At 41.2% G+C, this 219,587-nt stretch overlaps 2 protein-coding genes and 1 long non-coding RNA gene across 5 annotated transcripts; 1 reads left to right on the forward strand and 2 right to left on the reverse strand.

The window, feature by feature from the left end:
- Positions 1 to 20,133: 20,133 nt before the first annotated feature.
- On the reverse strand, positions 20,134 to 55,589 carry cacng3b (calcium channel, voltage-dependent, gamma subunit 3b). Its single transcript, XM_085270720.1, has 4 exons — positions 55,333 to 55,589; positions 27,744 to 27,827; positions 23,167 to 23,307; positions 20,134 to 20,695 (listed from the first exon to the last, which is right to left on the reverse strand). Exons 1-4 carry the CDS (start codon positions 55,547 to 55,549, stop codon positions 20,184 to 20,186), a joined length of 954 nt encoding a protein of 317 aa, XP_085126846.1. The 5' UTR covers positions 55,550 to 55,589; the 3' UTR covers positions 20,134 to 20,183.
- Positions 55,590 to 56,959: 1,370 nt separating this feature from the next.
- On the forward strand, positions 56,960 to 71,826 carry LOC146575826 (uncharacterized). 2 transcript variants are annotated; one of them, XR_014892179.1, is made up of 3 exons: positions 56,960 to 57,095; positions 58,775 to 58,932; positions 59,033 to 71,826. It is a non-coding gene; the product is annotated as an uncharacterized LOC146575826 (long non-coding RNA). The 2 variants fall into 2 exon arrangements; XR_014892178.1 differs by lacking the exon at positions 56,960 to 57,095 and having other exon boundaries at positions 57,101 to 58,932.
- Positions 71,827 to 72,121: 295 nt separating this feature from the next.
- On the reverse strand, positions 72,122 to 181,217 carry prkcbb (protein kinase C, beta b). Of its 2 annotated transcripts, none has more exons than XM_085270722.1 (17): positions 180,688 to 181,217; positions 179,342 to 179,373; positions 150,088 to 150,170; positions 140,769 to 140,880; positions 140,276 to 140,404; positions 130,845 to 131,001; positions 130,176 to 130,310; positions 127,945 to 128,041; positions 122,001 to 122,144; positions 113,712 to 113,885; positions 111,764 to 111,855; positions 110,734 to 110,796; positions 109,619 to 109,757; positions 106,075 to 106,155; positions 105,443 to 105,550; positions 98,441 to 98,581; positions 72,122 to 75,432 (listed from the first exon to the last, which is right to left on the reverse strand). In XM_085270722.1, the coding sequence occupies exons 1-17, from the start codon at positions 180,864 to 180,866 to the stop codon at positions 75,277 to 75,279; spliced, it is 2,022 nt and encodes a 673-aa protein (XP_085126848.1). In that variant the 5' UTR covers positions 180,867 to 181,217; the 3' UTR covers positions 72,122 to 75,276. The 2 variants fall into 2 exon arrangements, with proteins under 2 accessions (XP_085126848.1, XP_085126847.1); XM_085270721.1 differs by lacking the exon at positions 72,122 to 75,432 and adding an exon at positions 88,913 to 93,686.
- Between the last annotated feature and the right edge of the window lie 38,370 nt (positions 181,218 to 219,587).

Here is a 219,587-nt window from a genome sequence, read left to right on the forward strand (position 1 = left end):
CACTCTTTGCCGAATGTAGTTATTCTAACCAGTGCATATGTAATTTCACCAATGCCATGTTTTGTTGTTAAATAATTAAACATTTCTTTAATTATAATATTATCTGTAAAATCTTTGCCGTGAGATATCCTGGCACAATTCTTAGTGAGGACAGCGAGAATTTAAGCCTGCTACATCATGTCTAATCATAACTATGTTTTGTAGCTGATGAAGATTGGTTATACCATAACGTTGTAATTTAATAAAATAATAGTAGGCTAAGTGAGACAGTGTCTTGAGGTTAGAATTTAAGATTTGTCTTTTTAAAAAAAAAAAACTTTAAAAAAAAAAACCGCTCCTATGAGCACTTGTCATTCATTTGGGTCTGTCGTGTCTTTCTCAACTAGTTTTGCCATCCAAAATATTTGATTTGATAACTTAAAATCTCGAGTTATTTTCTTAATTTCTAGTTATTTTTTCTGAAATTTGAAATAAAATTGTGGCAGGAACAAGCGTCCATACATTAAAGGGTGAGTCCGTGTTCTTGTTGTTTCTTAGCGTTGAAGGGCTGTTTTTGCCTTGTCACTTGAAGGCAGCATTTGCTTCCTTACAGTAGTTCACCTGTTTTTGGCCTAAGGGAGTGTCAAAGGCAGACTCGAATTCCTTTGAAAATTGCACGATCACTTGTCCAATTCTTTTTTTCCTTCCTTCTTTTTAGTTCTTTTTCCTTTCTTCCGTCTTCTTCTTCTTTTCTGTAAACTAGGTCCCCTTTCAACATAACCAATATCTCCATTAAAGAAAAACAAAGAAATAAACAAACAGCAAAAAACAACAACAAGGAAGTAACACAGAGGATGGAATAAAATCACATTATTTATATCAAGTAAGACTACACATCAGGCACCATTGGGTTAGTGTACAGTAATAATCCACTAGAGGGACTCAAAGCACCATTTATGATGCTTTCCTGTTGGCTGAATTTTAGTATGGTGCAGTATGAAGTCAGTCTAAAAGGTTCAGATTTTGACTCATTTGGAGCAACAGTCAAAGTAAAACATGCTTCTTTTTTTGCCCCGTTTTATTTGTATAAGTCTCCTATTTCAGTTAGTCTAATTTCTGTAATTAGTGACTTTTGGGTTTCCGGCTGTTCTTAGTAGATGGTTAGTAGATGTAAATTTTAAGGTGTTTTTGGCCTGACAGCTCCATATTCAATATCCCTTCTTCAGTGCATCCACTATCCTCTTTGCACTCTTTAACTCCAAACCGCTCACCCTGCGATGTCCCTCTGTCTCCCATAGTGGAGCTCCTTCTTCTCCATCAACACTGTTACAGAAAGCATCACATCTGTAGTGCTCTTTTTCAGCCTGAAGCCACATTTCTGTTCACTGATCGTGACCCATCATCTAAATCTAGTTTCAAAAACTCTTTCCCATGAAGCTCATTAGCTTTAGCCCTCTGTACAACTCTGCACGTCACCCTTCTTTTTGAATATGAGTACCAGTATACCTTCATTCCTCAGACATCCTCTAAATGCCCAGGATTGTCTTAGAAATTCCATTCTGGTGAAAAAGTCCATTGCCCTGTCCTTCCCCTCCTTTCCCTGTGTTTGCATGGTCCTCGGTTCGCCAGGATTCCCTGTATTAGCTCTGTGATATACCGGTGAGCAGGGTGTTTCCTGCCTCTGGGCCTGTGACAGCTTTTCCTGAATTGGAAAAGCTGTTAAGAAAATGTGTGGATGTACAGGCTCACTGGCTGGTGACTGCAGTTTCATGTTTAGGGTTCAGCTAATCTTTAAAGAAAAATCGAAACTAGTTCTGCAGCACTAACAGCAATGATGTAAATAGGAAGGAGGTGAGGAACCAAGAACTGAGGAAACAAGTATGGCTTAGGAAGCAGGGCCTGTGACATCATCGCCACAGGTTGGTGGCAGGGGACAGCCGTGCACCGACACACAGTGCTGGACTGCAAGCTGATTGGTTGGACTCAGATAAATGAAGGCAGAGAAAGGAGAGATGAGAGAGGAGTGCTTCTGCACTCGGTCCTCTTTCTTCCTTCAGCCTCTCGCTCTGTTCCTTTCTCTCCAGCCTGCTCTGCTCAGAGGAGGGATTTGCCCTATCTTCCCTGGCTTAGCATACCATTGTGAAAGCAGTGGGAGGATGGAGAGATGCAGAAAGAAAAAAGAGGGGGAGAGGATGAAAGGGAAACAGCTGCTGCCTTTAAACTGATGTTCTTCTTATCGTGATATAATACAGGATATGTTCAGTGACTCAGCCATCAAAGAGCTGCTTGGAAACAATTATATCCTCTGCTTTATGTGCGTGTGTGATTATGCATATTTAAATTGTAGGCATATGTTTTATTTAAATATGAATTTGTTTATAGTGTCTGTGTACGGAAATCTATTTCAACTAGAAGAAAAGGAAGCATTAGATGCAATCATCTGCGCCACGACACAAAATTATAGTTAGATACAGTGAATCATCAAAGTATCACAATCAGTACTTTTATTGTTGCTGGAACGCCAGCAGGTTCTAATTTTTCTGTCTGACATACATTATATAGGTTCTTGTCACATGTATAATTATGCGTCTGGTCTATAGTAACCATATGGCCGGTCTGTTTATAGGCTGAGATGAAAAGCTGATTGGTGGATAAGTGAGCACTAATGAGACTGAGTGTGCCACCAGCCCTTGTTGACAGTTTAAACACCACTTCTGCGAATTTGAAAAGTACCGTCATCTCATTGTATTATTTCAGATTATTCCTTTCTGGCCTGGTTGTTTAAGTTAAAGCCTTAGAGCAGTGGTGTCAAACACAAGGTCAGAATCGGCCCTGCAAAGACCCACCAGACAGCTTTGGAAAATGTGAATGAGCGCATATAGATTTTAACCTTTCATAAGCTTTACAGCTTTTCCTATCAATAATGATTTCCCCCCATACTACACTAAAGTAATGAAGTTTCACTGGTCCATCCAACGTAAGATCAATGTGAGCTCTGTGTGGCCCCTGATGTAAAATGAGTTTGACATCCCTGCCTTAGAAGATCCCACTGGTTTGAGCCAGGAAAGCTGTTTGTTGTTGCTTCCAGCTTTTCCTTTATGGAAAACTGTGGTAGATTTCCAAAAGAGATATCTGGCTGAAACCCCTTAAACAATAAATACAGGAGATACCTCAGGTAGGGGTATCAAATGCCTTGTTGATACTAATCAAAGCCAAGCGAAGGCGAGATTTTCTTTGGTTCAAATGTATTAAAATGAATAACACTGGTTTTTGTGATGCCCAACTTGCCTCTTTTGTCTACAGTCCAAATAAATGTAATTACATGTAAACTGTCCATGTCATTTTGCTGCAAAAGTACAATGTTAAATGTTACATTTAATAAAATGTGGTCAAATGAAATTCGTATATTTATAGTACACATTCAGTTTATACCAAGCGTATTTTCCTCATTGGTTAATTATTTGAATAAATAAACCTTTTATCTTATATATTGCAGTTGGATTGTATTCAAACTAATGCTCCATGTTTATTGGTGTAGAGGGTTTGATGAGTTTAATAAAATAAAAGGGTCTGAGGATGAAGAATCCTTTTTTGATAGTATAAGTTGTCTTGAAACTGGAAATGCCTTTACCTCAACCCAACAACGACTGTTGCATGGAGTTGGCCACTCACCTGGGCTAATAAACGCAACGCACAAGTCTAAACTAAGCTCGGGTTTCATGACAAAAACACTGCATTGTTAAAATTAATGGATGTGATGAAAAACTGCAAATTACTTGTTTACATAGGAAGGTATGAGTCTTTCTAAGCTATCTGTAATTTTTTATTTCGGGGGATAAGCCCAATGAGGAGTCTCTAAATTGTTCAGCTTTAGCTGGTGAACAGTCCAGAACCTAAAGATTTCTAATTCTCTTTACTAAATTAGGAAAAAAGCAGCAATTATTTGCATTGGTGAATTTCTGATTGTTTCCATGGAGTGAATCCCTTGTTACTCATCTGTTTTCTGTATCCTCACTATAAAAGAGGCCCATGCTTTGTGCCTTATTGCAAATGGAGAGAAAGCATACTCTTTGGACCAAAGTGCAAAAAAAGCACCAGTTTCTTCTTTTTTTGCCATCCTCTTTCGTTCCTTGGTATCATTGATTCTCCTAATCGTCCCTCCACCGATATCTTCAACCGTTGATGCGTTCCTCCCCTCCTCCCCTCCTCCTCTCGCCCTCTTGTCTTTCTGCTTGAGCAGAACTCACAGCTCTGAGCCTTTTTTCACGCTTCAGATGGCCATAGTGTTACTACACTCAAGCAGCACACACACACACACACACACACACACACACACACACACACACACACACACACACACACACACGTGAACATATGAGGCTGCACTCTTTGTCAGTGACAATGACTCTGAGTGCTCCTCACTCACAGCTTGACCTTCTCTGAAAGCTGAATCGTCTCTCTCTCGAACTCAACATTTACCCACTCAGTCTGCAGCTGAGCGCGAGTTAAAGCTGGATGCCAGTCTACGAACACTGGACTGACATTACATGACTGAGAAAAGCATTTCAGTGGATTGGTAGCCATTATAGCCACATGGCTCTTGGGATGCTAGTGTCAGGACTCTGATGCTTTACACCAAACTGAACTATCTCAGCATTTACTGGAGGAGTTACAACAACCTTTGTTGCAGGCATGCATCTTTGTGATGATCCCCTGACATATTTCCTCGAGCCACCAGGCTGAAACTTGTAATTTCATTTGGGAAATACTGTAAAACAACCTTTCAAGATAATCTTTTGACTTAATCACTGTCAAAATGTCAATTTAATCAATATTTTTGATTTCAAATCAAGTGTTTGCAAAGCTAATCTTTAAATACAAAGATAATGTCATAGGTAAATCCTCTACAAAGCTGCTTGCCGACTCTTATTATGGGCATATAATTGATATTTTTGAGTTCCAGAGTAACATTTGGAACATGGAACACATTACTATACCTACACCTGTCCAACTGCTTGTTAGCACAAATATCTAATCAGCCAATTACATGGCAGGAACTCAGTGTATCCAGGCATGTCAGCCAGGGCGACCTGCTGACGTTCAAAGCAACCATCAGAATGTGGAAGAAAGGTGATTTAAGTGACTTTGAATGTGACATGGTTGTGTCTTTGTTTCTTCTTCACAGTTTGGGCCCTTAGTACCAACTGAGCATGTCCATCCCTTTATAACCAGTGTACCCAATTTATGATGTTGGTTGTCAATAGGATAACATACCATGTCACAAAACTCAAATCATCTCAAATTGGTTTCTTGAACATGACAATGAGTTCACTGTACTCAAGTGGCCCGGTGTTGCTCCCGGTGTGCTGTATAAAACACAGGATAGAAAATATGAGCTCAAATAACAAGTTTAACAGTGTGGGTTAGGTTAGTTAAATACTCGTCCATGAGTGAATTAACACTCACTCTGTCACTGGATACATGTATCGAGACAGACAAACAGGCAACCAAACAGACAGAGAGATAAATAATTAGGACATCAAAGCTGGCAGCTATTCTCCCTCAGAGCCTCATTCAGTCACAAACAGCTGTTATAGGGGTGCCCAAGTGGGACACAAACATTCACTCACAAACACTCGTACTTGTGTGTGATGTTCGGCACTTGCCTGGAACATTACAAAACAAAAACTTGGTACAGAAACCTTCAGTGTTCAGACAAAAATATATATTTGTCACAAATTTCTGTTTTATTTTTAGGAGGAAAGACACTACTGACTGCCACTGCGCTATGAAATAATCTGATGTGGGGCTCCTGCTGGCAAATGCTCAGTGTCTTTATGGGCTATTAGCATAACGGGGGCATTTTCTGTTATTGGGCTACTGGAGCTGAAGAAAGCAATTACGATAGTAGCATTGTGCTCAGTGGGAGGGTGGGGTTTTAAAACGGAACAATGTGGCAGTGGGGTAAAATAGCTGAGAGGATCACGAAGGAGGAAAAAAACACTGTGCCAAGATGAAAACAGGAAAAAAGAAAATGCAATAATGAAACATAGGTGACGGTCATAAAATCTCTTTGAAACAGAGGAGATGAGCAGCGTGACAGGCTGACAAAAAGGCTCATATGGAGGCAGTTTGGAGGAACAAAAGCAGAGTGGCATTCAATCGTAGTGTGGCACGGAGACTCTCGTAATCCCGTCATCCATTTGAATCGATAAAACCAAGACGTGCAGCGCCATCTCTTGACGTCAGAGTCATGAATATTTATGTGGTGAATCCAAACTCTGTGCTAAAGCCTTCCTCCACGTATTATATACATACTTACTGCCCTCCTTTCAAGTTATATTTAGATGCTATATAATATGACATCTATCAGAAACTAGGGTAAATACACAGCATGCGCTGTAAGTAAAGCACTATATCGTTTCACAGTTGTCAGTCACATTGAAGACACAAGGAAGAAACAAGCATAAGCCACATAAACTTAAAAGGGAGCTTTTATGTTAATTTCCAGCTCCATAATTGAATTCTTTTACAGTAGAATCCATTTTCCAGAATTCATATATGATCTTTATGTAATCTTTGTTTTAGCTCTTCTTTGTTTAAGCTAGCTATCTTCTGATTGACTGCTCTTCACAAACAGAAGGTCTAAACAGAAGATGGGTGGGACTTCTGTGTTCTCAGCAAATGTGCCTGAGACAACTATTTTAGGTATATTCAGGGTTAAAGAGGGATGGAAATATCTGGAACTGTGCTCTTGTGTGTGCTCAGTTAATGAGTTATTAATCTGATAGGGAGGGTAATGAATTTCATTACTAAATGAGGTTATTTTTTTGTGTGGTACAAAAAGGAAGCACTTGCTTAGTAAAAATAAGACGATAATGAGATCCCACTTTCAGCATTCCCCTCTTTCCTTCTCTTCCGTGTAATACGTTCATGGTGCAGAGGTAAAGTTGTGGTTGTGGTAGTTCGCAATCTAGCTAGTGCCACAGAGGAGGAGAGGGTATAAACAGAGTAGCATTTTCACTTTTACTTGCACAAACACTGAACTTATTAATCTGAGAGTTTGACCAGAAAATATGACAGACAAATTACCAAAAACCTGGCCCCCTTCAACGTGCAGTGCTATAAAAGCGAGCTCTACTTAATTTTATAAGAAATACACTTTGTATAACTTGACTTCAAAATAACTCGCAAATACCAGCCGATCAATGTAAATAAGAACTTCTTAATGTTAATTCTTAATGTCTTGCTTGTGCTGAGGCTCCTGGCCTCCAGTGACCCCACAAGGTACATGGTTAGGAAAAGTATGGACTATAGAGAGGACATTTAGCCATTTGAATCAACTGTGTTGGATCAAGGACGCATCTAAAACCTGCAGGACACCCGGCCCTTGAGGCCTGGAGTTTCCTACCCCTGATGTAGCTCATTGAATAGTGTTAAATAAATAATAATAATAATCATTTTTGGGTAATGAAAAAGCATACTTTTAACATGCACAATAAACAAATGTCTTAACCTTTTTGTGTTGACTGTCACGTCTGTTTTTTATAGCCTATAGCACAGTTAAACAACATAAGATAACCCAAAGTGCTTTAAACACGGGCACATTCATGTCCCGAGTACTCATAAAACCCAGTTTCAAAATACATGAAAAGCCCAAAGATGAGTTTTTACCATAGAGTAGAAATCAGTATTTTTTAAAATGTGTTGAGGGTTTGGCAAATTACCCTACATAGGTTTTTATAGGTCATTTATAAGCACATTTAAAAACGACACAGGTTGACCAAAGTGCTGTACAAAGTAAAAAATAAAACAAACACTGTCACGGTTCTGGATCATTTTGACCCAGTTCTTTCAGTTTTTTATATTTTGGTATATTTCTACAGTATTGATTATTATTCTAGATTAAGTTCAGTGTCTGTCTGCCTCCTTGTAAATTGTTTCTTGTTTCCTGTTTTACTTTGGAGGTTCGTGTCTGGTGTCAGTGTGTTCCGGTTACGTTTCCCGTATCGTCAGCTGTGATTTCTCCCAGTGATTTCTCCTCTGCTGTTCATCTGCAACCTGCAAATAAAGCTGTTTACTTTGAGTTCAACTTCGCCTCACTGAATCCTGCATTTTGGGTCCTTCCTCCTTGCCTGCCGGTACACAGCCATGACAAAGAGAACAAAACAAACACTCAGTCACAATTAAAAGCTAGGGAGTAAAGATGTGTTTTCAGACGAGATTTAAAAATGTCGAGTGTTGGAGAGATCCTAGTTTGAAGAGGCAGACTGTATTAAAGTTTAGTTTAAGATCTGGTCTCCTCTGTGTTTTCGTCTGCCTCTAGGAACAATCAGAAGCAACTTATCAGCTGACTGAAGAGTTCTACTTGGAGTACTTTTTGTTAAAAGATCAGAGAGGTACGAAGGAGCTAATCCATTCAGAGACTTAAAAACAAGCAATAAAATCTTAAAATCAATTCTAGAGCGTACTGGAAGCCAGTGTAAACGAGCCAAGAATGGGGAAATAGGGTGATGGTCACCTGTCAAGAGTTGGGCTGCAGCATTCTGAACAAGGAGCGGAGCCTGGCTGATACCAAAATAAAGACTATTACAGTAATCAAGCCTGGATGAAATAAATGGATGAATCACTTCCTCGAAGTCAACGGATGATTAAATGTTCTTAATTCTCAAATGAAAAAGTGCCATCATTTTTGGCAAAGGGAGTTCTGGACTTTTCCAGATTCCAGATCACCCTTAAGAGAAAAACGAGGGTCAGAAGGTCTATATAGTACAATCTCTGTTTAGCATTAAGGTACAAGAAATTTAATGCTAACCATGATTTAATAATGTCATAGAGGCGGTCTAGCAAAACTTTTAAAGAGCCTATAGAATTATTTTTAAGAGGAAAGTAGATTTGAGAATCATCGACATAACAGTGAAATGAGATTCCATATTTTCTGAAAACAGAACCTAATGGGAGCATGTAAAGGGAAAAAAAGTACTGGGCCAAGGATAGATCCTTGAGGGACATGCAAGCGGGGTGGATGTGGATGAAGAGCCACCAAACCTGGCAGAAACACTTCTGTCAGTTAAATAAGATCTAAACCATTCAAGTGCAGTGCATATTTACTAGGTGTTGGATTTATACTAAAATTTGCAGTATCACACAGGACTAACGGACAAACTTTTCTCTTGAAACTTTAGCCATTTAAAAAATAAGTGAAATTAGAAAACTACAATCAGTTAACTAAAGACACTGACTGCATTTCCAGTGCTCAGTGTGAGGAGATGATCTCCTCACACTGAGCACTCCTCAACTTGGAGGTAGAAAATGATTTGCCAAGATGTTCAGGTTCCAGGATCTCAGCCAGTTTCCTCACTGGACTGTCAGCAAGGACCTTCAGGTCTTGCTTGGCTATTATCCTCCCATAGATATACACACACATGTATTCATGCAGTCCTAGAGGAATTTCTCTCTTTTTCACCTTCAGTCACCCCAAACTCTAAAAATCCTCCAGTCACCTAATTAACTTTCTCTCTCCCATTTCCCCTCTCAACTCTCATCTTCCTCCCACCCTTCCTCTTTCTCACCATCATTCAGGCATCTGTGGGGGTGGCTGTAGAGATAAGCAGAGACTTTATCTGTCAGAAAGCCAATTCAGAATGGTTGACACAGCACATCTGATACACATCTCATGTGTCCTGTGTGTGTATGTGTGCGCGTTCAGAGGGGAGTGTGTTACAGAACTGATCAAACTGGCTTACATTAACAATTAAGGCAGTTTGAAATATAAAAAGAGACAACAATTAAAAAATACCAGCCCAGTAAACGTTTTCTTATTGAGCCTTTGTAGACATGTGACCACTAACCACATGGCATTAACTAGTCAGTCATTTTGGACATGTGACAAACACGGGGACAGCGTAGAATAAGTGAATAAGGCCCCCAGTCAAATACCTGTTGTTAGGGAAAAATCTGTATTCCCCAACTGATAGGCAAAAACCTTCTTATGATTACTAGCATACTGCTGCGGTCCTAGTTTGAATGGAACTGACAGACTTGTCTACAACAGCGTCCAGTTACTCTCTGAGCTTTAGTGAAACAGTGTAAAGTGTGAGACTGTTTTCCTTCAAAACCTTTGTAGGTGAATCTCCTCCAGTTTCAGTTTGTGTAACACTTTATCAAGTTGTACTACGGCTAGTATGTAGAGGATATTTGCAGACTAACATGAAAAATGACTGGCAACCATGGCAGTGTGCTAGCAATCAAAGCAATTACAGCTCTTTCTTCATCCAGTGAGAGCCAGCAACCTACACAAACTACTGCCAGCCACCTGGGCAGTACTTGTTTCTCAAGCAACCAGTGACTGTAGCACATGAGAAAATTGAATTGCCAGTTTACATCCATTCAGTAAATTACTGCCATCTTGTGACTGCAATTAGCTTCTGTCAGTAGAAGCTAGCTTAACTTGGAGCCACTGGAATACATAGCTTCTGTCATTTTAGTGGGTGTGACCCATGGACACAGGTTGGATCTTGCCAAGCTGAGTGGCTCGGTTCAAGCATTGTGGATAAGCCTGTTGCCTTGGACATGAGACTAGTTTGATATCACGTGCTTTGGGCAACACGTGTTAGCCAAGACGAGTCAGAGCTTATTATTCATAAAAACTTGACTAATTTGACTAAAAAGAGATTCAGGTGATGGACTGAGGACATAACTCCTATGATTCTGTGTTTGATAAAATGGGCGGTTTGCAGACTCTACCAGTATCTCCACATTAGCGTGTATCAGAAACTAGCTAACCAAATGGTGTAGCTGGGTTGTTCTGAGCTCATAGAAAAGCTATTTGTTTGGGTGGGGGTGTAGAAGGTTTATGACACAGGATAGCCAGCCTATAAACATCTGACTTTTAAAATCACTGTGGATTAAACAGAGTATATCCTTAAACATCTGCAAGTTTCTAAAAGTAATAACGTTTCACAATTCCTTATCCAGGGTGTAGTGGAGAGACGTAAAGACGTCTATGCTGACTGCACGATGCAGGACGCTGTCAGCATATATAACACAATAAAAGACAAGCAGCATGAAACAGTGTTTTTGAAGCTGATCCAATTTGTTTTGTTGGTGTTTTAAACATTATCGGCTTCCTTTCTGTAAAAACCACATTAGTGTCCGTGTGGGGGAGAAAGAACAGGATGTAGCAGCAAATCACAGTCACATGGTACACAGTCGAAAACAAAATGAACTCACCACAGGCACTTTGAAAAGGTGACTCTTTATTTTCTAATATTATGATGTATATAATATCCTTCATATAGGTAATCATATTTATACCACGTAAGTAAAAGTGTGCTTTTAATCACAGCATGTGTCCGTGTCAGACTGCTGTTAGTTGGAGGTTTACATTATAAAGTATACAGTGAAAATGGCTGGCATCTGTGTGTATGTGTGTGTGTTTGTTGGCATGTGTGTGTGTGTGTGTGTGTGTGTGTGTGTGTGTGTGTGTGTGTGTGTGTGAGAATGATGCAGTCAGTGTTCCTGTGTATAGAAAGACAAATGTGAGTGCCAGCATGTTTCTGCATGCATGTGTGTGTGTATATTTGTTTGTAGAGGACTAATTATCTCATGATAGGGCTCAGAGGTATGGAGCAAGATAAAAAGCTGCCCGCTGACACTGATTTACACAATCTTTAACACTTAAACCTATTACCATCATGCTTTTAGTGTTACTTTTTATGCTACTTGAAGTTTCAGCTGTACATTTGACTTTATACTTTCATGACTGCTGCAAGAAAACACCCAAAATCTCCAGTGTTAACCCTAAAGACACACAGAGTAACAGCTGATTGTTACTAGTCCTCCTTATAGTTATCAACTGCTTCATCTTGAAGCAAAATGCTACAATGCCTCTAAGATACACTCCCTGAAAACAACTTTATGCTGGCCACCGCTGTACTCACAATAGACATATGAACAGACAATATTTCTGGATTGTTTGCTCTGTCTTTGTGGCAAATTTTGTTGCTCTGTTCAGAAATTAATAAACTAACTGACAAATCCATAAGAAATAAAATAAAATATCAGACTCTAATCCTGAGTTTGTGCTCTGGCATTTTTTTCTAACAGTCCTTGGGTCAGTTTGAAATGGATAAAGTCAGGTTACATTTATTTACCACCAAAAACTGTCGGTGTATCTCAGTTCAGACACTTCCATCTGCTTACCAGCGTAATGTGAGGATGCTAGTGTTGCTAGTGGTTTAATCCCTGGTTTGATTCCGGGAGGAGACACATGTCCCTTATGGGGTTTGATTAGGAAAGGGAGCTGGCATAAAAATAAAAATCTACCCACTGTGGGCGACCCCTGTGAATAAAAGAGCAGCTGAAAGTAACTTCTTCTTTTTAGAGTTGTATCAAAAATACTGGATCGCTAGCTGCTGCTTTTTTAGTCTCTGTCTTTCTGTAATAATAAATTCTTCAGATTCTTCTACAGAATTCAAGAAGTTAACAAAACACTAAAACATGCCACAACAAGTGCAATATCTGTTAATTAATACTGGTGTGTGTGCTAAGTACACAGGACATAGCTTTCTCACATTAGCTTAAAAGAATTATGGGTCTTTGTGTGAAGCAGGCTAACCAGCATCACGACCGCTACTGGACACGTTTCCACAAAAATGTTTTGCTTAATTTAAACTGTAGGTGTACAGAAATATGTAATTTGAGGCACAGCGCAACAGTTTACGGCTATGCTAGCCACTTTCTGCGGGGTTTTTGTTGACATCTTGGAGATGCTAACTATGTCTGCTTGAGTATTTCTTTACATTCTTGTAAGACTTTCATGTGACACTGAAGTGGTCTGATCTCTGGGTAATGACAGGGACAGAGAGGGACAGAGAGGTGATGGCTGTAACAACCTGACGCATTAAGTCCAGGGTGCAGCAAAGGAGGCAGATTTTAGATGTACAAATGGCTTTTTAAAAGGTTACGGTTATACTAGTCTGTGGACAAGGAGAAGACATGTGCATTGAAATACTATTTTTACTTCACCTCTATTTTACGTCCTGTATATGGTTTGCTGGGTATTTTACTTGTGTAACAAATAACTTACTTAATCTTGAAAGATGAAGCAAATATCATAGCAACTGTTGATTTAATGTTTTTTACAGTCTGAAATAAAGTAGTGCTAACTAGCTTTGCCAATCACAGAGTTATGCAGCAAACGTGGCAAAAAGCCCACAGCCAGTGCACTGTCACACTGGTTTCATACACTGAGTAGCCTGACTCTACCCATTACAACATGGCTCAGTAAAAACTCAAGGGCAATTTAGACTCTATGGTGCGTGGCTTTCTCATAGAGAAACCTGTGTAGTAATCCAATACAAGTATGTCACATTAAGTGTTGTAGATATTTCCCTGCGAGTCTTCTGTAAATCTCAGTAAAAACAGTCACGATCTTTTCGTTTAAGGGCACAGTCTGATTTCACTTGTTCAGGAAGAGAAAAAACATGTTTTGTTGCTACTTTCAAAAGAAATTTAAGCAAGAAGGAGCCTGAATATTCCTGATGCAGAGCGAAACTCTCCAAGCTTGGTAAAACACGATACCGTTTTGGGCCTTTCATCCTTGGTCAGTCAACCGTGCCAGCCACAAATATATTCTGTAAACTACGTAAACAGCACTGTCTGAATGCAGGACTTGAGGCAAAACCGTTAAAAGCACATTTTAATCGCTCTGTATTCCCTGTCAAAATAATTCATGTGAAATATAGGACAGGTACAAAATCTCTCTTCCTAAAAGGCTAAAGGTTGGCACAACCCCCCCCCCCCAAAAAAAAATAAAACAGGGAAACAGGCCCAATAGCCACCAAGACTGGAATAATTCTTGTAATAATGGTTGCTATTCTTTATCTATCAATAGATTATGTTTAGAAAACTTAAAACAACAACTACCATGTCCGCAATCCATAAACTGCCACCGCCGTCAACAATGCTTGAAGTTAAAGTGAAATCATTTGGGGGAGGGAATCTGGTGAGTGAAACTTCCTAAAGGACACATTTTAAAAAGCCTAACAATTTTACAAGTAAGTCTTTCAGAGCAAGCACAGTTTGTTTTCCCAAATTTATGGGACATTTGGAGGAACAGCAGGCAAAATCAGCTTGTGCTGATTCAGGACCAGGTGTCACTAGGGACTCAATAGATCATAGTCTATCCCCAAGCCCCCTCTGCTGATCCTAAACCAGCTGCACAGACAGAGACGGCAATGTAAGAAAAACAAGATCCAAATTAAAAAGTATAATAAAAAATGTTTCCGCCAGAGCCGACTGAATCCAGAACAGTCCTATTAGCTTGTATGGCTGCGTCTGCTGAGGAATGATCGGGGCAGTTAGCTCTAAAACTGATCCCGGTCCAACCATTAAAGGTCGCGAGGATGCAGAGGAGGTTATACTGGACGCCCCATGGCTGATCTTGGAGCTGTCTGAAGGCAGGACAGGCAGGCACTGGGTGCATGGGTGAGGAGAGGCTAACTGCACACACGCACACAAACACGCACAATGTAAATATTAACACACACAAACATGCAGGCACATAACTCCACCTGTAAGCCCTCCTCACACAGTGACCTTAAATGCGTTAGTGTGTCTTGGTGTGTGTGTTGCGAGTGCAAAGTGTAGAGTGCTTATAGCAAGTGTTTGTCTCTGAACTATTCCTTCAAAACAGTTTTTTTCTGGTCGTCCGTGGTTGATTAGCTGGCTCAGTGTACTGAAGTCCCATCAAGGAGCGACACAACAGCGACGCAGTGGTAACAGTTTGTCATTTTCTTCCAAAGAAACACCAAACATGACACAGTGATAGTTGTTTTTGTTTTTTTAAACCCAGAACAGAACATTTCTCTCTGCGCCACATCGGGCAAAGCTGAAGCTGTGAGCATGTATGTGTGTGTGTGTGTGATCATTAACGAGACTACATCGTTGTGTGCTGTGTTCTTGTGCTCCTATACTCATGAGGACCAATAATCCCAAAGCTTCGAATTCTATTTCAAGTTAAAGTTTAAGTGTGCAAAAGTTTGATTACGCTGTTCGGTCACAACTGATATCAGCTGATTACCTTTGATGATGATGGCATTATTTTGATGAGCTTACATGATGCGGATGTTTATTTCTGTCCAGTTTTGTTTTTGATTCTGCAGCACATCCTAAAGATTGTCAATTATCTTGGATCATCATGCTTGTGCTGTGAGAAAAGAAAGGAATCATTGTTGGTCATTCATTTTAATCACGTCATCAACTGACCCCCATTTCTTGGAGGGGCACATAAGGTTGCTGAACCTAGATCAGACCAACTGAAGAAACCCCAGATGTAAAGTAAAGGCTGGATCTATCTTACCCTGATGCATAAATCACTCTGTAACACGGTAAATCTGGACTCATCAGACCACATGACCTTTTTCCATTCCTCCAGAGTCTGATCTATATGCTTCTGAGCAAACTGAAACCTTTTATTCACTAACTAGCCTCACTAATACATGCTTTTCACAGCTGTTTAGTTCTCTTGTGCGTGTTTAAATACCCTTACTTTTGCTATTAACATAGCCGTGAGTTCTACGATTGGATAACAATCATTCTGGGGGGTTTTCCGACCATATTTTTCCTGGAAGTCGATGCATCATTGTTTCAGGTTTTAAATAATGCATCGGACAGTTCTTAACCCTGTTTTTATTCTTTAATTAACAGTCATTACGTCTTCCAAACTCGTGAAACTGGAGGGTTTACTGATGCTTGTAGCCTGCTATCTGAGGCAGTCTTCTCCTGTGCAAGTGCAAACAACAAAAACTAGCATTGAAGCTTTGGGTAAAAGTCCTCAAAAGTAGAGGAATTTGTATGTATAGCTACTTGGAATGCATGTGTCCGTGTGGTGTGTGTGCGTGTGTGTGCGCTGCAGTGCTGAGTGTCCTGCTGGCAAATTGTAAAGTGACCTCTGGCACCGGTGAGGTGAGGTTTATGTCCATGAGCGATCGTCCGAGTGCTCCACTCCTAATGTCCCTCCTGTCAGAAACTTCAGATGTGATTAAAACAACACAACCTCACAATCACATCAAAGTAGAAAATGAAACTAGAATAATAGAATATTAGAAAGACTACAACCCCTGCTTCCCAACTCCGCCCCCCTGCGATCAACCCTCCCCAGCCCCCGCCCCAATGAATAGATTACTATAATATGTGACAGAGTTTATCATCCTCTGCACAGTGGCACCTTTAGAATAGAATAGAATAATTTTTTTTTACTAATAATATATCAGAGTATCAAAGCTTTATGAAGAAGAGATAGACAGTGGCCTAGTCTCAAAAAGCACCCTGTGCTCTACTGAAGTAAACATCATTACAGCGCGGGCTAATGGGCCCGCGTGCCCTTGTAAGGCGTCTTTTGTGTAGCAGTCGAGTATCCCTACAGAGTATAGAGATTAGGGTGCCATTTGAGACTAAAGCAAATGTAAGCACTGGAAGCAAATGGATATGGCATGCATGGTTTGAATGGTCAACGCTGACATGGCTCATGGATGGCAGTTCTGAACTTCGACCCTAAGCAGACCCCTCGAGGTCTGAGCCGATGAGAGCTACGAAGCTACCGCTACTGTTGAGTCAGTAAATCCTACGCGGATTAGAGTACTTACAACTGCAAACCTAAAGCTAACCTGGAGGTCGTGATACATAGAAAACATCTGGAGTAATATTTGGCACCAGGCATATTTTGCTAATTTATGTTTGAATCTTAAGCAACTGAAATAACTCTTAAATATGCTACCTTTGCTTAAGGCAATAGTCTTCATCTCTAATTACGTCACAAAATTACTCATCTAACCTAAAGTTAAGTCAAAAAAAAGTAGCAGAGTAGAAAAGCGTAGTCTGATTTTCCTCTACTTCAGCTACTCTTTTACACAAAGCGTGCTGTATTAGCGGTTAGCTTGTTCAACAACGATTGTTTCTGTGCAAATGTACTTTGCTTTTTCTCCCCCTCCCTCCCACGTTACACCCTTAAAATGAAATTGCTGCAGTGCTGAGCATAAAAAGCCCTTGTGTGCTCCTGTCCTTTAAAAATTAAAAGCCCTTGCTTGGAGAAAAGTAGGGTTTTTTTCCCCCTTTCACAGCCCATGACAAAAGCTGATGCCCCTAGTTGCAGTTGCAAAATTAATATTTACATGTAGAGGACAGTAGCAATGCACGTTTGTCCCTTTAAGCTCCCTTTATGGCGTCGGAGACAGGAGATAAAACAGCAGCATCATAAATTAAACAGTGTGTGCGAGGTTTAAAACATATTTTATTATCAGAGTAATGACTGTCAGAGTAGTAGCTTGACAGTGTCGGGTTGGTGTTGTTTCATGTCGACTTTATACAAAACAGTGCAATGGCTGTTTATGGGAAGGTAAAAGAACAATAACTGAAAAAATAAAAAAAGCATTTTTTTTTTCCTCTTTTGAGTTTCACACTTACTTGTTACTCACAGTCCCAGAAACAGGTTGAGAAAAATGGTGTGACTAGATACTCATGCTCAGGTTTCACAACCCTCCCTGTCTCCTCTCTGTAGATTTTATGGCTGTGTTGCCTTTTTTCTCACAGTGTCAAATTCTGTCGCCTCGTGTCGTGAGATAGAAGATTACTGAGTAAAGTGAATAATTCAGCTTGTTTTCTTAATGTTTTAGAATATGCCTCCTTTTACTAAAAGGCTGGAATACTTCAGAATTACACTAGTTGCCACTGCTTACAAATGCACAGATGCAGCATTAGATTGTTGGGAAACCCAGTGGACTGACTGTGTAAATATTAGGCATATAGTAGTAGATCAGGGGCTTTATCACAGTAGTTTTTTGTGCTGCTTTTCCTGCAGAAAAGTAAGGCCATTACACACCGAGCATGTGGCAAAAAACCCAAAATGAAATTCTAGATCTTTCAGATGCGAATTTGTCGTGTTAGGTATATTCCGCATTTTTGCAAAAGCCGCATTTTTGCAAAAAACGTCCTCAAAAAAGACGCATCAAGCCACAATGAACTGGTCCTGATGTTTCTAAACAACAAAAGGAAAGAAGCAGAGATTCTGGGTTCATTCAATTCTCACGAGAAGGCAGCAGCAGGGAGAATTTCATGGTTTGATCCAGGAGTTGAATCTTTATCACGACTGCTGTCCTACATATTTCAGGATGTCAGCAGGGCAGTCTGAGCTCTTCCCACATCTGAGGAGGCAGGGAAATTATTTCAGAGTTGACTGACCTGGAGCACCATCTAGCTGTATGTCTGAAAAGAAACAGTACTGTTGCGTTTCAGTATGTTCAGTAAGTGCGTTTTGAGCTACAAGCGCACTTGTAGCCACACGCAGTGGTCTGATTGGTCAGATCTGTTAATTCGAATGCAAAAAAATCTGAAAAAACTGTGCTTGATTCCATAAATGAAATCCAAATTCGTCTTGCAAAATTATGCGGTAGCTGTGAACGCCTGCATTGAGAATAGGCGAGTATTTTTAACAAACAAAATATTGGTGCAAATTTTACATGTCCGGTGTGTAAAGGCCATTAGTCTGAAAGGCGTCCAAACACTGCTGCTCAGTCAGATGCACACAGTGTTCTCCGGTGCCTCGATGCGTGGATCGCAGCAGTATTTGACACTGGTCCTCTTAAGGCTGGAGAGGTGGCAGTGGAGTAAGTAACTAGTTTGTCAGCCAGTGTGTGAGCAGTGGAGATGAAGAGCAATGAGGAGGCTGTGAGTGACTTAAATAAATAATACAATTGGACTATCCTCCAATTCCATCTCCCGCTGCTTAATTTGTGTGCTACATACGAACAGTTTCCTCCTATTGGAGACGTCTACTTTAGCTTGTGTTTACTCCTGCGACTGTAAATCTGACAGGTTTTAATATTAAATCAGAAATGTGTTCACCAAGAGGTAGTGGGCAAACAAACGGTGCTGCCTTAAAGCCTATTCACAGCTCAGTGGTCTCCCCTCCACAGTACCCTGAACCAACAACCTCCAGAAAACCTAACTAGTCTCCAAAAACGCCACCAATGGAAGACAGGAGCTAAATCTAATGGAGAGGATGGGAAGGGTGAGAGGAGGTGTGGAGGTGTGGCTACACAGAAAAAGGTGAGAGGTGACACATGGACGCAGACAGACAGCTTGGCAGACAGACCACCTCTTTTTAGGTTTTAGGTGAAAAAATAAATAAATCAAGAGGTGGCAGAAAAAACAGAAGGAAGCACCAATGGATCTTACGTTACCATCTATAAGAGATTCTTTAGGTTGTTGAGTCAGACCTTTTCTACCCAGCCTGCAACAGCTAATCCACGGTTTCTTCTTTACTCATTGAAACCGCCAGGTAGGTTTAACCACTGACCTGGAATCAGAGCGATGAGGGGAAAATGTGACCAGGGAAGAGCTCAATTCATTTTCAGTTCAGTCGTGAAGCGAGCTTTCCGATCGATCAGTATGAAAGTTTATATACAAAATGTATAGAAAATGATAACTGCTTCCACAAATGCACTGGTTTAAATGGGCAAACCGATCTTCAGTTTATAATTTGAATCTAGCTGAACTGAAAAGGAATCAGAGCCCACGACAAGGTGCTGACGTCTTCACGTTTACTGTAATCAGAGGGTCAGCTGGGAGCTCTAAGGCCGGTCCCCTTCCCTGACCCGACTCTGCTGCTATCCAAAAGGTCAGGAGGACAGAGGTTCACACAAAGTCTGTCACCCCTTCTCCTCAAATTCACATTGTAGTTTTTTTTGTGGCGCTTTTGTTTTTTTTTTTGTTGTTTTTTTTTAAAGAGAAGTTGCCCCAAACAGAAAAAACACTTAATATATTTTACATTTCCACTAATTCCCATTTCTCCTGTGAGGAAAAAGCCTGAAAATCAATTTATGAACATAAAACTCATGAACATAAACCGAATGTGCCTTGATATATAAGGAGTTACAAGTATTACTACAGTGATATGTGCTGGGGCTGGGAACAACTTCTCTATTAAAACCAACCCTGCTGCACACACTCTCACAGGGCTCAGGATTCACAGTTCGAAGGCTAAAAGTTCACAGTTCACAGTCAAAGTTTAGCAACCCCCCCCCCCCTTCCCACCCCATAACCCTGTGTGTCCCCTGCTTTTGCTTGCACTCCCCCCCCCCCACATTTCTCATCCTCCTCCTCTTTGATACTCTGATTGGGGTGATATCTGTAGCCAGCACCTCTCAGACAGGTGTGGTTCTGCGGTTGGGGTCCTTGCTGTAGTCTTTAGTGAGCGTGCTGCTCTGGAGGAAATCCCTCTCCGAGTTAAGCAGCCCGCCTAAGCCGCCAACAGGTTTGCTGCCGGCATTGCCGGCCTCTCGTGGGTTCAGCGTGTACATGGGCATCTCGGAGGCGGCGGGCCCTGTGTAGCCACCTTTCCCCAGTGGCGAGGCATCGCGGCTGGGAGCCTCTGAAGAGCGAACGCTGGAGCGGCGCCGGAAACGGTAGCGATAGGAGGGGATGCGGCTAAAGGCGGACTTCTTGATGAGCTCAGTGCGGGACTTGGCCCGGAGCTTGCGGTGCTTCTCAATGAACATGTGCACAGCCAGCACACCCACCATTTCCGCCATAATGAAGGAGAGGGCCCCGAAGTAAAAAGACCAGCCATAGGAGTAGGACTTCTTGCTGTCACTCTGGCCTGGGTCGCCAGAGTTGGCTGAGATATAGACAATAATTCCAATGATGTTACTGAGGCCTGGACAGACATAAAGAAAGAGAAACTGTGAGAGCCACAAACTAACAAAAATAACACAACTACAGTATACTAAGAGACGGTCATGGTACCTGTGTATTGGACCCAAGGTTTAGAGCATTCATGATTATTTCTGGGTTTGTGACCTGATTTATGTTAACTTATTTAGTCATTTGAATATATTATTAGATTTTGTCTTTGTTTCTAGTTCTTGCTTTCTTGGTTGATGAGGTTGGTTCCCTTTCCTGTCCAGCCTGTCCTCGTCTCAGCGTTTCCTTTGTGAAGTCTGTCCTTTCTCCGTGTTTGTTCACTTTTCTCTCGTTGTGTAAACTCTGCATTTCTGTTCCTATTCGTTTTATTTTGACAGACTCTTGTCCTGTGTGTGTTAAATTCAGTTTTCCTTCCACTTGTCTAATTGGTTAGATTCAGTTCAGCTGTGTGTTTTTCCCCAATCTGCCCTCGTCTCCTCTTAAACCCTCAGTTTGCTTGCTTCTTTATTGTGTCCTCCCTTGTGTTGTGTGTCCTGTGTTTCTTCTATAGTTCCTAGTTTGTAAGTCCCTGGCTTTTGCCTTTCCTGAGTTTTGTGTTTTGGTATTTTGATCCTATGAGTTCTAGAAATATTGGGTTCAAAACCTACCTGCCGCCTGATATATCATCTAATGTATTTTTTTTCTTTCAGGCACACAACATAATCAGATTTCACTATTTTGATATGTATAGTTATTTATTTACTTGTTTACCCTCTGCTCAGATAAGCTTTTTTGTGTTGGTGGCGTTCCAACACATGTGGTCAAAAGGGAAGTTGCCCTCGGGTGGACAAACTGTGCCACATCAGCCAGTGTAAATAACCGATACCGCTAGAATAACAAATAGCTGATCGGCCGATAGTTTCAGCCCATCGATAAATTGGTCAGGCTCTAGTGAGCAGTGTGCAGTAATTGAATACTTTAATTTCAAAACCTCAGTAACTGAGGCTCTTCTAAAACACGGTTTGTTGGCTTAAAAAACCCCAACTCTAAAATGTCCCTTCCCTTTATCCTTTACAGCACCGCCAATCAGAGGAAACGAATCAGATCATGTAGACACTCAAACAGGTCCAGTTCCATTTATCTGTTAGTGCATGAACGTTGTAAACAACATGAGCAATTTAGTATCCTAACTTACAACACCACACCCTTTTTTTTAATAGTGATTTTTGTCTGTTAACCTTCATTTATTAAAGCAAGGTGTGTGGTGAAGCTACTGTGGGATATCTCTTATTTGTAATGTTTTTGTTGGCTATTGTGTTGTCATTTTGTGCCACTGCATGAGCCTGTACTGTGTTATTGCTGACCAGTTTGTTCAGCGATTTCATTTGTAATGTTTCCAGCTGCATCTTTAGTCCTGTCTGGTGGACATGGTGCATTTTTCTGCAAAAGACAGTCGCATTTGTTAAAAACTAATGAAAATACAATTTTTCTGTGACTAATAACCTTTTCAGTGCAATTAAAGTGAACTTACTAAACCTTAACATGTGAGTCAGATAAAAAAATGCTTAGTTAAAACTAATAATGTTGTAAAGATTTAGCGGTTTTGTTTTTTTTCCGCGCATCTCAGGTCTTTAATTACAATTCTGGCTACCGGCGAGACAATCGAGATAAGACGATTATCTGCGTTCTGTTTTGCAACAATGCCCCCGTTTTATATTGCGCTACATAATAAATTCAACCAATGTTGTTTACAGCAGTGCCTTTACTTTAATTTGCTTTAAATTGATTTTTTTAAACTCCTATTCAACGTTTAAGGAAATCCATTGTTAAAAAAGACATGGGTTCAATAAATGCATCAGTAAAGGTTAATGAGTGTTTTTAATAATTCCGATTACAAAACCGACCAATAATAATCACCTTGCGAGACCCCAGGAGACCCCGGGAACATCACCAGGATCATTACAGTACGGATACGTAAGTACAAGGGTGTGTGCAAAGATGCTTTGCTGCGTCCCAATGAAAGACTCTATAGGTGTGTGTGTTTGCACTCTCACACCCTCACAGTGCATCACAGTGGCATCATGGCATTCTTGTTGATTGATTAATCAGCTACTGTGTCCCATATCCACACTTTGGTGCCTCTCATGGGCTCTTCTGTGTGCTTTAGATGCTCAATGGGCTCCTCAACAAATATCTGAATGCTGTGCCTCCTCCGTTTAGAGTCGGCCCACAGTGACACAGCTGCACACACTCAGACACATGTGGCTCACACAGACAGCCGCCTTGTTGTTATCTCAAGCTCCTTTCACCAGGTCAGAGAATGTAAGGCATTTGGCTGGTACTGTATTTAAATGAAAAAAAATGTGGTATGAGGTGCTGAATTTGTGAATTAGTAAGTGTGGTTTCATGTACGCTGTTCTGATGACTGACGATCACTGTAGCTAAATTCCTAAGAGGAAAGAGGACACACATGGACACGCAGAGACACTCGCAGTGATGACTAACCTGCTGAGACGAAGAAGATTCCTGCGCTGAGGATGACGTTGTGTCGGCTTCGGTAAAACTCACTGGCAGCCACGCAGAGCCCACCCAGAAACAGCAGACCCACACTCATGATGGGGAAAAGACTGGAGGCACGCACAGCACCTGCACATACACACAAAGAGTGGAAACGCGTTCATAACAGGTGCAAACCTTTTATTTTGCCGTGTAAAGACGTCGCCTTTCAGATCCATCAGAAACTGATGAAGGATCATTTGTGCTGGAAGAACAGTAGCTCCACCATTACGTCATCAAAATCACTGGTGCGCATCACTTCTGTGCTGGATGGAGGATGGAGATGCAAGGGGAAGAAAAAAAGAAAGAAAAAAAGGTTCCACTTTACACACGCGAGGCAGCGGGCTGCTAAATGCTCGACTGAACCTGAATTCTGAACATGTTAAAGCATTCAGAGGATTTGCTAGAGAGAGCAAGGGAGAGAGACCGAGGTCGGACGGAGAAGGGGAAAAAAATGGACAAGACCCAAGACAGATGGAGAGTCACGCTGACATATGCGAGGCAAAATAATGAATGTGAAAGTGAGGCTTCAGTGGGAGTGAAATATTTGTCATATGTGTGCAGGATGCGATAACATATTGAGGAATATTTGCAAACAGCTTGTTGCGCAGAACTGAGATTCGGGCTATTTTGAGACACCGAATATATGAGGAGAGCCCATGCATCAGAGTTTTATCATATACGGTTGTGTCTTCACAAAAAGACTAAAAGTAAACGAAGCAGATCATTGTCGCTTTTTTCTCCATCTGTTTTCTTTATGTTTGTTGTTTCTTGCGTGGCAAAACATTCCCGCCGTGACCGAGAGCTGCAGATATTGCTCGTACAGACTCCGCCCCTATGGCCCACAACCCTGGGCTGCATGAAATGCTGGTCACTAGGTCTCTGCTCCTTATTGGCTTATCAGCTCTAAGGACTGTGATCTAATTGGCTCCCTCTGGGGATGTTGCTCTGTGTTCAGTGGAGCAATGAAAAAGAGGCACAGGCTGAATCCCTTCCCCTTCTTTTCTGTTGTTGTTTTCCACCTTTACTCCTACAATAAACAGAGAGCTCACTTCTCTGTGTTTTCTACTAAATACTCTCTCTTTCTCTTTTTATCCTCTTTTTTTCTTATAATCCTTTTTATCCTTATGAAGGCTTTTTTAGGTTCAGTTTCTTAACTACTTGCCATTAGTTTGTGTTTCTTCATTATGTAGTGTTATGGAACGCCATTAAGGTCATAATTTGTTTTGTTGTTCCTGCTATTAGACATTGTAATATTGCCAGCTGCTGTTTATAAACACTGTTCTGGGTACATAATTATACCAGCTGGCATAGAAATGCCAGTCACAATAATATATATATATATTTTTTTAAGAAACTACCCATTTCCCATTATCCTTTGGATGAGAAGAGTGATAAAGAGTACTGAGTGAAAGTCTTCTTCTTTATATTTCCTTATGTTTTGCTTGTGACTTGTGACAGTGACCTATGAAACATTCAAACATAAAAAAGCCAAATTACATTTTTTTATAGGCATACAATACTATTTTTGCACCAACAAGGTGATCCCCAAAGTGTTATTAGCTGACACATTTCAGCATGGTGTGGAGATCGGCCTGAAATCTGAGGTAAATGGACAAGTGGATGACAAATGAAGAAGTGGGAGGCCCCCCAAAAATATCTACACCAGATATAATCACCCTATTAGAGCACGTCGCTCTCGCTCGGCAGGCCTACTTGTTGTTCCTAGAGTATTTAAAAGTAGAATGGGAGGCAGAGCCTTCAGTTTTCAGGCCCCTCTTCTGTGGAACCAGCTTCCAGTTTGGATTCAGGAGACAGACACTATCTCTACTTTCAAGATTAGGCTTAAAACTTTCCTTTTTGCTAAAGCATATAGTTAGGGCTGGACCAGGTGACCCTGAATCCTCCCTTAGTTATGCTGCAATAGACGAAGGCTGCTGGGGGATTCCCATGATGCATTGAGTTTTTCCTTTCCAGTCACCTTTCTGACTCACTATGTGTTAACAGACCTCTCTGCATTGAATCATATCTGTTATTAATCTCTGTCTCTCTTCCACAGCATGTCTTTCATCCTGTCTTCCTTCTCTCACCCCAACCGGTCGCAGCAGATGGCCCCGCCCCTCCCTGAGCCTGGTTCTGCCGGAGGTTTCTTCCTGTTAAAAGGGAGTTTTTCCTTCCCACTTGTAACAGGGCAGCCCTTAGCGGCTGGAAACACAGTGAGACAGACCAAGGCAAGTGTAGTGGAACAAAGTATTTATTTGCTATATGGCTCTCCTTAAAACAATTAACTTGTCGAGCTTCTTCACAGCACAAAAATCCACCTCTAATGACAACTGGCAGCCTTAAATATGTTCAGCTGTCACAGACTCAACCATTATTCCACTCTCAGGTAAATTCTTAAATCCCAACCTTCCACCACAGTATACAATATATCAATAAGAATAAATAAATACATAAATACATTTTCACATTTACATATTAATAAATACTTCACACTTTAATGTTACACCAAACCCAATATTATAAAAACCCAGAAACCCAAGCACAAAAAGATTCACCACACTCTTTACCCATGGTCTCTCCCGGAACCTTTAAATGGTGTCTGGACCCCCGGGGAAAGATTTGCCCAAACACCTTGAAGAGGACACAGGCAAGAAAGGTGAGTAATCATTAACTTACAAACACTTATTTGCACCACTTTTATCCCTAGATTTCACACACACATTTGCATTAGTTTTCCTTATTGGTAAACCTTAATCACAATCTCAATCACCATTCTTCTCTCCTGACAGACAACCACCACATTCCTTGATGAGGAGCAGCTGTGCAGGATCTGAAACAAGGCCACCAACTGATTTTAAAATTCCCAATAAATAGTCAATAAATATTTAAACTTCTTGTGTGCAAATCCATGCTTAAAGTGCAATGCTACATAAAGTGCTTGATAAGGTGCTTTTAATAAAGTGAAAGGTGTGCTCTAAAGTGCTATACAGACAATACAATATAAATAAATGCAGTAAGGGAGTCCTCTTCCTTACACCACTGTTGCCAAAGTGCTTGCTCATAGGGGGTCATATGATTGTTGGGTTTTTCTCTGTATCTATGAAGCACCTTGAGGCGACTTTTGTTGTGATTTGGCGCTATATAAATAAAATTGAATGGAATTGAATAAACAGTATCTGAAAGTCATATTCTTAAGAAATGGAAAATATCCACACTTGACACAGGACCTGAGACAGAGATGTGGCCTTTCAGTGGATCCTGTTATTGTTTGTCAAAGCGAAAGAATTGTCAACTTTTGAACCACCATGCAATACCATCTGTAAATTGCTAGACTGGCAACAGATTCAATTTCCAGCACGATCACAATCACAGTGCCAAGACAGTACAAGCATACCAGGATAGATAAAAACACAAAACATATCAATCATGGAATGGCCTCCCCAGAGCCCAGGCCTCAACAATACTGAAACAGTGTGGGATTACCTTGATGCTAGCATGGTGGCTCAGCTGTTAGCTAACTTTTGCCTCACAGCAAGAGAGCACTGGTTTCAAACCTGTAAAGGGACATGCTCCATGGAGTTTGATTGTTTTCTCCATGCTCACACTCAGGTTTCTCCTGCAGTCAAAAAAGCATGCAAGGTGAATGCTGCTCTTGGCCTTGTCTTGCCAAGCAGATTTGTAATCTCAAGAGACCTATTTAATGGTTAAGGCAGGATTAGAGGTTTATTGCCTAACAATAATGTGATAGCTGGAATATTTCAGTGCAAGTTTGTGCGGCGAGGCAAAGTAGCAGGCCACCATCAAAGGAAAAACTTCAGGGGTTCAATCACATGCCTTTTAACTGTAATCAAAACAGTATGCATAAGTACTGTGCACATAAGGTGAGCTGTTAAACGCCTAAACAGTGCTCCATACAAGAAATGACAAAATAAGTAACTGGTGTTATTTTAACTGTATTTGTAACACCTCCAGTGTTCAGCTGCTTACTGACTACTGCTTTCTCTTCCCCAGAGAAAAAAGGTTAGTGGGAATATCCCACTCCTAGAAGAAAGATTAACTGTCAGTGTTTTGTGATTTTCAATTGGTTACATTTAATTAAAAAAAAAAAATCCATTGTTCTGTACTCTTTCCTCTACATTAGTCTTAAGTCGCTACTACAAAATAGTGGATGGAACTAACTTTGTGATCCTTAACCATACTACCCCTGTAGTTTGTCCTGCAGATGGGGCTAGAGAGGGGGCACAGTAATGTTCATGATTGCCTCACACCCACATCATGCCTGTGTGCTGTTTCTAACGCAGACTTTACAAAATAATTCTCTTTTCAAGCCGATATGAAACATTGTTGTCACACACCTAACAATGGAATTGGCTTTACATCGCTTGGGAACATACGATGGGTTGAGATAACAAAAAAACAAGTTTAGTGATTAGTCAGACAGTTCTACTCTAAATATGGTAACACTGGCCAGTAAAAGCCTAGTTGTGAATGCACAGTGCAGTGTGTGCTCATATCAGACTCACGTAGGAGGTATTCAGCTGCGTCTGCTTCATAGTCAGCATCTTCTGGGAAGTGATCAATTTTCTTACACACACCTCTGAAGGTTCCTGGAGAAGAAACACACATCAGTTTAGATAGTATAGTAGTAGTTTATTTTGAACAACACAGACATGAAAAGTTGTTTTGTTTGATAAATACTAATTTTCGGATGTATCTCATTGTATACACGGACAACTCTGTGGTACTGTCCGATCAGTTCCGCAGCATTTTTCTGAATGTAAGCAGAGAGTATAGCCCTGCACACTATACAATTCATCCTGCCACGTGTATCATTCGCCACAGATGCCCCGATATTGTTCAGATCATGCGGTTTCTCCCTTTTTCTTCTTCTCCACACTTTTCTAATCTTACTAGTACAAGTTAAAGACATTTTCTGTGAAAGTCCAAGTGTAACTAGTGGCTTTCACCTTATTGTACACCCTCTGTATTTTTGATTCATTAAGGCGTTATAGAGTTTTGATTGATTGTACACACCTCCTCAAGTGTTCTTGACTTGGTCAGATGTTGTTTTTTAACCATGGAAATAATTCTGTCAACATGGTTTTTAGTCGTATTTTTTTTTAGTCTTTTGGTGTTGCTGAGCTGCTCAGTGCTCCTTTTTAAGGATGTACCAGATTGTTTATTTGACCACTTCTAAATGTTTGCCGTTTCTCTGTAAAAAGGGTGGTAGGATCTTTTCTTTTAAGATCAGATCTTTTATAAGCCTCATTTGTCATGGCATAATGAGAGAACAGGCCTCACCTGGACACGATTCTAGTCAGCCAGTTGTTCAATTACTTTTGAGCCTCTTAAAAATGTGGGACTGTGTTTAAAAATGGCTCAGTTAATGTGATGCTCATGTTAAAAACTCCTTGAACTACATCTAAATCAGGTTACCTCTTGACTATTTGACTTAAAAACTACTGTGGTGGTGCAAAGAGGCGAAACTAAATTGTATGTACGCACACACATGTTGTCAGAGGTATAGTTAGAAGAGAAAAGAGTGATGTCACTGTTTAGTAGTGTTCCAGCAAATGTATTTCACAAACTACTTAGCAGCTTACCCTGAAGATGCTGCTTAGCTCTACACCACCATCTGCTCAGCTCATACACATCCTACTACTGAGAGTCTTACAGGCTTACAAGGAGTCAGACCTAAATTATCCCAAGCATCTTTTGCTGTATATTCTCACACACATTAATAGGACCCTTTATTCTATCCACACACACACTATTTGATGCACATTCCCATCAGTCACAGGTGTACCTGTGCTGACCAGGTATCAACAGCATAGCAGGAGCATACAGTGAGGGTCAGAACAAGGTTAGGACAAGGTTTCAACAATTGCTTTCTATCATTTTTAGCCACTTCTTCTTGAAAGCGTAAATGTCATTGCCAATGGTCACATTATTTGACTGACTTGACATCCAATATAAATTTTGGGAGATGGAGCATGTGCACTTCCTGTAAGCAGATGTGAAAGTATATCGACAGGCAGAGAGAGAGATGATAGATGATGCAGGGCAGAGCTGTAGCCTTCAGGCTGTGTATGGGAAACACTAATGAAAAGCCTTATCACACCCAGCACACACAAACGCACACCGTTTCAATGTAAAAGACAAAAATGCACAACGGCTAAAGTAAAGACATCAAATGAACACACACGCGCACCGAGCTCATTAAAATGATACATGAACACTATCAATCATGCATGCAAATAAAAGCTCCGTGTATTTAGATTGCTTATATGAGTGCATGCTGGTTCGTCCATGTGTGACTGAGAGTGTGTGTGCGTTTCATGCAGAGAGTGACTCATCCTCCTCAACACACCGACTCACAGAGACACACAAACACACCCACCAGTAAACTCTGTGTGTGCGCTCTCGTGTAGGACCGTGTTTCTATGTGCATGCACGTGCACGCCCGCGTGAAACTACACTGCATGCAGCCTCCTTCCCACCCATCATTCAGTCCCATTCACACATGGTCAACACCACGGGGGCTATGAAAGAGAGCGGCACTGAGGAGGGATGAAGGGGAGCAGCAGAGAAAGAGAGATGAAGAAGGATGAAGAGAGAGGAAGTGCGGGCTGAAAGAGGTTTGGTGGTAAAACGGCACGGGAGAATTAGAGAGAAATAGGAGGATAGAGGCTGGCAATGAACAAAATAAACGACTCGAGCTAATTGCTTCTTTGCACATGAAGAGGCTTTTTCCAGCACCCACACTCAGAAAGTCATTCATAAATTGATTCATCCAACTCATGCAGTAGGGGATGGAAACTAACATCTGACTGTGAAACTGATTGACTTTTATGGTCTTTTATATCTCCATTTATTAAGATAATCATCTGCAAAAAACATGTGAATCAAACTTTGTTATGCATCATTCTTAAGGCAATATACCACCACAAATGTATGCATAATATCACCTCAGCACACCCTCTTAATCCAAAGTGCAACACGTCCACAAATACATACTTCAACAGAAACTATTTGGTGGTTTGAATTTTCTCCTATACACCGAGCCCTTTCTCTGCTCCCCTCACCAGCCTCCATCCTGTTTGACAGTGTTGAGTATGAGCAAAATAAGCTTTTGTATTTCCAGATCACACAACCCATTGCTGGGAAAATACTACAGCTGGCAATTTGAAGATTATAATTTAGGCTCCACTCACAGAATTCCGGAGACTCTTTAGTGAATCTCCAGCAACCATTGCTCGCTGGACAAAAATGTGTATTCCATGACTAGTTGGAGAGTTTCTGGCAGTTGCTAGTTATAATTGGTTGAAAAAAGGTACCATGCTACACCAAATTGCTTTGGTTGATAGCAGGTTACCCTGCTTGCCTAAAGCATATTTTTCCAGGTGTCACCACTTCCCAGCTTCTAGTTAATGAATCTTTGAAGGCAACATCAGCAAACAAAGCAGTAACAAGAAGGTTAATGATGGAGCACTTTCTTTGCAACCAGGAATTTGGAGCACCCACTCTCCAACCTGTTGGAGAACACACATTTTTCCTTAGCAACTAGAGGTTGCCAGGGGTCACCAGCTGGCCTCTAGGCCTGTGTTACTGAAGCCTTGTTTATCAAAAACGATTTTTATAGCCACCTACGCATTAAACAGCTAAGATAGAATGCTTATATTTTTAATCAACGAGTCGCAGTACACCGAGTTGCAGTATACAGTATAGTCGTTGATAACCAAAACAAGCATCGCTTACATTTTATAATTCAAATCATGTATTAATTAATCAAGCAAGAAGATATTCAGAATTATGTGCATAACCAACAGGCTTACTGCCACCCAGGTAATCACTGAGATATTCAAATGCTCGAATTGAAACCGAAGGGAGAATTCCAAAACTCCACACATGGCGACTGTCCCAACCATAAAGAGTCAATCAGCTGACCTGAACCATGTTTTTTTGGAACCAGGAAGCAATGAACTGTTTTTCTGTAATAAAGAATTCACAGAGCTGTCAATGATTTATTGTGACATTTTCAAGGTGCCCTCAATCCACCAAGAAAGTACACACTGTATTCTGTTTAACTTTTTGATTTGTAAGATTATTAAATTGCATTTTTCTGCCTAACCAATGAAGCCGTGTCCATTATTAATGTAGTAATGATTAGAGATGGACCGATCCGATATTACGTATCGGTATCGGTCCGATATTGACCTAAATTACTGGATCGGATATCAGAGAAAAATAAAAAATGTAATCCGATCCATTAAATATCACGAAAGCACCTCACAAAACTTGCAACACACCGTAACTCACCTCAGAACGTTAGCACGTTGGAGCAGTATGCATCACGTGATAGAGCCGCTGTGGCATGCCGGACCTGTCGGTGGTCTGGATAGCATTTGGAGCTTCGCTAGCAACCCGGCATTTCATCTCCGACAAAGTTATCCCCGAGAGAAGTAAAGCAAGTGTGTAAGTCCATCTCTGAATGTTTGTAAAGCTTTCCTGCGTTAAGCTTAACAAACGATATATGGAGCGACTGCCTCTTCTTGCTGCTACTTCAATCATGAAACTGCTTAATGATCAGCTGATCGGCTTTTCTGTCGCGAGTCCGTCTCTCTTGTTTGTTTTTGGCCCACTTTGCACCAGAAAGAGGAAACCAGCAGATAAACAACAGCAGCACGTTTAAGCTTGATAAGCTGTTGTTAGAATTTATTTAATATTACTTTCTACTCGAGGATCTTTTTCTATGTAGCTGACGCTGGTAACTGTGCAGGGGCGGATCTAGCAAAGTTTAGCCAGGGGGGCCGATAGGGCATTAACTGGGAAAAGGGGGCACAAAGACATACTTTTCTTTCTTATTCTCATTTAAAATGTCTAGCTTTTAATAAATAATTATCTGACACCCAAAGTTTTAATTTGATGCAAAATGAATAGAAGTCCATTACTGTATATAGTGACTATTAAGTCTAATATATATATACCCTAGTAAGCTATAGTACTTTTTCCTTTGGGAAGGTACCATCTGTGCAGTGTGCAATTTTGTTGAAGAAAGATGTTGAATCTATTTAATATTTTAATATATTGAAAAAGAATTTATTTCTGTGCATTTGTTTTTCACACTGCATCAAATTAAGGTTGATTACGTCGATTAAGCATCATGAGGTGGAGCGTGAGGGGTGGTTCCCTATTTTTTATTTATTTTTGTTGTTGCTGGGAGTTGGAACCCTATTAGTTAGGTTGCTTAATATTTACGCTAAGTACTCTTTAAAATACCAGAATAGGGAGGATGGTGTAGGTTTAAGTTTATTAGATTGATCAGTATTGCTGAACTATGAAATATTTTTTTTTTGCATACAGGTATAACAAAATAGCTTTAGTGTAGTTGTTGTTTTAAACTTGAGAACCTATACAAAATTCAGCAAGATATTTAAAAAAACAGTTTTGTTGATTAAAACACACTATATCGGATTCATATCGGTATCGGCAGATATCCAAATTTATGATATCGGTATCGGACATAAAAAAGTGGTATCGTGCCATCTCTAGTAATGATGCAGGCGAGTATATATGAGTTTTCTTGGTTTACTGTATCCATAAAGTGATGGATGCAGTATATTACTCAGTGGTCTGGTGGGAGTAGCCACTGATCATGTCAGCAGCATTTTTTTCAGCTTGGACCGGTGACTCTTCGTGTCCTAGTGAGCACTGGGATTAAAGCTTTCTCCCCATTCACTTAGATAATGGCCAAACTATCTGCCTGTGTATTGCAAAGATAGCTGCCAAATGGTGAGACTTGCTTCAGGAAGGACTTTGATAATATCACCAAATGCCACTTAAAAAACAAATTTCCTAACAATACAGTTACTCATGTAGAAGTACATGGCCATCTATCTTTAGTACTTTAGATCAGTGGTGCAATTGGGAAAGACTGTGTCCTCCAGTGGTGTGACTCAGCAATTTGTTCTATGCCATATGTTTTTATGGCAGTAATAAGATATTTTCCTTTTTGGGATTTAGGCACACTGGATGAGTTTGTTGATAGTGAGAAATAAAAATGATTAATGCGGATGGTTTACACGGATGTTACAGGTGGAGTGGAAGGTAACCGGAAAATCGGCTGCTGATGCTGTAAAGCGTCATCAGTCAGAGCTGCTTTGTGTCAGGCGGCTGGGAAATTCATTATAGCTCCAGCCTTTTTAAGTGAACAGATTTGCATCAAACCATTATGATGATTAGGGCACTGAGCGGCACAATAAAATTGGGGATGTACCAATATATTGGCTGATATCGGCTTTATTCACTGCTACCAGATGACACAGGCTGATAACATGTTGTCTGCAATCAATTTTGTGCTGGGTAGATTTTCAAATATACCCCTATGAAGAGCTGGAAGACATTTAGGTTAATTCTCTTATAATAAAGATTTCTTTCTTTCTCTGAAGCAAAGCGGAAATAAATAACAACAAAAACAAAAATAGCCCGGCTCACGGACATGTGGGAGGAGGGAACATAGATAGATGACCGCTTTTATCTCTCTCTGGGACAAAGAATCGAAATCACAACTGAGAAAACACAGTTAAAAAGCAGATGTGCGCACATACACACACACACACACATTTTGTTTTTGTACATGATGTCACACTATCCATTTTAAAAAACAAAGACATCTGCTAAAAATAACTTCAAGACTCGTGTGCTGGACCTTCAGGTTAGTTGAAGTTGCCATCACATCACTAAATATCTAATATATCTTCAAAACGTGACACCATGCACAAAATGTCAACATGCTGCGATTAATAAAGAATGTTTGCTAAGCTGTGATCGATATGAAACTTCACCACAGAGGACAGGACGAGGTGTAGTGCTATTTGTATAAGTGGACCATTTATAATGTTATGGTACTGCTGTGGTGGCTACCTTAAACTGTGACCTGTCATCAATAGTCAGTGTTGGGGAGTAACGGAATACATGTACCGCCGTTACGTATTTAGAATACAAAATATGAGTAACTGTATTCCGTTACAGTTACCGTTTAAAAAGGTGGTATTCAGAATACAGTTACTTTGTTGAAATAAATGGAATACACTGCGGTACTTTCCTGTTTCATTTTGTCGCGGGTCAGGACTGTTTGGGTTTTGTTTGACAGCTACGTTCTTTTGTTCCAGGCGGCAGCGTTACGGTTGCCATGGTTACAGGGCGACGCTCTCTCTCTCTGTGACTGTGTGTTTCCTGGGTGAGAGAGCGCCTTTTCGTTGTTGTTGTTGTTGTGCTAAGCTAACAGGCAGAATGCTACAAGCATAGCTCTAAACAATGTAGCATCATGTTCAGTGTAGTCCGTGCTGCTGGGAGAATGGACTGCCATACACGTTATGTGTCTGTGAGCGCTAGGAGGGAGAAAAAGGGGAGTGGAAAGGTACGAGCAGTCATCGAGCAAAAACGGGAGCTGGAAGCATGTAAATATAATAATAACCACTGCAGCCAAGAAGAGTGCCTGACGAGCCCAGTTGTAAGTAAGCTATTAAGACTCGACTGTACACTGTGTTCGTGTTTTCCTCCGAAAACAACAAGTTCCGTTGGAGCAGCCTTTCAACGCCTCTCTCTGTCTGTCGCAAGAAAAGTTGACCCACACAACAAAGTAGAACTATTTTTCGGCTACCAGCCGACAGGGACCCCGCCGTATTATGCTGGGCTTACACTGTGCGATTCTTTTCAGTCGCGCGATTCAGCTCCTGCTCAAACTGTACGATTGACTCGCAGGGGTTAGAAGTTCATAGGTCACGATGCAGGGTCTCACACTATACGGCCCGATGCTCTGATGCGACCTGAGTGCTCACACTGTGCGTCCATAAAAATGAAGGTTATAACAGAAATTCTGTCGCTCGCTCTCCCTCTCCGTCTTTCACTCACACAGACACACCACCACCATCAACTTTGCTAAATTGCTAATGAAAAACATTGGTCAGGCAGCTGTGATTGAGCAGCAGTGTCGATCCAACTATTTTCACGGTTGTTGTGGTCGTGATAATTTTGTGAGGCCACATCGAAAAGGCTCGGATGGTTCTACAGGTTGTGCCTCCATCGCTTGTGTCCAGATCACACGCTGCACTGCCGTGCTACACCGTCTTTTTCGCTGACATTTGTGTTTGCGCGTGCGCAGTGTGGCAAACTGCGGTGACACCCTCACGACCAAGCGATTGATGATCGGGAGCTGGTCGTGAGGTGTCAATCGCTTCTCGTTACCCCACGTATACTACACGATGCACGACGCACGATGAAGGCCAAAATCGGGCCGATCGCCAAAACGATCGCACGACTCAAAAATCGGCTCAAAATGGGCCAAAAATCGCACAGTGTGAGCCCAGCATTAGTCAGAGGTCCCTTTACTACAGTTCGGAGTCGCGGACCTTCAGTAATAGTAATAAATCACACAGCAATAGTACATTCACGTTGTTGTAAAAAGCATGATAATATTGTAGCGGGTCAGGGCTGTTCAGGGTTCTGCTTGTACAGTTATGTTTTGTGTATGTTGCCATGGTGACGGGTGACGCCCTCTCGCTGCGACGGTGTGTCCTTCCGGGGTCAGAGGGCGCCCTATGTGTGTTGTGGTTGCCGCGCTGAGCAGTTAGCTAGTGGCTATGGAACGCCAGGACTGCCATAATGAATTAATTAAATACACCATTAAATAATTAATTAAATGTGGCAATAATTAATTAAAATTGGAATTAATTAATTAAATAAATAGTTATGACACATGTAATTAATTAATTATTGACACATTTAATTAATTATTTAATGATATATTTATTTATTTCATTTTGGCAGTCCTGACGCCTGGCTCTCATCATGAAATAATTTTATCTGTCAGCCTCACCCATCAAACTCAGGAGGCGGGGTTAACGCTGCCCATGCAGCTTCTCTAACATTTGATTGGTTGCCGTGCAAAGTAAGTCAAAACAGGTCGATCCTAGATAATCGATTGCTTGTGTAGACTTGGGGCAGCCAGGTATCCCAGAATGCAGATCAAATCACAGGCAGCAATGGTGGTGGTGTAGTTTTAAAATACCCCGTTTTTCTGTCACCAGCTACACTTTTAACAGTGTTTTAGCCGCGAATGTCGCGCCGTACGTCTGGTCAGGTTGTCAACATAGAACATGTTTGCAAAAGTGCTCAGATGTTTTCAGAGATTTCACTAGCTCTGCTAACAATTAGCATGCAGAGTGCACCGAGGGGGTTACGTTAACCGGTTTGTTTACATATTCCACTCTCCGTGTTCCACATGTTGCATTCGCAGATTCTCATTTTCACCGAACGATCGTCTCTTTCCGCCTGGTCTTGTGTCTCTGTGCTTCTGTAACATAAAGAACGAGCTGACATTTTTCTCACGAAACCAGCGATCAGCTCAACAGACCCTCAGTTTACCTGCATGCATCCTCCTCCTCATCTGTCAGCTGTTTAACACCTGCTGCTAATTCAAGAAACACGCCTACGTTACCTGGTGATAGTCACAGTTTAACTGGGCAGCCGGTGCTCAATATAAAGCAATGTCAGCGCATTTTTCTGCACAAGATAAGTAAATATAGTGTTTTCCCCGAGCGCAGAGCTGCTGGAGCTTGTTTCCTTACAGAGCACTTTATAGGCGAACAGCTTCATCGGCGGCTGATGTCCAATCACCGGCACACAGCTTTGAAACCTCAGCTGAGTTTTAGCTCTCAGTGGTTAAACGCTGGACTTCATTCACTCAGGTTTTGTCTGTCGGGTCACGTTTACTTCGCTGTTTTATTTACAACTGAGCAAATCGGTTTGGCTGAGGTTAAAGTTACGTTTCATAACTGCATAGTTTCACAGACGTTTAATGGTTCACTGGCACATGTGTTAGACTGAACTATCATCTAAATATCATCTGTTTTTTAATAGTTATTCAACTGTATTCTAAGCACCAGCTGTCTGTTAGAATGTGATTTTTTTCTCTCTCTCTGTTGGCAGAGGTATAAAAATGCGCAGGGAAATCTGACGTGCATGGCGAACTTCACCGACGATATTTAGGGAGGAATAAACACACATCAAACATAAATGAACCATTTGCCTGTCTCCATAATTGAGAGCATTTTCTCTTCTTACGTCAACTCTCTCTCTCTCTCTCTCCTTTTTTTTTTTTTTTTTTTTTTTTTTTGCTTTTTCGGTCATGTTATGTTTACCTGTCAAAGGCTTGTTACAAACTATGAAACACATTGTGCAGACTTCTGGATGTTAGAAGAAAACTAATACTGCTCATGAATGAGACTAAAGGCAGGAAGGTGTCCTTTAAAACATGTTAATAGGACCTCCCTATCTATATCATAGTTTATGATATAGCACGTGTATTTCAGTAATAGCCTGCTGAGGCCACTATACGTGCTGGCCTCATATCAAATGTGAAGGCAGACTGAGTCTATGTTTGACGTTTTTTATATCTAATCTTCCTTTTCAAACATTTAAACAGCAGCGAGTCTGCAGCTGAGGGAATACAAATTCAAACTGTCGGAACAGGTTTGCTCGTTTCTTGGATTCATTTGGTGATTTATTAAATGTATAACTGTTATTCTAATCTGCTGCTGAGTCTCTTACACTTTTCTTTATGCTGTATATTTTCACGTCTCTCGAATAGTTGGCAGTTAGATAGTCAGCTGGGAAACTTTGTGTTAACTCATGGAGCTGAGGATATCGTGGATATGCTGACCTCGCTCCGTGGTGTACAGGGCCGTTTACCCTCATGATTAATATTCACAATAAAATTTTAGCCGAACATCATGAAGTCTGTATGTGTTTCATAGTGTCGAACAACCTTTGTACAGTTAAAGCCAGCAGTTACTACATGACGGAAACACCAACTTTATCTCTTTTATGCGTTTATACACAGGTCACGCTGATTACTGAACAAAAACCCAAAGATCAGATGTTAAACAGATTTATTTGCTCTCTCTCCTCCTTAAACATGTTTTAAATGTTAGTTATAATTCAGAATTGGCGACTGAAACACGTAGGACACATAAGAACTTCAGGAAATAAAACACCGATAAATATAACCTCAGTAAAAGAAGTCAGCGGGGGTTACTACAGCTGTGTACCGGGGCCTGCGCTTTGTCGGTGGGATTGCTTGCGAGGCGAGCGGGTCTATCCCACGCTTTGCCGTGAGACTGGGCAGACATCTCCGAAATCATCGAAACACTTTTGCAAAGAGGCTGTATCTTGACAAACCGACCAGACACATGAAGATTAAACCACTACATTCTCGGCTAAAAAAATATTAAAACGGTATTTGGTGACACACAAACAGGGTTTTTCAAAGCTCAGTTCTGTTAGCTTCCACATGCCGGTTGTTGTGTGCTAGAAACAATGGCCACCAGGCCAAAGCAATGGTTTTGACTCGATCAGCGTTAACCCCGCCCCCTGAGTTTGATGGGTGAGGCTGACAGATAAAATTATTTCATGATGAGAGCCAGGCGCCAGGACTGCCAAAATGAAATAAATAAATATATCATTAAATAATTAATTAAATGTGTCAATAATTAATTAAAATGTGAAATACATAAATAATTAATTAAATGTGTCAATAATTAATTAATTAAATGTGTCAATAATTAATTAAAATGTGAAATACATAAATAATTAATTAAATGTGTCAATAATTAATTAATTAAATGTGTCAATAATTAATTAAAATGTGAAATACATAAATAATTAATTAAATGTGTCAATAATTAATTAATTACATGTGTCATAACTATTTATTTAATTAATTAATTCCAATTTTAATTAATTATTGCCACATTTAATTAATTATTTAATGGTGTATTTAATTAATTCATTATGGCAGTCCTGGCGTTCCATAGTGGCAGTGTGTTCTTCTGCAAATGTAATAAACGGCTGTGCTCCCTGGCTAGCTCACGGGAAGCAAGACCAAACGATACCTCCGTCTCCTCCTTGTCTGAACTCGCCACAATATATTAAGTAATCCAAAGTATTCAGAATACGTTACTGTCATTGAGTAACGTAACGGAATAGGTTACAGAATACATTTTGGGGCATGTATTCTGTATTCTGTAATGGAATACATTTTAAAAGTAACCTTCCCAACACTGTCAATAGTACAAAGCCAGGTGGAGTGGAGAACACATATGCCATAAGGCGATTCCAGAGGCCTGGGTTTAAATCCTCTTTACACTGTCCAATATAAATAAAGGTTAAAAAACCTAACAAAACTAGATTAAAAAAAATTATAGATAAGATCGTTCATATATTTTAAAAATCACAGGTTACTGCATAAATTCATATTACAAATATGACCTTATGCACAATTTGGATGAAGTACTGTGCAATACTGTGGAAGGAGGAGCAATTCTTCTGAATTGTAGACTCTATGGAACAAGCTGATCGATCAGTCAGCCGAAGCAGCTAAAATAAATAAATAAACAAACTACAGATCATATTTCTCAAAGCATGCTGTTAAAATTCAGTATTGAAGTGTGAGATCTATTTTTAGAGGTATCATCCAGCAGCTATTACACAAACTGCTTCTTAAGGGATATCGCTTGGTGGTTTCCGCTTGGGTCAAAATGTGCTAACGGTCTGCTGTCTGGTTGCACTGCTGTTTTTAAAGATTTATGCCTTCAGGAGAAACAAATGGACTGTGAGCTTCTGACTGAAAATATGCAAGCAAGCGGGATTAACACACACTCGGAATGTTGTGAATTTCTCTGTGAGATTTGTAGCATCTATCAAAAATATATAACACTGTCATCCTTGTAGTAAGACGTATGCTTCATCTTCACCAAAGATCTGTCTCGTTGAGATTTAAAAAAAAATGTCTTTCAGTGATTTTATTCGACTGAATGAATTCACAGCTGAGGATACAGATTTATTGCTTTTGGAGCTGATCCAGGACTTCTCAGGTTGTAATTTCCAAACATGCTCAAAATAAGGGATGAACACTTTATTCCAAAACTTTAGAATAACAGGAAGAATTAAGTACTGCGTGTACTGCGCATGAGTAGTGCTGGTATGTCTCTAAATGTGTACTTCACTACCTGCTTTTTTAATGATGCAGTAATAATGAAGGGGGAGGACATTGAGCCAGTCTCCAACAGGAAAGTAAATAATCAAAACACATGGTGATTCCAGAGTGATTCCAAAATTTTGGCACATGAGGACTCGGACGCTCAAATACTGAAGCTGTCATGTCTAATATTTCACGCTTTCCACGTCACCCTGTCAAGCACTAAGCAAACAAGTATGTGTTGTACACATTTTATAGCAGTGGAGAGTACTAAAACAAGGATCCAAACTGGGGAGCAGGTAGCTGTCAGACAATCTCGATGTGGATCTCTGTCAGTCAAACGCGCTGTCTGGCCCTGTTACTGTAACTAAAACGTGTGTGTGTGTGCGTGTGTGTGTGTGTGTGCGCGCACATGGGGCTATATGAGTCACATATTTTTAGCCTACAGTGATGTTTCAGTGATGTACCTCCAAATGCTGTATCAGTAAGTGAGTCAGTTGTCACAAACACTTATGTCAAGTGTCAAAACCAGCCTATGATCCCACACACACACACACACACACACACACACACACACACACACACACACACACACACACACACACACACACACACACACACACACACACACACACTCACACTCACACTCGGTGCGTTTAGGCATGCAGAAATAGTGAAGACCACCTTTGAACTTTGACATTCAAAGCAAGACTATGAATGGGGAGGAAAGTTGATTAAAGTAACTGAATGTGGCAGACAGCACCAACAATCCAAATTCAGAGATTTTACTGCACAGTCATCACTACGGTTACGGTCCAAAAAGAGACCATATCCAGTGAGGAGCAGCTAAGAACAGAAAACTGAGGCTACAGTCCACATGCTCATCAAAATTAGGGGTACATGAGCCATTTATAATTTCACTGTCTGCCTGTGTAGACACCAGGGCACTGGAAAAATGTTGCTCAGTCCGAAGAGTCGATTTATGCTGAAATATTTAGACGGTGGGGATTAACATCATGCATGTGCAGCAGCAAATCCACAGCAACCGTGTGACGCCATCATGTTATGGACCAAAATCCCTGAGGAATGTTTCCAGCACCTTGTTCATTTGAGTCAGTTCTCAAGACAAAAGGGTATCCCTGGTATTGGAAGGTGTGCCTAATGACATGGGGAGCTAGTATGCAAAAACGAAAACGAAGGAGTTGGTGGTGGACTTCCGGAGACGCAGACCCACCACACTGACACCGGTGAACATCCAGGGAGTGGACATTGAGATAGTGGACTCTTATAGGTACCTGGGTGTTCACCTGAATAATAAACTGGACTGGAGCCACAACACTGATGCTCTTTACAGGAAGGGTCAGAGCAGACTCTACCTGCTGAGGCGGCTGAGGTCATTTGGAGTGCAGGGAGCACTTTTAAAGACCTTCTATGACTCTGTGGTGGCATCTGTCATTTTTTACAGTGTGGTATGTTGGAGCAGCAGTTTATCGGCAGCTGAGAGGAAGAGGTTGGAAAAACTCATCAGGAAGGCCAGCTCTGTTCTGGGATGCACCCTGGACCCAGTACAGGTGCTGGGAGACCGAAGGACTCTGGCCAAAATAACATCTCTGATGGACAGAGTCTCCCACCCCATGCATGTAGATGGTGCTGAACTGCAGAGCTCCTTCAGTGACAGACTGCTGCATCCTCGATGCATGAAGGAGCGTTTCCGCAGGTCCTTCCTCCCTGCAGCTGTCAGACTGTACAATCTGAACTGCTCCCAACAAACATAGATGTTTACATCTGCGCTGTAACTGCAATAAGTTAGTTAATTAACCAATTTGCACTACAACCTGGTTTGCCTCTTACCTGTAATTATTTTTATTTAATTCAATAACTGTACAGTTCTCTCTGTTTATAGTAACCATTGTCCTTAATGTAAATATGTAAGAAAAATTGTGTATGTTTCTGTTCCGTGTCCTGTGTCCTGTTTGTTTGTATATTTGTCTTTTTGGCTGCTGTTACAACCAAATTTCCCCTTGTGGGACAATTAAAGGATTATTCTATTATATTCTATGTGTCTTTCCTTGTCTGCACATTATTTGAATGACTACAAATGGTAATTTAGACTCACTACTGCTGTAGTCCTAAAGTTTAACCTGCACGGTTAATACTGTTGAAGTGGTCTGTTTGAGTATCGCCAAGCAGAAGCAAAAAAAGTTAATAAGCTAATAAGCTATTCACTGTGGCCAAAAAACAAAACATTCAAATCTGCACCATGACACATTTGTAAAACATTTAAAAAAATCATAAAACAAACAGTGGAAATGAACAAAGGTGTGTGGCGTTTAAAGAAAAATCCAATGTGAGGCTCTCAGGTGGCTGCTTAAATTAAAGCCCCTCAGTTCAGGCTTAACAAATTGGCTTAGAAGAAAGAAAATCTTTCCGTCTCAGTTACAGAAGATTAATAAGATCATTAAAATAGAGCCACACATTTGTCTCACTATGTAAGGAGAGTGCGCTATTATTTTTTATTTTTTTTAATGTGACATACATCTCATTTCTTTAAGTGTTTTCCTATTCATGAGATTTTACTCAAGCCGGCACACATCCAAATCTTTCCACGAAGGCGTTTGGATGACAGCCTTTTAATAAATATCTCTTTTCAGGACGAAACCACAGCTGAGGCCACCTTTCTGGGACTCCAGCAGGCAACCATTTCCCTCATTCCTAAAGAGCACTTTCATTTATCCTTTCCCTGCATACCACAAGTGAAATTATATCCTTTGCCAGCTGGATATTACTTTTCTTTATTAGATGGGGCTCCTAAAATAATGGGACTACTTAGTATGCTTGAAAAGTTCGTACGTGCACTGACGATGGTACACTGGATCAATTATTGCTCATGCAAGTGTTATATTGTATCTCCAGCAGTTATATTAATGTGGGGAAGCAGAAAAGAGTGCCAGGTCTTCTCGGTGTTATTTGCTACTACGTACAAGGTGTTATGTTCCTACAATAGTTGCCTTCCAAAAGCTTAATTTCATTATAGTAAAGAAGGAGAGTTGGGTTGTTTTGAGGTCTGAGGACAGTGGGATAAAATTCAGTAGACTGGCCCCAGTCCAGTTGGCTATTTTATCAATTTCACACACAGATAATCATTTTTTTTTTATCATAAGCAGCTACAGACATCAATCTGAACACGGGGACACTGGCACGCGAGCTAATCTGTGAAGTCGTGCACGTGTGTGCTTGGGCAGTCAAGTGTAAGTGCATGGAGGAGACTGCATGTTTTCAAATTTGCTGTTGGTTATTGTTTTTTCAGTCTAATAAACAGCACGGTAATGATCACAGACACACACAAACAAAAAAGAAGAGAACATGGAGACACACACATGCGTAGTGGGAGCATCTATCAGGAGGCATTTCCCTCACAAAGGTCACAGTTGCTCGAGGGCAGCTGCAGGCACAGCCACAGCAAAGCATTATGGGACACAAACAGGAATGAGAGTTCAGAGTATGCATGATTGTCTGCCTGTGTGTGCGTCTTTGTGTGTTTTATCTGAGTCATGTGGTTGAGTTTCTCCTACAGGGCCCAGCATGCAACTGTTGTCACTTATGCATAAAACATATGAACATAAGCGCAAACCTGCACACCCCCCCTTGTATACCACGCATTCTTTAATACACACTGTAAAAATAATTGATACCTTAAAAAAAACTCTGGAGAATATCAGCATGTTACAGATAGAGCTGTTAAGATGGACACACACACACACACACACACACACACACACACACACACACACACACACACACACCTGAGAATTATTTATAATAGTTACTGAGTTAAATTGTCAAATTATCTCATTTGCAAATCAAAGCATCGGACATTTTAATGCTTTAATTAAAATACAGCTATTCAATGCCGTATCAGTCTAGTTCTTGTGAAATAAAATATACTGAACATTGAACATAATCCACTCCTAAATAAATAAAAATTTTGTGCCTCAAAACAAGGTTAAAAAAGGGGACGCATACAAACAACAAGTCTGCGTAACCCCATGACTGTGACAAATGAGCCACAAGGTGGATGTTTGTCCTTGATCCAACTCTCACCCACGCACAAACCCTGTATTCACAGAAGAGTCCAACACTGAAGTTGGCCACCCACTAAAAGACTAAAACTCAGTGTACGAGATCCCCACAATAAAGCACAGATAACTTAAATAACACAATCCATACAAGTGTTGAGTAGAAAAGCACATTTGTACACAATTTTTTAACAGGCAGAAAAAAGCCGAAGCTGGTGAAAAACTGTCCTAAAATTCCCTGAAAAGCCTTTGGTTGATCAAAAATGCTGCAGCAACAGTGTTGACATCTTATCTTAAAGACCCAATAGCACCGTACCACAAGGCGCCTTGAGGTGACTGTAGTTGTGATTTGCACTATACAAATAAAACTAATTGAATTTAATGTGAATGATAAATTGTGTCAGCAACAAGCTAGGCCTGCCTTAAAATACAATCTAAAATATGTCATTTTTGACTCTAATGGGGACCATTAACATCCTGTTGCATTCACTAAGATGTGATTGACATAATCAGGAAAGTGCTTACAGAGGCCTAAAAGTGTCATTTTCCTAACCTGCATACATTGCAATTCACAGAAAGGTCACTTAAGGCACACCTGCACTGCCCTTACCCTTTCAAACTGCAGATACATTACTGTTTCATACACAGTCTATTGTAAGAACTGTTAAGAAAAGCAAGGCAAGGAAAATATTTTGTAGTCAGGGTCAGGGGATATGTCTGCATTTCAGTTCAAACTAAAGCAGAACTTGTGAAATGGGTGATTAAAAACAAGAAGTGAGCTTTACTTGGAAGCATCCGGTGAATCTAAACCACAGGCAAGGTTATTATTATTTTTTAAACACAATACAATGTAAAAAAAAAAACCCAAACGGGAAGCCAGGATGCTACAAGGCACAGATTAACAAACAGGCAAGTGAGACATGGTGAGCTGAGGTAGTATGAATACTGCAGGGCCTCATTAATGAGGCGAATGCAGGTGAGTGGAAAGGAAGGGCATTTGTGGTGACTCTTCAGACAGCAAATGGCAGGTGGAGAAAGTCATAATGTCTGGAATAATACTGGACTTCAGGCTTATTTCAAAAGCAGAAGAAAATTAGAAAAGAATTTGTAAAGGATGTACGCTGGCATTAAAAGTAGCTATTGCATCCATGACGAGCAAATTACATACACTTACAGTCTAGCACATTTTATTTCCTAGAGGTGTCATCCTTGTGTTAATGTATATAGTGAGGTTACACCATATATTACTACCAAAAGAACAATTGCGTAGCTCAACTTTTGGAAAGGTGTCTAGTTTTAAAAACTGCTGACACTGCACCACGTGTGAGACAAGTTGCTGATTTAGATTAGATGTTCACTATTTGAACAAACTTCAGAGCCTTTGAAATTCAGCCTCAAGATAACGAATTCTAGATTTTGCCATTTTGACGCTATGACTTAAAACTTTAAGCAATATCAATGGCTTGATTAATGGCTACAGTTATATATCGTTAGCAACGATTGCTGTGGGAATGGGGCATCAGTCAAGACCCCTGTCACCCACGCTTTGAAACTTGAAAACGACCACTCACTAGGGAAAAATATATATTCCTGGTGTGTCTGACTGGTTGAAAAGTGGTTCTGGAGGTTGGTGGCAGTCTCTAGGTGAAACTGGTAACAAAGAGGTATAGGCAACCGGGAAAGTGTGAAGGAAACCAGACTGTTTGCCCTCAAACAAAAAGCAGTGCCTGGTTGCAGCAGAAATGCAAGACAGGACACAGCCAGGAACCTTCAGCAACCACCAACCAACCAGGAAAGGAATATATTGTTTTCCCCTAGCAACCAGTGGTTGCCAGGAGGTTGATGATTGGTCTCTAGGCCTGTGTGATTGAAGCACAAGTGATTAATTAAAACAAAAACAGGGTGCCATTCATTTTTCCAGTATCTAAATGCGAACAAGACAAAAAAAAGCTTAAGACCCAATACAGTAACATGACTTTGATTATGGTGCAAATGTGGCTAACTGGAACTCCTCAAATCCAACCAAAAATGGTCAAATAACTGAAATAATTTAGCTTTTTTAGATTGCCAGTGTAGTTAAAACTATTTGGGATACAAAAAATGTAATTCATATGATCCTTTTTGGATAGTATCTACAGCCACGTTACTGTTCATTATGCTTACTGTCGGAGTTTAGTGAGCTAGCATGCTACTTTTGGACAAAATCTGTGACCTGATTTTGGCACTAGATGGAAAGTCAGGGGACCATCAAAGCGATTACGGTCCATCCCAAGAGTAGCATGGCAATCCAACCGACAAAATGAGTAAATTTTCTGCCAAACATGTCAGCTCCACGGCTCAGCATGAAGGAAAGTCACAGTAGTTTGAACAGAATACGTGAATGACTACTGGCTAACCTCATACCTAGATTTGTATTTCACAATAGGAAAGCTCTTATCCCTTTGATTCTCTACGATCATAAAACATTTTAAAATGCAAACATAGGTCTTTTTTTTGTTAGACATCTGACAGATAACCATTTTTGTAGTTTCTATGGGGAGGACAGCCTTTGTCCCAAGCAAGCTGACCCCAATGAGTTGGCATGTGATCCAAAATCTGCATGTAAGTGGTCTGTGTAAACCTGGCCACACGTGTCCACGAACACACGCACTCACAATTTAAATGGTTTTGTCAACTAGATAACAGAGGAGGAGGGAGTGAGCAACGGACAGGAAAGAAAGTTGAAAAGCAGAGCAAATTGGACTGCTTGTTTCCTCGGAGCGCCTCTGACAGCTCAGTCTGGGTGACTGTGCCGCTTTCTTTCTCTCTCTCTTCCTCCTTCTCTCTGTGCCTCTGCCTCTCTCGCTCTCTCTGATTACCTTTTTGCAGGCGAAGGAAAGAGAAGCTGGGAGGGAAAGAGGAGGAGGAGGAGGAGGCTAGTTTCCACGGTGATGGCTGATGAAAGAGAACGAGGCAGGTTCTGCTCGGTTGCACACCTCTTCTCTATCTCTCTCTTCTTCCCCCCTTCTCTCAGTCTGTCCCTACTCAAACAGCAAAGCCCCCCCCCCCCCCGGAAAACATCTCTCTGTTCATGTTTCAAATCTTCTCACCGCTCCTCCTTCACTCTACCTAGTTTTCTCTCACATTCACAAAACATTAATTCATCCCATTCCAGTTTTCCCTCTTATCTGTTATCGCTTTCATACATGGCTGTTTCAGGATTCCCTCCACGCAGCTAGCAAACATTACACTCACATGTTATTGTTATGTCTCATTTTAAATCCAGGACCATTAATGTGCTGCCACAACAGCTTCTGCTCTTCTGTGAAGACTTTCCTCGAGATTTTGGAGCCTGGCTTGAGTCCTTTCAGAGGTTGTTGTTCAGCTGCCCTGAAACAAACTGCTGCCATGAGGCTGGAGACACCGTGTGGTCTAAAACTGCTCCCCGGGTGCCCAATGGCTGCCAACTGCTTCACAGAGTGAATGGGTTAAATGCAGAGAGGAATTTCCCCACGGGGGAATCAATAAAGGATCAATAAATTATACATTATTATTATTATTATTATTATTAAAACAGTGTCATGCAATTACACACATCAGTTCTGATATGAAAATAAGAAGGCTTGGTTAAGTATAAACATTAAAAAGAAGATTTTTCTATACGTATGACATGTAATGAAAGAAAAATATATGCATGCTAGACTTAGAGTCATGGTTAAAGACCAAAAAAGACCCATCCCCTGTCAATTCTAAGGATTTACATATCGTGACTCAATGAAAAACACTCAGCTTCCAAGTCGACACACCTATAGTATTTTACAATTTACAAATCCCATGTCGCCTTGTTCTCAAATTATTGCATTCGCAAGATTTTCAGAAAACTTGAACTTTGACCTTAAGGTTTAGGTCACTGAGATTCAAAATAGTCGATACACCAAATGTATCAATTTGAAGCTCCTACTCCTAAAAATGCAGCAAAATACAAAAGCAGTGGGTGTAAAAACTAAGACTCTATAATTCAATAGCTTTTAGCAGAAGTAAGTTATTCAGCGTAAGGATTTTCTGTATGACTTCATCATTCTCTCACATCTCTGTGGAAGACTTTTGCCCCGCTCTGTTTTATCGCGTTGCTTCAGTTCAATGAGATTTGCAGGCATTCGTTTATGCACAGTTCTCTTAAAGTCTCACGATTGCATTTCAAATAGGTTGAGGTCCGGACTTTGACTGGCCTCCTGCAACACCTTGATTCTTCTCTTTTTCAGCCATTCTGTTGCAGATTTGTTGCCGTGCTTTGGCTCACTGTCTTGTTGCATGACCCAGTTTTGCCCAAGCTTTAGCTGTCAGACAGGTCGCCTCACATTTGACTCTAAAATACTTTGGTATACAGAAGAGTTCATGGTCCAATCGATGACTTCGAAGTGTCCTGTGGCTGCAAAAAAAGCTTGAATCACCATGTCTTCACCACCATGCTTACATTTAGTGGTAGGCGTTCGTGCTGATATGCTGTGTTTGGTTGAAATTTAACATACTAACTGAGGTCTGTAGATTCTCAGATTTTGCTTTTCTTAAGCATTGCAAGGTCTGACCTTGGGAATTTGGCAAAAATCTGTTTTGTTTTTTTTCCCCTTCTAACTGCATCTCTATTACACCTCCTTCCCTGTAGCTACTGGCACAATTGCTATCTTCCTTCAGTCCATCTCTCCCGACATTCTCTGATTTATCATTTTTACTTTCCAGATGCAGTAAAACTTTTCATCTTCTACTAAATCTCCTCCCTTCATCCTTTAGCCTACCTACCCTTATTATCCCCCTCCCTTGATACCTTCTTTAGAAACACAGCAAAATGTCCTGCGGGTCTGTCTGAAACCCTCCTTCCTTTTAAGCCCTGGAGCCTTTATTTTACATTCTCTTCCAAGCTTTTCAGCTGTGTACAAACTCTCCTTTTGTGCTATTAATTCCATCACAGCTGTGATTAAATATCTGTTTCCCGATGATGTCTGTCTCTCTAAGATGTTGCTTTTATCCTGCACATCGCCACATCTGGCTTTCTTCTCTTTCCAGCTCTTTCTTCTACCATCTTTTAAAATTCCCACATGCAGGAGGAAACTGTAAATTTCCTCCTGCATGTGGGTCTCTTTATGGATCAAGGACTGCGGTTTTAACAGCAACATTGTGAATAAAAGGAGAAAATTTTGACCACATGCTACAGTTTTCCTATACACAGGGGTGTGTCTAAAAGGGGGAACATGGTGACATCAGCCCCTGAGATATTGAGCAACTTCTCTTCTACATTTAATTACTAACAGTCAGCATAAGGTAATTATTATTTTGTCAATTTAAATTTATTAGTTAGGATTTTTTCAGATTGCATGGGAGCACATTTGCAGTGGGTGAAAACCCCTCTCCAAACTGAAATGTGTAGGCAGACAGAAACATTTGTGAGACCATGAATTAAACTTTAAAGGAGAGCCCGAGAGTTGGATTTCTAAGACCAATACCATACAGATATTTGGTCATTTAAAAATCTGATATATCGACTGATATTTTTTTCTTTCGAGCAGATAAAAAAAGAAGAAAAACGATTTCCCTAATAATTGTCATGCATTTATGAGTCCTTCCTAAGATAACATAAGAGTGCAGTTTAAAAAGAATCTTCTATTGTGGCAAGTCATAGATTATGTGTATACACCCGACTTTGCTTGATCAGCTGGTTGTTGTGTTTGTGACGTTCGTTGTAACATGTATGTTGCAAACAGGGAGGTTGCACAGTGCGCTCTAGTGGACAAAGTATGCAATGTCAACATTCATAACATGGCTTAAGTGTCGTTCTCCCTTTTCTTCTATACTTTTTAAATTTTCATTTATTGGAGGATAAATGAAAGTTATTTTCTTGATGCGCATTTTTTGGGCAAAGAGTTATATTTCTCGCAATAATATCGTCCTGTTGACCGATCAGTTGGGCTATTCTTTGTATTTAATATTTTGATGCTAATACTGCTGTTTAGTACGAGTATTAGTATATATTACTGTTCGTAACGAACAAAAATACTTTCTCCACAACTATGCAAACCAGTTATTCAATCCAAAATACATTTCAAGTTCTTGTGCAGCACCAATTTACATGTAAAACCATCTGCATTAAGCTGCAGAGCACTGCACAAGAGCCTGATGATCTTGCATACCCACTCCCCTCCCCCTGTAAATGGAGCTTCCAGGACGTAAGCAAATAATGGGAACATGCAAAAGTAGTTGACTTTTCTTATAAAGGACACATATGAAGGTTTTTTTGGTTTAAAAATACAAACTCTAAAAATGTCTGGATAGATATTAAAATATAAATCATAAAATATACACCTCCCCTTTTCCTTTGTCTTTTTTGGTCATGTCCTCTCAAGAGAAATCTTGCTTCTTTCTCTTTTATATACCTGTCCCCTTCTCTCAGTGTTACCCTCCTTAACGATTCCTCTTACCTCCTCTGTCTTTACCGCTGTCCCTCTCAGTCAGGTGATTGCTTTTATCCTAGACATGGTCAAACACCCCACATATTTAATTAATGCTTATCTCCCTATACTGTGACCTCCTTTTCACTCTGTCCTTCAATTCTCAACCCCCACCTGCATCTTTAAACCTTCTCTCCTCCTTCCTGCAGCCACCTGAGCGATCACTGCTACCTCTGTCTCTGTTTAAAACCCTATTCCTTCATTCTGTAACCGAGTGATCATCTAAATCCACGTTGTGGTCCCACAAACTCCCGAGAGATTCACCTGAAACTGAGGGCACGCGCAGCTCATCCATCACTTTTCACTTGCTGCTCTTCTCCACCCCTCTCCCCCGCTTCATTCATGTGCACTGTGGTTTCTCTTCATTCATGTTTTGTCTGTTCTCTAAAGGAGTTTTTCTTGTGCTCATTTATTCTATCGCAGCACCTCTTTAGAGAAATCCCAACGTCACCACACACTGCTGGTCCCTGTTAACATCTGGTATTAGCAAGTGCACGTAAATATTCATCCTATTACAGGCCTTAGTATTTATGCCAGAATCTGGAAAACATCCCTGTTATTTAAATTCTATAAGAACTCTACATTCCTGTGTGCTAAATTACAAGCAGCCCATTAAAAATTCCTCTAGAACTCACTTTATGAACTCTGTTGTTGTTAAATGTTAATGCTTATTATGCTATTTCCCTGCTCTTTTCTTTTGGGCTTTCCTTTTAGTTGTTTGCTTATCTAAAATTGCAGTTTGCTGATGCCTTGCATTGAGGCCGCATTACCGAAGCACTGTCCTGAATCTTAATTTATAATTTAGCAATGAAGAGCTGGGATATTATTTTTTAACAAATACAGTGCATCTGAAATCAAGGCAAACAAAACTATACCATTCAAGAATTCTTGCTATATGCAGAAAAAGGCCTAGTCTTTTAACTTTTTTTCAGGCAGCTTAAGATGGGGATTAATTATACACATGCTGACCTCATTATTTGAACCACTGGACAGGTTTAAAATGAGCATCCATCACTGTAATAATGTATGTGACACAAAATAAAAGCAAAACAGGTTCCATTTAGAAGCAGAGAATACGTGCATGTGCAGGCGCTTTTACGCCTAGTTAGTTGTATTTAAAAATCAGTGAAAACTTTAGAATAAGACCAACTGCTCGCTACTACTTATATGCTAATTATTGCCTTAAAGTAAATATTTCTTTCAATTAAGGTCTCTTTTTGCCTTGGTGCCCATTTTCACTGCTAAATAAAACTGTAAATGCTGCACATCATGCATGTGTAACTGCTCTGTGTGTTCACCTCCACTGTAAGAACACTGCATATATGAGGCTTCACTACTTGTCTGTAGTTACTGTCTAAGTCACTCACACCCTCCCTGTTGTCGGACACAGTACAGGTTGATAATACACACATCCGCTTCCTGTCAGCTTATGGGGCAGCTATGAATTATAAAAGCATGGCTACCAGTGTGTTACCACTGTGCTAAGTGGATATAAGATGGACAGAATGACAAAAGAGATAAGAGAGCTTCTTCACTTAAGTAAAGCAGTTGTTAAAGGCGTGCATGAAGGAGTATATGTGCAAATGATGTTTCGTTGTCTGAGCCTGTGTGTGTGAATGCACTGACATTGTGTTAACTTGGCATCCTGCTCCCACAGCTGTGCCTATGTGGAGGATTGGGAATATCCTGGAATTTGTCTGTTTATTCATTCAATAACATGTGCGTGTTGCTGTGTGCATAAACGTACAGCAGCATACCTGCACCATCTGGCGCTGTAACACCCCCCCGCCCACACACACACTTTGACGTGTTGACAGTGTCAAAGTCCTCTATCTTGTTCAAGTTTTAGATTTTTCCTTTTTATGTTCACTTCAGTTGTCTATTAATTGGAACACTGGTGGGTCAATCCCAGGCTGCTCCAACCTGCATGTCAGAAGTATCGTTGGGCAAGATGCTGAACCCCGAGTTGCCTCTGATGCATCCATCAGACTGTTGGCCTATGTGAACGTTAGGTTAAAACTGCTTAGGCATAGAAAAAGCACTTGCATGAATGGGTGAATGAGGCTTTATTAAAAAAAGCTTTGAGTGCTCAAATTCAGTAGAAAATAACTATGTAAGAGCCAATCCATACAGCCAAAAGGCTTTAGAGAGCCAATCAAACCCTGTGATCAAGGCACACTCTTCTGTGTGGTGCTAAATATGATGGATGTGCAGCCAAATGCCTTGAGAGTTTCTAGAAAAAGTCCAAATTAACAAGAAAATCACTCAGAGTTTTTAAAGGGAGAAATGCTGCAAATAAGGACTTGAAAAAGTAAGAAGCAGCGGGGGTGATGTATATGAATTTTAATTTGAATCATATTTACTACATCTGGCTTTTTACATTTTTTGGGCAATTAATTTCCTTAAACGTATTGTACAATTTATTATGTTTTTTTCAGTGAGAAAAAACAGTCACACTGATGTAGAAGTCTCAAAAACCCATACATCAAATATGATAGACTAGATGTTAAAGGCCTAGCTGACTTCATCTGATTTTGGGCAATAACAAGGTCTGAGTCACATTCTTGGAACCAAAACTTTTTCAAGACATTGTCAATTCTTCCAGCTGATAACGAAGTTAGATCAGATGTTAGATTAGATTAGCCATTGTTGTCTCTGGGGAAATTTACCTTGGACAAGTGAGGGAAACATGTAAGATAACACACACAAACAAACACTCTGCACTTATTACCATTACCATGTTGGCACTCATGTAAACCAGCTACAGTGAACACAACAGCTGTTAGCCTTGCTTGCCGTCCCGTATTCTGTGCACTTTACTCGCACAAGGAAAAAAAACAGCCTATTTAAACCGCTGATATCTAAATGTTCAATATGAATTTGTGTGATACTGTTACATCAGTCAAATGTTGGTCAGTGTCACACAAAGAAGAGTCATCTGACTTCTGTTTCAGTGATGTAGTAGCTGATCGTCACTGACATTACTCCTCCTGTGTTTTGTCGAATGGGAAATATGTTTATCTGGCTTTTGGAGTGTTGGGAGTTCCCCATTATCTAAATGTAGATTGCTTGTGAATTGTAAAGTTCACTGCACCGCCATGAAGTTTTGATGCATCCCTACTCCAACACAGCTGAATCAAATGGTTGGATTACCTCTTCAGCATGCCATCAAATTTGGCAAAGGCCTGATAACAAGCCATTCATTTGATTCAGGTGTATCGGAACAAGGATGTGTCTAAAAGCTGCAGGACGGTAGCTCTCGAGGACTGGAGTTGGACCACCCTGCTCTACATATAAGAGTCAAGAAGTCTGGATTCAGTGGAAAGACCAACTTCTCTTCAATGCTTGGTGTGCCCCTCTGTTCAAGGATGGTTGTTCACAGTAGACATAGATGGGCTGTCTCACTCCTCTTTTAAACAATCTGTCTTCTCTGTCCATAATGTGAATATTGGCATCCTCAAAAGAGTGACCTTTGTCCTTTAGATGCAGATGTACAGCTGAGTCTTGTCCTGTCAGGGTGGCTCTTCTATGTTTTGTGGTGAGTTTATGGAGTGGCTCTTTGGTTTCTGCAGTGTAGAGATCTGAGCACTCCCCACTGCACAGCATATTTCATGTTACTTAACTTGTACTTGGAATGATCCAGAGCCATTGAATGGAAGAGTGGCGTCATCTCCACGCTAGCTTCGTCACAGAGTTACAGAAGCACAGTTTGAGGAGTTAAAAACAATGCTGTATGTTATTAGCACACAGTCCAACTGCCAGCTAAGCACTTGCAGAAACTATTTCAATGCTACAACACCCGGCTGATAGGACTCTGACTTACTCAAGGGCTCTGGGCTGAACCAGAACTGAAAGGTGAAACATTTTCATGAAATTTAGAAATCCAATCACTTTCTTTCAATACTCCCGAATGACCTGGATGACTGAGAGCCTATGCCTAAACTCTCTGGCAAGAATTCAGTGAACCACCATTGCCTTTGGTTCCATAATCAACAGGTGCTTGCGAAATTCACACCCAGTTCCAGCGCCATTCAGGCCAAAACAAGCTTCTTCTTTTTTTCCTCCAACCTGGAACAACAGTGCAATCCACCTTCAAAGGAAAAACCTTTCCCATCATTACTGTGGTGGTGCCAGGGTGCACATGCCTGGTTCATGGTAGTGGTGCAGATGCCTGGCTAATAACGCTCTGTTTGCCCTGTTAGTGCTTTATTTCTACCCAGAGCTATGCAGCGTGATGACAGCCACATCTACTCAGTTGCGATCTATTCTGCGGTGGAGGGTGAAGTCGAGAAGAGCAGCTTAAGAAGTGAGTTACAGGGATTATAGGCTGCTGTCACACTCTCATAGGCAAACACACAAACCTCCTCTGGTATTAAAAGGCAGACAGTAGGGGAGACAGGGCGTGTGCGTGTGGAAACAGCTACACGCACGAGCACTCACACACACAAACACACACACGCGCCGGCCAGAAGCAGAGAGAGGAGAGACAGACAGGCAGCCAGTCAGACTGATCACGTACCTTCCAGACAGCAGGTTCGCCAGAGGCCGGAGTGCGTCATCACCTCCTCGTTCTTGCGGCTCGTGTCGTTGTCGCCGCTGCTCTTCACGCGGCACACCCCGCGCGAGTACAGCCAGTAGTCGGTACCGACGGCGATGGTCATGAGGCTGAAGGCGGCGAACGCGCCCACCGTCGTCACGAGCATCTGGACGCCGCGGTCACACATCAGCATCTTCATATATGCGGCTCCTGTTCGTCTTAATCTGTTTTCGTGTGTGTGTGTGTGTTTCCTTTCCTTTTCCCCTCCGCTCTTTTAGATTCACCCCTTTTATTTCCTTTATATCCCGCGAGACTTGGAGAGTCAGAGTGAGGGACACGCGCTCAAATAAATAATAAGAGCAATAACAACAACAACAACACGGGGAAGGTAGGTAAAGGTGGCGAGTTTGTGAGGAGGCTATGGAGAGAGAAATGAAGCTGGACCCGGCTGCCTGGTTCGCTGAGTTGACTTGAGGCTCGTGGCAAAGGGCGGGAAGGTAGGAGAGCGGCACGTCACTTTCTCGCGCATCAAAAACCGGTTCTCACCATCACCATCCACATACAGAGGCGCGTGCACGCACCCACACAGCGTAGGATTAACGGCCAACGGTCGTCCCCAACTGCTGGCACTGCCCACACTCACTCAGAGTGGAAGTTAACGGCGGTAACGCATCCTGCCGTGTTATTCGTCCCGGGGTTAGGGGAGAGCTTCTTTTCTTCGCCTCTCCTGCTTTCCTTCTTAACTTATTAATCTGTGAAGCATTAACAGCCAGGGTCTGTGTAGGGGGACTCCATCTTTAAAACAGCAAAACAGGGGATCATTTTGTCTGTAGCGATGTCACCCCCGCAGCGTGAATCTGTACTAAAGCATCACTCACCGCTGTGACCGGTTCTCCTCTTCCCACAGTGTCTCTGACAGCAGGCCAGCGTCTGTTCACCTCCCCGTCCAGTGAATGAATGAATGAATACAAGAATGGTGAATAAAGACCATGTGTTATCTACAAAGCGGAGACTGACCGACATCCATCGCGTGTTTTCCGCTCCAGCTGTTGACACAGTGACATGTTTTATCTCCCTGGATGACCAATGTCCGGGCTTTAGACACTAGTCCAAACCGTATCCGGTGAAATGCTCTATACAAGTTAAATTGGTCCAATAAGCACAACAAGAAAGGATTAATCAGATTTATCCTCCATAGAAGTCAGTGTAGAACCGCAACCGGGACACACCGGCCGACGACAGTTACACCCGCTTGCGTTTGCTCCCAAGAAACGTGCCTGCTGGTAGGCGACAAATAATAAAAAATAAAAACAACAACAAGAAGAAGACAGCCGTCGCCTCCTCCACTTCGTCGTCCTCTTCTTCTTCCTCCTCCTCCTCCTCTCCGTCCAACCAACACAAACTAAAATTAACCGCGGGTCTCCTCAAACTCCGCCCGAGGCAGAGGCAGTCGGCTGGGATTGGGTTCCCCGGTGAAAGAGCCCTTCGGGAGCTAATAGTGTGCCTTCACTGCTGCAAGTCCCGCCCACCACCTTCTCTATAAAGCCAAGCCAGTTTCACTTGAAACACAAACACACACTGGTTGAAAAGTATTCCCACGTCTGCGCGACCCGGCTGGGTAGCAGAATAGACCCCGCAGTAGAGAGTTAACAGAGGGTATGTATGGCAGGTCATTAGTGCCACACATACAGCGGTGATCAGGACAGATCAGAGCACGCTGGACTTTGATTTGACCACGTTTCACTGTGAGTAGATATTGAGCTGCCTACACACACACACACACACACACACACACACACACACACACACACACACACGAAGAATAAAAGGGAATAAGTTGTGATAGCACAATAAAACGAACTGCATGTGTTCAAAGGCAGGGTTGCGTGTAGTTTTGTGGCTTGCTGTCCCTGGTGCTGAGTGCGGCGCTGTCCTTGGTGCTCATTTGAAACGCAGCGTCATCCCCCTCCTCCTCCTCCCCTCTCTGTTTTTCTGTTTTCTCCTCTCTCCTCCGCTAGCCGCGGCGCCAGTAGCTCCTGCGCCGCACTGATTAGTTAGAAAAGAGAGAGCGGGAGAGAGATTGGCAAGCGATGCATGGAGAATCGCGCTCGGGAGAGAAGCACAGACGCCACTTAAAGAGCCACGGACCGTTTTTAATGACTCCACTTCAGCGAGGATTCCACACGAGGCGGTCTGCTCTTCATGCTTCACTTAACACACCGGAGTGCGCGTGACCGTGGGTGCAAGTATCATAGGTGTATACCTGAGTAACATGTGTACATATGGAAATCAGAGGGGGGTTTAAAGCTTGCTGTAGCCTGCCTAAACCCAAGGAATGGAAACGTGGCTTCTTTTCTGGAGCCCATCCATCCACTTAAGTGTTTAGGTGCCACAGCTCACTGACTGATTCTCTGACTCTATTAAAGGCTGAGGAATTAAAACAATCAAAAACAGAGAGACAGAAAAGTGAGCACAGAGCACAGAGAGCGGGGGGAGAAGGATTACAGATAAATAAATCCATGAACTGATCACCAGAGAGTGCAGTGACAGGTCCTATCATTCTTCTCACTTGCTCTTCCTCTGTGTATCTGTGTGTGTGTGTGTGTGTCCGAGGCCCTTGCTCGGCTGCATTATCTCACAAGAAGACTCATTAACATAGAAATGACTTTAGGAAGAGAAGTACAGCGTTTCACCTCTGGTGAGAGACGGAAAGCAGGGAAGCCGAAGAGAGGAAGGAGGGCGGGAAAGGAGATGTCGAAGTGAGTTTGGATGGTGGCTGAGAAGAGAAGTGGAGAGATAAGGAAGAAAAAGAATGAAGGGTGGGCAAAAGGCAATGGAGGAGGCAACAAGTGAGGAAAGGACAGGTGGAAGAAGATGAAGAAAGGATATAGAAAAAGAAATGGTTGAATGGTGACATGTTGATGCAATCAGTTTACAGAATACAAGCAGCATTTTTCAGTAGATGAAATGTTCTTGTTTTTTGAGTAGAGCATAAAAGTTATAGAGCCAAAGTCTGACCAGTGGCACAGCGAGGGAACATTTTGTGCAGCCTGCAAGCGTGTCAAGAAAAGATGAAACACCAACAGTTTGTGTCATTCTATAAAGCAGCACAGAGAAAGACTGAGGGAGCATTTCTCTTCAGTTTCAGATCTTCTTTCTATCCATCATACATGGCTAACCCTTCCTAACATTAACACATGGAGCTGGTGTCAACAAACACTGCCTCGCTGATGGTTAAAAACGGTAAACTCAAGGCAGCACAAGATTCTCTGGGCAGGTTACGAACGCTACCTACAATTTTTTGGATGTTTGCATTTTTCTTGTTCACATGAGCCCAAACTTTGAGACCCCCCCCCCCCCCCCCCTCCATTGCAGAGAGTTGACTTTTAGATACCCATTCGTTCATTTTCTTCTGCTTATGGAGTTCAACAGGGGTTAGCTGTCATAGGGCGAGGGGCAGGGTACACCCAGGAGAGGTCGCCTGTGGATCTACCAGCTCCACACAGAGACAGACAATCACGAACATGCCCAGAACCTTCTTGTGACAAGGTTAACCACTGCACCCATGAGCCACTCTCTTGGGTATATATTTTATTTAAAAAGGTTACTGACAGAATGCAGCATTGGCAACATGTATATAAAATGATCATATCTGTTATTAACTTCTGTCTCTCTTCCACAGCATGTCTTTTATCCTGTCTTCCTTCTCTCACCCCAACCGGTCGCAGCAGATGGCCCCGCCCCTCCCTGAGCCTGGTTCTGCCGGAGGTTTCTTCCTGTTAAAAGGGAGTTTTTCCTTCCCACTGTCGCCAAAGTGCTTGCTCATAGGGGGTCATATGATTGTTGGGTTTTTCTCTGTATCTATGAAGCACCTTGAGGCGACTTATGTTGTGATTTGGCGCTATATAAATAAAATTGAATTGAATTGAATTGAATTGAAAATATACTTTCAGGTTTCCTACTCTGTGGTCATGAGGTATAGGTAAGGTAAGTATATTTTATATAGAGAGGTACTACTACTAAGAATTAAACACTGCAGTTGTGATATATTTATCACAGCAGGCACGTGTTTTATAAATATCGACAACAGTAAATCTTAGGTTTCTTTCAGGATGTCAGCAGAAACACTAAAAAACTGCAGTCAGATTTCTTACCATGAGTAATGCAGATTGTTGTAAGATCAGCATCACCTTGTGGCTTAATTTCCTCTCTTAAAACCCTTTTGCTCTCTTAGATATGGCATAAAGTGCAGACTACTGACAGGAACTTTTTATAACGACAAACTATTAACTTCTAACCAAAGTGTGATTACAGTGATGGTGTTGGTAGGCAGCAGAGAGAGACAGGACTCGAGGAGGCCCTTGTGGGGAAAGGCATTTGGGACATGACGTTAGCAATCACCAAAATGTCCTATGTTTGCCCTTTCTCTGTCATTGGGAGAGCTGTTTCTGCTCTCTTTTTCTCTCCTCTCCTCAGTTATTGGCAGTGCAACAGAAGGATGAGGATAGAGAGATGGGGAGGTTCTTGAAGCGGGGAGGAGGAGGAAGACTGCAGGGCTTCTGCTTGGTGAGCTGGAACCTTCTCACACCTCTGGCCAGTGCTCAGAGATTAGGAGGAGGAGGAAGAAGTTAGAGGAAACTGAAAACCACAGAGAAATTAGAGAGCAAAAGATAAGCTGTTTGGAGGAAGAGAAATGTGCCGTAAGGAGGGTGAGCTGGATAGATTTACAGATGGGGAGTGTGGGGCAGCTAGTGGTGATGTTGCATTTTTGTGTGACTGTGCTCGTATATTTAATGATGTATAAAAGTGAGTGCGTTGGAGAGAAATCAGAGTTTTTCAGATGTGTGTGTTGCCTCTGGCACGGCCAGAGTTCAGTCTTCTGTACGTGGTAGGTCTTCAAATGTGAAGTAATCATTCATTTCTGGGTGATTGTAATGTGCATGACAAACACTTTTTTTCATTGTCACATGAAAAGTGTTTCTAATGAGTTCTAATGTTTCCTTTATGTAATTCATGGTGCAGGGACATGGACGTTAGCTTGAAGAGTTTAGTTTATGCTACAGTCACACTGGCGAAAACAGTGGCTAGAGACCATGGCATCACCAAAATTACGGCAATCGTTTGCAGTTTCCACTCGCTGTCACCTGGTGTCTTCAAGATGTGTCGAGATGGTGATACAGCAATAAGATGAAACCAGTCTGCTTCATGCTAATAATTGTAACTGTGATAGAGCAGCGAAATTTGCAAACCTGTTGCCGTCTACTTTTTTAAATATTTATTGCAGTGGAGTCAGGATCTTGATGCTAGTTGCCTTGGAGCTCTGGAGGGGTCCCCATCACGTCGTTCGTCTCTACATTACCCCATGCAGGGTGCAAATTACTTTAAACAAAATCAGTGGAAGTGATATAAATAATTAAGCAGAGGTGTTATCCATTAATTTGGGACCGCTCGCAGGCTGACTCCAGTTGATTGCAATGAGTTGGTCTGTCTGCATTTGTAAAGTATTTGCAATTATTTTAAATTCTTCTGTCTGAATGAAATCAGTCCAAGTCGGATGGCAACTTTTTCCTAGACGTGTTGCTTCTCAATTGCCTGTGTAATTGTCTTGTAATTGAAAGTAGTTGCCCAGAGGTTGATGGTCTTTCATGATGAACATCTGGGCAACCAGGAACTACTTAATGTCAGTCTCCCAACACCAAAATACTTAAAAGCAACCACTGGTTTTTCCTAGCTGTCTTATTTTTCCTATAAGTGTGACTGAGGCTTTAAAGACTTGGTTTAAAGTTATGAGCAAACAGGAAAACAGGTCAGTGAATGTCTCATAAAGATATGGGAACATGACTGTGTGTGTGTGTGTGTGTGTCAGATTAGGTAAAAACATAACAGACTTTGACATTGATTGATTAAGAATGAGGTGTGGTGTGAATGAAATAGAGAAACAGAGAAACAGAGGGACACTGTTGGGTCTAAACTCAGACCCCGCTGTATCCAGGACTTATTCCCATGAAAGAAAAGCAAGGCAACAGTGTTCGATCGATTTCTTGCGCAAGGGAGGCCTCTCGTCTGTGACCAGCACGTTGAAATGACCACGCTGGTGGCCTCCTCTCGCCGCCTTTTATTGACAAACTTCAAACAATAGTTTACAAAACACCTCCCCTTGCAACCCCCTTTGGTTACAAAGACAAGGCACTGTATGTAAGTGTGTGTGTGTGGGTGTTATGTGAGAATGTGTGTGTGTGTGTGTGTGTGTGTGTGTGTGTGTTTGATCAAAGGGTCATAAAACCTAAAAGCAGGAACAACATCCTTGGTCATAAAGAGGGTAGTCTTCCCCCACACCCAATGTATGGTTTACCAAAGATAACACAGTGAAACCATACAAAGGGTAGGAAGCTCTACCAAACATCAAACAGATCTTCAAGTTAGGATGTATCTACAATAAAACCTCCCCCAGCACAGAGTGGCTGGAGAGGTGGTCAGGATCAAAGGAATGGCTTTGATCCTACTGCTTAAACTAAGACTGTACAAATTTAAGAAACACAATGGCAACATTCAACAATTAGACTTAACATTTCCCTCCTTTTTGTCATTGTTCTTAAATTTCAACTTATGCACCCTTTGTTTAGACAGTGTCAGTGTAGATTTCATTCATGCACAGTAAACTACATCCTATACATAAGCAAATCAGTATCAACAGTTCAAAAACAGGAATTAATATCTTCAAAAGAAGATGCCACCAAGGACCAGACAGTAACCAAGCTATCCAGCCTTGTGGCGGATCTACTCCTGTCGTGCAATTCATTATGTATTTCTTCAAGTAAACAACTGAATGTCAAAGGTCAAACAAGAAGAATCATCATTCTCAAAAATCATATGTCACTACAATCCACCTGTATACAGACATAGGTATTTAAACGCATCAGTTGACTTTATTGTTTGTCCATGTGGCTCTCAGCTAACTTCAAAGCTGCAGCCTGGTCAACACCCTTCTTTATGACTCCTATCAACCCCCCCAAATCTTCTCACTGTAGGCATCCTGTGGGGGTTAGAGTCAACTTGTGAATTATCTGCATTTACAACTCTTCTCCTGTCCTGTTGTCACCACAGAAAAAGCTTTGTAAAGGAAATTGGATCCAGCTGTTTTGATCTTCTTGGCTCAAAACCTCAAGTGTTCATGATGTAAATGTAGACAAAAGGCTTCTCTGTTTACATCCTTCTTGCAGAAGACAAAAGAATAAGTGATGTTACCATGTTCCATGGTTAATCTCCAACTTGGGCTAATCCATTGTCCTTCGTACACATAGGCAATTGGCCTGTTTCCAGTTCGTTTAACTGTATAATGTCCTGCAACAAGTCATATTCTTTGAGTCAGACGAGCAGGTCTGTCTCACCAGAGCAGTTCACCTTCCCAGCTACTGGTGAATCAACCTTCCATTCAGGTTATGAGGAATTGGAAAGTTGAAAAGTTGGCAGTGTTCCTGGATGTGTTGCTAAAGCAACCAAACAAACTGTCTCGCTCCAAGTGATGCTATCCGGTTGTGTTCTTAAACTGCCACCAGTAGTTGGTTGAAAACCCATGCGGGTACTGGGTGTGATTTGCTCTGTCCCAATGCGCTCCTGTCATCCCACTCAGGGTCCACAGGCACAAGAAGATGCACAGCACATTCCCAGCCATTCTGATGAGTACCTGTGGCTCAGTTGGTTTCTTCACCGGATTGAGACGAGGGGCCCTGGAGGCTTTCCCCCCCTTTGTTCCCGGTCTTCCTGCCACTTACTCCGAGCTGGCCTGGATGTGTGTCACCTTCTTGCAGTGCGCTTGATGTATCCAAGTGTTCCTTCCAGCAATCTTCACTGCTGTGGTCGTCGTCAGCAGCATCCGATATGGACCTTCCCACCATGGACTGGACCAGCACTTCCTCTCCATGGCCTTATCATCATCCAATCTCCAGACTTCAGGCTCTGCTCCTGCGAAGAAACAGAATCATCTGGCAGATCATTTGTTCTCATGACTACTTTACTTTTAAACATTTTCAAGCATCTAATCTGCTAATATGCTCTCTCTTCTGCTTTTCTATCATCACTACAGAAGACTGGAACTCTAAATGCTCTAACATGTGTAATCTCAAAGAGTCAGACCATTCTCTGTTGGAGTAATCCTCATGTACTTATTCTATACAGTCTAACCATGTCCTGCCTGTCTTCCTAAATCTTAACTTTACTGTCTGCAAAAGTTTTTTTTTTAAAGTATTTAATAATCCTAGAGTGAGTATAACGACTGCTCATCTCCCTCCTGTTTGAGACATGGCATAGCCAATGGCTCAAAATAGCAGCAGTCTTATACAAATTATTAGGCAGTACTGGTTTATCACACAGATAAAAAAATCATCCTGCAAGCTTGCTCCCTCTGTAAGTCACAACTATTGTCCTGCAGTAGGTGAGTGGGCCTGCATGTCTGCTAATGCTGTACTGATAAAAGGTTAACACCATGTTTAACTAAAGCTGCCTCTTTTGCGATCTTATCTGCAAAAACTTCCCCTAATGCAACCGGATCTTTCCCTCACATGTGTGCTGCACATTTACAAACGGCAATTCCACTGGTTAATAACGCTGCATCCAGCAGAATTTGCAAGAGTTTGGTGTGTTCTGCAGGTTTCCCTGTAGAGGTTGTCACACCTCGTCTCACTCACTGCACTACAAAGAAATGTACAGTAGCAAATGTATACTACCTATCAGTGTATATTGTCTCTCTACAGCTTTACACGCTTCCGTTAAAGCTAGCATCTCTGCTGCTCAAGCAAACATGAAACATGCTAGTTGTCCTACATAGATAACTCTCTCTCACTGTCAGCTACAGTAAAACGTGTTCTAGTCTGTCCCTCTGCTGTTGTAAAACTCAAATCATCAACAAACCAAACCTTTCCCTCAACGAGTGGCACATCTATTAAGTCATCCCTCAGCTTACACGTCTTCTCCTCGCGCTCTCTACACTCATGAGAAGTGTCCTCCTCCGTTGGCAAAAAGGGTTTGACAGATTCAGAATTCTGCACCACTTTATGGTAATATGTGTGGTTGTGAGAGTAACAGTAACATTAAAGACAAGTGTCTTGTAGGTGACAGAAATGTAAGTTTAGTCTGCAATAGTAAACATCTACCTCGTGTGGAACTAACAATTGCAAAAGGTGAAATAAACTATTGAAACATTGTACAGCTTAAGCTGCTGCACATACTGATCTCACGCATGGAGGTAAAGCACGAGCAACTAGAGCTAATCTTTTAGGATAGTAAGTTACTGGCTTCACTTGTGGAAAAAGTGCTGTTAGTTATTTTACAGTCACCTGGCATTTGTGCTGTTCACAGAACCACAAGTCCATCGCTGGACCTCCTCTGCGCTGTCACTTTTTGGAGCTTGGCACGCTCCCTCAGGTTCCATTTTCCAACGCTGAAAGTCTCCTTGTGACAATCCTTTGGAAGCCCAGTAGCACAGCTCTCTGTGCTGAAGGTGATCTCCGATCCTCCTGAAGACTCCCTCCAGGCCTCAGCTTCCATCTTGTGGACGATCCTCTCAGTCTCTCCTTCTCATCATGGCACCTCACGACATCTACAAATTGAAAAAAATGACACTCCTCTCGCCACACGGCTTTCGCCATGTGTCAACTCCCCAATGAGACATGTACAAGAGTGTTGCACAGTCTCCCTAAAACAATCTCCAGGGTTTGTCCCTTGGAGCAGCTTCACTCCAAGCTGTAACCCTGTGTAAGAACATTAATCAGCACTTAAATGTTCAGCTTGTTTAACTCCCAGCTCCTGTATCACAGAAGACAAAGTCTTAAATTTAAACAACTTCACATTTGCAACCAACTGTAGATCATAAGAGTAATAAAGTATTCAGCATCACAGAGACAAGTATCATTGCAGGTTTATTCTAAACTCATTAATCTCCTACGTTTTCCCATAATTTATTCCAAATTATTTAACATCTCAATGTTATTCCACATTGTAATCAGTGAACTTCACTTATAGGCCATCAAAGCCTCATCTGAACATGGATGCACCACTTGCATAGGTTTAATACTTGTAAATAAACAGCTAATCACACAAATCACTGCAACAATAATAGAAAACATTGTTTAATATTAATTCTGGACCCCACCTCTTGACGCATGGACACTTCTCATGCGTCAACTCACCAAACCTGGATCCCTGTCTTAAAAACTGGCTCCACCAGGAGCCTGCATACTCACCATCATGGCCTGGAAAACAAGATCTGGAAGTAAAATCAAACTTCACACTTATAAACAAGTATATCACAAGGGTAACAAGCATTCAGCATCAGCAAGACAAGTGTCATGTGCAGGTTTTCTCAAATCATTAAATCACTATTGTTACCATAATTCGCCTCAAACATGGATCATCCCATGTGCTCAGTTAACATTAATGTAATCGGTGACTTCTCTTAAGCAAAGTCACTCCACTCATATATTTATTATGGGTCCAAAAGTGGCCAGCAAATGAGCCCATAATAAACTATTCCATAAATATCGTAATCTCTTATTTGTTTTACTCATGTCACTTGTCCGCTTCTGCTGAATGCTACATGCACTCTTAAAGAAAACAAAACCTGTAATAAAGAAACAAACATCCACCAGTTGTTCTGCTAAAAACCACATCATCAAATCACATGAAAAACTGCAATGCTGTAAGAAAAAATGCAAATGTTAGCGCTGCGCAGGTGTGTACACACTTTCTCACAGTAACTTCTGTGAGTACCACAAGCCCATGAATAACACACCTCTGATAGATTCACAAACATAAAAATGGCATTTAAAAGGTTAAACCATCACGCAACCTCAGATGTTGCTATCATCTTTCTGCTCCTGTAACAGAGACACACACAGAGATACATCCACACCTTTGTCAAGTGGGGGTTGACTTCACACAATGGTGTTAAGTCAGTCAGTCAGTTCCCGATTTATTTTAAAATTCTTACTCATTCACTCAGTGATTCCTTCTTTTGCTAATTGTGGAAATTATCGTCGCATTCGTTTCCACGCTCAGCAAAACAACGTCATTTCAAAAAGAAAAATAATTTAGACTGGATTTCCTCGTTGAATCCTTTTGGACAGGAATTTGTTTCCTGATTGTCCCAAATAAGAGCCCATTTTAATTTTGGGGAAGCTCACTTTGCAACAGTTTTCTCGACGACGCTTCGATTCTAATCGTGCAGATCTGCTCAACAGAGATCATCAAACAAAACTTTCAGTGCACCATGAAAGTAACAAAATAAAAGAAAGAAAATAAAAGAAATCAAAGAAAATAAAGGAAAGATAGGCCTTGTTTAAATCATGACACGTGTTCTTCATGCCAGGGGGATAAATCGTAACAAAAGACAAATCAAACAGCCAGTTTAATCTCAAACATTCATCCAATCAGCCATACACACAACATACAGCATAACCCTGTTGTCTTAGCACATAATAAGTTTTAGTTCTCATGTAACTAAATGTGTGCCATGGTAAAACTTCTTCACACACCAGAAACTCACAATCAGCTCACTCAACTCACTCATTTAAGACCTCTCATCAGCATTCTGTTTTCTCCTCTATGATGCAACCATCTGTCCTCCTATAATATTCAGTCCACTAGTCTATGTATCACTTTCATCTTACTAGTGACTTGGACAAGATGACAAACAGAATCTCATGCTTAAGATGCTGTCTGGTCTCATGAGTATCATTGTATGTGTATATGCATGTAGGGTTAGTATAGTTAATGCATTTTCAGTATGTTTTTGTGTTCATCTCTCACCACACTTCCATTATTCTCATCACTGCTTAAAACAACACACATCTCTCTGTTTTTTTTCTTTAACTGTACTTTTCTCCAAAACAGAAAATAGCATTACAGCTGTTTCAGACTGAGAAACACCAAACACTCTTCGTGCTATCATTCATCCACACAACTATTTTATTTCTTTTTGTCCACTGGGCAGGTGACATGCAGAATCACGTCTGCCCCAGCTGGATACCTTTCACACACACCATGACGTCAGACACTCTCACACTCATGGAATTGATCAGGAGAAAAACTTTCTTCATCTTCACACTCTGTTACAGAAACACCATATGTTTTGTTTTGTTTTTTTTGTTTTTTTTTGTGTTGTGTCAGGGATGGATATGTAGTTGTAACGTTTGTGTTCACTAACTTTACTTTCTGTTTCCTACCCTGCCAAGTCTGTCTTGGACTCAATGCTGCTCCTAATATGCCTTTAATCTCTCCTCCACTTCTGCCTCTGCTCTCTCACGCTCTTCTCTGACTCTACTTTCTGCTAACATTCTTGCTCTTCCTAATGCTTTTCTATGGTGTTGTTCTAGAGTAGTTGCAGTGGATTGAGCTGTAGTTTCATCCTCAGGTTTCACAACTACTTCTTGCAATATTGCTCTTTTAACATTCTGTGCTTCTCTCCTCTTCTGAGCCTGCTCCAGCCACAACTTAGCAACTGCTAACTGCAATTCCTTCCTCTGCTTCGCTTTACCTGTTTTACCTGCTACACTTACAGCTATTCTTTCTACCAGCATTTTACACTGAACTTCCACTAATGTCCCTTCAAATCCACATTTCTTATACCAACAACCTACATACTGCGTGCTGCCTGGTAAAACTTTCTGCATAAATTTTACATCTCCTTCTAAGGCAGACTTACACATTTTATTCTCCATTACAAGACAACAATCAGCCACACTCACGCAGACCACGTCTGGCCCGCACACACACAACATAGGCCTATCGCTTGCGTCTGCACGCACAGCTAGCGCTCTCTGTTGAAAACTCTCAAACGCCCCATATGGCGGAGAATTCAACCTTCGGACACTCTCCAACGCCCCAAATGGCGGAGATTCCGGACTCTGAACCTAGGTTCTCTCCACGCCCCAAATGGCGGAGAACTCTCTACGCCCCAAACGGCGGAGAAGCCTGCGTCTCTCTCACGCGGCTAGCGCGCTCCCGGACTCACGTTTAACACACAGCCCGTAGCCGCTCTCTATTGTTTTGGGTCCACGTGCGCTCTCGTGACCAGCGCTCCCCGGGACTCAAACGTTTCACGCAGAATCACGGTGACGCGTATCTAGGATCCCACATTCATTCACACGGTTATAGAGACGCTCTCTAAGGCCTTCTGTACTCACTGTTTGTTTACGTTCATGGGAAGAGTCTCTGGATCCCGTCAATCGTCATCCATCCCGAGGGGAGGTCAGGCGCAAACTTCCCGGCCTGGTGGCAAGCCAAAAACACCAGGGCTTTACGTCAATCATCCCAGACGTTGCGGTGGCGTCCTCTCCCTCTCCTCGGTGGATGCAATGTGTTAGGATCCGGCTCGAAGGACCAAAAAATGTTGGGTCTAAACTCAGACCCCGCTGTATCCAGGACTTATTCCCATGAAAGAAAAGCAAGGCAACAGTGTTCGATCGATTTCTTGCGCAAGGGAGGCCTCTCGTCTGTGACCAGCACGTTGAAATGACCACGCTGGTGGCCTCCTCTCGCCGCCTTTTATTGACAAACTTCAAACAATAGTTTACAAAACACCTCCCCTTGCAACCCCCTTTGGTTACAAAGACAAGGCACTGTATGTAAGTGTGTGTGTGTGGGTGTTATGTGAGAATGTGTGTGTGTGTGTGTGTGTGTGTGTGTGTGTGTGTGTTTGATCAAAGGGTCATAAAACCTAAAAGCAGGAACAACATCCTTGGTCATAAAGAGGGTAGTCTTCCCCCACACCCAATGTATGGTTTACCAAAGATAACACAGTGAAACCATACAAAGGGTAGGAAGCTCTACCAAACATCAAACAGATCTTCAAGTTAGGATGTATCTACAATAAAACCTCCCCCAGCACAGAGTGGCTGGAGAGGTGGTCAGGATCAAAGGAATGGCTTTGATCCTACTGCTTAAACTAAGACTGTACAAATTTAAGAAACACAATGGCAACATTCAACAATTAGACTTAACAGACACTTTAGCTGGGAAGAAACATGTCTGATGGTGTGAAGGTGTGCCTAATATGGTTGCCTAATGAAAACGTCTGTGCGGCTGTATGAGAGAGAGAGAGTGAGAGGTGGTAGAAGAGAGGGCAAGAAAGGAGATAGGGTGAAATAAATCCAATAAGCTCCTCTGTCATGCTACCCTCTTGAGCGTTTTAAAGAGCCACTGAATGAAAAAATAAGAGAATCTTTTGCTTTTGTCAGTTTTCCTTTTTCATCTCTCGTCAGTCTGCTGCAGAGAGCGTCGTTTTTACCTCAAAACTCCCCCATCATCTTTTTTTCTTTTTCATTCAGCAATAGCATGTAGCTTCCTCGCTTCAGCATGCTCTGAAAGGCACAGAGCTAAAATGCATATACCAAAATCAGTGCTTCCTCTGTCACTGCCTTGGGGCAGGCTCCAATCAACACCCCGCTCTCTCACCATTGCAAGCCTAAGGGGAACAAACAAACAAACAAATAAACAGTTATTGAGTCTAATTTTATGTTCCCTTGTTTGAAAGTGTGAAAGCCTCTGCTGCACTTTATACTTATTTATGGTCGCTCCAGTTTCTGTCATAGTTCATGCTGCCAGTGTGTTTGCATATGTATGCCTATATGCATTTAGCATACAGTGATTTTAATGATTTTTTAAAACATGTCTTCAGGGAAGGTTCATGTTTGGCATGACATAATTTACTTTTGCAGTTCTCTCTGTGTGCTCTCATATAGAACAAATGCTTATTTCACTTTCAGTTTATCCACAAAATGCAGTCACAATCATGATTATGCATAAAGTATTCACTTGTTAAATGGGAGCCTCTTCTGTATAGGGGCCCAGAGATCAAAGAACAAATGACTTGCAATTGAATACAAATAAAATTTCTAACCTGAATCCTTCACCCTATTAGCCATCCATCCATTCACCTTCTTCTTATTATCCAGTTCAGCATCATCCGGAGGGCGGAGCCTATCCCAGCTGTCACTAGCCAGCATGGAGGGTACACAGGTGGCCAGTCTGTTGCAGGATTAATGCATAGAGACAGACAACCATTCACAACCCCACGCACATCTTTTGACTGAAGGAGGAAGCTTGAGTACTCCGAGGGGACCCATACAGACATGTGGCCAACATGCAAACTCCCATGCAAAGCATGAATCCCCAGTCCGGATTCAGACATGCAAACTCAGCACCATTGTGCAAAAGTAGCCTAAAATTACTCTAAAGACCCTCAAAGTATATCATAGTACATCTAGACAGTGGCACATAGAGAATAACTGTCACGGGCTGCGGAGGCAGACCATGTGTGGGTTTGTGTTGAGGACCCAGGAGCAGACAGAGGCGAGGAGACGGAACCTGAGAACCAAAAACGAGCCTTTATTTGGCTGGTAGCAGGAACTGAATATGAAAACTAAGGAAACTAAGAGCAACCATGAAAAACTGACTACTAAGACCTGAACTATGACAACACACTGTGGCAATAAACTATGACCAAAAATGGGGTGGGTAACACAGACAACGCAATGTTAAACACACGGAGTCTGAGGACTTAGATACACACATGGGGTGATCAGGAGACGTGGAGACACAGCTGACTCGAATGAAACATAATGACAACGCAGGGGAGAGTAACACTGCACACACTAACACGAGACACGGACCTTCAAAGTAAAACCAGAAACATGACAGACACTGAACTAAACCTAAGAACGAAACTCTTAACCAGAATAACACTGAAACTGAGGATTATAATATTCAAAACAGGACAACTAAAGAATCTGAAAGTAAACCATAATACAGAATAAACAGCAAAATACAAGAAACTGAAAATGCTGGGTCAAAATGACCCAGAACCGTGACAATAACAGTATATATTAAGAGCATGAATTTCAAATAGAAATCTACATTATTTTTAAAACATTTGGACTGTTTGGAAATGTGCTATATAAATAAACTTGACCATGAACTAGTATTGAACATACTGTAGTTGCAACTTCTGTCCTGTGGCTAATCTGTGGAGCTCCTGTTTTTTGCCTTTTGTTGTACTTGAGAGGGAAACTACACGGAGATAAGGTCACAAAGTCTATCACTGATTCTATATATACAACAGTATATGTTGCACAGACATTTAGAAAGGTCCAGTATTCAGTTTATCCTCATATGTAATTTTAAATCCATGTCCTACTTGTTCTTCTTCTGGGCTTTTTTTTTTTAACCCTTTATCTTCATATTTGTTCATCAGTTTTCCTTCAAATAAAATATTAATCACTGTTACATTAATATTGACATTATGAGAAATACGTGGTGCCTTCAGAGGTGTTTGTCTATACCTGTTTGCTGAAAGCCATTAAAAAGTATGCGTAATGATAAAGACACATTTTGCATTTGCTGTACAAAATATTATGAAGAGATACCTCGTTAATTTCTGCACATTCTTACAGATTTACTACGGTAATAAAAAGGTTTTCTAAACTCCTGTGGCATTTTGCATCATTTCAGATTAATTAATGGTTGTTATCAGTTCTTAAAAAATAAAAGATTTTGAAATCAAATTTCATCAATATATCAACAGCCCATGAACTGTTGATATATTGATGGCAAAGTTTAACCAGTGATTTGACCTGTATGCAACAGCTTGTGATGCTATAACTGCTCCACTTACTTTTTTTTTTATCATATTTTCACAGTGAGAATATAACAGATGATCTAGAAAAAAGAAAGACATTCAAAACAAAACAGACCAAAAACAAGGAAACAAGCCAACATGTGATTTTGCAACATAATTTATTACTTTACAACCGCAAGCATCACAAAACATTATTATTATTATTATTATTATTATTATTATTGTTATTATTATTAAATCAGTGAACTATCTTATCTCATAAAACACATCCTTACTCTTTTCTTGCAGTTTTCTGCATTTAAACACTGAAAATTATCTTCAGGTTATTGTTAAATCACTTGTTGTTTAGAATGTAAGCCCAGCCTAAATCAAAGCAGAAGTAAGGTCAAAATGCAGCCATCAAATGTTAATTAAACCTTAGCAGCAGCTCCTCGGTTGTTATGTTTAGTGTCATGTAGCCTTTGAAAGGCTACAAACCGTAAGAGAGAAGGGTAAAGGGGAAGAGAACGGGACCAATCAGGGATAATGAGAGGCAAATGAAACTGAAATGCCTCGAGAAGACGAGGGAAGAAGCAAGGGAAAAAGCTGCAGGAAGGGATAAAGGTCAAGAGGAAAGGAACGAAGAAAGAGAAAGACAACGAGGAAGCTGAGTGGGAGAGGAAGAGAGGAAGAAGGGGAGAGAAAGGTCAGAGCAGAAAATAAAATGACAGATGGAAAGGCGTGATCAAAGGAAAGGTCGGGAGGAGAGACAGGAGGGAAGGACACTTTCAGGCCAATACAGTCCACATACGAGTGGCAGAGCACTAAACATCTAGATCTTGCTGGATTTCAGTCAGCACAGATGTATATTTATATCTAGTTTTCGCTCCATGTTTTCTATTGCAACTTACATACATCATTTTTACCCCTAAACACATTGATTTCTGAGTATAAATACAACTATGGAAATGGAAGACTCTTACCCCTATGTACTTCAAAAATATTTATATCTGTACAAATAAAAGCAAAACACAGTCTTTCAATAATATTCAGTAAATGTGCAGCAATGACACGAGACATATCATAAATTAAGCGACATAAAAACCCTTTTACTGTCTAATAAAGAAACTATCACACACATACCCACACACACCAGTCCAACACTTAATATAGAATAAGTCCATATCATATGGAACAAGATATGAAAAAGAGAGATCGTCACATGCATGCATAGTATACTTCCTCATAGTCCTGTAATTTTTTTTAAAAATGTGAAACATATCTGCTAGCTTCTTAAACCAGCTTGTGCGTGTGTTACGGTCATTTTTTCATGTTGGCGCTGTTTAGTCAAACGATGCTGAAGCTGAAGAGAACATTTCTTATCAGATTTAAAGACAGACCTATATTAAAACTGAGCAGCGCTTAAGATATCTGAGTCACACGCATGTAGTGTGCCGTGCTCACTCATTAACTCGGCCATACAAATTCACAAGACAGCTGGCTGAGTGCTATCGAGCGCTTTGGGGTGTGGGGTTGTCAACAGCAGATGCTGAGACTGGGCGTGATTAATATTAGGAGATATTTACACCCTTGACCAGAGAAATATATGGCTGACACACAAAGGGCAGTTGTTTTTTTTTTAAATTTTATATTATACAGCAAAGAAGCAAAACATAAGGACGGCAGAGTAAAGTTTCACCAAAGCTCGAAGATGCTGTGTGCACGTTATTGAAGACACTACAGGCGTGCGTCCTTTCATGAAGATGCTGTTTGTGCTGATTAAAGCAGCAGGAGAAGGAGGAGGATGGGAATCTAGGCCTGTGCAACGGACCTACAGTATATGTCTTGTGTGCCTCCAGGTGCAAACATTTCTTAGTCATTGTCCGTCTTGTTACGCTTCACCTAGTAATTCCAACCCTCAGTCGAGGATCTGACTGTATGGCTACGTGGGTGTACACAGGTATGGGTGCTTGTGTGTGTGACCCAAAATACATACATGTAATTCTGTCTGTCACACACACACACTCACGTACATATATTCTAATATATGGATGACTGTCAAGAAATGCACACATACACAAATAAATTACAGGCAGGTGGTTTAAATTAAAGTAAAAAAAAATATGAAAAAGCAGCATTGCTTTTTTATTATTGCTGTTTGTGAAATGACTCCCTTGGAGGCTGTCAAAGCAGCTCAGCGTTCACCGTCTGCGCACGTGTGGATGCCCCACTGGTGACTGCTGCATTGCCAACTCCTGCGACGACTCATCGCACCAGGCTCCCACTGAAGCCCTGGCAGACATACGGGCTAGAGCCAAAACAATTCTGATAATAATAAGAGAGGCATCAGAGGGGCGGATGGAGGGTGAAAAGGAGGAAATAGAGGAAAAAGAAAAAGAGGGGGTAAAAAAAAAAACCCTAAAAAGGCTGTGAAGCTCGCTAAGTGTGAGACGCTAAGCCTCATGAGAGTGGGATGGGAACAATGGCCCAGTGGAAGTAGTTGGCGGTACTGCTCGCGGTGTGTGTCAGGATGAATGCAGAGGATACGGTTGATATTACGAAATGCAGATGTGCATACAGTTCAAGAAGTTAGAAAGTTTTACTCCTATACAATTTTTACAAAGACACAAGAGTAACAACATTAGAATATATATAAAACTTTACATTGCTAACACCGTGACACGCCAGTTATGTTGTAAAAACATTCATAAACACCAAATCTACATTCCAGTGTGCTTCGTAGGTCTTGGTCCCATTTTACTGTGCATGACAGGGATCCAGAGTTAAACCTGGAACTATCAGCGCTCATCGATGGCGGCCAATTTAGCAATGCCAGGAAAATATGAGCCTGGATTTGCGCGATGGTGCTTTGTAGATGTCACAATGATGCTGTGAAACTTGTGGGATAACACAAGGGAACATAACGCAATACTTCACTTTAAGAATACTAAGAGCGGTGAAAGGCTTGTTGCAGATACAATGCCATAAACACATCAGGAATTCTATCGTTGAATAAAGAAAGAGTGAGCTGACACGAGTGAAGCGGTAAGCTTGTGCTTCTCTACACTGAATAAAACTGGTTGGATTAATGCGGTTGATATTTTCTCTTGTTCCTGCCCTGCACAAAAAGCAGATGTTGACACCTCGGACATTTTTGATTCAATACTTCAACGTCTTTGGTATCCAGTGTTTGGTGCTGTGATTCCTGTTTTGGGCTGCAATCTTGGAGATACCCCAGTATGGCCTAAAAGAACTACAGACATTTACTGAACATACACATTTACTGCTTTGAAACCTCCTCTATCGGTCCATCGGTGTTAATTAGCGGGGGCCACGTATTCCGGGTTGATGTAGGAAAAGCCGAGGAAATCGTCCTGGTCCAGGTTCATGATGACGAGCTTGTCTGTTGGCGTCAAGTCCACAGCCATCTTAGTGAACTCCTTGTCAAAGTTGCAGGTGTCCCGACGGTTCCTCTGCAGGTGGGGTTCAGAGATTATGAAGGGGAGAGGATGTGATGAGAGGGAGGAACGACAGAAAAAATATTGTTGGAGGAGAGTGGGATGGATTGGGATGGAAAAGAGAATCCACTGCTGTTAAACACCCTATAGCGGACAATCAACTTAAAGCACAAGCTCTTTTGAACTAAAGAAACTGCAATATTGTTCAGTTTCTGTACTGTGATGGTGCAACGAACAAATGATTAGGAAGCGCTTCCCTTTCGTACCCGAGGTCAAATAAATCCTGTTCACTCTCATGTCTGTCTGTCTTCCTCTGTTTCAAGTCTTTATGCTTATTGCTCAGTCACAATACAGTAAAAATAGGACATCGGCCTCCTTGCAACTAGGAAAAAAATCGGTGTTTCCCCGGTGAAAGCTTTGGTGTTGGAGACTGATTATAAGATGTTACATAGTGTACAACACTGCCAACCTCTGCATAGTTACTTTCAATTGCAAGGTGATTGGACAGCTCGCACGCGTGGGCTAACTCAAACTGACTGCAGTCACTCTCATACAGCTATGCAAATTGTTACGAGCACCAATCAATGGCCAAGAGTAAGCATATGTATGCAAATGTGCTGTTTATAGGGTTGGGAAACCTGCAGTCAGCTGAGAATGAAGACTTTATCACAGCTGATTGCGATATCATGACGAACTTTTGCAGGTAATTGTCAGCTTGACCCAATTCAATCGCCAACGGAAAGCAGAGGATCTGTCTTTTTGCACTTTTATTGTCAAGGTGCTTTGAAGATGGCAACTGACTTTGAATGGACACAAACCTGGTCCTCAAAGTCTTCAAAGCAATTATTTCAAAGGCAAGTTCAGTGCACACAGAAGCAGTAATTTTGGTTATGCCACTAGCATGAGCCTGTAGCATGAGCCAGGTTACTTTGCTGTTTGCAGAAAGTTTATCTTTACTGCACACAGGTGAATTGTATCAATTCTTATTTAAAAAATTTTTATTTCCAAAACCTGTACTTGCTTTTTTTCCTTTTTTGGCTTACAAATGAGAAACAACACAGAACACAAGAAACAGCATCAAATGTGCTTGAACTGATAACCAGAGACTGTTCATTCAAAACCCACAAAACTCTGGTATTTTCTTTAAATTTGTAGATCAAAGTGGATACCCTAAAAAATTTGTTGTCTGTCTCTCACAGTGGAAATGTTGATGCTAGTGATCCCTGAAATGAAACCACCTGCTGCGGCACAAAATCCTGTGTGCAGTCACATGGTATGTTAGGAAAAACTCACCTGAACATCTAATCTTTCCAGTTAAGTTTCACTATCTAAAGTATTTAAACTTTATTATTAAATGTTAAGAAGAATGTGAATGTTGCCCCACAAGAATACAGAAGACCTTCTTGACCTTCATCTAAGAAAAGGCGTTGTAGCTGGTTGGACTTGCTAAGCCTTGAAAATAAGAAACATCTCTCTTTTTTCAGCACTGAACAAAACAGAACAGTGGTGTATTCAGTCCATTTGCATTGCACAGAAAGTTTTTGGATGAAGCACAGCACCCCCACTTCCCTTCCTTTAGGGCTTTTCCAATCTTCATGTAATAACATTTTGCTAGTAAACACACAAGTGCAAGTAGAAAGAAAAGTTGAGTCTGGACTTAAACATGTGGAAAATAATCAGTTAGAACAAACGTGAGTCAGGCTGTTCATAAGGAAATAGGATATTAGGAGATCAAGCCATTTTCAGTATAATTTATGGATATGCTGGGAAACTGCATACAGCTGCAGAGAGGAGTAAGTGCTGAGAGGTGCTAAGCAAAGAGAGGAAAGAGACAAACTTGAGGGGGTCGAGTACACCAACTGTGACTTTCTGCAGGAGGTGAGGGATCCTGGGTGGATGCACTCGTAGTAAAGCAGGAGGGGCTTTCTCTGGGGCAGAGGCTCATTAACACACAACCTGGCTCATTTTTTATGTATAGATTTATGAAAGGCAACACCAAGCTTCACCGCTGGCAAGTATGTTCCCCAAAGAAATAGAAGTAAAGACGGAACCAGAACAGCACAAACTTTAAAATGATCTCCAGTGTGGCCATTTCCATCTTTAATCAAAAGCAAAGACACCTTAGGCTGATTTCTATAACGCAGATATCACATTGTGTTTCACCTGCTCTTTATCAGCTTTTAACTTTTTCTAATTATGAGTCCTACTTACTGTCACTCCCTGGGTCTCACGTCGCCAGATCATTTACATAAGTGTGAAAACTTTGCATGCCTTCATCAGCATGTTTCAGCGTTCTTCGACGTTATCACATACTTAAAACGCAAACTTTGATGAGCTAATTCACAAATAATATGCTATATAATAATATGGAAAATATATATTCACTGGCCATTTCATTAAATATGTTTGTTCAAGTGCTCTTTAACACATATGTAATCAAACCCGACCGCTTTGAGCTGAAAGGAGGATGACGCTACTTCAAATAGCCACTTGTTACAACCAAAGTATGCAGAACAGCATCTCTGAACACACAACACATCCAACCTTGAAGCAAATGTGGTACAGCAGCAGAAGACCACATCCAGTGCCACTTTCATCAGCTAAGAACAGGGCATTGAGGCTATAATTGGCACAAGCTCACCAAAATTGGACAATACAAGACTGAAAATCGTTGCCAGGTCTGATAACTCTTGATTTCTGCTGCTACGTTAGGGTCAGAATTTAGTGTGAGCATCCTTCCAGTCTACCTGAGTATTGTTACTGACATGTCCATCCCTTTATGGCCACAGTGTACCCATCTTTTGATGGCTGCTTCCAGCTCAAGCTGGTTAACCTCAAGCAGGTTTCTGTATTTCATTTGAGTTCAGTGAACTCAAATGGCCTCTACAGTCATCAGATCTCAATCCTGTAGACTGAAATCTGATGACTCCTTTGTGATGTGGTCGCTGAATGTACTTTTAAATGCATCTGGAGTTGGCAAAAAAATGACCAGAATATAGTCAGTGTTTAAGACGTAATATTAAAAAGCCATAGAGTCACAGTGGGATGAAGTGAATAGCAAAGAAGGAGAGAAGAAAAAATAAAATCAAGCAGTTACATAAATATTCACATCACCAGGAAAGCAGCGGTAGCGGGGAAGAGCTTATAAGAGGCAATCCACAGAAAAATCCACAATCATAAATATTTTGATTAAAAAGACAGCAAGCGATTTATCAAATACATCCATAAAGTCAACAGTGTGAGGATCTATCAGCATGTAAGTCTGAAAAACACAAATAAATGAAGACACAGTGGCAACGTGAAAAGGAAGAGAAAAAGAGACAGGGTTAGGCGGAGAGGACTGCTGGCTTTCTAGGCTATTTAAAAATCAGTCTTCAGTTTTCAGACCCTTCTTCTGTGGAACCAGCTCCCAGTTTGGATTTGGGAGACCGACACCCTCTCTACTTTTAAGACTAGACTTAAAACTTTTCTTTTTGATAAAGCTTATAGTTAGGGCTGGATCAGGTGACCCTGAATCCTCCCTTAGGCCTAGGCTGCTGGACGCTTCCCATGATGCACTGAGTGTTTCGTCTGCACTCATCTGTCTTCACTCTATATGTGTTTATGCAAGACTCTGCATTTAATCATTAATTATTATTAATCTCTGACTATTCTATAGCATGTCTTTAGCCTTGTGTCCTCCCCTCTTTTTTTTTTTTTTTTTTTTTTTTTTTTGCCTGTCCCGTTTGGCTCTTTTGCCATCAGAATTGTTGTCTAAAGGCAAACAAAGATGCCCAACGGATTTACTTTACCAAACTGACCATCCCAGCCTTGCCGTAATGGTCCATTTGATTCACCTTTTATTGTTTATTTTATTTTCACTTACTGAATACGGGACAGACTTGACTGGGGGAAAGAAGGGGAGAAAGAAAGAGGGAAAGAGAAACAGCTGAGAAGAGGGACGGGGAGAAGGGCAAAAGACAAAAACCAACAGAACGGGCAGAGAAAAAAAATGCATATATCAATCACCTGGATCACCTGCTGAGAAAGAAAAAAGAAAGCAAGCAGAAGAGAACAAGAGTAATAGAATAAACAACATCACAATGATATATGGGAATATGACAGTAAATACTAAATGTTAAACATTATTGTGCAGCACATAAGATCAACAGAACACAGTGTGCTTTGAGGTAGGAGCCAAAAAGGGTGTAGTTTGTGGGTGTGATCACCCGTGTGTACACCTGTGAGCATGGACGCGCTTGTTTTTTGTTTTTTTAAAAGGTTCCTTCATGTAATAATCTGCTAGAGGGTGTGGGGGGGCCACAGCCCCGTCCTCCAGGGCGTGAAGCAGGTGTGGAGGAGATCAAAACTCCAGACATCCAGAGGCCCCCAGAACACAAGAGACCAAGGAAGACCAACAGAGGGGCAGCTGCGCCACTGTCCCGGAAAGAGCTGAGGAGAGTCCCAGATGAGGGCTCACTCAGCAGCCGCGGAGCAGAAGCCAGGGGGAGTTGCAGTGACGCGCCCGTGAGCTCCGCCGGCAGCCAGCTGCGCCTGAGTGACCGAGCCCCAGGCCGAGAGGCCGGGGGCACCCCACCTCCGAAGTGGCCCGAGCGAGCCCCAGGCTCCAGGCCCCGATAAGCGGCCGCCAAGGAGTGAGCCGGTGTGTACCTGGACGCCCATCCCCGGACACAAAGAACCACCAACGCACCGATGTCTGAGGGGGTCCGCCACTGGCAGGGGAAGTGGTGGTAGGGGGAGATAGGCCTCCAAACCTTGGAGGGCCTGAGATGTCCCCAGAGAGGTGGCGCCTGACACCCAACCTGACATATAGACACAGACATACAGGCACACACATATACAAACATCCATTCCCACCCTCATGCTCTCATATGCACTTACTCCACACTCAACCAACGTGGAGACAGACATAAAGAGACGTTGTACACACGATCACACTCCCCAAGCGTACTCTACAAACCGGGTCTAGGTGCCCTCGCCCCTGGAGGGGGGAACTGCACCCAGACCCAGGTGGTGTTTCCCTTTTCCCTGCGGTGGGGGGAGGCAGACCACCCCGACTCCGCAGCAGCAGGAAGGCTCCACACTCCAGACCGCAGTCGGACGGCCAACTCCTCCTCCTAGTCCACCTGCTCCAGCAGGTCGCAGAGAACGGGGGTGAGAGAAGACTCCAAACCTCCCTCCACCCGCTCATTGTAATGTTGATGCATGTGTGTTCTAAGGTGCATTTAAAACCCAGGAGGGCTTGGAGCTACCTGCCAGAGAGCAGCAGGTAAGCGCATGGTCCCTCCTGCTAGCCCTCAATGTCTACGTGTATTTAAAATTGAGAGGTGGGCAACGATGCCAGGGGTGGGGTGTACACCCTGATGGTACTTTGGACTCCGTGTATCGTGCCCACCCCCAAGATCCTATATGTATGTGTAATGAGAGTGTGAGTAATGTGAATGTCTAAGTTGTGGGATAAAATTGAGGCAGAGGCAGCCAGAAGGGGACAGGGGGGGGGTAGCCTCCTCTGCACCCTGGTGACATACCCCTACTCCAAGGCCCTGCATGTGTGGGTGGTTGTGGTGGAGCGGGAAGAGGGAGGCAGCTGGAGATGGGGAGGGAAGGAAGGGAGGGGCAAGTGACCCCTCCCTGGGGCCAGCTCCCCCGCTGACCCCAGTAGGCACCCCCATACTCCGCGACCCGCCAGGGAAAGGGGGCCCAGGCCCATCCAGACCGGGCCCAGTGCAGCAGCGCTGCCCGGCCCCACAGAGCCCGGGACAGTCCACCCAACCCCACCACAGAGAAAACTGCACCCACCCCACCATCCACTCATCTTCCAGACTACATAAGACAATAAACACCCAGGCTGAGATCTTCCTCCACCTCTCCTGTATCTCCCCCTCCTGCAGAGGGAGCTCCTGAGGAGAGGAAAGCTCCTGCAAGATGTGACAATCTCCCCCACCAGTTGAAGAGCCCCCCAGGTGGCTCGACGCACCGGCGGCACCCTGCTCCAGGGCTGGGCCCCCATGCACCCACCCGCCCACAACCCCGGCAACACACCAACCAGGACCCAAGCCCCCGAGGCCCAGTCCGGGTCCCAGCCCAGAGACGGAGCGCCCCCAGAACCTCACGCCCATCCCGGACCCACCCAGGGCCCCTCTAAACCAAATAGTCACAGCAGATGGCTGGCCCTTCCTGAGCTTGTTCTGCCAGAGGTTCCTTCCTGTTAAAAAGGAGTTTTTCTTTCCGCTGTTACCAAGTTCTTGCTCATAAGGCGGTCATCTGATTATTGTAGGCTCTGGAGAGACTGTTGTTGTGATTTGGTCATATATAAATAGAATTGAATTAAATAAGAGTGGAACCAATATTTATAAAGGGTGAAAGTTGATACAAGATGGTGGAGGAAGAATGAAGAAGGAGTACAGAGAGGGACAGGAGGGCCTTTAACACAGGGGAAACTACAAATAAGTGTTACATACCTTTATCTTCCAGCTTTCTCATGGCCTAAGATAAGCTCCCTCTAGCTACAGGGACACACCTGCCACAGTTGGCTGAGGTCCACCTCACGTTCCTGGCTTTTATACCCACTGGAGTGTCTCCTCTCAGGAGAGGCCTGGTGGGTACAAAACCCATACAGAGCACGTGTGTTTTGCTCTCCAAGTAGAATATCCGATGGCAAGATTAAGTTTTATCTAACCCTCATTCCACACTCAATACATACTACTGTGAGGTTAAGCACTGTTACAGTCCTAAAAGGTGTATTCAGAGTTATAGCAAACAGCTTAAAACAATGAATTGAAAGTTTTTGCAAAGGACATCTAGAACAGTGTACCTCGAGCACTTTATGTGCACTCATGTTAATGGGAAAGCTGCTAATCTCAAATTAAATGAGGTCATATCTCTAAAACATACGAGCTAATTTCAACAAATATTTAATCTATAGTAGTACCAAAACTTCCACTGTATGTGATCATCCTGATCATATTTGATCTACAGGTACCATTTGTTTTTAAGTTTTATTATATTCAAGTACAAATAAAAATGTATTTTAGTCCACTGGATAAAATGGTCCAGAGTTGAACATATCCAGCTACCTCTTTGTTATTAAACCCCTCCTCCTGCTGCAATTTACATCAGTGATCATAGACTGGAGCATATCACTGTGATGAAGCTAACATGATGTGCTAGTTTGAGACATATATCTGCAAGAGATTTCAGTTTGCTCATGTGAAAGAGGAGTCTTTCACAGAAAGGTTAGACATGGAGTTCCACAGGGCTCTTAACTCGGCCCAATATATATTACCTTGTTAATGTATCTTCTCTATCATTGAGACTTCTCCCATATTAGTTTCTCTTCACTGCTTGCATTTAAAATCAAATGGAATTTGAAACCCACCCACCCAGCTATTTTTGCATTTATAGAAAACTGAAGTTACTACATTTAGAGTATATATATATATATATATATATATATATATATATATATATATATATATATATATATATATATATATATATATATATATGTATATATATGGCGAGAGAGAGAGAGAGAGACAGAGAGAAATAGAGAGATAGATAGATATATAAATTCCCCGCTCGCCCCTGCGGGCGGTCAATCCTTCAAGCTCGGGTCCTCTACCAGAGGCCTGGGAGCTTGAGGGTCCTGCGCAGTATCTTAGCTGTTCCTAGGACTGCGCTCTTCTGGACAGAGATCTCCGATGTTGTTCCCGGGACCTGCCGGAGCCACTCGCCTAGTCACCGCACCTAGTGCTCCAATTACCACTGGGACCACTGTTACCTTCACCCTCCACATTTTCTCGAGCTCTTCTCTTAGCTTGGTCATTCTCCACCACCTTTGGGGGCGTTTCCCATTTTGACCTCGGGACTTCCTGGTTATACTCGGCACCGATGTTCCTGTATACTATGCCGGCCACTTGGTTATGGTGTTCCATGTATGCCTTGCCTGCTAGCATCTTGCACCCTGCTGTTATGTGCTGGATTGTCTCTGGGGCATCTTTACACAGCCTGCACCTGGGGTCTTGCCTGGTGTGATAGACCCCAGCCTCTATGGATCTTGTGCTCAGAGCTTGTTCTTGTGCTGCCATGATTAGTGCCTCTGTGCTGTCCTTCAGTCCAGCTTTGTCCAGCCACTGGTAGGATTTCTGGATATCAACCACCTCCGCTATCTGCCGGTGGTACATACCGTGCAGGGGCCTGTCCTCATATATATATATACGAGGACATACACACACATATAAGTCTCTGCTTCCTAATATAGATTAGGAAGTAGAGACTTCTCCCATATTAGTTTCTCTTCACTGGTTGCATTTAAAATCAAATGGAATTTGAAATCCATTGTTGTTGTTGTTGTTGTTTTAAAAATCTACAACACACAGAATCATGTGATCAAAACTGGGAATGGGATGCAGAGCCTTCAGCTATCGGGTAACTGTTCTTTTTGATAAAGCTTTTTATTAGGCCTAGCTCAGGTGAATTTACTGGGGTAAATAGTATATAAACAATACAGCATGTTATTAACTTTGTGTATTATTTCCTCTGTAGTTTCCTCTTTTCCCTCGCTGTCCTCTTATCCTTTGCCTTTCTTGCAGGCATCTCTTGTTTTAGTGATATCTGTTTCTTATGTTTGATTGCTGAACCCACCAGTTTTATAGTCTATCGTTTCTCCCTAAGTGGTCTAGGAAAATTGCCACCCTGTGTATGGGTTTGCTATGTAAGGCCCTCTGATTCAAATTCATTCTTAGATTTAGTTTACAAACACATTTAACTTTCTTTAATAAAAGGCCAAATGTCCTGTCTCTGAAGCTCCATAAGTGAGATGCTTCAACTCCTATTGTAAGTTGCTTATCTGGAGTCATGTGTATGTAGGTAGTTGACAGCACTGAGCATCCTTCAATAGAATTATGCAGACAGGAAGCACAAACACATATGAAAAGATGCATGCGTGTGTACGTTCCCAAAACCTTGAAAATGGTCCGCTGTGTGCATTCCAGCTATTTACCAAACATGAACACACACACATACACACACACACACAGCTGCCAGCCATGTAGGCCAGCTCATAATGTGTTCCATCTCAACACGCTTCATTTGCAGTTAATGCTGCAAGGCAGAGAGACAGAGATATGAAGAGAAAAAAAGAGAGAGAGGGAGAGAAAGAGATGCAGCAAAGGACAGAGAGGGAGATAAATATCAGTGGCTCTTGGTATAGATACATAGCTAGAAAGCTCAGAATATGCAGTGACATTAAGCAAGACACACAATTTTATTACACACGACTGTGTTCTGGTAGCATTGATTTTAATGGAGGAACATGGCTGAATCTTGAATTTTGTATTTGCCTCCTTACACCTTTCCTCCCCTTCCTCTCCTCCTCTTCTCCCTTTGCCCGACTCCCCTGCACCTCTCTCTCATCCCATCTCTTTTCAGTAACAAGAGGATTAGTGGGAGACGAGCCGATGTCAGCTGAGGTTGTGGGGAGAGTGGGAGGCACGGGAAAGGGGAGGTGAAGAGGAGAGGAGGGTGAATGAAAGGCGGTATCGAACGCTGACCTGTTTTGGGCTGATAAGCGCCGACTGCTTTGTGCTAAAGCCACTGGCTTTAATTTGGGGGCCGCAACATTTGGAATTAATTATCATACATACTCCAGCACTGCTGTGGCTTACTGTGTACACTGGCTATTACATCCACTCCAATACAAACTTTATACAGCTTATGTGCTGGAACTTGCTGTTACACAGGAATCTGACTTGCTTTATAAAAAACATTTGCATAAAATACAGCTGCACTACAGCGTTAGTGTAAAGTTAACAGAGGGACGTGAGGTAAAGTATATTTTCTGTTCTGGCTGTGGGCTAAGGCAACAGGAAAACACTATTCTTGACCATTAAAATGTATGTAGCCTATTATACTGTATAATCAGGGAAATGTTCTTTACACAGTATCATTTGTTTTCAATGTCAGCGCTAAGGTTTTCGCCTAGCTCCATATCAAAACTTGAAATTAGCGAACATGATTCTTGTCCTCCAATAAATGATTACAGCACTGACGGCCACTTTATTAGGTACAGGTTGCTAGTCCTGGGTTGGAGCCTTTTTTGTTTTACAGCCTTAATTCTCTGTGGCACAGATTCAACAAGGTGCTGGAAAAATTCCTCAGAGATGTTGCTCCATATTGGCACGACAGCATCACACAGTTGCTGCAGATTTGTCTGCTGTACATCCGTGATGTGAATCTCAAATGTACTGTATTGGGATCTGGTGATTGTGGAGGTTATTTGAGTACAGTGAACTAATCGTCATGTTGAAGAAACCAGATTATTTGGGCTCTGTGAGTTTTGTGCATTATCCTGCTGGAAGCAGCCATCAGATGTTGGCTATAAAGGTTTGGACATGATCATCAATACTTAGATTGTGGTGTTTTAATAATTTTCAGAAAATATTCCCCACATCGTTACACCAGCAGCAGCAGCAGCAGACTGAACCGTTGATACAAGGCAGGATGGATCCATGTTTTCAACCTTTTAATCCTAACATCTAAATGTTGTAGTTGAAATTGAAATTAACCACATCAGACAACATTTTTCCAATTTTCTATTATCCAGTTTCGTTGAAACCTCACTCTCCTCAGTTAGAGGAAATGTGTGCTGAGAGATGCTCTTCTGCATACCTTGGCTGTAACAAGTGGTTATTTGAATTACTGTTGCCTTGCTATGAGCCTGCTGACATCAACAAGACATTTTCACTCAGACAACTGACGCTTCTTTGGACCATTCTCTGTAAACCCTCGAGATGTTTTTGTGGGAAAATCTCAGCAGATCAGCCAGTTCTGTCCATGTCTATATACCTAAATACACTGCGTTGCTGCTTTGTGATTGGCTGTTTAATCATTTGTGTTAACAGGTAGTTGACCAAGTGACCAAAGACCTGAAGAAGTGGTTGGTGACTATAAATTTACACTATAAAGAAAGGGCTGTAAAGATGCATGACATTTTGTAAAGTAAACCTGTGATTCAAGAATATGGATAAAAAGTGTTTAAACTTACTTTATCATGCAGCATTTTCCAACTTTAGTTTATTCAGTTTTGAGTCTAATTCTGCTGCTTGAATCAGCTCATAACACATCCAAGCAAAATTATGGTGCAACAAGTTCCTAGCAAAGGTTTGTCTTTGTGGAGCCTTAACATTTGTTTTAACAATTCAATCAAACTTATAATCAGTCTTTGCATATGTGTTAATTATAGTCTTTTATTTTTTTTAAGTGTTTATGTGCACTTGTCTAATGTCCTTGTTAATTTTTTTTACAAGTCTTATATAAAAAAAACCCCAACAACTCACAATTAATAAAATATCTTTTGCTTTCATTCTTTAAAATAAATAAATAAAAGAATGTTCAGTGAGTCACGGTCCTCTTATTCATCAGTCCGACACGATTCAGTGAGAGGTTACTGTTGTCCTGTATAGTAAGTTAAAAATTTGTTTTATTAGATTTATTCATGCTTATAGCCCTGCATGGCCTCTATCTTTAAACCAAAAATGTATTGCACCTCACAGAGAACATGGCCTCAAAAGACCCCGTGTACGTGTAACCTGTTAATTAAGAAGCATCAGTAGTGCTGGTAGAAGAATTAGACTTGGAGAAAACGCTGTTTTGAATATTTAAGCTACACTCCAGCTTCATATGGATAGACGCTAGAGTGGAATCACTCTTCTTATCTAACTCAGCAGGGAAACAAGGCTGAGTATTTCCATAAATGTCAAACTAGTTATCATTTTGGGGAAAACAACATTACAAATGTGTTTATGTAGAGGAAACATTGATTTAAAAAAAATTAAGGACATTCTGTGATAAAATGTCAACAAGAGTCACAGAGCCGATGGCTGCTGCCTGAGCCAAAGTACTTTAACATCAGCGTATAAATGTGGAACTGTACGTGTGCAAAATAAATCAGGTTAACTGCTGAAGCTGTAGACGTTTATACCTGTATGTTGTAAATTGCTACATACAGACGTGACGCTGTGTTCCCGGGTAATTTGGAAGGCATTTGCCTTTTTTTGGAGACTGCTTCAAAAGTAGATGTATTACTGACAATGAAAAATACCTTTCTTTTGATACTCTCATATGTATGGGCTCAAAATGTGGTCATAAATATTTTGTACTTGTAAATCAGGATTTGTATGTGTAAAAAAGATTTGTGTGTGGACTTAGCCAAAAAAAAACCCTGCAAGTTACAAGTACAAATTTTGACCCTATTTTTCTTCATTTCATCTGATTGGTCAATGTCATGTCAATCACAAATGTAACAATCCAATCAGAGAACAGATGGGTTTGGCTGTTGGAGGGGCGCTTTTTTTTGAAATCCTGATTTACAAGTACAAAATATTTATGACCACATTTTGAGCCCATACATATACAGTATTTTATGCATATCTGAGGTCGGGTGAAAGCCTCATCAGGTTTGTTTAACACTAAAAAGCAGCTGTTGTTACCATGGAACACCGGTCACATGTTCAATGCTCGATCCAGCAAAAACTAGAACCGATGTAGATGATTCATTGATGTTTCTCACAGGACTTCGGGCATCTTTTTTACCATTCTCATTAACCGTTAAGCCTAACTAGCCTGATTTTACTCTTCATTCTTGGATTTTGAAGCTTCACTGGGTTTATGAACAGCCAGAAGCATTCCTGGTGCTGTATTTGTTTTCCCATCACACTCTAGCACAGGTCAGACATGGTTCACAAACTCTGCATCTAGCCGGTCTCCACACTTGTTGACACTGAAATGGACTAAGAGAAATAAACGGTGCACGATACAGTTATTAAAAGTAAATGTGCAGGAGCAGCAGCTGCTTGACTACAGTGGATTGCGAGCAGCTTTAGAGGCGGTGAGAAGTGGCTGAGTGGCTCAGCAGGGCTGTGTATATGTAGGCCGTGTTCTGCATGTTATTTCCTTGAAGTCATCAGACCTACGCTCCCCCATCAGGAAAAGGCTCTTATGATAAGTGGCAGCCATGAAATATGCACAGCCTGTCGTAGCCGCCTGCATTGCTTCGTGGAGCCTCGCTTCGCTTCCTTGTCCCCTCCCTCCATCTTATTCTCCCAGCCACTGTCCCTTCTTAATGCTTTTTTCTTCTTGCCTCCCTTCATTGTTGTTCAATGCCGCCCTCTCCTTTTCATCTTATATTGTTTCTCTTTTCCAATTGCTCAGCAAAACCCCCGTCTGTCAGCCCTCATCACTCTAATCTCTCTGTCTTCTTACCTCCTTTGCTCTCTCTCACTGTCCTCCGTCCCGTCATTCTCTTTTAAAATCAAATCAGTTCGGTCTCCACGGACAGAAACGGAGCGTGCGTTTGTGTGAGAATGACACGAATAAAGAGCAAGTAAATGAGGGGCTGAAATAAAAAATATGAAAGCATGGAGCCACGGAGCCACAGACAGTTCCTGCAGCAGATTAAAACGTACACAGTGCACTCGAAAACACACTAAACATCTTGTAATGCGTCATTGAAATTCTTTATTTTGGGTATGTCGGCTTTTCTTGAAAAACAAGCAAAAAAAAAAAAGAAAAGAAAAAAGAATGGCACATGGAAAGCATTTTTAAAGCATTTTTTTCTTTCCTTTTTTCAGTATATACCTATGCTCATACATAACGTTAATAACAGTAGCTGGAATCACACAGTCTTTGAAGCACTGCTGACACAGAAACATGGATCATCCTAATATGTTAAATATATATCATATCTAACTAATAAAAAAGGTTAAAAAAAAGTTGTTTTTTTCATGCACAGTCCTTTTTTGCTTCTCCATCAGCAGGAAGGAATCATCGAAACAGACACAAATCCTGGAGCAAGACTTCTCTTCCCCTCCACATGTATAATTATATGTATATATCAGTTTTTAACAGTAATATATATGTTTCATTATATATATTTCTATAGTTGCTGTTGCTGTTAGATTTCAGTGGCTGAAATAAATACTGACAATGGAGGTTCGACATAGAAAGTAGACACAGGCGACATCGAGTCATAAAACACATTTTCATTCACACTCAAGAAAAACGATAGAAAACTGAAATGTTCTCCCCTGCTGAACTCAGCATTTAAACTCAAAAGACATCCAAACGAGACCGCTTTAATCAAAAGCCAAATTACGGTATATTATAGGCCTCTGTCTCTGCTCGCATCTGATTGGATTAGAGGGACCGTGTGTTACAGTATTCTGCGACAAAATGATGATGATAAAAAATCTTAGCGATGTCAGTTTCTTGCTAACCCTTCCTCACCTTAGACACAACCTTAACTCTATCTGTAGGCGACAGGGCTCTTTTATATCTACCATTTTTTAAAAAAAAGTAATGAATTAAGAAAATTACAATCATTGAAGAAGCCCAGAGTATGTGCAACTATAGCTAAATCAGACATTACTGTGAGTATAGCTGTCACATATGATTAATTTACTGTTATCTTTTAAAGCTTCTTAGCATCACTGATAGCTGCCACTCATTCAAGTGAATTTACTGTATGATAGCATTTCTACGCAGTGCACAACCCTCTACAATCTGCTAGCATCGCTTGTTTGGACTGAAGCCGACAGGATAATTGCAATCTGTCACCTAATCCCAGTATAAATGATGAACCCCTAAACCTAAGCAAACATCCAGGTGTGCCAAATAATTTTCACAAAAGGGAATTATATTTGAATAGGATAATTATACTGGATCTAAACATTCCTGCAGTTGCTTTTTTGGCTATCAAATAATAAGTGGATCTGCAAGTAAATGGTACCTCCTGCACCAAGACTTTCAATATTTTGGTGGGGACATAGAGGATGTATTCTACCCAATCTCAAGTAAGGTCAATTAAAAAAAAAAAAACCTTGATATTTTCTCCTAAACTCATTTTAAAGAGTTACGTTTGATGGCAATAACAATAATTAACATTTAAACTATGCATTATAAAGATCCCATTCAACTCTGATCAAGTGGATGCCTGAAGACCTCCAACTGCCACCAGAACAAAAACCATCAGCTGCAGATATACAAGAAGAAAGTTACTGAACCAGAGTGTTAACGCACCAACTTTGCAGACAAACAAACCCCCCCAACGACCTCCTCCACTGTCCCTCTTTAATAAGTGGCTAGAGTCAAAGAGACACAAAGCCTGAGCTGAACAGACGTACTGCTAACCTCACCACCTCAATATGTAAATCACTAACAGGATTATTGCTTGCTAGGGAAAACAAAAGAGAAAACACAGAGTTTTCTACTTCAGCAGGCCTACTGTAACATTACCTTCTGTCCCAGTTATTCTTATGGCAAACACAGACAGCAAATCACAGTGGGTTAAACCTCAACTCCTACTTCTAGAAAAGTAGACCAAAAACCCAGGAAAGCCTGATATATTGTTCTGATTTTCTGTTTCTCTGTCCTTAAAGAAACTTTTCATAGGCTAAGTGACTTTTAAAGATGCTCAAGGACTTAAACATGCATTTTGACAGCAGAGACCTGGGCCCACTTTTGACTTTCAGACAAGAAATCCTAACCTGCAAATCAGCTGTGTGTTTGAGGTGGTGCTTTCCAAGGTCTACAGAGGTGGAATTTGGCATCACTGTTCATCCAAACTAAAATTTTTTTGGACTTTCTAAAGCCCTAGCCGCACAGACCTAGAGACCAACCTGTGACCCCTAGCATCAACCACTTGATGAGAGGATACTAGTGGATACCAGTAGATATTAGTGGATATGAGTGGAGACTCGTCAACTGGTTGATGCTAGAGATTGATTGATGCACTGCTATGTGAACTTGATCTAAAAGAGGTATACGATGATGCTGCACCAAAAACCTTCTTGGGATTGCGTTGCTCACCTTTAAAACTTTTCTTCAAACTCTCACCAACTGAAGCAGTGAAACCATGAGAAGTGCAATGCAAAACTAGAAAGGCCAAACTGTCTCCAGTTTGTGGCAAATTTACTTCAAGTTTCACTGCCAGTCAGAAAGTAGTTGGAGACTGTTTGCAAAGAAGCCAGTGTCTTCTTTGCAAACTGTGGGTGACTGTGGCAATCAAGGATCAAGTTTTTGGTGTAGCACCCTCTTTGTGACCAATTTCACCTACCAACTGTTACCAACCACTTGCCAACCAGTCCTAGTGACCGGAGGTTGCGAGAGGTTGCCAACTGGTCTCTAAAGGGTTTGGATCACTCTTGTGACTAGAAAGAGATGTACCTTTTTGACTGCTAGTAAAACATTTTATTCTAATTTCTTTTATTTCTTTCCTAAAATGCAAATAGATTTTTCTATTCTGCCTCTACCACATTAATACTGCTTGATTTAAAGAGGGCTGCCGACATTTACCACGCTAACAAAAGTAAAAGGTTGTATGGACTCACAAAAATGCAAACACATAAGTGTGTTTGCATAGACAGTACTTGTTCCCTAACACAAACACGCTTATACCGACACACACACACACACACACACACACACTGTAAACAAATGGTCAGATATTGGAATCATGCTTTTATAAAACACAAAGAAATAACTGCTAGTCTTTTTCATCGCTTAAATACTGCTTAACAGACATCAGATCAGAGTACAAGAAATGGCATTATCTATTTGTCTGACTCAAACCCTCGGTAAAGACTACATTTCCCAACAGCATTTTTTATGGACAGAAATTACATGCAATCTGATATTTGTGGTACAAACCTGAAAACTCGCAGTATTAATTATTAAAATAATACTCCATGAGCAAATATGCTAAAATGCAGTTGGGAGATAAGGTCCAGGGCTACTCTTGATATAGAAACTCATGCATGCATGTCAAGCATTCCAGTTTATAGGTATAAACACACAGACACTATTATTAATATAAGCCCACTAAGAAGCACACTAAAATTATAGGCTTATCAAAATGCACTGGAAAAGCTGAGGAATGGGTAAAAGAAAAGCTAAATCACATTTCCCACCTGAATAAAAGTTAGAAAATGGAGTGCCAAAGCTATGTTACACAGGACGTCTCGCGGTTGTTTAGTTGTGAAATCCTATAGTTAGATTGTAAAAGTTTTAGTAAATGCATTTATTAAAATATAATCACCCTTTTAGTCACACCCTAACTGTGCTATATGAAATCCAATTATTTTGGTCCCTCGGTTTCGAAATCCATGATTTATGAACTTTAAAAGATCCTAATTAATTTCTAATCCTTTATCTGATTGCGCATGCTAAATTAAACCCAAACTCTTTGTTCACACTGCAAGCAACACAATTTGAAAATCACCCAAGATACAAAAAAAGACAGATTTAGAAAGCACGTCAGATGCTTCTTGGTATGTACTGTGTCATGCACGCTATTGTTCTAAACTGGTTTAGAACGATCATCCGCAACACTTAAACCACCGACAGCAGAAATGAATAACACACCAGCAGCTTTTGACTTTGCAGCATAATGCTGCAAAACGTCTTCAGGAATGCTTTTAAAGAGCTCAAGGTCTTAACTTCCAAATTCCCCAGATCTAACTTACACGATCTGCTGCTGACATCTTGGTGCTCGATATCACAGGACATCTCAGGGACTCTTGTGTGTCTGCAATGAGTCAGAGCTGTTCTGGTGATATGAGAGGGATTTAGGCAATAAAAGCCAGGTGGTTTTAATGTTGCGGATGATTGATGTATAGTAATAACCCTCTCAGTGCTAAGAAAAGGCTAACTGCATACTGTATGCTGCACTGTACTAAGTTACAGCTGTGATTTGATTGTGTTTAATCGTGACAAATTTGTATAAATGCATTTATCCAAAGCTCTCAATGAAATCTGTAATTAAATCGTGCTACAGCACACGAAATCAAGCTTTTAAATCTCAAGAAGGGGCCAACAAATTATCCAAGCTGCAACAGTGTGAACAATGTGTGTTCTTCTCATAAAACCTTACTTTGTCTGTCAGTTTAACGACACAATCATCAGAAATCATCAGAAATTTAAGATGGCACGTTTGCGCATGCGTGCGTGTATCTCAGGGTTAGGTAGGGATTAATCCTGAAGAAACAGTTGTGTATGTTTGCGTGTGTGTCCATGTGTCCATGCGTGAGCTGTAATCAAGCCTGCTCGGTGGCAGTGGTGGCAGCAGCATTTCCTGTGAACTCTGTGTTGATAAAGGAGAATCCCTGGAACTCGTCTTGGTCCAGATTCTGAATCACTTCCTCATCGGGAGGGGTCAGCACTGGCGGGTGGCGTGTGAAAAAACGGTCAAAGTTTTCGGCATCTCGTCCACACTGTTAAGGGAGGGAGGGCGGGGAGGGATGGAGTACAAGGCAGGGGGGGATTTGGGAAGGGGAAGAGTGGGAATGGATAGGAGTGGATGGATCAAAGTTGGGTGGGGGGTAGAAGGAGAGGAAAACAAAAGAAGGGGGGGATGGCAGGTTGAACCAGGGTGTGAGATGACATCACTTTGAACAAGGTTTCAAATATCAGAACAAGTGGCAGTACTTGGGGTGCGCTTGATTTAACTCTCCATTAGTCATGCATAAAATGCCATTTTTTAATTAGAAGTGAAAAAAGAAAAGAGTAAATCACTTCTTGGAGAAGATAAATGAAGCACACCTCAGGTATGCTTTCCCTTTTTCAAATATTTGAAGCATTTTCAACTCAAACTTCCAAACAAGGTTACTGAAGTCTCAAACAGCCTATGGAAGTGCACTACACCGAACTGGTGACCATGCAAGCATTAATGCATGGCGTGTGGACTTTTCCCCTTTATTTGGCAAAAACAAACAAACGAACAGATTTTTCTGCTTTCTTTTAAGGACAGCGGTTGCAAAACTTGGATTTAAATGGATTTCTAAACAGCCGCACTAGAAAAGGCTTAAAGCCACAAGATAATTATTGGTGTAATTGTGGGTTAATTATATGCTGCAGCCGTGGAGACCTGCAGAGATTTGATAGACCAAATCAGATCATCAGGACTGGGGAAAAAAGGCTCTGGATTTTTGCTTAGGAAATGTGCAGTTTGCCAAAATAATTTACTAACCTTCACAATATCCTACATGTGACACTTAACTGAAACCCTTGACATGTGGCTTTCATGATCCAATCTGAGTCTCGGCAACAGTCAGCACTTACAAAGACGTAACTGGTGCCAGAGTGAAATCATCTCCTCTACGTAGTGTCCAATTTACATCAGATGGAATCTGTTTTCTCGTCCTTTTCCTTCCTCTGACCATTGGGAAGCCAAATCAAGCTTATATACCCTTGAGATGCGTTCCCATCTAAGTACATAAAACTGGTTATTAACTTGAAAACTATATTTTTCCCGGCAGTATCCCTCACAGGGACGGTGGGCTGAGCTACTTCCTGCCCCCTCCCCCATCTCCATCACTGCACTGAGCTTTAATTAACACAACAAGGATTCAGTGTCCTCTGACAACATCACCCAGAGGAAAACTACAAACTCATTAAATCTCTGCAACTCCAAAAAAACCTAATGAAATTAAGCCAAAGTGTTTATAGTTTGGGGAAATAATGTGAAATGAGAAATACGCCAGGGTCAGTAGTATTTGCAGCTAATTACTCACATTTGTTTAACCTGTTTGGGGAGGCAGATGGGAAAAATCAGCCGAGAAGGGAAATAAAATGAGTGCCACAAAGTTTAGAAGTTTATGGAAAGTCAAAGAGCCACAACCCGAGGGACACCATGGAGGTAACGGGGTTCATTTTGGGAATTGTCCGTTTAGAAGAAAAAAAAAAAACTGGACAAAAGTATTAGTTACTATATTATTTAGAAGTTGTAATAGTTTAAACTGTATACTACTGTAAGATTTTTGTAGTGCACTCCAGGTTTCATTTGAGACTTCCCACAGAGCATGCAAATAAATATATACGAAAAAACCGTGAACATAGAGGACAAATAAAATGTGTAGATGAAAGGACAGATGGCTTGATGGATGGAGTAGTGGGAAGATGGATGGATGGATAATATCTTTGTGAGGATGATGGAGAAAAAGACAGACACTGGGTTGCTGAAAAGACAGATGAGTGGAAACACGGCACAGCGATACAGTAACTACCAAACAAAATGGTATTTGGAACATTTTTTAGATGTCAGGTGGATGAAGGAGGCAGCCAGTCAGTCTGTCTGTTGGATGATCGGTCAGTCATTCATTAATTCATCAGCTCCTGTTTGTCAGCTAATTCATTAAAGCATCAGTAGCACATAAAGCCACAAACTGACAAAAATCAACAAAATATTAACAAATTAATTCCTGATCAAACCAATAAGGCCTATTGGAATCAAATATCCTCCAGAAACAACAACCCACACCAAAACAGCATCAAAGAAACAAACTTACTATAAATGTTTGTCTGTCTCCTACAAATTATTTTTCCATGCTATTATTTCCTCATTAAAACGGCTCCTTTTCACATTTTTTTTAATGCAAAATAAGCATAAGAATTTTGTTTATTATGAATAAAGTAAACAATGTGTTGCATAAGGAAAATGTAAAAGATAATCATAATGCTAATGATTAGTATTATGAGTTATATTGTAAATAAAACATACAGTACTGTACGGAAGTTTTGAGTAACCCCTCATTTCTTTACATTTAAACTCAGAGGAATTGTTTTTTCTCTTGTCTTTTTTTTAAGTGGTCCTGAGCAAGAGTTCTCCGGGTTTTCTGAAGTTTTAAAAAAAAATTTTTGGCTGCTTTTTCCCTAATTTTCAGTTGAGTTCTTGTTTCTAACCATTTTCTGAGAATTTCTTTTTTTGATAGACCACTGAATACTGGCCTATGAATCATTCAAGCATAAAAACTACTCAACTCAAGAATCAGTCTTTTGTCTACTCAGACAAAGAAACAGTTTTAATTTGTATTTTAGGCACTTTCCTGTTAGTAGCCTGTTAGAAAAACACATCATTCAGCATCAATGACCAAGATAAAGCAGTTTGAAGGGCATCAAACGGTATTTTTGCACCAGCAAGGTCAATTCCAAAAAGCTATCGGTCAAAAACTTGGCATTTCTGGGTGGAAATAGTCTTGGTGGAAGAGTGGGTGACAAGAAGCGATTCTTAAGGAAGGGAAACAGGGAGAAAAGGCTGTGATATGTTAAATTACACAAGAACTGGACTGAAAGTTAGTGGCAACAGATCTTATGGAGTGATGAATCCAAATTTGAGATTTTTGGTTCAAAGAGTGAGCGTCTGCATCTGTAAAACATGGAGGAGGCTCTGGTTTGGTGCCTAATTTCAGCCAGTGAGGTTGGGGATCTTGTCAAAATTGAATTATGAACATAAAAAACTACCATCTGGAAAGCGTGTGATTGGAAATGATTTCATTCTTTTGCTTAACAGTGATCCCAAAAACACTTCAGAGGCAGCCAAAGCAAACCTGCAGAGCAAAATAAACAGTGGAACACTATCAGTCATGGATTGGCCTCCCCAGAGCCCAGACCTCGACATGATCGAAGCAGTGTGGGATCATCTTGGCAGAGAATAGAAGAAAAGGCAGCAAACATCCAAAGAAGAGCTTTGAATGTCCTTCAAGAAGTCTGGAGAACTATTCCTAAAGACTACTGACAAGAAAGCTGCCTAAGAGAGTTAAAACTCTGTTTTTGTTTATAGATTGTATTTCCATATATGGGGGGTAGCTCAAGACTTTTACACAGTACTGTACAAAAGATTAAAGATTAAACTCTTATGAGTTAAAGATAAAATAATTCAAGTTTCAGGGAATTTGTTTTGTTTTTCTTTTTGCCGCACATCTTCGTGGTGATAAGGCTTTTAGTGAGAAATAAAAGGAGAGCCTCCTTAAAATAACACAGAGACAAAACCCATCACAGGTTACTGAAAGAAATCTGGCAACATAGCACCATAAAAGATCAAAGAACTGCCTTCAGATGCTAAACCAAGCTAAACTTTGATGTGGCGTAAACGCAATGGTTCCAAACCTATTTATTATTGCCACTCAAAGGCAGTAAGAGAGAAAACAGCAAGTGACGGGGCAGGGGTGAGAAAGATACAAGATGTTGGAGAGACGAGATCAAACAGAACAAAGAGAGAGATGAAGAGAAAGGGAGAAAAAGTAGCGATGAGAAGAGCTCAGACAATAGACGGTGTGACTCTGCAGAAACACGTCTAAGTCTTAAAAAAAAAAAAAGCCAGATCCTAATGGAGACCTCTACCACACGAGAACGTATACATGTCCTGAATAAAGAGACACACTGCAGTATTACTGGTCCAACACACACGCATGCACACACACCGCAGGCTGCAGGAAAAGCTCAACTCTGAAAAACTCTTTAGCAGCACTGTAGCCTCAGGCTGCGTGGCTGGGGTTTGTGTGAGTATTAGATGACATCATTCTGACTCGGCTCATGATCAAACTTGTTTTGTCGTAAGTTAAAAAAAAAAGAAGTCGTCTAACAACGAACAACACAAACACATTTGCTCTGTACGGACTTATTATCCCCTGGAGGTTTAGTCTAAACTCAGGCTAACCTCAGAGAAACCAAACGCTCTTTTATTTCAACGGCACCAAACTGTAGCTGCCAATTTTCTGCATGTGCATCCAAAAGTGCAGTCAATGTCCAGTATATTTTCCTCTAGCCCACGTTCATCACTGAGCCTCTTTTAGTGTTTTCGCCATCAACATCCCCGGCATTGTTATCATCACCGATGCTGCCCTCATCGCCACACATCCTTCAGCATCACTGTCAACATCATGAGCACCATTTCGAGACTTACCTGTGTGCATTGTCCCAAATTAAAGGAAAGGAAAGAGACAGAAACATCACATTGATAGTGAAAAGATGAGTAAGCCAAGAGAAAGGTAGTTGTTGAAAGAAAATAGGAAGAAGGAAATTAGAATAAAAGAAGAGAAGAGAGAGTTTTTATTATGAGTTTAACCTCTAATGAATTAAACTCCACGTCTCTACTCCGGTCGAAGAGTATTTTGCGCACTTATTATTGTGCGACTTGTGACTTGCACATGCTTATCTGCGGTCATGTCGGGTTTGGCGGGGACGGACTTACAGCTCTCGGTTTGAAGGGTGGTTGCACCTCCTTGTTCTCCAGTTTCTCCCAGTCCATGTAGCGGAAGAAGCTGTGCTCTCTGATGTCTCTCTCCCCCTCTGGACCACAGCCCAGGCGTTTCGCTGGATGCTTTGTCATCAGCTGTGCAGACATGGAGAAGAGAAACGATTACTGTGTGTCCACCTTGCTTTTTTTTTGTTTGTTTTTTTTAAGTGAATGCTTATTCATCTTTCTACCTTTCTGGTAGTCTTGACACTGCAAAAAAAGCTAGTAGCCACATTAGCATCTCTGTGAGGCTGCATTTTCATGCATCTGTGCTGTGAAGTAAACCTTACATTTACAATACTAACATATTGATGTTTAGCAAATATGATGTTTACCACGCTCACCGTCATAGTTTCAGAGAACAGTGCATTGTAATTGCTAACTGGCACTAGATTTAAGCTATAACTGAGAAAATAAAGTCAAGGCCAAGAGACAAGTTGGCGTCTCCCTGGCAACTTTTGATAACTAATGAAAAATCTGTGGTTCCTGATTGGTTGGTTTAAGTTGCCGGCTGCAGCGTAGGTGAAATCAGTCTAAAAGAGGGTTTTTCACCAAAAACCTCCTTCCCACATAGCAAAATTGGTATGGCCCGGATCTGGCCCACACAATGTGGTTACACATGGTCCACATACCACAAAGAATGACGGCCCTTTGGTGGCCCAGATCAAGTTTGCCAGTGGTAATCCGCACATGGGCCAGCACAAGGCCAGTTGCAGACACACCAGTGGTCTTGTGGTGGTCCAGAACAGTTTCATGTCTGGCCGGAACATAATAGTGCAAAAGACAAAACTCTTTAGACTGATTCTTATACAGCGCTTTTCTACTCCCCACATTACTCAAAGTGCTCTACATGCCACATTCACACACTACCTCTAAACTGAGTGCTTCCTAACTACATTCATACTCTTGACAGGCAAACTGGAGGTGCCAGGGATCGAACCACTAACCTTCCGATCAGTAGGTGACCTGCTCTACCGCCTGAGCTACAGCCACCCAGTGGTAAACATGAGTAAACCCTCACTAGGTTTTGGATAAAGTGTACACTCACAAACCTGTCAAACCTGCATTTGAAACATTGGCCACCGTAGCAGTATAGTATTGCAACATGGCATGTGGGTCTTCTAACTAAAATAGGAAAATAGGAACATAAATAGTGCCATCATTGCCAGATCTGGCCCACATCTGGTTGACATACACCCTGCCATGACACCAGTCACTCAGAAGTGCCAGCTTGATGCCGGATCCAGGGAAGACCTGTTTTCTATGGGCCTGGGCCACATACACCAAACCACAATCGGGCCAGATATGGCATGCCATAGCATAAACATTGACATCATTGCCAGACCTGACACACATCTGGTTGACATACACCCTGCCATGACATAGGGTCAGTCAGAAGTGCCAACTTGATGCCGGATCCGGGGAAGACCTGTTTTCTATGAGCCTTGGCCACATACACCAAACTACAACCAGGCCAGATGTGGCATGGCATCACATAAACAGGCCTGGCCCATATCTGGATGACATACCACTTACCATGTCCGAAGTCAGCCAGCAGTGCTGGCTTGACATCAGATCCGGGTCAGACGTGTCTGCTATGTGGGTTGTGATTGCTTTGGTCCATGGCAGATCACTGATGTCAAACTACTCGCCATGTGCTAATGAAACTGCGCCTTACTGCTGCAACCACCGTGTTTTGAAAGGGTTTACTTTGTTCACGGTGTGTGTCACACTTTTCACTTTTTCACTACTGCTTGGCGAGTAGCTGGTGAGTGTTTGCAGAAAAGTTACCGTCTTTCATACAAACTACTGGTGACCAAAGTAATCACAAAGATGATGACCAGTCTGCTAATATGGCATCAGTGCATGTAGGAAGGATTCTGACTTAGAGGTGTTCAGTCATAATCCTGCAGCTAGGACTCCAGGCTTCAAAAACCAATTGGTGATGCTTTTTGACTTTTATATAGGTGTTGTGGATCATTAGTCTAAATGCAATTAGAATACAAGAACTCATAATGTCTGCAAAAAACTTCACTGCAATCCACTGAAGAGCTGTTGAGATATTTTAGTGTGGATCAAAATGATATAGTGATCCGACAGCTAACATTACAAGCCCTGGAGCAATGCTTCTGGTGTTGCCAAAACATTAAACGAGCTGTTTAATCATTTCGTCTTTGCCAAAGGAAAAATGTTGTTTTAAGTGTTAACCGTTTCCAAGTTACAAATGATCTGCAGGAAACTACACTTCAGGAAACTCATGATTTTACAACTTTTTATTTTCATGTGTACACACAGTTACATAAAGGAAGTAGGAGCCATATTACTAACCTGCAAGAGGAGTCTAAATCTGATCTGTGCTCAACAGTGTGCTGCTCCAGTGCCCCAAATTTCCCCTTTGGAATCATTAAAGTTTCATCTCATTTATTCCTGATTCCTGCCCTGGGTTTAAACCACAATTCTTCCACTTTCATTGCTGTTTATGAAAAAGCTCATTATAGTTATTAGAGTTTCTTAATCCTTAATTTTAACCATCCTTCCATTTTACTGTCATCTTGCATGCCTCTCCCTGGGGAGCAAATACAAGCCACCAAGTAACAGCCTGCAGACAAATGAATAACTGTTGTCTTTCTTTCCTCTTTTGCCACAGTAGTCATCCGCAGGCGTAATTAAAGACCGTTTATAATGTCTGTCCACACAAAACCTCCATGGGGGAGTGATGCTACAGTGAGTGTGTGTGTGGGTGGGGCGTGCCTCCCTTAGGAGCAGCAGTCATAACTCATTACATTGCAGCAAGAATAACATTTTCCAGGGGTCAGTCAATCTTGCACTGCTTGCACATGCGCATGAATCTGCATGAAACACATTGGCAGCTCATAATGCATGGGCGCGCACACAAATCCACTTTCTCTACCTAAAGTAACAGGCATAGCGATATATATATATACAGGTGTACCTGACCACTAATGCTGGGAGTTGTCTGATTTGTATGAAAGTGAGTTGATTCAGATGCTGTGGCCATTGGTTTAGGGTCACCGGGCACTGGAGTCTAACCCTGCTGTCATAGGCTGAATGAACAGATACAGACTGGACAGCTGGACAGTGTCAAAGACCTGAAGAATCACATTTGTCAGTTATTTGTACATCAGTGTGTTATAATCTGACTCTTGTCATGTAGCAACAGTTTTAAGGCACATTTAAAAAACACAGCTGTCCTACAGTAGATTAAAATCCCTTTAGTGACTTCATTTTAAAAGTGAAACCCCAAACTTGTCACCTATTGAACAGTAGGTACAGGTACAGCAGCTAGTTTTCTGTAAAGAAAAACTGCAGTGAATATGAACGAACCCTTTTTCACTCATCAGGAGAAAGACAGAGCATCGTATTCAGTCGACCACATAGCAGCCAAACTAAAATTGGGCCACTGACTGCGGATAATAATGGCATATGTGAAAATGACAGGATTTCCCTCATCTCTATACTAATGGGCAATTACCATCTGGCAAACACTAGTTTGACATGCTGTCAATGTATAATGTAATTTCCCTTGGATTTGATTAAATACCTGAAACTCTCATAGATCAACAGGAATAAAGTTATCTGCCTATACTAACCATGTACATCTGCAGTCTTCATTTTGAAGGGTATGCTTCCAGTTTTAACCCAATAAGTCACCAATATTTTAAGTTTCCACAAATATCTCGGAGTACAGCTGGCTGCATTTGTATGTATACATTTGTATGCATCCAATTAGTAAAACATACATAGAGCGGGCTCTGTGTATGTGTGTTGTTAGGCTAACTTCTTTAATGAATACACGCAAGCCACTTTGCAACCCACCTCCACCCCAGCTCCTTTTCATGCTGTATTTGACTTGGTATCATTTCTGTTCTCACTAATGCCTCCATTTTTTCTGCATGGAGGACCTTGCTGCTGCTCTCCCTGCCTCTGGCTTTCCATGTAAGCACAGAAGGGACCCATCCCATGCAGATGGAAATCATTTACATGATTGCAATGTTGGAGATGGGCCATCTGAGACTGAGATCAACTGAAGATCCACAGCGCTGCGATATCAATGCATCTAGGCAGGATTCTGACTTAGAGGCGTTCGGTAATAACCCTTCAGAGGGTAGCTTCACACCAAACACATACACCAACCCGCGGTTCCTCTCATACAGAGCAGGATTGCTATTGCAGCAACACATCATCAGTAGTGTGACAGTCTGGCTCGAGGGCCATGACAAACAATTTATTAACTGAATGGGGTTAAAAACCATAATATTTCATGAGGTGTGCTAAAGAGTGTTATCTATGTGTCAGTATTTGGATGGGGGATTCAATGTTAAGGATGCATAATGTTGTATGGTGTAAAACCTAAAATAACCAGGCCAAACAAACAAATAACACAGTGCTGGATGGATGGAGAGAAGGGCCACGTGCTCCCAGGTTGCAGGTTCTTGGTGCCACCAAGGGTGACATCACTATGAACTCTTGGCTGCCACAGGCCAGTTATCACTGTGGTAACATTTCTGACGCCTCCTACTTAAAACCCCAAAACTCAGACGGATCATGCGGCCCTGCTTTTCATTTGCCCGTCTGCTCCATGGGAAGTTTCTGTCCTCTCTGATCTCAGGACCGCTGTTTGACAGGTGTACCGCCCCAGTCACACTCCCCCTGCCACTGTCCCAACACTGTGTGGGTTCTCTCCGGGTACTCCTGCTTCCTCCCACAATCCAAAGACATGCAGCTAGTGGGGTTACATTAAATGGTGATTCTAAATTGCCCACAGGTGTGAATCTGAGTGTGAATGGTTGTCTGTCTCTTTGTGTTATGGCAGCTGGGATAGGCTCCAGCGCCCCCCTGCAACCCTGAATTGGATAAGTGGAAGAAAATGGATGAATGAATAAACTTCATACTTGCGACTGTCCTCATGAGGCCCAGAGATTTCATTCACAAAGCTTCCTGTGGTTAGTGCAGAAAGAGAACAGTGGCAGAAAACACTTTTGTGCTTTTGTGTGCACCTGTGTTCGCTTTTGTGAGGACACATCTGAGCAATTACTCTTTGCTGTAGAATCAAATGAAGTTGAACAAATCATGTACCTAACACTGCAGCGCTACAAAACACACTGGAACAGAGTATGTGTGTGTGTGTTTGTGTGCGGGTTGCCCATTGCTGGCTATAAAATATGGATGCTTGATTGGGTGGAAGCAGGGGAGTGGAAATGATCACTCCCTCTCCACACATGTCCTAACCCTCTCCACCTCCCCTCACACACACCCACACACAATTTTTAAGCATTTGATCTAAATACACCAGCCTATTAAAACACTGCATGCTGGCAAGAATTAAACTATTTACTTCTTGTTTGAACTCAGATTACTGAGATGCTGTGAAATCGTGCCGCAACTTCAGCAGAGTTGGACTTTTAATACCTGAAAGTGCGCTAATCATCTGATAATGGATCGGAGGCGTGCAGTGTTGCTTTTATTTGGCTGGCATGGACTTAGTTATTTTCAATTATTTGAAGCCTAAGACATTCAGCTTTCTGTTTTGAAGGAGGTGAGGCAGAGAGACCTGTATCTCTGTTCACACAAACTGAAAACAGATGAGAGTCAGGCACACTGCAATCAGTATGCTTGCTTTTAATCAGACTACTTCTCATTCTTGTCAAGAAATGATCACCTTCTATTAAAAATGATTACTTGAACTGTGGTAATTTTCCCATTACAACAACAGGTTATTTAAGGTAGCGTCCAGCATGTAGACAGAACGCATCAAGCAAAGCACTGAAAAAATCCACTTTATGAACAGAATAATGGAATTATCTTGTAGCATTTAAAATGAAGCCTTCATGTTGTCTTCACATACACACCGAGACTCTCTCTCTCACTCTCTCTCTCTCTCTCTCTCACACACACACACACACACACACACACACACACACACTGAGTTAACTCAGGCAGTCCTAGCAGGGTGCAGAGGGAGCTCTGGGGGTGGACGGAGGCGAGCTTTCATGCTCCACTGAGGATGCACTGTTGCAGCACTACAACCCGGTAATCATCACTAATACATAACACAGCCAGTGTGGGCGTTTGTAATGCAGCGAACGTACTTGTCAGTAATTTACCTATGAATGCCTTTGCCTTTAAATTTAGTAGGAGGATGTATGACTCAGGTCATGCTGGAACAAATGTGTGCGTGTGTGTCCTCATCCACGCTCGCGCTACACACTGATGTTAATGTGTAGGTGCTTTCTGTGGGTACTGCAGAACTTCAAAAGATAAAATAATATTTTATTGATATTTTTTTCTCTCTCCAGTTTTTTGGTATGTGACGAAGGGTGTGTGACACAAACTGTGTGTCCGCAAAACACAAATAATCCGAGTGCAGCAATCAGGCCTGGCCAGTCTATTCTGAAAAGGAGTTTCTACAGCCAACTGCACAGGCTCAAGCTATTAGAGCCATCTAATGTGTGTGTATGTGTGTGTGATAAAGAGATAGAGGGGATGTACAATGAAAAAAAAAGGCACAACAATAGCTTGACAATGGACACTGCAGAGCGCGAGGGGAAGGATGGACGAGGACAGCGCTACGACAGAGACGGCGGGCGAGATGGAAGTGGGGAAGATAGCGAGAGGGGAACAATGTTGTTTCGCTCCAAATAAATGTTCCACCACAATGGATTTAATTATGCAGATAATTTTGATGTCTCCTTCTTTTCCTCCTTTCACCCTCCTCCCTCTTCCCGCATCCTTTCCTCAAGCGGATTTAATCCCTTCCTCGTTCTCTCCTCGGCATGTTTGTGTTCAAGAGGGAAGAGTGTCAGGAGGATACGGGAAGCGAGACAGAAAGCGGGAGAGTGAGTTTGCGAGGAGGGAGCGAGGTTGAGCTTGAGAGACGGGCAAGGACTCGCGGCTTAAAGCGTGCTTTGTGCGTGTGTGTGTTTTTCGTACACTCACCCCTTTACAGATAGCGACAGCCTCCTTGGACATTGACTTGGGATAGGAGACGTGGTGCTCCATGATTGACTGAAATAACTCATCTTCATCCTCTCCGTCAAATGGAGGCTTGAGAGGACAGGAGAGAAATGAGTGAGGAGAAGCAGAAGGCAGCACAGGACAAATAGAGGATACTTGATTCATTCATTAAAAGCAGCTTTTTTCTCCCAAGAATCTAAAAGCTGCAGGCCTCTAAATGAAATATTCAGAATTTCAAAATGTCACATCTTAACAATTATTAATGCCACGAGAGAAAATCTCATTATAGCATATAATTTAATAGCTAACCTTTCATTACACAGTGTCACATTTTAAAGGCTGAGATCAGGAGTGTTTGTTTTTATTCACACTCAGCCGTGAATACAAAACGCTGCTCTGAAAGGAGCGTGAATCACACATTCATGTAGATCCAAAGATGGTGTTATATATTTTTTTCCTTAACCAAGATTAATAAATCCTTTGTGCAATTACCCACTCTCTCTCTCTCACACACAGACACAGGAACACACACAAATACACACACACAAATACACACACACACACACACACACACACACACACACACACACACACACACACACACACAGACCAACCTGTCCAGCCAGCATCTCGTAGAGCAAGACGCCAAAGGCCCACCAGTCCACAGATTTCCCGTAAGGCTGGTAGGCTATAATCTGAGCATAGGAGACACATTGTTCAGAAATGCTGCAGTCATCGCTTCAGTCTATGATACAAAGGTAGTCAGCATTAAAGAAAATGATCCTATCTGTTAAACAATAGCTCCAGTCAAAAAAAAAAGTCAACAGTGATAAGTCGTTCTTTCCATCAAGCGTTATTGGCTATTAACTGGGAGACCACATATCACCCATACTGGCTCCCCCTACACCGGCTGCCAGTGAGTCAGGTTTAGAAATCATTTTAAGATTTTATTGTTTGTTTTGAATGCATCGCACTGGGTTGGGTTGACCTCTCTGATCTTTTGACTTTGCACACTCCCACTAGGTTACTGAGGTCTGCTGGTCAAATACTCAAAACTAAACTACTAAAACCCAGAGGAGATCAGGTTTGGCTTTTAGATGCTTTGAAATCTATTTTTAAGTTCTGATCCCTTTGTATTTGTGCTGCTTTATTTATTTATGCTCTCTTTTTTTTAATTGTTTTTATGTATTTTACTCATTTTGTACAACAGCTGCTGTATTTTTAAAAGTGCTTAAAATTAGACTTCACTTTTTCTTGTTATTTGTAATACAAGCACAGTACGCGTCCCCACAGGGTTACTGCCGATACTTAACGAGCACTTAAGGGGCAGAGCAGCATTTTTTTTAAACCAGTACAGGCATTTTGTGGACTGTAGACAACACTGCAGATACTATTTTGTGAAAGACTTTTGTGCACCACATTTATTTTGTATGAGAAAAAAATCAATTAGAAAAACACCTGCTTCACGTGCAAGATGAGCTTTATGAGTTTTATGGATCAAAAGTAAGACGTGTGCACCACACCTGCAACTGACTCCAACAATGCTAGTGTTAGCGGCGCTAACGGCTGCAGACAGGAAGATACTGCCAGCACCGGAAACGTGCTCGTCATCTCCGAGCATGAAGTAAGGAGAGCCTTCAAGAGAGTGAACACCAGGAAAGCAGCAGGACCAGACGGCATCCCAGGTCGTATCCTCAGAGACTGCGCATACCAGCTAGCTCCTGTGTTCACTGAGATATTCAACATCTCTCTATCTCAGTCGGTGATCCCCACATGCTTCAAAGAGTCCATCATTGTTCCTGTCCTGAAGAAACCCCACCCTGCTTCTCTCAATGACTATCGCCCTGTAGCCCTCACCTCAGTAGTGATGAAGTGCTTTGAACGCCTGGTCAGAGACTTCATCATTTCTTCACTACCAGACACACTGGACCCACTACAGTTCGCTTACCATCCAAATCGTTCCACAGACGATGCCATCTCTCATCTCCTCCACACATCACTCACTCACTTGGACACTAGAAGGGGGAATTATGTTAAAATGCTCTTCATAGACTACAGCTCTGCATTTAACACCATAATTCCCTCCACACTCACCACCAAGCTGGAGCATCTGGGACTCAGCTCATCTATGTGTCAGTGGATCTCCAACTTCCTAACTGGCAGACCACAGGCAGTAAGGATGGGCGGACATGTCTCAGCCTCCACCACTCTCAGCACTGGAGCCCCCCAGGGGTGTGTTCTGAGCCCCCTGCTGTACTCTTTGTACACATATGACTGTGTGGCCACTACCAGCTCCACCACCATCATCAAGTTTGCTGACGACACCGTCGTGGTGGGCCTGATCTCTGATAACAACGAGACGGCCTACCTGAAGGAGATTAGGAATCTGGAGAACTGGTGCCAGAGGAACAACCTCCTTCTAAACGTCAGTAAGACAAAGGAGCTGATAGTGGACTTCAGCACTAAGCAGGAGAGGAACTACCAGACCCCCGTCATCAACGAGTGCCCAGTGGAGAGAGTGGACAGCTTCAAATACCTCGGAGTTCACATCACGCAGGACCTGTCATGGTCCTGTCACATCAACACTGTGGTGAAAAAGGCCCGACAGCGTCTCTACCACCTCAGACGCTTGAGAGACTTCCAACTGCCCTCCAAGGTGCTCAGGAACTTTTACTCGTGCACCATAGAGAGCATCCTGGCGGGAAACATCTTAACCTGGTTCGGGAACAGCACCATGCAGGACAGACGAGCTCTACAGAGGGTTGTGCGGTCAGCTGAGCGCACCATCCGCTCCGAGCTCCCTGATCTGCACTCAATCTACAGCAGGCGGTGCTGGACCAAGGCCAGGAAGATCGTGAAGGACCTCAGCCATCCCAACAACAGACTGTTCTCTCTGCTGAGGTCAGGAAAGCGATTCCGCTCCCTGAAGACCAACACAGAGAGACTGAGGAGGAGCTTCTTCCCGCAGGCGATACGGTCTCTCAATCACACCACCACACAGTACTGACCCACACATACAGTTCTTACACACACTGGACTTTCTGGACATTGTTTTCACTTCATTACTTAAATCACGCTGCTGTTATTGTGTATATATTTATTTATATTTCTTCATACATTCTTATATAGTTCTATATTGTGTATTTTGTTGTACAGTTATTTTATTTTCAACTTTAATTTATATATTTTATCTTATTCTTCCCAGTTAAATTTACCCTTCATTCTAATTTGTGTTGTACAGTTATTTCATTTTTAACCTTAATTTATATTTTATTCCTTCCTAGTTAAATTTACCCTTTTTAATTTTTCATATTTATTTCCTATCTTATTCATAGCCTTTTCCTTTTTTGTTTTCTTTAGGTCACGAGCAGTTGTCCAAGCATTTCACTACATATCGTACTGTGTATGACTGTGTACGTGACAAATAAAATTTGAATTTGAATTTGATTTGATTTTTGATTTGACTTACCAAGTTCACAGTGGTAGAACTATTTACTTTAGCAGAGTGCAGTAAATTTACTGAAAGGCTTTTTTATTGTGTGAATCCAGGAGGTAATAATGTTCCCAAATATAATACCTACACAGTCAGTTAATTTTGAGGGACGTTTAGACTACATGGGCTGACTGACATGAGAGCAAACTGATAGTGAGGCTGAAATGCAATTAAAGTATCATTATGTATTCCAGCTAATAGAACTACCAAACTACCACCGACACTTTAAGGGAGAGTTTATTTTCATGGAGAGATGCTCGTTGGCGTTTCTGCTGAGTGTTACATAAAAAGACGGCAAGACTTGAGGAAATCCCTGCTTCTGGCCAAGAAATAGTCTGGCACAAAAACCGGTGCAAAACTGAAATGTGTCATTTTCAGCTTTGGGTATTTTAACAAATTAGACAAATTTAATGTAGTATTTTAGTGAGCTTTAGAAAGTGCTCCTGTTACATTAGGACAGAAGTACTATTAATAAGTAAAGCATGGCTCCAGCTACATACATGCAAACACGAGAGTATTCTCTTCTAGTTGTCTGCAAGAAAGCAAAGTTTTTTCCAAAATAAAAGTTTTATTTAGCCTCTTTTTGAGCTGTGTAGCTACTGCAGGAGAACAGTGAGAGATCAATACAACAGATCCAACCACCATCACTCTCACACACACTTTACCTCAGGAGCAATGTAATCCGGTGTGCCACAGAAGGTCTTGGTTGTGATTCCATCATTCATATTCTCTTTACACATGCCAAAGTCTGCTATTTTAATGTGGCCCTCACAGTCCAGCATTACATTGTCCAGCTTCAGGTCTCTGTGAGAGGGTGAAGCAAAGTCAAAAAGGAACAACAGACTAATCAACATAACTTGGCACCGATACTCGAAACGGCAAATCTGTATTACAATTCAATTTAGAGGCTCAAAAGGTTTGTGAAATGTGATCCTCAGCTATTGAGACTGCATCAGTTCGACTGTACAACCCTTTCTGAACATTACAGATGGATCTACATTATGTACAACTTCCAGCTCATGTTGAAGTGAATGCCTGCGTTAGTCCAAACAATGTGTTAGATGTGAAGAAAGGTTAAATTTACATTGTTTCTCATTTCTTTTACATTTGTGAAGTACCTTATAATAAAACATATATAGTACTGAATAGCTCACATTCACCTTTGGCTTGTAGCAATACACCAGTAGTGATCAAACTGACATCACTCTAACAAATTAAGACTATTTTGAACTGCCAGTCATACAAAACTTCTCTAGTAGTCCAAGAAGAACACAACAGTGCTGGAAATGAGCACAACAGGTTCATTTTAATTATCCTAGCTGCTAATACTGTGCTGAAAGAAACTTTACTTTACTGACAAGTCACAAATTCACTCTGAAACTTCCTGATTTTATAAACTTCCATATTGTATAAGAGTATATTTGGCACATGGCAGTAATTCATTCAGTTCAGTTGAGTTTTATTTATATAGCGCCAAATCACATCAGCAGCCGCCTCGAGGCGCTTTATACTGTAAGATAAAGAGCCTAGAATAATGCAAAGAAAACCCGAACAATCAAACTACCTCCTATGAGCAAGCACTTGGCGACAGTGGGAAGGAAAAACTCCCTTTTAACAGGAAGAAATTGCCGACATACGCTGGAGAGGAGCAGACAGGGGGAAACTGGAAAAAAGACACACCGTGGATTTCATTTGCACTATTTCAGGTACGTACTACTGTGTGAGCTCATCTATATTTGGTTAATGTTCTGCGTTTAGTAGGTTGTGTTATGGATGTTACCTGTAGATGATGCCCTTTTGATGTAGGAAAAACAGACCAATCGCTATCTCTGCAGCGTAGAATCTGCACACACACACACACACACACAAAAAACACAAACGGCAACAACATCGGCAATTAGACAGAGGCCGAGAAAAAGGACAGCAGGAAAACAGATCATTTGTGTGCGTGTATGCGCGTGTCAGAGTAAAGGTCACTCCTGTCTCTTCAAGGCCAGCAAGCAACTGATAAGATCAGCGGCAGAGGTCTGGACGGACAGACCGCACAGTCGGCCACGCTTGCGCGGGCGTGCATGCGCTCTCTGCGTTTAAAAAGCGCATTTTAAAGACAGCAAGAGTCATTTGGTTGTGAAAACTGTGCAGAGCCCGTTTGGAGCTAATTAGATGTTCTTTCTGTGCTCAGAATGATGAGCAGCAGCATTAAAGAATAAATACTGAAGCTCTCAATATACAAAAAGACTCTGCAACACTGAAGTTCAAAGCAATTTAATCATCCGTGGAGAAGGATTTCCTGTTTAATAAAAAAAAGAGAGCGAACAAGCTGATGGCCTTAGTTAAAAGAGTTCCTCGTGTACTTCGACTTACCCCCTCTGCAGTCTGAACCTTCAGCCATAGGGAAGAAACTTTAATTCTCTATGAATTACATGAAGGGCTAACTCCTCAACAGCTCTCGCTCGACACCGACAGCCCCACTTGTCAAATGTGTCAGCCTGCTGGTTGGGCTTGACACCAGCGATCTCGCCAGCCACCGTAATTATATTCTGCAGTTCTGGAGGTACTGCGCCATGCACTGAAAACTCTCAGGAGCTGCTGGATTACTTTCATTTCTTTGAAGCTCTTCAGAGCAGCAAGCTGCATTGGGGGCAAACAACATATTTCACCTCCGGGCTCTGCTGGGATTGCTCATCCATCACCAGTCAAGCTGATGATGGCTTATTCACCACGATTTAAACAGGTATTACTAAAGTGTGAAACACCTGCTTTCACGGGGCTCTGATTTTCTGTCTGTGTGTGTGTGTTTGTGTACTCACACAGCGTGAGGTTCTTTGAACTTGCCGACCTGCTGTATCTGATACATGAGATCTCCGCCGTTTATGTACTCCATGACAAAATACAAACGGTCCTGTGGAGGGGGCGTAGAAGGGCAAGCAGAGAAAGACAGGTCACAAAGTGCACGTTAATAAAAATGGATGAGAGGTCAAAGGAGCGTAAAATACTGTGGAGGTGGAAGGGACTGCTGTGAGTTTGATGCGCGAATTGAGAGAAGATCAGAGGAGAGATGCAGAAAATATGACAGAGGAAGTGAGGAGGACGGGGAGAAAAGTGGTGATTGGGTTGTCGGTGGATCCAATAAGTCTTCAACTGAGGGAACACGGTGACATCAATTTAGGGACCTGTAGTCCTCCATTATCTACAGAAATTGCCAATAAGTTTCAGTAAGTGAGAAAATGTGGAGGGATTTGGTGTGTGTGTCTGTGTGTTCTGGAGTTTATTGCGAAGTTTTTTAGTGTTAGAGTCTGTACTCCCTGATAAGTCTTATGAGCAGTTGCTTGTTCTGTGTGCGAGCCTATAGTATCTGTGTGTGTGTGAGTGTGTGGGTTAACTGTACTTGCGTATGCACTGCATAGGCGCCATATTACTGTATGGATGTGTGCATGCATGATTGTAATTGCATTGTAACTGCCTGCATGTAATAACTGAATTTGATGTACAAAATGTGTGTGTGTGTAGGTGTGTGTGTCAGTATCAGATCGGTTTTATTTACTTTTGTCATTCAAATGCATTTACAACACATCACTAATCAGTGAGAATGCAGAGATGAGTGTTAATGAAGCAGGAGAGCTATATTTACCCCTCTGCTGACTCATCATTAGGACTAATGCACATTATAAAGTTTGTGCATTCCAGCTGTAAACTTGGGACAACAGGTAAGCAGTCACTCCAGATGTTTTTTTTAGGTTGTAGTTCTTGTGTTTGGTAGCATGTATAACCAGATATATTAAAAAAACAAAAAACTCCACATTTTTCCACTGAAAGGTTAATATAATCCATGTAGACTGAATAACAAAACGAATAAATAAAAGATACACAATATAAAGTTAAAGTACAAATTACATTTTGAGAAACCGGGTCTAAAATTCCTTCCAAATACAAAGACCACCACTTTAGAAGCTACACCTGTTCAACTACTTGTTAATGCAAATATCCAGTTAGCCAATCACATGGCAGCAGCTCTATGCACTCAGGCATGTAGACACGGTGCAGGTGACCTGCTGAACTCCAAACTGAGCATCATAAAGGGGGCGAAATGGGATTTAGGTGACTTTGAATGTGGAGTGTTTGTTGTTTCCTGTTAAGAACAGGAAACTGAGAATACAAATCACACAATCTTAACAAAACTGGATTAAAATATTTGAAAAGCATTGGTCTGATTAGTGTTGAAGGTCAGAATTTAGCATAAACAACATGAAACCTCAGATTCCTCCTGCCTTGTGTGGGGGTGTAATAGTATTTCTTGGCACACTGTGGGCCCTTTAGTACCAACTTAGCAGCCTTTTTGCCTACAGTGCACCATCCTCAGGATAACACACTGTGTCACAAAGCTCAAATCATGGTTTCTTGAATGCAACAGTGAGTTGTGGTGAGATGGGAGATTAACATGTGTGATGCAGCCATGTCAACATGGACCAGAATAAATAAGGAATGTTTCCATGACCCGGTTAAATCTGTGCCATGAAGAATGAAGGAAATTCTCAAGGTGAAAACAAGGTGTACCTAAAAAAGTGTTAGCTTCAGCATTGGTATTAATGTCTATTACTTGTTTGAGATCCATGATGGTGAACATGACAGTATATTCTGAAAGTGCCAATTAAATTTAAGGAGTGACAAGTTAAAACAGGGCAGCTTTTAAGTTTGTATAAAATAAAATGAATATATCTCAGTGAGATATATTCGGTGGGAACATGTCGGCCCACTCACCATAGTCTGGAAGGTAGAGTGCAGCTGTGTTAAGAACGGGGGCTTTCCAGATAAAGCTAGCACTCTCTTCTCCACCATGGTGCACTCTACGTCATCATCTTGGATCACGACGTCCTTCTTCAGGATCTTTACAGCGTACAAGTCCTCGGTTCCTTTGCGCTCTGCCAGCATCACCTTAGAGAGAGGGCGAACAAAGAACATGTGGGAAATGCGAGAAGATGAATTCATCAATATTCAAAATCTTTAAGGCTCACAGCTGCTGTCATGGCTCTGTACCAACAAAGAAGGGAAAGAAACAGAGAGAGAAAAGGAGAAACAGGAGAAACAGGGGAGGTATTGTGAAGGACGGGGATAAAGGATCAGAGCGATGAAGGAAAGCTTCTCTGACTGTTTTGGGTTAGACAGTCAAAGTAAGAAATAAAGAGAAAAAAGACAAAGAGAAACCGATTCATCACTTTTCAAGACGCCAATGGAGGCGAAATAACCAGGGGAATAAGAAAGGAGAGAAAGAGGAAAATGGGATGATGTGAAGCCTCTTACAGAGTCACTCAAAGCCATTTTTATACATCACATACATTACATGGGTACAATTTGTGCGAGATAACAAAAATTAATCGTAATCGAGACATTTTTTAACGGCCTGTTCTGTAAGCCACAAAATCTGTGTTCAATAACCCCTGCTGGATGGCTAGCAAGGCTTTAACAAACATTAATTATATAATGAATTCGAAACTCGCCACTCTTACAAGTATTAAACATAATGATGCCGTTAGAGGACGCAAAACCTAAAAGCTGCTGCAGCAATCTCCCTGCAAGGGGAGAAAGCGCTTAGCCAGTGGTTCTTCTTGTGATAACTTTAATATTAGTCAGAGTTTCTCAAAGATTTTTATACTGTTCGACTTCCTTTTGCCCTTCATGAACAGTAAGGATGAAGCAAAGGAGAGAAAAAAAGACAAAGAAGACAAAAATCAAAGTAAAAAGGGCTTATTTCACATTTCCTGGATCATATGGTTCACAGTGTGGGGAAACTGTAGATAAAGGAAGGTTGATAGGTGAAGAGACTGGGATTAAAAAACAGAAAAAAAGGTTAAATAAATTTTAAGAAGGGCAGGGTGTTGTGAGGGACACATGGGCGAACTCAGAAACTGCCTGGCAGCACTCAAGTTTGACTTTTTATTGGGAATTCAAGGATGACAGCTTCTTGTAATCCACTTATGAGATGCACATAAATGAAAATAAACACACCCTGAATTGTGATTACTTTTATGTGGTTGCCAAATGCGGACCAGGTGTCATGAAAGGTTCACACAGACTTGTGACCAGAGCAAAAGTTCAATTAAATTCAACCTTCAAAGAAAGAAAGGATTTACAGGAGCCTGTTGAGGGTGTGTGTGCAGCATTCATGTTTAAGGTAACATTGAGATAGTTTGAGAAATGCAGAGAGTTGGTGTGTTTCAGCCTATCTAACCACACAGCTACAAAATTAACTGTTCCTTATATGTTGAATTTTAACCTAGAGGCATATTAATGTACTACTACATGTGACTCTAGTCGACTCAATGACTGTAAGATGCACCGGTCCTGTGGCTGTAAAACAACCCCAAATCATCACCCCTCCACCACTGTGCTTGACAGCTGGTATGAGGCGTTTGTGCCCATATACTGTGTTTGTTTGTTGCCAAACAGCTTCGTTCTCCTCTTTTCAAAGCATATTGTGGAAGAACTCTTGTGGTTCCTTCAGTTTTGTTTCTGTACTGTCATGAGCTTTTACATTTAACATGCTAACTGAGGTCTGCACAATCTGTCGGTAGTTTCTCTGACCCTGACCTTGAACTGAATTTGCTGGGACGTTCACTCCTGGGAAGATTGTGGCATTGTGTTAACAGACACCTGAATGCTACAGAGCAGCAAACTGCTAAAGCCTCTGCTTCTATCTTTCCACGTGCTAATAATCAGCTAATAATTTGGCTAATGTTACCCCCTCATTCCTATGGAAGCAATAAGGTTGTGCTTCATTTTTCACAATTGTCTGTTTTTTTTTCCAGAAAGTCACTGTGACTTAGTAGCAGTGGTGGTCACTTGAAAACAGTAATTCATTACTAATTACTGATTACTTCTCCAAGAAAGTAATCCCAATACTTTACTGATTACTTATTTTCCAAAAGTAATTAGTTACTTTATTACTTAGTTATTTATTACTTAACATTCAAACCTATTTTCTGCATATTCCAGCATAAAAATAGTTTTTTTGTGTCTTTCAAATAGATGCAAGTAAAACACAGCAAAAAATAAATAAAACCAAAGATTCAGCAGCACTAAATCCTGTTGCTCTTAAATCTGTTTTCACCTGTTTAGCAAGAGTGGAGCACGCGGAGGTTTGCCTGGTGCCGCAGCGGTATGTCAGTTGGGGGATCTGAGGTTCGCTCTGTGAATTTCACATTCCCGTGGAAGCGTGCTAGGTGCTTGCTCAGATTTGAAGTTTAATTTTTCGCTGTAAAAAGAAGTTTTCTTTCCACGCAGACTGTACAACGGATGCTAATGTTTCTGTCACTTTTTAGGGACTCAAACTCAAAGCAATGTCAGTACTTCCACGCTTTAAATGCTGCATGGTCGTACTATCTCCTGCACTCCATATGATCCATTGTTGATCTGCACACGTCTGTTGCTGCCACGGGCGTCACACGCTCGTACGTCATTGTCATGAGACACTCTCGCAAACAAAAATCACGATTAAGTAACGCAGTAACACAGCGTGGTTGCGGAAAAGTAAGAGTAATCTAATTACTTTTTTGCAATAATTACTTTACTCATTACCTTAAGAATTAATCAGATTACAGTAATGTGTTACTTGTAACGCATTGCTGCCCATCTCTGCTTAGTAGTGAAGATATTTCAATGATTTCTTGCTTGGAATAAGGGCAAAGGCACCAACTTACATTTTAGAATGCTGTGGAAAGGCTGCGGTGTTTGCCATGTGTAGTTCCCATAAGGCCAAATGACTTCTGTGACCTCAAGAAGTTGTTTTTCATTCAGTTGTATTGTGCATTTATATCTATTATTAAACATTCGATTTTAATTTGCACAAACCACAGGGCGAACCTAGTCACCAAAATTCCACTTGACCATTCCTCTGAGGCTAACAGACACAGCCGTGAGAAAGAACACAAGCTTGATCTCTACAGGCTGTATGTCTGCAAATAGAAACATATACCACAAAGACGTAAGAAATAAAAAAAAATTACTTCTTCTTACTCATTATTTAGAGGCAGGAAATGAGCATCAGCTTCGCGGTGCAAACACATTGATGTCACACTCGTTATTCTCTCTAAATTCTTTAAGAATGGAGCAATAAGAGTGACCTCTTATTCCCGCTTTCCCCCTCTGAGATGAGAAACTTAGCAACTTTGCTGTTTATGTCTTATAAATATTCAGGTATGATAATGCAGAGAGGTTACTGGGTTCGGTATTCTGTGGGGAGTGCAGCACATATGGACAAAGAGACGCAGTTATATATGTAGACGGGTGTGTGCGTGAGCACGTATCAGGGTATTAATATGCGTTTTTGGTTATACAGCTGCCAGTTTTAAAAACTTCAGCTGGTAGTATACTTTGTTGAACACAACTGAGTGTGTGCGTGTGTGCATATGGTGGCAGCGTGACTTTATGTAAATACAAACTTTATAGAGTTGAAACAGAGAGGAAGGACACCATCTGGCCCAAAGTTCATTTTATACAACCACAAGGACAAGACCAGCACAGGAGAAAGACATAAAACGCACAGGTCAGACAGTAACAACATGATCTTTTTGGCATCATTACACCACCATCGATTACACATTTTAACTTCTGCATTTATTATCCTTGTTTTTTCACCTTCCCAGTTATTGTGCTTGACCACAAGGATGTTTGGTGTCTGATCCACTCATAGACCGGTTGCAGCATGTGTGTCACTGTTTGCACCCTGGGAAGTTTTTCAGGGTCGTTTGCCAGAAAGCCGTCTCGAGGATATTAGCTGTCATGTGTCGTAAATGATGCCGCTGTGTTTTCTCTGCTGACCTTGCACAGTGAATTTATCCAGGCAAAATGAATGCTGCCCTGCAAGAATCTGCACTGTGCTGCATCACAGTGGGCTGTGTGTATCATTAAAAACGGTCATTTATTATATATAGTATACGCAGCTGTTGTTTCCACTGAGGCATTGAGTGTTCCAAGAAAACCTAAATGAAAACTTTTAAGACTTCCTTTTGCATTTGGATCATGTCTGCAGTGGCTTTAGTTACAGTGTTTGTGTGGTGGGCTTGAAGAACATTTCTTTTTAAATACCATCAGTTTGTTCATTACTCCAATAATTATTCTTCTGTGTACAGCAAATCTCAGGCTGCAGTGTCTTCTGTGAGGAGAAAGGGGGGAAACTGTAACCAAGAACTAATTTGTTGTGTAATAGCCCACTACCACACAGTCTTAGCTGGTCTAGAGGATTGTCAAGCATGAGGTTTGTGGCCTATTAGAGCTTCCAAACCAGGCCCACTGGATGGCTGCGCAAAGTATGGAAAGTGCAGAGATGTTTTTTTTTTTAAATAATTCCTGATGTTGTGCTTCCAGGGATAATTCAACACTGTAGCCATTGCCACAAATCCAGGCAAGGATGTTGGCAACACAAAAATGATTTTACAGCGATTAAAAATACATGCATCTCTCAGCTGAAGTGTTATTGCTGGTATTGTGTTACTGTGTCCCACCAAAAAACTAAAGGGAACATTCATGTATCCTAACACAATTCCTCACCCGTATGCTCAAAGGCTACTGCAGGGAGCCCACCCGGGGAACTGTGTCAGTCCCCCCTGTGGTATCTTCACGCCTTACTGTCTATTCTACAGTGTTTTCAAAAAAAGAAGGCTACAAACTCTCAGAATATAAGTCCTTAATGTATTTTATGTTGTGGACCATTTGCAACACACTTGGATCTTGAGTGGACCGAACCAATGAAACTATACGATAAATGTCCAAAAAAGCGTTATGCCCTCCTTCATTATTCTGAAGCTGTATAGTGGGCCGAATTGGAGTCCTTGCTGGGCTGATTCTGGTCCCTGGGCCTCATGTTTGACACCCTTGACCTTACAGTAATGACAATTTTTGCTTTTGGCTATCATAAAATTTGCTAAAATTCATTATTCTGCACAGCAATGCCTGTTTTTGCTGTGGCGCCGTATGAAAATGAGACACCAACTGCCTTTGGGAAGCAGCAGCTGTAAACTTGAAGTTATTTTTGTGTGTCTGTGCAACTCCAGCTCTTATTACGCCGCGATGCATGCGTATAAAGAATGATGAGGCAGGCCAAAATGAAGCGTGCCCTCTTGACTGCACATGTGTCCTATAATCACAGAGAAGTGTTTGCAGCAGTATTGTGTTACTCCGGTTGTGTGGCAGCAGGTCCTACCAGCCTCCCACGCACACTCAGGAACCTTTAAAGTGACACACACGTCATGTGAGCGACTCGTCTCACAAAATGTTCTGGTGCGTGTGTGCGTCTGCATAGCACAGACTAAAATGACTGTTGGATTTACATTTGCAGGAATGTGCTTTCCAACATGTGTGTGTTTGCTTGTGTGTGTGTGTACACTTTGTCTTCTGCTGAAGCTGTGCATCTCTGCATGCTTCAGCAGTCTGCGTTTGTGTGAGTTGGGTATTCCAGTAATGATCGCGCTTCAACTCAGGCTCCATTACAATGACGCATCAGTGTAGCTTTAAATGCTTGTTACCATGGAAACAGGCAGCCGGCATACAAGTCTGATACTCAGACAATGGTCTCTCTCTCTCTCTTTCGTGCTCTTTATGTCACTTTCGGCCTCCCTCCACCCTGCTGCTCTACCCCTCTGTCTGGCTTTCACAGCATCTTCCCATTCTTTCTGTTTCTTGCCTTGATTTTCATTCATTCACATCACTCTAACATCCCCCCCCCCCCCCGCCCCCCGCCTTTTCCCGCTTTTCATTCAGTCCAACGTTTTTACCTCTCGCTCATTTTATTCACGTCAACCTTGTCGCGATGCCTCACATCTCTCGCCTCTCTTCTTCCATCGCCTACCTGTTTGTCGCATCATCTTCCTCACCTCTTTCTCTTCATCCACCTCGCCCTACTCGTGCTTCATCACCTTTGATTCCCTCTGTCTCCATCTCCTCTTTTTGGCCATGTTTTCTTTCCTTTGCTGTAAGCTCTGTTTGCAGTTATACAGCAAAGCTCTGATGCTCAAACAAACAAACACACAGACAAACAAGAGCCTCCCAGATATATTCGCTATAGCACACAAGTTATAAAAAAAACAAGGTTTTCTGTGTCCATGATAGCTGGCTCATATATCGACTTAAACTACATGTAAATTAAGAGGCCAAAGTCACAGGGAGCATAATATACAGTGGGGCAAAAAAGTATTTAGTCAGCCACCGATTGTGCAAGTTCCCCCACCTAAAATGATGACAGAGGTCAGTAATTTGCACCAGAGGTACACTTCAACTGTGAGAGACAGAATGTGAAAAAAAATCCATGAATCCACATGGTAGGATTTGTAAAGAATTTATTCGTAAATCAGGGTGGAAAATAAGTATTTGGTCAATAACAAAAATACAACTCAATACTTTGTAACATAACCTTTGTTGGCAATAACAGAGGTCAAACGTTTACTATCGGTCTTTTCCAGGTTTGCACACACAGTAGCTGGTATTTTGGCCCATTCCTCCATGCAGATCTTCTCGAGAGCAGTGATGTTTTGGGGCTGTTGCCGAGCAACACGGACTTTCAACTCCCGCCACAGATTTTCTATGGGGTTGAGGTCTGGAGACTGGCTAGGCCACTCCAGGACTTTCAAATGCTTCTTACGGAGCCACTCCTTTGTTGCCCGGGCGGTGTGTTTTGGATCATTGTCATGTTGGAAGACCCAGCCTCGTTTCATCTTCAAAGTTCTCACTGATGGAAGGAGGTTTTGGCTCAAAATCTCACGATACATGGCCCCATTCATTCTGTCCTTAACACGGATCAGTCGTCCCGTCCCCTTGGCAGAAAAACAGCCCCATAGCATGATGTTTCCACCCCCATGCTTCACAGTAGGTATGGTGTTCTTGGGATGCAACTCAGTATTCGTCTTCCTCCAAACACGACGAGTTGAGTTTATACCAAAAAGTTCTACTTTGGTTTCATCTGACCACATGACATTCTCCCAATCCTCTGCTGTATCATCCATGTGCTCTCTGGCAAACTTCAGACGGGCCTGGACATGCACTGGCTTCAGCAGCGGAACACGTCTGGCACTGCGGGATTTGATTCCCTGCCGTTGTAGTGTGTTACTGATGGTGACCTTTGTTACTTTGGTCCCAGCTCTCTGCAGGTCATTCACCAGGTCCCCCCGTGTGGTTCTGGGATCTTTGCTCACCGTTCTCATGATCATTTTGACCCCACGGGATGAGATCTTGCGTGGAGCCCCAGATCGAGGGAGATTATCAGTGGTCTTGTATGTCTTCCATTTTCTGATGATTGCTCCCACAGTTGATTTTTTCACACCAAGCTGCTTGCCTATTGTAGATTCACTCTTCCCAGTCTGGTGCAGGTCTACAATACTTTTCCTGGTGTCCTTCGAAAGCTCTTTGGTCTTGGCCATGGCGGCGTTTGGAGTCTGACTGTTTGAGGCTGTGGACAGCTGTCTTTTATACAGATGATGAGTTCAAACGGGTGCCATTCATACAGGTAACGAGTGGGGGACAGAAAAGCTTCTTACAGAAGACGTTACAGGTCTGTGAGAGCAGAGATTTTCCTTGTTTGAGGTGACCAAATACTTATTTTCCACCCTAATTTACGAATAAATTCTTTACAAATCCTACCATGTGAATTCATGGATTTTTTTTTCACATTCTGTCTCTCACAGTTGAAGTGTACCTCTGGTGCAAATTACTGACCTCTGTCATCATTTTAAGTGGGGGAACTTGCACAATCGGTGGCTGACTAAATACTTTTTTCCCCCACTGTATAGCAAGTTGTTAAGCTATGATTGTGCTGATTTTTGGATTTTAAGGGTGAGGCCGCTGTTCTTTTTGACTGTACCTTGTATCCCATAGAAAATGTTTATTTTTTGTTTACTTTATTTAAAAAGTGAAAATATTAATTGGCAGAAGGGTATATAATACAAATGTGCCAGATTTAGCCATGCAGGCTAATTTCCATCTGGCATCCCCACCAAGTCAATGGTGTTAAATATCAAAAACAGTAACACACACACACACACACACTTAAACATCACGTCTTACCTTGCCAAAGCTGCCCTTGCCCAGCACCATGAGGAAGTTAAAGTCAGACAACTTCATGCGGTCTTGGTTGCCATTGGAGTCGAACCGGGATGCGGCGTTGGCTGACTTCCCTTCTGTGTTCTTCCCCGGACCAATTTTAGCCCTCTAGATGGGGGTGAGAGAAAATAAAGGAGAAATTAGGCAAAACAAATTGGCACCCGAAATCCAGGATTTCATAGTGAGCTAATATTTTTTTAAAATGTCAGGATGAGGATGTTGGTGTTATTGATCCATCTGGACTTAATTAAGAAGTGCTTTTTGTAGCATTTTAATGTTAATGAATACTATTAGTAATTTTGAAAACACTTGCATAATTGCCATAAACAAAGATCAAATCAGAAACAGATTAGTAAGCATGACTATAAGACCTAACAACTGAGAATTAAAGATCTGCTCTTAATGGTTTATATGATTTAAAACCGTAATTACATAATATGGACCAGTCACAGTAGCTCTAGTTTTCTGGAAACTTCCAGGCTGTCGTGGCTTCCTGGTGATTGCATAGAATGCTTTTTGCATTCACTATAACAAGTTACCGGTCGCTCAGAACATGCGACACCCTCAACCCCAAGTCACCAAACAATTAGGTCCGACTCTGAAGATGTTTTTATACCTGCAGTGTTTACTCTGTTTAAATTGATATCTGGTTTGTTTTCCCCCTTGGTGTGTTTCACTTGTGCAGGTGTGAACACGGTAATCGCACTTGGGTGTGGACCAAAACGACCGCACTGAGACCTTTTAGATGGTTTGGTTCCAAATGAACTTTAATGCAGTTTATCTATGGTGTGAATGTGATCTGACCTCGATCCAAACCAACTACCGGGTGTACGTTTCAAGTCTGAGCTAAAAACTTCCTGGAGCCATGCATGCTCTGTACTCTGGGATGTAGGAGGTAGTATAGATGTCCAAACGTCTGTATGAGCTAGCAACTAGCTGTGGAATGAACATTCTCCATGTTCATGCTTGTAGTATTCCAGAACACAGAACCTTCTTCCTGTATTTACTTTTGTTGCTCCCGGCCCAGACACAGCTGGTCAATAAGCAGACTGAATATTCTCATCTAGTAAGTGGTGACGCATTTTGGTTTGCTTAGAGTTCACTTGGATTTTTCTCTCTGCAAAAAGAAAACAAACCATGGGGAAAAGCTACAAGTTCACAAACTCATCAACTGATTCAATCCAGAGTAAACGAACTGTAGGTGTGAAAACGCCCTAACGCCCTGAGACTGACCATTGTGAGTCTGGACAGGCTGGGGATGGTTTGCCTCACATAGTTGTGTCTGATCTCCCTTATCAGGGCGGCAACGGAGCGGCAGTTCTTTGCCAGATCATTATTGCAGCCTTTATGGTAACCTTTAGGATCTCTAGTGTTTCTCCTATTCCTTTGCTTCAAGTTATAAACCTGTTTTTCCTGTGCTACTTTAGTTTAGTCTTACTTTCTCCAGACCCATGAAACCATATTTGGAAGAATTACAAACCTTAAGCTTCCTGGAGTAACCCACCTGGCTTCCCCACTCACCTGCCTGCCTGCAATCTCGTCTCCCCATCTTGGCCTCTCTTGGTAACCCCTCTGTTCCCTCTTGCACAACAGTGTGACGAGTAAGCACCATTTGCTTTTCCCTTTGTTTAATTTAGTTACAGAAGCTCCTTTATTTCTAACTCAGTTTTTTCCCTCTTTTAGATCATCCCACTAAATCTGCACCAGTCGTGCCTCACTAACTTTAATTTGTTGATTCACTGTAAATAAAATCCCTTTCAATGTCCTCCATTTCTGTGAGTCTGCTCCTTGGGGCCACGTTTTCCCTCTTTCTGATAACTATGCTTGGTGAAATTTCCTCTGAATGAAGGAGGTAATGTGAATATATTTGAGATTTTCCCTGATTTATCACATTTAATCTCTGTATTATCATGAACAGATTGCATGTAATTGCTAAATTGACCCCATTCAGTCACAACTGGTAGCAGACTGACTCTTGTTGCCAGCTTATTGTCATTTTATTGCTGTCTTGGTGCAACAAAGATTGTGAGTTCATTGCACGCACTCACAGTAATTGTGATCGTGTCACGGTTTTACGGGGCGATCGTGGCTCAAGAGTTGGCAGTTCGTCTTGTAATCGGAAGGTTGCCGGTTTGAGCCCCGGCTCGTTGTGTCCTTGGGCAAGACACTTCACCCGTTGCCTACTGGTGGTGGTCAGAGGGCCCGGTGGCGCCAGTGTCCGGCAGCCTCACCTCTGTCAGTGCGCCCCAGCTTGCCATCACTGAATGTAAAGTGCTTTGGGGTCCTTAGGGACTAAGTAAAGCATTTACGGTTTCAGTGACATGTACCACTGTTTTCCTTTGTCTGACTGCAAAATTAAAACACAGTGTGGCAAAAAGACTTCTACATAGTGCTCATGTGTAAAGTATGATATTTGTTTGTGTTTGCATTTGCAACCTTTACTGGCAAAAACCAGAAAGATCGTTTTTTATCTTTTTTTTTCAGTTTATATAAAAACCACTAAGCGCACACAAATAATTACTGACTTTAAGATACTGAAGCCCCAGATGTAAACATAACTCCATGCCTTTAAATTTTACTGTGAAACAATCAAAATGTGTTGAAAGACAGAAATCTTCCTCGTTGTGTTTCGTTTATCATTTATTCTGTTTCATTTTCACCTTCATCTTTATAGATTTGGCCTTTGTCTCTAACTTTCCATTTATTCGTGTGTATCAGCAGCTGTCAGTCCTCTGCTCGCTCTTCATTTCTAACCATCTCTCTGTCTCGACCTTGTCATTCCCTCTCGTCTTATCTCCCTTGTAAGAATTTTAATCGTATTCTCTACTTTGTTAAGCCGCGCTTCAGTTTTAAAATGCTCTTAGTATATTAATCTTAATTAATACATGCCTCCTCGCTCAGAAACAGAGGTACAGGCAGAGCACATCTAATCTTTTTCCAATCTTATCTTAAACTGATGATCCACACTGACGGTCTCTGCACTTTTTGTCCTGTGCCGCTGCAGTAATTTCCTCACTGCCACTGCTCTGCGGCTCCCTGCACTGCGTGTGGTGCACGCCATACAGTTCTCAGCTCATCAATGGATAAAAGCCTCTATCTGTCTCCATCTGTTGTCACGCAAACACACACAGACACACAAACAAGCGGGAACAGTCAAGGTGTTTGCGAGCAGCGGAGCATGCTGAAGGCAAAGCCTGCAGAGTAATGCCGCTCTCTCGCACTAACTCTGTCTAAAGCAGGAATGTCTAACTCGTTTTATACAGCGGGCTACATACAGCCCACTTTGATCTTATGTGGGCCGAACTGGTGAAACTCCAATTTCTGTCAGTGTAAAAGGTTTAACTACGCATTCAATCAATGAGAGACCTTAATGTAAGACAAAGAAGAGCAATTGTAACATTATGTCTCAGGTTTTCTACATGGTAAAGAAATGCTGCTGTAGTAAATGAAAGAAATCTGTCAGCATGACTCTTTGAGCTTAGATTGGAAGAATGTGTGTAAATCTATAACTGAATTACTTTGCTGTACTGTCAATGTCCATGAGATTTAAAACTACAGTTAAAAGACCAAAATCTATGCCCTCCTTTACATTTTCCAAAGCCTGCCAGCGGGCCAGATTGGGGTCTTTGTCAGGCTGATTCTGGCACGCAGGCCTTATGTTTGACGCTAAAGCCATGCAGATGATAAAAGACCACCAGACAAATGCTGAATGCAAACAGAAGGATGTCATTAAAGGTCCTCAGAACTGAAACCCCACCCCCCAAAACTCTGTGCCCTCTTAATTACAAGTAGATTTGGGTACTGGCTGAGTACAATAAGGCTGGGACAAAATACTGATGTACCAATATATTTTACTGCCTTCTCTGGTGACACAATTATCAATATAGTGGTGCCAAATTAGATCAGAACATGTGCCGAAGAGCGTTTACCAATCTCACAGAGGAAGAAGGAACTCAAAAAGGCAAAGTATCGGACACGGTAAAATAAAGTGTTATTACGTCTTGATTTCCACCCCTAAAATACATTTAAAGCACTTGTTAGTGATGTGGTTTTCCTACTCTAAAAGTTACAGTTACCACATGGTACCAATGTGTGTTGCAGAAACTCCTTTGAAATCAACTGATATCAGTCCGTGACACCAGGCAAACACTGCTCCCCCAAATATCAGTGGTGACGCTGAAGTCCCAGCTGTCTTCCAACAAGCTGTTCTAGATGCTTTTCCCACACATTTACAGTGAACTGTAAACCGAATGTAATCAGCATACAGGAAAATGAGAGCAAATTTATCGTAAAAGTCAAATCGCCTTCTCCTTCATATCTTATTCTGAGTTTCATCATGTGTATGAGATGGAGGCATCTGTGTCTTTCTTTCTCATTGCAACCTCTCTGAAGGCTTCACCCCAGAGGTTGAATTCAAGCTTGTGTGGATGCGCATGTTTCTGTGTGTGCGTGTGTGACATCTGCCCCCCCCCCGAGAATTTGTCTCAGTAAACGTCTGAGGAGCGTGACCTTGAGGAGACATGGGAAAGAAATACAGATTAAAAGAAAGAAAATCACAAGGCGGGCTGCAAAGGTGACAGCGGACAAAACAGATAAGTCAAGGAGGGAGAGGGAAGCTGAATGAGGACAGGGAGGAGGAACGCTGAGAGAAAGGAAGGATAGAAGGCAGGAATAGCTTCCCTATGAAGCCAACATTCAAACAATTAGCCATAAAGAATACTGCAGCGCACTTACATTGAACTTGTGATTGTTAAAATAAAGGCACAATCAAGAAGATTATAGCAAAACTATCTAATGAAGGGAAAATCTCTTCTTTGTAATCGTTCCGCATGCAAGGTCCGATCCATTAACAGTTTTCTAGCTCTTGTGAACTCATCTCTCCTTGTGCGTGTCAGCCAGCTGCCCTCTAAACCCACTCGCCTGCAATTCACCTCTCAGGTTTGCAAACCCTGCCTCTCTCCTCCCCGCCAGCTCAGCCACAGACCTCCGGGGCACGCCACTTGCCTGGAACTTTCCACTCTACACTTCCCTCCACAATCAACCTTCTAAACTCTGATTCTGTGTCCTGCATTTTTAGTTCACCGTTTGTTGGTCAAAACCTTAAAAGTTTTATCCCCCTCATACATCATTTGTTTCTATTTCTTCACTTGAACCTGCCAAAAAACATGCCAATGGTAATGCAGCTTCACAGACATAAAAAGTAATATTTTTGCACCATCAGGATTAGCTAGAATCAGAAAAATGAGTGGATCTCAGTATGGTGTGCAGCATGTCTCTAAAAAATTTAAGGAAACTGTACAAGTTGAGAACAATAGAAGCGTCAGACCTGAAAAAAAATATTTAATGCATGAAAAAATTGGGGGTGGGGTTAAAGACCTTTGGACAAGACTGTATTTCAAACAAACTGTGTATTTTTCATCTTCTTTTTTTTAACATGCCCTGCAAGAACATTTTCCTAAACTGTGACAGAAGCAAATTTGCTACTAACATCACTATTTTAACACATTCACAAACAGTCTTTCAGGTTTGTGGCTGAGTGTCACAAAGACAGAAGGAGGCGAGTAAAAGAGAGAGAGAAAAAAAACAAAGTGGTTATCCTCAACACTGCCAAATGAATGGGCCTACTGGTCAGCTGTTACTCACACACACACACGCGCACACTGGGCCTGCAGTGTGCCAGACCGGATGGTGCTATAAGTGTGCCTGCCAACTGCTAACAGCTCTCCCAGAGTGGCCCTCACTCAGACACACACAGATGCATAGTCCTCACACACATGCACACACACACACACACACACACACACACACACACACACACACACACACACACACACGCGCGCACGCACACAGGTAACCCTTTAATCACCTGCACTGTACGTCAACTTTTAAGATTTTAATGCACACACACCTCAAATTTCTGCCGTAGCTCCTCGTTGCCCTCCTCCCCCTCCGGAGGGACGGGTACATTGAAGTACTCGCCTTCTTCCTGGGAGAGCAGCTTAAACCTAAAGTGAGAGAATATTTCCAGTCAAATCAATTCCCAATTAGTTTATACAATTGGGGTGTTTAACTGCTGCCATTAACTGAAGCTGCTGACAGTTACTGCACCAATTTAAGGGCCTAAAGAATAATCAGGCCATTATTTACCAATTCATTCCCCTTCATGGTATTTTAACAAAGCCTGAGATGGGCTCAAAACACAGTGGAGACGCTTATCGTCCCACAAAATCAATACTATATAGTTTTCACATTTTTAAATAGCAAATCATTTGTGCTTGGCCTTTATAGATGCAGGGAAACAGATCCCTGCTCTTTACTTTCTTTGCTGTTAGGAAATATGCCTCCTCAGCCAGTTAGACTGTCAGATCTGAGCTGTGTTTCAAGCAGTTATGTCTCATGCCACAGTTATTTTTTGTTAAAATCGTTCTTCATTTTCCTGTTTTGGCAGTGATGAAGCATAAGTAGATAATATAACTGGCTTGTTCCCTATTCTCTGAACCACTTGTGCAAGATTTTAATCGATGTTAAAAAATGACATGGGAAACAGATATGAAGCGACACTGTTGTTTATCAGGAGCTACCTTTCTGGTTTCTGTACTCCACTTACTAGCAAAAATCTGCCCTTTAAGCAGCAAGGTGGAGCTGTTACCGAAATTAACACATGATAACAAGCTGGTCATGGTTGCTTATCTCATAATAAACACTTATTAATGACAGCGACTATGTTTGCATACTGATGGAGTTTGTGCTAGCTCCTTCAGACTGCCAACAATATATAAAAGGTATCACCAAAACTTTGAATCCTATAATGAACTCATATTCTTACATGTGTACATTTACAGTGCTGTGCTAAAGTCTCAGGCTGCCCCTCATTTCTTTATATTTTTTTTAGGAAAATGGGAAATTTATTGAAACATGTGCAATCACATGTGGAAATAATGTATATATAAGACAAAAACAGAGTTAGTACATTTCCGATTAGGCTTCGGATTAGGCTGCATCTCTGTGTCAGGTCTCTGCTGGATTTTTTCCCTATTTCTTAAGGACATAACTTTCATCTGCTGATAGTCATGTGTTGTAGATAGTTTTTAGGACTGCTACTTCTTCCTTTGTCCTCTACTTGTCCAGTTTCCTCAAATTTTTTTAGGGACATACTGCACACTGTGCTGAGTGCCAAGTTTGCAGCTAATAGCACTCTGGGAATCACCCTGTTGGTGCAAAAATATTGTTTTATGTGTCAAACTTTGACATCTTTTTTTAGTTTCAAGTAAAGAAATTGGAATACAATTGTCCTATGAGACAGGCTGCTAGTAACAAAGCACCTAAAGATGCTATTATACGGCTCTTTGCTAATTATGAATGCCTTTTTTATGCCTTTTTTATGCTTTAATGACTCTTAGGTCAGCATTAAGTAGTTCAATAAAGAAAAATACTGGACTGAAGGTGGGTGAAAAACCAGCCAATGTCCAATGAAAAACCTTAGAAGAGCTTCAGGAAATCAGAAGAAAGTGTGTCTCCTTGGATACAGAATAATAAAAAAATAAATAAATCAGGGGTGACTCAAGACTTCTGCACAGTAATGTTCACACTGTACATATCTGCAAACTATTATTAGGACACAAGTATGTTTTAGCATTATTTCAAATACCACAGTCTCACACAGAGCTTTAGCTTTACTCGCGCTCTGTATCTCCTCTCGCCAGCGAGTGTGAGGGCTGCTCGAAGACGGAATAGAGGAAAACTTGCACAGGTTCACTCTGAACATCAGGTTTTTAATGGCATCTTTCCACCTCCACCATTCCACCTCAAAACCTGGCATCTCATTAAAAACCCTGACAGGGCAGCGTCAGCAAAAAACAAAAGAGAGGAAGATGGATATAGAGACTGGGCTACAGATAGAAAGTGCAGGAAGGAGGGAGGGAGGGTGGTGGAGATAAAGAAGCAGAGATAAAGAGATGGGGGTAGAGTTGCTCTGGCGCTGAGTATAATCAGACTAAAAAGAGGAGCTCTAACTAAAGTATTTCTCCTACAGCGCATTAATGAACAAGGTCACCTTTCCCTCCTCCTCCTCTACCACCACAGTTTCTCTGCCTCATGCCTCTCTACACCCTCTTCTATTCCTCCTTTTTTTCATCTCACCATCCATCCACCCCTTGTTTCTGGAGCTCCGAGATGCCAAAGGACAGTGATCCCATGAAGTCATTGCGGCTGGTCAGGTCCCAGTCCCACATCTCCACTGACAGACGGCGGTCCTTATCGTATTCTTTCAGGTGGCTGCGAGAGAAGGAAGGACAAACAACAGTTGATGGCTGAGAGTGATAACTGTAGGTGTGGTTATTGTCAAAGGTTTGAGTTTTAAAGACACACGGGAGCAGTGTTGAATTCATTCTTTTTCATCTTCCACATTTATTCCTGGGATCATTCCTCTGATAAGGTATCAGGAAAGCTTTCCATCTTTCTTCTGTGCATACTTTTTTCTTTCTTTTAGACACATTGATAGAAATGATAGCATTTCAGAGTGAACATCTGCACTTCCACAGTAAATTCAATGTGCCTTATTAAGTAAGTCACTGGAGCCAACTGTGGCAAACGACCCCAAAAGCAAGGTTTTACAAAAATGAGGCGCCAGATGTTTTTAACTGAGCGCCAGCGGTTACACATGCTTGGAAAGATGAGCATAATGCGACGCGGTCTCAACTCATTGCACTGAGCGAGTGAGGAGAAGACAAAAAAGAGATAAAGGGACACAGGAAAGACAGGCTGATAAATATATAAGATAGCCTCACACTTGGCGTGATAAAGCCTTACAATTTAAAGGTCTCGTTCCAGGTGGGGTTGAGGCAGCACTTTATGGTCTTGGTCTTCTGTTTACTCTCGCTGCGGGGATCCGGGATCAGTTTAAGCTTCACATAAGGGTCTGACAGACCGTTGGGGTCCATGGGAACCAGATTCCTGGCCTCTTTGACTGAAGGGAGAAATAAAAAGAAACAAGATGTGTGAGGGGAGAGAAGGGAGGAAAAAAAGAGAATAGACACTAATTTAAAGCAGCATTGAAAGTTTTAATTTATAAACCTTTCTTTAGGAGAAGTACTCTGCACAACACTGAGACAGAAAATACACAAGCGTGTAAGAAACCACAGCTTTAATATGAAGGTGAACTATTTCTACATATAAATGTAACTAAATGTAGCTAAAATAACTTTAATGATCACTCTCATAAAACGAGCTGAATTAGGAATGGTGGGAATTTATGAATATAAATAAATGCAGACATAATTTTAATTATTACTATTCTTAAAACTTAAAATAAAGAACAAATATGTTTATTCAAATTTAATTTTTGACTAACTTTTAAGGACACACCACCTGGTTTTAGCCAAATATTTATAATCCCATATATCTGCACTCACTTTTCTGCTGCCTCGTATGAATTTTCCTGCTTGGTGAAGCTGAAGCAAATATGCATTTGTTTTTATTTTTAAAGTGATGAATGAGCTGACATTGCTTTAAATAGAATTACTGCCTGGCAGTGAATACCCATGCCAACCAATCTATTGGTTGTTTTAGTTGTATTGCATCCACGCTGGTTCATAAGAGAAACTTTATTATTCATGCTTGGTCAATAAAGCAGATTTTGACAGAACAAATTTGGATGTTGCTGCAAACAGGCTACAAATTCTACGTGCTTTACACACGTCTTCAAGCCTGCAGCAGGAAAGCTCTACAACCATTTCAGGGTGGGTACTATGTGAAATATGGTCAGAACTGTGGCAGGAGTTTCCGCAGAACACTCATATTTTTATTCCCTGGCTTTTAACTCTGTAGGAAACTGACACCTTCTTATTTATTTTATTGTTTGTAATGATTTTATGGTATTTTTAATTTGGTTGTTGTTTTGATCTGTGTTGTTCAGCACTTTGGTCTGCCTGGTGTGTTCTTAAAGTGCTATACAAATAAACGATGATGATGATGATGATGATGATGAATGTCAGAGCAACTTTTTGGATATAAATGGTCATCATTTCATTTAATCCCATCAGACATTTTTATAAAATTCATGTCATAATTACCAAACAGATTTAAACGGAGCATACGAAGTCGAGGCCAAAAGCAGTAGCTTTTATTACTGACCCTGTAAATAATCAGTAATAAATGATTTTGCAAAATTAAAGGAATTTTGCTTAACACGTTGCTCACATATTGCATACCCAAGTTGGGTTTAGCCACCTTAAAAAACTTGCAGTCACTCCATCTTTTAGACCAAGTTAACAGTTCAACTTCAACCTTTATTTATTTCCAGACATTGTGTTTCAGAGAATGCGTACTTGTTTTAGCAGTTTTGTCCTACTCGTTACTGCAATTCAGTCAAATAAGAGCCTTAGATTGGAAACCAAAACTCTGCCCTGAAATCAACAAATTAAATTTCGGCATGCTTAACCTAACTATACAGGAGGCTACAGCCTTGAGGTTAACAGAGTCTGTCTGTAATGACCGTGTAGACCGATGAAGGTTGCCAGTTCCAACACTAATCCCTCTTATGTGGCTGTTTGTTATTGGGCTGTAATTGTATTCCAGTGGTGTAAAATCCCCTGCGGTCAGAGTGTGGGTTAAATTGCATGTGCGCACAGTTACAGTTCCCGGTCAAGTTGTGAGGTCACATCCAATTACCAAAAGCGGGGCTGCTGTGTCTTAGGCAGCCCATTAGGAAAGCAGTTGACACACAAAAGCACACGAGACCTTTGTCACTGCACATGCAACACACACAGAAAACAAATGTGTTTGGTTAGAGCGCTGTCATTTTGGTTGTGGGCCTCCTGGCAAAACATGATAAACTAAGGTGTTATGTGCAATATTTCATCTACACTGCTTTCAGGGCAAATGATCACATCCTGTTAAAATTAAATATAAAGAAAACAGATAAGCACTTTCATTCCATTCATCGATCTCACAGGACTCTATGCTTTACTAGTTGTTCCCAGTGATTGCCTTATCGTAAAGTCCTGCTGTGTCTAACCTTTGCATTGGTTACTTCCTGTTTAATTTTGGTACTCCCTTTTCTCTTGTGCTTTGTATTCATTATTACTTCCTCCCCTGTGATTGTGTGTCTCGGTTGTGTCTCGGTTGTGTGAGAGTATAAATCGTGCTGTCTTTTCCTTGCTCTTTGTCAGGTTGTCTGTATGGATTTGTTTTGGACTTTTGACCTATAAAGTAGGGCTGTTCCATATAACGATATATATCGGATGATGATATAAAAACGTCTATCGTTTCATTTTACGCTATCGTTTGTTTCCTGGTGTCATAAAATAAACTGTTTACAGCAATATTTTTTCATGGTTTTGATGGTCACTGTAGTGGCTATATTAATTTCTTAAAGTTCTCTCTTTCTCTTATATTTAATATAACCACTAGGGCTGGGTATCGTCACTGATTTCTAGAATCGATTCGATCCACGATTCAATTCGATTCGATTCGATTTGAATCTGGGAAATTTTGACAGTCAGAAATATTATTATTCGGATCAGTACATTTACATATTTTTGTATCTATAAAAAGGAAGCTGACACACGCAAGACTTTATCAAAGGTGTAAGTGTCACAGCGATGTTTATGTGAAGTTTGGTTTGGATCTTCTTTTGCTGCTGGTTCGGTCAATATTGTTTGGAGAGAGATCAAACTAACAGCTTTAGAATCAGTGCAAAAAGGGCGTAAATACAAAGCACGGACCTGCCGACAGATCAGAATCTGCGAGCTGTCGGCTTTCAGCCCCGACTGTGTCCGTGCCGTCGGTGAGAAAGGTGACATCTCACTGATTCTGATCCGCGGGTCCCGCTGTGTATTTAAGTCTTTGTGCAGAATCAGTGTTCCTGCTTTCATTTACTGTTTTAGCTGTTTGGTGGTTCTTGAAATTTTGTGAGGTTTCACCTGAGATTCTGGCATTTCGGGAAAAATAAATTTATATTAAAAAATCGATTCAAGATTTTAATGAATCGATTTCACGTTATCCAAGCCAGAATCGATTTTAATCGATAAATCGATTATAAAAACCCACCCCTAATAACCACACTATGGACGACAAGCCTGTTTTTACGTGTTGTCCTTAGCAACAATGACGGTAAAACCATCGCGTGGCTCCGATGTCCGCTTGTTTGTTTTCCACATAAACCTTTCACAATAAAGCTCAAGATCCTGTTGAGACTTTTCAAAATAAACTGAATCAAGTGAAAGAGTATGCAGAGAGTTTACGGATGAGAAGAAAAAAAGGAGCCATCAGGTGCTAAAAAATAAAACTTAGACTCAAACTTTGAAAGAAACTGGTGACTGTTACAACTTATGTCTAAATGTATAGTTTCATGCATCGGTTAAAACACTCGACTCCAGGTACATGACGCCCAGCTGGAAAAACTTCACACAAGTCAAGTTGCCCGAGATTCACTGAATTTACAGAAAATGTTACATTTTTGTGATTTATATTGTTGTCAGGACGATAAATGTCTTATATCGGGATATGAGATTTTTGCCATAGTGCACAGCCCTACTATAAAGGTGCATTTAAAGGACTACATGTACATCTTATATTGCCATTTTCTGACAATGGGTCTTTACCCAGATAGGAGACATACTAATTTTGCCTATTTTATTCACTTACAGCACAGTTGTTGCACCAGCAGATGTAGGATGAGCCAGATGTGGCTCAAATGTCACAACACATCTCATATCTGGCCTTTTATAAGTTGGACCTCTGGCTGAGCTGAGGCAGCCAGATTCACCCTGGGCAAAGACAAATGTGGCCCATAAAAGAAGTGCATAACTTTGCCACTTTTAAGCCAAACATTTATTGCAATCTGGGTTGAGCGTGTGAATTTTAGCAGACTCAGTAGCGGCTTTGATCTCCCAGTGCAGCACAGAAGAATTTGTGCTATTTAACGAGTGGAGGGCGAGAGAAAAAGTAGCACGCACTGCGACTTATTTTAGCTAAATTTGGTGAAAGGTCTGTTTGCATACTGACAAAAAGTGTTGCACACTGTTACTCAATAATCCTTTGGGGGACGTGCAGCATAGCCAGAGGAGAAACTAGAGCAGCTTGCCAGTGAACTCACAGTGTGAGAAAAACCTCAAAGATGTCAGAGAGATGAAGTCTTCATGCTCTTTAACCATTACTCTACACTAAACTCCAGGAGGTTAACCACAGCACACAGCCATTGGCCAGCATTAAGCCCTCAGTGAAGCAGCTCAATAAATATTAGATGATGCCCGTTAAAGTGACCATCAAATGCAGGTCGAGGAGGAGAGCTGTAAAGAGGGTAGCATGCCAAAGAGTCTCAAAGGACACTTACAGTAAAGACGTGCAGTTTTTATAGAAGTGAATGGACCTGTTTGTGTATGCACAGGTGAGAAATTCTTGCTTGCATCCAGTGTGTGCTAACTGAAAGGCACATGTACGGGTCTGTGTTTGTGTGTGAGGGGCAGGCAGAGGTGATAAGAGTGCAGTTACAGCAGAATACTACATGTGAAGTGCTGCGTGGGTGTTGGCTGTGCCCCTTTTCCCCTGTGAAGCAGCTTCATAGGATGGTAAGTAGGATTACTGGGTTATATCCACCTTCTTCTTGCTTGCAAAAGCTTTTCTGAGAATGTCATCCGGTGGATGTTGACAGTGTTCAGTCTGGGATGCCTGAACAGATGACAACAATAATAACCCAAAGTCTGAAGAGTCTAGATATTTAACATCTTATCTGAGCCTCACAAAGCAGGAAATAATGTGCTGTGGCTCTGTGGTTTTCCCAGACAGGCATTGCTACTCCCACCTGTACTTCCAAATGCCTGCAGTGTCACCTGACCCACGTTTTCTCTCTGCTCTTGATTGGCTGCTGCTTTTCAGCTAATGAATTATGCAATATACCGTACATGCTTGCAGCTATCCATCTGTCCCTGGTTCAGTTTCAGAATAATGACTATTTTTAAAAACAAAAATCAAAAACATGGTCATGTTTTGGGACAAGCCTACTTCCTTTGCACCCCCCTCCTGCTCCTGTGATCTACACCTATATGTCTATTCATTCATCTGTTTTCTTAATTGCTCATCCAGTTCTTGGTTGTGGACAGGGTTAGGGTTAGCAAAAGGTGGGTCACATCCTATGTCAGGTCTAATGCAGAGAGACAGACAACTATTTAAGCCCACATTCACACACCTACAGCCAGTTTAGTCTCACCAATTGACATAAAATGTCTTCGGACTGTAGGAGGAAGCTGGAATATCTGGACAGAACCCACACCTCCCCTTTTCATTCTCTGATTTAAATTAGACTTTAGTAAAAGCGTCTAATGTAAATGCTGCAACATTCCTTGTTTGTGTTGCATCAAGTTTTTATTCCCAGCTCCTGATCAGTTAGAAGGCCATTTCACTAAACAACTGGCCAGCTATGCACTGATTGGAGAGGAGCTGGAAAGGGTTTAAACTTTAATGCAGTTCTCCTCAGTCTTTGTAGTTATATACCAATACATCCCACCTTTCAGAACAGCTAGAGACACACAACAGGCTGTATAAAACAGGTAAATGATCCCCTACCTCACTATTAGGCAGCTTGGGTGGAGTACCAAAGACAGAGGGCACCTTTTAGTGTCCCACTGAATTCTCCCTGCTGGAGGCTGACGCCCCCCCCCCCCATCTCCATGTGCACTGTACTGCCAGTGACCTGAGCTCTAATCTGACTATGAAAGAGGCCGGAGGTGAATTAAAATTGATTATTAAAGTGTCACTTTACGCCAATGTCAATTGCTTTGATTAAATCCACAACCCAATTGCACTTCTCAGCGTAGCAGCTGTTTTCACCAGATCCCGCTACATTAAGCTGTAAAATAATTCCTAGTGGTTCTGCAATTCATTCTCAGTGGTGGCGTTTCCCCCCACCTCTACCTCACTGCATAGAGGGTATACGCCAATCATAGCTCCACACTGACCCCTGTGGACAAAAGCGAGCACTACTCCTCCAAATCCTCCTTTTACTATAATCTGCAAAACACAACCACAAGTTATATGCACATTAACATAAAAATCAGTGTATGTGAAAGACCGAAATATAGATGAGACTAAACTTCATGGTAAATAGCTTTAGTTAATGTACTTTGACATTTTCTACCATCTAGCTCAACTATCATCTGCTCTGGTTTGCAGCACCAGTGAATTTTTAGCCTTTTCTGCTGTCTTAGCAGTCTGCATGTGATAAGTCTGCTCTCTTATCATTTCCCAGAGTAACCACCACTTAATGATCAGTCTACGAGCGTGGGAATCTGAAAAAGAGAACAGAGGAGGGGAATCTGCAGAGGAATTAAACCCAGCAAGAGCCAATAAAGGGAAAATATCCTACATGCAAAAATAACAGGCCTATGAATGTGCTGTTACAAGTTCTCGCTAACATTTATGCAATATTTAGTGAGGACACTGTTTGTTTTCATGGGTCCAATCAATAACTGCAGCAAAATGCCTGGATACATTTGTAGATCAGGAAGAAGTCAGCCACCATTTATTTATGCTTTGTAAGGAGATGCACTGCCAAAAACTACTTTACAAACTCTTTGCTTTTACAGAGCTGGAGGAACAACAAAAAATAAGAGATGAAGCGAACTGAAGACTCGGCATGGCTTAGGAAACAACAGGAGTTTTATGGCTTAAGATCTGAGATAGGATATCTTACGAGATGCTTATTCATATGCTGAAGTTTAGATGAAAAGACAAGGACAAAAAAAGGGAAGAAAAATGCACATTAATTATCACTACGTCACCTGCTGCTCGAGTATGAACTGTGACACATCTGAAGCTGGAGCAGGTTTATGCAGCCGTGTTTAGGAACTCACATCACACAGCTGGAGTACGGATCCTCAATAAAGTTATTTTTTCGTTTGAGGCAAAGTTGTGATTATCAGGGTAATGAAAAACGTTAATGTAAATCTCTGCAGCCACCTGCAGGTCATAAAAGGCACTGCGGATCAATGTAACGACGTTTCTCTCCACTTTTCCAATTTTTTTTCAGTTAAATAGACAGAAACATTGTTCCAAGAATGATATGAGCACACAGTGTAGTGAATAGTATATCTCTTTGAAACAACACTTGCTTAAATGATACAACATGAATGTCTACATATTGTACTGACATGCAGACTAACATTTGCCACGATAACCATTTTTATATGTGCACGAAATGAGAGCCATCACTTAATTTACAGCAAAGATTTTTGTAGTTTTTAATAACTTATATTTCACAAATAAAACATTCCTCTGAGTTGTTGAGAAAAAAACAGTTTAACCAGATGAATTTATTAATAATTAATATTTCATATTTTTGAAAGCTTGGCAGATAGTGATTTCTCTGAGCAGCACCCTGCTTTTTTATTTATTCTTTGGCTGCCAGACATGACCGAGCGAAGCAGGTGAAATTTCTGACTGCCAAATACATAAACATGGTTTCACAAACATTTTTCACTACTGTGCAAATGTCAGTGGTACGCGTAACATCTGGCAGGCAAATAAAAAAAATCAGACAAACCGAAGAACAAATGGAGACACAGTCCACAACACACTGGAATTGACTCAACTTGCTTACCCAGTGTATCCCATCATCGTTTCAATATATTTAACCCAGAGAGAGAGCTAGCTTTGCCTGAATGCACTGGTTAAATCACAGCGTGAAGGACGGCTCAGTGCATGAAGCGACTTCATAGGGGACACATAAATTAAGTCAGCTGATGGAGGAAAGCTAAACAGCCATGATATCAATGAAAAGTGAGACTATTAACGTACTGATATGCGACACACTGCAATCTGAAACTGAAAATGTAACAACTGTAACGTAAAAAACTGAATTAATTAACAATTAATGAATCCGTTTTTTCCTTTATTCTAACACCAGATTGATGACTTGATGCCAAATGACCACGAGAGCAGGGAGATTGCAGTTGTTATCATCATCCCTAATATTGCATCACTCTAATAGTTTTCTAGGTTGTGGTGTGGTTAAGCACTAGAGTCCAGCATCTGATAGAGTTGCCAAATGACCTTTTTAATCACTGACAGCATCTCGTGAGTTTTGGACCTGGGGATGACACTTCACAGAAATGAGGCCGTGTTCTCACTAGCTGAGTCGAGAATGGTAAATGATTTCATGTTCAGTCACACCTCAGTCTGCCCAGAAATAATACCAGTAACTGCAGTGGGGCTACTTGGACATAGCGTCATTATAATGGTAATAAATATAAATAAAGCACTTTAAATGGTTAATAAATAACCAAACAGAACCTGTAAAGATCATCTTGGAAAAGCAAAACGTGTGTTCAGATCACAATTCTGAGCTGACAGGATAGGCTTTGAAAAAAAAGTCCAACTCTAGATCTGAAATAAACATGTTTGCAGCCAGGTTCAAATAAAGCTTTTGGTCTGTATATTTCAACAACTGAACGAAAGATGATTTCTTAAAATATTCAATTAGAATGGAAGAGAATAGCCTTTTAGTTTCACCGCACATACAACGAAATTGTGGGTGCTCCACACCAACTGTGCGTGGAATAAAAGACGTCATCAAACATGCAGATCCATCAGCTGTGGCAACTCCTCGGCAATAAGAGAGCAAATATCATAAGTGTGTAACCCAGTTATGGTGATTGAAATTCTAGTATTTTATTAGCGTGTCACTGAGCACTCATTTACAAGAATGTGTGTCTGTGTGAGGCATTCACACAGTCCATGTCTGCAATTTGCTAACCGAGCCTGTGGGCATTAGCCGATAACTCGTCCAAATGTGGTCACGTGCGGATCCAAAAATCCAAGATGGCCGTAGTCCTAAAATTGAGGCTTCCAAAATTTTATTCCACAAACTATTTTTATACATAGTCTGATTGAAGCAAACCTGCTTCTATTAAGTATATTGTGTTAGTTTTCAAAGATACACACTGACTGTACTCCAGGCTCATTTTCCTTTCACAGAGGAAACATCGGTGTATCTGAATAAATTATTACATTATTACAGACCAAAGTGTGTGGCACTTTCCTCTAATGAAAGTGGAAATGAATGCAGACCAAACGAGAGTGATTTCTAAGCGTGAGCTCATATTTCAGTTCCATCCTTCATCTTTGCCAACAGCAGAGGGAGACAGAAGACCGGTATTCTCAAACTTTAAAATGACAAGCGAGCCGGAGGACTGCACAGGTGTGTGTAGGCTGTAAACGTGTGTATGCTTCTGGAATATACTTACTGGTAACAGTGAGAACATTGGTCTTAACCTCGGCGGTGATCTGGATGCGACCTCTCCTCTCAGTGTGGTCTGTGCCACACAGGCTCGGCACGTTGGCCACACATCGCTTATGGATGTTCATCATACAGTCTGAAAAATACATATTCGCACACACCCACAGATATGTTTGTAATGTTATGCAAGAGTATTATTCATAGTGATATGTGTGCCATAAAATGATTACATACTACTGCATGTCCTCCTTCACTACATCCATGAAGTTTCTTTGTGGTCTTCCTCTTTTCTTCCTGCCTACATATCCAGCACCTTTTCCCAATATAGTCACCATCCCTCCCCTTTAATAACATTAAGGTATGAATAATGTTCTACCTAATTGTACATCCCTCTGTGTGAGCATACCACCTAAATACTGTACAATCTAAATATGGATGGTACAATCGTAAGGCTGCAGTATGTGATACATGCATAAATGGGCAGCGGGTGTACTACATACGGTCACATCTCATTCCCTGGTGTATGAGGCCATAGAGTAGGGAGCCACAGTGGTCACAGAAGGTGGGGCTGGAGTAGGTGTGGATCTTAAACTTGTGCTTTGACCTCGGGTCCTGAAGAGCAAAGGACAAAAACAGAGAATTAAAGACTTTTTCACTACAAATTAAACATTTCTTTAATGATTGTGTTGTTCAGCTGTTTAACTGTGCACCGTTCAACCGCTTAAAAACAAACAAACAAAAAAACTGAATGAATGAAGCTTTGCCTGTTCCTCTCCTCCTCCATCTGTTTGATATTCTCCTTTTATCACCAGCATTCATCTTAGTCTCTCTCTCTGACTTTCCACTTTCCACTGCTCTGAATGGTAATGGTGCATTCAGGGGAAAGTTTTGACAGGCGGGGTTTACATACGGGCACATGCACTGTAATCTGATCAAAATACATTTCCTCTGAATTTCTTTGTTGGCATCAATTTAGAAAGGCTACAAAGGATGCACATCCATGTGTGTCTGTAGGCAACAACAGTGACGCAAAAAGTTTGCATGAAGTCAGCCTCCCGTGACATCTGTTAAAGTCGAATGAATAGCAGAGACAGCGTACGGCTACGGCTACTTGCTGTCTGTGCAGGTCTGCTGCGCACAGTTGTGTTGGGTTAGTGTTACTTCAAAGGACATTACACAAAAACGTGCCTAAGTGTGTAAACAGATTGATGACCTAACCACACAGGTAAGTCAAGCACACAGATCTGGGTGTGGCTCCGATGATGTAAGAGCATCAATAACAGAATCAGAATAATTTATAGTCACATGGTCACAGTTGCTACAAGACCATAAGAACAGTAGCTGAATAAACTAAATTAAATGTTACAATATATTACAAAGTTACAAAATATAGCAAAATAAAATATACAGATTGCTCAACTATAAATATCCCAGGATATAACACAAATGTAAATGGTTGAAATGAAAACGCCTCTCTTCTCAGACTGTACGTGATATTAAGTGTGTGCACTGAACGTTCTCCTGTGACTGGACAGCACGTCATGGAGCATTGTCCTTATCTTGGACAACATCCGCCTCTCCGTCTCCACCTTAACAGAGTCCAGTTCCATCCCCGCAACATTACTGGCCCTCCGGATCAGTTTATTGAGTTTGCTGGCATCTGCACCCAGGCTAAAAAAAGGGAAAAACTGTCACTTATCTGCAATTTGGTCATTTTGTCCTTTTGACAGTAATTATGTGCTTTGAACTGACAAAAAAATGGATGCCATTACTTTTTATGGACGTTCAGAACTGAATCATAACTGGGGCGGAAACACGGCTATTTCTGCCTAATGTGTGTGACACCTGCAACCACACCTGGATCACACACACACACACACACACACACACACACACACACACACACATTAACTCCTAGGCCGTGCACATCCGATATACCGCTTGTGGAGGATCCAAACTGTGCAGCGAAGCGGGCGTACTTCAATGTGGGAGTTAAAATATTTCTGCCAAGGGGATCCATCGCAGCTAGCAAACATGCAGATACAGAATTTAATATGATTTGTGAGGGATCTCCTCCAGCGCAAAGTGCTTTGATGACATCAAATAGACCAGTGCTTACTGTTAATTTTCCTTTAAAGCCAATTTAGAAGGAGACCACGAGTGCCAGTTTTCTTTCACACGTGCCTTCGTGCCTTTTAATCTCATGAGCCAAGAAAAAATTAGAATGATTGATGTCTTCCTCTCTTCCACACCTGTCCTGGAAATAACATTAAATTTAGGTGACCAGTCAATTATACCCAGTGTCCCCACAGTGTCTTCAGCAGTGTTGCCCTAAGCCTGAATGTGTGGATGCCTGTGATTTCCGTGTACATTTCCACGCGCTACTTTGTGTATTTGTTTCAAATGCTGTTTTTCGCCTTTCTCGAGGACAATACCACCTACTGTTTCTTTTTTGTGCCGCATAAAAACAAGGGAACATTGTGCTGCTGAAGCTCCAGTGATGAGCAGCAGCAGACAGAGAGCAGTGTGAGGGCTGATTACAAAGAGTGCCAGCTTCTTTATAAATATGAATGATTAAATGCATCTGCAGCGAAAACTCAAACATCAATGAGAAAGAAAAATCATTAAGAAGAACGCATGAAAGCAGTGACTAGGAGAAAAAAGACACCACTTTTATTGTCTCCCCCTTCTTTGATGAACTTTATTTTGATGTAAAATCAGTTTAAACAGATTTTTAAAAAATACCTTTTCTGTCATTTTTCTCACAGAAGTCAATATATGAATAAAAATAAGTTAAGTTCTTTAACCCTTCCATCCACCCTGACCTCCTCCCTACAGGACGTGGACATTGTGATCTATAAGGTTGCTTCAAAATGACGGTGTTTTCAAGGATGATGTTAATTTCATGAGTCAAAACAAGCTGTGAAAAACACCGGTAGGTCTTCTTGATTTAATGTTTCCACTTAGTGAACAGTAAACTAAAGTAAAGTAAAACAAAGAAATGTAAGTTTGAATCACAGCTTAACAACAATCAGCTTAATATATCATCCTAAAATGGAAGGTTTACGTGACTGTGTTAGGATGTTCTGCCAACTTTTGTGTTTAACACTTTTAGATTTGAGTGTGAAAGGATCAGAATTGGAATATTTCAGTGTTTGGACTAATATTTGTGTATATATGTATATATATTTAATAGCATCCAGCCACAGCTTCACTGGCTCCAGTTTCTCAGTTTAGGTACAGAGACCAAGCAGCATGTGAGGCTTCCTCTGTCAAAATGACATTAGAGTTGTATATTCATGTCATAATTTCAATATAAAATAACCAATTTTGATTAGTAAGCCTTAGCATTACCTTCAAACAGAGCCAGGACATTCTGTTTATACCTTCAAATAGCCAAACCTGTTTTATTATTATGAGATGGAAAATATTTTACCACATTCTTTTTGCCGTCCTTCTACCACCATTTTACTGAAATTGTAAAGGTCTTCCAGAGGTCCTCAACTTTAATAACTGATAGCTGATAAATAACTCGACCTCGGTACTGAAATTAACCTGTTCAAACAGGCCCAGTGTCTGAGAGGGCATGCTGGGAAAAAAAAGTATCTACACTAAACTAAAGCTTCTTTTGGCCGCTCTCTTATTTACAAGGAGTCGCCACAGTGGACGCCTCTGCATATTTGAGTTGGCAGATCTTTACCTCAGAAGTCTTTTCTGACACAACCCCTCCCAGGGGATTTTTGCCTCCTCCCAGACTTAAAGAGGGGATCTTTTTCATGAAAATGTCTCCACTGTGCTATGACGGCGTACTAAGGCCACATTAAAATATATATATTATTGTTCTTTTTGAGAATAAAGTTGAAACGTGGATATTAAAGATCCTGAAAAACCAAAAAACTGCCACGGCTGCTCTACCCTCTACAAACAACTTGATCAGGTATCTTCTTGTGGTACACCATACATCCTCTTTACTGCACGAGGGTGTAAACATCACTATCCTTGCAGCTGTCCACTGCCAACTTCTCCAAGTTTCTGTGTTTTTTTCCTTCTGACCAGATGCAACTTTCTACACCATCTCTTTAACGTGTTAATACTTATCACCACGATGTGTATGTGCTAAAGGAGAAATCATTTCCTTGCTACTAAAACCAATTCTCAAGCACGAGTTCACTACCTCATCTAAACAAGGCGTTTTGTAGAGGGGACAGCAGCCGTGACAGTTGTCTGACAAGAAATGACAACTTTGATCTCCACATTTTGACGTTATTCTCAAAAATGAACAATATTTTCTTGATCTGGCCCTGATATTCCTTCATGCCATGGAGCCACTGGGGGAAAAGTAAAGTCTTGTCACCAGTTTTATGCTGATATATTTGTTTTTGTGTGTTACCATAGATATGCTTTGACACCTGTTATCTTCTCTACAGTGTTGCCAAATTTCACCCAAAAAGAAGTTATTCAAAGCAGATTTAACAAATTTGATTTTTTTTAGCATGTAAACTGAAAACCTGCTCATAAAATCAGCCAGTGACTAGCCATTAGTCCATGCTCAGTGCGCTGTTTTGACCACCTTCCTGTCACTGTGTTGTCTCTCACTCGCTGCTCTTCTTTTGTTTTTTAAAACTCTGCTGTCTGTTAAATTCCCTGGCATTAGCATCAGTCAGCTCACAACAATTACATACACATCTTGTCATGTTTTCATGATGCTGTGTGACAGGCAGATCGGTGCTCACAGTCACTCACACGAAAACTTTTTATTTTTCAGCGCTGATTTTGCCTTCAGTCCACTTACTCCTCTCAAGCTAGTACTTTCTGACATATCTCCGGTGGCAAAATCGCTGCACAGACTAAACCTGTCATGAAGCCGTTGCGTGTCATGTCGACGGGCACCACGAAGGTTATTTGTGGCTTTTACTTTTCACAGAGCTTAATTGAAACCAATATAAACATGCTCATGTTAGGCATTATTTATTCGAAAGTTTTGCTACAAGCAAGTCTGAAAAACAAAAATAGTTTTTTACTAAAAAAAAAAAAAAATGCTGAAAAACTTAATTTTCTTCCCAAAAAGAAATGCAGTTTTTGCTTTACTCGTGCATTAAAACACAGAAGTGTGTCAGCTTGTTTTTATCTTCATTATATCATTGTGTATAGTCAGATGGCAAAAACAGCTGTTTATAAACATCAAACGCCTGAATAACAAACACATATATCTTTGTGAGCTACATATTCATGTTGTAAGAGAAAGTTATGAATTACAGGCACTGTTAGCGTGTTAGTGTTGATGAACGGTTGTTTACACATATGCACGACGTCACATTTTAGTGAAAAATACCACTGCACTAAAAATTGGTTAGCAGATTGTATTTACAAACATCAACATGTGCAATGTAGACGTAATGTCACTGTTTGTTTTGGGGTCTAAATATATTATGTGATTTATAAGGATCTGAGTGTTAGATCAATAATTACCAAAAGCTATACAGACATTGATAATCCTGGTGCAATAGGCAGTTAATATAGTAAGTTTCATCCAGTTGAACGCATCAAGGAGGAGCAACGGAGCAAACATACATAAATATGCTACAGCAGATCTACTGTATGTTAATGAGTAAGCTGTTTTATTAACATGAAAAATGAAACACACTCAAAGCTCACATAAAAAAACACGTTATTTATCCTACAATAATATCAAGATAAAGAAAAAAGTAAAACAAAATGAAAACAAAACAAACAGTAAGTCAGAGTTTGGTTTGATCTGCCTTTATTTTAAGAGGCGCACTTATTTTAGCTTGCATCGTCACATAAAACAAAGTAATAAATACACAGATTAACTTTTTAAATCTAGAAAAACTTCAGTTAGTATGACTCACATTGCTGTTATTGAAAAACTATGTGTACTTCCCCAAAGGCTGTGAAAGTTAACTAGCAAACATTCTTTTGTAGCCACCCACTCCGATTCAATAAGAGGCTGTAAACTTTCCTCCGAAAAAGTAAAATGTAATATAACGCAGGCTGCAACAGCTGCTTTTGCTGCCCTGATCAATAAAAGAAACGCTGTGCCAAGTGTTTACCTGACTCAGGCTTATAACCCTTCCTCTGGGAAACATGTAAGTGAAAGCGTGTGAAATATTATTTAAAGGATTTGAGCAAAATAGATCTCTCAAGCGAGCTTGGGAGAAGGGCCTTGAAAGAAAGACAGCGCAATAACGAGACAGGGGACGGAGTCGGCCGTGCTACGTATTTAACAACAATCGCTCCATCAACCTTTCTCTTTGCCTCTCAAAGGCTACTTCACAGCTTTGACGTCTTTTTAACAACCCGTGCAGACATACTGATAAATATATCATCATGTTGAAATCATATTTATATTGTTTATGTGCAGAAATGAGAATGACCATGTATAAATGCATGCTATTGGTGCATGTGCACTTGTTGTATAGGAGTGTCTGCAAAAAAAAAAAAAAACATCAGAAAAAGGTAGAAAAGGTAATAATTTAACAAAGTGAGAATCTAAAACTGAAGCCAGCAGCATGTTAGCATAAGAAAAAGACTGGAAACAAAGAAACAAGATTATTTTAAAAAGCCTTGAAGTTTAACAAAAATGCTTATTTTGTTGTTTCTAAAAATACAAACTAATAAAAACTAATAATTCACATATTCAGAGTGTATGTCAGTCAGATGAAGCTAAAGCTTTACCTCTTTGGTGTGTTTATGCTACATTCTGACTCCAGTCAAACAGCTTTTGAGGAAAAAGCAAATGAGCAAATTATGCAAAATAAACTTAATTTAACTCTGGAGAAAAAAAAAGGACTTCATCTACTCATCTTCTCTGACAAAATTAGATGACTAACCTGAACTAGCTTCTATTATTTCTTTTAAAATCTGTTGATATATGATAACGCCATGATCAAATTTACTGAGCTACTTCCACGTCCTTCTACGCTGCCTAGTTTCACATAATGTAATTGGACCTTTTTTACATTTTTCCCCCTACACATAACTTCCATTGCATTTTATCATATAAGAATCCACTTTTTGGTAACAGAGGCAGTTAATATTTTTGAATGGAAAACATACATCACATCAAATAAATCACAGGAAGTACGGAAATTCCACAAAACAAACAAACACACACAGAGTTAACCGTCTACTTGTCTTGCAAATTTGTAAAGCTACTTTGAAGCGGTGCTATTCTTATGCAACCGGCTTCTCAAACACACACACACACACACACACACACACACACACACACACACACACACACACACACACACACACACACACACACACAACACCTTCGTAAGGGTGCGTGCCTGAAATGTAGGTTTCATTAGAGAAGCTCATCCCTCGACCTCTCCCACGGGGAGCCCATTCTATTAACCCAGATCTATAATTGAATTTGTCTTTTAATAAACATGCGCAGCTGACAGAGAGGATGAGAGAGAGACATAGAGAGAGGCAGAAGGTAAAAAGGGAGCGATGGGCTGATCGCCGCAGAGAATGATGCAATATTTCTGATCGTACAATCTTTCTAAAAAATTGGTGTTCCCATAGAACACTGAGATTTTCTAGTCAAAAGACACACTCAGCCAGAGCACGTCTTTCATATCTGATGTATATTTATCTATATGTGATATTTAGATATACTCTATTTGCTAATATAGTGCAAAAATATTGGAACATTTCGACTGAGTGATCTGAAAATAACTGGAATAGTAAGCTCTCCTCTCCGTGTCAGCTCACAAAGGCAGTATCTGTGTGTGTGTGTACAGGTGAAGACACTGTGTCACATCTGACATGGTTATTAAAATGTTAATTTAGGAATTTGATAATGCTAATGTAAAAAAAAAAATCTGGGCACTTCTGTTAGCCTCAAATAAGTATGCTACAAAATGCCAATTTCAAGAAAAACAGGTCTGTGAGTGAGTGCCGTAAGAGGCCTCATCACCCTCCTTTCTTGTAATCATCAGGCTTCTTGCCTTCCTGTCTTCTATATTTAAATGAGCAGCTAGTTAGGAGAAGATCTACCCTGCATTCCCACTGTGCTGCAACCAAGGTCGTAAGGCCATGAACTCATTAAAGAGATGACATAGTGGGGAAGGCGAGGCCCCGTAATTAAGAGCAGTGGCCCCCTGGGTGGAGTGGCATTTAAATAGAGGACAGAGTTTGGTATGGTGGTGTGGGAAACAATGGGAGACAGATAAAGACATGGGAGAGTTGCATGTGCACCAAATATAGAAATATATAGATAAGTGCCAGTAAAGCTAAGGGGACAGCTAGAGAAAATAGAGAGGAGATTATAGAGATATGGAATGACATTTGAAGTTGCTAATGAAGAAAATGGCTTTTGAAAACTCAAGAGGAAAGAGAAGACCGAGAGGAGGGGAAGTAGTTTGAAAAACATGTACACAAAATCAAGTTATTATCATAAAAAGAGACATTAGTTTATCAGCAGGATAACAGTAAAATAAAAAGGCTATGATGTCCACAATGCAGCAGCTGCATGAATATAAGACAAATGAAAGATTCCTAAAGAATAAAAAGTTCAGTCGTCTGCCTAAACTGGCAGTTTACAGGAAATCTGAATGGATTTTTAAGGTCAAAAGAAAGAATTGTATCAGTGTCGGTCGACACAAAACATGGGCAAAGTTTTACAAATTTTGGCGTCCGGCTTGGCATTTAAGGTGCAGCCTGTTAAGGAAGCTATAAAAACATCAACTATTTGTGGCACTGCTGTGAGAAGGAGAGGCAGGATGGGTAAATGATAAAAAGATTAACCTCTTATTCATTGCGGAGAATTATCAGTTATACAGAACACGCTACAGGAAGCCAAACAGCGTTTCCTCTGAAGGCGGCACGCTAAGTGCGCTCGTCAGGCTGAAAGGGCACTCCAGAGGCAGGTAAAGACGTGGCTGAGGAACGTAGGGAGGGGCTTCGGTGAGGATAAAAACGGCACCCTAAGAGCGCTCTTATGAGAGACAGAGAAAAAGAAGGCAAACGTCTTGTTCCTTCGGGAGGATCGGTTGGAGACTAGATTTGCATTTTAAGAATATGAATCAGAGAAAAGTCAACTCGTCAGCTCCTTGACAGAGCAGCATACCACTTAACGGCACTTCATGTTGTTAGAGCGGATAAGAAGGTGAAGAGAATGTTTAAAGAGAATTAATAATAATACGAGAGTGGCACAGCTTTTAACCTCCGACAATACTCTTTGAATTCATGTCAAAGAATGCGAACTGCAACCTGTGGCTCGTACAGATAACACCACAGAAACACTCAACCAGCAAGGAGGGGTGTTTTCAAACTTCAAAGATACTAAAAAGAGATCAAGGGAACCTCTGAGCTTCAGTTTTTTATAATATAAAACCTCTAAGAGGAAGAAAAGAAGCATAGGTGAACATAGGCAGCAGTTAGAGAACACTACTTTGGGTCCATGTGGTTAAATATAAGGCCGTCATTTTCTTCGTGTAGCGTGATGAAGAGCAATTACTGTAATACAGCGGTTATATTTGGCAGCTCCAGGTGTTACATGTCTTTTCTGGCTTTTATGGTATCACTTCTTCTGTACTTACTTAAATGTAATTACTAGAGAAACTCCTGGAGGTTACGGTTGAACTGTCAAGACAGGAAAAGGAGAGTGAGAAGCGAGAAAAAGATGGAGGCTGCTCAAGCGTAACACCGGCGCCGACAGGTGACGGGGGCTCATGAATGGAAATGTCGACGTGCTCTCTGTGTCGCTCGCTTTCCACGTGTCTTTCACTTACTTGTGCATGCTCTTGCTCTCACACAGTTTAAAATGATTCGTTTATTTGTACTCACGTCTGACGCGGGCCCTTTATCAGCACCTGGGCAGGAGAAAGTGACGAACTCATGGCAACGTTTGTGAACCACGAAACAACACACTGTGAAGAGAGAAAAAGAGGAAGAGAAAGCATCAGTATTCTGTACACAGCAAAGAGATCCTGCGATCTAAAAATGTCTAAAAATCTGACATTTTTTCTTTAGCTTTGACCAGTAGACACATGCTGACTTGTATTTGCTGTTTTTAAAAACACAGTCTGATGTCAACATTAGTTTCAAGCTAACTTGAAGGCTGTTCAGCCAAAATCTTAGTCTGGCACCTGTGAATGGGCTTAAATCAGCTCACATTTGGAAAAACCTCCAACATTTAAAGCTCTTCTTTAGATGTCTCTGCCTTGAGGCGACTTTTGTTGTGATTTGGCGCTATATAAATAAAATTGAATTGCCTTTTGTTCCGTTTTCTATTAAGATGAACCCACACTGCTTCAATAATGTTGAGGTCCACGGTCAGGGGAGGCCAATCCACGACTGATCTAGGTTTGCTTTTACTGCATTAAAAGTGTGTTTGGGATCATTGTCACGCTGAAAAATGAAGCAATCTGATGTTTTACAGATGTTACTGCATGGTGGGTTAAATTCTGAAGCAGAAATGCAGCCACAATCCATCACAGAGCCTCCACTGTGTTTTACACAGACCTGCACACACTGACTGTTAGGGCTGGGCCATATCATACCGTTCACGGTAATACCGGCGTGATTTTGGGCAACGATAGAAAAATGAAATATCGCGATAGAATATGGGTAAAAGGCGCATGTGCAGCGCCTATGTTTACATGCGCACATGAGAAGAGCGAAAGCGGATCGTTGAATGAAACCAGAATTGGTTTGTAAAAATGCTGCAACTTCAGTGGTGTGGAACTGGTTTAGCTTTCGTCCGTCACATACACAACAAAGCACTATTTTTGGTAGAGCATGCTAGCGGGCCGTCGTTATTACCGCGTTGTTTGGAAAATACGGCACACTTAAACTCAATCCTTTGATTTTTCTGAAAATCGACAGTGCTCCTTATAATCCCGTGTGCCTTATGTATGAATTCTGGTTGTGTTTACTGACCTCGAAACGGTTTTATGTACACGGCGCTTGAAAATCTGTCAAATGTTTCAGTATGACTTTGCTAAGCTACGAACCCGCACCGCTTGATGGATTGTTGGAGCATTACAGCTATATTAGGCAGGCGCCTCGCGGAGTGATACGTTTTAAGTTTTTAAGTTTTGTGGATATTATACATGGTTATGCTGAGGATATGTCGGCCAGTTTCCACTGGAAATGCCTTTTGGTTAAACTGTCAATTTGCACTGTTACATTTTTATATAACTTTAATACACATAAAAAACAGCTGCTTGTTTAAGTGAAAATACATTGATGTTTTTTTGCACTAATAAAGTTGTGGAGTTGTAAAGCATTTTGTCTGGTGTCAATTATATCATCAGTTATATCGTTATCGCAAATTTTCAAATGTATATCGTGATAAATATTTTTCATATCGTCCTGCTCTACTCTCCATAAGACCTGTTACCACTGAATTTCAGTCCATTACTTGTGTCTTTTGTCGTACGCCTTTCCCCCTGTTTCCCTTTCTTCAGAATTAGGCTTCGCTGAACAGTAGATGGACCAACTGATAGGCCAGATTCATCTTTCAGGTCTTGTGTCCGGTTTTTACTGGATTTTTTCCTATTTGTTAAGCACATGACTTTCAGATTCTTTTCATCTGCTGAGAGCTTTTTTAGCCCTACCACCTCTAACCCTAACACTCATAAATTTGAGTAAGGAAATGGGAACAATTTATGTGTTTTTGCAACAGACTGCTAACACCAAAGTACCAGGGACGCAATTTAAAATTGTTTCTTTGCCAAGTTGTCTGTTATGTGTAGACTGACGACCCTGGTTAGGTGATATTTGAATGATTCACATCTAAGCATTAAGTGGCTTAACACAAAAACATTCCTCTGCTAATAACCTGTACAAGGACTGGACTGAAAACGAGTGAAAAAGCAGCCAATGACCAAAGAAAAACCTTTAAAGGATCTTCAGAAAGCCTGGAGAACTTTTGCTCAAGACCACTTTTTAAAGAAATGATAAGAAAATCTGGTTCCTTGGAGGCAAAATTTAAAGAAATGACAGGTGGCTCGAGACTTTTGCATATTCACATAATAAATATACTCATAGCTGACGATGGCTAACACAGATTATATAACTGCACTGGGTGAACAAGTACACTAACCATCTTTATCAAGATCAAAACATGATCCCAGGCACAGGAGTATTATCTGACTCACTGACTTAATTTTTATTCAACCAAAAGCACCGATATTTTTAGCAGTAGGTTTGATAGAAGCTGAGCTGTTTTGCTGTCCCTGGGCTGTTAGAAGCAGCACTTATTTAACATAAGAAAAGCTTTAGCAGTGATAAACGTACAGTGGGATTCACACCCACACTCTCTTTATTGTCACTCCAGCACCGTTGAATCACTGTCAGCCACTCTGGATAAGAGCACCTTCTAAATGTCTTGGATGTACTGTTAAATGTAACCTCTGCTTTATGGTACAGTATGTACAAAAATGACTTTGTATCAACATAATTTGCTATGTTTCTAAAGTCTACTGTGTCAACAAATTAAAATATCTCAAATCTAAATGTGCCATTTTACAGGGTTGAAGAGTTGCTGTTTTTTTGTTTTTTAAATAACAGGCATACACATCAACACACATTTAAAAAGACCAAAGGAAAGCCTATACAATAAGAATCCAAATGTGATGAAAAGCGTAACACTTTCTGTGTTGGTAACAATCAGCGGTGCAGAAACATGTGAAAGCTTTGACGCACAGTGAGTCTGTCATTTCCCCCCTGATCAATGTCAGCTCCACTGACAGGCAAGACTAACAGAGGAAGCTAAATATATCTCACATACACAGTCCTTATGACTGTGCCCCAGAGTATATTTACATGGCGTGTATGTCAGATAGAAGATCCAGAGGCGCCCAAATACACGTTATGATAAAACAACTACTGAAACTCTATTACAGCACACTAAAATAACATTGATTAATGAGTTAGTGTGCAGTGTTTTGTGAAACAAAGTTGTTTTCAAACCAAAAATACTACTTAAAAAAAAACAGCCACCACTCTACTGAAGGTTTGCTTTGCTAGAGTGATTTTAAAAAAACATGCTCATCAAATTTAAAAAAAGATAAAATTATGTATTTCATATCCATAGTTTGTGGGGCTTTTGTTTGCCTCATTTAGCATGCATAATATGAATATGCAAATCTGCCCTTGTGCCTCCCGCTCAGCCACTTGCACGCAGGCTCCATTCTTCCTGTTCTTCCTAAGTTATCTTGCAAAATAGAAAAAGATCTGTGCTAAATGTTTAACTCAGGAGGACCTGGAACATAAATCTAGTGCTGTGCTGTTTTGGTTAAAGGAAAGAAGAAAAAAATCCCAGAACACATGAACAAACACTTGCCTTGAGCACACTGGAAAACAGCTAGTTGCTAGCTGTGTAAATTAAAACTGTCATCAGAAGCGAAGCACTTAAACGAACACTTGCCGGGACACGCGGCACACTTGCAATAACATACGTTGCTGTCAGATTGTGTAACATCATCTTTATTTTAATTGTCTCCTCCACTGTGCAGTGTTTGTCTGGTTTACAGTGACACACACACACTCGCAGACACACACATCTTGAAACAGAGATAAGAGGACATTTTCCTGCTGAGCTGATATGAAAAGAGTCCACGTCGACAACTTTGACTTGATAGCTTAATAACGTGTTGCTGGTGTTTGATCAATGTTAGCCCCATTCCCTGGCTGATGGGGTCGAGCCCTCGGGTTTGTAACGTATGTTAAGCAAGACGGAAATGCTCAGCTGCGGTGCTTATTTAATGTCCTACATATTTACTGGAACATGAAAAATACCATATTAGTGAAAGATTTTTAAAGTGTTGGTTTTTAAATTCATCCTTAATACTTTTGAGAACACTTTCAAATCATTAAAGCCACAATGACTGCTTCCTGTTTAGAAACAGAACTAAATTATGCTTACCACTTCATGTTATTTAAGCAAAGTCACACAAGCATGAAAAAGCATGGCTTTGAACACAAGCGCACAGTTTTCCCTGCACTATTGTGTAATGCACAGTCTGAGTGATTGATAGATCACAACGTTTAACAAATTGATCTTTCACTTTTTCCAAAAATGTTTCTGATATTTTCAGTGTGCATTTATCACCATGATCTCACTTACATATTTGGGGATCAGTTATCTTTGTGTCATATTCTATTTAATCCGTACCTACTGGCAAATCGGTGGTGATCAGAGGGGTTATAATTAACACAAAGGAACTTTCTCCAACACACACATAAATCATGCCCACCTCAATGGTACTTCACTCCCACGCAACATCCTCTCTTTGGTTACACCACCTACGCACTGCAATGATACTGTACCACACACACTCACACACAAAGACCACCCACTCATTCCAGTGATATCGCAGATTGAATACGCAGGGTGTGAGGGTGGAAGGATGGGAGTACAGAGAGAAATGGTGTGAGCTGTGCGCACATATTGCTTCAAGGCAACTGCTCTTTTCGAGTATTGCTACTGCCAAATCCCTAATGAAAACACACTAATGCATGCACACACATACACACATACACGCAGATCTGCCAATAAAATAGTGCTGTATGCCATTCAAGCATATGACCTTTGGGCCAAAACCAAACACCAAAAAATACTGTCAGAGCTAAAATGTGCCCCTCCTTTTCTCAATAAATCTGTTAATTAGTCATTAGTTGCTCAATTATTTACACATCCACTTAGCTGACCCGAAACACTGACAGGCAACACATGCAAGACAAAGGGCATCACCTAATCTCACAAACCCAGATCCCATTTGCTGGATTAAGAGAAGGAGGCCATCTTGAAAGGAGTCCTCCAATCAGCAAACTGAGGGTTACCCAACTGCTGTACCACAATGCATAGGTCAAGTGATAATTGGTTGAAAAGCTGATTTAAAAAGAAAAGGGAACCATAGACAGTAACAAAGATGGATTTAGCTTGAACTCATTAAACATTTTCCTGATGAGTATATGGATTCAGTTACTTATTTCAGGTCACACTAAATGAAACGTTATAATTTTATATATTTTGGCTTTTAAATCATCCGTGCATTTTTGCCTGCTTATCTAGGGCTGGGTTGCGGGGACAGCAGCCTAAGCAGAAAAACCGAGACCTCCCTCTTCCCAGCCACCTCCTCCAGTGTAACTAGGGGAACACCGAGGCATTCCCAGACAGCTGAGAGATGTAATCTCGCCAGAGTGTCCTGGGTCAGCACCGGTGTCTCCTTCCAGTGGGACATACCCAGAATATCTGACTCGGTAAGCACCCAGAGGAAACCTGTCAGGTGGCTGAACCACTTCAGCTGGCTTCTTTTGATGTGGAGGAGCTACATTGAGCCCCTTTGACATGACTGAACTCCTCACCTTGTCTCTAAGGGACAGTGAGAGGCCAGCCACCCTTTAGTGAAAGCTTCAAGCCATTTGGTCCCTGTAAAACCACTGTAGGAGCTTGAACCACACTGCAAGCACTAAGTCGAACAGATTTCCAGTGGGTGTTGGACTCCGCCAGAGTTGCCCTTTGTCACCAGTTCTGCTCAGAATTTTCATGGACAGAATTTCTAGGTGTACCCAGGTGGTGGAAAGCTTTCACTTTAGGTGCCTCAGTATTTTATCTCTGCTTTTTGCAGATGATGTTAGCTTCATCAGGGGGGTGGCCTCCAGCTCCTCACGATCAGCACACCCAGATCTAAGCCCATGATCCTTAGCCTGAAAAGGGTACACTTGCTACCCCAAGTGGAGCAATTTAGGCAGCTCGGGATCTTGTTCACAAGTGAGGGGAGAGGAGAACAAGCGATTGACAGTGGAAATTGGGGCAGTGGCTGCAGTGAGGAGGCTGTATCGGTCCATTGCAGTAAAGAGAGAGCTAAGCAAAGCAAAGTTTTCAATTTACTAGTCGATCTATATCCCAATCCTCACCTGTAATCTTGAGCTGTGGGTAATAACAGTTGGTAACAAACCAAATCCAGCCAACTTGTGGGCTGGGGCCAACTTTTTGGAAGCTGACAGCTGGAACCGAGGTTCAGCTGCTCATATAAAAGTATTCCTGCCCTGTTGACCTGTTTGTTCCTATTTCCCCTCCCCCCACCTTTTCTCTCTTTCTCTCATTTCTCAGGGGATGCCAAGCCCAGAAGTGATGGTACATATTTCCGGAGGATTTCCAACCAGCAGAACCACCATCCTGCTCCTTTCCTCCATTTTGCAAGTCCCTAACACACTAAATATTTCATAAACAATCTCAGTAGATGTTGTGGTTTTTGCTAATGAAACCAAAATAAAAGATTTATTATTTTCTCAGCATTCAACAGCTGCCGCTACTGTGCAATCCTGCATGGATTAAACTGAGGGTTGTTCCCTGTCTACCTCCCTCACAAACCGTGCTTTTATCTGTCCTCCTGCTCCACACATCTCTGCCCCCTCGGTGCCCTCTGTGCACCCACACGTGTGTAGTTGGCACCGTGCCGTGCCTTCATTATTTATCATACAAATTAAATATTCATGACATTCATCAAGAACACAGAAACACATACTACAAACAGGCACAGTTACAGGTTTCTCCCATGTATCTCTCTCGTTTTTTCTCCATCTCAGTAACTCTCATTAATTTGTTACACTTCAGTTTATATTAAAGCAATGGAAAGCACCTGCAGAGCTTGGCAGGGCATTAAGTTGCTGGTTGCAGATAGCACCTCTTTTTTTCTTCTTATGAGTGAGAAACTGGTGGATAAAATCAGCTAAAATGGTAAATGATTTAAAGCATCCACTGCTATGCAAGTGCAAACATGTTGTCCACAATGCAAAGGTTTTCATGGGCCTTTTTCCCAGGAGAGGGCGGGTCATTACATGCACAGTCAGCTGTCCGCAGCATGCGTTCCTTTTCCCCATCAGTAACTACTTTAACAAGAAAAAAAGCTTCTCACTTCACAACAGAAATACATTTATAATAGCATAAGTTTGTAGGACATAAATGTTTCTCTTAGAGCAAAAAGCATAAAGTAAGATTTTGAGCTCTGGGTCATTTTTAATGTTGCTTGCAAACAACTGGTTAATGGAAGAAAAAATAACCACCAGATGAATCTATGATGAATTCAGTCATTAGCGTTGATTCGATTCCCTAATTGCTTTTAATGGATGTTCCGTTCTTTATATAACCACTGGAAGTAAAATGCTAAAAGTTTCATGAATCGCAAAGGAAATGAAAGCGTTCATCCCAGCAACCGCTGGGTTAGGCCGCTCACACGCAGACACAGAAACATACAAAACACACCTCTTGAAATATCTTTGTGCAACTACAGCTCTTTGACGTGTGCCACGCTGCCCTAATCCCTCCCCAACAGTCACGTGACATGATTATATAAAAGCTTATTGTCAGTCAATATCATCTTCCCATCAGGCTCTCTGTGCATCAATACGGTGCAAAAGAGGAATCAAACAGAGAGACACTGCATTACAGTAAGACTGCATCATCTTACATGAAGAACATTTTGTGAAAGATTACTCAGAAATCTAAAAACTTTCTGAGCGCAGATAATAAATCATTTGCTCTCATACTGAAGCGAAACAAGTCGCAATTAATGTTTTCATTAGGAACACTTATTAGAGACAGCATTTACTGAGCTCTAATGCAGTGAAGCACTTTACTGTTTTTTTCAATTTTCTCATTTATACCTCTTTTTTTTCCACTTTGATTTTTTCTTCCCCTCTCCTCTCTTCATCTCTCCAACTTGCTCCGGTATATTCTGTTTATGAAATGTTGGCAGAACACGATGTCGTACACAGCCTTTCCCTCTAATGAGCTGCCAACGTGCGTGCGCCTGTGCGTTTGTTTTGGTGTGCATGCGAGACGCAGTGACATGCAGCGATGTCCCAGATTTAGATGCTTTCAGATTCAGTATCCAGGTTCAATGCTACACCACACAGAAATCTGTAGCTACTTCTATTTATTAATCTATAGCCATAGTAGGCTGTCACCTACAGCGTTTCCTGCATTGCAGACACTTACTATAAGTAATACTACCTTTATCGCTGAATTAACATGCTGAATATAAGAGATCAAGATTAACTTACTCTTTTCTGAGAATGAAGGTCTTGAATCTTGAATAATTATTTGTATATATTCGTCTGGTTTGACAATGAGCATGTTTATCTTAGTTTTCTGTGATGTAGTGAGCAGCCATAATTGCGCCCATTGATGCTGGATCTTACAGCTTTTGTTGTAATTTCTAAAATAATTATAGCAAATGATACAAGCTTTGGATATAAAACTGTCCTTTCAGCATACACGTTATGCAAAAGTGACATAACGAGCCTATAATGACAGTACATGGTCTTCTGCTGCAACAGAGATGCTCTTCTGCACACCTTAGTTGTAATGAGTGTTTATACAAGCTCAAAGTATTCTTTCCATTCTCTTCTGACCTCTGTCATCAATGAGGCGTTCTCACCCGAAGGACTGCCGCTCACTGGATATTTTCTCTTTTTCAGACTAATCTCTGTAAAATGGCTGAACTGGAAAATCCCAGTAGATTGGCAGTTCATGAAATACTCAGGAAAGCTGATCTGGCACCAACTGCCATGCCAGCCACTAAAAATCGCTGTTCTTCTGCATGCCTAAATGTACTGAGTTGCTGCAACGTGACTGCCTAATTAGATAGTTGAGTAAAGGAGCAGTTTATCAGGTGTACCAGTGAATGTATACTGACAAAACACCTGCATCACACCTTCTCCCTGACTGCAGCCTAGCAGACCTGGCACAGTGTTTAAACAGTGTAGGGAAAGGTCTAGGCGAGCACTACTGTTGCCGTTTCTGTTTCTTGCTCTTCCTACTGTCTCAGTGAAGAGGAAACTTCCTCATGAGTGGGGGTGAAAAACTCAAAGAGGAGGCTGGTGCAACAGGAGGAAGGCAAGAAGAAGAAGAAGAGCGAGGTGATAAAGAATCGAAAGCAAGAAGAAGAAAGTCAATGATGTGAACAAAACGGAGCACCATTCACCTTGGGCACCTCCCCTCATGTCTGTGCGTGTTTGTGTGTGTAACTTCTTATATAAGGGGGAGGTGAACAGCCTACGCCAATGTATAAATACCCACGATGCCGCTGGTGGAGCAGGGAGAAGGGTCAGAGTGAGTCAGCACACCCATATCACTCCTCCTCTTTCTCTCTCTCCCTTCCGTCAATCCATCCGCTCTTCTTCTCCTCTATACTCCTCCTCCTCCATCTCTCCAGCGATCATTTTTCATCTTGTTACACAAAAACAGAGGATTTCACTTGGCAAGCGAAAATGTGACCTTGGGTTGGTCATGCTCATAAAGACAAGTAGGGGTGTAAACAAAGTAAAACAATCAATTAGACTTTCACAACAGGACCCTTTCACCAGTGCTTTTACGCAACGCTTCCCAGGAAATCTGGCAAATCCTAAAAGATCATCAAAAGGTTATATTTGTTAGATTTCAGGCGTATTTAACATCTATTCTTTTTATTTTTGCAACTTCAACAGAGTCCATCTGCTCAAGTGGTCCTTGAACACTTGCTCCTTTCATTTCACTCCTCTTAGGATGCTCCATATGTGTTTGTGGCATGTGGCTGTTTGCTGTGACTATGGCTGCATTTAGAGAGATTCTTCTCTAGCAGGAAAAATCTGCTATAAAAACAAGTCACGTGTTAACTATAAATGATTTGACAGCTTACTATAGGGGGAGTCCACTGCAAGGCAATCACTATCAGTCCTAAAGCCACAAACGGGCCACAGCTTTTGAAAAAGGGGAAGAAAGAAGCAGCGTTAACACTGTGTGACTTCAGTAGATGGTAACATGCAGTCATCATAAGCAGGAACATGCAGCTGTCTTACGTTTCATTTACTACTCCTTGAATAGCAGATAATAAATTATATAAAATATCAGCAGAACTATAATAGGAAGACGCTTTTTTAAAAATAATGTATTGTTTCTCGTTCAATAGCTATTCTAATATTAAATAGGAAGATAACAGAGTGACAAAACAATAAAACTGCCTTTTCAGGAGACACTACAGTCTGTCTGGCTTCTTGCGCCGCTCGATTTCAGTTTCAGCTCTGTGCCAGCGCTGTAAAAGTTTTGGCACAGAGTGATTTCACGTGGTCCAGCTAACACCTCCACCCTTATCCTCTCTCTCTCTCTGTCTCTCATCTGCTCCGTCTCTAGCTCATTCACTGCATTCCCTTTCTTTCATTCACTCCATCTCCTCCTCTTGATTTCTGGCCTTTCACTCTCCTTCTTTTCCCCATTTTATCCCAGGCTCTGCTCATTCATCCTTCTCTTTATCCTGTCACCCAATTCCATCCCCTACTCGCTCGATCACATTTTTCAGCAAGTTGGCTCGCCTCCACCTCGCGGTTAATATATTTGCTTTTTAATCACATACATGCAACTGCAAACTTTCAGATCTGAGAGCTTCCTAGTGTTTGTGCAGTCTGCAGCTGAGCCACTGCTGTGTGGGCGTTACGTAGGTGTCTTGCTTTTTGTGCACCTTGATAGAGCTTGTTAAGATGGGGGAAGCATACGTTTCCATGTGTATCAGTTTCTTCTAATGGGTGTAACACTGATGGTGTAAGTAGGCCTGCGTGCAATGCATATATTAGTACCAATAACCTAAAAGAAATCGAGTATGTAAAAACAATCTACTTAAACGACGAAACATAAGTTTGGATTAAAAATATATTGTCAAGAAGATGTGCTGAATAGCTGCACGGCACAGTAAAAAACACTGACATTTGCACTGTTAATCTCTGCACCAACACTTGTTGTCTCTTCTCGCTCCCTGTTTGTGTGCACATGGAGGGCTCTTCGTGTCCTCTCACTGCAGAAGTACATCTACCTCCGCATCTGCTGAGCATGTCCAGTCGACACACACACACAGACACACACCGGTAACCCTGTAATCTCCTGTACTGTACATCAACTTTTCTTCACTATGCTTCACTCTCCTGCCCTCATCTCTCACTCACTCCACCCTTCACTGCCACTCTCTCTCTCCCTCTCTCTCTTAACTCCCCCGCAAACAGTACCTGCTGTTTTCGGCCAGACAGCAAGAAAATAACTGCGGGTAGGAAAGAAAAAGCAGAGTGAACGCTCGAGTGTATACAGTGTGGGTTCTTTACATTAGACATCCTTGTATTTAGAGCAGGCATGCAGTTTTACCTGATCTGAGGTTACTCATTAACAGAGAGAGAGATAATATGAAGAGGATGAGGGAGAAAGAGTGGGTGAGAGAGGACATCGAGGTGAGAGTGGAGAGCCGATGAACAGCTTTGAATACCAAATAATACATGAAATACAAGTACATGTGCCAGCACTGATTACAGAATGAAACACAAAAATTCAGACCGATACAGGCAGCAATTTGATTTGTTAATGTGACTTCAACAAATGAGCTGATGATAGCCAATCATGTTGTTGATATACGGAGCTAAACTCAGTCCAGAGGGCTGTGCTACGGCGTGAGACTAAAGTCCTAGAGTTTTCTGTGTCCTGGCTAAATCAACGTGGTAACTTTATGGGAACATATTTACTACAGGTTTGTATTTTCTAAGAAGTTTGTGTTTTTATTCCATTTTGACTTTTTGTTTTTAATTCAGCTTAGTTAGTTTTTTCTTTAGTTTCAGTTTATTTTAATTATTAACATATGGAGGGGCAGGATTAAGGAAAATTAGAAGTTTGTTATCCTCGATGGTTATCTGCTGCTTAGTCTGTTTTACACTGCAACAACTAGAACACAAAAAAACTCTCTAAGAAACCTGATCAATCAGTCAAATTCATTTCACTTTCACCTGTTGACAATCTAAAGCGCTTTCCACATCCCCTTCAACAGGCTGTGGGACAGTAACCTTTTATTTTTACAGTAAATGCATCCAGTTTCAAGTTTCAGAGCTCCAAAGTGCATGATAAAAATAAACAGCAGCACAGAGAGAGCACTCAGCAATAAAATAATTAACTTGAAATAAAATGTTTATTTTACCGCTCTGTGTGCTGATCTCATCCTATTTGCAATACTGTTGCATTTTATTGTTAAGTGTTTTTATCTTCTTTATAGATTTTTATCATCATCATCTGTTGACGGTACCATCATCTGATAACATCTGTTTGAAGTCGGCTGCACTTACAGGGATCATTTTGTGTGGAAGAAGAGTCACTTGACCTGTAAAAAGCCTGCCTTATCAGAGAAAGTTGCTAAACATGATTGTAATATCTGTCATCTCCAACTGAGGCTTTAGCTTTTGCCGACCCAGCTAATGCAAAGAAACCCTGGCTGTGCCGAACTCCCTTCGTAGTATACAAGTGGAGGAAATATGGCAGAAATATTGTGGACCTGTTGTGAACTCTACCACTACATCTCCAACTTAGAGCTACAATATGATTGATCTGACTGACATTATAATGCCACAGTGCTACAAAGCTATAATTCACTCAGTAAAAGCTTTTCGCTGTATATTTATGGTACGCTGTACGTGATCACGTGATCACACACAGTGTCAGTTTTAACTCAGAGTGGATTGCATCCACTAGTAATTTGCAACATAACTCTCCTTAACTTATTAATACACACGACCTGATAGATAAGGGCTTAAAGAACTACACATAACCCCTGACACAACCACTGATGTTTGGTATTTTCAATAAAAAAAGGCAAGCTCTCCAATTGAAACCATATAGGTGTAAAGTACCTATCGTCATGGTTATAATAATAAATAAATATATATATAGATATACACACTTGTCACATGACCATGAAACTGTTGTCATTATGGAGAATTTGTTGAAATAACTGATGCTGTCTTACATAATTGAGTCCACAAAATATATCTAATGCTTGCTCAAACAACCTCTGAGGTTATTATTTATTGGAGGATGTTCTGGCGATGCTCAGCACTACCTAAGAACGAGTAGCTGCTTGCTCAGTATTTTCACATACGACTGCTCTCTGCCAAAAAGAGAGACGAGATAAGAGAGTTAGCAATCAGGAAATTTTCTTAATTTTGATAACCTGGATCTTCACGACATAAATCATAGTTGCTGATACAGGCAGATAATGTCATGTCCACCTGCTTATTTACACAGCATTATGCAGCTTCTGTACAGCAGAGTAGCAGCGCAACACTAGCAGGCTGAGGGGGATAAAACTGAGTGCAGTAAAGAAAGGCTCAGCTTTTGGCCAGATTTATTGAAGCCAAAACTTTGCTGTTAAGAAAAAAACCTCCTCGCACATCTCTAATGGGAGATACCAATCAAGCTACATTTTAGCTTCAAAGATCAGGCGGGCAATCACTGAAAAATAAGGACCAAATTAAGACCAGCCACATATGTCCGCGTGGTGTGAAAGCAACTTAAGATATTAAGGAAAATGTTATGTTATACTTATGTTTTATCACCCAAAAAAGGTTACCTTTTTCAAAGAAGTGAAAATGTGAAAGAAAGATACATGGCTGGCATCCAGATAAAATGTCATCCTATTCCTCTTCACCTCAAGCCTCACCTCCTGAACTGAAGTCTGGGTTCTAACACAAAAAACATGCATATTTAGTCCCAGCTAAAGAAATAACAACAGCTGGTTATAGGCTAATTTAATGCTATGTAACATTAGGCTTAAATGCCCTAACAATACCACTTTCCCACTAGTAAACTGTTTGGTTACATTCTCACATCATATGAGAGTTTATTCACTAAGTGTCAGAGTCCAACAGCGTTATTCACTTCAAAGCTGGTTTCACTAACAGCAGCTAACAGAGGCTAACAGCAGCTAATACAGGCTAACAGCAGCTAACAGAGGCTAACAGCAGCTAATACAGGCTAACAGCAGCTAACAGCAGCTGCTGTTACAGCCAGAGAAAATAGACGTGGACACCAGCTGAGCAAAGTTTTCTGGTTCTGTTTTGTTATCAGCTGAAGTTAACAGCGGACAGACAGCCTCTAACTCTGAATTATTAAATTGGGAAGGCTACGAAAACAAAATTAAGTTGACTGCAGTCAGTGGTGGTAATAGTGAGATTTTACACACTATACTTTTAAGGTAGGTTAGAGAGCAACAGTACAATGTTGTTTTGATGTAGTTGTCAGTGCTAATATTCAGAAAGCCCAAAAACAACAGCTAGAAAAGTAGGATTCAGCAAAAGTAGAATTTGTGCTATGTGAGCGTTTAGCTAACAGGTAGAATATGTAGCACAAAGAAAACAAGAGCTTGTGTGTGTGTGTATGTATGCTTGCTTGTGTAACTGCACAATTTGGAGGGCAACAGAGCAGGAGCTACACAAAACATACACATATTTTGACAACAAAGAAATTTAGCAATAATTATAGCCAAGACCGCAAACAAAAAACTCAATGACACATACTTGAATATCACTTGTTTTGTCTTTCTTTCTCTTTCTCCCTCTCACTGTCAAACTAAAATTTGAATGTCCCTTGATGGCGTGACAAGAAAATTGCCATTATAGTTATACAGAGGTTGTTTACATTCATCTGCAAAGAGTACATGAAATAAAACGATAATGCTAAATTGACACTAGCGTAGGTGGACGATATTTAAAAGAAAGAGGCTCTGTCATTAAGTGACAGCCCATAAAGTCACAAACTTAGGTGGTCGGTGAACAATGAGGAAGCTAATAGGGAGAGAGTGAAAGAAGAAGACTGCTGAAGTTAAATCAGAGAGAGGGGGAGAGGAGAAAGGGACACGTGTCAGATGAGGGAGACAAAGTGACAGATGTGAGGGGAGAGTGGCACAAAAGGACAAAGTCAAATAAGGAAACGAAAAGAAAGATAGAGGAAGAGGCATAAAAAGAGGTCTGGGATAACTGCTCTCCTGTCGGCTTGTGCCCCTGTTGCTAGGTTACCATCCGTAGATGAATGGGTTAAAGCATCTGAGGAGCGACAGTGACATAGTTTAGCTGATCTCCATCAGCCCATACACACACAAAAAATGGAGCAACTGTGTGCAACCCTAGATTTAGATTTAGATTTTGCCACTGAAGATCTGCATGCAAACAAACTCACATCAAGAAGATAAACACTCCACAGACAGAAAGTCCAAACATGGACTGAGCGAAACCTGTGCCAAGTCTGGGAACGCATGTGTTCAGATTTTTTTCACTGCCAGACATGCTTATAGGATAAACACACGATGGAGTCACTAAAAACCATAACGTACCACAATCTTAACAACGTTCCCGTGAAACAAACCTTCCAGTAACATTGTGAAACTTAAACTATCTGAATATTTTGACGAGGTTTTTCCAGCGAAACGGTCTCCGCACATGCACTTTGTGGTAAAAAAAAAAAAAGCCACTACTAAAAGCTGATCCACTACAAAAGCCCATGCAAACAGAAGGAGAGCCACATTTGCACAAATGTTTAAGCAGACCTCGATATACAATATTAAACTGTAACATTTCCATTAGGGAAAATAGATATGTGTAAAGACAATAAACAGAAACAGAAGAAATACATAAAGAAAATAAGTGTAGTTTTAATAATAATAAGAAGAATACAAATGCTAATGAAACAGTGCAAAGAATAAATATAGTTCCTAGCATTTGCCTTTTAGGTTTATCTTTTCTTCTTTAGTTATATGTGATATAGTGTGGATGATTGTCCTATTTTTCCCATGCTGCATGCAGTATTGCGACATACTATGAGAACACTGCCATTCCCACTCCTAATAATATCACAAATAACAAGAAGCACTCCGAGAGCACAAACTCCACCGAGGCAGCTCACTCTCTCTCAGTATTTACTTTTACGGGAATAGGATTATATTTTGAATATTTAATTCGTTTTCTTTGTTCTTTTTAAATGTACTTTAAGTAGTGCAGTACAAATCACATAAGCAAGACAGATGTTTACTTTGATTGCATAAACACTATGTAGGAGCAGGTAATGGATATTCTGTACTGATTTATAAATAACTAGACATGAATAACTTCAGCTTACTACCAAATATTATACTACAGTATATTTCTAACTAACTAAGCAGCTCATTCTTTTTCTCTGACACTTGAAAAACACATTTTGTTGTGAACTTGAAAAAATGTCACTGTGGGATTAGAGGTCAAATGTGACATGATCTTTTATCAAAGTTTGACCCTGTTTGACCTTAAAGAGGAGCGCAGAGGTCCTGGGTAAGAGCATATTAAGAATCGCCACAAATCTTTCCCTATATGCCTATATGTTGGTGGTGGTCAGAGGGCCCAGTGGCGCCAGTGTCCGGCAGCCTCGCCTCTGTCAGTGCGCCCCAGGGTGGCTGTGGCTACAGTGTAGCTTGCCATCACCAGTGTGTGAATGTGTGTGTGAATGGGTGGATGACAGGTTGTGTAAAGCGCTTTGGGGTCCTTAGGGACTAGAAAAGCGCTATACAAATACAGTGTCACATGATACTGTGGTGTCACTGTATCATAAAACTGCCCTTCCTTCCCTTCATTCATTCATATCCTAATGATATAAATAATTAATGTGATTGCTCCTTTTTCTCTTTCTGCAGTTGTTTTCACACTCGCCAAACTTTAAACTGATATTTTGAGTGCAAATAATTGGCTGAAAAAGATACAAAACACAGTAAACAAGCTTAAATATTCATATGTCCTAATAGGGCTGCTCAATTAATCGAATTTTAATCACGATTACGATCTGGGCTTTCAATGATCATTAAAAATGACTGAGCCGATTATTAGCCCCTCCCTCATTTATCCGCGACACCTTAAAGGCCGGTCCGTGAAAATATTGTCGGGCATAAACCGGTCCGTGGCGCAAAAAAGGTTGGAGACCGCTGATTAAGAGGACCCGAGGGAAGCTCGGAAAGCTAAGCAGAAGTTATTTGGAGAGGAGAGTGACTGCCGTTGGTTGAAAAGAGAGGTAAAAAAAACTTCAGTGGTGTTGCACACTATTTTATATTATTTTTTAAAGTCATTATTCAATACATTGTTATTGTTAACCCTTTAAAGCCAGTCAGAGCAGCATGCTCTGTTTTGTGTAACTATTTTTAAATCCCTGTAGAACCTGAACCGTGTAAGCTAGCGCAATAATTTGTTTTGCATATGAAACTTACATCTTATGCCATCAGCTTGTCCTCGGTCACGGTTTCCTTCCACATAAATTGCATAAAAAGCGCTTGCAGGAACAAAAACATAATATTCCAGAAACAGCTTTGCCGATCCGATCAGCTGTTCGTAACACTTGGCACATTGAAACAGACGTCACCGCTAACTATCACATGTCCGCCATTTCCTGCCCGAAACCGGAAGTGATGTCATTTTCGCGGAAAATGTAGTTTTTTTTACTTGTAGGCCTTAAAAGCCTATACTGGTCATGTTTGACTTTTCTGAATAGTTTCTGGGATGCTTAGAACTCGAATTGCACTGCTGGAAATAGTTTATTTTGATGCACCTGCTGTTTTCTTTGCAAATTTGCATCATAGGATTGTTTTTGTTTTTCCTGCAGTATATAAAAATTGCTGTATCTCCAAAATAAAACTATGAAGACACTCAAAATAAACTTTTTTGTATTTAAAGTTTTGAGGGATAAACCTCTTAAATTTCTCCAAGTAGAAATATATGTTAAAAAACAAAAACAATTTTCAATTTTTTTGTAGTTTATTGCACTTTTTTGCAATTAATGTAGTTACTATGGACTTAATGCATACATATTATTAAAATATGGGCTATAACAGTTGTATAGCAACTTGAAATGCTCCCACAAATGGCACTACAACATGTAAAAAAATAATATAAGCTCTGGCGGACTTGGTTCTATAGTAGGTCTTAAAGGGTTAAATAAATATCGTCAAATAATCGCGATCTCAATTTCAATGAAAATAATCGTGATTATCATTTTTGCCATAATCGAGCAGCCCTATGTCCTAATATTATCCTTCTATAGCTTTTGCAGTAATACTCTTAATATTATGAAGTGTAACTGACAAACAGCATGGACTCTGAACATTACTCATCCCTTATTTTTCGTTTTAATTTTCTAATTCCAGTTCGTCTCGCACCCCTGTCAGTTTCACTTCCTCATTTTGTTTGTTTTCCTGACAGTTTTTTGTGACACCTGCTTTCAATTAGCCTGCCAGTCTCTCCTCTACCTGATGTGTAGCTCTTCCTGTTTGCCACACTGTCTTGGTCCTTCCCAGTCAAGCGCTCCAACATTTTGTTTATCTTTCTTCTTTTCCCCCATTTGACCATTGCCTACTACTTTTTTTTCCTCTGTCCTTTGCATGCTCTTTTGCTTTGCTTGTCCAGGATTTTGGACCTCATTCTCTATTTTTCCTGAGTCTTTTTTCCTGTCCTGAGTCAAAAAACAAAAACAAAAACCAAATTATATCATACTTTCCTCAGTTTTGCAACAAAACCATCATGCAGTTGCATCCCTTTTCAAAGAAAGTCTTTCAAACCCACAATAGAAGCACAGCAGCTTCTGTTCCCCAGCAGTTAGTAATCCAGGTGGGCTATCACACCTACACACCATGACTCATGTTTTAGACATTTAGCTCATCTCATCATCATCACCAATTTGCCCTGAATGCAATAGATCGAGTTCAATTCGTAGATCACCTACGCTCCAGTCAGGCAACAATGAGCGATGCAAAGGTGCCATGACAGTGATCATGTAGGAGACAAGTGTTGGGAGAGTAAGTCATTTAAAAAGACGAGCCAAGGACTTTGAGTTTTGTGGTGGCAGTAAATTGGGTGGAAAGACTTAGCAAACACATTTGTGTTACAGCAATAAGAGCATGCTTAACTTTTATTTGATCAGTTGCCTGTAAAATCATGTTCAGGTAGCACGCATGACAGAAGGATTCACTCCAAGGTGATGCTGAAGCATAACTCCAATAAAACCATTCATCCTTATGTGTTTTGTAAATCTCCACACAGGAAGAAGCTGACCTGATTGAGCATGTTTAGAAAGTCCACAATCTACATTAATAAAGGATTAATAAAGGTTCCCCTTTTCAATGTCCAAGTGCCAGTCACCACAGGACAACCTAAAGAGAGCCAATGTCCCAGTGGGTTAGAGCTACTCTGATGGCACAAGAAACCTCTATCCACTTTTAGGCATATGGTTATAATGTTCTATGCATGCTAACATTGTGCTAGCACACATTTCAGATGACGCTGATGAGCTGATTAGATTTTTGTCTGACATTTACTTATAAAACGACAACAAAAGGAAAACTACACCAGGTGACACTAAAGGAAGAACTGTGGTGCCAAAGGTCAAAGGTCACGCAGGAGGCAGGGACACCAAATTTCAGTACTTTATTAAATAAATTAAATACTGTGGAAATACTACAAATAACAGAGCTCATGTCATGCACAGCCATTCTGAGATGACGTCAAATTAGCAAAAGATTTAACTGAAAAACCATCTAACACACTAATGTTCACAAAGCTACCTCCTAATTCAAAGCAAGCTAGAAAAAACCTGATATCTACCTGGTGATTGAGTTGAATTTTTTCACATTCGGCAACCAATTGCACCTTGTGTTGACTACATGGTTGCCCCGAGCCTGAATGTATTGCTCACTCACAACATTTTTGATTGCAATGTGATTGCAACCTTTCTGCAGTCACTCTCAGAGAGCTTGTTGGAGGTTTGCAAATAATTATTGTCTAATTTCTAAATGCACATCAGTCTGAATAAGTCTTTGTCAATGAGCACAACTCCAGGAGGCTTGACTCAACAGGCTGCCAACTGGTTGTACTGGTTATGTTCTTACAGAGCAGAAAAGTTGTTCAGCATATCGCAAAAACTGCAGTTAAAAATGAACAGTAATACTGTTAGAAATTGCAGTAATATTGTATTGTGAGTGATGTTTCATGATAACATCATATCGTGGAGTGTTCGGTGATTCCCACCTCTAGTAACCACCACAAAAGTGCTGCAATGTTTCCATGAAGCTGCTTCGTTTATTTTGCAAATCTAAAGAGGAAGGATCTAAATTTGGGTACTGTGTACACACTGTCCAGTCTCTTTTTTTGTTTAAGATGTCAAACAAGACTGACCCACATGGACTGTCTGGTTTGCCCTGATATGGCTCCAAGGTGTCACCGTGGCAACGGGTGTAGAATTGCCGCAAATGTCAGCAGCAAGGACAACCAAGCCCTGAAGGAGATCGTCTGTCAATGTGTAACTGAAAGTGAGTACGAGCACACACAGACACACACTAATACAAACAAACACACTCTCAGTGATCAGAGACTTGATGTGTGAAAGTGGATCAGAGCAAAAGGAGCTAGTCCTCAGTGGCAAGTAAAATTAGACTTTGTTTCACACACGCGCACACACAGACACGCACACCTGTGGAATAACATGTGCACTCACAGAGATACAGCAGATAGCCACCTCTGACGGGCTGATGAAAAACCACAATTTTAAGCTCAGCTTCTTGACTTTCTCTCTTATTCTGTATAAAACTGAACATGCAGTGGTACACACACATGCTGACATGAAACACACTCTCAGATATGTTCACACATTGGTAGATGCGCGCGTGCACACACACACACACGCGCACGCACATGTCGGTTCTTTAATGTGCTCAACTTTAAAACTGAGAAGAGGAAGTCATGGGAGGAAACATACTGGGTGTTACAGTGAAATGACTACGTGAGAACACTTACTACAAACATGGTCTTAGGGTGCAAAAGTTACCAAACTGCAAGTGAAAAACTGAAACTAAAAATTTCAAACAGCAAATTAAAAAGACTTTAGCCTCTGTGCATTTCCTGTGTTCAAATGTAAACATCTGAGCAGCACTACTCCTCTTAAAGTCAATAAATGTTGATATGATTATGACAACACGCGTATAACCACTTGGTGAATTCACTTTTTCAACATGTTTTCTGTTCCTGTATTTACATTTACACCTATGTTGGACACAAACGCTTTATTCTCGGGAGTCAAAATAAATGCAGTAGTAGAATAAAATTCGATAAAATAAAATAAAAATAAAAAACAGCAGCATCTTCTCCAGTAGCAATAAGCCGAGTGAGACTTCCCACCTAAAACATATGATTCATATTATGTTGCAGTGTGCCATGGGCTTAAGCTGTTTAGGAAGCAAGCTTGTTGTGTCTGAATAACACAGGGGAATGATGGAGAAATCAATGCACTATAATGCTGCAATATTTTTGGCCCTATCAATAAGTCGACTGTGGCTCGCTTTCAGAGCTATACCCACTACAGAGGCATGGCACAAGAGCCCGCACAATAGTGTTATATAACAGGAAACTCTTGAAAATGGTACGCGTCTTTTACGCTCGATCACTTCATTCCACTATCTCGGCAAAAACACCTCGGCCTCTGTCACTTTTTAAACCTTACCTTTATTCTGCTGATTTCCACCGTTCTCCCTTCACACTCCCACGCGTTCAGCCCTCCCTCCTCTTCCAACCCCTTTTCACCACTTCCCCCCTCCATCCATCCACCTATCCATCCATCCTATTTGTTGGTACTCTCAGTGGAACACTTTTGCTATTTATAAAAGCATCAAAGCCCACAGCTTCCAGCACACAGCCACTTGAGAGAAGAAGGGGAGATAGAGAAAGAGGTGGGGGGTAGAGAGGGAGGACTAGTAGACACAAGGAGCAACACGGGCAAAGAAGGACCACGGAAAGCTAGAGATATGTGTAAGTAGGGGAGGAATAAAAATGAATGCACAGGATGTGAGTTAGAGAGGAAAGACCTGTAGGTGAAAAGAAAATGTTGGCGTCTACAGGGCTTAACGGAGGAAAAAACAGCACACTGGATTACAGATGTTCTTAACCACTTTCGTTCATGCAGGATCTCAGTGATCTCACCATCAGCGCGACGCGTGCTCATCCGTGTCCGTGCATGAAAACCCAGTGTTTTTATATGTGCGCGTGTGTGCATATGTGTGTGTCTGTGTGTAGGAGGCAGGTTGCAGATCCCGAGACCTCCCACCCACACAGGTTGGAGTTGCAGAAGCACCTGAGCTGCATTCGCCATAGCCGACAGACACTGGTGTTTGCAAATATTCACTAAGTCATTTGAACCTGAACAGACTCATGAAAAGCCAGAAGACGTATTATGTGATTCCAGAAGAACTGCGGGCACCGTGCCCAACAACAGCTTTATGGTAGATGGTGAAAGCCAGAGACCACTCGGTTAAACTCGCGCACAAAAGACGGCATGAGTCAAAGGGAAGCTTGAATAGAGCCCTTGAATGGTGCTTTTTATATACATTTTTTTCCCCGTTTGAAAAGCGCTAATAGCTGCAGCAAACAACACCTTTATGGGCTTGTTTTAAGTGCAATCTACACTCTGTGCCTACACCATTTCATCTTCCCTCTCTCTCTCACCTCTTTTCTACCTCTTCTTCCCTGTCCATTATCTTCTCTGCCTGGCAAAAAATATCTCCCACCTATCTGCTGGAGTGTCATTCCAGCATACCTTTTTCTCTCATTTTCAACCATTTGCGCTGGTTTAATTTATTCCACCTTTTTTTTTTTAGAGTAGATTAGTGCAGAACCAGACCATTTTACCTCTTAGCAGTTCTCTTTATTCAGAGCAGATTCTTTCAAATCAAACGCACACAAAAAACCTCACTTTTGACTTAATGATATCATCAGCAACACAAATAGCACAGCAGTGTGTGTATCCAGGCGTCACACTGCAAAATGATTACATACGGGACGCTAAATATAAACATTAAATAAATTATGCCTTAGCTTCATGTCTTCAAGTGAGTACGGTATATTCTTGATAGGTTTCATTATTACAAAAACTGAAGGATAACTAAATATTTCATACTTTTCCCCCCCTGCAAACACACAGTCCTCCTCTTCCTACGCCCTTCCCACTCACTGTCTCCCCCTTTCCTGACTCCTTCTCTTCCCTCTATGAATTCCACCCCCACTTCTTCATTATGCCTTTCTTTGCTTCTGCCTCCACCCTTCTCATCTCATCATGCTTATCTTCCATCCTTTCAGCCGTTTTCTCTGTTCTCCATCTAATTCTCTGTCTTTCCCTCCTTATTCCCCTAGTTGCAATGTTTACCACACTTCCTGCCACTCACTGTCCCTTCCACCCCTCTCGAGCTCTCCAAAGGGATAATTTGTCCATTAAGTCTGTGAGGAAACAGTGGAAGATACTCAACAGCCTGTTACAAACTGAAACCCTACTCATTATTAACATGCTCATTTAGGAACACGTGTAGACACACACACACACAAGCAGAAACCAATCACGTGGAAGCATTAGCACAGGCACAGTTTTGCACAAGCAGCCATTAAGGAAATAAGTGCTCACCAGCTTATTAAATGGAACACGAGGCACGTGCATGCACACTCACTCCCGACTCAAAGAAGTAGGGAATACGCTCAAAAATCGCACAAACGTGGAAGCGCGCTTCTTAGAAATACCACATTGCATAACACAAGCTGCTGCTGCCCTTTGAATCCCACAGTCTCTCTAGTGTATGGACAACAAAACGGCAGAATCCCACTGAGGCATTACAGTTTATTGTTTACAGCAGCAACACTACCGAGGCAGTCAGCTGCTCCAACCCGCAACACTTGATACCGAGACGCACAAAATGCAAAACAGAACCAGCCTCTTTATTCATGTGTGCAGTAATATTAGCTGCAATTCCAACAGATGGGAGTGCCTTGGTGTTTAATTCTTTATTAATAGTCATAGGAAAAAAGCAAAAAACAAACAAACAAGAATTAAAAAATACTGTACGCTCTATTTGTCTCATCAGCCTGTGTCTGTTACTACAAGTCTGTTTATAATCGATTCACCCTGACTCTACCTTCATGATGACGAACTCAAAATCTCTGGGGCTTGGACTGCTGTTGGACAAAACATGGAATTGGGCTTAATTGGATTTAACTTAAATTTAGGCTCTGGGAAATTTGGATATTCGTCAACATTTGCCGAGAGCTGATAGACAACAATGAGGGGCCAGGGCACAGTCACCAGCTTGAGCTGACTGAGCATAACCACAGTAATGTGGTTTGTGAACTTCCACCATGAACCCTCCGCTCTGGCAATTTGGCTACTGCTGTCTTGTTTTTTGTTTTGTTGGCCTGACAAGCAAGAGGTTGATGTCACTGAGAAACTGAGGGTAACAAGCCAGCGGCTTGTCAATCACAAGGTAATCCTGCCCTAAAGCAAAGCCTGCTGTATTGAGCTCTTTGATTTACAAGATGAACACTATGCTGTGTTAAATAAGATTTAAGACGGGCAATTTATATCATAAGCACATAAGGAGAGTGTGTACAAAGGCAATAAATTAGGTGAGAATTTAAGGTTATTTTCCAATAATCGTACATAACGTACATCTTTTTGCAGCTATGGCAGTCGCCCTCTGCTGACCATTAAGTCATATAAATAAGTTTTATTTAATTTATTAATAGAAATTAATTAATAAGACCACAGGTTTAAGGCATGTTTGCATTGGATTCACTTGTCAGACAAGAGTCCTGGACTGTGAAGCAGGATGTCGGCTAAATGAGGTACCTGGACGTCCCAACAGACACTAACGTTCACCATCTGAGGATGAAATTTAAATCACTCAGACCTGAGCAAACTTTAGCAGACAGGTTTAGGTGAAAGTAGGGGTTACTGTAGCTCAGGAGATAGAGCAGGTCATCTGCTAAACGCAAGGTTGGTGGTTCGATCCCTGCAAGCCAAATATCCTTGGGCAACCCGAGTTGCCCCAGCTCTCTAATGCATCCGATGCCTCCATAGGAAAGCACTGAGAAGCTTAAACAAGAAGAAAGCACTTGTGTGAATGGGTGAATGTGGCTTCGGTAGAGGTATCAGTCCTGTCTTCCAGGTAAGAGATCAGCATACACAAAACTACCACCTACTGACTAATCTGCTCTATGGAAAATAACTTCAGCATTCCCAGAAGAGGACAGTAGCTTACAGAGAGTATTTGAACTCTTTTGGGTTTTCCTGATAAGCCATTACCATAACTGAGAGATTAAATAACTTCCAAACCATTTCATGCTTATGTAGTTATAAAGTGACATAAAACAGAGAAAAACAAACCTTTGCACTTGCTGACCTTAAATAAAATATGCAACTCATTTTGTCTACTTCTCATTTTAATTTTTTAAATATGTTCTTTACTTCCCCTTTGGCTGCCTGCACAGCTCTTTTTCGGTTCTTTGTCCGCAGCTGCATTTAGAGCAGGGTGTCAAACTGGACGGCTTTGAAAAATGAGAAGGAGGGGCAACAATTTGGAACTTTTAACTGTATTTTTATGAACTTTATAATTTTTTCCTGCTGATAAAGACTTCACCACTGTCATTCATACTATAATAAAGTAATTAAGTAATAGTTAAACAATTAAATGACAGAAAGGTTCCTTTGTTTCCAATATTTACTATACAAATGTCTTTTGTTTATTTCACAAAGGATATGCTGTTTCATAGTACAGGCCCCTGGAGAGTGTGAATATCTTATATGCAGTCTATGGTTTCAGAGCCTCCCAGTGGTATTTAACTATGTTCAGTGCATTTACTCAGTGTTACTGGGGATTCATCTGTGGTAAATCCACACCGTAGGTAGGTTATAACCTGCAAGCCCTCTGAAATCCTACCTGGGGATTTATGCTTCAGCAGGAAAGCTACATTGCAACCTCAAACCCCTCTGTAACCTACGATGTAACCTGACATACTCCTGTGCATTTCTGGCTACTTTTACACCACAGTTTTTGAATTTATGAGTTATAACAATCATAGGATTAATATAAGGGCTCACAAATATCAAGAAATTCCTGGAAAAAGATTGCTAAAACTATCAGAATGGATGTGAGGTACGAGGACAAAAAGTCCCAGCATTTTATTTTGTATCATAGCTGGCACCACCAGGACACAACCACATGGTTGGTAACACGTAATGCACCAGCGCAAGCACAAGTAGGTCATGCTGTAGGCCCAAGAAAATTCACAGCATAAGTCTAAATCAGCCGTCACACTCACCGACAACAAACATGTCACAACTATCATCACAACAAAGCACAGCTGAGACTGGCACTGGCACTGCACTCACAACCAGTGCTACCAGTCCAGTAACTACGTGGTGCTGTATTACGATGCTGACTGAGATTAAATATAAACATTATTTGGGAAATAATGCAAATCTTATTGAATTGTCATTCAAATGCAGTTCTCAAAAAAAGAGAGTCGAGAATTTTTTAGGGAGCTTTGTGCTAACACTGGTGGTAGTTTCAGTTCCAATTGATGTTGTTAACGATAGCTTTCCCTAACCAGTCGCTTCTGATAATGTGTTAACAACAAACAACAGCTAAATGCCGAAAAGCACTTAAAGTTATCTTTGCTAATGGGGGGAGAGAAATGATAGTGATGCATATCATTTCTCTCCCCCCAACTAACATCCAAACATCTGATCATTTGTGACGCAGACTCTATACCACATCCTTCGTTATCATAAATACCACCGCAAGCTGCTGCCTGCTGTTCTTTAAAACCAGCTACACTCTCTATTCTCATTCTTTGATTGTCATCTGACCATCTGCTTTGCAGCAATAAACAGGCATATATAATATCTGCAAACCCTCCATATCATATGGAGATAAATGTTCAAGGGTCAGACAGTCTGTGAGACGAGAATCACGAGGTGAGGAACAGGTGAACAAAGGAGTCGAGAGGAGAAAAAGAAAATCACAGCGATCAATCATAAAAATGGAAGCAGGAGATCGATTCATACACACCGTGTAGACCGGGAATGTCAAACTCCTTTTATAAAGCCCGCTTTGTTCTTATGTGGGCCGCACCAGTGAAACTCCAGTGTCAGTGTGAGATGTTTAATTACGTCTTTAATCAGTGAGATATTTAATATAAGACAAAGAATTTCAACAGGTAAAGTAAAGAAATGCTGGTGTTGCAAATGAAATAAATGTGTCAGCATGACTCTTTGAGCTTAATTTGTAAGGAGCAATGTGTAAAATCACAGAAATCCATAATTTAATTACTTTTCATGGGTCTGTGTAGGTTTTCAGTCATCCAGGTCATAATAATTTGAGGATTCCTTTCTTTCCAAGCTCCTTAGAATATTTTCATGGGCAGGAAAAATCCAAAATTTATGCCCTCTTTCACATTTTCCAAACCCAACCTGTGGGCTTTATTGGGGTCTTTGCTGGGCCAATTCTGGGTCCTTATAACTAACTTGTCCACTGTGGTCTATAGTGATTTATCTTTGAGAGCCATAAAAACCATTTCTCTAAAAAAAAAACGTGTAGTCACTGTGACTGGTATACTTGTCTTCATTCACATGAGCTCTCTCCTTCTGAATCTTCTAAAACTGCATGTTTTTGCGCGTCTGTCAAAGAAGCACGACCACGCAAGGCCAAGACGCAACCTAAACACTGATCCCTTACCTCACTGCCAGTGAGCGGATGTGTTTCATGCGTGTATGAGTGCGTGTGACCTTGCGGAGGAATTCCCTTTCTCCCCGAGCTCTAAGGAAGTGATACCCTGTTCCAGACGGACAAAAGGGTCAGAGAGCAACTCAGGACACACAAAAACACCCACACACTTTTCCAAGGAGGAAAGTGCAAACTAACGATGAGTTCTCACTCACAACAACACGCATCCATGATATTTTCCATTAGATAAATCTTTTCCTTTTATAATCATCCATTTAGCCACTAATCTCCTCCCAGCTCTGGTATCAGGACACACAGGTGTTTGCAGCACACACACTCCTTCCTCTCCAGAGGCGTTTAGGGGCTCCTGCAGTGCAACATTTCTTCCAACAAGCAGCACGGATGATATTGACCCGTTACATACACACATGGGACAATTACCAGATAACCTGCTGCTATGCTAAAGCACACCTCTTCCATCCCACAGCATATAGAGGGCTGCGTCTGAATGTTTCACTGTTGCTAGGAGACGTGAAAATCCTTGAGCATCCAGTTGGCAGTTAATACAGTGGAAAAAAAAAACAAAACACAGACTTCAAACAAATTGAAAAATATAAATGCCAAAAAAGCACCTCCACATTTTTGCCACGTTCCTGTGGTCGTTTATATCATTTCCTGTGGCAAAGGCTGCAAACTCGGACACAGAGTCTGTCCACAGTACACTAGGAGACGACGGACAAAGTGAGGATGAGGGACAAAACTGGCAGGGAGGGATGAGAGAGGAAAGAAAAGTGCCTTTTTTTTTTGCATATAATTCAAATGTCAACCTCAACATAGAAGGTCGTAAATAAGGCCAATTCATTACTCTCTTGCTTTGAGGAGGGTTTTTTTTCCAGTGTGACAAGTCAAATGGCACAAAATTACATACTTTTTCTGATGCAGACATACGACAAAACGTGACAAAAGGTTGTTTTTTTTCTGGTGAGAGTCTGCAAGGACATATTTCATGAGTCTAGATCACCTTCCTGCTGTCTACATATCTTTTCCCCACTGAAATGAAGAAGCAGAAACACAGTTCTAGGTTATTCTATTTAAAAGAGAAGCCAAGTCTGCAGCTTTGTTTACACAGAAAATTGGACATTTTCAACAAAGATGACATACTTTAAAATGTCAAAATTATCTTTGCCCGCTTATTCTGTTCATCAGATTTTATTTTTACTCCCAAAGGGTCGAGGTGTTATTCTTTGCTCTCATGAAATCCCAACATACTAGGACTTTAGACTGCTGTGCCTTTGATTAGCTGCACACCAGGGAGGCTGGCCGGCCTGTTGAGCTAGTTTTTACCTGACAAATGAGCTTTGGAAATGGTGCAAAAAATATAATGCACTGTACCACTTATATCTTTACCAAGTTCCTATTTTCTTTTGGGGTTTTTTGTTGTTGTTGTTGTTTCAATGAAAAACTGCTGTTACTTTCTTCAGTGGACGTTTCCTTCACAAACAAGAGCTTGGGATTTTCTCTTACTCTAGGAAAGGAAAATGAAAACCCAGGAGAAAAGGGTAGATGGAAAAAAGGGAGCTTGTAAGATGAGACAGGCAGAAATAAGAAAAAGGTAAAGTTGAACAGAAGAGAGGAAGGGGTGACAAAGTTTTCAATTCAGATTCAGTAGATCGGTGACAAATAATGTGTGCGTGTGTATTTAATTGTCCTACCTTGACACTGAAATCCCTGCTTCCCAAAACCCCTGTGAAGAGAACAAGCACACAGAGAAGTTAAAATGTGCATCCGCACACACACACACACAGAAAAGGAAAAAAACTGAACAGAAACTGAAACCTAATCGCTTAACCTTAAGATATCTCCATGGAAGCAAACGTTTAAAATGATGTTTCTGCCCAAAATAGCACACACACAACCACACACATGCACACACATACAGCAGTGAGGTTTGCAAGCACAGAGGTCGTTTAATTATCATGTAAACAGTTTGCTGGGCAGGTACTGAGGTTACATGCTGACACTGACAAACACCACACCTAGTCAGTGGTATGTGAAACGCTGAGATTCCCACAGGTGGACACACACATGCATAAACACACAAACACACACCCAGGCCAGCTGATTTTCATACAGTGACTAGAAATAGATAATCTCTCAGGGCCTGAAATCACTTGGTGCTCCCATTGTTCTTTTATCATTGTGCTTATTGACCTAGATAGATAGATAGATAGATAGATAGATAGATAGATAGATAGATAGATAGATAGATAGATAGATAGATAGATAGATAGATAGATAGATAGATAGATCATCATCTGGCCATTGACAAATTTAAAACGCTTTAGGGAACAGATAATAAATAGCCCTGGAGTATGGGGCTCACGGTCTAGTAAACCTCGGGGGGGGGGGGGGCTGCAGGGTGACCTGTCTGCACAGGTGACTGACAGAAGAAACTGCAGGCGGAAGAGAAGGAGTGGGAGGAGGCGGAAGGCTGGACTTGTGTCAGGGCAACACTTTCTTGTTACCACTCAGGTTATCCGTGCTGGCAGCGCTTCATTCCTTCCTCTTTTTTCTTTTCCTGCTTTCTTTTCTCTCAGTTCCTCTGCCTACTTAATAGCATCAAACAGTGGTCTGCAGCTATTCTTTTTATATAAAAAAAAAAACTTTAGAGCTACCCACATATATTTCTCTAGCTTCCTTTCTGCCCTACCTAACGCATATAGTATCTACAAGTACAAAAATAAGACGGAAATCGGTCTTTATTTTTGCGAAAACTAAATCAAGTCCACCTCCCACTTCTTCTTCCTTTAAAAAAAACAGCATACATCATGATACCGATTCTTCTGTCCCTACTTTATTTATCCCTACCTTTTATTCCTTCTTTTGCACCACTCACTTAGCCTATATAAATAAAAAGTGCCTTATCTGTACACAGTAAATGGATTTACCGTCTTCTTTAACAGCACCAACACAAGCAGTGACTTAAGTTAAATACTTTTTCTTTTTAAAAAAATAAATAAATATGAACTCTAGGTCCATCCCTGTTCCAGCTCCTCACCAGATGAAGTCGGTGCAGTGGCTGCAGAAGGTGGGCTGCTTGAAGAAGCGCGCGATGAATTTGTGGTCCTTCACCTCGTGCACGTTCTTCTGCCGGAGAGCTCCCTGGCGCGCGAAGCCCCGCATAGGCTCGCGGGGTCCGTCCTCCCCATCACTGTTGGCCGCCGCCGAGTCTGCCATTCTCCCGGTGTTTTCAAGCAGCTGCCTTAATGGTTGTTGGAAATGAACTACCTCAAGTTGCAGGTGCCAGAAACAGACGCTCTCTGGAGAGGCGGAAAGTCTTTCTTTCGTGGGTTGTTCCGAGAGGAGGTGTTGTCGGCGGTGCTGGGACCAGCTTATGGATAGTTTTCGGTAGTTTGGTTATTTTTTTCCTTCTCTGATTAAGTTGTCTTGTCCTCCGGTTGAGCAGACGGCTGCCGCTACACTGCCTCCCCTCTGCTTCCTCCTTTTTTCTTCAAAGCGCTCTGACAGCAGAGAGAGCGAGCGAGCGAGAGAGGGAGAGGGACGTCAACTATTAACATTATCTCATTTGCTGTGGCAGCTCCAATAGAAGCAGCGCGCTTTAACTAATCTGAAATAGAAATGGTGTTCAATTTAGTTAAGTTCACCTCTGTTTATATAGGCACTTATACTGTAAGATAAACACCCGACAATAATGCAAAGAAAACACATTTGGCGACAGTGGGAAGGAAAAACTCCCTTTTGAAGGGAAGACGATTCTGTTATAAGGGTGGGCAGTCATGTGCAAAAGACCAAAGACAGGCTGTGGATAATAATAACAAGATTTTAATTGCAGATAGTGAGGAAGTGAAGAAGAAACACTAAGAGTGTTTTCACGCCTGCAGTGCTCAGTTTGTTTAAATAAAACTCTGGTTAGTACAGGCGTGAACACAGTAATTGGCGTGGACCAAAACAACCCCAGGCTAGCAACTAGCCATGAAATGAATGTAAATTATCTGTGGCCTCTTATAGTCCTGAACATAGAACCTGCTTCCTCTACGTTTGCTGCTCCCGCCCCAGACACATCTGGCCAGTAAGTGGATTTTGGTTTACTTGGACCTTACTTGGATTCCTCTGTGTGAAAAAACAAACAAACAAACACAGGGAATAGCTACACGTTTACAAACCCATCAACTGATTTGGATCAGAGTGAATTAACTATAGGTGTAAAAATTCACTTAGTGCATCATGAGACTCCCACACCAACCCAAGCCTATTGCAGCATAGCATTAAAATAAAGTTTACTTACATGTATATAGCATGTAAGTATATAGCACTTTTCTAGACCAGAAGCTGTCACAAAGTGCTTTACAAAGGTATTAAAAACCTAGTGAAATAAACACAAAATCAAAACAACACAAAACCCTGAAGCATTACACAAATGCCTGTCTGAACAGATGTGTTTGCAGGTGTTTTTTAAAAGGAGAGAGAGAGGTAAGCTGTTCCAAACAAAGTAAGAATCAAGGTTTTAAACTGATATCTAAATCTTTAACAATGGGGTCATGTGAGAGCATTTATGAGTGTGAGTTAGAAGCCTTGCAGCAGCATTCTGGACTGACTGGAGGCGATTCATAGATGCTTTACAGACAAGAAAATAGAGCATGACAATAATCTAAAGGAATCAAGATTTTTGAGACAACAGTCCTGGTTTTAGCAGTATAACTATGGGAGAATTCAGAGTCAGCTAATCCAGCCACCACTACAAACCTTATTAAAAAGCAAAGTTTTAAGTCTAATCTTAAAAGTAGAGACTGTCTGTCTCCAAAATCCAAACTGGAAAATGAACCACAGAAGAGGGGCCTGAAAGCTGGAGGCTCTGCCCCCCGAAAGAAAATTATAGCCCTTCCTCACTGGTACCTACTCGGCTCGGCCAGTTTCAAAAATGGCAGTTTGGCTTTCGTGAAGGAGCTGCTCTCGTGGCTCATCGGGTGATGCCACTGACTATCCAATTGGTGGCATGCAGTCTGTTGATGTCACAGTTTCAGATTGACTCAGATCATTTGAAATCATGGCCGAGTAGGTACTAAAAAAGTACCTGGTACCAGGGACCACCACCTAATGGAAAACTCTAAAAACACAACATCGAGTCAAGCCAACGAAGTAGGTACTAGTGGAAAAGGGCTATTAGTGAGTGAGGGATATGGATATGGATTAGTCCTCTGACCTAGCTGTAAAGTCATACTGTGACAGTTATTTCCTGGGAAAAAAACAACTAAAAACACTGTTAATAGTTTAGCATCAATAACTACAGAAACAAAAGGAGAAAACACCTGACTTGTCAATTAGCCTCACTTCACTGTGTCATCAGAAATGGGACTTTTCAAAATGTATCCACCCATGAACACATGAAGTCTACTGGCTCTGTTTCCCCCCCAGCGTTTGTTATAGTGTACAGTATGTGGGATTCTCTGAAAATGCCAGATAATGTCACAAAAACAGGATAGACAAATTAAGTGGTCGCCTTAAATTTAAAGTGTGCAGTGGGAAAGTCTCTCAGTTTTTTTCCCCAAAGTAGAGAGATAATAGGCTAGTAAATTATTAATCTGAGAACCTATTTAAGCACAAAGTCACAAAATAAGCATTGTGGGTTTTGTCCTCCCATCACTTCAGAGGAAGCTCTCTCCAGCTGGCACAGACAGCAGCAACAAAAACAGTAATCAGCAACCCTCCTAATGTTCCTACATGTCAACAAGTTTTAAAATGCTTAAAATATTGTTAAAAGTAATTTATTGGAGACTGCTTTCAATCTTACATCCAGTAAATGGAGCAGTCCCGATAATTGTGATGTTTTACAAAGGCTTAAACAATGTGATGAATGATGTATTTACACTAACCATATCATTAGTTACACTTTTCCACTGGTTGGACCCCCCTTTGCCTTCAATTCTTAGTGGCACAGATTAAACAAGGTGCTGAAACACTCCTCAGAGATTTTGGTTCATATTGACGTGATAGCATCGCACAGTTGCTGCAGTTTTGTCAACTGCACATTCCATGATATGAATCTTCTTTTCCACCACATCCCAGGAATGATCTACTGGAAACCATGGAGGCCATTTGACTACAGTGAACTCATTGTCATGTTTAAGAAATCAGTTTCAGATGCCTTTGTGACATATCCTGCTGGAAGAAGGTCATAAAGAGAGGGATATGATCAGCAACAATGCTTAATGTTGCTGTCATATGAATAACTGGTTAGATATTTGCATTAAAAAACAGCTGAACAGATGTACTCTAAAGGGGAATGTGAGTGCATATGTCTTATGGCATACATACAAAAAACACCCCCAAAATTTAAGTAAAAACGAGTTTATTCAAGCGGTGGAAGATGGAAAAGAAAGATTTTAACAGCTTGAACATTCCCTTGTCAAGAGTCATCAAACAAACAACACGGTCAAGGACGTACAGTGGGGCAAAAAAGTATTTAGTCAGCCACCGATTGTGCAAGTTCCCCCACCTAAAATGATGACAGAGGTCAGTAATTTGCACCAGAGGTACACTTCAACTGTGAGAGACAGAATGTGAAAAAAAAATCCATGAATTCACATGGTAGGATTTGTAAAGAATTTATTCGTAAATTAGGGTGGAAAATAAGTATTTGGTCAATAACAAAAATACAACTCAATACTTTGTAACATAACCTTTGTTGGCAGTAACAGAGGTCAAACGTTTACTATAGGTCTTTACCAGGTTTGCACACACAGTAGCTGGTATTTTGGCCCATTCCTCCATGCAGATCTTCTCGAGAGCAGTGATGTTTTGGGGCTGTCGCCGAGCAACACGGACTTTCAACTCCCGCCACAGATTTTCTATGGGGTTGAGGTCTGGAGACTGGCTAGGCCACTCCAGGACTTTCAAATGCTTCTTACGGAGCCACTCCTTTGTTGCCCGAGCGGTGTGTTTTGGATCATTGTCATGTTGGAAGACCCAGCCTCGTTTCATCTTCAAAGTTCTCACTGATGGAAGGAGGTTTTGGCTCAAAATCTCACGATACATGGCCCCATTCATTCTGTCCTTAACACGGATCAGTCGTCCTGTCCCCTTGGCAGAAAAACAGCCCCATAGCATGATGTTTCCACCCCCATGTTTCACAGTAGGTATGGTGTTCTTGGGATTCAACTCAGTATTCTTCTTCCTCCAAACACGACGAGTTGAGTTTATACCAAAAAGTTCTACTTTGGTTTCATCTGACCACATGACATTCTCCCAATCCTCTGCTGTATCATCCATGTGCTCTCTGGCAAACTTCAGACGGGCCTGGACATGCACTGGCTTCAGCAGCGGAACACGTCTGGCACTGCGGGATTTGATTCCCTGCCGTTGTAGTGTGTTACTGATGGTGACCTTTGTTACTTTGGTCCCAGCTCTCTGCAGGTCATTCACCAGGTCCCCCCGTGTGGTTCTGGGATCTTTGCTCACCGTTCTCATGATCATTTTGACCCCACGGGATGAGATCTTGCGTGGAGCCCCAGATCGAGGGAGATTATCAGTGGTCTTGTATGTCTTCCATTTTCTGATGATTGCTCCCACAGTTGATTTTTTCACACCAAGCTGCTTGCCTATTGTAGATTCACTCTTCCCAGTCTGGTGCAGGTCTACAATACTTTTCCTGGTGTCCTTCGAAAGCTCTTTGGTCTTGGCCATGGCGGAGTTTGGAGTCTGACTGTTTGAGGCTGTGGACAGGTGTCTTTTATACAGATGATGAGTTCAAACGGGTGCCATTCATACAGGTAACAAGTGGGGGACAGAAAAGCTTCTTACAGAAGACGTTACAGGTCTGTGAGAGCCAGAGATTTTCCTTGTTTGAGGTGACCAAATACTTATTTTCCACCCTGATTTACGAATAAATTCTTTACAAATCCTACCATGTGAATTCATGGATTTTTTTTTCACATTCTGTCTCTCACAGTTGAAGTGTACCTCTGGTGCAAATTACTGACCTCTGTCATCATTTTAAGTGGGGGAACTTGCATAATCGGTGGCTGACTAAATACTTTTTTGCCCCACTGTAAAGTTTGAAAAACACAATTTCAAATGTGCAGTGGCCTATTGATTGTACACATGCAGAAATGACACCTTTCTCCTATCTCAGTTCCATTTTAACCTTGAGTTATATTTGGTTCAGGTTATGTAAGGCTAGCATGTGATAAAACTGGGAAAAATGTCATCTCCATCACCAATATCACACACAGCCATCTGTAAACACAAGGAACGATACTCAATATTTGAAACTGAAGTGTTCATTTCCAAAAGGAGATTTGAACATTTGGGGATGAAAAAAACACACAGAATCTCTCCTCTTAGAGTTTGAGTTCTGGCATTGAAACCAAGCACAGTTGTTGAGTAGTGACTCATCTTAAGACTTTTGCTTTCAAAGGGATTTTGAAGGATCATCATCTGCGACTGTTGGATGAATTTCATGCTAAAAAGTTTTCCAAGATACAGTCAAGGTATTTTTGGAATGAAACCCATCAATTACATGACTTTCTGAGTCATTTCACCAGCCAGTGTGATGCTTCACAGAAAGAGGCAAGAAACTACAAACCACCTGCATCGCTCAACTGTCGAAGGATGAATTTACATTTACAAAAAGCAAGCACGTTAAACTTCTACATATAACTACATATTCTGCATTTACACACAGCCAAGAAACTGAAAAATCCATAAAGAACTGTTATAGTAGTAGCATTAAAGGCATGGATCTCATTCCAGGACAGGGATCTACCCCAAATAGCCCATGCTGTCCACATCATGCTGCACTCACCTCTTATTCTAACAAGCACACCTAAGTGCCTCATCCCAGCCCATATTTTCCAAAACATCTTTGCTCCAATGGTCTAAAACTCAAATGAGTTCTCCCACACATGCACATGCACACACATGCAGTCAGCTGGCTAAAATGACCTAGATGTGATTGATTCAGCTGCAGGACAGATAACAGTGTGCAATCCATTCAGGTCTCATCATTTGGAAGATTGCTGTAGATTTAGCTGGCAGCTGAAATGAAGCTTTTCTTTTTTGTTAACCTTTTTGCCCCCCGCCACCAGACTTTCTTAGTCATACACCTTCTGACATTAGAAGCACACCTACCTGCGTTTTTGCATAATTGTTCTCCTCAGCAGCTGGCAGACTGTAAAAAATAATGACAGCTTAATTTGCTATGATGCCAGGCATCAAGTGACATGAGCATAACCTGTGAGTAGGTCTAACTGAATTGGTCTATTGTGTCGCATGTGTACACTGGAAGTGATTCACTTTACATGAAAGCCACCGGCCTCTTTCACTTTTATCAATGCAGGATGGGGGCTAGAGACAGCGAAAAGGCAAGCCTGAAATCAGCTGCATTTTTGTCTTTCAAGGCAACCAGTTGGCAAAAATCTCCTTGTGATTAAAGGTTGTGACTCAAAACCACACCCAACACTGCCCAACTTTTACGCTGAAGCTGAACAATTTTCCATATTCGGGTTCACATCACACATTTGCAGGTTTTACTTTTGTGTGTGTTTGCAGACAAGTTGCCGTCTCCCATGCAAACTTTGGTGGCAATCTGCTGGTGAATAAAGCAAACGTAAAGAGGTTTTTGGTCCATTTCCTGAATGAGTAGTTGCTGTATCACATCCAGTATGGCAGACAACTCTTGAGAAATGTGCGCACAAGGCCCCCCTGAGAAACCTCTACAGCCTGTGTGATAGCATGCAGTTCTCCCACTGAAAACGCTACGGCCCGATCAACAGAATCAACTGGATTTTGTTACCTGGATGATTGAGAATGCATCAAGATGCTAACACGTATTTTAATAACCAGTCAGAGTAAAATACAACCGAGGCCAATGGGAACAAATGTTTTTTTTTTTAAAATTCTTATTATTATTATTATTAATAGTACACTGAAAACAACAACAACAACATAGCATCAGAAACAGAACATCAGCCTTACCTCAATATAAGGATAGATTGTGCAAGAGGTAGCGCACATGACACCCACTCTCTAGTGGTGAGTACACAGGGATATTAGCTGGTCTCCTCTCACATCAGACCAATCTGAAATCACACAGACTTTGTCCTAAGGAGAAGGCAGGTAAAAGCTAACATTTGAGCTAGCATCTATAATGCACATCTGTTAGATTAAGTCCAAGAGAACTCCAGGTTTGCAGTGCCTTTGTGAAAATGGTTATGCGGCGCTTGAATGATAGCCAACCTGCTGATAGTGACTCCACTGGACTCCACTGGGTTACATGGTGACTGTGTGCATCCGAAATTGTTGTTGTGACTTATAATTTTATAGCAAATCATTTTTTGCACATATAAAAAAATAACTTGTCCATACAACATAATTATCTTGTGTGCACATGATAATTATGTTGCTTGCACAAGATAGCAACCACCTGTCAGCCCACCTGCACCTCATCATCCAGTCGAGCCACAGCTATATATCTCTTTGGTGTTCTATTTCTGTGGTAGCAGATGCTTTTCAGCCACTTGGCTCTGGTTTATTGCTGTTTATTTTTGGTGTATATACCGGCTGCTAACTATATATTTCTCTGTGCCTAATGGCTACCCTGCTTGCCTGCCTGGTGGCCTGATCTCCACTGTTTCTCAGTTTTCTTTCTGTGTTCCCTGCTTCTGTAGTTATAAAAACCATAACAGTGTACACAAGATAAACAGTTTGTTCAAAGAGGATTAATAAGATAAGCAAATAAACATGTGTGACTACAGTACTTCCACAGGAACATTGGTTTTTACAGGTATTTGGTAATAAATTAAGTGGTCCACCTCCTAACCACAGGCTGATATTGCTGTCCACAACATCAATTCTGCAAACACATCCTGGAAGATTTTCTTTCCTTCTTTTTGCTTCTTTCAACTAACACAGATTTTTTTTTACAGTATGTCTAAACTGTTAAATCTCAGCACTCACGACTTTTACAGTGTCCTCCAGGAATATTATGATTAGTTTGCATAAGGTAAAGGTGTTAATAATTACACTATATTGCCAAATATATCTGCTCGTCTGCCATCACATGCATAATACTTTGAGTGACATCTCATTCTAAACTAAATAGGATTTAATATGATATCAGCCCACCCTTTGCAGCTATAAGAGCTTCAACTTTTCTGGAGAGGCTTTCCACAAGGTTAGGAATGTTTATGGGAATTTTGACCATTCTTCCAGATATGCATTTGTGAGGACAAGAAGCCCTGGCCTCGCAGTCTCCAATCTAATTCATCCCAAAGTTGTTCTGTCAAACTGTTCCACATCAAACTCGCTCATCCATGTCTTTATGGACCTTGATTTGTGCACCGGTTACAGTCATGTTAGAGCAGGAAGGGGCCAACCCCAAACTGTTCCCACAAAGTTGGGATTATGAAATTGTCCAAAATGTCTTGGTATGCTGAAGCATTAAGAGTTCTTTCACTGGAACTAAGGAGCTGAGTTAAAGTCATTTTGTTTTAATACCACTGTGGAATATTGGAATATTTAGTAGCAAGGCCTGTACTTGTTGCACAGGTGAAATCCTATCATGGTACCATGTTGGAATGTGTGTAGAAGCAGTCTGCATGCCTAGGTGCATGATTGTATACACCTGTGGTCATGGAAGTGATTGGAACACCTGAATTAAATGATCTGAATGTGGGAGTTGATACTTTTCGGTGTACCTAATGTAGTCTACCTTAGTCTTTTTTTTCTTTTTTTTCAAGCTTTTTTTTTACTTTATTAAGAAGCATTTTGAAAAAATTGGCAACAGCTGATTGGAATCCAAGTAGATTTTTGTTGAAGGAACAAAGATGCCGATCAGAAGTAAATTTTCACTGAGATTTCTGTTTGTTTCACCCTTTTTTTTTTTTAAATTCCTTTGTCCTTCCTTGATATCAACATTCAATATTCCAAACCATATCTCCCATCTTTTACTTCTCTGCTGATTTCCATCTCTATGTTCAACATACTACTTTTCTGTCTCAGCTCTCCGTCTTCGGCCCTTTGTCTCCAATTCCATGGCCCGTTTTTTTCCATCTTTTTCCTCCACAAAGGGAGGGAGTTGTTATATAAACCTGTTGTTTTTCCTCATCATCTCCTGACAACAGTGCAGAACACTCTCTGATGCAGTTCCCACAAATGCAGAAGCTCACGCAACTATGCTGCTGCAGACGCACTGCTGCACTGAGTTTTGATCACTTGTATCCAGTCGGTTCTTTTTGATTTCCCCTCGCACCTTCATGTATTGCAAACAACCTTATACTTTCATCTCTGCATTATCTGCTCTGGTTGTCATTATCACATACGCACACGCTTACGCAAATGGTCAGCCATTAGCACAAGTACAACACTTTGAAGCTATAACCCTTACATGCATATAAACACATTTTGTCTATCTACTCCCACACACTCTTTGTGGCCTATACCAGCCGGTCTGCGGAGCGAATACGTCCTGCTGTATTAGGCATCCCACACACACACACACACACACACACACACACACACACACACACACACACACACACACACACACACACACACACACACACACACACATAAACGCAGGTATGTTTAGATTAAGGTAAGTATATGGTGAACCCACTCTTACAGGCACAATTACCTCCCTTATGCAACTTGGTTGTCTCTGATGACATACCAAGTTCTTCTTTTCCTTTATGTCTCACTCTCATCTCCACCTCTCATCTAGTCTCTGTCACACTCTCTTTTTCTGCACCCCTCAACCTCCCCCTCTCATTTTAAGGGTGGTTAATACAGCTCAAACATCATTGATCCGAAACCACAGCGAGCACATTCTTCTGCTTTCACACTAGATTTGCATATCTGCACTTCTCTCTCTCTCTCTCTCTCTTTCTCTGTCTCTCCTTGGCTGTGTGCACGCCTGTGTGTCTGCTTGTGGTTAAATGAATGTGTCTATTGCGTACAAGCGTACTCTGCTTAAAACCCTTTGTTGAATCTGCATGGGTGTACAGCTGTTGTGTTCCCGTTTGACACCTCCAGCAGATCTGGCAGCTTCGGGGCGATCTATGTAAATGACGTCTGCAGTGTTATTGACTTTTTACTGCGTGTGTGTGTATTTACTGTAAGATAATAGTTATATAAGAAACAAGCTTTTTGTTTTGGGTCGCTAAAACAGTCGTATTTATGCAAATGTACATTTTCAGGAACAGTTACTGAACTTGAGGTCAATCACATGTCATATTCTGAATATTTTCTCTCTGATGATTTTATTTATTTATTTTTAACAGCAAGCCCCGAATTCAAATCACTCAACTGGGCTCTTCAGCTTTGATGCAAAATTGATCTCATTAATGGTTTTAGATTCAGTGTAATGATTTGATAAATTATGCTTCGCAGTAAGCTGTGCTTCTTTACAAACATACCAGTTCTGATTGATTGGCGTGGGTGATGGCCACATTACTAATGGGGCCAAGGAAACTGCCAGAAATCTTGTTTACTCCCTCTGAGCAGCGCAAACAGGTCAGCTCAGGATCTGTGCACAAGACTAAAATCTCTGTGTTTCAAGCCTTACAAAATAGAACCCACATGCAGCTCTCCCTTTTTCTGTGGTTCAGGAGATAGAGTGGGTTGCCCACCAATCAGAGGGTCAGTGATTTGATCTCCTCCAATCCGCATGTTGGAGTGCCGTTGGGCAAGATACTGAAGCCCAAATCACCCTGATGTATTCATCAGAGGGTGAGAGGGTGGGTGTTAGTTAGAAAGTGCTTAGAAAGGCATAAAATAAAGTCCTGTACAAATCTACTCAAACTCATTTAAAGTAGAAAAGCCTTGTATAAGTACCAGCATAGTTACCATTTTTGTACAATAACATGCCTCCATGAAATGCCACCATATATTGGTTGAGGAACTTTTGTGGCCTAGTGATCCTAGGTGTAATTTTCCCCATGATAGGTCTCCCAAGGCAAACCAGTCCTAGATTAAGGGCAGACTAAGTGTGAATCACGAGATCCTTATGAAAGGTAAAGTAATGGCTCATGATACCTGATCTGAATTGGGGTTACTCGGCCCATTCCTTGGAGCCAGGCCATGAGGAAGGGCTTGTATGTACAGTATGTTTGAAGGTGGAGTTCTTGGCAGTCCGATGCCCTGTTGCTGAAACTGGGTTTAGATACATGGAACATCACCTCTCTGGTGGGAAAGGAGCTTGAGCTAGCACTCAAAGCTGGCAGATACCAGCTAGACATAGACAAGCTGGACTCTAGAGCTGCCCTTAATGAAAGGTGGCGAACAGCAGTGGGTATGCTTGTATCCCCTATTTCAGCACCTGTGTGTTGGGGTTTTCCCCAGTGGATAAGAGCATTGTTTCCGTCGCGGTCTTAGAACAAGTCCTGGCTTGTTATTAGTTTCTGTGCCCGAAGACTGATGATGATTTTTGTAAGTTCTGTCAACTGTTCACCACCTTCTGTTGAGTTGGAAAAGGCAGTGTGGGAGAATGCTGGACAGGACTGGTACAACCCAATGGATAGTGAGGGAAATGTCACTGATTCTTCATAATTCATAATTCATAGTATTAGTAATAGTTGATAATTTTATGTGGAGAATGTCTAGGTGCAGCCGTGTTCATTCTGTAGTCGCAGGATCTTGTCACACTTTTTTGCATGTGGTTTTATTGGCTTCATTTAACAAACTCACTGTGACAGTTGTATGTACGTATGGATATATGGACAAATCCAAACATGCAGGGGAATGAACCCATATGACTTTAAGAGGTAAAACATCAGTTTTGTTTGGATTTTGAAAATTTCATCATCTCTGCATTCAGAAATTATTTTCATGTAGCATGTAAAACCTAATGTAAGCTGATTTGAAGGAAACTTTCCAAGATTTTTCTGGAGTTTGTCACGAAGGACAGCTGGAAATCGGAATTGAGCACATTTGTTTAAGCCATTAGTCATCACAGTGTAAGAGGAACTATACTGGCTGTCCTTTGAAAAAATAATATTGAAATGAAGAGTTTAAGAGACCTGTTTATTGTGGGGGTAAGTAAAGGATAAGTCACGTGAACATTAAAGGCTGCTGAAATAGGTCAGCTCGATGTATTTCTTAGTAAAATGCACTGAATATATTTTACTTTAGATGACTGAAAAATAGACTCAGAAAATGTGAATTCAAAAAACAACACCACACATCCAAAAGATAAAAAACAATCACTGCCCTTATTCAGAGAAGGCAATGGCGCTTAAGGAAGAAACATGCATGCAGCTAGGAAGAAGAGATTAGTCAGTGTAAGCAAGTAAACTTAAAGGGCTAGTACAATTGAATGCACTGCTTATTTGCATTCACAGTACACTGAGGCCTTTGATTAAACATATACGTACGCGTAGATGAGACAGATACACATGTGGGCATTGAAATCATATCATTTCTGTAAACGAAAAGACCAGTATGTGCTCAGGCACTAGATGCAAAATAACAATGATTTTTCATGTGTGTGTGAGTGTGTGTGCACCTTATTGTTCTAGCGCACCTGTGTTGGCAAGCCAGCCAAAGCTAGAAGCGCAGAAAGCAGTGTTTTGCTGGAGAACATTTCATATTTATTGTTGTATTTTTTGCACATTTTCCCTTTTTCTCCCACACTGGATCAGCCAATTCCCCTCTCACTGTGTGCTTCTTCTCGCTGCTGCTTACTCCCACCACTGGCCTGGGGAGGATGTAAACAACATTTCTCTTCTCGTGCACATGCTTCCATGTGCTTAGCTTCACGTTTTGGAGAGAAGCTTCACCAGGAGATAATAGCATGCATGGTGGGGTCATTATCCAGGCGCACTCCACACAAGGCGCTCAACCAACCCCATCGGAGGCATCAGACACTTTTCATGGGATGCAAGCTCACCTATTTATTCTATTTATCCCCTTCGTATATTTTATTTATATTGTCTCTGTATTTATATATATGTGTGTGTGTATAACTCTGTAACTTCTGTCGGTGCTGTGCTTTTTTGGAAATCGAATTTCCCAGAGGAACCCACCCGAGGGATTAATAAAGTTCTATCTTATCTTATCTTATCTTTTTTCCACAGCTGTTCAGATCCTTACACACATTTGATGCGAAAAGTTTCAGATCCTTCACATGATCTAATTTGAAGGCAGATATTGTACAGAGATAGTAACACACTGGCGTTTTCTTTAGTTAGAAAGCACACTCTGTGATATGTTCTCTGCCCACTCAAGAATATAGTTGTACATACGGTAATCTAATGCTAATTGCTCCTCTGAAGAAATCCCTGAACATCAAATGTGTGATGTGGAACGAGAAAAAAAAGGCTGATTATACTGCGTACAGTACTGCTATTTATACAGAAAGACTGCATCTCATGGGAAAGACAGATGAGAGAGCTGGAGCTGGAGGAAAATAGAGAGAAAGAGGGAGAAAATAGTGAGAGACTTTCTACCTCCAGCCTAGTGGTGATCTCCAGCTTTCACCTCGCAAACACACCCACACAGCACCTTATTATGACCTGTCTCTCTCGCTCTGTCTTTGGCTGTCTCTCATCCACAGTAGCTCTTTCAGCTTTCCCTTTCATCTCTCTGTACCTCAAGAGTTTGATCCAAAATGATAAAACAGCGCACTCTAGTGGCTTTGAGCTGTAATTTGAGCTCGCCCAATAGACCAAGGGATGTCAAATTCCCATTATGCTGTGGGCCACATGCAGCCATCTTTGATCTTGAGTGTATCAGTGTGAAGAAGTTTAACTGCACACTTAATCTAATAGATACACTACCAGTCAAAAGTTTGGACACACCTTCTCATTTAATGTTTTTCCTTTATTTTTACTACTTTCTACATCATAGACACAAACTGAAGACATCAAATATATGGAATTATATAGAGCAAAGAAAAAAAATGATGAATGACTCTAAATATGTTTTATATTTTAGATTCCTTTGCTTTGTTGAGAGTGCTGCAAACCCTTGGCCTTCTCTCAATGAACTTCATGATGATTTTCACTTCACAGGTGGGCCTTGTCATGGTTAATTTGTGGAATTTCTCGCCTTCTTAATGGGTTGGGACCATCAGTTATGTTGTGCAGAAGTCAGGTTGGTACACAGCTGACAGCCCTGTTTGACAACTGTTAGCTGATTTGTTCTTGCCATAATATGAATTCTAAGAGAAACGGCAGTACATCATTACTTTAGGAATTGAAGGTCAGTCAGTCAGTAAATTTGCTAAATCTTCGAAATCGCAAGTTATCAGCACCTCAGATTAGAGCCCAGATAAATGCCACACAAGAAACACAAGGAGTGGACATCAGATGAGTCCAAATTTGAGATCTTTGGTCCCACCCGCCGTGTGTTTGTGCGTCGCAGAAAAGGTGAACGGATGATCTATACATGCAAGGTTGCTGGTGACACTGTTGGGGATTTAATCAGAATTGAAGGCTCACTGAACCAGCATGGCTACCACAGCATCATACAGCAACATGCCATCCCATCTGGTTTGCGTTTAGTTGGACCATCATTTATTTTTCAACAGGACTATGACCCCAAACACACCTCCAGGCTGTGTTAGGGCTATTTGACCAAGAAGGAGAGTGATGAAGTGCTGCACCAGGCCTGACGTCCACCTTCACATGAACTAAACCCAATGGAGATGGTTTGGGATGAGATGGACCGCAGAGTGACGGTGAAAGAGCTAACAAGTGCTCAGCATCTCTGGAACTCCTTCAAGCCTTCTCCCTGTGCGCCAACTGCTGCACCTCCAACCACCAGGTTGTCAAGCTAATTAAGTTTGTACATGACACCACCATTATTGGACTCATCTCGGACGGGGATGAGTCTGCCTACAGGGTGGAGGTTGAACGTCTGGTGTGCTGGTGCAGCCGCAACAACCTGGAGCTGAATGCCCAGAAGACAGTGGAGATTATTGTGGACTTCAGGAAGCAAACATCCCCACTCCCCCCATCATCTTCATCACCACTGTGGACTCATTCCACTTCCTGGGTACCACCATCACCCAGGAACTCAAGTGGGAGCCCACCATCACCTCCGTCATAAAAAAGGTGCAGCAGAGGATGTACTTCCTGAGGCAGCTGAAGAAATGTAACCTGCCAACAGGGACGATGATGCAATTCTACACTGCAGTCATCGAGTCCAGCCTCAGCTGCTTCATCACTGTGTGGTATACTGGAGCCACCATCAGGGACAAACAGAGACTGCAGCATGTTGTGCGCTCTGCTGAGAAGGTGATTGGCTGCAGACTCCCATCTCTGCAGGACCTGTACACGTCCAGGACATTGCGGCGTGCAGCTCGGATCTTAGCTGACCCTTCTCACCCTGGACACAGTCTGTTTGACCTGCTCCCCTCCCTTATTCTTATTTTTATTTAAGTGCTTGACTTATAGTATGTTTCGCACAAAGTACTGCAGCAATTTCCTAATGTTGTAAATCTGCTCAACATTTGGCAGTAAAACCCTTTCTGACTGTTGGAAACCCAAAGCAAAGCACGGCTATTTTGAATCTAAAATATAAAACATGCTTTGAGTTGTTTAACACTTTTTTGTTACATAATTCCTTGTGTTCATTCATAGTTTTAATGCCTTCAGTGAGAATCCACAATGTAAATAGTCATGAAAATAAAGAAACACCATTAAACGAGAAAGTTTGTCCAACCTTTTGACTGCTACTGTATGTTAGTATTACAAAAGAAAGTTCAATTTCAAAGGCACATGTTAGTTTTTCCTGCATAACAAAGAGACTCTGCTCTAGTAAATGAAAGAAATCTGTTTCAGCAACTTTTGTGCCATAAATCATTAAAAAAGGTCAAAGTTCTGATATCTCATTGCTCAGACTGTCCTATAATTAAAGCTTATTAATCACTGTAAAAGCAGAAAATTCTATAGTCCCAAAAAAACCAGGAAGGTTTAATCGTTTAATTGTTTATTTATTACTTTGGTGTGATGTAAAGAGGTGTGAGGAAGATCTCTATCAGCAGGAAAAATGTAAAACTTATAAAAACACAGTTAAATGCCCAAAATTATGTCCTCCCTCACGTTCTAAAGCGGTCCAATGGGACTCCAAATTGCAGTCCTTGCTTGGCCCACAGGCCTTATGCATGACACCCTCTGCCATAGACTATATGCTTTTCGTACTTTCCAGCCTTTTTCCACGTGGCAAGCCCTTTCTTGCTGTTTGCCAATCCACTGATCCTATTTCAGCCAAAGCTTTGCTGTGTTTTTACGCTGCTTTTCAACATTTCTTTCATTCTCATAATAAAAACTTAAACGGTGAAGCTGCAAAGTGATTCCATGAAGACTTGGAATAAAAAACAAAACAGGTTATGGTGCATCCTATTTTATGACATTTTTTTCCTGCCACTAGAGGGAGACAACGCTTTGTATTTGTAAGCTTTCTTGATCGCTGTATCGAGTTTCCATCGTGTGTTAGTCCGCCACAGTATTCCAACATCACAAGAATATGATGAGTGACAAGCTCTGGAAAAAGACATCTTGTAAACTAATACATTTTACAAATAATACACAGTAAATAAAATTGTGTCTATTTTTTAAATTTGCTGAAGAATAAATAACGGGGAAATACTTGTGTGTCATAAACGGCTGATTAAAATGCAGTTACTGCAATAAGAAATTTCAAGAGGATTATAATTGACTAGGGTGTGATTTCAGTCTTTAAAAAGGACCTTTTGTCTGACTTTTCACAATATCTCCACCCAACCAACGAGATTTGGCCACACACTAAAAGCAGACATCTACAGTAAACACTGCAGATATACATTATACTGATTTATTAATCACCAAAGCTCCACTGTGATTGATTGGGCGAAGGCACCACTCCTACTGGACACATGCACCCGTGAAGTAACGCCCGGCTCCTTTCCTGAGGCTGTCTGAGTTTAGGATTTGTCATGAGCTGTTGTTGTCTTTTGTGACAGCCGCATATACATCACGTGTAGGCCTGGGCGAATTGCAAACATTTGTAAAGTGATTCATATGGGTGGGACTTCTTTTGAGTTTTTCAACTGTAAGCAGCTTTTGTACACTGAAACTAAACATGGCCATGGGACCACACACGGATCGCAGGTGATTGATATGAGACTACAAAGCCTTTGTGCTGTGAAGGTGCAAAGTCAACTGGCCAGGGACTGCCAACAATACTAAAAATCAACATGACACTCATTATATCAAGAAAAGAGTGGCATGAAAAGGAAGACAGGGAAAAACAGTTGATTAAAAAAAGGATGAGGTGATTTCTTGAGTAAAATGCGTAACAATACAGAAGGTGAAGATAGATGAGTTTAGCTTTATTAATTAATTATGGCATTGTTGATTTGCTTTGGTTAATGAAGCACAAACTTTGACTTTTAGATTGTTTTATTATTTAGTCAAATCCACCAAGGGGCTTATATTTTGGTAGTGTTTGCATGCGTGTCATTCTGTCTGCAAACATAATAGCTCGTAAAGTTTTGAATGAGTTCTGATAAACCTTTGTTGGGGTGTAGAATGGATTCATGTTGACAATCTATTAAAATCTGGTTTACATCCACCACGGCCTTCAAGGTCAACTTCACGATCTAGTTCATGATCTTAAAACTATGAGTCTTACAAGTGTGGTGTGTAACATATAGAAAAATAAAGCTTTAAAAAATCACGTTACATGTGACCTCTGACCTCTCCTTTAAGGTCAATAGACTGATCTGAAGGTCTAAATGATACTAATACCATATTGAGGTACTTAAAACTGTTTACAGGGAATTATATATGGAGATTCTAAATATCTCATTACTGTTTGGATCCAAATATTAGGTCTCATTTGACTTCTGACCTCGCTTTTACATTTCTTTCAAGTTGATCCCAAAATGCAGTGTATCTTTTATTCTTCTCCCCTTGAAAGTCTACTAGGAATAACCCTTAAAGCTCTTTTCCAGACAGAGCAGTTTCTGTCACATGTCAGGCCTGCTTATAGAATAAATACCTGGGTATGTGTCAGATATTAGTGAGTGTGGTCTCTGCCTATGGAGCCATTATCGGAAAAACTATTCTAATAGTCGTCAAACCACGTCTTTATCGATATGTCAATCTTAATCACTTAGGGTACGGGGAGGTCGTGGAGCTTATCTTTTAGTTTGTGCCTCTTTTTGTCATGCTACCAGTTGTGCGAGGAAGACCACTTCATTCCTATTGGTCAGTGTTACAAAACATGTCATCAAACGAGGAGATAGCACAGACTGTATATAAAAGATGGATGCAGCAACCGTGAGGTCAGATTGCGAATCCTTGAGCTCGGTGTTTTCGGGATCGCCGTTTTAGCTTTTTAAGACTAGCCTTGGTTTGCACGGTGTAGATTTCACTGTGAAACCAAGGGACTCTGGAAGCTCATTGGCAAACCACTTGTGAATCACAAGTGGTTTAGCTTTACGTCTTTCACTGTCACACCTGGTTTGTGCTCACAGTCCTGGCTAACGTCAAAACTGACATCACAACAGCTGGCACGCACCGCCCTTTTTACGTCATTTTGGGTATATTTTTGTAGCCTGGGGCTGAGCCAAAGACAGCTGAGTATGATTGCGATCATCGGTTTGTCTTAACCGTGATTTCGATGACATAGAAGTGCAGGAGCTCAGGGATTCCCAGATAATAGAAAGTGAGATGCAGCAGCTGCCTGAAACAAATGATACCGTCTGGAGAAGCCTTCGTGTATTTCTATACCAGCTTTGGTGTGAAGTGGGTGTTTTTTTTTTCTGAGTGGAGACACCTGTTGCTCTAGAGAAGACTGCTGTGAGCCCACCGCCAATATAAACAAGGACGAGGCAGCGGTGATGTCACAGCTGGCGCACAGCACGACCACTGCTGTTGCTGTGCCCAAAATGATCTCCCATATTTATCCTAAAAATGATTGTGGGACTTTAAAACTATTATAAATGACTTGTTGGCCTATAATCTGTAAAAAATAGGTCAAACATATCTCTGCTGAGTGATATCAAGATATCAGACAGTTCGAGGGTAGCTGCTTTCATCTGTTTCCATTATTTATGCAAAGCTAAACAAACAAATTTCCTGCAACTTTCGGCTGGGGTGCAAGTATGCACTGTGCAAATATCTCGCCTCAATGTTGCATTAACTTTGTGTCTCCTTTATTGATGAATGGCTACATGTCTACAGTGCAAAGCCTCTCTCAACATGCATTCTGACACGTAACACAGGCGTTACTAATCTTCAGTTTTAATAAGCTTGGTACCACCTGTTACTGTTTCGTGTCAAAGTGGCTTTTGTGCAAAAAGCCCACTGAGACTGTGACACCAACCCAACATCACCTATCACCTACTTTTCACTATTTACACCTGAGTTGGGTTTTTTTTTATTATGACTTATGCCCACTTAAAGTTTTTCATCCCCATCATGCTCACAGCTCGTGACATGACAATGCTCAGCCATTTTCCAATCAGATTTTTATTGCTGTTGTGGCATCGTCATATATTTGCACTGAGAATTATAGCAGTATTAGCGAATCACAACTCAGTCTTGCGCAAATACATCATTAGTACTTAATGGGCCGTGACTTTTCTGGCATGACAAGTGCTGAAAACACAAGTGAAACAGCAACAAATCATAACAAATCCAAAGTTTGTGTGTGTTTTTGTGTGAATACGTGTATTTACTGTAAACGGCTCACTAACATCCTCTTCTTCTGAAATACCAGATTATTATAGAGAAGTGATGTTTCCCTGTTTTTTCTTATGGTTTTGGATACCAGAATAAGACACATATACTGAGACTACAGTATGGAGAAACATGGGCAGTGCATTTGACCATAATAACCGAACGTTAACATTCCCTCTCGACGGGTGTCACTTTCATTTCATCGTTACATTTCGCTGAAAGTGAAAGGTGTAATTCCAGGAGCAAGATGTTTTTAACACATGAGATCATGGAGGCCGCATCAGGGTTAAATGTCAAATAGGTGTAAACGTCTGGTCGCTTTATTAAAATAGATCTGTCCTATAGTTAGCCACGACGCTTGAAATCATCAGTGGAAAAAAGAGAAGTGGAATTTAAAAAAAGAAAAAAAAAACTCCCTCGATTCATGGTGCAGAGAGAGATGCTATCACTCATATATTATGTCATTGGCTTATGGGTTTCTGCGTTATTAGATGATTAATATCAGGTAAGAATTATTACCAAGCTAACAGTTGGGGGTAGGGGGTGGGGGGTTACACAGCTTTAACTGAGTCAGCGTGGAAGGGAGGGTGACCACAGATCTCTGCCAGACTAGGTGCATTTATCAAAGGTTAGCTTATGACTGTGAAGCGGAAAGATTAAAGTTTGCGATTAGTGCTGTGTTAAGCATGTAACTGTTTGTTCATCTGTGTAGGTGTGTGTGTGTGTGTGTGTGTGTGTGTGTGTGTGGAGGGGGTATTTATGGCCATATAGGTATTCTTGTAAGTATTTTGGTATTTTGTGTTCACAGTAATATATCCAGGAAAGGTCAAGATATTAAACCATGAGGTAAAGTATTCATGACGTAGCAGTTTCCAGGAAATATGCACTCAGCTTTTGACTCTGTCGCTGGTTTTGTTCGTATCAGACAACTACATATGTGGCTGTTCGCATTCCCGTTCACTCCATCAATGTCTAAAATTTAATATTAGACAAAGATAACAGACTAAAATGCAAAATGCAGTTTGTAAATGATGATTTCATTCATTAAGTAAGAAGAACCTATCCAAACCTACGTGGCCAAAGCATCTCAATTGGACTGAAGTCCATACTTTGACTGGGCCAGTCCAAAACCTTCATTTTTTTCTTCAGGAGTTTCTGGTAGAGAGCAGCATTAACGGTTCCCATCAACCCCATCAGGGTTCCTGGGTCGTTGACCCAGGGTTTTCAGTCTGTTCATGTGCTCTGTTTATTTCATGTTTCCTGTTTTACTGTGTTAGTCATCTGTTTCTGTGTAATATATGTGTAATGGGGCGATCGTGGCTCAAGAGTTGGGAGTTCGCTTTGTAATCGGAAGGTTGCCGGTTCGAGCCCCAGCTTGGACAGTCTCGGTCGTTGTATCCTTGGGCAAGACACTTCACCCGTTGCCTACTGGTGGTGGTCAGAGAGCCTGGTGGCGCCAGTGTCCGGCAGCCTCGCCTCTGTCAGTGCGCCCCAGGGTGGCTGTGGCTACAATGTAGCTGCCATCACCAGTGTGTGAATGTGTATGTGAATGGGTGGATGACTGGATATGTAAAGCGCTTTGGGGTCCTTAGGGACTAGTAAAGCGCTATATAAATAAATTTACCATTTAATATGTTTAATTCACTGTTGCCTCACAGCAGGAAGGTCCTGAGTTCAATTCCACCATCGGTCCGAGGTCTTTCTGTGTTGAGTTAGCATGTTCTCCCCGTGTTTGCGTGGGTTCTCTCCAGGTACTGTGGCTTCCTCCTACAGTCCAAAGACATGCAGTTTGAAACTCTAAATTGCCCATAGAGTCGTCTGTGTATATGTGATAGCCCTGCGACAGACTGGCGACCTGTCCGGGGTGTACCATTTTTCTCGCCCTAAGATAGCTGGCTCCTTTCTTCTGAAAAGAATAAGTGGAAGCGAATGGATGGATGTTTAATTCTTCTTCCTGTGTGCAGCTGTGTACTCATCTGTCTCTTGTCATCATCAGTAGCCTGTGTATTTAAGTCCTTCGTTTCCTCTCATTCATTGTCATTGTCCGATGTGGACGTTTTCAGTCCAGTTCAGTTCAGTCAGCCAGTCGGTCATCTCATATTCTGTTCATCCTGCCATCATAATAAACACCGTCCACATCCTCTGCCAGCCTGCGAGTCCTACATTTGGCTCCACTCTTCTCCACATCCACACAGCTACCTTGACACTCCTGAAGCAGCAAAGCAGTGCTGCCGCCATTTTTGACTGTTGCCATGATGTTCTTTTCACAAATTGCTGATGTAACAAAGTCCAACTTTTGTCTCATGAGTCCACAGAGTATTTTCCCAAAACTCATAGGGATCATCAAGATGTTTTTTGGGGGACACATGAGATGACGCTTTGTGTTCTTTTTGATCAGGAGTGGTTTTCTCCTTGGAGCTCTAGTTTCCATTTACTCGGGTTATCCATTTCCTTTATTTGATGATCTGAAACAGTCAAGTCCAAAAACAAACAGACGAACAAAAGATAAGAAAGCACCAATGGAGACAGTACTTTTAAGCGCGACTGTAGCTGCTTCATTTTTCTATTTCTACAGTCCAGACAGGTCTTGATTTTTCCAAACCAGGATTGTGGCTTATCAACTTTTACACAATAGCTCGGTAATTTGATCCTGACGTGCCACAGTTGTTGCAGTTGTGACTAGTTTTAACTAGCTTTCACTTGTTTTATCAAGATGCACCCATACCTTCAAAATGAATGACTTTTGTAACACCCATATTTTTTTAGCAAGGAGCAGTCAGGCTTTAAAATTTTAGATCTCGAGCTGAACAGACTGTCATTGTTTCAGGGATTGTATACTTAACAACTTCACCCAGGAGTTGGCAGATATATTCTTTCATTTTCATTTTGTCACACTGACTCTACGCGGTTATTAGTCTATATACGCTTTCTGTAATCACACATGCCCTGAAAATAAGACTCCAAAGTCGCCTAATGATTGCACGAGCTTGAGTCGCTAGATGATTGATTTTATCATAGCCAAAAAAATGTGAGTAATTTTCAAGTTCACGAAGTTTAAGTTGTCTGTCGGCCAATAAAGATACATTCTGAAAATATGCAGCAAAAAGTACCTTATTTTTCTTAAAACCAATCTAACAGGTTTTTGTTTTTTTTTGATATTTTGTTCTTTGTGGCCTTAATAAGACAGGACTTCCTATGAACTCTGTACTTGTGATAAAAAAGGTCATATATCAGAAAAAGCCTCTTCGCAGTAAGTAAGATTAGTTATTGTTAAATTTATGAAGTCACAAGGCCAACCTGAACATGCTGCCCTGTCATCAACTTTCTGTACAACTGTAAGTTAGTAGCTGGTGGCAACAGTAATGTGTGCAGAAATGCAAGCATTAATAGCATGTCTGCAACTGAATCCGTTGATATTTACAGCTGCACAGTTGTGAGATAAAACTGTTATCTCTGTATGTGTACACACACACACTATGAATTAAGTCGTAGGCGCAACGCAATCACCAATAAAACCATAAAATGTGTAGTGACAACACAGCAGCTCTGAATAAAAACCGAGAAGTAGCGCTGTCAGGGCAGTCACCACAGAGTTCTTACAGTAACAGACGGACGAGTGTCAGTGAAATGATACTAAAATGTGAAAAATATAAAAAATTTGTTCTGTGATGATGTTCTAATTGGCGTGAATAAAACAAACATAACCCAAAAGTTTAAGTTAGTATTTGATCAGTGTACGCATCACGCATACAAACATGATGAATCATATGTTTTACAATGAAGCACACTTCAAAGAAAGCACTACAGGCAAAGGTTTAGAAGCATTACGGTAAAACCAATATAAATATGATGACTCTTTATCTTTTAAAATAGGAAACAGTTGAAGATAAATTAGACAAAGAATGACGGCACAGGAAGTGCTGCTTTGTTGACCCCCAAATGGCCAAACAGTGATAAACTTCCTTTACCAGAAGGCAGATCTAATGATAAATACTGAAAGTGAATCATTTATTGCATAAAAGAACTTCGAGCAGGACTTATAAGGGCTGATAATGAGGCCATGACACCCCCACCCCCCATAACACACACCTCCATTTAATTTAATTTAGTTCATGTTTAAAGCACCAAGTCAAAACAAAAGCTGCCCCAATATGCTTTGTGCTATAAGGTAAAACACCAAATATTTAGGAGAAAACCCTAAAAGTCAAAAGCCCTGCTATGAGTTAATACTTTCAATAGTGGGAAGGAAAAACTCTCTTTTGACGAGAAGAAAGCAGTAGAACCAGAGTCAGAGAGAGGCGGTCAACTGCCACAACCTTTTGGGAGAGAGAGGAACGAGAAGAGAAGGACAAGAGGATACAGTACAAACCACAAACAATGGGAGACAGAAGACAAAACTATGAAATGATTAGCCACCGAACTGCCTTTGACTTGTTAATCAGATAGACAAACTTTCCCGGTTTAAAGAATTTTTGAGATAGCATCCTTAAACTGAAAGCTTATCTTATCCTCTGCTTTGTTTAATCACTTTGTATTAACACAATAAATGCCTCTCATTGTCAACTGCCATTGCAAAATACTGACAGCGTATTTCTATTGAAACCTGCTCAACTGCATTACTTTTCAATGTCCATTCTTATTTTTTCACGTGAGAATCAACAGCTGCTAGAAGGGGACACTGAGGAAATCAAGAAGAATCGACAAAGCTTCAGTCAAATGAGTCCCATCATTTGAATGTACTTTAACTATTTTAACTATGTTATTAGATGGTAGCCCTGTGCCCTTAGATTTTTGCATTCCAAACAACTGCTCAATTACAGCCCCCTTAACAAACAAACAACCAAACAACCGAACAACCAAACAACCAAACAGCCAACCAACCAACCAAACAAACAAACAAACAAAAATCATGGGTTAATTTTCCACTTTTCCAGCGCCACCTAAAGCCAGAGTGGACAGAAGAGCCAATCATAAATCTGTTACTATGTGGAGAGGGCAGATCTGAGTGCTTACTTTCGCTTTCGTGTTCCTTGAAAAAGGCCATTTCTGCTGAGGGAAACCGCAATCTGACCACACACGCAAACTGTTAGGCAAATAGTCCGTAATTGTTTCTGCGCGCACGCAAGCCGTGCAACAGACAAGAGGCACGTGCAGTCGAATTCAAAAACCCAAACAAACGAACGTATGCGCGTGCTTGCAAATGTAAACAACGGTGAGTTCGCTGTTAGCAGTGATATTTATCCTATGCGTGCCTATGTGCCTGTGCTCGCAGCTAGGTGTGCCTCTGTCTAGCCTGTGAGTATATGCTCGCATGTTTGCACTGATTACAAATCTGTATGTGCAAAGATGCAATCCTCCATCCTCTTCCCCTAAACCCTGCACTCTTTGCAGCTTTGTGTCTTAAACCGCCTTGCCATTTCCCAGAACTTGGAGGTGAAACAGCAAAGTACAAATGAACAGGACTCCCTACCTTAACATAAAGAACAGGTTCAGGAATTGGTAGTGGTTCGATTTGACTCTCATTTTGAAACCTTACAGCTCTTTTTACACCCTCGCCATACATCAACTGCATTCAAATGCTCTAATTTTTCTTTTACTCTAAAAACGCTTGAATTCTCTAGTGACTATGCATTTATAGTTTGAGATTTCAATGGCTTTTGTTAACAAAGAGGGTTTGTGCAACGAACGGGGTCATCTCAGCCATTGTGTGTTTGAAAAAACAAACATAAGAGTGCATAAACATTACAACCCACAAGCAATAATTTTACAACCAAAGATTTATTTTTGGAAGGAACATTTTGGACTTCCATTGCACATGTGCCAGGATTGCTCTGCCATTTGTATCCACTTTATGCAGGAAGGGCAGAAGGCCAAAGTTTAAACACAGTTCCCAGCATGTCGAGCCTGCAGGAACTGAGAGCGAGTTGAAATCCCTGTTCACCAAATTTCCAGCGTGTTTTAAAAATTGTAGTGGGATGAGAAGTATGCAACGTGTCCATGATGTTACAGATTAATTAATTAGATTAGATGACTCACAAATGCACTGAAAGCCAACAACTGAGAGCGGACTGACTTGGTGACAGTAAACAGAGGTAAAATGTTTGCTTATCACACACACCAATGTAAAATAAGCAAATGCATCATTCACAGCAGTATAGCCAGAAAAATGGAGTGGTGTTTTTGGTGCAGATGTTCATAATGTTGCAGTAGCAGTATGTTACTTCAGCATCTGGCCATTACAGCTGGCTAAAGTTACAGCTGATTCACTGGATTCCACCTTTTTACTGTAGCTGCGTGCTGGGTTTTAAATTCTTCTCCATTTTCTTTTTTTAGAAACAGGTGGGTGGCCGAGTGAGGCCTTGGCACACAGGGTTTCCATAGTAGGCACACCTGAGGACTGTTTGGCTCAATGAAGCTGGTGTATTTAAGGAGTGGCGTGGCAGTTATTCTTCGCCTTGTATCGTTGTATCTCCTTGAGTGGTAACCAAATGGCAAACTTACAGCAGCATAAAACTAACTGGCAACTTGCCAGACAGATGAAAGAACACACAACACGAGAGAGATTACAAGAAGGAACTGAAGCCAACTGAGTATGAGAATACCCACATGAGGTAATTTGGGAGATAGAACACACCAGGAAACACAGGTGAAGTAAATCTGACTAACAAGACAAAGTGCACAAGACAGGGGACTGACAAAATAAGACAGGAAGTAAACACACATTGAGACTCAGACTAAGATGCACAAACTTGACAGTGGGACTGGGAAAAACCAAACACGGAGACACGACAACTGGGGAGTGCAGGAAGAACATGGGAACAGGAAAGATAAAAAACACACAGACCAGGACGATGGACATATTAACTACACAAGACAGGGAACAGGGACAGCCACGGAGACATGACTGAGGAGACGGGGATCAGTTTTTTGTTAAAAAGTTCGTCAGACACTGCTGTTATTGCATGAGCGAATTCATTCCTCACTTCTAATCTAGTCATGCTTCTAGAATTCCCATAGCTAAAGTTTCACTTTTATTTCTTCTTAAGTGTTTTATTTGTGCCTCATAAAGTGTTGCAATGCCTTGTAATTGAGTGGCTATATAACGCATTCATCTGGACTGCGCTGTTTGTAAAAAAAAAGAAATGAAGGACGAATATAAAAGAAAAAAATAAATAAAAAAGGACGAACGCTTGGGGAGGAAGCGTTCGTCCTTTTTTACAGAGCCTGTCAGCCGGGGTCAGTGTAGATATTTTATCTGTGACATGATCACAAACTGCACAAACTCTTTCCATAAACAGATGCTTGCATGAAAGCATGCAGTCATTGCATCCCTGAACCTTGTTAGGCGATGGGCTCGCCCTCGCAGACAGAAGCACTTCAGGTAAACATAAACACACAAGGTTTATGAGAATAAATCACGTGCTAATCATGCGCACGCGCACACACTCATACCCACGTGGCGTATTCATCAAAACATGTTGTTGGACAGGGTCATCATTATATATAGAGTATCACTTCATGTTTCCCTGATGTTTCAGCATATTTTAGGAAGTGGCAGAAAGTACATTTACTGAGGTTTTGGATTATATGTGGTGCATTTTTGTTACATTTATTTCTCCTATACAGTGGGCATATATTACAGTATTTGCTTTAGCTATCCGACTGCTAAATTTTAAACTAAATAAACAAAGCAGGGGGAAATATAGCATCAGTGAATATTTGTAAGCAGTTCCACCACATTCCTACCCTCATAGTCATTTTGGAACTAATGCGTAGAATAATATTGCCATAAAACAAAACAAATATCTGCTGAGGATCATTATTTTATTTTTCTTATCCTTGCTTCCATAAATCATCTCCCGGCCTTCCAAAATGCAACCGGTTTCACATGGCCCACCCCTGCAACTAGAAAACATTGTCTGTATATAGTGTGTTTGTCCGGATACCGGTTCTTTCCATTTAGTAAACAGAAGTGGTCCATTCAAGAACTCTGGGTGAATTTCAAGACATTGTAGCTCACGTGATTAACGTATACCAACTATCAATCAGTTCAGTTTGGAATCTCCCCAAAAGGCCCACCAAAAGAAATCAAAATTTTCCACTGCATGATGTCTTTTGTAGTCCCGATGCCAGTGATACATCAGCAAACAAAGACAGTCACAGACTAGACACACAATGTCCACTTTAGCCCCTTTGTCAAGCACGTGACCGAGAGCCGACCCGTCGCTTTGTTTGACTCTCCACGTGTTAAAAAACTGTTTCATGCATGTCTGATTAGTAAACACCCCAATAAAAACACGGCTCAGATAATTGATTGATTGATTGATTGAATCTTTATTTTGAACATGTTGAAAAAGTATAAAAAAAAAAATAGAATTAAAAGAGACAAATGAACAAAGCAAACAAAAGGAAAACGAGCAACCACAACTCCTAATAACGTCCAGGTTCAAAAAGGAGCAGGAAGAAGCATAAGCTTATTTAATCCCACCCCTTTTCCACTATCTAGTATCAATAGAATACAGAAATACCTCCTTGTAATTACATTATATGTTATGTGTAATTTTTTTTTTTTTAATATATACACATATATGTTTCTATCTATCCATACCTACGTATATACACACATACGCACATATACACATTTTCAATAACCCCATTAACACCTGAAGGATACACAACCTACAATTTTATATATATTTAATATATATATATATATATATATATATATATATATATATATATATATATATGGTTGTAGGTATTGCCCGGGCAATACCTACAACCACGATTACCGACACTAACAAGCTGATCTACAATACGGCAGCAGTGATCAGTGAGATGCTTGGCTACAAGTTGAACAGCCACAAGGGGCAGTACCCTCCATGGAGAAGGAGGCTAGAGGGCAAGATCAAAGTAGCACGGAGGGAGGTTAGCCAACTAACGGAGTTGCAGAAAGGTGCGACGAATAAGGTGCCTAAGAAATACAGCAAGCTGTCCATACCTGAGGCCTTGGAAACTGCCAAGCAAAGACTCACAGCCTTGGCCAGCCGCTTGACGAGGTACACCAGAGAGATAGAAGGCAGGAGAATAAACCAGCTGTTCTCCACAGAACCAGCAAAGGTGTACTCTCAGTGGCAAGGGAACAATAAGAGAACAGCACCACCAAGGCTGGAGACGGAGCAATACTGGAAGAGCATATGGGAGAAGGATGCAACCCATAACGGCAATGCTCAGTGGCTAGTGGATCTGAGGGCAGACCACAGCGACCTCCCTGAACAGGGTCCAGTAACCATCACAGTGGCAGATATCCAAGAAAGGGTCTCCAGTATGAAGAGTTGGACAGCACCAGGGCCCGACATGGTTCACGCCTACTGGCTGAAGAAGCTAACTGCACTCCACGAGCGTCTGGCAGCACAAATGAACCAGCTGCTAGTTAACGAGAGACACCCGGAATGGCTAACTGAAGGCCGGACGGTCCTGATCCCCAAGAAGGGACCGGTCCCCTCCAACTACCGACCAATAACCTGCCTCAGTACTACATGGAAGCTCCTGTCAGGCATCATATCGGCTAAGATGAACAGGCACATGGGTCAATACATGAGCGGGACACAGAAAGGAATTGGCAAGAATACCAGAGGTGCAAAACACCAGCTACTGGTAGACAGAACAATCAGCCGAGACTGCAAGACCAGACTGACCAACCTGTGCACTGCCTGGATTGATTACAAGAAGGCCTATGACTCTATGCCCCACAGCTGGATACTGGAATGCCTAGAATTGTACAAGATCAATGGGACCCTAAGAGCCTTCATCAGGAACTCAATGGGGATGTGGCGTACAACACTAGAGGCCAACTCCAAGCCCATAGCACAAGTTACCATCAAGTGCGGGATCTACCAAGGAGATGCTCTGTCCCCACTGCTGTTCTGCATAGGCCTGAACCCCCTCAGTGAGATCATAGACAAGACTGGCTACGGATACCGACTACGGAACGGAGCAGTTGTCAGCCACCTCCTGTACATGGATGACATCAAGCTGTATGCCAAGAGTGAACGAGACATCGATTCACTGATCCACACTACCAGGCTATACAGCAATGACATTGGAATGTCGTTCGGACTGGAGAAGTGTAGTCGGATGGTAACAAAGAGAGGGAAGGTAGTCAGAACTGAGGGGATTGAACTACCAGAAGGCAACATTGCAGACATAGAGGACAGTTACAAGTACCTGGGGATCCCGCAGGCAAATGGGAACCATGAAGAGGCCGCTAGAAAGGCTGCAACCACCAAGTACCTGCAGAGGGTCAGGCAAGTCCTGAGGAGTCAGCTGAATGGTAAGAACAAGATCCGGGCCATCAACACATACGCCCTGCCCGTGATCAGGTACCCTGCTGGGGTAATAAGCTGGCCAAAGGAGGAGATAGAAGCCACTGACATAAAGACAAGAAAGCTCCTTACCATGCATGGAGGGTTTCACCCCAAGTCCAGCACCCTGAGGCTGTACGCTAAGCGGAAGGAAGGGGGCCGGGGACTGGTGAGTGTCAGCACCACAGTCCAGGATGAGACAAGGAACATCCAAGAATACATTGGGAAGATGGCCCCAACTGACCGAGTGCTCAGTGAATACCTCAGGCAGCAGAAACCCAAGAAAGAGGAGGGAGACGAGGAACCATCATGGAAGGACAGGCCCCTGCACGGTATGTACCACCGGCAGATAGAGGAGGTGGCTGATATCCAGAAATCCTACCAGTGGCTGGACAAAGCTGGACTGAAAGACAGCACAGAGGCACTAATCATGGCAGCACAAGAACAAGCTCTGAGTACAAGATCCATAGAGGCTGGGGTCTATCACACCAGGCAAGACCCCAGGTGCAGGCTGTGTAAAGATGCCCCAGAGACAATCCAGCACATAACAGCAGGGTGCAAGATGCTAGCAGGCAAGGCATACATGGAACGCCATAACCAAGTGGCCGGCATAGTGTACAGGAACATCTGTGCCGAGTATAACCTAGAAGTCCCGAGGTCAAAATGGGAGATGCCCCCAAGGGTGGTGGAGAATGACCGAGCTAAGATCCTGTGGGACTTCCAGATACAGACGGACAAAATGGTGGTGGCTAACCAACCGGACATAGTGGTGGTAGACAAACAGAAGAAGACGGCCGTAGTGATCGATGTAGCGGTTCCGAATGACAGCAATATCAGGAAGAAGGAACACGAGAAGCTGGAGAAATACCAAGGGCTCAGAGAAGAGCTCGAGAGGATGTGGAGGGTGAAGGTAACGGTGGTCCCCGTGGTAATCGGAGCACTAGGTGCGGTGACTCCCAAGCTAGGCGAGTGGCTCCAGCAGATCCCGGGAACAACATCGGAGATCTCTGTCCAGAAGAGCGCAGTCCTGGGAACAGCTAAGATACTGCGCAGGACCCTCAAGCTCCCAGGCCTCTGGTAGAGGACCCGAGCTTGAAGGATAAACCGCCCGCAGGGGCGCGCTGGGTGTTTGTTGTTTATATATACACACACACACATACATACACACACATACACATATATATATATACATATATATATACATACATATACATACATATACACATATATATATACCCATACCAACAAACCCGTGCATGCGCACACACATGAAAATATTAGACAAGAACACCCTATCAAATCTCTACCTTTTCCCTGTACCCTGTAAAAACCATATCCTTAAACCGCTTTTTAAACTGCGCCATGCTTGGACATTGCTTCATATCTTTACTTAGTCTGTTCCACAGCTTCACTCCACACACAGAGATGCAAAAACTTTTTAATGTTGTACGGATACGAGGATGTTTTAAATTTAATTCTAATTTTAAATTTAATTCCCCCCTCAAATTGTATCCCCGTTCCCTTTTAGAAAACATTTTTAGAATATTGTCAGGAAGCAGGTTATTTATTGCTTTATATATAATTTGTGCTGTGAGAAAATGAACCAGATCTGTGAATTTTAGAATTTTTGATTTTAAGAATAGTGGATTTGTATGATCTCTGTAACCAGTTTTATGGATTATCCTTATGGCCCTTTTTTGTAATATAAAGATTGATGATAGCGAACATTTGTAAGTATTGCCCCAAACCTCTGCACAGTAATTCAAATACGGTGCAATCAGGGAACAATAGAGAATGTGGAGTGATTTGTGGTCCAGAATGTGTTTTACTTTACTCAAGATTGAGACACTTCTTGAAATTTTGTTATGTATATGATTTATATGAGACTTCCAGTTTAATTTATCATCTATAATCACACCAAGAAACTTATGTTCAAGTACTCTTTCAATTTCCACACCATCTACATGAATCTGCACTTGTGCATTTCTAAGGGAATTCCCAAATAAGATAATTTTAGTTTTACTTAGATTTAGCGATAGTTTGTTCCTGTTAAACCATTTTTTAATTTTGCACATTTCTGAAGTAATTGTATCCAGCAGCTCCTTTAGATTCCCCCCAGAACAAAAAATATTTGTGTAATCTGCAAATAATAGATCAGAAGTTAAAGTTGGCAGCAGACCAAAGCGGATTTCTGAGACAGTTTGTGTGCCGCGTTAATAGGAAATGAAGATCTTCCTAGTAGGCTGTGCATTTCTCCGGAAAACATTTAATGTAAATATCACAATGGGGAAGCTCCTTTCATGTTTAGTCAGCCAGCTGTCTGACCGGTTCGTCGGAGTGTCCCTTCTTATGAAACTGCTGTTCTCCTGCTGTAGCTGTTTTACAGTAAACCTTTGCATCTTATAAGAGAGGATCCAAAGAGTAGGTTTAAGAGGAATTTCTGTACAGGGCCATTCTGCTGATGGCTCTTTGGAAACAGCAGTTTAAAAGCACAGAGAGCCTTTGTAGCAGGAAACAACAAGCAATTAGCAGGACTAATAAGTAAATCAAAGTCCACACTCTTGTCATGGAACAGGAGAAATATTTCCTTTAAAAAGCATCTGTTTGTGCAAGACCAAACCCTAGGAAGCCAAGAATAAGTCTGTGGAGCAGGAAAAGACACGTTAAGGCTCAGGAACGGATCTCAGAACAAGCAGATTGAAAATAAATCTTAAAGGAAAAATAACAATCTAATCTTTTTGTTTTTTTGCAACCTGATAGAACAAAAATGTTTAACATGAGGCAGGAAAAGAGATGACTGAAGGATGAGGGATTTTTATACGGCTTCCAGTAAGGTTCGAAATTCTGTAATTGCTTCCAAATGTTGCAGGAATTCGTGGAAAACGGCTTTACTGTGATCTCATGCACAGTTGCTTTTTTTTCGTGTGTCTTGTGTTTTCTGTCCCGGTGCCTCCTCAGAAACTCCTTCCTATAACTGCTGAAGATTAGCCGAAATGCAGCTTCTCATTTCACTCTAACTCCACTTCCACTTTCATTCCAGCTCAGTCATGTTTTAACAGAATACAGGAAGGACTGGATCAAATTTACCCTGCTGGAACTTCAGACAGGCGTGACCAAGGCCTGCCCGTTCTTGTCCTGCCTGTATCCAACCCTTGCACACAATAACATTCAGAAAGATAAAAAAACCAAAACTAAAAAAGCAGACAACAACTACAAAAACAGTCGTGGGTGCTGCTTTCCTGAGAAGCTTTTTGCTCTGCTTGTTAAGCAAACAACAACCCAACAACCCCCAAATGATTAATTATTAACTCATCTTTGTTGGTTGCCAGCAAAAGAAAAAGCGGATAACACTTCTGACTAACTAGAAAACCTGAATCCACACAATTCCTTGCAAGAGCATCAAAACACAACTCTTTCCCTGAATTTTAGAAAACTGCCCCGCTGACTACCCAAACTCCCACGGTCTTCAAAATCTTTAAAAGTATCCGTCAGTGGATTTCGCTCTCCTTTTTATTGTCTTGATTATTACTATTTAATCTTTCACCTCTTCAGTTATGGTCTTATGATTGGGATTTTACATCTTAAATGAAAATGAAACTGATGAACATAAAGTAAAAGGCTATCATAAAGTTTATACACCACTAAAAGTGATTCGCTTTATGATTTACTGCACCACTGCGCACTGGCAATTACAGATGTAGCATAGCAGCTTTACAGCATCCAATGGAAGCGTTGCCTAAAAGATAACTGAGCTAGCTATTCATGTGTTATCACAGTCAAAATGCAAATAACATCATCCAGGGCAAGTGAAAGTAGAACAAACAGTGTTTTCCAGAAGATTATGAATTATTGTAAATGATTTCAGGTCCACTTTTGAATCTCCTTTAAAATGAAAGTACAGACACAAAAGGACATGAGTTGATACACAGGCTGTTTTGTGATAGGAGAACCGATTAAAACGCTGCTTGATCATTTGTTTCAGGACTACAGGTCAAGTTGAAACATTGTAAATTACTGTTGCCAACATCTCTGCAGACCCAAAAAGAAAAAGTAAAGGTGATAAAGGACATTAAAACAACAGCTTGCTGTTGCAGAAATGTGTGCGGTGCTGGGACATGTTCGTGCTGTTTTTCATCTGCTGATTTTTGGCAACTAATGCTTGTTATTGTGCAGGACATGCCGTACTGTGCTAAAGTCTTTTGATAACCTTAATTTCTCTTTATTTTACTGAGGACATTGGGGAATAGATGGTGTGATTATTTGAGATATGCACAAGCATGAATAAAGAAGGCAAAAACAGAGTTTATACAATTCTAAAAAGCTTGAAATTCAATATTTGGTTTCATCACCTTTATTCTTTAACACAGTCTGAACTTGCTTAAAAAGCTTAGCAGTCTTCAGGAATAGTTCTCCAGGCTTCTTGAAAAACATTCAAAGCTCTTCTTTGGATATTGGCTCCCTTTTGTTTCGTTCTTTGTCCCATACTGCTTCAGTAATGTTGATCTACAGGTATTGGGGAGGCCAATCCATGGCCTGGTGTGTTTTGGGAATCACTGCATGCTGAAAAAGTGTTAAGTGGCTTAACAAAATAAAGAAAAGGAAAAGAAAAACATCCCTCTGGTAATGGTCTAGTATGCACAAATTAGTGAACCAGTAGAGTTCCAGTTTACATGAATGTTTTTCAGAAGGTATGAAATTCCAAAAAAAGCTAACTATTATTGGCACAACAACAGGCATGGCTCACAATATGGGCGTGGCTGCAATGAATCTATAAACTTTGTATCTTCATATACCAATTCAATATCTGACCACAGGTGAAACATGATGAAACAGTGTGTTTCTGTCCCTGAGGTAAGGCCAGAAATAGTCTTTTGCACAAACGTCATAATGTCACAATAATGTTAACTTTTTATTTTTGGGATGCATCACCACGTCATTGTGTCCTGCTGTGCAGCGGCATGAAAACAACAAAACAAGCTGTAGTTACTAAATGTACATGCAAAAAACAAAACAAAAAAATCTCTGAGGAAACGAGGAACTCACATTATTTTTTCATAACACTGTGAATGGTTTTGGATTGCATGCAGGCTGTTTCAGTAGCTGTAATTTGTATTTTTCTGAGTCATACTGCAGTAATACAAACAAAATGTTACTTGTTGATGTCTTTGCTGAAATAAAAAAGGCCTTCCTCGAGAAAGCTGTCATCTGCATTTTGCTCTAAAACCCATATATCACCGCCAGGATTTCGAGAACCCTCACTGTTGTGCACGCCACCCATGCTATGTAGACCGTAACACCACTGATGGCTTTTAGATGATTAAAGGTGCTTGAAAAAATGCAGCTGTTATTGGATTTAATGGGTGCCCTGGTGATATCTTGTATGTATTCACTCCTCCATGGACGTTCTGTGCAGCATGCAGCGTGAAGGTGTGCATCTGTCTCTTGATTCTCTCCCTGTTTCACAGAAATGAAACTCATGGAGCATGTGCAAACATTGAAGTAAACACCAAGCGCATTATCATGTAAATGCAAGACACGTGTGCATACACTGTTGCAAAACTGCATTGCTCAATGTATCATTATACAAATTTAGAGTACATCTGCAATGCATGCAAGGAAATCCAACACTGACATGCAGCACAAGCAGAAGGAGCTGTGGCATGCATCCAGTGTAATAAAATGAATGTTTCTCCTCAGGGCTAGAGCCTTTAACTGGCCTAACAACACAGAGCAGAGACAAGTAGACCCAGAAGCATTACAACATGCAGATAAGCGTACGAAAAGTTTGATTAAGCTTGTGAGGTATTCTCTGAGCGCAACCAAGAAATGCACAATTTATGAGCCAAGCAGTTATTTATCAAATGCAGCAGTCGAACAAAGACTCAGTAGTCTGTTTGAAGGTCAGCTGTGCTGCTGCCTCAGAAGACAACAACCCTGATAGAAGACCGTGAAGTTTCACAATGAGCCGTGAGATCAGTTCTTAAAAATGTAAAGTGATGATTGGCCTTTCTCAAACATCCTCTTCAGTTCTGTGAATTGTTTAAATTTGTATGTGTTACTACAGCAACTTGCATATGGACACTAAAGTTTTCCACGGTAATGCTGTGTGAGGGGGTGTGCGCCAAATCCCAACAACAGTCGCTTAAATATCCTACACAGAGAAAACAGGGAAAACTCCAGCAATCAAACAACCAACGCCCCGTGAGCAAGAAATTGGCCACAGTGGAAAGGAAAAACTCCCCTTTAACTTGAAGAAACCCCCGGCACAAAGAGGTTGGAGTTGAGGGGACAGAGACGAGACAAAAGATGCAAAGCTTATCATGGATGTGAAGCTCAAGAGCTCACAGACAGAGTTGGGACATATTTAGAACTATTACTTCTGCTCGTGCAAGCACCAGGCTGATCAGACTTGTCCTGTTATAAAAAGAAACACGCTCACACTCCTCACACAGTCTGCCTCTGCTATCATATGCCTAACCGTGTGCATGTTCCTGCCCCTTTAAGTAATTCACATCAGCTGATCTCCAGCCTTTTCCTTAACTTTCAGTTTACTCGTTTTCAGCCTGACAAAAATGACCTGCTGAGGACCAGTATCTCTCTCTGTAATGTGATACTGAGTATCAACAGCTGCCACCAATAGTTTCATTTCTCTATGTCTGGCAAAACTGTACTGAGAGACTTGAATGCTCGCAGCTGTACGAGCAGAAAAGTAAATTTGCCCTCTTTGTTGTTCTTCACGCTGCAACGCTACTTCTTTAGAAACTAAGCAGAAGTGACCTCACTGACCACTTTGTCATTTGTGATACAAGCCAAGCCGAGAAGTCCTCATTCCAGATAAAGCATCGATGAAGTACTTTATCCGCGGTAACAAGAAATCTGGGAATTCTTGAGTTCAATCGGGCATCAAATGAAATTCAAATTTATTGCCAGATTTCTCTGAAAACATGCTCCACGTTACAGGAAACGCAGGAAGAAATGCACCTCGAGAAAAACACTAAAGCAAGGTTTTCTTTAGGATTCAAACACGAATGAAGCGCCACAGCTGGCTGCTGCTGCCTCCACGCCATGTTACACTTGAAGACTCACACACAGACACGGGCACACACTCGATTGCTGTTTCACACACTTATTGTGAAACAAATGGCAGGCATAGTACCCTTTTCTGAGAAGTACTACACCTCACATAATCTCATTGGACAATCAGATTTGAATATTCAAGATAAGACATAAAAAAGCCACCACGAGACTCCAGTTAAAGATAATTATTAACTTTAATACAACCACTAGCTATCTGAAGATCTGATGACTACATATAACTACTCACCTTAGCTGCAAGGAAGTGAAGTTCTGCAAGAAAAACAGTGAAATTACTGGAAGGATGTCATGCTGTGCACATTTCTGCAATGAATTACCCCCAAATGTAAAGACCCTGCAGAAAAGAGCCAAATACAAACAACAGAGAGTTACATCTGCAGCATAAGCATGACTAATTTACAAGCCCAGACCTGTTTTGCTAAATGTGCATGTATGTTTTCTTTTTAACATTATTTCTGCAAAAAGATGTGCAAATTTGCACTTCTTCGACATGTTAGGACACAGGAATGCTACATGTCATCTTTCGCCATTAGTATTTGATGGAAAGGGAGATGCTTATCAACCTGCAGGGGCAAAGTTACAAAGAAAAACAAAACAAAAGGACTGATCCTGATTGTTGATGCCATCTCTGAACATGAACCGGCATGCATGTTTAGGCAAACAAATCTGAATTTACATCATTTGAATTTTTTTTTTTCAAAAAAAAATATATAATTAAGAAAAACTACAAAAACTACAACCCCTAATGACGAAGTCAATCTAAACACCAACAAAAACTGCTCCCATTACTCGAATATACCACCTCTTTCTGTAAACGTCCTGCTGTCATGTGGCTTTGCGGTTTTTGTTTTTTTTTTAATTCTTGAAATTTCAGTTCAAAGAAGTGAAAGAGTAAGCTAGCGATCGTCCTCTCTTAGTTTCACTTTCGTTTCTAGGAAAGGAGGAGGAGGAGGCGGAGGCGGAGCAAAGCCTGTTAAAAAGCCTGTGAACTGTTTACCAGGCTTCACACACACAATCTAACGGCTGGAGCTCCAAGCCCAGAAGGTGTAAAGGTTAACCCCAAATGCAACTGTGCACCCTGCATCCTGACAACCGAGGGATTATTTGCAAGGAATTCTGCTCTTTGCCATCACAGCTTTCGCACTTTGGGATTACAGACCATACGGATCCTTAAACCGCTACATCAGTCAGAACAAAACGGTGAGCCTTTATTTCTCTCCATATATATATTAAGAAAAGAAAAAAGAAAAAAATGATATATTTGGTTGGGATGCTTTTGGGGGGTGGAAAATGGCGATGGAGAATCGTAGCTGCTTTTGTTTTATGGGAAAACAGCGTTCAGAAAAATGTTAAACCATGGATCAGGCTCAGGTTTCTCTGAGCGCAGTCTGGCTGAAGTGAACGGTCAAGTATTCGTCTGAACGGCTTCAACATGCGATCGTTAAGAGTAAACGGCCGGATATCAGCACAGGTCGTCACCAGTGTTAATCATTACTCTTTCCTTGAATTTAGCTCAACTTGGTGGCGCAAGTTTTTTTTTCTTTTCCTTTTAGATCATTCGCGTTAAAGAAGGAAGGAAAATACCATTAATCACACACAGGATACTGTTGATTTTTTATGTATAGCTTATAAGAACAGGATGCTTTAAAGAAATCAAGTCAATGCATTTTAGTGTAAATATTTTATCTGAATTCTTAGTTATATGATGCTTAAGTCATTACAGAAGAAGCAGTAAAATACTTTTGTGTGTGTGTGTGTGTGTGTGTGTGTGTGTGTGTGTGTGTGTGTGTGTGGAGGGGGGGGGGGGGCATACG

The sequence above is a fragment of the Mchenga conophoros genome, linkage group LG4 (assembly GCF_057382185.1).
Source record: "Mchenga conophoros isolate Kocher_MC1m ecotype Shallow Benthic linkage group LG4, M_conophoros_male_GT1.1, whole genome shotgun sequence".
NCBI classification, from domain to species: Eukaryota; Metazoa; Chordata; class Actinopteri; order Cichliformes; family Cichlidae; genus Mchenga; species Mchenga conophoros.

What these genes read in the sequence shown, in the direction of transcription:
- prkcbb (XM_085270721.1), bottom strand. Translation starts at nt 180,866, where the DNA reads ATGGCAGACTCGGCGGCGGCCAACAGTGATGGGGAGGACGGACCCCGC. An exon ending in CACTGCACCGACTTCATCTG is followed by an intron (nt 179,374 to 180,687) that starts GTGAGGAGCTGG and finishes TTCTCTTCACAG; the next exon opens with GGGTTTTGGGAAGCAGGGAT. An exon ending in CGGATTACATTGCTCCTGAG is followed by an intron (nt 106,156 to 109,618) that starts GTAAAGTGTGTG and finishes TCCTATGCTCAG; the next exon opens with ATTATAGCCTACCAGCCTTA.
- cacng3b (XM_085270720.1), bottom strand. Translation starts at nt 55,549, where the DNA reads ATGAAGATGCTGATGTGTGACCGCGGCGTCCAGATGCTCGTGACGACG. An exon ending in GCGAACCTGCTGTCTGGAAG is followed by an intron (nt 27,828 to 55,332) that starts GTACGTGATCAG and finishes TTTCTTCTCCAG; the next exon opens with GAACCTTCAGAGGTGTGTGT. An exon ending in CGCAGCTGAATACCTCCTAC is followed by an intron (nt 23,308 to 27,743) that starts GTGAGTCTGATA and finishes GTGTATGTGCAG; the next exon opens with GTGCTGTGCGTGCCTCCAGT.